At 39.9% G+C, this 231,117-nt stretch overlaps 6 protein-coding genes across 10 annotated transcripts; 3 read left to right on the forward strand and 3 right to left on the reverse strand.

The window, feature by feature from the left end:
- Window positions 1-30,845: 30,845 nt before the first annotated feature.
- GAK (cyclin G associated kinase) lies at window positions 30,846-116,615 on the reverse strand. 3 transcript variants are annotated; one of them, XM_081317529.1, is made up of 28 exons: window positions 116,344-116,615; window positions 95,595-95,656; window positions 92,354-92,413; window positions 91,413-91,527; window positions 89,797-89,939; window positions 88,739-88,864; window positions 86,418-86,507; window positions 84,420-84,555; window positions 83,807-83,919; window positions 82,801-82,912; window positions 81,135-81,258; window positions 68,228-68,277; window positions 67,967-68,115; window positions 64,918-65,040; window positions 63,574-63,707; window positions 61,760-61,954; window positions 60,196-60,313; window positions 59,378-59,457; window positions 57,586-57,779; window positions 57,241-57,396; window positions 54,485-54,964; window positions 52,206-52,370; window positions 43,319-43,441; window positions 41,372-41,491; window positions 37,584-37,820; window positions 33,676-33,824; window positions 32,734-32,910; window positions 30,846-31,545 (listed from the first exon to the last, which is right to left on the reverse strand). In XM_081317529.1, exons 1-28 carry the CDS (start codon window positions 116,483-116,485, stop codon window positions 31,444-31,446), a joined length of 3,975 nt encoding a protein of 1,324 aa, XP_081173655.1. In that variant the 5' UTR covers window positions 116,486-116,615; the 3' UTR covers window positions 30,846-31,443. The 3 variants fall into 3 exon arrangements, with proteins under 3 accessions (XP_081173655.1, XP_081173657.1, XP_081173656.1); XM_081317531.1 differs by lacking the exon at window positions 52,206-52,370; XM_081317530.1 differs by lacking the exon at window positions 43,319-43,441.
- Window positions 116,616-118,134: 1,519 nt separating this feature from the next.
- TMEM175 (transmembrane protein 175) lies at window positions 118,135-150,086 on the forward strand. Of its 3 annotated transcripts, none has more exons than XM_081318767.1 (10): window positions 118,135-118,219; window positions 135,419-135,457; window positions 137,465-137,562; window positions 139,162-139,213; window positions 140,271-140,306; window positions 142,009-142,092; window positions 143,322-143,486; window positions 144,541-144,619; window positions 146,008-146,137; window positions 146,809-150,086. In XM_081318767.1, the coding sequence occupies exons 3-10, from the start codon at window positions 137,519-137,521 to the stop codon at window positions 147,473-147,475; spliced, it is 1,257 nt and encodes a 418-aa protein (XP_081174893.1). In that variant the 5' UTR covers window positions 118,135-118,219; window positions 135,419-135,457; window positions 137,465-137,518; the 3' UTR covers window positions 147,476-150,086. The 3 variants fall into 3 exon arrangements, with proteins under 3 accessions (XP_081174893.1, XP_081174891.1, XP_081174892.1); XM_081318765.1 differs by lacking the exon at window positions 118,135-118,219 and adding an exon at window positions 132,339-132,568; XM_081318766.1 differs by lacking the exon at window positions 118,135-118,219 and adding an exon at window positions 134,382-134,416.
- A 2,718-nt stretch (window positions 150,087-152,804) lies between these two features.
- On the reverse strand, window positions 152,805-160,458 carry MYL5 (myosin light chain 5). The gene is made up of 7 exons (XM_081318768.1): window positions 160,309-160,458; window positions 159,874-159,981; window positions 157,262-157,337; window positions 156,650-156,754; window positions 155,742-155,820; window positions 154,492-154,540; window positions 152,805-152,966 (listed from the first exon to the last, which is right to left on the reverse strand). The coding sequence occupies exons 1-7, from the start codon at window positions 160,309-160,311 to the stop codon at window positions 152,868-152,870; spliced, it is 519 nt and encodes a 172-aa protein (XP_081174894.1). The 5' UTR covers window positions 160,312-160,458; the 3' UTR covers window positions 152,805-152,867.
- A 2,370-nt stretch (window positions 160,459-162,828) lies between these two features.
- ATP5ME (ATP synthase membrane subunit e) lies at window positions 162,829-167,499 on the forward strand (the record flags this gene model as incomplete). Its single annotated transcript, XM_081318907.1, has 4 exons — window positions 162,829-163,251; window positions 165,381-165,435; window positions 166,188-166,286; window positions 167,468-167,499. The coding sequence occupies exons 1-4, from the start codon at window positions 163,216-163,218 to the stop codon at window positions 167,497-167,499; spliced, it is 222 nt and encodes a 73-aa protein (XP_081175033.1). The 5' UTR covers window positions 162,829-163,215.
- A 3,283-nt stretch (window positions 167,500-170,782) lies between these two features.
- On the reverse strand, window positions 170,783-207,321 carry PDE6B (phosphodiesterase 6B; the record flags this gene model as incomplete). The annotated part of the gene is made up of 22 exons (XM_081318908.1): window positions 170,783-170,787; window positions 171,184-171,337; window positions 173,753-173,836; window positions 177,276-177,350; window positions 177,933-177,996; window positions 179,585-179,692; window positions 181,113-181,213; window positions 182,682-182,769; window positions 184,802-184,911; window positions 185,801-185,908; window positions 188,429-188,575; window positions 190,201-190,266; window positions 190,948-191,091; window positions 191,967-192,116; window positions 194,266-194,313; window positions 194,626-194,692; window positions 196,048-196,112; window positions 196,194-196,268; window positions 197,462-197,602; window positions 201,375-201,464; window positions 201,580-201,732; window positions 206,854-207,321. 22 exons carry the CDS (start codon window positions 207,319-207,321, stop codon window positions 170,783-170,785), a joined length of 2,511 nt encoding a protein of 836 aa, XP_081175034.1.
- Window positions 207,322-221,090: 13,769 nt separating this feature from the next.
- LOC308661832 (purpurin-like) lies at window positions 221,091-229,039 on the forward strand (the record flags this gene model as incomplete). Its single annotated transcript, XM_081317036.1, has 5 exons — window positions 221,091-221,210; window positions 223,401-223,537; window positions 225,614-225,726; window positions 227,878-228,090; window positions 228,922-229,039. The coding sequence occupies 5 exons, from the start codon at window positions 221,091-221,093 to the stop codon at window positions 228,930-228,932; spliced, it is 594 nt and encodes a 197-aa protein (XP_081173162.1). The 3' UTR covers window positions 228,933-229,039.
- Window positions 229,040-231,117: the final 2,078 nt, after the last annotated feature.

Consider the following 231,117-nt stretch of genomic DNA (forward strand, 5'->3'; position numbering starts at 1 on the left):
CATTGAATAACATAAATAGATAGCATGAATGGGGAAACAGTATGGAAATCTATCAGTTTCCATAAAAGTAGCACTTAATACATTTTGTCGTGTGGTGCTAACGAGGATAGTGCAAATATATCATAACTAGTTATCACGTATTGTAGCACCCTGGAGTTCCACAGGCTATAGGGATGTGCCAAATTGCCATGACCATTGAGAAGGAAATCCAGGAAAGATCCTTAGGGAACACACAGTCACGTCCAACAGTTGACTAAAGATGAAGACAAGGCAAAAAACATCAATCAAAGAAGATTTGAAAAATGTGGAAAAAAGTACCACACATATGCCTATTTGCAAATTCTCAGTCCTGATGTATTCTGCTTCAGGGGACTGTGGTTAAGAAAAACAAGATATTTAATGAACAATGAAATAATCACAGACATTACAACTTATGAACCCCACATTAACCTTTGTTAATCAGTGCAATTATAAATAAATGGAAAACATTTCACATATAACAAGAATTTGACTGAAAAGACTCTCAAAGAATGAAAGCCCATACCAAGTTAATTGAAACATCTATAAATAGAGCCCATTAACTCAATAAATGCAATTAAACACAGTTTGCATAATTAACAAAAAAAATTAAAAAGATGCATCCTGCATTCAACCTCCTATCACTTCTGATTACAGATGGTATGCAAGGACATAATTATGTGCCAAAAGAGAAAAAGCATATTACCAAGATAAACCACTAATACATATTTTGTTTAAAAAATTACATATTGTTACCACACAAAGAACAGTCAGAGCATATGGCTACATTCAAATTGTTAGCTATAGTAAAAAAAAAAAGGAAACCCCACAAACATATCCCCCCAAAATCAATTATATGTGGAGGAGGAAAACTGCAGGTGCAGAATACTTTAAACTCTCAACAACTGTGTGAGTGAAAAGGCATTTAAGCCTTAAGTGCTATACTTAATGGTATATGTACTTGAAAATTCAACCATCAGATTCAAAATACCAAATATAAACATTATGTCTAAAACTCAAACACATCCTAATCACAAAAACATGGAATAAAGTAATTGGAGTGATGCAGTAAAGTGAGGGACTTCACTAAGACCTTTGCAGGCCATTTATTTTAATCTTATTATCCCATCTAGCCTCTATTTAAAGAAGAATCTTATCCTTTTAAGCTGGGATGTATCCTTATAAGCTGCCAATGAAGGTTCAAAAATAGTCAGCTATAACCATTTAAGGGGCTTCTGCCTTCACAGGCATTCATTCCTAACTATCAATGGGACAAACTTGTGAAATATGTATGTCATGACACTGCAATGCAAATTCTGTCTTTTCTACTTCCGTAAAATCACTTGCTCCCTCCTCCAAAAGAAGGACTGGGGGGAGGGCATGACAGAATAGCAGTGTTCCAATATTTGAGGGGCTGCCATATTTTAACTTTTAATTTTCCCTGTAAACCGCCCTGAGTCCTACGGGAATAGGGCGGTATATAAATTTAAATATAAAATATAAATAAAATAAAATAAAGAAGGGGGGGGTGTCAACCTATTTTCCAAAGCACCAGAAGGCAAGAAAAGATGCAATGGATGGAAACTAACATAGGAGAGGAACAACCTAACTTTCCTAACAGTGAGAACAATTAACCAGTGGAACGACTTGCCTTCAGAAGTTGTAGGTGCTCCATCACTGGAGGCTTTTAAGAAGAGAATGGACAGCCATTGGTCTGAAATGGTATAGGGCACAGGTCGGCAACCCACGGCTCTGGAGCCGCATGTGGCTCTTTCAGCCTTCTCCTGCAGCTCCCAGTTTGCAGAGAGAGAGACAGAGAGAGGCACTTGCACTTTCCTTCTCTCTCTCTCTCTCCCTCTCTCTCTCTCTCTCTCTCTCTCTCTCTCTCTCTCTCTCTCTGTGTGTGTGTAAAACTCACACTGTTCTCCGAGAAGCTGACAAGCTTATTGGGCGGGGCTCCTGCCTTTGCTGGGTCTCCACAGGAAGCAGGAAGCAGCTGAAAGCAGGGCAGGAGAGCCAGCCCAATAAGAATGTGTGTCAGCTTGTCCGAGAACATGAAGCCAGCCAGCTTGCCAGGTGAGCAGAAGATTGGAGGGAGGGAGGGAGGACTAATGCATAGCAGCCTCTATTTCTTGGGAAACAGGTCCAAGTGGCTCTTTGAGTGTTAAAGGTATCCTGCTTGAGCAAAGAATTAGACTAGAAGATCTCCAGGGTCCCTTTCAATTCTCTTATTTTGTCCTGTTATTTCTTACATCTAATATTCCACAAACATTTGCCAAATCTTTTAAATTTTCCAGTGGCATATAGAAAATGATACAGATGCTTACAGGAAGTCCTTGGTCAATGACCACTCATTCAGCTATTGTTGTAAGTTGTGATGGTAGTGAATGAGTCGTGCTCTCAACTGGTCTTCAAAGTTGCATTCGAACACAATTTAGACACTTAGCAACGGTTCACACTTAATGACAGTTGCGGTGTCACATGACCACCATTAGTGACCTTCCCTGGTGGCTTCCCACAAGCGGAGTCAATGGGGAAGCCAGCAAGTAAGGTGGCAAGTCTTTTCCACTCCTCCCATTACAGAGTATGAGCACATGCCCAGTCACAGCACACACACCCTCCTACTCACAATCCATAGCACAGCCTGTCTAGCCATATTTCCACTACACCATAGCACCCACCCACTTCCCTTCTACACTCCATAGCACTCATCTACCTGCCAGCATGCCTGCAAACTGCCTTAGGAAAGCTTGTCATCACTGTGACATGCAACTTCCTGTTGGCTTCCCTGTTGACTTTGCTTGTTGTAAGCCGACTGGAAGCTGCAAGTTGTGGTCATTAGTCCTTATTTAACAATAGCATCAGGGACTGATGGGATGGCCATCACTCATCCATGTGATCATGTGACATCACACTTTATGGCCACATTGTTTAGTGACAGAAATTCCAGTTTCAATTAAGTGAGAACTTCCCTATAGTGATATAGATCAGTGATTGGTAAAACTTTTTGAGACCACAAATCTGTGGTATCTACGACAATTTGTGGCAACCAACTCACCATGGCCAACTCATCATGGTCAACTCATCACGGCCAATCCACCATGGCCAACTCGCCACAGCCAATTCACCATGGCCAACTTGCCATGGCACAACTTGCCATGGCCAGCTGGCTATGGGACAAGTCCCTATGGGACAATTCCACAATTCAATTTAATTATTTAAGATAAATAAAAAATATTTTAATTTTTATTATTATTTCATTTCGTCCCTCCTTTGGTATCCTTTCTTTAATGATTCTATTCCAATATTTGGGTGCTATCTAACAAAATGGAATTCAATGGTGAAAAAAGTAAGGTTCTACATTTAGGCAGGAAAAATCAAATGCACAGGTTTAGTATAGGGGGTACCTTGCTCAACAATAGTAACTGCGAGAGGGATCTCAGAGTCCTAGTGGACAATCACTTCAATATGAGCCAGCAGTGTGCTGCAGCTGCCAAAAAAGCCAACACAGTGCTAGGCTGCATTAACAGAGGGATAGAATCAACATCATGTGAAGCATTAATACCACTTTACAATGCCTTGGTAAGGCTACACCTGGAATACTGCATCCAGTTTTGGTCACCACGATGTAAAAAAGATGTTGAGACTCTAGAAAAGGTACAGAGAAGAGCAACAAAGATGATTGGGGGACTGGAGGCTAAAACATATAGGGAACGGTTGCTGGAATTGGGTATGTGTAGTTTAATGAAGAGAAGGGTGAGGGGTGACATGATAGCAGTGTTCCAATATCTCAGGGGCTGCCACAAAGAAGAGGGAGTCAAGCTATTCTCCAAAGCACCTGAAAGCAGGACAAGAAGCAACAGATGGAAACTAGTCAAGGAGAGAAGCAACCTAGAACTAAGGAGAAACTTCCTGACAGTCAGAACAATTAACCAGTGGAACAACCTGCCTCCAGAAGCTGTGAATGCTCCAACACTTGAAGTTTTAAAGAAGAGATTGGACAGCCATTTGCCTGAAATGGTATAGGGTTTCCTACCTGAGCAAGGGGTTGGACTAGATGACCTCCAAGGTCCCTTCCAAATTATTATTATTATTATTATTATTATTATTATTATTATTATTATTATTATTATTATTATTTTGATATTAGTGTAACTCTTGCCCTGCAGCGAGTTGTCCTGTGACAATTTGGCTGTGTTGAGTTGTCCCATAGCAAACTGGCCACAACAAATTGGCTGCAGCGAGTTGGCCATGATGAGTTGGCCACAGTGAGTTGGCTGTGGCAAGTTGTCCCATTCCGGAATCTGTGAGTTAAACCCCTGATCAAGAGACAAAACACTAATGATAGAAAAATGGTGTTAAAATGTAAAGTAAACTGTTTGTTGCAAATGCGTAATTAATATTTCTCATGTACAAAAAATAAAAATTGAATGTCATAATTATTTGGAAATGTATGTTTTAACCAGTGCTTTTTTTGTAAAAGAAAAAGGTGCCGGAACTCACACATGTCATACAACTTGCCTTGCCTACCCTACAAGGTTCCATCCAAAAAAGATGCCGGAACGCCATTCTGAGTGTTCTATGACAAAAAAAGCCCTGGTTTTAACCAAACCAATTCAAACTTTGGACATTTTTCTTGTTGTTATACACAACTATCTGAAATGCTGTTTTCTTCTCGTGAAGTTTTGCACATTTTCTTTTGAAACACCCAGGATTTTTATTTTTCAGGTTGGGAGGTTTGGTTTCCAGATACCTTAATAATTTTGCAGAACTCATATTGTTATCCATCGCTCACATTCAGCACAGAGTGCGTTTTATTTGTTTTTGCTACCAGTCCATGTAAAACCAAAGTTGATGAAGTTCTGATCATACAGTTTTCCCATTTCTTACTTCTGCTTCAGCTTCATTACTGCCATTAGAAGCAGTAGCAAGACAACTGGAATTTGTTTTGAATTTTTCTGCCTTCCCTCCTTTTTCCCCCATAACATCCACAATTGTATCCAGTTGATAACTGATTATCCATAGGTAAAGGTAAAGGTTCCCCCGCACATGCGTGCTAGTCGTTTCCAACTCTAGGGGCCGGTGCTCATCTCCGTTTCAAAGCCGAAGAGCCAGCGCTTGTCCGAGGACGTCTCCGTGGTCATGTGGCCGGCATGACTAGACACCAAAGGTGCACGGAACGCTGTTACCTTCCCACCGTAGTGGTCCCTATTTTTCTACTTGCATTTTGACGTGCTTTCGAACTGCTAGGTTGGCAGAAGCAGGGACGAGTAACAGGCGCTCACTCTGTTACGCGGCACTCGGGATTCGACCCGCCAAACTGCCGACCTTCTGATCGACAAGCTCAGCGTCCTAAAAATATTAGGCCTAATCAAAAACCATATGCATGGTTGAATGAGGAGGGGGAATTGAAGTCTAGAAATGAATTAGATTCACAAGGTATAAAATTGGATTGGTGGGCCTACTTACAGATCCAATCAAGATTTGGGAAAGATAAAAAAGAATGGGGGATAAATACTCAAGAAACGGCCTTGGATAAAATATTATTGGGCCCAGATAATAAACAGATAAAGAAACTATACAATCTGCTCCTGGGATACAAGCTGTTCGAAGAACAAGTGAAGGACCCTATGTTGACTTGGGCTAAAAATGTGGGACATGGCATTGATTTGGATATATGGCAAACGCTTTGGGACAGAAATAAAAGAATAACACTGGCTTCATCTTACAAAGAAAACCTATTTAAAATGTTCTATCGATGGCATCTTCCTCCAGCACGTTTAGCTAAGATGTACAAGACAGTATCTCCCAAATGTTGGAAGTGCTCGGAAGAACTAGGTACATACTTTCATACGTGGTGGTCCTGTAGCAAATCACAAAGATTTTGGAAAATGATTTGGACATGGCTGAAAGAAATATTACGACAAGAAATTGAGTTTAGTCCAGAATTTTTCCTATTGGGCATAGCAAAAGAGAAATACCCTAAAGACGAATTGTATTTGATGATTCACATTATTACAGCAGCAAGAATGTCATTTGCTCAAAATTGGAAAAGGAATGAAACCCCAGTAGAAAATGAGGTAATTAGGAAAATTTGGGAATGTGCAGAAATGGATAAATTAACTCTGGAATTTAAAAATAAAGATCAATCTGATTACTACAGAATTTGGAACAAATTTTATCTTTGGCGGGAACAAAAGGAAGGTCTCTATTAGGTCTTACAGATTGGTTCACTGTTCTAAGTATCGTACTATATTTAACTGATTTGTATCTTAAGTGTATTTAAGTGTATTTTAGGTGTATATATATATATATATATATATATATATATATATATATATATATGAATATTGTAGACAAGAAGGTTTGTCAGTCTGTCTGTACCGTGTTCAATGTTTTTAAATAATAAATTTAATTTTAAAAAAACCATATGCATGTGCAGAGGGTTATATACATAGAGTTTATTTATTTGTGTCAGAAGCATCACAATTAAAATAAGGCATACTATAGACAACATACAATTTAAAATATAAAATACAAGATTATAATATGTACAATACTTCGAGCGAGTATGGATGTATGGATTTTTTAAAATGTTGAATGCCCCTCTGAAGAAATACCTTTCATGTACAGGAAGTCCTCAACTTACAACCACAATTGAGCCCAAAATTTATGTGGTTAGGTGAGACATTTGTTAAGCGGGTTTTGCCCCATTTTGCGACCTGTCTTGGCACAGTTGTTAAGTGAATCTCTGCAGCTGTTAAGTTAGTGACCCAGTTGTTAAGTGAATCTGGCTTCCCCTTTGACTTTGCTCATCAGAAGGCCACAAAAGGGGATCACATGACCTTGGGACACAGCAACGGTCATAAGTATGAACCACCTGCCAAGCATCTGAATTTGGATCACGTGATCACGGGGATGCTGCAAAGGTCGTAACTGAAAGCGGTCATAAGTCACATTTTTCAGTGCTGTTATAACTGAACAGTCACTAAATGAACTGTGGTAAGTCAAAGGCTATCTGTATATGATGAAGGAAAAACAACGCTGAGGCAGGAGAAGATGGTGGAATGTGTCTGAGGGATTTCTCCCCTCTCATCTCTCCCCTCCTCCAGGTAAATCCCTTGTGGAACCATTTCAAGACCTCAAACACAATGTAGAGCAGGGATTTTCAACCTTTTCACCCATTGTACCACTTTTAGGGTATGGCAACATCTGAGTAGCATCAGTCGTTTAGCAAGGTGTCAAAAACTTGATGACCAAAAAAAAAAGGAAAAAAGTGATGAAGTACAGGTAGTCCTCGATTTACAACAGTTCGCTTAGTAACTGTTCGAAGTTACAATGGCACCGAAAAAAGTGCCCCCCAAGCCACAGCCGAGTGCTGCCCAGCAGCACTCTTCCTCCTGTCCGAGATTTTCATTGTTGTGAGCATTTCTGTTGAGGATTGGCAGCAGGGGTGGGGTGGGGTGGGGTTGGGGTGTTTGGTTTTTATTTCCCCCCATCTGCTGGGTGGTTGCATGACCCTGGGACACTGTGACCGTCATAAATCTGAATCAGTTGCCAAGCATCTGAATGTAAATCACAAGAGCCTGGAGATGCTGCAACATTCCAGCTGATCGGTGCTTCTTCTGGGCTCAGAAGCGCCACGATCAGCGCCGAGCTCCAGCTGGAGCCTGGCCCTGATCCTAGTGCTTCCACTGAGCCCTGACAGCCCCAAAGAAGCGCTGATCAGCTGGAAAGCGGCACTGATCCTGGTGCTTTCGCTGAGCTCTGTCAGCCCTGTCAGCCCTGCAGCTCCAGCCATCTCTCGCTCAGGCTTGTGCAGTGCTGCCACGGGTTCAGCTCATTCCCCTCCCCCACTACTACTTTTCTAGGATGGTCGCGTAACACCTGCCAGGTGCCAATGTACCACAGGTGGTACCCGTACCACTGGTTGAAAAGCCCTGATGTAGAAGATCAGAGATGGAAAAGAGGATCTATCAACTGATCTACAGGTAGACAACTGCTTTGAGTTTCAAAGAGTAAAGACAATAAACCTTTTGTTTGCAAGGAACATGACCTTGAAGAACCTTCATCCAAATACAGAAACGATGTGTTCCACAAGAACAGAAGGTTTTTTTACAAGCCAATGTGAGAAATACTCTTAGTGCAGCTGAAAGCCATCATCGATTTGAATGAGGCACCAAGGTATATTCTGAATCAAATCCCAATATTTGAAAATAACTTTAATGAACCTAGTAGTTCTGTGATGACATGGTCAACTGAATATTACTTTATGATGTATCTCTGTACTTTATTAACTTCTTTAATACTATTTCCCACTGCCGATTACCAGTTTTAGCTCTCAACAGTCGAGGGATATCTTCTGCATATTAAGTCCCTCAAAAGGTCAGGAAAAGATTTGACTACACTTTTACAATAGTGGTTAATCCATTGGCTCCATCAAAGGAATTTGAGGACTGCTGACACCTTGGGACATCATGTTGCTCAAAGTACCCTGTATTGTTTGGAAGCTTAACTTAATTTAGAGAAGTGTTTGATTATCTGGGCCTGTTTGAAATAAACCTTCTCCCCCACTCTTTGCCTTCCACTCTGTATCCATGCTGAATTATCAGAGCGTTCTCTCCTAAAATAAGCACTTTCCCAAGCCTTGTGCCGGCTTAATATGAAACAGAAGAAACTTACAGATCAACTAAAAAAACATCATCAAAAAAATAACAAGTGGGTTGTGAGATAAACTTATCATTCAGATAACATTTTGAGGCTTGTCAAGTGTGTGTGTGTAGTGATTTTGGGGCTAGCAAGAGCCAAAGATGTCAGAACACTCTGCCAGGCAATATTTCATATCAAGGATGCTGTCACTGACTATTCTCATATCCAAGCTGTTTGTGACACACCTGGAACACTCCGTGAGCAGATAATAACTTTATTTCTGGCACCGAGATGCAGCAATTACTTGCAAGCACAATTTCTCCTGGGGGCATCGACTGGGAGCACAGAAAACAATAATGCCAGCAAGGTTTTTTGTAAATGAAATTTGGAGTCGTTGCAACTTCAGCGCTTGTTGATAATCAGCAAAATTACTGTTCAAAGCCTGCCTCCCCACATTGCACTAAAGCCACTTTCTCATGAATAGCCTTAAACTGGCTGTGTTTGCATACTGTCCTAAGATTATAAACCCTGATCTACAGATCACAATAGCTGGATTCACACAATATAGTAAGACAAAACCCAAGCAAATTATATTGTGGTTTACATCGATGAAGCCAGCTGATGGTTAACCCAACCAAGCCATATGCTAATTTATGTATTATATCACTGTTTCATATCTCTTTCTCACACACGCACAAACACACTCACATGCACACACCACAAAACCTGTTATAAGGGAAATAAAAATTCACAGATGGCTGCAAAATAAATGTTGACATTATGTTAAGGTTACATTACTATTGTTATTACTGTTGCGACTGCGTTTATTATGGTTCAGGTAGATCAAAATGGTCAGCAAAGGGCACTGTAGTCATAACTTTTTCTGCCTTGAAGAGTATCCAGAAATTTCAACTGGTGTGAATGCAGCAGCATGAGCAGGTATGTGTGTCTCTGACAGAATATAAGTTACACCACTGCTGCATGAGCTACATTGATTACCAGTTTGTTTCTGGCTCCAGTTCAAGATGGGAAAGATTATTATTACTTTTGACTTGCTATGTAAGGAGAGGAAAACACATCAGATGTTTTTGGTATATTTTTCAACATTCAACCAAGGTGGACTTTTTATGTTTAATGTCAGGATACATTCATCTTTTTTTTGTACACATAGTTCTTTATTTTTATTTTTAGTGTCTGGTGATTGCTAGTTTGTCGCTTCTATATTTTAACCTTGGGGGGGGGGGGAAATTTGTAAAAGAAAAAAAAAGATGTTGGTGTTGACCCTGAAGGCCTCATATGGCATGGGATTAGGTTATTTGAAGGACTACCTGTCCTTGATTTCATCTGCCTGTCCCACGTGATCTAACAGAAAGGGTGTTATATCTTCAGTTCTTTTAGGCATTAAGCGAGACAGTGTTAAAACAGCAAACAAGTTTATTAACTCAGAACAGAAGCAGCCCTAATGGCTGCTGCACAGCTATTTATACTGTTAGCCTCTAGGCAGCAACCAATAGGTTTTAAGTAACAGTTTCCCACCCCAAGCCTAATTATCAGCTTGGAGACAGCCAGTCTGGCTTTCAGTAACAGAAACCAATACAGCAATCTAGGTGAGACATTAAGCAAGTGATTAAAACAGTTATGCCAATACATTATAATGGGCATATTATGGGGTTCCGTTATCTAAGAAGCTGCATTTGGTGGGCATTCAGCAGCAGGCCTTTTTCTGCTATGGGGGCCATGCTGTGGAATCTCCTCCCCTCAAGGTGATGATGGCCTCATCATTTCCAAGCTTTCAAAAGTCCCTCAAGACCTGGTTATACCAGCAGGCCTGGGGATCCTAGGGAATGGGTGAACTAATGAGATGGTTCCATTACTATTAATATTGCTTTGTCTATCATTCTTGTTTTAGCTGTTTTTATATTTTCTTAATGTTTTTAATATTTATCAATGATAATGGCTTTAATTTTGCTGTTCCGCCAGCCAGAATTGCCTTGCCTACTTGTGAATCAGTTGCTACATAAATTAGATAGATAGATAGATAGATAGATAGATAGATAGATAGATAGATAGATAGATAGATAGATAGATAGATAAAAAAATTTCAGGGCTTTTTCAAAAAAAGACATCATTATCATCTGTGTTGTGCCTTTTGTTAAAAAATCTGATTAATGAAGTCAAATCTATTTCATTCAATGATAACCCTAATTACAGTATTGATAACATAGGAATGAGGCTTAGGTCATTCAAGGCACAGTCACATTTCAAATTTATATCCAACTGTTATGTCCTAGGAATTGTAACTTGGGAAATGTATTCTTCAAATTATCATGATCCATTACAGGAACTTCAGTTCCCAGGAAAACATAGAGTATGGGTTTGTTTATCTGTGGTGCAAAAGTACATACTATACATTATTTTGAGTTTCATAATTTCAGATTTCTAGATTCTGAATTGAACGTGTAATAATTTCAGTTCTAGGACAAAGGCATAAATCTGTAAATCCCCAACTGTCTCAGTGAAAGATGTTTCATTTTTCCAACACATCCTAAGATCCATATCATTTTGTCATTTCCATTTCATTGCTATTGAAACTGTGGACACATTTGGAATGATTGCTTTGCGAACAATTTGACAGCAGATTTCAGGATAATCAGAACAAGCTCTCCCTGATCACTCCCACCCTGCCCCAGTTTTAGTCTACAGATGGCAATGCAGTTTTGCTGCAATTATCAATTTCTGAAAGAATGGAAGACCTTTGAATAATGGAAGCTTCACACACTCTCCCATGGGCTGTCCTTGTGATTGACAAGTTTCTCAGAAATATTATTCTCTGCAGCTCAAAGTAGAAGCTGTTTATAGAAAGGGCAAGGCAGTTGAGCTAATGGAAGAATGGGACTAAAATGCTTGGTTTTGATATTGAAATCCTCCCTCCCTCCCTCCTTCCCTCCTTTTCCTGTGTTAGTGGAGAAATTAAGGCACATTTTGACTGGAGGAAAAGTTAAGGATGAAGGCAGCCATGACAACAACAACGTTGTACAATGGGCATCATGCAAAGATGCCCATTCTACTTTTCAGTTTTATAAGAGACATTCCTCTAGCATGCTGGCTGGGAAATTCTGGGAGCTGAAGTCCACACGTTAAAGTTGCCAAGTTTGAAAAATACTGGTTTATAGTATGCATCACCTTGGTCTCATTGATATTTATAGCTATTTATTTCTCAAGGTACAATCTGTTCTCCTTTGCAGTCCACATGTATATGTTAGCATGGAACTGGGCACAGTAGGGTAACAGAATTCTGGGAGTTGACATCCACAAGTCATAAAAGGGCCAAGTTTGCAGACCTGTGCTGTAGGATAATAGAATTCTTGAGTTTGCATATCACAGCTAAGCCCTAAAAAGGCTTGTTTGGTTTGTGTGTAGCATAGTATGTAAACCAACTCTGGTTAAGTTTGTAGAAAAATAATATTAAGCAAGCTGAACTTCATGTTATGTGCAAACTAGGCCATTGCACTGAAGTGGTAGCATGACCTTCCAGAGTTGAATTCTTTTGCAGTGATGTATGACAGAAAACCTTTATGGCTAAGAATCACCTGCTCTTTGACTATCTGAAGACTTTGGTGCCCTTCAAAATTCCCAGAAATAACATTTGCACTGAAATTAAAAACAATTGCCTTTCTCCTCTGTTTGCTAGACCTATTCACATTATCCTTGATATCAAGAGGATTAGTTTCCAAGGCATGGCTAATTGTGTTTACCCAGGGTTTCTAATGAGTTTTAGATCAGTTCAGACATCAAATGCAAAGGAAGGGATTGGACACCCAAGTCAACTGTTAACCCTTTTACGGTATTCCTCAATATCTCCCATACCCACAACCAAATACACTACTTAACCTGGTTTACTGGTTTTTATGTGACAGTTGTGTTTTCAGTTAATATGGTCTCTTGACTAATCAGTAAAAATTTACATCTGCAACCTCAGTCAAATACCATCAGTTTTGGGTAAATGACAGCAGCAATTTTTTTTCTTTCAGAACAAATAAGAACAGCACCACTCTAGTTTGAATCTAGCATATTTTATCATCAAATTCACCATTTCACTGATTGCTTACTATCTCCCAGATCTATTAGTCTAAAGCAGGGCTTTTCAACCAGTGGTATGGGTACCACCTGTGGTACATTGGCACCTGGCAGGTGGTACGCGAACATCCTAGAAAAGTGGTAGTGGGCGAGGGGAATGAGCTGAACCGGTGGCAGCACCGTACAAGCCTGAGCGAGAGATGGCTGGAGCTGCAGGGCTGTCAGGGCTCAGTGGAAGCACCAGGATCAGCGCCAGGCTCCAGCTGGAGCTCAGCGCTGATCCTGGCGCTTCTGCTGAGCCCAGAAGAAGCGCCGATCAGCTGGAATGTTGCAGTATCTCCAGGGTCTTGTGATTTACATTCACATGCTTGGCAACTGATTCATATTTATGAAGGTCACAGTGTCCCAGGGTCATGTGAAGTGACCAAAACCTGCTGCAACCACCCAGCAGAGGGGGGGAAAATAAAAACCAAACACCCCCCACCCTACCCCCGCTGCCAATCCTCAAGAGAAATGCTCACAACAATGAAAACCTCAGACAGGAGGAAGAGCGCTGCCGAGCGGGCAGGCAGGTGTCTTGCTTGGCTGTGGCTTGGGAGGCACTTTTTTCAGTGCCATTGTAACTTCGAACAGTCACTAAGCAAACTGTTGTAAGTCGAGGACTACCTGTACTTCATCACTTCCTCCCCCCCTTTTTTTTTGGTCATCAAGTTTTTGACACCTTGCTAGGCAACTGGTGATACTCAGATGTTGCCATATCCTAAAAGTGGTACAATGGGTGAAAAGTTTGAAAAGCCCTGGTCTAAAGTGGGCTTATAATATAATATAATTTCCTAGCCAAAAAATAAAAACACCTAAGAGAGTAGAAATTTGTGAGTTATAGATGGCTTCCCTTTCTTATCAAAATGCCCCCCTTTTTAAAAAGGAAACTAGTTCTCGATAAAGTGTTCGTGTAATGTTCAGGTTACATATAATGTAATCCTATGCAGATTTACTCACAGCAGTCACACTTTCCAATACAAGGAGACACACCCCACATGAATATGCATAACTCTAAAAATTTTATTTTTATTTTATTTTTTATTTTATTTTAATTCCATTTATATCCCGCCCTTCTCCGAAGACTCAGGGCGGCTTACAAGCTTAGCAGTAGCCTTCATTCTATGTATATGCCTGCTTGTTAGGGCTTTCACACACCCCCAAGCGGCATTATTACAAAGTCAGCTTAATTGCCCCCAACAATCTGGGTCCTCATTTTACCTACCTCGGAAGGATGGAAGTCTGAGTCAACCTTGAGCCTGGTGGGACTCGAACCTGCACTAATTGCAGGCAGCTAGTGTTACTTAAGGAGGCATTAGCCCACTGCTCCACCAAGGCTCTGTCCTGCAGCCAGAAGCACCACCCAGCTGGTTTTTGTGATCTTAGAATGAATGGTAGTCAGACAGTGTTGTGTTTGGAATGTAGGTTACCAAATCGTGGGGGTGGAGACTAGACTGGGAAGCTAAGAAGATAATCCCAAAAGATGGCAATGGCAAGCCACTTCCCCACTGCTGTCAAAAAAACAACAACAAGCATGTCCCCCACAAAGCCCCTGCAATGAGATTTATTTTTAAGTAAGGTGAATAGATAGCAGATGCAGTTTAATTATAATGGGAGGCACACTGAGGTTAAAAAAAATCCACATATATTCTGATCAGGTTTGAGCTCTTGGTGATTGAGCAGGAAAAAAAATAGTTCTGGGGTTAATACTGGGTAATGTCAGCTTTGTTATGTAAATGCAAATTTTGTATTAATTATGGAAGAGGTCAAAAATAAACTGAACAGAATGGTCTCCAACAAATGGATGGGACAGCTATAACTTGAATACTGTGTGCAGTTCTAGTTGTGCCTTCTGCAGGAAGGATAATTAAAGTAATTAGGGACAGGAGCAAACTGAACAGACAAAAACAGACAATGCATAGTTAAACTGTGGGATTGGAAGATGTAGGACAGCTGCTGATTTGGACAGCTTGAAATGGACTTGGGACAAATTCATGGCAGACAAAGCTACTAATGGCTACAAGTCATGGTAACTACAGTATTCCATACCTCAGATCAGAAGTATCCTTTCTCTTAACAGTCATAATAGGACTGTACACAGCCTTCTCCTGAGTCAATCAAGCCATCATTATTTTCTCTTTTTATAATTTGAAGATTTCTGCTGGGGTAATATTTTTATCGTATTACAGTAAATGCTTTATTGGTGTTATATATTTTTTATTGAAAAGTTTTACAGTACATTTTAACTTTAACAATCCCCCCCTCCCCCCACCCCTACCTAACCCTCCCTATCCCTCCCACCAATTCCCCCCTCCCCCCCCGACTTCCCAGAGCTAATTACAGGGTATAAGAACAAAGAACAATCATAAGCATCCATATGCTAACAACAATAAACTATTAATTCTATCACCCTCTAGCTCACATAAAATAATTACAAGCAATATTAATATTACGTATAAAAAGAAAAGAAAACAGAAAAGGAAAGGAAAGGAAACTTACTCAAATGCTAAATGAAATTTCTTAGTCCCATATTTGTTCTGAATATAATCAATCCACTTTTTCCACTCCATAATATAACGTTCTTGCGAATGATCTTTCAGGTAAGCCGAAATCTTTGCCATTTCCGCCAGGTCAGAAACTTTTAGAGTCCATTCTTCTATAGTCGGCAGTTCCTCCTTTTTCCAACATTGACCTATTAAAATTCTTGCTGCTGTGATTAAGTTCAGCATCAACTTAACGTCCACCACAGTAGCTTCTGTAATTATGCCCAACAAAAACAGTTGCGGACAAAACTTTATCCTTTGCTCTGCATATTCCACCAAATTTTTATCCAAAAAGCCTTAACCTTTTTGCAGGTCCACCATATATGAAAATACGTTGCGTCTTCGCCTCCACACCTCCAACATTTAGGCTGATAATTCGGATACATACTTGCAAGCTTTTTAGGGTCTAGATGCCATCTATAAAACATTTTATAAAAGTTCTCTCTTAGGTTTTGGGCTTGCGTGAATTTTACGTTCCTCACCCAGATCTTTTCCCACGTGTCCATTGTAATAACGTCTTGAATATTCTGAGCCCATTTTATCATACAGTCTTTAACAAGTTCTGTTTCTGAATCAATTTCTATCAATGCAAGATATATCCGTTTAATATGTGCTGGACCCTGGTTTCTAATTTGCTTTATCAAATTTTCATCAGTCATTGCAAAACCAATTTTCTGATCTTCTTTCCACCTGGCCCGTAACTGAGTATATTGAAACCAAGTTTGAACGATCTTCTCATCTCGCAAGAGATTGTACGGCTTCAAACACCAGACATTTCTTTCCAAACTTAAAATCTCCTTATACGTAGTCACATCATGTTTGAAGCCAACATTTATGTTTTCTATTGCGTGTTTTGGGATTGCCCACAACGGCATCTTGTAATCTAGCTTATGTCTATACTTCTTCCAAACTCTCAACAATGCCTGTCTTAAAATATGCACTTTAAACACATTATCTACCTTCTTATCATACAACAAATATGCATGCCAGCCAAATAACAAGTCATGGCCCTCAAGATTTAATAATCTCTCTTGTGTCAAATTAATCCAATCACTTATTCCTGATAACGCAGTAGCTTCGTAATATAATTTAAGATTAGGCATTTTGAGACCACCTCTTTCACGAGTATCCTGCATAATCTTAAGTTTAACTCGTGGCCTTTTCCCTGCCCAGACGAATTTATTGATACCCCGTTGCCATTCTTCCAAATTAGAATCTTTTTTAAGGACTGGTATCATTTGAAATAAAAATAAAAATTTAGGCAGGACGTTCATTTTCACTGCTGCAATTCTTCCCAACAAAGACAATTGCAATTTTTCCCAGCTCTCCAATTCTTTTTGAATTTTCCCCATAACTTTTCATAGTTATTTTTATATAACTTTGTATTAGAGGGTGACAAATACACCCCCAAATATTTGACCCTTTTAACAATCTCAAATCCAGTTAGTCCTTCTAAAAGGGCCTTTTGCGATGCTGTCATATTTTTGGCCAAAATTTTGGTTTTTTGTGCATTAACCTTAAATCCAGAAACCTTCCCATATTGCATTATTATCTCCATCAGGTCCACAACAGAGTTTTCTGGCTGAGTCACCGTAACAACCAGATCATCTGCAAACGCCCTCAGTCTATAATCCTGATCTCTAATTTGAATACCCTTAATTTTTTCCGAAATCCGTATTTTTATCAATAATATCTCCAATGTTAAAACAAATAGTAAAGGTGATAACGGACACCCTTGTCTTGTGCCCTTTTCAATATTACATACTTCAGTCAAACTATTGTTAACTATTATTCGGGCAGTTTGTTTTTGATATAATGCCCTAATTGGTTGCAGAAATTTATCCCCAACATTCATTTTATCTAAAACTTTCATCAAAAATTGCCAATTCAATTGATCAAAAGCTTTTTCAGCATCTAGAAAAATTAGCGCCGCAGGGATCTGGTTGTTCCTTTCCAAAAACTCCACCACATCAACTATATGCCTCACATTATTTTTCATTTGTCTACCACTAATAAACCCAGTTTGATCCCCATGAATCACCTGTTGCAGAACCCTCATCAGTCTATTAGCTAACACCTTAGCAAATATCTTGTAGTCTGTATTTAAAAGTGATATCGGTCTATAGTTTTTTACTTGAGTAGCATCTTGATCTTCCTTCGAAATCAAAGAAATAAAAGCAGTTCTCCAAGACGGAGGCACCTTTCCCCCTCTCTGAATTGTCTGAAACAATTCCTTTAACGGCTTTATCAGCTCCAATTGTAGATTTTTGTAATAAGCCGCAGTCAGACCATCCGTACCTGGCGCTTTATCCACCTTCAGTTCCTTAATTGCTATAAGAATTTCTTCTTCTGTTATCAATTGATTAATCTCCTCCTTTTGTTCTTGCGTAAGAACCGGGATGCTAGCATTCTTCAAATATACATCAATGTCTATTTCATTAATCTTCTCCTTAGCATATAGTTTAGAATAAAAATCCACAAAGGCTTCCTTAATAAGATCCTCTTGAAACACAACCTTTCCCTTATATTCAATTTTATCTATATTAGAAGCCCTTTGCTTTTTCCTTAACCTATAGGCTAGCCATCTGCCTGGCTTATTAGCATTGCAAAAAGTATTATGCCTAGCAAACCGTAAATTAGTTGCCACTTGGTCAGCCATCAACTTATCAAATTGTCCTCTTAATAGGTTAATGACCTCCTTAATCTTCCCATCCAATGGGTTCAAAATTAGGGCCTTTTCTTTTTCCCTAATTTCATTCTCCAGTTCTTTCCTTCTGACTTCCAAAGTACGTCTGTATTTATTGTTCATATATATCAACACCCCTCTCATGTAGGCCTTGCTAGCATCCCATACCATGTCCATAGAGGTATCCTTATTCATATTAATTTCAAAGAAATCCTTCATCTGCTGTTTACATTCTTCCACATTTCTCTGATTTCTAAACAAGTTCTCATTTACGCGCCAAGAGCGCCTATCCCTATTGTCCTTGTTGATCTCTAACCAAACTGGACTATGGTCAGAAATAGTTCTTGCACAGATCTTTACCTTCTTAATCCTAGAAAAAAAGTCATTGGTCAATAAAATAAAGTCAATCCTAGAAAAAGATTGATGTCTATCAGAAAAAAAAGTATAATCCTTTTCATGTAGATGTGTATCGCGCCAAATGTCTCGCAATTCCAAATCATCCTTCATTTCAAAAAAAGATTTAGGCAATCTAGCATGACTCGGGACACGCTTAAAAAAACCAGCTTTGTCCATCTGTACGTCTAGGACACCATTCCAATCTCCCATAAAAATAAAAGATTTATAATCCAATTGGGTAACCTTTGTGTGTAGTAAGTTAAAAAAGTCAGCTTGTTGTTGATTAGGAGCATACAATCCAACTAAAAGCGTTTTTTTACCTTCTAGCAGCAAATCTATCATAACATATCTTCCTTGCTTATCTACTTCAATTAATTCCGCTGTTAGAGTACTTTTAACGTAGACCACCACTCCATTTTTCTTGTTCATCGCAGAAGCAACAAATTGCGTACCCAACCTTGAGTTCGATAAGTACTTTTGGTCCATAACCCTAATATGCGTTTCTTGCAAACAAATAACATCAGTCTTAAATTGTTTTAAATATTGAAAAACTTTCTTTCTCTTCTGTGGTGAATTTAATCCATTAACATTCCAAGTTAGAAATTTAGTCGCCATTCTTGGCGTCCCGAAGCTTTTGGAGCACGTCTGCAATGACCCCTGTAACTTCTTTGGGCCACGCCCCTCCCACAGCTTCACTGTAAGTACGCTTTGGAGGTTCCATAACTTTCTGCTGGTCTTGCTCTTGCTCTTGTCTCGCTCGTCTTAAAGCGGCACGCGTCATCCTCTGCTCTCCAGCAGCAGCCGATGAAATTGTAACTTGATCCCCTCCAGCACCATTCTCCTCTGTCTGTCTACCTTCAGCATCTTGAGGCTTTCCCTCGCCATATCCCTTTGCAGCTTCCAGAAGTGATAGGGGGGTTGCTTTTAACACATTGCTGTAAAAATCACGTGCCTGAGTCACAGTAACCAGATGATGTCTTTTACCTTCGTGCATCACCACCATTCCAACTGGAATCTCCCATCTAAACTTAATATCACATTTCTTAAGTTCCTGTGCAAGGAATGCAAAATCTTTCCTTCTCCTTAAAATCTTTGGAGGAATCTCTTTTAAAACCAGGACTTCTTGCTCAGCAACCACAAATTTAGTATCGTAAGCAGCTTGAATAACTTCATCTCTAATTGCTCTCTTTGTAAAGTAGACCACCACATCTCTAGGTAGCTTCCTCTGTCTTGCAATCCATGAATTTATGTGAAAGATTTTATCCATACTTCCCTCAATTTCAGATGCTGGCTGGCCCAATACCGCTTCCAAAGCTTCAGAGATCAGCTGCTTTAAATCTTCTTTAGGATTCTCTTTTAAGCCCCTGATTCTAATAGCATACTGCATCTGATGGTACTGAACAAGGCTCAATTCTCCGTCCATTTTGTCCCTTATATTTTCATTCTCTAATACCTTTACTTCTAATATAGAGTTCTTTTGACTAAGATCCTCCACTTTTTCATCCAAACGTTGCACACATTCAGCCACACTTTCAATTGTAGACAAAATGTCTACCCTCATTGCACTAAACTTCTCTTCCATCTTCTCCTCCAATTTCTCCAATTTCTCCTCCAGCTTTTCCTCCAGCTTTTCCATCTTTTCATCCATCATATCTGACATTAATTGCGAATGCTTTTCAAAGGCATCTTGTAAATCCTTAAGCGTCAATGCCGGAGGAGGTGCAGGAGGAAGCAAAGCTTGCAACGAAGTCTGTTGCACCGGGGAAGCCCCCGCACTCCGAAGAGCTTTGGAAGTTTTAGCCGCCATCTTTTCCCACTTTCACTTGTTGCCCACTTTCACTTTAAAGCTATAAAATCCATTGAGCTAGAGAGTAAAGATAAAAGTCCACTTCACCTTGACCTCCTGTACTGCTCTGCCTGCACCTTGATACTCAAGAGTCTTTCCTTCTGGCAGGGGTGGTTGCTAACGCCTGGCTCTGCTCCAAAAATCACGGAGCAGAGACGCTGCGCAGCTCGGAGCTAACCCAGGCTTCGGGGGGGCTCGATCCTTCAGCCGCCCAAACTTTCAGCTCAGGCGGCCCCGGAGAGCTCAACCCCTACCTGGGGCCTCACCCCCTCCTCTTCTCCCGAGGAGGGGGCTTCAGATCCACCTAAACAGCTGATCGGCGCTGTTTTCGATGGAATAAACACAGCTGCGAAGCGGACAGCCCGGAGACGGCTGTCTTCGGCGTTGCGTCGCCACCGGAAGTCTATTGGTGTTATATTTTATATAAGCTGCTGTGTGTCTCTGTATAACAACATCTGGCAATAAACAACACGCAAGATGTGATGACAAGATTTACTTCTTCAAAATCTCTGGAAAGACAGGAGTTGCTATTTCTGTTTTCATCTTGATGGGTTACAATTTGACCTTAAATTTCACAATCTGTTGATTCACAAAATCTGTTCAGTGTTCTTTTGCTAGTAAGATTTTTCTGGATATAAGATTATTTGCTTGAACATTGGCTTTTTATGCAGTTATCCTGGAGTTGCTTTGTCTGAGCATTTTGTTCACCTCCTATCAGTAGTTTTCCGCTGTTTTATTTGTGAATGTTATGGAGTGATTTTTGAAAGTGTGGCTGAGTATTTTAAGGATGGAACCGTAGTTTTTCCACCCCCCTGTATGTCTCCCAATTTCCACTGTTTAGGGAAACCTGCATGAAATAGTTTGCTATCTATCATGTGGTGATATCATTCCATCAACCTAAAGGTTCGGCAGCCCACCTAATTGTCAGACTGTAATAGATTCAGAAATAGTCTCCTTTGGATTAGAAAAGAACAAACAGAAAGCATATGGGTTCAAAAGCTATCCTTGGCAGAAGCTGCCAACATTGCCTAGCAGGATTTTTCAACATTTCACTTTGGTTTCTGAACTTGACATGGCAAGGCCAAGGACTGAACACTGACTGAATGTTGACTGGTCTACATGTAGGCTATCACTGGGCTTTTTCTTTATTCTTAGTGCTGGAGCAGAAGTCAGAGCTATTAAAGTATATCTTGCTTAAGAATACTTTGTTGAGAAAATCACAATTAACTGGGTTCACCATCACAGTAAACACATGTGCACGTACATTATGAATTGACACAGAATGTTAGCACCCGTGGCTAAATAAGATTCCAGCTGTCTACTTTTCCTGGATCTGCCTGTCCTATGCTTACCAAGATGAGCAAGCTCTGATTTTTGAGACAGAAGAATAAGATGTGCTACCAGAGGGAGGAAAGCTACAAACAAAGGATGCTGGTCCATTTGAATAATACTATGGGGAGAAGATAGCTAGTTCTGATATAATAGTTAAGGATTCAAGTTCCAGATAATTATGGATCCCATTGTGGATTTCGTCTCAGTCATTATCTCTCGGCCCATCCTATTTCATTTTGGTCATGAGCACAGCATTAGGTTAAAATGGGGCTGGATTCCTAGCATACATTTAGATCAAACCAAGCTAACCATGTTATGGCTTAGCCTGAGCAGTGTGGAAACCCAGACATTAAATCCTTAATTTGTCATAGATGACTGAAGATGCTTGGCAACATATTAATTCTTGGTGTCTTAAGTTGCTAGTTTAGAGACAGAGAACAGGAACTTGCTTAAGTTAAAGCCTAGCCATTAAGAAGTTGGAAAAAAGCACTAATTCCGGTGACAGAATAAAACTGTTGTCCATTGCCATATTATTTCAGAATCTGCATCTCCAGATCAACAGGTTGGGAATTGCTGGGATAAAGCCACCTCCAACAATAAAACAAAGAGAATCTGAACTTACAGGAAACAGAGTTTGTTTCTTAATTCTGGTTCATAAATCTGCCCACTCTTATTTTTATGCTTTTCTAGGCAGTACCAAGGTCAGTTTTGAAATGGAGGAACCACTGCCTCCCTTCTCTCCATCCATTAAAAAAATAGCAGTAAAAAGATAGACAGATGGAACCTGCAGCCAGAGATGAGCAACCTGAGGTCAAATAACCTATTAGCTGCTGCCAGAAAAGATGCCAACATCACTTAGTGTTACAGAAATTCATAGTGAAATTGACAGGATCCAACTAATGGGCATTAACATGAGAGATTAGAAATGAGTATTGGAAGCCTGGCTAAGGCACCATGAAATGACAGGAAAAGGAAGGCAGGCAGAATGCAATGACTGGTTTTGAATGAAATTAGTTGAATCCAAGTGAGGTTTACAGCAAAACGTTGCAGATGGAAGGCATCCAGTTCAGGCCTCCTCGTTTCAATTTCATTCTCCTCTTCCACTGATCTTCTTGATGTTATCAACATTTTGTGACCTTTAAGCTATTCTTAACCTTCAGTATTTAAGTGCTCTCTCTCCTACCCCGTTTCCCTTTTTTATTGCTTGTATACTTTAGGATTCAGCAAAATCTGCAAAAGTTCTTTTTCTGTAAATGTTTACCATCATCATATCTGGACACTTTCCAAGAATGAATTACATTTGATTTTGCCTTGACATGTATCAGGCCAAACTTTCCTGGTTGATGTAGAATATGATGTTGCATTTATAAGAATATATAACAGATACCAATAAATGAGAATATTTCTAGCTCAGGGTTGAAATAAGGAGTCCTTGGTGCTCTCTGAGCTTGTTTTGTTGCAGACATTTCAGTTCTCAGCTGCAGAGGCCTTTCCTGATGGCCCCTGATGGTGAAATGGAGGCCGGGGCAATGTGTGCAAGTAGCGGCGAGTGGCCGCAGAAGTGGACTGTTGGTGCCACCGCCGCAAGGTATGACCATGGAAAAGACACCTCCCAAAAAAGGACCTGGTACCTGTTTTGGAGGCAAAAATAAAAATAAGACCAGGTCTTATTTTCAGGGAAACATAGTACTTTGGGTAACGAAACATCTGCAGAAAATAACTAAGCCCAGAGAGCACCAAGGACCCCACATAGCAAATAGAAATAGGAAAGCAACTACAATACACTTTCCAATTTCAAATTCCTGAGGTTGTTTGGGAATCTTATGTGTTCATCTGTTGGAAACAAAAGGGAGTAACTAGGCTTATGAAACCATATTTCCAGTGGAAAAAAAGGTAAGAATTGGGGGTGGCGGGAATGAGAAAAAAAGGAGATATTAAGAGAACAAGAGTTACTGAAGTCCTTTTAAGAGCTGCCGAGCTGCAGTTCCCAGCATCTTTCACCATATGGGCATCTCAAAATCCTGATCCTTCTGTATGTCACCAGATACAAAAGGAGGCTTCAATTCCAGGACCCCTCCCTCCATCTTGCAAATTTTGACACTGCTGCCTTCCCATCAGCTTGCCGTGATTATCTGGAATTATAACCTTCTAGATGTTGGTTGAGTTCCCTGTTCCCTACTCTCTGGAGTAGCAAAATAAACCCTTGAGGTATAGAATTGTCTTTTTACAATTTCAGTTTGATTAACTCCTGACATTGTCTTCGCCTTTGTCTGTAAGTGAGGTGCCATCAGTGCCACCACTGAATACCTTTCGTCCACTTACGAGTTAAGAAAAAGACCTGGGTCAGTCTTCTAGGCCAGTATTTCTCAACTTTGGCAAGACATACTAGCTGGGGAATTCTGGGAGTCAAAGTCCACACAAAGTTGCCAATGTTAAAAAACATTGGTCTACGTAGTTTGTCCTGTTGAAAAGGAGGACATTATAATCTGTTTCTCTCAAGCTTTTGGCGAACTTTTAGGAGGAAAGACTGGAGGATGAACAATCTGAATGGTCACCATTAGGATTTGTTTATTCTTTCTTTACAATTCATAGCTGAAGGTGTGCACCAACTTAACTGAAGCTTTGTGTTTTGATTAGTCTGGGACTACAAGTAATTTTAAAAGAATGAGATGCTGTAGATAGATTTCCCTTCTAGTAATCTAAAATGGACACTTTCACTATATGTTGTGGTAAACTGTTTCAAAAATATACTGTACATCGCAGTATGTAGGCATGCTGACTGAGTAATTCTGGGAGTTGAATTCCACAAAAGGGCCAAGTTTGAAGAGCCCTGATGTAGATGCTTTGATCTTAGAATTTATCACTATATCCACCTTCTTTAGAAGATCTCCAATATTTATATTAGAAAGCAACAGGAAGAACATCTCCTTACTGAGAGTTGAACTTTGCTTATGTTTAGCATGTATTCCCTTCCTTGCCTTTTCTAAATTCTAAAGGGACGCGGTGGCTCAGTGGGTTAGGACACTGAGCTCGTCAATCAGATGATCGGCAGTTTGGCGGGTCGAATCCCGAGTGCCGCATAACAGGGTGAGCACCTGTTACTCGTCCCAGCTTCTGCCAACCTAGCAGTTCAAAAGCACGTAAAAATGCAAGTAGAAAAATAGGGACCACTATGGTGGGAAGGTAACAGAGCTCTGTGCACCTTTGGCATCTAGTCATGCTGGCCACATGACCACAGAGACGTCCTCGGACAAGTGCTGGCTCTTCGGCTTTGAAACAGAGATGTGCACCAGCCCCAAGAGTTGGATACGACTATCACGCATGTGCGGGGGAACCTTTACCTTTACCTTTAGCATGTATTCCCTTCCTTGCCTTTGCTAAATTCTGAAACTACAAACCTTGCCCAGGTCTTGAGGTAGGAGTGGGTCCAGAGGCAGTCGCTCTTCATTGAGAAACAGGTGTGAAATAATCAAAACCAGGTAGGCACATGTATGAGCTGGAAGGGTGTGCACAACGTTTCCAGTTCAAAATGGGATGGCCTGACCATTCTGGAAAGGCTCCAAGCTTGCAATGTTCTATTCTGAGCTCAAATAGGAATTCTAAACTTCGGCAAGGCAGATTTTGAGCTCAGAATACTTTCAGACTGATCAGAACAGAAGAAGATGGGAACAGCTGTTTTTAACTCAACATGTTTATCATGCCAGTAATGAACAAGGGTTTTGATTTTTCCGATGCAAGATTACAGTGTGATTTTATTAAAGGGCAGCACCTGGGGTCCTCCTACTATAGAAAGAACCAACCCTGTGAGAATGTGACTGGACTACAAGAAGAAAAGAGCCACCTACTCTTTATAACTATGAAAACGAAAAGCTGTATTTGATTTTTTTTTAAAAAAAGTGACTGAAACATGGCCATTTCAAAGCAAAAGACTTTGATTCAGTACATTATGAGCAAAACAGTCACACTGATTATCCACAATTGTTTTACAAGGTATGACCTTAAAACAATGCTCGATTTATGTACGTACACATTTATACATTTTTTTCATTAGAACTATTACCAAAAGTACTTGGACCACAGTGAAAATAAACCAACAAAAATCTCTATTCCCCCCCCTCCACCTCTTTATCCAAACTGTTAACGCCATCCAAACCCCCCATGCACACGAACAGCAAAACAGACAATTTAAAACACAAAAATGTGGTTTTTTTAAAAAAAAATCATGGAATGAGCAGGATCTTCATTCACTGTTCTTCAGTTCCATAATATACAGTACATTCACCAAGAGAGTAGGAAAAAAAAAGTAATGTCCACAACACGTGTAAGTTCTCTTTTTTAAAATTTAAAAAATAATGGAAATGCATCCTTCATAAAAAAACAGTTCCATCAATAATTTTAACACTTTATTCTGAGGTTTCAGGTGCAAAAGCCATCCAAGGTTCACAAGAAGATGCAGAAACCAGACTTTCCCTTGCTCCCCAAGTGAGGCTGCCGGACCTAATTTTTATTGCTCTAGGCTTGATTCCTCCTCCCCCCCCCGCCCTCTTTAGCCCGCTTTTTAAAAATCTCATTGCTCAAACCTTTTCAGTTACCTTTTTGGGTTATGCTCAAATCTGGACTGGAGGATTAAATTCTAGAGCAATGCTTCTCAATCTTGGTGACTTTAAGATGGGCGGACTTCAGCTCCCAGAATTCCCCACTCAACTATCCTAAAGTCGCCAAGGTTGTAAAACTCTACTCTAGAGGAAATATTTGCAATTTGTATTATAGGGGAGGAAAAAAGAGGAAAATGTTATTTTGATTGCTAATTGAGCAACATATTTATCATAGTTGTACCTAAAATATAATTGGCTAAAGGAGAATGCAATAAACCACTGATTGAGGGCGTGAAAAAAGAATCAAGCACCACTGATTTAGGGATTCATATTTTCACAGGGTATTCCTAGCAATGCTTCCATGGTTACGTGAGACCACAAAAGCATCTCTATGCCATAAAAAGAAAATACTATTATTGTGTGAGAAAGCAACATTCCCCTGCCCCCCCCCACCCCAGAGGAAGACTTCTGTAGAATTGCTGCAATAAATCTGTCAAATAATGTGCTGTGTACTGGTGCCTTTCACAACAGTGAAATGTCTTCTTAAAAAAAATAGGGGGAAAAAGTAAAGAATGGAATTTCTAAAGCGGTTAGCAGAACCAGCCAACCAGTATTATTTTTCTGAACACTTAAAATCCTCTTTGGGGGATAGCATGGTTTCGATTGATTTCAATGGAGGCTAGAGGGTAGAAAAAAACAACCCAACAAAGACAGGCCTACGGACTTATCCATTAACTTGAATGAAAAGAGCAGCTTTGACATTCCAACCGGAACCCTTCGGCCAAAATGCTAAAATTCCAACTGAGTGAGACCTCGGCATGTTCACAGCCGACAATCCGCTAAACCTCCTCTCAAACTGGAACAGTTCCCCCTGCTACGGCGTAATAATATCAGATACAAACCCGTGAAAGGTGTACCATGGCTCAGTGGAAGAGCACATGCGTACTCTGTAAAAAGTCCCAGCTACGGGTCTCACAATCCCCATGGAACAGTTGAGGACGAACTGAAATCCTACGAAATTGATTTTTGAGCAAAAAGATATTACGTATGAACAGCTTCCTATGTTTCTAAGCTCAGTCTCCCGTTAAGCAGGGATCGTGCAAGTCATGGGAAATCAGACAAGACTGAAAAGTCCCCAAACTGCTGCCACTGAGAGTAGGCAACAGGTGAAATGGGCTACCAAAATTGAGTTGGTGTAAGCTAGATTTCTTACGTTGCCCTTAAAATACCCACAGCATGTATATATCCCGTATAAATCAGAGGAGGCAACCGTAGTATAGTAGCTGCATTTAAGATTGCATCAAAGAAACAAAATTGGTTTTAGAGAGCAAGCAATAATCCGGGGGGGAAAAAATCTTACAACTCACCTAAAATTTATATCTGTACCAGCTCCAAAGATGATGCTGATTATCCAGTTCCCAAAGCTAGAGCATTGATCAAGGAGCTGGCACAGATGTACTTTCATCCCTCTTACAGTATAATAGATTTACCGGTGTATGTATGTATGTATGTGTGTGTGTGTGTGTGTGTGTGTGTGTGTGTGTGTATGCATACACACACACACACACACACACACACACACATGTAGTGGTGAAACGTTACCCCTGGTTACCAGACTATTAGATGAGTGCAGGTTGAAATTGCTTGGAGTATATATTTTTTTTTAAAAATCACCAGGCTTTTGTTTCCAGGCACCTACTGTTTTAATACAATATTATAATTCACCAGAGAGGGAAAAGATAATCAAAGAAAGCCCCACTACCATCCAAATTAAAGCTGGCTTACACTTACATCTATGCAAGGTTTCTATCTCAACTATTAACTCAGATACCTTTCTTGAAATGTAGACTACAAATTATTCTAGGCAAAGCCATGGCTTTTTTCCCCTCTTACGTTTTATGGTAAAGTACCACCCATATTGACAGACCTAGAGCAAATGGTTATTTCAAATATCTAGAATGTGGTCTCTCTCTGAAGATCACAGCAGCCTAATTTCCATTTAAAGGACTAATTTGCAAGGCGACTTAGAGCAGTAAGTTATGTGATCTGTACTCTCTTCATACAGCTTGAATACTTGCCCTCTAGAAAGATATGCAGTAGAACCTGTCTATAGGCAAACCACTTTACCACTTTGTGGTCAGAAGGAGAGGTCACCCAAAATGGTCCTGGAAGAGTCGTGAAAGCTAAAGTTTTAGCTGGAGTGGATTATGCTGAGAAGTTTGCAGTTCTCACTCTTAATGGCACATCTTAAACATATCGGACGTTCCACTGAATGGGTCACACCTAAGCTCAACGTGGCTTAGAGCTAAGTGTCACTCAATAGCTTTTTTTTAAATTTTAGTTAGTTACTCCTGACTGAGTTTCAGAGGGGGAGAAAGAAAGTAGAATGTCCTTCCATTCTTTCCAGTACAGTCCTGAAACCTTAAATTGGGTCCCTTCCCTGAATACAATACCTACATCCATATAGATTTCCCTCCTATATCACTGGTATCTGTCCATTAAAAGAATTCCCAGGAGGATATGGTTTTACTATATTTTATGGTAGGGGATGACCTGGGCATAGATGTGTATTTTAACTGGCAAGCCATTCACACACAGATAAAAACTAAAGTTTCTTCCAACAAGGGAGGGCAAAACAGCAGCAAAACATCCCACATAGGTTTCTTATGAAAGGCTTCAAAAGGGATGGAAAACCCTTTGAATCTAGTGCAAAACTCTGTGGTTATGACTAAGTATCCAATGAGGTTTGACCAAAAAAATCCTGGATACTACGAGTACATTAGCCAGTAGATTAATTTGCAGTGCTGACTGTATAAAATGTGTCACCAGTGTACAGCAGAGTTCACAGGGCTTCAGATCCTTTTTCTAGATTGATTCTAGTAGAGATCCAGACTAGCAATTAAGGGGCGGGCAGGTGTTCTCGACTCCCAGTAGACCCGTCTTTGTGTTTTAGGAATGGCCAAGACTGTACACAATTAACAGCATGAGAGATTCCAAGAATAAGAGACAGCTTGTTCTCTATAATCTAGCAATTACTTAGAGGAATTGCATTACCTCCTTTCAACCATTTTTCTCCCAAGAAATCAAGGTGGGGTTTTTGGAACACCAAACCAGGATAACTGTAACGTTGATCTGTTAATACACCAATTTCTCTCAAATTGGAATATTCTCAGTAAAGCAGTGAAATAACTATTTGGAGAGGGAAAAAAACCTTAACTATCTGCCTTTCTTTAAAAATAGCTGCACCAAGTGTTTCCTGTTATTAAAGATTAAGTTGCAAGCAGGTCTATTTTAGAGACCTAAAAGAATTTACAAGAGGGCTTTGTTTTACTCTAATTCTGCACTTTATCTTAGTTTTTATGGATTTACAGAAACTTCCCAATGGGTTGGATGCTCTAAATATTGCTAAACTACAACTTTCACCAGCCTTAGCTAACATAGCCAATGGGGCAAGATGTTTCAAAACTATAATACAACCACACAAAAAGAGCCATATTTCCGCTGCCCCTGCCTTATACATTAGGGTCTTCAGCTTAATATGATCATGTCTAAAAGCCCACTTTAGCAAGCCAACTGCATTTTCTTCAGGGGGAAAAAGGGTTTCAAGTAGTTGTGAGAATTTCAAAACTTTTCCACACTTTCTTGCTTTGACTTTGTACATCTTTCTCAGGTTGACACCAACATGGAGGTTTAGTTTTGTTTTTTTAAATAGGGCCTTTCATCTACACACTTCTGCCCTTCTTTTCCCCCCAAATACGAGTTGGTTCTCTAAGGCTGGGAAAAAGACGTAGCACTTTAAATTAAATTTGTTCAGGAGTTGCTCACAAATAAAGCAGCCCTTCAGTTGATTATGCCAAGCTTCAGCTCAGCGGTCACCCAACCACACAAAACAAACCATAATACCATAAAACAGTGAATAAATCTGAATGGCAAACTAGATTCTCTATTGGGAGCTACTAATGCTGCTCGGAGACCAAATCTTGATTGAGCATGCTGCTAATCTGATACAACATCGAACTATATTACACTATTCAGTCAAGTTATGCCCCAAAGTGATTTTTTCCCTCCAGTTTTAGAACTAAGTGTTCTAAAGGGCACGTCAAATAGAGGGGTTGTCTCTAAAATAATATCTATCTATCCATCCATCCATCCATCTAATTATACATATTAATAGTCTTGAAGATCATACATATCCATATGTGCAAACCTCCAGACTCTGCAAACTTTAGAAATAATGAACAAAAGTCAGCAATGGCTAGCCAAAGTATGCATCCTCCTTCAAAATGGCCATTAAAGATGCAACATTTATGCAATTTAATCAAATGCAAACCAAAACTGTAACCGACTGAACTTCTGCTTCCATCTGTGCATGTGTCAACCTGCCGGCAAGTTGCGTGTCGATCGTCCAGTGCAAGCAAGAGGGAGAACTCACACGCACTCTTTCTGGTTGAACACCTTATCCTAAACTGTCTTGCCTCCAAGAATATTATAACAAATAAGGCAAGCGCACACAGGCCTTGAGCTCTGCTTCTTTTGTTTAGTTTACAAGTTTGTTTGTTTTTTAAAGGAAGTAGTACAAACCCAAGATTTACCCAAGCCAACTTCTTTCTTCAATTGGAAGTGTTTTGGCTAAGCAATTGTTGATGCAGTGTAAGGAACACAGGTGTTGTCAGAAAACTATTTTAATTATTTACAGAATGATCATTGGAAGGATTACATAAAATACAGAAGAAAAATGTACACCTCTAACCGAGAAAAAATGATGTTGAGTGATCTCACAGACTATAGGGTAACAAAAGCACTTAAATAAGGCAAAAAGGGGACAAAGGGGGGGGGAAGATATCACAAAGACTACATGGGAAATAAAACAAAAATGCAAATTGAGGTTTTGTGTTTTTCAAATGGAAAATTAAAAAAAAAAGATTCAAAACAGATGACGTTCCCACTAGCAAAATTTTGCTCACGCCAGCAGCCATTATTAGAATTACTGGTGCATTCAACCTTCTCTAACATAGCCTGAAACTTGCCACTTCCACAACACAAACTTCTCAGCACTGATGGGAATGCCATCTTTGCGAAGTTTCACATTTTATCGCCTACAATACACACTGTGTTGCTGCGTGTACAGTTTAAAATTGTGCAAGACCAGGGAAAGTTGTTTTGCCCCCACTCCTCCAACTTAGGAGGTTGCATGCAGCTCTCGAGATTCAGTTTTGCTGCCAGTGCATTTTTGAAATCAACTCCCTTGCAAGAGGGAGTTTCTTAAAAAAGGGATTTTGAGCCTTGGTTTTCAAATTCTGACCACGCATCGTTCAGCTCCATGAAGATCATTTTGGCATAGTGCTCATAAGGTTGCCCCGTAGCCTGTAAACACACAAACAAACAAAACACTGAATCGCAATGCAACTGTCCAACTGTAAAAGGTTAACTTGCATCACAAGCAATAATTAGCTTTACTTCTGGAGTTAAGAAGAAACCCATGGGAATATTACTATCTGAACACTGCTCCTATATTCACAATTCTTTTTATTTTATTTTTTCAAAAAGGATGAGTGCACTGAATGAGCTCTGAACTGGGTTTTTTCTCAGTGGGACATCATCACCCAATTGCCCACGAGAGAAGAACAAGAATGGTTTTGAGCTCAGATATCAATATGGAACCACATGCCACTTAGCACAACTACTGTACCTGAATGAATTCCCCTTTCTGTTCCAGAAACAGTCAACATGTATACCTTGACTTACAACCCTTTGAAGTTCTGACAGACCCTCACCCAAATTACTTATGATCCAGTTCTGATGTTCTGACAGCTGCCTTGTCCCTCCCTCCCCCCATTATGTGACTGCATTTTGGGCACTTGGCAACTAGCTTACCCAGTGGTGGGACTCAGATACGTGAACAACCGGTTTCCTGTGTGGATGCCGCTTCCGGGAAGTCCGTTCTAGGCCTGGGCAACAAAAAATTAGCTACCGGTTCTGCCTAACTGGTGCGAACCGGCTGAATCCCACCACTGAGCTCACCTATATGGCGTTTTTGCCAAAAAAAAAACCACCAACCCCATCATTCACATCTGGTTGGGAAACTTGGAATGGGCAGGTTCCATTAAGGTTAAGTCAAGGGCTACCTATAGTCAAGAAACTTTGCTCCCTGAAGCAATCACCACAAGACAGGTGACAGCAACTTGCCTACCTTTGTGCACAATTCCATAAACTAGGAAGATCTGATGAAGCACCTTCCATGATCCACTACGATTTTTGTTTCTTGGGGGAAGCAAAGTATGCTTGTTTTTAAATACTTGTACGCCCAAAGCAATGACAGTTATAGCAGCAGAGAGCAGCATGCAGTGTAACTTTTGACAACAGCAGTTGGGGGGCAGCGGGGGGGGGGGGAGGGAGGGGGAGGGTTAATCATAATTCAAAAACAAGTCATTAGCATCTTTTTTTTTTAAAATGGCCGTTAAACAACCGGTTGCAAGTTAAGGTCTACCTGTAATTAGCAATCGTGTGAACGACGTTACACTATCCGCGTGTGAGTATTTGCCAGACACTCACCTTATCTGGATGAACGACAAGCGCTGCTTTTCTATAGTACTTTTTCACCTGGTCGGGGGTAACCAGGTCTGCCATCCCAACTGGCTTCCACTTGGTTTCACCTTCCCAAAGCACAGTGTGAAGAGTAGATAGTAAAGCTCTTATATTCCTCTCTTTTCCATCAACCCACTCTAGAAGCTGGCAAAGGAAAGGGGAAGGAGGGAAATTCACCTAAGCCAAATGCTGCACGTTTAATGGACCTAATTTTCCTTGTATTGTCACACATAGCAATACTGATTACCTAACGGCATCATATGCAATGATTTAATACTCTCTTTCTAATAGCCACCGACCTACTTTACTGTTGATGAGTTCACAACTGCTTCCGCTTAGCTATTATAGCACCGGGCTAATCTCCGCTTAACCTCACCACTTTTTAATATACAGAAGCTTTTACACATCTGTGTTTCCTGTCGATGCACCTATTGGCTGAACCCCACCTGTGCCAATCCTAGACCTGTTACATCCCCCAGTCCAGGGGTAGGCAACCTTGGCTCTTTTATGACTCGTGGACTTCAACTCCCAGAATTCCTGAGCCAGCCATGCTGAGGGAAAAGGGAGAGGTTTCCAAGCTGAGCCATGCTGGCTCAGGAATTCTGGGAGTTGAAGTCCACGAGTCATAAAAGACCAGTCCCTTTTCTCACAATGGATATTGCTTACACTGATAGAGGTGCTTTTCAGGATCTTTCCTGGCTCTGCTATTTGACTTCCCTTTAAGGAAGATGCTAAAGGCAGAATCTGAGATCTTTTTCTTATGCCCACTAAGACATCCACCCTCCTTCCTATTGCACTTTATTCCTCCTATGTTGCAAATTCTTCTGCACGTTTTACAGTTCATTTCCTGGCTGAAAACACAGCAAGAATCTGAAGCAAAGGGAAATGTTCTGCATAAATGCTACAAACCTTTAATTTTAGAGGATCCATATCTTTAGAGAGTTCTTGCTTTCTCATTTCAGCAATTGTTCTGGGTCCCTTTTTGTCGGACTTTGCTGAAAAGCCTTGATTTGACAAAAGGTCTTCAAAATCATTTTCTGAAACTTTGGGTTTGTGTCCTGGCAAAGAAGAAAAAAGAAGCTAGGCATTTTCCTGTTAACAGAAAATTTACACAGAAATGACAGATTTGTTATTCGTTACTCATGTTGGTCATTACTAAGCCATTATCAGTTTTAGGAAACTGTTATATCTCCTTGCTTTTTTTTTCAACAGGGCTTATTCCTGAATTAGTGTGCTCCCTTGATGCAGACTAAAGGAAAACCAGTGACTTACTAGACTGCTGTCTTCCTTATAAGGCCACTAGCCGCCCTGAGTCTTCGGAGAAGGGCGGGATATAAATGGAATTAAAATAAAAAATAAAAAAAAATGTTACAAGTCAATACAATCAGTTACTTAATTTGTTACTTACATGTTTCCACTTAAGAATCTGAGCATAGCCCAGAAATTAATGGTGAGATCTGAGAAAATCTTGGTTCAAGGATTTCATCATAGCTGCACGCTGATTAGATAGCATCAGCTAAGTAAACATTCCTACAGTGAAGGAAAAAAGTATTTGATCCCTTGCCGATTTTGTACGTTTGCCCACTGACAAAGAAATGATCAGCCTATAATTTTAATGGTAGCTTTATTTTAACAGTGAGAGACAGAATAACAACCAAAGAATCAAAAAAAAACCCCGCATTTCAAAAAAATTATAAATTGATTTGCATTTTAATGAGTGAACAAAGTATTTGATCCCCTATCAGTCAGCCAGGTTTCTGTCTTTTATACTGGTAATGAGCTGAGATTAGGAACAGTCTCTTAAAGGGAGTGCTCCTAATCTGAGCCTGTTACCTGTATAAAAGATACCTGTCCACAGAAGCAATCAATCAACCAGATTCCAAACTCTCCACCACGGCCGAGACCAAAGAGCCCTCCAAGGATGTCAGGGACAAGATTGTAGACCTACACAAGGCTGGAATGGGCTACAGGATTATCACCAAGCAGCTTGGTGAGAAGGTGACAACAGTTGGTGCGATTATTCGCAAATGGAAGAAAGACAAAATAACTGTCAATCTCCCTGGTTCTGAGGCTCCATGCAAGAGCTCACCTTGTGGAGTTGCAATGATCATGAGAACAGAACTACCAGGGAGGATCTTGTCAATGATCTCAAGGCAGCTGGGACCATAGTCACCAAGAAAACAATTGGTAACACACTGCGCTGTGAAGGACTGAAACCCTGCAGCGCCTGCAAGGTCCCCTTGCTCAAGAAAGCACATGTACAGGCCCATCTGAAGTTTGCCAATGAACCTCTGAATGATTCAGAGGAGAACTGGGTGAAAGTGTTGTGGTCAGATGAGACCAACATTGAGTCTTTGGCATCAACTCAACTCACCATGTTTGCAGGAGGAGGAATGCTGCCTATGACCCCATGAATACCATCCCCACCATCAAACATGGAGGTGGAAACATTATGCTTTGGGGGTGTTTTTCTGTTAAGGGGACAGGATGATTTCACTGCATCAAAGGGATGATGGACTGTCAAACCTTGGGGGAGAGCCTCCTTCTCTCAGCCAGGGCACTGAAAATGGGTCGTGGGTGAGTATTCCAGCATGGCAATGACCCAAAACACACGGCCAAAGCAACAAAGGAGTGGCTCAAAAAGAAGCACATTAAGGTCCTGGAGTGGCCTAGCCAGTCTCCAGACCTTAATCCCATGGAAAATCTGTGGAGGGAGCTGAAGGTTCGAGCTGCCAAACATCAGCCTTGAAACCTTAATGACTTGGAGAGGATCTGCAAAGAGGAGTAGGACAAAATCCCTCCTGAGATATGTGCAAACCTGGTAGCCAACTACAGGAAACATCTGACCTCTGTGATTGCCCACAAGGGTTTTGCCATCAAGTACTAAGTCATGTTTTGCGAAGGGGTTAAATACTTATTTCACTCATTAAAATGCAAATCAATGTATAACTTTTTTGAAATGTGTTTTTCTGATGTTTTTGTTGTTATTCTGTCTCTCACTGTTAAAATAAACCTACCATTAAAATTATAGGCTGATCATTTCTTTGTTCAGTGGGCAAATGTACAAAATCAGCAGGGGATCAAATACTTTTCCCCCTCACTATAGTCATTTACTTCTCTGTCTACACCTCTAACACTGGCAGTATAATGGATCTATATTGGTGCAATTAGTACCAGCATTCAACCCTTTACCATGTTCAGAGAATGACTCGGTGACCTTGGCTCAACCATTATGGAAGATGTGCTCTGAAGCTGAGAGCCCAGCCCTCTGTTTAAGCAGGAGTAGACAACCTGTAGTACTCCAGGTATTGTTGGATTTCAACTGTCAGCAGCCCTCATCAATGGTGAGCAAGGGTGAAGGATGATGGAAAAGTTCCCAGCCAAAGAAAAGAGTTTCATTCTACTGGCCAGAAAGTACTCTATAACATCCACCCTCCTCGCGTTACCTCTACCCAGGATAATGGAGGTGCAAGGTATCCCTTATAGATTCTTTAAATGAAAAAAAAAAGTTTTGTAGGCAATCCTCTGAGTTACGTCCAACCCATCAGCTCCCTGGAAAAGCTTAAGAGCCCCTCCAATTGGTTAAATACAAGCATTTTTAATGGAAAGAAAAAAGAAGCAATGCTCATCAATTTAGATATAGACTCCTTCAACTGTGAAAGCTGGAGAGCTTCATCAATCAGGGCTGAGAAAACTTGACTGTGCTAGAATTGCCTTCCTGGGCCTAGACCAGGGGCTGGCAACCTCGGCTCTTTTATGACTCATGGACTTCAACTCCCAGAATTCCTGAGTCAGCATAGCTGACGCAGGAATTCTGGGAGTTGAAGTCCATGAGTCATAAAAGAGCCAAGGTTGCCTACCCCTAGCCTAGACATAACTCCCAGCCCACTTTGTAGAGTCAGTGAGATTATTTCATTAGATTTAAATTTCAAATCCAAAGCAACTTAGAGCAGCTCACCACAACATAATACAAACACAAAATATAACGTAACAATATCAGCAAGTATATAGACAACTCATTACACCCACAGAGGGTGGAAGGGAGAGAGAGAGGCATATTAAAAAAAAATCTAACATGCAGATCACATTCAGCCATATAGTGGGGGCTGCCCTCTCTGATGTAATTTTTTTTTTAAAAGAGAGGAAATGAATAGAGGAATTTGGAAGTGGGTACACTCTATTTCAAGGGATACTTCATTTTGACTATGGGAATGACCTAAAAAAACCTCGGAATCAGGAATTTAACTGTGCTGTCTCTTCGACATTCAAAAAACCCTGACTACATTCAAATAGACAAAATGTGTATTTTGGATATTAGATTTTGTTATGAATTGAGACAAGGGAAATCTTGGTTACCTAAAGCCTGAAAATTATAAATATCAAAGGTTAAATTGGAATTTTGATGAGAAACTAAAAATTGGGCAAAAATTAATAACAGGATATGGATTGTTTATGAAGACTGAATGTAATTAAGATACATATACGCTAAAAACATTGATAAAAGTAAGAACGATGTTTTTACTGAGTCGATATAATAAAAACTGTGCTAGCTTGAATACGAGACAGTAAATGTTAAGGGAAAAAGAGGAGAAATATTTGTAACCTGAGATTTGTACTAAAGATTTTGTTATCGAACTATTAACCCAGTCATCATGTTGCTTTTTAAATACTTAAATGTAAAATTGGAAAATTAATAAAATCTTATATATATAAAAAGAAAAACCTGTCCCTTTAAAGTTAATGTGGATTGGCTGCCAGTTGAAATGTGCACGATAAAAGGTCATAGCCCAGTGTGTGTCTGATTGCCATGTACTTACCAAAGCCAGGAGTTCGGATTCCTCTCTCCTCCCGTCCTCCGATTACACTAAAATTCATAGTGTAGTTGGGTTTGGGTTGTGCCCCCAACTTGGCTTGTTCCGGAGGTTTGGGCTGGGGTGAAGGTTGCCATGAAGTGCTGCTGGCTTGTGGCTTGCTTGTTTGCCACTGAGCCCCCGCTGATTTTTGAGTTGACTTGGAAGCAAAGCTGCCAGCTGAGAATCCTCCACTAGGTGTTCCTAGATAAGAAGCAATTGGACGTTTTAATAATCTAAATTATGTCCAAGTCAGAAGGGAAAGTTTTCCAAGGGCTCCTCTATTGCAACTTTAGTAGGAAGGGTGACCTTAAATATAATTCAAAAGCAGCACCCTGAGCCAAAACCATTAGGACAAAGGATGGCAGGATCTTTCAATAGTCCAAGCTGCAAAATCAGTGACTGCCAAGTCCTGATATGCTATGTAGTCCTCGACTTACAGCCGCAACTGAGCCCAAATTTCCTGTTGCTAAGTGAGACAGCTGTTTTGGCCCATTTTATGATCTTTCTTGTCACAGTTGTTAAGTGAGTCGCCGCAACTGTTAAAGTTAGTAACACGGCTGTTAAAGTGAATCTGGCTTCCCCACTGAGACTGCTTGTCGGAAGGTTGCCAAAGGGGAGGATCACGTGATCTTGAAACCCTCGCAACCGTCATAAATATGAACTAGCTGCTGAGTGTCCAAATTTTGATCATGTGACTAGGGCAGAGGTCCCCAACCTTTTGGGCACCGGAGACCGGTTCCACGGAGAGAGGTTTTTCCGTGGACTGGAAGGGGTGTGGTTTTGTGTGCTGCCTGCATCCCACGGATGGGGCTTTGCTTGTTTGTGTGGACCGGTTGCTGGCATGCTGCGGCTCGGTATCAGTCCACGGAAAGGGGGTCGGGGACCCCTGAACTAGGGGGATTCTGTAATATGAAAAACAGTTACAAATTTTTTCAGTGCTGCTGTAACTTCGAAGAGTCATTAAATGAATGGTGGTAAGGACCACCTGGGGTCTAAGCTAGCTTTGAGAGAGACAACATAAAGGCCTGCAGTAACTCTTAGTGCTGGTCTTTAAACCTAAGTTAAATGGTGGAAAGCATATAAACCTTCTTTCTGTGAGAGTGAAGGGAAGGTACTAGTAACCAAGGCTGTTGAAATAACCTCCATATTTCAAGAAGAGGGCTAAACAAGAGGGCCAGATGCTTGAGCAGCTCAAACTGGGAGAAGCCACTGACGTCACAACCTGTTAGTGTAAGTAACCTCCAACACCACCAGCAACCCCAAGAAGAAACTGAACAAAAATCATGGCACACTCCAAAATGCACGGCCACATTTGAGAAGATGCGAGTCGCCTGAATACAACAGAACAACGGAAGGGTATTCATTTTTCAGAATAAAGGATGACTTGTCACTGGCAACAGATATTTGTAAGCAAGGGTTGCACATGGACATATTTAAATACTTAGCACATTTAGAGGTAGGGCTAGCCAAATTGGGTATTCTTTCAATGTTTTGGACTACAGCTTCATCCAACGCATGGCCAATGGCAAGGGAATGTGAGAGTTGCTGTTCAAAACACCTGGAAAAGGCCAGTCTCCTACCCTGATGGAATACTAATCCTCATACTAGTATTACATTATTACTTTTTTTTCAGAAAGGAAAAATGCACAAAGAGAACAACAGCCTAATAACAAAACCATCAGGAGTCCTATGCTGAGTTGGCAGTAAACAAATGTAATAACTAGTGAGTAAGTGAAGATTAAATTAAATGGTGCAAAAAAAAGCTTCCTGGGCAAGAATTGTTCATCTAGTAATCCAGCCCCGATTCTTCTGACTGTCAGAATTAATTGGAGAGGCAACTTTTTTTTGTATCTCCTGGACGGGTTCCAAATCCTTCTCGAAATATGAAAAAAGGAGGATGGAAAAGAGAAAGGGAACCTCCACCGGGAAGTAATTCCAACCTGCAGATTATTACCCACAGGCCATGTATTTATTTATTTATTTATTTATTTATTTATTTATTTATTTATTTATTTATTTATTTATTTATTTATTTATTTATTTATTTATTTATTTATTTATTTATTTATTTATTTAATTTCTATACCGCCCTTCTCCCGAAGGACTCAGGGCGGTGTACAGGGCAGTAAAAGCTTTACATACAAAAGTTAAAATGAAATTAAATTAATTAAGCCCTAACAATAAATAATTAAAAATATCCCAAACCCTTAAACCAGGCCGGCCTGTTCAAATAAATAGATTTTCAGATCCCGGCGGAAAGAGCGAAGGTCGGGAGCCATCCAGAGGTCAACCGGCAATTGATTCCAAAGGGCTGGCGCGCCCACAGAGAACGCCCTCCCCCTGGGGGCCGCAAGCCGACACTCTCTGGCCGACGGCACCCTGAGGAGGCCCTCTCTGTGGGAGCGCACAGGACGAAGGGAAGTTGACACCGGCAGCAGGTGCTCCCGTAAGTAGTCCGGACCCATGCCATTTAGGGCTTTATAGGTAATCACCAGCACCTTGAATCTCACCCGGAGGGCAACTGGAAGCCAATGCAGCTCGCGGAGAAGAGGTGTTACATGGGAGTACCGGGAGACCCCCATCACAACTCGCGCGGCCGCATTCTGCACCAGCTGAAGCCTCCGAGTGGTCCTCAAGGGCAGCCCCATGTACAGAGCATTGCAGTAGTCTATACGAGAGGTCACGAGTGCATGAGTGACTGTACGCAAGGCATTCCGGTCCAGATAGGGTCGCAACTGGCGCACCAGGTGAACCTGGGCAAAAGCCCCCCTGGTCACAACTCCTACATGGTCTTCCAAACTGAGCTGCAAATCCAGGAGGACACCCAAGTTGTGAGCCCTATCTATGTGTAGGTAGTCCTCAGCTTACAACAGTTCATCTAGTGACCGTTCAAAGCTACAGCAGCACTGAAAAAAGTGGACTTATGACTGTTTTTCACACTCTGAAACATTGCAGCATCCCCATGGTCACACAATCAGAATTCGGACACTCGGCAACTGACTCATGTTTATGGCGGTTGCAGTGTCCCAGGGTCATGTGATCAACCTTTGTGACCTTCTGACAAGCAAAGTCAATGAGGAAATCAGGTTTACTTAACAACCGCGTTACTAACTTAACAACTGCAGTGATTCACTTAACAACTGTGGCAAGAAAGGCCATAAAATGGGGCAAAACTCACTTAACAAATGTCTTGCTTAGCAATATAAATTTTGGGCTCAGCCGTGGTAGTAAGTTGAGGACGACCTGTCCACAGTTGATTTTGTTGCTCTTTTAGAGACTCCCGAAGTAAGTCAGCCTGGGCAGTTTCACGGAGGACTCCAGACGGCTTTCATCCAAGTACTTTTCAAATACTCTGTTGACAGGTGAACAGAGTTGGCACAATGAGAGGTCAGGCCGCTCTCTTTTCTAACTCAATTTCAGTCTGTCCCACCCAATTTCGGTCTGTCAGATTGACCCTCTCCATACATTTTGCACAAATTCCAATTCGAAAGGTGGACTAGACTCAAGTCTCCAATTTTTGAAATTAAAGGGCAAGGTAGGCCTCAAAGGAGCAGAAAAGGATCAAAAACAACAGCACTGCATTATTTCACAGAGCCTGGGAAAACTCCTCTGGAAGAGAACGGGAGCGAAGGCTACAAACAGTAGCAGCAGGAGACTGAACTCCCTGTAAGTCAAATGGAAAACTACCCTTAAAATAAAAAATGAGTGATGAGTAATGGCTACGGCTTTTCCTTAGTTATACCGACACTTACCTGGAAGCCCACTTCTCAAGTCTGCAAGGTCAGCAAAAGGGTCAGAATTCTGTGCTTTTGCTTTATTGGAGGAATGACTCAAAGAGCCACTTGCTGGCCCTCCTGTTGTGAAAGTTGGGCCTGCATAGTAGTAAATACAAATACTCGGTATTATTATTTTTTTTAACAGCAACTATTCATTTTGGGGCCTGCTTGATATCTTTTCCAGCCGCAGCCAGCATTCACTGGCTTTTCCACAGTCCCCCAGTCTGCAAGTATGTTTGGATTGTTGCCATATTGTAATCTGTGTTAATATGCAGTTATCAGATTGAATATATTAGTGGATGCTTAGTATACAACTACACGTGCAGAGAGAGAAGAAGGGGAGGGGAGGAAGAGAGAGAGAGAGAGAGGGAGGGAGGGAGGGAGGGAGGGAGGGAGGGAGGGAGAGACTGACTTGTGCTATGATTTTGTGGAAAAGGTACAAAGTGGCAAGTAAAAGAGATGAAGTATGTGAGACCCACCCAAAGCAAGCCACAAAACCAAAAGAATCTGTCTAGTAGTAGATGGTAGCGTGTCCAAAAGCATCAGAACAAAGGTTTTTATAAAGACAGAACAAGATGATCAAAACAAGGTGCTGTTTTCCCAACAACAGATAGCTTCCATGTGTAAATATATGAGAAAAGTATTGTACTGGTATTGGCCAAATTTTGTTGCAAATTAGGTTAAGTGTACGGAAACTGCTGTCCTTCAAGCAATCACTTGGCTGTGTTGTGCCATCTTCATCCTTATGAAACTTCAACATAATCTCAGTTACCAGCTGAAACTGGTATACAGGGATGCGTGTATGTATGTGTGAGTGATTGAAGCTTTTAGTTCAGAAAGTTAATGTGCAATTTATTTCTGTGTGTCCCAATTCTTTGGATAACTAAGAACAACAAGACCAGAATTGTTATTAGGACTCCTTTTTGTGAAAAGACAATCCCCCCCCAAACCCCACGTAGAATACAGAAGCAGAAACACTCTTTAATATTATAGGATCCACCAATCCATGATTGCTGTGGAAGCCGTTTGGGTAGCAGATTAAGTGATATAATTGGCAAAAATCAACCACGTTTTAAATAACGCAGGAGAAGGGAAAACACGAATCAGAGAAAAGCATCTCAGTTCAGAAAGAACCTTGCTCATGCAACTTTGAGTGACATTGAACAAATCCGATTGGCGCGTTGGATTAATTTACTTCCTTACATCCAGGGATTAACCGAGATGCTTTACAAGGGTGATTGCTCAGTTTATTCTTTGGGATTGCAGGTAGGGAAGCTGTATAAACCAATGTCTTTTATTGACTGTGCATGATACTCTACTCTTTGATTCATTTCATTCTAATTTCCTTTAATGACCCAAAATAAGATGTCATGCTTCATCTCTGATTTCCCTGCCTGCTGTTGTTTTATCCTGAAATTGCAGCAGCAGTTAAAAAAAAACAGCCCTCCATCATTTTCTATTAAGACCACAATGAGGAAAAAAGTGCCAGAAAACAAATTTGGCAGGACATAAAGATATCGACTAAGGTAGCCAACTGACCTGGCCTGCTTATGCCTGAAAATTTTCCACATCCCCATATAATAAAGTTTCATTTTCAGTTCTATAACACATACAATTCTAGGTGAAGGCTGTTGCCAATTCTCCTTTATTACGCAACCACCATTTAGGTCTGAACATATTCTAAAAATTGCCGCAAAATGGAAGGGCAGCAATTGCTAATGTTAAAGCTTGCTGTCCCTTGCTATTGCTTTTCAAAAACAAAATCCCAACCTGGCCATACCGCCAAGGGTTTCTCGCAGGTATAGTTTAAAGACACTGCATTATAAAGCTGTCAGGTCTCTCCGGCGCTATCTCCTGGTCCGACTAGTTTTGCCGGCTTGCTTTTTGGTGGCTAAAAATACAAGCGACGGCCTCATACCATACCTTCCAAAGTTGACTTCTTAGGTGGTGTTGGGACAGTGATGTCAGTCCAAGAATCCCAACCCCCTAAAAGGTCTGGCTGGCTTGCTGAGGAAGTAATTTTAGGTGGCTCTGGGGCCAGGTTGCCTAGAAGGACACAAATCAAAATCCACACATCAGAGTAAAAGCATGCAATATATATATACAGTATATATTGCATAAACGTAACATCCTGCAAATGAAAATACAGTTAGGACACTGGATTTTTCTCCTTTAGATTTGAACCCAACTGGCCCAGTTGCTCTCCATCTATTTGTACGGGTGCTGAAAAAGAAAAAAAAGAAGAAAAAAAAACCCTAACATTTTCATTGCCTGAAAGGGTTAAACTGCCATCTATGGTGAACAGGAATAGGTAACTTTTCCAATGGTATCTGATCCCTGTTCAAGACACGCACAGAGGAAAGGATTAGCTGGGATCCTCCAAAGCCCACGCAACAAAACATCATCTCTGAATAAGGACATGAAGCACTGATTTCCCCCATCCCAAAGCACAGACGTTTATCTCCTTGCCTCCAAAGTTCACAAACCAGGTTAAATCAAATGGCTGTATTGGTATTAATTGCTATATTAAACAGGATAGTGAATTATGAACGAACAAGCATGAACAGGAGAGGGATAGGGGAAAAACCCCCCCAAAAGGGGGGGAGGTGTGGCATGTGTCTTCCTACAGTGCTTATAAACATCCAGGAGAAATATGGCAAGGTGCCACTGAATTATATTATCCCTCAACTAATCTAGCAGGATTCTTGTTATTAAAACAGTAACCCTGAAAATAAGAAAGCCGTGCCTCTCACTAGCATTCCAGTGCAACGTTTCTCCAACTCAGCAACTTTAGGAAAGGCAGATTTCAATTCCCATTATTCCCCAGAATTCCAGGAGTTGAAGTCCAGGCATCTTAAAGCCACTGAGATTGAGAAACACCGTTCCGGCAGAAGATTGTGCTTTAGAAACTGTACTGTAGATACGGGAATTGTCAAGCAGTTACACACTGATTGCGGTATTCCTTTATATGTTCATCTATGCTTGGCTTTAAAAAAAATAATAAATCCCTGTTTGTGTTGGATTTTGTCAAAACACTAATTAGCCATGCCAATGACTATTCAAAAGCTTTGCTGTTTATTATTTCCCAGAAAGGTTCACTGCATTGTAAAATAGATAAATAAAAAACGCAGTTAGGTGTTCAAGGGATTTAGGCAATTACTCACCAAAATCAGGATATTTACTGTATGTTAAAACAAACCATAGTATCACTTTAGCAGTTATGCTAATAAATGTTACAATGCTATTCAACTGTGCTATTTTGATACAAGAATATTAAATTAGAAGTAGACAATCTGGTGCAATACACGTACTCTTTAATCATCCAGCTCATGGTGAGATTAGTCCAAAATAGCTAGCTTGCCTGCCTCTGTATTAAATCATGGTCTTTTAGAATGCAGACCTAAATATACCCATCAAATAGGGTATGGGTATATTTAGGCCTACATTCTAAAAGACCATGCTTGTCTCATACAAGTTTTCTGAATGTCAAAGAATTTTTTTTGTTTATTTCTGAATAGGTATTAAAATAGCAATGCTCCTTGATGTCACCAGTTTAAACTTCTATCTGAATATTTGAAACCTTAGAATATCTTATCAAATTATTTTGATAAGGAGCTTAAGCATTCCTAATTAAGAAAGTAAAGCTTTGTTAAGGCCTTAACAGAGCCTTATCATCACTATGAACACCGCCCCTAGCCCAACCTTATCCTGTGTGGCACACCACATATACACCATCCCCAAATAGGTTTAGCTACAATTTCCAGAAGTCCTGCATATCTGGAATATGTATGCCAAGATGGGGAAAGTTTCAACAAGAAGTAGACATTGTCATAGTGTTCCCATATCACACTCAATGCTAGGTTTGTTCAACTTAGGTTCTTTGCCATAATTATGGCTGGGAACAAGAGTTCTCAGTCCTTCATTCGAGGAACTGGGAGAGAAGGAGGCAGAGAGAATCAAATGGTGTCCAATGCAATTGGAGCCACAATGGCTGGGTCTTACAAGGGCAGTACTTAACAGTCAAACCAAGAGCACAAAAACGTATTTCATGGGGAAAGGCGGATACTTCATATGATCAGACATTGCATGGCTTTCACCCCATTGTGTTTTTGTAAAATAAAATAAAATAAAATAAAATTGGAAAACTGCAGGGTTTCAGACTTGATTCCCCAAAAGTTGCTTTGAAACAAGCTGAGGAGAACCAGCACTTGTCTGCCACAAAATAGCTGTATTTTTCCCCCCCTGGAATTAAATCACCTTTTAGAAAGTGAATCTGAAGTGCTCCACAGTTGTAAAGTTTACAGTGCAATCTCAGTATAATCGATTTGTCAATTGAAGCATCCTACACAGAATCCACATGTCTAATACATAAAAACTCCTGCCCACGGTAACGGTTAAAATTCATAACTCAAATATTTTATAAAGCACTTGTAAAAGATATAAAGTGGTTGGTGTAGTAGTTAAGGCACCAGGCTAGAAATGGTGTGGCCATGAGTTCTAGTCCTGCCTTAGACTCAAAGTCAGCTGGATGACCTTGGGCCAGTCACTCTCTCACACCCCTAGGAAGGAGGTAAGAAAATTTCAGGAATTTGTCCAGGGAGTGGCCAGGGGTTAAAAACTAACTCAAGGACGGATTCTATAAAAAACCACATTATGTCTCCATTAGCCTCAATTGTCAAATGTCTAGTTGCTACTGTACAAACAGATGTCTTCTCAACTCAGAAGATCCTTTACTTCTGTAACTAAAAATGACAGACAAGATTTCCTCAAAATAAGATACAGGTTTGGCATGACATCAGATTTAAGCTCACTTCAGATCCGTGTTTAACATCTCTTAATTAGCCAGAAAAGTCATCGGAATCCAATTGCAGAGCTAGCTGTCTGCTTGCATTTATCCCTGTCAGCTGCTGACTCTTAGGTCCCTTCTACAGATCACAGGGCCTCTCCTTTTAGAAGTTTCACTATCAAGGTCTTTGCTAAAACTTTTTCCAGTGAAACAGGCAGCTTCACAAATGTCTTGCTTTGAAAATATAACTTCTACCATTTCAACGCAGACTGAATCAAACGAAGCAAAAAGATGCGGCCAATTTCTCCGTCGAAGAGAACAACAGAGTTGAGAACGAAAAGAGGCTTCATCAGTCAGTGACAGAAGCAACAGCTTTGCACCCAAGTTCAATGTACACAATTGCCTGATTTAAGGATCATAGATTCTGTTTGACATTGGGAAGTCTTCCAACTTAAAACAAATGTATAAATATATACGGTATACTCTTTTTAAAGTGAATACTGGGAATATAATGCAGGTCAAATAAATGAATTTGTAAAATTAAAGCTAGAGGCATCTTATAGGGCAGTGGTGGCAAACCTATGGCACGAGGGCCAGAGGCGGCACTCGGAGCACTCTCTGTGGGCACGCATGCCGTCACCCCAGCCCCACCTCCCCCCGCAGCCCCGCCGAGGAGAGTCACCCCCGCACGGAGTGCAGCCCGCACGGAGCAGTGCAGCCAAGCGCATGGCAGCTAGGCAGCAGCTGATGCTACTGAGCGCAGGTGGAGGGCGTGGCCACCATGGCACTGCAGGGCCGCCTGGGTGATCTACGGCGGGCCGTGGATGGCCCTGAGGGCAGGTGGAGTGAGGGCAGAGCAGAGCGGTGGCGGGAAGGTGGAGTGGGGGGTGGTTTTTGGGCACTTGGTCTCTAAAAGGTTCGCCATCACTGTTATAGGGGATACTTTGCTCTCATTGCTATAATGTAAGTTTGAATATAAATTCATTCTTGTTCTCAGTTGCATCAACTTTTGGTTTTATACCACCTTCATTCTTAGCAATTTTTCAATTAAGCAATTGCTTAATTTCTCTCATTTCCTCAGTAAACCAGGAAGCCACATGGGGCTGGCAGCTATGAAGGAGTCTTAACAGTAGCAATCTCAGTAACCATAAGGCACTATGACAACTGTAAGGCTGAGGACTCATAGTAAGGTACTACTTTCAGTGCTGTCATAACTTGGAATGATCATTAAACTTATGGTTGTAAGTCGAGGACTACCTACAGATCTGAATGTGGTTATTAATTGCACACTTTGAATCACATACTCCTTAGGAATAGCGGAACATTTGTAGGAAATGCTATTGTTGCTTCTGGCCTCCTCCCCATCCACCCACAAAAAGCCTTACCTGATGTCTACCCCATCAAATACACAAAGAAAGAATGTACATTATCTTTTATATTTGGCTTCTTTTCTTTTAAATGATTTTCTAGCATTTCTAGCATCCATTCCAGTGGATATATTGGACTAAAAAAACCCTTTATTTCTTATCAGCATGAATAACAGCTATAGTGTCACAAAGTTATGCACAATAAAAGAACTATAATTGAAGTATAAGAGGTTTCTTTTGCGACTGTTCCACTGGTAAACAGGTAAGCCCTTCCTGGCAAAAAAAACACACTAGGTCTTATTTTGAATTTTCCAGTTCTACAATACCCGCATTCTATTCAGGTCAATTAGGCTAATTAAGTCAAGGTCTTTGCATGTTCCACTTTTCTCATTTTAACACTGAAACGTTTAGTACTGACTTTTAATAGTACTGATTTGCATTTTAAAAAAATGCAAATGGATTTTTGGTTGGGCTGGATTAGTGTTTTCAATTTACCTTCCAAAGTTAGCATAAACCAGATCTACTGCCATTCTCATTCTTCATATCCAGAAGGCCTCAGTTTACTCTGAGTATGAAACAGTGATTTATTTATTTATTTATTTATTTATTTATTTATTTATTTATTTATTTATGGGGGGGGGAGAAATTGTTACTTGTTCTGGATCAGTGTTTCTCAATTTTTTCTTCACCACACACACCCTTTAAATATCTTTTCTGGTCAAGGACCATGGCCAGGGACCCCAAGACTTAATTCTTCAAGCCTCAGTAGATCTCCTGTGACAACATTGTGTTCCCCTAGGGGTTTGCGGACCACAAGTTGAGAACCACTGCTCTGGATATTAAATGGTTATCAGAGCCAAAGTCAGACAAAGGATAAATAATCTTCATAAGTAGGTGCATTACATATATGATAGACCAGCATTCCCAATATTTCCAGCCAGGTTGGCTGGCAATTTTAAAAGTTTAGTTCAAGAAATCTAAGTTATGAAAGCTTATGTCAACCTAGGGACAGCTTCAAAAGATAAGAAAACATTCCTTAATCCATTCCATGAAAAAGACAACTGTATTGAAGATTATTTTTATTTCCTTATATGCTTCTGTCCAAGGTTATTATGAAAGTTATTTCACCAGTAAAATGAAATATTTTGTAACATTCTTTTATACGTACTCTCAGGATTGTATAAGACCCTCGGTTACAGATTAACAGGCAAAATCTTTGCTGTATAACTCTGTTCTTGTATTGTATTCCCATTTGCCATTTTTTGCAGGTGGAAAATCCCCGTTCATCAACTTATGCAGGTATGTATGTAATACCCATTTAAATTTAATGGACATTTGACTTTATTGTTCTTTCTTTTTTTTCCCTCTTGGCTATTACACTGAAGATTTGCTGTAAATAACCAGGAAGCAGGCGCCTGCTATTTTAACAGAAATGGAGATTATTTCTTTTTTTATAAATAAATAAATAAATAAAAAATCATGTGCATGTAGATTGGAAAACTGGAAAAAAACCGAGAGCTACAAAAGTTGAAATTATTATATTGGTTACACAATAATTCACTGAGGTCAAAAAGCCATTGTCCAACCTGGTCTTATAGCAAGCCTACTAAATCCCTCTAACAGATGACACAATCATTTTGGAAAAGCTCTCTGCGTCTTTATCCAAAGCAGGGAGCAGATGTGCTGTTAAGCTGGCAAGAGAGATCTTTTCCAGACTCTACAAAGTGTTATTTATAGATTTAATCAGGAGAAGAGTCTGAATAACAACTGCATGTGGTGCCACCTCGGTTCAGACTTAATACAAAAAGGGCATTAAGACTTCCTGCGTTTGCGTTTCTTCTTCAGTCTATTCAGACATCCATCCATTCAAGGAGAGCTACTCCTATGTACAGTTATAGACACTGAATGTTTTTAAACACAAGACACTTTTACGTACACAAGAGTGTTGTGAACTAGCCAAGAAAAAGGAAAAGATCTTTCTATGAGCCTGCTCAATGCTTGATGCAAATGAGCAATAACTACAAAGATGGTTCACTGCTTACGAGCGCACGTTCTTTTCTCAATTATATTTTAGAATGAAAAAGGACCATAAACTTTTTCAGAAAAATAAATGTGCTGGAAAGTTGAACTACATTAAGATCAGAGTTTATTGTGTTGTTGCCAACATGGAAATAAAGGATATAGAATCATAGCCAACATAGATGTCTACACCTACTTCTCTAGCACTTTCTTTACAAATAAATGAAGAAGGTAACTCTCTAGATACTTAACACTGAGAATAAATTTATATTGTAATACAGTGAGCTGTTTGTTATTCATTTAGTCTGTCTCCTTTTCAGACTCCAGAGAATTTGAACTCAAATGAGCTACTGAGTTTAATTAATACTTTGTATCCCTGGTTCGCATAGGTTAGATATCCAACCTAGCAGAAATAAACTGTACTCATATTATTTTTCTGTATGCTGCCTCTTACATCCTTAAAACGGTTTTAACCCAAGCCTAAGTAACAGTAATATAATGTGGTTGCACACTATTTTAGGCTGTATTAATGTACGTTTTTGAAAAATGGAAGAATTCCATACTGGTCAGATATCATCTCAATCTATGCACCGTATTTTTGAAAAGTTTGAAACCAATTCAAATGAAGTAAAGAAGGGCAATGGGAATGATAAGAGGACCAGAAATTAGATCTGACAAGGAAGGATTGAGAGAAGTGGTAATATAATAAGAAGTGCCTTGGTGGAGCAGTGGGCTGCCTTGGTGGAGCAGTGGGCTAATGCCTCCTTAAGTAACACCAGCTGCCTGCAATTAGTGCAGGTTCGCATCCCACCAGGCTCAAGGTTGACTCAGCCTTCCATCCTTCCGAGGTAGGTAAAATGAGGACCCAGATTGTTGGGGGCAATTAAGCTGACTTTGTAATAATGCCGCTTGGGGGGGGGGGCGAAAGCCCTAATAAGCAGGCATATACAGAGAATGAAGGCTACTGCTAAGCTTGTAAGCCGCCCTGAGTCTTCGGAGAAGGGCGGGATATAAATGGGGAAAAAAATATAAAGTCTTGAAAAGAGAACTCAGAAAGCAATGATCCAAGATTCATCAAATACCTTATGAGATTATCATGCAGAAGGTAACCAAGGCAAGACATTATACCAGCATGGAATAATGTCCTATTGTGCAGAACATGGAATAATTACTGTAAATTAAAGGACAGTGTAGTAAGAAATGGAATCCGTTACCTAAGGAAGTAGTGTGGTCTTCTCCACTTAACATATGTAAACAATGTACAGACATACTGAATAGACGTGATGGTTTAATTTAGTTTCGTGCACTGAATAAGGGAGTTGGATCAATGCCCTAAAACGTCTCTTCTAACTCAGTGATTCTATGATTAAAATTTTAGTTGGCTGGGGGTAGATGGAAGAGCACCAAGATTTTCAGAAGCACAAAATACAGGAAGTAAACACCATAGGGTGGGGTGGGGGAAACACGCCCACTATCCATAGAATTCTAACTAGCAATTGAAAAGGCAGAGAAAACCAAAAAAAATAATAATAAGGACAATGAAATACAGTTATCATCCTGGTAGAGATCAGGATTCCAGCTCAGGAGCCCTCAACACCACACTCCACAATTCATTATTACAGAATTCACCACCATATTCTTAAATGTCTAATATGGCACATTTAAATTAGAGAAAGTTACGGGAGACTTTGATCACTCTTCAGAATATCATATAAGCAAATTGGTTTAGCTCCAGAGCGTGCATCAGCTTTAAGCAGTAACGGTACAAGAAGCTGATTGCTAAAAGCAATAGGCTGGAAAAGATATAAGCTACTAAAAACAACTAGCATGCATGTGCGGGGGAACCTTTACCTTTACCTTTATAGTGTTCAAAACAAGCCTGCTCCATCTTATTGGCTACAGAGAAGTTTCATAGCTAACTACCAATCAGAAACCCCTTAAGGATGACTGATGAGGCAAAGGCCTTCAGAAATGGGCTTATAAAAAACTTTATAGGATGTCTTTAGTTCTTCCACAGTTTCACTCTTAAGCAAAAGTCGACCCCCTGTGATTCCTGAAGCACTTACCAGCCCACCCGCCCCCACTTTTTTCCCCCACGGGTTGTGGAAAGGTTACCCAGTCCTGTCTTTAAGACAAAACGACAGTATTTCTAAGTTACACAAAACAGAACATTGAGAACCATGAAAGCTGCTACTTAAAAGATGGCACCAACTTTATATTACACCTGACCAGTCATGTGACAGAGAGGATATATAGCAAAAAAAAAAAAGAAGATTTTTGCCTTCCGACAGCTGACTGGACAACAGATCAAAGCCTTGAGAGCATTTTTTTTTATATTTTAAAATTTTACACTGTGGGATGATTTTCCCAATGTAGCGGCCTTTGCATCCCAAAAGAATCTGAGGATAAAAGAAGACGTCAGTTTGCAAAACATTCCCCGGATTAGATTGGGAGTCACAAGTTTATATCGACAACAGACAGCTTGTTCCACTGTGGTGCCATCAAAACGCTTGTTTGACACTAATCCAACTGAACTAATATGAGCATCAGGTTTCACTGAACAGGCCACGTGATTTGGGGGGAGAAAGGGAAGGAAAGAGAGAAGGAAGGTAGGAGACCAGGTCATACATCCACTTACCCAAATTAAGGAAGTCTGTGCTAGAGGAAGGAGGTGGTGCACTGTGTGTGGAAGGAAACATAGCAGGTACAGTTGGTGCATTTGAACTAAGAAAGTCACCAAAGAGATCAGGACCGGTAAGAGTTGGACTGTCTGCACTGACTGTGAATGGGTCAAACTGGTCAGCTAAAGATAAAACAAAACACAACATTGCTGGTGTTACTTGAGATGCTTCCAGGAACAAGGCAAACAAAAAGTAAGGTTCTGCTCTGGCAAATATAGCAAGCCTGAGGAAGTGCCAACACAAGGCATATTAAGGATAAATTCTTTCTAGAAGTTAAGACTGAGCTTTACGCAACCTTTGACTACTAGGGCTTAATTATACAATGAAAGGATTTCTAATCATCAGAAAGAGCAGTGGTCTTCTTGTAATAGTTCCTTAATCTGTATCCGTTCCGCCTCTTAAGTCTCTTGACTCTCGAAAAAAAGAAACAGCTGCAACCTCTGAAGCACACAAAAAGCCAGCTAAGTTTTATACTAAAAGAAAGCCCGCCTGGCACACTGAAATTAGCACAAAACTCATCAGCGGAAGGAAACCTAACGGGGCTTCCTTTACAAAAAAAATAAACCCCAGTGGCCTAGTGACCCGAACGGAAGTAGAAAAGTCATACTGTACCAGTCAGAAGGGAAGGCATTATTGATTTTTTTTTCAAAAGAAGCTACAAAAGGGGAGGGGAAAAAAGAAAAACAAACGGAAGAGGAGCTTCCAGCCTGAAGGTATTTCACTGCCTAGTGTCAAGCAAAAACTGAGTGCAGCGGCTCAGGAACCGTATTTATATCCAGCAGGGAACGCCACACTGTGGCCAGCAGGAAATCTGGCAGATGCGCCACCTTGCCAACTTCAAAGGTTTGAAGAGTCAAAGCTCCGAGAAACTAAGAGAGGGTGATGTTTGTTGGGAACGCAAAACAGCAAAGCTGCTCATTTTGGCAACCCGCTCCACTCACCACTCCTCATTTCAAGCAAAACTAACCTGCTCGTCTCTGATCATTTTCATCCCCCATCGGCAGCCAAATATAGCAATAAACAGGGCATTTTCCATCAACACAGCTTGCATACAATCTTGTCCCAAACTATGCCAGCACAGCTGCCCTCATCTGCCCTTCATGGAGCCTTGGTGGAGCAGTGGGCTAATGCCTCCTTAAGTAACACCAGCTGCCTGCAATTATTGCAGGTTCGAGTCCCACCAGGCTCAAGGTTGACTCAGCCTTCCATCCTTCCGAGGTAGGTAAAATGAGGACCCAGATTGTTGGGGGCAATAAGCTGATTTTGTAATAATGCCGCTTGGGGGGGGGGGCTGAAAGCCCTAATAAGCAGGCATATACATAGAATGAAGGCTACTGCTAAGCACCTTGATTTGTGCTTAGATTGTAAGCCGCCCTGAGTCTTCGGAGAAGGGCGGGATATAAATGGGATTTTTTAAAAAAAATCTGATGTTAAGATCTATTACAAGGAATAGCACGGTCTGCTTTGTCGAGGGCAAACTTTGGTTTATAACAGACTGAGAGGACAGGATCTCAACAGGTAAAAACCATGCTACAAGGCAGTTGGCAACCAAAGACTACCAGCAACGGCCACCGTTTGACAGTACCCAAGAATAACGCTAGAACTGATTCCATTATTCTTGGATGATATTAAATTGTAAGTACACACCTCTTAAAATTTAGCTGTTACGCCAAACTGAAACCATTCTCGCTTTCCTGCCTTTTTATCTTTAAGGTAACAAGATGTACTACCAACAGTAGGAACAATGGACAGATTAAACAAAGGATCGCTGTATTAATGATCGGTGCAATTTTTGTCATTTCTCTCCTCCTCCATACGCCTCCTAACGTACTTATAGAGGATTTGTTGTGCTGTAAACACAAAGGCTAGAACTGTACCGTTAAAAAAAAAATCAAGTTCAAAAAGCTGAGATTTTCAAGATCAAGCACCTATTGAAACATTTCGTTTTGTACTGTAGAGCAGATTTTTCTTTTTTTTTAAAAAAACCTGTGGAGAGACTAATGGGGGGGAAAAAACAAACAAACAAACCTCTTCACAAGGTATTGAGGGTGAAACTCTCTACAAAGGGACAAAGGCACAGCAGAAAAGGCGGGGCTTGTCAGGTGACATTTAGAAGCCCCGCCCTCTCCATCACAGATCTGACACAAACCGCCAAAAGAAACAAAAAGGCCGTCTACCTTACTTAGCTCGCTCCGCAGGCCAGAGGGGTAGTGAAAAGGAAGCAGGAAGTACCTACCTGTGGAAGAAGTGGGGATTGTGGTTGAGGAGCTGTTGCCCGGGGCATTTGCTGAGGCCTGGGGTTGGCCACCCAAAAAAAAGTCTGCTCCTCCACCCAGGAGGTCTGCAGTTGAATCTTCTGAAATTTCTGGAGTGCTACTAACAAAGAGTCCGTTCAGCAAGTCTGCGTTGCTGGAAGAACTCTTCATCTCTGTCGGAGGCTGGAGCAGTTCGGGAGCAGCCTCCGAATCAAGCCCAAGCAAGTCAATGCTACGTTCTTCAAGAGTCTCTTCCGCCTGAGCAGCTGGTATATCGAAGCCAGCTTCAAAAAAAGGCTTGCCATGTTTCTGTTCCAGGAGGTGCATCTCCCTATCCTCTCCATCATTGGGGAATGCGGAGAATTCCTCGTCGGAAGGTTCATTCTCCTTCTTTTCCTCAACGCACCCAAGACTCTCTTGAGAAAAGGGACCTTCCGGAGCCGTTTCAGATTGTTTTCCTTCTGTTTATTTAAAAAAAAGAAGAAGAAGTTTATTGTATTCGTATGCCTTTCTCGGAGGAATTCAAAGCAAAGCATATGGGATTCTCTTCTCTTATCAACACAACAATTCATCCAAAGGCACCTGCTGAACTCAAATGGCTGACTTCAGAAGAATATAACTTTGCACGTCAACAACCGCTTTTCCCACGGGGAACCGTGGTAAAGCTCCAAGCAGCAGTCCTCAAATTGCCATGGCTGCCACGTCTTAGCACAACCTTCAGAAACGTGGATTCCAACTCCTAGAAGAGTATGGTGGCTTGCGTGGTTAGGACGCCGGGTTGAAGGTTAGGGAGCCCGCGTTCAAGACCCAAGTGATGCCGTGCAGTTGGGTGAGCTCCCGTCCTTTGCTCCAGCTCCTGCCAAGGACAGGAATGGAACCCCCAACTGGGCGTCCCCCGGGCAACAGTGATGTCACTGGCTAATCCTTTCAACCCAGAAGCCCCTCGGTGCTTCTGACACGAGTGCAAACTCCTAAAATCTCCTAGTTAGTGTGATTACTGCCAAGAATTCTGGGGAATTACAGTCCCACATGTTGAGACTGCCCAACTTGAGGAAGAGTGTCTTAGTGCAGGGTTTTTCAACCAGTGGTACGGATACCACCTGTGATACCTTGGCACCTGGCAGGTGGTAGGCGACCATCCTAGAAAGTGGTAGTGGGGGAGGGGAATGAGCTAAACCGGTGGCAGCACCACACAAGCCTGAGCGAGAGACGGCTGGAGCTGCAGGGCCGTCAGGGCTAAGTGGAAGCGCGAGGATCAGCGCCAGGCTCCAGCTGGAGTCGGCGCTGATCCTGGCGCTTCTGCTGAGCCCAGAAGAAGCGCCGATCAGCTGGAATGTTGCAGCCTCTCCAGGGTCTTGTGATTTACATTCAGATGCTTGGCAACTGATTCATATTTATGATGGTCACAGTGTCCCAGGGTCATGTGAAGTGACCAAAACCTGCTGCAACCACCCAGCAGACAGGGGTAATAAAAACCAAACACCCACCCCACCCCACCCCCGCTGCCAATCCTCAACAGAAATGCTCACAACAATGAAAACCTCGGACAGGAGGAAGAGCGCCTCTGGGCGGGCAGGCAGGTGTCTTGCTCAGCTGTGGCTTGGGGGGGCACTTTTTTCAGTGCCATTGTAACTTTGAACAGTCACCAAGCAAACTGTTGTAAGTCGAGAATTACCTGTACTTCATCACTTTCCCCCCCCCCTTTTGTTTTTTGGTCATCAGGTTTTTGACACCTTGCTAGGCGACTGATGGTACTCAGATGTTGCCATATCCTAAAAGTGGTACAATGGGTGAAAAGGTTGAAAAGCCCTGTCTTAGTGCAATTGACATCAACTCCAGAGACCTCTTTTGCCTCTACAAAGGGTAGAGAAGGATATGGTCAGACATAACGAAATGGCCAGCAGCGGAAGTCTCTCCTTCTTGAAAAAGAAACTGAAGTGAGGAGTTTGACCAAGGAGATTGTTGAGAGAAAACTCTTCAGAAAATCATATCCATCATGATCAAGAGCAGGGGTGTCAAACTCAATTTCATTGAGGGCCGCATCAGCATTGCGGTTGCCCTCAGGGGGCCGGGTGGGTGTGGCCAGGGTGGGCGTGGCCTACTGGGTGGGCGTGGCTAGAGTGCATATGGCCTACTGGGTGGGCGTGGCCAGCTCTACATCGTTCGCATCAAGGGTGCCTATGGGGGCCTGGGCAGGAGTGGGACAGATCTGAGGGTCTCTGGCAGAAGGAGGGTCTTTGGGCCAGGGCCAAGGCAGTGGGGGCTCTTCCCTCACTGTTTCCAGGATGGTTTCGCGGGCCACATGAAACCACTTCGCGGGCCGGATCCGGCCCCCGGGCCTTGTGTTTGACATGTCTGATCAAGAGGAATCAAGGAAGCAAGCTGTTTGCTTTCTCTATGCAACCATAAACGGATGAAGCAAAGCAGGTGTGGTTTAAAACAAAAGGCACACTAGAAAGCAGAGCTCTTCCATTAGCTATCTTTAAAGACCAGTTTGGGGGTTTTATGATGACTTGGTTAGATTTAAGAATAAGGACTTTTCTCTCTCTCTCCTTCCTGCTCCCCCCACTTTCCTGCCTGTCATGGAATTTAGATTATAAGACTATGGGGAAGGATGAGATCAATCATCCATAATCTGCTCTGAGAACTTTGAGGCTAAGAGAAGGATAAAAAGAGAGTTTAGAAAAACGAAGAGAGTCAACACAGCTTTTGCTGGTAACAGATCCTTTCCCTTTACCTTGCCAGTCTAGCGTATGAAAGAAATTTGCCTCGGCACAGCTGCTTTCTGGAGAGTCTGGCTCGACAGGTGGGCCTTCAGAAGAGGCTTCTGAGGTTGATGCTTCTGCTTCGTACTGGGCAGTTGATCCCGGCTGCCTAGGCAGTTCAGGCTTACCTATCAGATGAAAAATAAAAATAAATGTCAAACCCACAAAATACAAAAACATCCTATTTAAGAGATAGGCTCTTTTGTTACTGGCTTCCTCTTTCGTGCTTAAAAGGTGGCAGGGGTGGTGGGTGGGAATGAAAAAGCTACTCAAGTAGAGAGTGAAAAGGAAGATTATGGAGAATTTCTTTTGCTTACCAAATTTCGATAAAATCTCTTGCTGTTCTTCGCGGCTGGAAAAAAGGATCTTGGGATTTAGACCTTTAATGTTCAAGTTATCCCAAGGAACTCGTTCCATGATGGGCTTATTTCGTGGCTCGACTTCTACTTCTAGATTCACTTGAAACAAGTCAGGATACTTCTCCTGAATATCGCAGGCATCCAGATCATACCTGTATGCAATATTACATTAGTCAGAAGCACTTCTTTTTACAAGGAAATTGCAGAGGGAAACCTCTTGGAGCAAAATTATAGAGCCCTTAAACAAACTTCATTTGCTTCAATGAGGCTTGCAAAAGCAGCCCACCCATAAATTGAGACCTTAACTGTTTTATTCCTCTATAAAAATCAATCACGACGAAATATAGGACACAGAACCTGGCTTCCATAAAATAATAGACCATTTCCCCAACCGTCCCTTAAATGTGGAAGAAAAATCAGATCTTAGAACAAGAGTTGCTAAAAGAGCCTTGGTGGAGCAGTGGGCTAATGCCTCCTTAAGTAACACCAGCTGCCTGCAATTAGTGCAGGTTCGCATCCCACCAGGCTCAAGGTTGACTCAGCCTTCCATCCTTCCGAGGTAGGTAAAATGAGGACCCAGATTGTTGGGGGCAATTAAGCTGACTTTGTAATAATGCCGCTTGGGGGTGTGTGTGAAAGCCCTAATAAGCAGGCATATACATAGAATGAAAGCTACTGCTAAGCTTGTAAGCCGCCCTGAGTCTTCGGAGAAGGGCGGGATATAAATGGAATTAAAATAAAATAAAAAATAAAAAAAATCAGCACTTGACCAAGAGCAAAATTGGGGTGATCAGGCTCAATGATATTGAAACCACATTGGAAACAAGGAGAAGTACTATGAATTAGAGAAAAGAGTGGCAAATTAGCTCTCAGGATTATTTACTTCCATCCTTAACTCTCCCTGTTATGCATATGAATTTCTCTTATCCAGCTCTGCTTCTGTTTGGCTCATATATCTGGCCAAACCTAGAACAACTCAAATTTTGCTTCGAGCTCAGCATTTGGTGTCCATTTTATTTTCACTTTGAAATGATCAGAAGCCACACTGCCTGCCACAGTCAGAAACGTGGAGAATCCACGTATGAAGGCATTTAGAAAAGAGGCTCTTTTGTGAACTGCAACCATCTCCTACTCCTTGATCTCTCAACTCTGCCTCATGCTACATCAGCATTCATGCAAGAGTCCAAGATATGGGTGAAGAAGAAAAGCCTGGTGCTCCCCCAGTATTTAGGTCACTTAAGTAGCAATTATGTTGTCCACCAGGTTGAAAAAAAGCCTGAAGAACTGTATTGGAGGAGGCTATATATGGGAAGAAGGGACGCGGTGGCTCAGTGGGTTAGAACGCTGAGCTTGTCGATCAGATAGTCGGCAGTTTGGCGGGTCGAATCCCAAGTGCCGCGTAGCAGAGTGAGCGCCTGTTACTCGTCCCAGTTTCTGCCAACCTAGCAGTTCAAAAGCACGTAAAAATGCAAGTAGAAAAATAGGGACCACTACGGTGGGAAGGTAACAGCATTCCGTGCGCCTTTGGCGTCTAGTCATGCCGGCCACATGACCACGGAGACGTCCTCGGACACGCGCTGGCTCTTCGGCTTTGAAACGGAGATGAGCACTGGCCCCTAGAGTCGGAATCGACTAGCACGCATGTGTGGGGGAACCTTTACCTTTTTTATATATGGGGGGGAAAAACAAATACAAAAGCAAGTACAAGAAATGTTGTGAAGTATTTCCTATAGAGGCGTGATCAACTTACTTTGCAAATTTCACAGTAGTCGCATTGCGAGGTACAAATCCTGTATGAAACTGGATCTGGAACATCTTCATTGATGCCATCTTGAAAAGGAACCAAAAAAAGAGAAAGGAATAAGACGTGCCAGTGAAGCTACATTACCCAGAAGACACAAATCCTCGTCTCGCTACCTTCAGTGTTTCATTACATATATTTTCTGACTGCCATTCTTGTGTTACCATAAAAGGCCTTTGGCTCTGAAACAGTTTATCTTGCACCCAAAGATTTCCTGTGGTCAATAAATTTATTCCTAGCATTTGAAGCCAAGCCTCTTTTTTTCTAGGCTCAGGGCAGCGGGAATCAAAGTCAGCCAACTATCTTGGCCAACAAAGAAGCTGAATTAGTAACTAAATCTTGTCGTGAATAAATCTCAAGCATTTCAACCACTATAGATTCAGAATAATCTGTATTTTATGCAACAATCTGCAGAAACTTCGTATTTATGTATCTCTTGAAATGTTTAATTTTTTTTTTTTAAAAAATGCTGGCCCTCAAAGATTAAAACCACAGCACTTTAACTCTAAAATTTCCCTTTCACTTTTGACATTTTTTTCTGCAGCAGCTGTTGTTGGTTAACGTAATGTCCGATAATGCTTTTATTTCTACTTATACAACTTGTTTCTTAAAAATCAGTTCAGCTCAAGAAAGTAGCGAAGTGAAAAATGAAGAAATGGTTTTCGATTTATAGAATATTAAATATTACCAAGTGGTAAGAAAAAAGGTCTACCCAATGGCATTTTCATAACTTATATGACCACAGGAGTCCCCATCTTGATTGTTACCTTGGCTTGGAGTCTGCCACCTAAAGTGGACCTGGCGTGATAGATCACAATGAGGACATCTCCCTGGACGGTGATGTCTAATGGGATGACCGCTTTCCCATCTTCCATTTTGAAATCCCTAAGGAGGATAAGCATAGACGAGATTTTAAGCTCTGAAGGCAGTTGTAATTCATTCTACCAGTTTATTAGTTCATTGCCTCCCTTTTTAAAGTACCGATGGCGATATTCCAACACATCTGCTCTCCTACACCTGGACTCATGGGCAATCATGCACGCCATACAAAAGTCAAATACTCCCTAATCTGATTTTGACTTCTACAGGTGTACCAAGTCAAAATTCATTTGCTTTAATTTATTAAAAGATATGGTCACAAACTAAAAACGATCTGAACTATGTGTATGTGTGTGCCTTCAAGTCACACACTATCCAGATTAGTTCCTGCAGTTTTCTTGGCAAGGTTTTTTTTGGGAAGTGGTTTGCCATTGCTTTCTTCCTAAGGTTAAGAAAGGGGAACTAGCTGACTTCATTCCTTAAGGTGGGATTAAAACTCATGGTTTCCTGGTTTCTAGCCTGGTATTTTAACCGTTTTCACAAAACTGGCTCTCTAAAAATGTTTAAGGATTGCTCATACAGTTATAGTATTATAAGCTAAGATTAGTAGAAGCAAATCCATCTTTGTCTACCTACTTTTATGACAAAGCTAAGACTTTTGGGATGGTCCTGCATGTCTTGAAAATGTAAACAAGGATGAAGATTAGCCATACCCAAAATTTTATTTTGGTGTGGGTCATTAAATAACAGGCTTTTCTCTCTCTCAACCCAAAATCGGATCATGACCTGATTTGGGAACTCCCAAATTACGTAGCCAATTGTTTCTATGATAGTTTGGCTAAGTACCTTACGAACTGATCAACAAACCACAAAAACACAAACATTCCTTGCACAAGCATATTTCAGGGGGACCGCTGTTCTAAAATTATATATTAATATTTGCAGCAGATATTCACAACTTCCTGTTTCTTACTGACACTGGACTCCAGCTGTAAAAATGCCAATATTAAATGGGGGGGGGTGGTTGTTACAGTTCTACTCCCATCGACTCTCAGCTTTCCTGACAACTGGATGATGGGAATGGTAGACTATTATATCTGAACTCCAAAGAGAACAAAATTCAGGCAAATCTGCCTTTATTTTAAGGGAACATCCAGTCACACATAAAGCTTGAAAGACTGACACCCCTCCCGCCTGGCTCTTTTTCATCTGATGTCCAGCTTAGGCTCCAGGCTAAAGCAGGGGAAAACAGTGAACAAAGCCAGTCCATCAGCCTTGATAAAATTTCAACTTCTCTTTTTCTTTCTACACTTAAGAATTCTGCCTTTCTGCACAATAATCAAATAAAGCATCTAATAAAATAACCACTGCATGAATTAGTACCTGCATCTGATAGTTCATTGCCAGCCACAAAGATGTAGTTAGATACGAAGGCACCAATGGATGTCCTTCCCACCCTACACCACATCATCGCAAGAGACAAAATGGTGGCTGTCGGAAAATCCCACTTACTTCATTTTATCATATTCTTCTGAGGTAGTGGTTATTCTTTCATCTCCAACATAAACTTCACAGAAAGGCCTGCAGCCGTTACGCTGCTTGCTGAAGAGAGGAACTGGAGTCATGATGATTGACTTTATGAGGATTGGCTTGCTGTGAGGAATAATGGGCTCATCTGCCATCATGTCACACATGTATTCAATATACCTGGGAGCACGTAAGAACATGGTCAACATATACAGTCAAACAAGGCTGCATGAGCCAAGTCAATGCAATACAGTTTCAAACATACATATCAGAATAGTCAATCTCATCAATAAGTGTGCAACGGCATGTATTGTTTCTCCTACTATTATGCTGTACATAGTTAAACAGTATTGTAACACAGAGGTACTCTGAGAAGAATAAAGCCATCTTCTTTCAGTTCGTATAACCCCATAACTGGGAGACATGCTTGCTATAAACCCGTGTTTCTCAACCTTGGTAGCTTGAAGATGTGTAGACGATGTGTAGACTTCAACTCCCAGAATTCTCCAGCCAACATGGAGACGTCTTCAAGTTGCCAAGTTGAGAAACACTGCTATAGACCAATGGCTGAACCACAAGAGTGTTTTGCATGTTTAATTTAAGCGAGCATCATTAAACTCATACTAAGAAACAAATGACTTCACAAAAAAAGATATTTTTTTTATTAATGTTTCATTTGTTAGATCATACTTACTTCCTATGCCCTAAAGAGAGGTCTAAATATGCAGCTGAGCAATGTTTGAGGAGCAAATGGTTGTAATAAGGCTTATGGGGTTGTCATAATCTCTGCAGTTTTATTATTATATTCCCTCTTTTTGTACTCCTATCTCTACGTTCGAATTTTTTATCAATGAAAAATGTATCAGAAGCCTCAAAAATAAATTAATTTGAAATCTAAATACATTTAAAAATCATGACCTTTAAAAAGGCATGAACTTTATCAGCAAAGTAAGGCAGCATCTGAATGATAGATGAGAAAAAGGAGCTCTCAATAGCTGAAAAGAGGAAATCAGTGCTATCTTGTAGAATGAACAGATTCACACAATATGCTATGCCTACTGTGGTTGAGCTTAGCATGCTACATGAGCCCAGACTAAAGTCAAATTGTGGTTAAGGAAAGATGTCTAAATTGCAGGCTGCCATAACCAATTTATCAGGAATTAAATTTCCTTAAACATTGTTTTGTTGGTTGGATCAATCTGGGATTAACAGTTAGCTGTCAGTTAAGCCATTAGTCCTCCAGGACATGAGGTAAAAAGAGTGGTACAGCTGAGTCATTCCCATAATAACATTTTCACTGCTCCTGCTATGTTACTAGGCCTCGTGGCACACAGACACTATGTTTAAAACCCAAATGAGTTAGGGGATGTTAGCTTTCTTCCAGTCTGCATGTAACAGCCTTGACTTTATTGTGGCCATATTTTTATTTTTTTCCCCAATCAAAACAAACAAAATGTCAGAAAATGATGGGCGATGAAAAGATTGGTGGGATATTAAATTAAAAAGAAGGGGGGAATGAAAAACTCCAGTCAGGTCTGGCACCTATGCTGGATTTGCAGGAATGCTTTAATTGGAAAGTGACCTAAGCATTGTTTGATATTAATGCCAATACTACAATTATAAAAACATCTCACTGTGGACTGTACGAAAAGGATAGGACCCTGAGGAACCAAATGCCTTTGTAAGAAGACACACTTCACTGATCTGCTTACACCTCCTTACTACTCTGCAAATTTTGAAGAAAAAAAAAGAGTACGATTTGTCTTTAAGGAAACAGGTTGATTCTGCAAACAACGTACCTCTTATGCGATGGCCAAATGCCGGGAGGACAACGTTTCATGCTAAACATATAAACAGCAGCTTCAGCCGTGGTGAAGAGGCGACAGAAACATAGGAAAGAACAGACAACGACTGCCGATGCTGCTCTTCCGTCCTATGAAAAAACACAGCCCCATCAAAGAGGGGAATTACTGAAAATCAAGCAAAATGTGCATCAACTATTGGCAAGAAAATCTCCTCTCTTTTCTGTGAATTGCTCACCTATTTATATCCCACTTCTCTTCCCCGCCCACCCCGTCAAACTGTGGCTGAATTGCACCTATTACTGATCATTGACTGCAACAAAAGATTTGACTTGATTTAATATAGCTGAGGAAAAGCCTCCTCGTCTGTAGATTGAGAAAATACAGTCTGCAGTCTCAAGGTTACTTTCCAAACCCAATATTCAAGCTAGGGTTGCCTTACCGAATTGCATTTATATATGAAAATCCAAATTAGACATAAGATTTAATACTATGGGGGAAGAACTTCCCCTCCGGAATGTATAGTCCTATAAATAGATGATTCCAAACCATTCAGACTCCTATTATAAAGGAGGTTCCTCAATCTGCTAATCATTTTGTTTGCCTACTTCTGCTCATGTGTCTGCCATGTGGTAATCATGATTTCAAAATTCCTCTGCTAAGAAATCAGTTTTGCAGTTTGGCAAGAATGATCCAGAGGCTGGAGAAAAAGAATTGTCATACCAGGATACCACATAGCGGATACTTTTGACTTCAGAACAATTCATTCATTCATTCATTCATTCATTCATTCATTCATTCATTCATTCACTCACTCACTCACTCACTTACTTATTTATAAACTTTATTGGCTGCCCATCTTACCTAAGTGTAATTCTGGGCAGCTTACAGACATTAAAAATACATCTACATCAAAATCAGCCTTGCCTGGTAAAGCTACACCCTCTTTATCCCCACCAGTGCCTGAACTCCAGCAACCAAAAAATAATAATAATCATCCTTCCCCTTATTTTAAATCTTTAGCATTGAATTAAAATCTTAGATTTATGTCACGGTGTATAGATCTTCCCAATATATATTAGTTTATGGTTTTATGATACTCTGCCCCCAAGCTATTCACGGTGAATTTTAAATGACTACAGATAGTCCTCAATGTATGACCATAATTGAGCCTAACATTTTTGTTGTCAAATAAGACATTTATTTAGTGAATTTTAAAGTTCTTAAGTGAATCACTGCAGCTGTTAAGTTAACGACACAGCTGTTAAGTGAATCTGGCTTCCCCATTTGACTTTGCTTGTCAGAAGGTGACAAAAGGAGATCACGTGATCCCTTACTTACAAGGCAATGCACAATGCAAACATTCTTTGGATCTTGCTTCAGCCACGAATGCATGTTCTTACAGATGCTATAAAGGTTTTGAAGGCTTGGTGTACGCCTTGCCGGCCAACCACATTCAGATACCTGTTAAGGGAACACTTTGATTTATTAAATCTAATATACTGCCAACTATTATCACAATTTTTTTTAAAAAAATGCCAAGTCTTCAATTTAACCGATCCCACAGATGCGATCAAGCCCTTTCTTTTCCTGGAAACAACGGTGCTAAACTGGTGCAACGGCTACCTGTTTTTCCCGTAACAAATTGCACATTGTGTCCATTTTAAATCTGAAATGTCCTTTGATCTTTTTGGAACTCTCTGAATGAAAGGTTTAAAGGGGGGGGGGAAAGAAGAAGGGCGATATTGCAAGGATATTACTTGTGTCTACAAAAGCATAGAGGGAAAGTCATTCCAGGTTCTTTAGGACATAGTTTTAAAAGACAGTAAGTTAGCTTTATCTAATTCTCCTAAAACTTATTATCTTTTTTTAATAATAATAATAATAAGTTGGAAGGGACCTTGGAGGTCATCTAGTCCAACCCCCTGCTCAGGCGGAAACCCTATACCATTTCAGACAAATGGTTCTCCAGTCTCTTCTTAAAAACTTCCAGTGTTGGAGCATTCACCACTTCTGGAGGCAGGTTGTTCCACTGGTTAGTTGTTCTAACTGTCAGGAAGTTTCTCCTTAGTTCTAGGTTGCTTCTCTCCTTGACTAGTTTCCATCCGTTGCTTCTTGTCCTGCTTTCAGGTGCTTTGGAGAATAGCTTGGCTCCCTCTTCTTTGTGGTAGCCCCTGAGATATTGGAACACTGCTATCATGTCACCCCTCACCCTTCTCTTCGTTAAACTACAGATACCCAATTCCAGCAACCGTTCCCTATATGTTTTAGCCTCCAGTCCCCCAATCATCTTTGTTGCTCTTCTCTGTACCCTTTCTAGAGTCTCAACATCTTTTTTACATCGTGGTGACCAAAACTGGATGCAGTATTCCAGGTGTGGCCTTACCAAGGCATTGTAAAGTGGTATTAGTACTTCACTTGATCTTGATTCTATCCCTCTGTTAATGCAGCCTAGCACTGTGTTGGCTTTTTTGGCAGCTGCAGCACACTGCTGGCTCATACTGAAGTGATTGTCTACAAGGACTCCGAGATCCCTCTCACAGTTACTACTATTGAGCAAGGTACCACCTATACTATACCTGTGCATTTGATTTTTCCTGCCTAAATGTAGAACCTTACTTTTTTCACCATTGAATTTCATTTTGTTAGATAGCGCCCAGTGTTCGAGTCTGTCCAGATCCTCCTGTATTTTAAGCCTATCTTCTGGAGTATTGGCTATTCCTGCCAGCTTGGTGTCGTCTGCAAATTTGATGAGTTCCCCATCTATCCCCTCATCCAAATCGTTAATGAAGATATTGAAGAGCACTGGGCCCAGAACAGAGCCCTGGGGCACCCCACTACACACTTCCTTCCATGTAGATGCAGTTCCATTGAGGACCACACACTGAGTATGGCCTATCAGCCAGCTACAAATCCATCTGGTGGTGATGCTATCTAACCCACATTTTTCTATCTTATCAAGTAGTAGGTTGTGATCTACTTTATCAAATGCCTTACTGAAGTTAATATAATTAACTTGCCATACTAACATTGGCTTTTTTGAAATCTCCTTTAGATTAATTGATTTGTTGACAGTGCTGCTCCTATTTTCAAACATTCTGAAACTTCACCGGTCTTTTGTGGTAATAAGGCAGAAGCAGCACTACTGCAGGCAGAATACAAGGTTGCCCAGTCCATTACAGGGCTGGTAGCCAATTGAAATTTGTAAACAGGATATGATTGGCAACAGTCTTCCTCTTATGGATTCCTGGAATATGATGGTTTGGGTTGTGTAAAATCATATCTGAAACGTTTACTTCCAGAAAAACCTCCAGAAGTCAGATCAGCCTAGTCTGGAGGAGGAACAGACTGTCTTGAGTGTTCTTTGGAAGGTTTTGTCTCTGAAAGGGAATATTTGGCATATCCCTAATTCAGAGAGTGCTTCCTGGGAACCTCGAAAAACCCTACAAGCACATCGCATTTTCTAGCAGCAAGTTTCAATGTTATAAGAGCTTATCCAATAATGGGGGCAACTCACAGCTTATGTGTGATTCCTCCTCTCCACCCCAAGGCTTTGAGGCAGCCCACAGAGCTTCGTTTGTCACTAAACTTTACCAGCATAGAATGGCACTGAAATAGCTTGGAAGCGATGGCCGTTCAGAATTAAGATGCATATATAAAATGATATGCACTTGGAACTTATGCGTAAGTTAAACAAAACCAAATCCATTAATATTTGGAAACAGATTTGCTAATGTTTTTGAATGGTCTTTCTCTTAATTTCAAATTATTAAAACTGGCAGAATACAAACACACACAAATTCTTTCAACAGGCTGTTTCTTTCTTAAGAATTGCTACTAGCAGAGGCAAAGGTATATGCGAGAGTATGTGTTATTTTGTCTGTAAATAATTTCATATCCTGTTCAATAGATCTTCTGGATACATCTAGCAGGAACTACCACATCTACTCTCCTTCTTGTCTATTTATATATTTAGTTTATGAAATATTCCTTTCTTCTTTTGATTCCTCCTCCTTCCATTTTACTGGCAATCTCTTCTTCTCTTTGAAGAAGATTGAATGAAGCCTTCAGGCTAAAAAAAAAAGAGTTTGAGCTTTGATGATGGTCGGAGGTCTGCTTGAAAATTTTTCTTTCAAACTATAGACCAGGGGTGTCGAACTGCCAGCCCGCAGGCCAGATGCGTCATGCCAAAACCGCGCCCACCCTATTGCCAGAAGTGGAAAAAAATTCACCATACGTTGCGACACGTCAGGTGACGTTGCGAGTTCGACACCCCTGCTATAGACGCAGTCTTACTATTTTCATACCAAGATAAGGAAGATGTACCATGAGATGGGCAATACTGCCACGTACCAAACATAATGGAGGAAAGTAATACTACTTTACACACCCTATTGTGAAATCTGGAGGGCCGATATGATCTTGGAGACAGATTGTAGACAGCATAGCGTCCAGGATGTTTTGAGTCCAAGAAAAGCCGCACGTCTTCGATATTATTTTTTATAGCAGACTCAACACCTTCTGCCGGAAATGACATCACTAGAGAACGAAGGGAAAAAGTTAAAAAAAAAAACCAGTCAGGGCTGAACTCAATATATTTAATCTGCTGTTAAAGAAAACCACGTTTAATAAAAAATAATAATAATCATACCAGCAATTCTGGATGTAATGTAGGATATATCCAAATCTCCTTTTGCATAACTGAAATATATATTAAAAAGAACTCGAGTTAAAAGTTAGAATGTTCATCAAACAAGACCCACCACCTGTTCTCTCTATCCCCAAGAGATGGTCAAAAATGTGATTCTCCAAGATCTGAACTATGGGAGATAGACTACAAAATCTAGAATAACACTGGTTAATACATTTTTGAGAAAAAAAACAATTACCTCAAAACTGAAGGATTCTGATCATTGCCTTAGAATCTAAGGCTTAGATAATAGGCTTTATCAAATTAACTTTTTTCAAGCAGGGTGCGGGGAAAATATTCTTTGGGAGAAATCTGCATCTGTCCAGCTAATGGTAACTACAAGTATATCTGTATTCCTACAGCATGCCCAGTGGTGAGGTATGCTGGGAATAATAGTTTGGCAAATATCCTGAGGGTTGCAGGTTTCCTCTTCCTAGATTGTATCAATGCTCTGCGAAATTAATAGGCTCCTTTGCTATTACATCAACTGCAAAAAGTCCTTCAAGATACAACAGGTACAGAGGTGGCAATCCTCCACTCTCTTTTGTACTCTACACAAATGACACTAAATGGCTACAGAGGGAAGGAGGAGGAACAGGAGGCAGAAGTAGAATAGTACGGTAGTTCTCAATTTACAACCTTTCACTTAGTGACTGTTTGAAGTTACAATGGCACTGAACAAAGTGATTTATGACTGTTTTTCACACTTATGACCACTGCAGTATCCCAATAGCCGTGTGATCAAAATTCGGGCGCTTGGCAACTGGCACATATTAAGATGGCTGCAGCATCGCAGGGGTCATGTGATCCCCTTTTGCAACCTTCTGACAAGCAAAGTTAATGGGGAAGCCAGAATCACTTAACCGTGTTACTAACTTGGCTGCAGTGATTCACTTAACAACTGTGGCAATAAAGGTCATAAAATGGGTTAAAACTCACCTAACTGTCTCGCTTAGCAATGGAAATTTTGGGGTCAATTGTGGTCATAAGTTGAGAACTACCTGTAGTGAACGTATTAGGCCATACAATACAGAGATTAGCATTAATGAAAGTGGTCTACAAAATAACGATCAATTATGCAGTGTGACATAATGGTGAATCAATCTCAAGCAGTGAACTGGACGATAACTAATATTATGCAGGAAAAAGGTTAATTTAAGTCGGCACAGATTTTTTTTTTAAGATGGCATTTTTAGAGTTGAAAAACAGATTCAGTAAGCTAGAGAAGTTAAAGAAAACACCCACATCCACACACAAAAGTGACAAATCCTTTAACCAGCTATTTGAGGTCTACCTTCCACATTTATGCTCAGGATTTCCCTCTTCCTTTAATCAACTATTAACTATTATTCCTTAATCAACTATCAACTGAGACTTGATCTCCCTTGCCAATTTGCTTCACAGCAAAGCTATGAATTGAGCAAAATTCTTCCTGAACGATGGCCTGGACTACATAGGTGAAGGAGAGAGGGAATGTCTGGAAATTATGGGCACTGCAAATGAAACTATTCGGAAGGAGCCGGTAGGCTGGCCTAGGCCTACAGCATCTTAATTAGCACATTTTGAGATGTTAATAATCTCAATAACTGACCAATTTTGGGAGGCCGCCTAACAAACCACATTTGTCCAAGTCAGTGGATTCTTAGTTTGGTCTAAGTAGAACTATGTGCAAAATTGGGCAAGAAACCAGCAAGCCCTTGGGGTGTCAATTGCCCTTCTCTATCCTACGTAACAAAGATATGGTTAACTTAAATGGGAGTTTTGATATTTATACAGTAGCTTAAATTTTTCATGGGGCCTGGATACCAGAGCCAGAGTTTTATGTAGGGAGCCATTTTTATCCATTCTTTAGTGTTTGCAACAACTTTTTTTTTCCATTTTGTGGAGATCTGAACATGTAACAATCCCTACGGAGATCATTATATAGTGTGTGCATATTTCAATTCAGTTGCTGCAATACGCTTACTGGAATTATTCCTTTCAGAAAATGGTTTTAGTTTGAATAGGTTAATTCAATTTATTATTTATTATTTATTTATTAATTTAATTTCTATACCGTCCTTCTTTCGAAGGACTCAGGGCGGTGTACAGGGCAATAAAAATACAATATACAAAAGTTAAAAATAAGATTAAATAGAACTAGCCCATTACAATAAATAATTAAAAATTATTAAAAATTATTACAAATTAAAATACCCCAAACCCATTAGACCAGGCCGGCTTGTTCAAATAGGTAAGTTTTCAGATCACGGCGGAAAGAGCGAAGGTCAGGAGCCATCCGGAGCTCAACCGGCAAGCGGTTCCACAGGTCTGGCGCGCCCACAGAGAATGCTCTCCCCCTGGGGGCCGCCAGCCGACACTCTGACCGACGGCACCCTGAGGAGGCCCTCTGTGTGGGAGCGCACAGGACGATTTAACATGGTTCACAGAGGTTATTTTATCTGGCTACACACACCCCTAAAAATACAGCCCCATTCTTTCTCAAGTCCTAAAAATAACACAGAAATCAAGGATTTCAGTGACAATACTTCACAGTAATCTGCTTCCTACTATGTGTGTACCTACTGGAGGAGCAAAAAACAGCCAGGAATACTAGATATAGCAATTTAGTGGGCTAATGAAAAAAAACAAAAAACTCTAAAGTTGTACATGTACCAAGAATATGATACTAAATATAAATGTAACTGAGAACGTAATGACAATGTGTTAATTCCTAAGGTTATAGGTCTACATACATGCATGTGTTAAAGCAATGAGCAGAGATCACAAGGCACAGGTAAAACCTGAGAGTTCAGAAAAAAGTTTGGAGTTTCATAATGACTGTAGCATGCACACACAGTACAAATACTAACGTAGTGAAGAAATATTTACCTTGGGCTGCTAAGGAACATGAGTATGGAATGATGAAAAGCAATGGGGAAAAATGGGTAAGGAAAGAAGCATCACACACAAAATCCAAAAGTAAAACAAAACAAAACAGAAGTCACCCAAAAAGCCAAAGTAAAGATACGGGGGGGGGGGGGGGGGGAATGGAACTTTCCAAATCAAATTCTGCTTTTGTTTTTCCTTGCCCCAAATGCTTTAGCCCACATTAAACTGGATGGATACCATTATGAATAACAAGAACCATCAATGTGGGTGAGAGCCAATACTGACAACTCTTCCCAAACTTAGTTGACTATTTTCACAAATATTGCTTATTTATTTATTTATTTATTTATTTATTTTATATACCGCCCTTCTCCCGAAGGACTCGGGGCGGTGTACAGAGCAAGGTAAGTATACAGTAAAGCAATAGTAAAACAAGTGAAACCTCAAAATCTATCAGGCCAGGTCGGCTTGCTGGAATAGGTAGGTTTTTAAGTCCCGCCGGAAGGTGCGAAGGTCGGGGGCCATCCGGATTTCGGCTGGCAAGCAGTTCCAAAGGGTTGGCGCACCCACCGAGAATGCTCTCCCCCTGGGGGCTTATGCCAGACGGATGCACTTGTGTTTCCGTGATATATTCCAAGAGATACAGTAATTTTTCATTTCTTTCTACCAATTAAAATGTTGCTTATTTCCAGCTAAGAATGCTTGGGTCAAATTATAAATGTTCACCAGATACAAAAAAATCTACTCCGATCCAATAATTTATGTTATCTCTCATTATATACCACAGCCTTCTTTGGCCTGAAGTTTTCAAGTTAGGTTAAGAGTACTACTTATGGATTTTCCAGCCAGCAAATGTTCCAAAACATCTGATCATTACCTAAGAAATCAAATTATTTTCAGTGAAGCCCATTTAGGGGTTCAAAATATAAGTTAATATATAATACGCAAGTGGACAAACTTTGCTATATTATATAATAGAACAGTCATTAAGAAAGAACAGAACACTAATCCTGCTGGATATATAGAGATAATATGTGACTCTATAGATCTTGAATAAATATAAAAGATGCCCTATAAAAGTGGAAATAACATCACTGTGTTAGGATACCCATGCACATGTATTCTCACGGGAGCAATAAAGAAACTAATGATCACTTTGTCCACTTTAGTAAAATCCTTGATTGTGTTTCCTAGTTGTTGTTTTTTTGTAAGAATTAATTTCACTATATTGGAGTGAAATTAGGTTGTCAATATTGAAGGATCAATCGCTTTTGAGTTCTTGCCCCATCAAATCTTATCCTGTGGCTCAAACCATGAAGCACCAACTAAAATACACTACTGCAGACATGTCAAACACAAGGCCCGGGGGCCAGATCCAGCCCGCGAAGTGGTTTCATGTGGCCCGCGAAGCCATCCTGGAAACAGTGAGGGAACGGCCCCCACTACCTTGGCCCTGGCCCAGAGACCCTCCTTCTGCCAGAGACCCTCAGATCTGTCCCACTCCTGCCCAGGCCCCCATAGGCACCCTTGATGCGAACGATGTAGAGCTGGCCATGCCCACCCAGTAGGCCATATGCACTCTAGCCACGCCCACCCAGTAGGCCATGCCCACCCTGGCCACACCCACCCGGCCCCCTGAGGGCAACCGCAATGCTGATGCGGCCCTCAGTGAAATTGAGTTTGACACCCCTGCACTACTGGTAGTAAATGTAAGATTTTTTTCCCCCCTAAAGTGGGAGGTCAAATGTTTTTCCCACTGTCGCTACCCAAATGCCAAATAATATAAAAGCTCAGAAACCCTGAGACATCAACCCATGAAATATGACAAGGCATCTCCTGAGGTCCTTCACCTTGCCCAGGAAAGACCCCGCTTGAAAGAAACGATTCCAGGCCATCCCAATGAGAATTCCCTCTGACAGTATATAGCTGCTAGCATTCAAGGACTGAGTGACTAGCAAAAAAGGTAAACCTAAACCTAAGTGAGCTATTTGACACTGAACCATTGTCTTGGTTCCAGGCCAGCAACAGAATGACATCATGGAACAGTATGTGGGTTAAATGATATATGATTGGTTGGCCTAATCTGATGTCATAATCCCTCCAGAATACTAGACCTGAAACCCACCCCCCCCCCTATAAATCAGTTGCACTTGCTGTTAGCTAAATACTTAACAGTCTCATAAACTTTTCATCCAATTAGGCTGCTGAACAGCAGAGAAAGAAGTATGTTCTTTTTCCGGTCTAACTGGTTATTTCTTCCTTGCATAAAATGCATGAAGACTTTGAATTATGTGAAAACTGTTCTATGGATTAACACCGAGATGGAGGACTCTGCCTCTTTTTCCCACTGATCTGTTCAATAGAGTAGTTATCCTTCAGAAGGTACCAGTCACATACCGGACTACCTAAGATTAAAAAAAAAAGTCCATATAGCTCTCTGATCCTATGATGAGTAGTTACTTTAACCTTCGGGATACCCAAATAAGTTATTTTCTTTCATTCCAAGTTTGCAGTACACTGAAGATAAAAAACCATATGAAGATCGATGAAACCGACATACTGTTATAGATTTCTTTGCCGCTACCCAAAGAACAGAAGTTCCCATCCTTTTAAGCAGATCATTAAATTGTCATCAAAGCCTCCTTCAGAGCCTATATAAACAAACCTTTTCCTCTTGAGCAATGAAGTAACAACCATCGTTCTCTGCCCCTCAAATGTGCAAAGAGGAATCGATTCATGCTGAAGTCGCACCAGGCAACAATATTTCGGCACACAGAATGCAGCATAGTACAAGGGTATTTGTGAACCAATAACAACAGCAGCAGCAACAACACTGAATACTACAGAAAAGATGGCACTCAAGATTTGTTATTAGAATATCATCTTCCCTCACTGACTTATCTGCAGGGGCATCAATGATCTCGAGATGACGGAAACTTTGGTCTAATACCTGACTCCCAATGTGACAGTGTGTCATCTACTGTATTTTTTTATTTTTATTTTTTATTTTAATTCCATTTATATCCCGCCCTTCTCCGAAGACTCAGGGCGGCTTACAAGCTTAGCAGTAGCCTTCATTCTATGTAGATGCCTGCTTATTAGGGCTTTCACACACCCCACCAAGCGGCATTATTACAAAGTCAGCTTAATTGCCCCCAACAATCTGGGTCCTCATTTTACCTACCTCGGAAGGATGGAAGGCTGAGTCAACCTTGAGCCTGGTGGGATGCGAACCTGCACTAATTGCAGGCAGCTGGTGTTACTTAAGGAGGCATTAGCCCACTGCTCCACCAAGGCTCTGTGAATAGCTTGTCCAGCATTTTGTCCAGTTCTTTGCCCTATCTGTTTTTTAAAAAAAAATATTCTTGCAGTTTAGGGAAAAAAAACAAATGGGAAAATAGCATGTAGCAAAGCCAATCACTATAAACATAACTTACAGTTCCTTTGATCAAATTTAGAAAATAAAATAGCGAGTAATTGCAATCCCGGGATTTGTTTTATGTTCTGTCATACATCGGGTCTGGATGGGGAGGAACAGACTTCAACTCAACCCCGACAAGACCGAGTGGCTTTGCATACCTTCATCCCGGGTCTATTCGGATATTCCATCTCTTTCTATGGGGGGTGAATTATTACCCCCCGTAGATAGGGCTCGCAACTTGGGAGTCCTCCTAGATTCACGGCTCACCTTGGAAGATCACATGGTGGCTGTGACTAGGGGGGCTTTCGCCCAGGTTCGCCTGGTGCGCCAGTTGCGGCCCTATCTAAGCCGGGATGATTTATGCACGGTCACTCACGCGCTCGTGACCTCTCGTCTAGACTACTGCAACGCTCTCTACATGGGGCTTCCCTTGAGGACCACCCGGAGGCTCCAACTGGTACAGAATGCAGCCGCGAGAGTTGTGTTGGGAGTCTCCCGATACTCCCATGTCACACCTCTGCTCCGTGAGCTGCATTGGTTACCAGTTGTCTTCCGGGTGAGATTCAAGGTGCTAGTAATGGTGTTTAAAGCCCTACATGGCAGGGGTCCGGAGTACCTTAGGGAACACCTGCTGCCGGCGTCTACTTCCCTCCGCCCTGTGCGTTCCCACAGAGAGGGCCTCCTCAGGGTGCCACCGGTCAGAGAATGTCGACTGGTGGCCCCCAGGGGGAGATCCTTCTCTGTGGGCGCCCCGGAGCTATGGAACCAGTTACCGGTTGAGCTCCGGACGGCGCCCGATCTTCGCTCCTTTCGCCGCGATCTGAAAACATACTTGTTCGAGCAAGCCGGCCTGGCCTGAGGGGGGATTGGTGGGGTTTTTACTATTTTTTATTGGGGTTTTTAGTATGTATTAACTGTATTTTTTAATTGGGCATGTATTTAATTACCTTTTATCTTTTGTAAATTTCTGTGTTTTATTCTTGCCCTGTACACCGCCCTGAGTCCTTCGGGAGAAGGGCGGTATAGAAATATTAATAATAATAATAATAATAATAATAATAATAATAATAATAATAATAATAATAATAATAATAATAATAATAATAATAATAATAATAATAATAATAATAAGGGTTTCTGTGATCGGCCAGATTTAGCATGACAACCATTACAGGTGTTCAAATTCTCAAATGTGCCCAAATCACCTGCCCCACCCCATGAAAATCCTGGTGTAGAGCAGATGCAAAACTATGTAAAAAATAATAATAATAATCCTCTGCTTTAGGAGAAAATAGACTAATACGACCACAGATTCAATTAATTCCATTTCACTCATACACCAGATATTATATTCAAAAATTACTGCAATAAAACAAAAGCAAAAAAACAAACAGGGCTTCTCATGTTAGTAAGGCAACTTAATCCTGCAGGCCTTAAAAAAAATGCAAATCCATCTCATTACTCCTCATCCCATCTTGGCATTTTTTGAAAACAAACATCACATGGGTCACTCTGAACTCTCTGTTCCCATGCCCACGCTTCTTCTCAGACAATAACTGAAAGAAAAAAATGAAATGATCCACACAACCTCAAATGATTTAGAAACTATGAGTTGCTAAGGCGACACAGAACAGAGCAAGCCTTGAATGGTTACTACTGTCTTATCTAACATGTGAGCTAGATCCCAAACTAGATTAGAGGCGAAGCATAGCTTCAGTGAACAAATAAATGAGTGTTTGGGACCATTAATGATGTTATTTTGAGCCTTACAGCATGATTCTAGAGCTTTAGTGGCTGGGAAATGATTCTAACTGAAAAGCCAGCTAGCTTGACAGCCCTGTTTTTAGCAATTCTCAGCTATGATTCCTCATATTCCTGCCACCTTGAACACACCATTGGTGATGTAATTTGCAATGCAACATCCATAAGGGAATAATTTGACTGGATTCTAGTTGTTTTTCATATGTAAATTAGGTGTGCTAGTTTAAAGTCTAAGCATTAAGGATAATTCCAAAATGACAGTATAACATGCAATAAAAACAACTGAAACACTAAAAATCATTTTTAAAAAGCATTCCACTATAGTTGGAAATCCCCTTCATAGATTACTGCCTTGTCGTGGCGAAGGGGCTTGCGTAATTCAATGAAGCTATGAGCTATGCCGTGCAGGGCCACCCAAGACGGAAAGGTCATAGCAGAGAGTTCTGACAAAACGTGATCCACTGGAGAAGGAAATGGCAACCCACTCCAGTATCTTTGCCATGAAAACTCTATGGACAGTACCAAAAGGCAAAACGATATGACGCTGGAAGATGAGCCCCTCAGGTCGGAAGGCGTCCAATATGCTACTGGGGAAGAGCAGAGGGCTAGTACTAGTAGCGCCAGAAAGAATGAAGCGACTGGGCCAAAGCCGAAAGGACGCTGAGCTGTGGATGTGTCTGGTGGTGAAAGGAAAGTCCGATGCTGTAAACATTTTTTCTCCATAGGAACCTGGAATGTAAGATCCATGAATCAAGGCAAGCTGGACGTGGTCAAACAAGAGATGACAAGACTGAACATCGACATCTTAGGTATCAGCGAACTAAAATGGACAGGAATGGCTGAATTTAATTCAGATGACCATCATGTATACTACTGCCGGCAAGAATCCCTCAGAAGAAATGGAGTAGCCTTCATAGTCAATAAAAGAATAGGAAAAGCAATACTGGGATACAATCCTCAAAATGACAGAATGATTTCAGTTTGAATCCAAGGCAAACCATTCAATATCACAGTAGTCCAAGTCTATGCCCCAACCACCAGTGCTGAAGAGGATGAAATTGACCGGTTCTATGAAGCCCTACAGCACTTTATAGAACTAACACCAAAAAATGATGTTCTTATCATCATGGGGGATTGGAATGCTAAAGTAGGAAGCCAAAAGATAACCGGAATAACAGGCAAGTTTGGCCTTGGAGTGCAAAATGAAGCAGGGCACAGGCTGATAGAATTCTGTCAAGAGAATACAATGGTCATAGCAAACACTCTTTTCCAACAACCCAAGAGACGGCTCTACACATGGACATCACCAGACGGTCAACACAGAAATCAGATTGACTATATGCTCTGCAGCCAAAGATGGAGAAGCTCTATACAGTCAGTAAAAACAAGACCAGGAGCTGACTGTGGCTCAGACCATGAGCTTCTCCTTGCAAAGTTTAGGCTTAAACTGAAGAAAGTAGGGAAAAGCACTAGGCCACTCAGGTATGAATTAAATCATATCCCTGTTGAATATACAGTAGAGGTGACAAATAGATTTAAGGAATTAGATCTGATAGACAGAGTGCCTGAAGAACTATGGACAGAGGTTCGCAACATTGTACAACAGGTAGCAACCAAAACCATCCCAAAGAAAAAGAAATGCAAGAAAGCAAAATGGCTGTCTGAGGAAGCTTTGCAAATAGCTGAGGAAAGGAGGGAAGCGAAAGGCAAGGGAGAAAAAGAAAGATACACCCAATTGAATGCAGAATTCCAAAGAATAGCTAGAAGAGATAAGAATGCCTTCTTAAATGAACAATGCAAAGAAATAGAAGAAAACAATAGAATAGGGAGGACCAGAGATCTTTTCAAGAAAATTGGAGAGATGAACATTTCATGCAAAAATGGGCATGATAAAGGACCAAAATGGCAGAGACCTAACAGAGGCAGAAGAGATTAAGAAGAGGTGGCAAAATTACACAGAAGAACTATACAAGAATGAGCTTAACGTCCCTGATAATCACAATGAGGTGGTCACTGACCTCGAGACAGACATCCTAGAATGTGAAGAGAAGTGAGCCTTAGAAAATCTGAGCAACAACAAAGCTAGTGGCGGTTACAGAATTCCAGCTGAGCTATTCAAAATCTTAAAAGACGATGCAGTAAAAGTGCTACACTCAATTTGCCAGCAAATCTGGAAAACTCAACAGTGGCCACAGGATTGGAAAAGATCAGTTTACATTCCAATTCCAAAGAAAGGCAGTGCCAAAGAATGTTCAAACTATTGCACCATTGCACTCATTTCTCATGCTAGTAAAGTCATGCTTAAAATCCTACAAGCTAGACTTCAGCAGTATGTGGCTCGAGAACTACCAGAAGTACAGGCAGGATTGCAAAGAGGCAGAGGAACTAGAGATCAAATTGCCAACATACGCTGGATCATGGAGAAAGCTAGGGAGTTCCAGAAAAACATCTACTTCTGCTTCATTGACTATACTAAAGCCTTTGATTGTGTGGATCATAACAAACTGTGGCAAGTTCTTAAAGAGATGGGCGTACCAGACCATCTTATCTGTCTCTTGAGAAACCTATATGTGGGCCAAGAAGCAACAGCGAGAACTGGACACGGATTATGAAATTTAGGGACAGTAACCTGACCATGGTAAGTACTTTGGAAAATCTTTCTTTTTTTAAAAATTAGAGATTATGACTTCATTTTTTATAAGGTTGACTCAGCCTTCCGTCCTTTCGAGGTAGGTAAAATGAGGACCCAGATTGTTGGGGGCAATTAAGCTGACTTTGTAATAATGCCGCTTGGGGGTGTGGTGTGTGAAAGCCCTAATAAGCAGGCATATACATAGAATGAAGGCTACTGCTAAGCTTGTAAGCCGCCCTGAGTCTTCGGAGAAGGGCGGGATATAAATGGAATTAAAATAAATAAATAAAAAAATTTTGTTGCCAAAATATTGGCATTTTTAACAAATCTTTTCCTCAATTTAAAACAGGGGTGTCAAACTGCCGGCCCAGAGGCTGGACGCGTCACAAAGAAACTGCGCCCACCCCATTTCCGGCAATATGGAAAAAGTTCCGATATGTGACGTCATGTAACGTCACAAGTTTGACATGTCTGATCTAAAACTTATCAATTTTGGGGGACTGGATTTAGGCTTATTTTCTGGTGTTTTTTTTTAAAAAAAAACTGTTCAAAGGAAATGCCACACTTGAAATATTCACAATGGCAATTCTGCTTCAAGATCTAACATTCCTGGGTTTTCCTAGCAATAATTTAAAGTTACCACTTTCTTTCAGTAGCCTACTGCCGAACTAGTGGCAGAACAGTACAGAAATGATACAGCGGCTGATAGGTACAGTGGCTACCTGTCCTTTATTATAAAGGGTAGGCCTCCATTTCAGAAAGTTGCCCTTAAGTTTTATTTATTTATTTTCTTGCTTTTGCTCTGGAAATTTTCTATGTAAAGCGAAGTTACAAACATAAACTTTTTTTTTTAATCCTTACAACCTTTTTTTTCAGATTTGTCTCTTTTTCTGGCTTGTCCTTCACTTAAGCCAGTTTGGTCTAGTGCAGGGATCCCCAACCCCCAGGGCGTGGACCAGTACCGGGCCACGGCATGCCAGCAACCGGTCCGCATAAACAAGCAAAGCCTTATCCGTTGGATGCAGGCAGCACACAAAACCACGCACCCTCCGGTCCGTGGAAAAACCTCTCTCCATGGAACCAGTCCCTGGTACCCACATGGCTGGGGACCTCTTCACTAGTGGTTAAGGCACAAGACTAGAAAGCAGGGGACCACAAGTTCAAATCTTGTCTTAACCATGAAAGCCAGCTGGGTGACCCTGGGCCGGTTGCTCTCTCTCAACCCAACCCACCTCACAGGGTTGCTGTTGTGGAGAAAATAAGAAAAGGAAGGTAAGTTGAATATGTTCACTGCCTAAATTAATGTAAAAAATAATACGGGAGAAATATAAATAAATATTTTTAAAAAATAATAATCAAAACCATGGTCACTGTATTTATGGGCAAACCATATATATATATATATACACACACACACACACACACACACACACACACACACACACACACACAGGATGTCCAAAAAGTCAGGCCCCATAGACCAATTACAATATATTTTATTAATTAATTCTTTTTCAGAGAAAATGTTACTGTACTTGGGAATGCTCAAAGATCATCTGTCAAATGAGTAAACAGTGCTAAAAAGCAAATTTGCAAACAATTTGAATACTGAATGTAATTTATACAATAAATTATCTCTAGGACTTGAGTTTGGTGGCATACTGTACTTTAAAATGTACTGTCTTGGTATTGGACCACAAATAAATAAAAGTAAACAAAATTAATTTGCATAAGAGACTTGACTCTTAGAACTTTATTATATTATTATTTTTTCTTTAGTGAATAAAGGTCATTCTGGCTGTATGATTTCTCAGAATTGGAATTCCATTTTTCCCCCAATATCAATATTTCTGATACTTAAATCTGAACAATTCTATTCTCACAATCAGGCATGCTTATAAGTACTTTTCATTCATTTGACAGATGATCTTTGAACATTCCTAAGTACAGTAACATTTTCTCTGAAAAAGAATTAATTAATAAAATACATTGTATTATATCTCTGTTCAGATGAGAGATTCGTCATTTGATCCTAGTCTTCCTGTCCACAAGATTGTAAATGGGTTGTAACTTGTAAAGTAAAAATTCCAAAAGCAAAATAATGGTAGCACATAAAATGCCCTTTGCACTGAGAACTGTAATACAGCGAATGGAAATATCAATACAGCCACATTTCTACTTACTTGGCTACAGACTGAATAACTTTTGAAGATGTATCCTTGATATTCGTGAAAAATCTTTCGGTCCCACCTCGAAGGATATCAAAGAACCCACTAGAAGACTGGTCACATTCTGCCACTATCAGCCCTAGAAGCCAAAAATACAGTATTATAACCTAAAGCAGGCAATCACCATTATTCTTTCCTCTAAACAGACTTACATTTGCATTAGAAATTGCATTAAATTGTATTTCCATTTAAAAACAAATTCAGCAGGGCACTTTAGCTACTGTCTTTATTTATGTTATTACCCCAGTCTGTGTCTTTTAATTAAGGCAATATTTTTCTACACAAAGAAGAACAGCCAAGTACAGTAATTCAATAAAAAAGCTGTGAATGGTCCTTCTTCTAAGACAGTCCCCGCATTCTGAAGCAAACAGAGTCATGCAAACCTATTAGCTGCAATAAATAGATTCCAGTGACAATACTGGTGCTCTATTTAGCTAATCTGTGTATCAGTCACCTGATCCAATGAAGTGACTATAAGTCACAAATTCACACATACATTTCTTGGTCTCTAAGGTGCCCTGTTGTTTATGTATGCATAGCATCTCTTCCATGCAAAGAGTGTAAAGACATAGAAGAATAAACTCTTAATCAACGGTAACACTATGTAAAAGGTGGTCAGATATTACTAGTATAATTAATATATTCCTAATTATAATTATATTGTAATTATTCTGAAGGCCCATTAGGGCAGGAGGCCCCAATCCCGGGTCGCAGACAGGCACTGGTCCACGGCGCACCAGAAACCGGACTCTGAAAATGTGTGAAGCCCCACGTGTACATGTGCGGGATGCAGGCGGTGCACAAAACCACGTGCCCTCCGGTCTGTGGAAAAACCTCTCTCTACAGAACTGGTCCCTGGCGCCCAAAAGGTTGGGGGCGGCTGCATTAGGGCACAAATACATAGAAAGTAGTCTCAAGTTCCTATATTTTGCTTACAAGTCAGGAAACATACAATTCAGGGCTTTTCTTTCCTTTTTAATACAGTTTGTGTTCTAGGAATCAACGTTTCTCAAATTCATACTGTCAACAAATATTCAAAAACTTACATATGATTTTTACTACTTCTTCAGAGAAGGATGAAGGAATCAGACTGAATTTTCTACATCAGACAGAATCACTCCCCCCCCATCCCCGTTACTCCAACAGTCCAAGCTACTGTGGTTTGCTATGATTCCATGATTTACTCCAAACCTGGAAGTTTGTTATATTTATATCTTACTTTCCTTCAGAAACTCAAGGTGGGAACCATAATGTTTCCCCTTCCTTTTTTTTTCTTGGGAGGAGTTTGGGGTGTGAGAGTGTAGCCGGCCCAAAGAATAAATTATGAAATGGGTCTCCTAATCTAACAACTCAACTGTAAATATGATGTTATCAATATGAGAAGGTAAGGAAATCATGAGTCTGTTCAAAGCTTGATTACTATTATTTCTTACCAAGGACTTCTGAATTTGGGGAAACTTTTTAAAGTCTAAACCTAAAAGTTTAGTAGCAATGCTAAAATAAATAAGAATCGAGACTGTCAAATACTGTAAGAAAGGCTACATAAGAAAGATGCCAGAAATGTTAAAAGAAACAGTAAGAATTGGACAGTACATGAAGAAAATTCCATTAAGCATCATACCCGCATTATATATATTGTTAAGCTGACCAGCAGGTTTTGAGTTCTGTGGCACCAATGCTGAAGATGTCTTAGGCTGAGCATAATTCCCGTAGCCCCCATTTTGTTCAAGAAGCTGGAAAAAAAGCATCACAGCAGGAGTGAACATAAATAAAACTCCCACTCCTCCCCACCCACAGCCAATCTGTACTAAAAAGGTAATATTGAGTCACTTTAAATATGTTTTGTTGATTGTAAAAATAGAATACAAGGATGACTGCAAATTTTGATTTTAATATAAAGCTCTAAATAAAGCATTCAAGAGGCAATAATCTAACTAATATGAAAAAAAACACTAAGCCAAATTATTAAAAATGGAGAACTGGCGTATATAGTCTGCTCTATATTTCACCATCGATTTTCTTTTCTCCTTCGCCTTTGAAATTTTAGCCTGGAGGAGCAGAAAGAGAACAGAATGAAAGGATAATTTGGGGAGGAATTATGCAGTTCCCCTTCCCAAAAGCCAATCATAGTATTTCTCTTTTCTTCAGTTGCCCAAAGCCCTCTAAAATGACATCGTCGATACTCAACATTTTGCAATCCTCCCAATAATGCCAAAAGCTGGCTACTGTTTCTGTCCCATCCAAGGACAATGTCATGCTATTTCCTTGCCCCTTTTACTGCAGAGGATAGGTTTAAAAAAAAAAGAGGGTGGTGTTGGTGGCGGTGCTGCTGCTGCCCAGTTTAAAAACATGGCTGTTGCCGCCACCATAGACTTTTACAAAACCTAAACATCCTTAAGTTAAATTCCTGATTACTTCGAGACACGCATGACATTTTCCTGGCAGAAATAAAAGAGTGGTTTGATAATGCTTTCTTCCTAACCTCATCTACATTTCTGGGGTCCCTGGGATTCTACCATCTGACTGTTAACCAAGCCCAAATCTACCCCGCGTTTTTTAGTTCAGTATGGATAGGCTACGTCTTGCCACATAGCTGAGAACTGGTTTCACCAAACCGGATCTATTACCTCTGTGATAGGGGACTTTGGATTCACATTTCTAGCAGCCGCAATCTCCTGCAGCTGATTGACAAGCTCAGTAATGGACAGCCTCTCTTCTGGATTCACCCTCAAAGCAGAACCTAAAAAACAATGCAAGGAAAAGATCAGCGCATATTAAAAAGTTTGCCAACAGGAGTTGTGAGCCTCGCTACGATGCAACTCTGAAATGCCAGCAGTAGGAAGTAGCTAAAATGAAGCCACACATTTAAATTATACTAAAAAATAAATAAATAAAAAGACAATCTTTTTGCGTGTACCAGTGTTCTTCCTGAATTAAAAGTCAGCCAGCAATTCCTAGTCTATCCTCTTCAAATGGGTTGCACTTGTAATGGCTCCCATTACTGCTCTCTAGCATGGACACTGAGAAGCAGAAATGATGAACAAATGTGCGTCCAACACTTTCTCAAGTAGCAGGTTGAAACAGCGGGTGTAGAGAGGCTTTTCACATGGACTTGTAGGTATAGAAACCTAATGCATTTGTGAGTTTAGAAGGAAACCATAAAATTCTCTACAAAATCATCAGCTCCCCTGCTTTTTGTGCCGCCTCTCCAGGTGTTTGGTGTCATTGTCTGAAACTTACGTATAAGATCGTGAAACACAGTATATTTTGTGTCGCTCTGTGGGATGGAGTATTTTCCATTGACTATTCGAAGCTTCGCTCCATCTTCAAAAGGGTGTTGCCTAAAGCACAACAAGTAGAGGATGCAACCCAAGGCCTGCATGGAAATAACAAAAGATTTGCGAAAAGAAAATGAACAAGACTAAATCATTCAAGGCCTAGCCTAGGGGTCTTCAAACTTGGCCCTTTTATGACTTGTGGACTTCAACTCCCAGAATTCCTCAGCCAGGCATGCCTGGCTGAGGAATTCTGGGAGTTGAAGTCCACAAGTCATAAAAGGGCCAGATTTGAAGACACCTGGCTTAGCCAAATCAGTTGTAACAATGACTAACCTTCCTTTTAAGTTGTTATTGTTTCAGATTTTGAGCTGATCTGACAAGACAATTCAGCATCTGATAAGAGAGTTAAATGCTTCATCGACAAGAATGATTATCCAACAGGTGCCTAAAAATAGGATACTGCTTTCTAAAAAGTTGCTATGTTTTGGAGTCTTTTGAAAGACTTAAGTCAATTAATGGGACAGTTGTGTTTTACAGGCAATTGTTAAAGCCTAAGGAGGAAATGGACTATCAAAGAAGCCAAAGTATAGAAGGGCCCTTCTTTTTATCCTCCGCTTCTTGTGTTTTCAGACACCTTTTTTCGTGGCCTCAGATCATCAAAAAGAAGCTACTGTGGTAGCTGTGAGAGGAACTTTACAATGTGAGGTAGTCCTTTTGTGTATAGTTATGTGATATGGTTGAAAAAGGTTTCGCTTGTAGAATCTTTTCATGGAATACATAATATTCTCTTCTATCAGAATGTTTTCAGCTGAAAAAATCTTGTCACCCTTAGATTCACCTTTGCATTTTCCTTTTCTTCATAATTTCACATTGGTGCTTCCTAAGGAGCTTTTAATTAAACATCTTACTTGGAGCATATAAGAGACATACTTGAAACTGAAATATACTTGAAATATACTGAATTATCCAGTTTAATGAAAAGAAGGACCAGGGTTGACAGGATAGCAGTGTTCCAATATCTCAGGGGCTGCCACAAAGAAGAGGGAGTCAAGCTATTCCCCAAAGCACCTGAAAGCAGGACAAGAAGCAACGGATGGAAACTAGTCAAGGAGAGAAGCAACCTAGAACTAAGGAGAAACTTCCTGACAGTTAGAACAATTAACCAGTGGAACAACCTGCCTCCAGAAGCTGTGAATGCTCCAACACTGGAAGTGTTTAAGAAGAGACCGGACAACCTTTTGTCTGAAATGGTATAGGGTGTCCTGCCTGAGCAGGAAGAAAGACCTCCGAGGTTTCTTCCAACTCTGTTATTCTGAAAGAGAGCCCCTGGGACTGATCCCACAATGAACTACATGGGGTTTCATTGATCGTTTTAATAATAACAAATCAGTTCTGGAAAAATTAGAAAGCAGAAGCAAACACAAGTTGGCATGGCCCACTCTACTGAGTTAGAACTGTGGGGGCTTCCTTCCAGTTGCCTTTAAAAGCAACGCTTTTTCCTTCTCTCCCCTTCTCTCTTTTTCCATTTGTGTCATATCATTTAGAGCTTAAGCTCCAGGTAGAAAATGTCCCATTTCTGATCTGCGCAAAACCTTAGGAAAGGTTAAGCAGCTTCATTGAGGATGAGCACTAAGACCACAGAATAAGTCTTGTAGGAACAGAATTGAGAGGTCTGCTTGGAATATTGCTATCTCTAAGGGTATTTTACTGCTTCCTTATTTCCCTGAGGTTTTACCCAAGTTACTTTCATCACAGGCGCTTTTTTTTTTGAGATGCCAATTTTAGATTTTGCAGCTCTTTATTTCAGTTTTAACATCTGCACTGAATGGTGTCAATACATTGTAACAGATTAGTATTAGCTACCTGGTGGACTCTATCAGAGAATGGAAGAAGGAGACTTTCTCTAAATAAATGAGAAAGCCTAATCGATAGGGACAATATGCAGAAAGAAAATCCATACCCATATATCTTGCTTTTCATCAATTGGAAAGTTTGAATACAAATCTATAATTTCAGGAGTTCTATACATTGGCGTCGTGTTCCTTGTGACCTGTACACACAAAATAAGAGATTTAGAGTTAATCCACAAATATATTTTTTTACATCAAAGTCACTTATTTAGTTGAACTTTGGTCTTAGGCTGTTTTACATTCAGTCTTTTCATAAGTTATCCTAGCTTTTACAGCAAGCAGATCCATGTGCAAGACCAAAGAATTTACTTGCATAACAATAATGAAATTCTTTAGTTAGTTACACTCAATTATTTTATTTATTTGTCTAATTTATCTAGCCACCCGTCTCACAAAACAAGCAACTTTCCTGTAGTCTTTGGAGAAAAGTTATTTAGCCAGCAGTAGTCAAGTCTTTTGAGAAAGAGCTATAATTCTGTGATATACTCTGGACAAAAAAGATCACAATTAAACTAGAGGTACACCTTGGTGCTCTTGATCTTTCCAACTAAGTTAAATTTGTTTAGCTTTTGTCCTGACCCAGGGCAAACCTTTTTAGCCACACAGTCTTCAGCTGAAAAAGGATTATGTAACTCTCCCTATAGACAAGAGAGAGCTACTACATCAAAGTGGCTATGTGATTCTTCACAAACTGCTCAGCTAAAGGATTAAAGAAGAGATGATGGGTTTTGCAGGGCAACAAAACTCCCACATACGCTTCTTATATGTTTGAGCAGTTTTTTATAAGTATGCGGGATACATAAGGAAAAAGAGATTCAGTCCTATCCAAAACTCTTTGATTTTCCCCTCTGCATCTCCTGTTCCTAACCTCAATTTCCTGTTCCTTTTCTACCAGTCTTTGCCAAAAAAACAGACAAACTCTTTGAAAAGCTGTTCTCAAAAGCAGAACTGTACAAGAGAGGACAACAGATGCAGCTTGGCTGGGAATACATTTAGAAAACCCAGCATGGGAGTTTTGGCACAGAGTGTATTCAAATAGAATATATCCATCTTTTTTTTGCTAGGCAAGCATTAATGAAACAAAAAAGCACAGTATTTAATAGCATGGTCAGAGAGTAGAAATTCAAATAATGCAATACTCAGTAGCAACTGAAGCCAAGCCACCTAAGTGCTGGAAACTCTTTGAAAAGGCCAATGAATATAACCAGCAAAGATAAGATTCTTATATAAATGATACGCAACTAACTTTTTTAAACTAAGAATTATTTTTTAATATAATAATGTTTTCAAATGTGGAGCGCGATGGCTCAGGGGTTGATGACGTTGAGCCCGGGTTCAAGACCCGAACGCCATGCAAGGGGTGAGCGCCCACTTCGTTTGAAAGCACGCAAATGCGAATAGATAAATAAGTAGCCCTTCGGTGGGAAGGTAACAGCGTTCTATGTGCTTCAGCATATAGTCATGTTCGCCACATGACTACGGAAATGTCTTCAGACAACACTGTCTCCCTTGGCTAAGAAATGGAGATGAGCACTGGACATGACTAGATGTTGCTGTTGTTAGTTGCGAAGTCGTGTCGGACCCATCGCGACCCCATGGACAATGTTCCTCCAGGCCTTCCTGTCCTCTACCATCTTCTGGAGTCCATTTAAGCTCACGCCTACTGCTTCAGTGCTTCATTCTCTGTCCCCTTCTTCTCTTGCCCTCAATCTTTCCCAGCATTAGGCTCTTCTCCAGTAAGTCCTTCCTTCTCATTAGGTGGCCAAAGCATTTGAGTTTCAGCTTCAGGATGTGGCCTTCTAAAGAGCAGTCAGGATTGATCTCCTCTAGGACTGACCGGTTTGATCGCCTTGCAGTTCAAGGGACTCGCAGGAGTCTTCTCCAGCACCACAGTTCAAAGGTCTCAATTCTTTGGCGCTCAGCCTTTCTTATGGTCCAACTTTCACAGCCACACATTGCAACTGGGAAAACCATGGCCTTGACTATACGCACTTTTGTTGGCAGGGTGATGTCTCTGCTTTTTAGTGTGCTGTCTAGATTTGCCATGGCTTTCCTCCCGAGGAGCAAGTGTCTTTTAATTTCTTGACTACAGTCCCCATCTGCGGTGATCTTGGAGCCCAGGAAAATAAAATCTGCCACTACCTCCATTTCTTCCCCTCTATTTGCCAGGAATTGAGAGGGCCAGATGCCATGATCTTGGTTTTCTTAATGTTGAGTTTCAAGCCAACTTTTGCCCTCTCCTTCTTCACCCGCATCAAGAGGCTCTTTAGTTCCTCTATGATTAGATAGGGGAAATTTTTATCTTTACCTTTAATGTTTTCAAAAAAGAACACAACATGCTGAAAATAAACTATAGTGCTGTGTGTCTTACCTCATCTTCAACAGTTGCCCGTCTTTGTGCAGACCAGCTATAGTCAGGATAATGTGTCACTACTGTTGCACTACCAAAATCACACAATTTAATTGTTCCTTGATTACTTATCAGCATATTTTCAATCTGCAGAGAGAAGTTATACATATTTACATTAAAAAGGCCTCGACTTATGCATATCTGTGTTCACATCACCAAGGGTCACATCATCAAGATTATCGAAGCTCTCATTAAACTAAACATTTTTCTAAGGTTCAATAGCTTGCTTTCAAATTCAAATATTCTACCTTAAGTTCGTGTTTGAGCAGAAACACCGCGCTCCAAGGAACATTTGGGAAGTTACTGAGAACAAGATAATTATAAATGCTTTAGCAATGAGATTCAAGACCTGACACCTTTTCAGCCACATGTATATGCTCTTCATCCTCCATGCAACATAAAGAACAGCATAATTCTATGATTCTCTTCAATGTTCATGTCAATTTAATAACATAATCACTAAACAATTCCATTATGTTTTAACCTGACAACCCAACCTAGAGTTTTTACTCTTCTGTACAGGTAGTCTTTGACATAAGTTTATTTAGTGACTGTTCAATTTTACAATGGCACTAAAAAAAGTGACTTATGACCATTTCTCACCGTTACGACCTTTGCAGCATTCCCAAGGTCATGTGATCGAAATTCAGGTGCTTGGCAACTCGCTCATACTTATCACCGCTGCTGTGTCCCAAGGTCATGAGATCATCTTTTGCACCCTTCTGACAAGCAAAGTCAATGGGGAAGCCAGATTCACTTAACAATCGGGTTATTAATTTACCAACTGCAGTGATTCACTTAACAACTGTGGCAAGAAAGGTCGTAAAATAGAGCAAAACTCACTTAACAAATATCTCACTTAAAACAGAAACTTTGGGGTCAATTGTGATCATAAGTCAAGGACTAAGGACTACCTGTACAACACTTTTCTCACTACTACAGGCAAATTCAAGCTCATCCTGACTGACGGTATCCTTGCTTCAATCTCATAAGGAGTAAAGAAAACATGGCTTCCTTACCTTTAAATCTCTATGAATAATAGGAGGCTTCTGCTTGTGCATATGTTGCACAGCACGGCAAGTCTGATAAAATATCTTCAAAACTGTATCACACGAGAGGGGGCCTTTAGATTCCACTTTCTTTAAAAATTCCACCAGCTGCCCTATGAACATAAAATCCATGAATCACACACATTATGGAAGAGGTACCAGGGATGCTAATTTTGATGACAGCCAACAAAAGCCCATAAATACCCCCTGATCCCTATAATTTCTTGGTATATGCCAGGGGTAGGCAACCTTGGCTCTTTTATGACTCGTGGACTTCAACTCCCAGAATTCCTGAGCCGGCATGGCTCAGCATGGAAACCTCTCCCTTTCCCCTCAGCATGGCTGGCTCAGGAATTCTGGGAGTTGAAGTCCACGAGTCATAAAAGAGCCAAGGTTGCCTACCCCTGGTATATGCTAACATAAGAGTTGAAGCTCAGGTGTTTTGGCTCATTCTGCGATGGTGTGATGAGCACAGCGCTGATGCCAAGCAAACACATTGTATGCTGCTGCACACATCGTGAGAAAGGGAGGAGAAAAATGTGAGTAACACTACAGCTGTACTCTGAGATTTTGCTGGAGAGACAAGGCTCCCGTAATGTATCCTCAGCTACATGCTTCTTTTCTTCGGTACACTCTATCATCATTTTGTACAATATTAGACTGCAAAGAAGTACTGAAGTAGACTCCAATTATTACTCAGCCTTTGGAAAGGTTTGGTGCTGTGAGGCTTGGTTAGTAGTGAAGGTGCCGGCCTAGTATCTAGGAGACTCTGAGTTCTAGTCTTACTTTAGCATGAAAGCTTGGTGGATGACTTTGGGCCAGTCACTCTCTCTGTCTTAGCCCTACTTATCTCACAGGATTGTTGTGGGGGAAAATAAGAGGAAGGAGTATTAGGCATGTTTGCCCCCTTGATTTACTTATAAAGGAATAAAAGCAGGATAAAATCTAATAAAGGGGAAACAGGGAAGACCAAATACTGAACACTTTTTGGTTAAGTACCTATTCTGCTTTTGGCTAGAAAAACGGCAGGTTTTGAAATGCAGAACATTTCTAAAAGTTTTCCTTTTTTTATTTGTACCCAGAACTTAAAAAAAAAAGCTATTTTAATTATGCATGTCTGGCACTCGTATAAAGGGGGAGGAGGAGGAGGAGGAGGAGGAGGAGGAGGAGGAGGAGGAGGAGGAGGAGGAGATAAACTTATTCTTCGATCTTATCGCACCAAATAATTAGTCAGAAAATTTTAATCTGCAATGAAAACATTAACTGAGAGTCCTAAAGTGGGAAAGAGTCACTTAGTCATTCCTCTGCTACACTTAAAATAATGTTTTCCTCCATTCTGTTTTTAAAATATTGCTTGAAACAGAAAAGTCAGAAATGAAAACGGAGGAGTTAAGTTTCAAATTTCGGCTAATGAAGACTATACGTTTTGCTCAAAGTGCAGAGCAGCCCTGCAACCCTTTCCTGATACTAAATGTTTTTTTGTTCTAAGAAACGTCGCCCGAATCTTTTCTCAGCGGAGCCAGTCAGGCTGAGTCAGTGAATTAGGCTGTCAAGCCAAGGTGATTCCGCAAAAATTGCAACTTTACCTTTACAAAGTTCCGTAAGCAGAAGAAATTCTCCTTGCCCAGTATCCGATTCTTCTTTTCCAATGGAGGCAGCAGAACAGAACTGGACGACGTTTGGATGTCCAGATAGCTTTTTCTGAATAACGTGTCTCTGTTAAAGTTTCAAAGTTTCTTCTTTATTTGGAAAACCTCTTTGCAGTCATGCAACAGAACTACAGTTTGCTCAGTTGGATTAGAATTCCAATTCTGAACGAGAGACCGTGGACAAAAACAGGTTCTGACATCCAGCCCAGGATGTTGAAAACTCAACGAATTCCGCATTCCGCCACAATTGGCAAAGTTTGGCAATTGGGCTTGTTGCCTGCCCTGCTCTCAAGCATGGCTTATATTGAGCTTATCCAGTTAACATTAGGATCAACTTTTAATGGTCAGCTGAACACAACCACGTTCTATGTATAATTTAAAGCAGGAGAGAAAAGGACAAAGGAAAGCATTTCTGATGTAACAATATTATTAAGACCCTGGATTAATATGGCAAAAGAAAGCCAAAGTGTTTCAAACCAGGATAATTGACACAAATTAGGAGGCACGTAGAGCTAATATGCTCTCTGAAGCAACTACAGCTTCAAACAAATTTGCTCTTTCATATATTTAATCAAAAAATATCCCATTTAGACCGTCTGATCTCTCCTTCTTGCTATGCATGCCTCCTCTGCTTCTCCTTTCACATCAACAGCAAAACAATCTGGAACACAACAATTAATTGATATTTAAGCCACAGGTAAAGTCAGGTTTCAAATGCTGAGCTGTTTGGAAGATGTTCAGATAGTTTCTGGTTTAAATATAAAATGAAAGTTTTGCTCTGATGAAGGAGCAAAGAAACCTCTTTTGTATCCTTACTTATTGAACCAGGATTTGATAGTCCAAGCATAATATGATTTCACCTGTCTCTAAAAGGATACCATGAAGCAGACTTCTTGAATGATAGCTTTGTTCTTTTCCTCTTCATTGGACAATAATCTCTGCCAGGAAAAATAAAGAGATCACAAAAAATAATATTTTGATTTCTTTCTTTCTTTTTTTGTATGTTTGTTTTGTTTCCAAACAATAGTAATTATACCCTTCTCTCTCTTGTAATTATATAAAAAAACAAGTTATCAGGTCACACAAATGTTGTAGGCAAATCAAGGACCAATTCCAAAGGTCACCTGTCCAATAAGACACACAACCTTCCTGCAGAGGCTAGTTTGAGACATTCTGGAGGCAAGTGCCATTCGCACGGTCTCTCAGGAGGGCATGATTTTCCAAATCATGTGGATTGGAAAACTGTACATTTCTGAGAGATGACATGAAAGCCATTTCCGGAATGGCACAAGGCAGCCTACGTAAAAGAATCCGTGTCACATCAGCCGGGTGCTCTTTCAGAAACGTGATCTTCGGAAATCGCCTTTCGAAAAGAAAATCAACCAATGTGCCTTATGGCCTTCTCATAGAGCCTCATGCCATCCCGGAAGCAGGTGGCCCAAGGATTGCTGCAGCACTCGCTTCCAGAGTGGCTCAAGGTGGCTTCTGTATAAGGAGGCCACATGGTGCATTGGCTGATTCTCTTTAAAGTAGAATCTTCAGAAGAGGTAAATGGAGCAAGGTGTGATGGAGCAGAGGAGGAGAATTAAGGATGTGGTACCCAGCAGAGCAAGAAGCAGGCCCAAGGCCTTTGGGTACCCGGCTAGGTGGGAAGTAGGTCCAAAGCACCCAGCAAGGTGGGATGGGGAGGAAATATAGGCAGGTAGGGGCAGTTGCAGCTGGTCATGAGGGCAGGTGGATTACAAAGCACTTGAATTGTGATCACATGGTCACAGGGGTGCTGCAGCAGCTGTAAGTTCGAATACAAGTCATAAGTCCATTGTTCAGCACCATGGTAATTTTGAATGATCCCTGAACAATTGGTCATAAATCAAAGACTAACTGTAATCATATACAGCTAACGGTCATCTCTCTGTGTGTTTGTGTCTGTGTGTACATATGTACACTCATATATTGAGTACTTTAAAACATTTCATTCATAAACTTTAAACAGGGTATGTTACTTTAAGCTAGGAATCCAGGCTCGTCACAATACGATTGAGCTGCTTTTTGCTATGTAGAATGTATTCATTCCTGTTTTCTCCTGCTCAAACCAATAATTGAGAACTTAGTTCTGCTTAGCATTCTTTCTTTCCTCTCCTACTCAAACCAGAGTTTAGTTTGACATTTGGTTCCAAAATTAGAACAGAAGAATGGAATATTTATTGTTTCAATTCTTACAATAGCACCTCGGACCCTACGCTGTCATATTATCAAATATCATTTACGCTGTTCACTGTTCATCAAGGTCAGTAGTCTGCAAATTATAAAACCGTTATTTTAACAACAGTTATAAATAAATTTGGGTTCTTCTAAATCAAAAGGCAATGCCATCAGGGCTCACTTAGATGATTTTTATTCTTATTTGCAAAATCATGCTGTATTAAATGGAAAACCACAATGATTTTGTGTAAAATTGGCATCTGAGAGAAAAATATCCCACAGGCATGGAAAGAAGGAAGTGCTTTTATTTATTCAGCAATCATCTGCATTTTTTAAAGTTACGGAGAAAGTATTTGCTTGAACTACTAGTGAGTTAATGAGTAAGGCTGGAGAAAGATCTAGAAGTCTGGGAATTAATAACTAAATCTTTTTCATTTCCTCTTGTCTTTAGAATTAGTCTGTCAAGACTATTATGCGGTACTTGTATCATCCTCAACACTTTATGTGTCTAAAACTCTTTTAGGACACATATTACAAAAAAAAAGAAGGAAGAGCTAGATAACCAAGCATAAGAGCAGATATATGTTAATTGGTCAATGGATGGGTTCATTTCTTCCTTAGGATTAATGTTCCAATGAAAAATGGAAGTGCAACTTTTCTGGACTTTATGCAGCATTGTAAAAATTCCCCCACAATAACACTGATTTTCTTATCACTGTAAGTGTGGTACTTTAAGCAAAGCTTGATAATATGGACATGGAAATTAACAATGGCCATTGCTCAGTGTATAATTTTATATGATCCAGAGTACTGAAGTGGTAAAAGTACTGGATGAAGAGAGGTAGACCCAATCTCTCCCAGCCCTAATTACTTTCCAGTTTGCTACAGAAATGAATTGACAGCCATTCTCACTGTATGCCATCTCAGATGGGCAATAATGACAACAATAAGTATTTCCCTTGAAATGCTATGGATCATTCTTGCTCTCCTGATCACTTTACGGGGATTGCTTTCACTTCAGATAGGTAATTGGAGACATTCCAGGAAAAGTGAACATCAAGAATAGGAGAGGTAAAGATAAAGTTAAAGGTAAAGGTTCCCCCGCACATGCGTGCTAGTCGTTTCCTACTCTAGGGGCCGGTGCTCATCTCCGTTTCAAAGCCGAAGAGCCAGCGCTTGTCCGAGGACGTCTCCATGGTCATGTGGCTGGCACTAGACGCCAAAGGCGCACGGAACGCTGTTACCTTCCCACCGTAGTGGTCCCTATTTTTCTACTTGCATTTTTATGTGCTTTCGAACTGCTAGGTTGGCAGAAGCTGGGACGAGTAACAGGCGCTCACTCTGTTACGTGGCACTCGGGATTCGACCTGCCAAACTGCCGACCATCTGATCGACAAGCTCAGCGTCCTAACCCACTGAGCCACCGCGTTCCTTTTAATAGGAGAGGAGGAATCCTCAAATATTTCCAAACATATATATGGAAGCTTTTTACGCAGAGATGGTTTTGCCAGATAGTCTTAGTAAATTGGGGGCCAGATGATTATTAGCTAAATATTATGTGAATAGTCTCCTCCAACCTATACATCCCTCCCGATATGTTAAGTCACATACTTGTTGGAATTCCAGACGTTATACTTCCAAAGCCTATGAAAGGCATCAGATTGGGGGAGATAGCTGCACAGTAATACTAATTGAAAGCAACTCTGCTAAAATTATAGTCAAAGAAATTATCAAGTACACAGTCTTAGAATTTGGAAGCAAAGCCACAAATTTTATGTTTACTAATAAGTAGTCAACTCTGGAACTGATTTGTTCTTAACTGCTGTACAGTACTTACTATTCACAGTGTCACCATCAATGAAGTCAAGAATAGAAAAATAACCGAAGATTAAAATCCCCCAAAATAAGGATAAATACCTTCAAAGCATAATCCTTCCCACTTCCAAGATCTTGAGCTTCATAAACAAAAGCAAAGCCACCTAAAAAGAAAACGAGATGATTAAAAACTGTCAGGCCCAAGCCCCAGAGATGACACAGTGAGATCCACTCAAATCCAGATCCACTGGCTGAGGAATTCTGGGAGTTGAAGTCCACAAGTCATAAAAGGTCCAGGTTTGAAGACCCCTGATCTAAGCTAATACAGAAGTTATAGTCTAAGGCAGACATGTCAAACACAAGGCCCGGGGGCCAGATCCGGCCCGCGAAGTGGTTTCATGTGGCCCGCGAAGCCATCCTGGAAACAGTGAGGGAACGGCCCCCACTGCCTTGGTCCTGGCCCAGAGACCCTCCTTCTGCCAGAGACCCTCAGATCTGTCCCACTCCTGCCCAGGCCCCCATAGGCACCCTTGATGCGAACGATGTAGAGCTGGCCATGCCCACCCAGTAGGCCATACGCACTCTAGCCACACCCACCCAGTAGGCCACACCCATCCTGGCCATACCCACCTGGCCCCCTGAGGGCAACCGCAATGCTGATGCGGCCCTCAATGAAATTGAGTTTGACACCCCTGGTCTAAGGTGTGACTACTTTGAAACTGTTCTTCCCCTGCACCATCCAGTTCAGGACTGTGCAGTCTCGTCTTGAACCTTCTCGGGAATAGTCTGCTTCTCCCCTGGAAAACTGCAGGGCAGTGACATTACCCCCAACTTCTCCTTTAACTGCATACTTCATCACACAAACCTTAGACATTAGCTAACAAAGAATACCAAAGCTGAAGCAATACAGGAATAGAGAATTCTTTATCTACAAAAGTGCACTACCTGTGTTTCTAAGATTGCTTCAGTGCCATTAAATAAGAATTTTAGATTATACTTTTATCTCTACAAGTGAGATTATTTTGGATAAGAAAAAAAGGTTTATATAGTCCTTTACAACAGGGGAACCTGGAGCTCTACGAGGCTCTGAAGGTCTTGGCTATGATTCCCAAGAGCACAAAATACCTATATAATTAATTCTTACCCAGATCGTTTTGGGGGGCAAAGCCCCCAGCAAGGCAATCATAGATCTAAACATGGCCTTTGGGCTTTCCAAACTCCTCTACAGCCTGTGCTCAGTTGAGAGAGAAGACTGGAGGAGCTTCCAAATTACTTTGGATAAGACAACAGCCAAACCAGCTTGGCAGATCACTTATGAAAAAGGTGAAACATATTCCCTGATACATGGAAACAAATTAAGTATAGCGTCACTGGGGAAAGGTACCCATTCTTCTGTAAATAATAACCAAGCAGAATCATATTATGCACCATAGCTTAAAATCTTTTTTTTTTAAGGTACAGGTACAGCAAACCAGCCTCTCTCTGTGGCCCTTTGAGTTTCCCAGAATGAGAGGAGCAACTTTATTGAAGGGTTTATTATTTCATGGACTGATGAGATTTATATACTGCCAGCATGGCTGTAGTGGTTGAGGGAATGGACTAGGACAGGGGTAGGCAACCACGGCTCTTTTATGACTCATGGACTTCAACTCCCAGAATTCCTGAGTCAGCTATGCTGACTCAGGAATTCTGGGAGTTGAAGTCCATGAGTCATAAAAGAGCAGAGGTTGCCTACCCCTAGACTAGGAATAGGGACAGCCAGGTTCAAATCCATTGTCAGCGAATGAAACTTATTTGGGTGACTCAGGGCAATCATTCTTGCTCACCTTATATGCTTCCTAGGATGATTGTGGTGGGGAAAAAACATGAGGAAGAAGCCCTGTATATGTCAATTAAGATAGTGAATGAAAGGGAGAGTATAAATTTAACAAGTAAATGCTACCATAATCACCAAGGACTTCCAGCAGTCAACGTAATAAAACAAAAAATACTGTACAACAGAGGTCCCCAACCCACTTCCATGGACCGGCACCGGACCACGGCATGCCAGAAACCAGGCCACGCAAACAAGTGAAGCTCCATGTGGGGGATGCAAGCAGCATGAGAAACCATGTCCCTTCTGGTCTGTGGAAAAGTCCCTGGTGCCCAAAAGATTGGGGGCCACTGCTGTACAACACACAAGAATGACCCAACCTGTAAAACACGTACGAAATAACCACCGACAAAACAATCCAACATGTAAATCCAAACATTCTCCAATGTTCTCCAGAAAAGGGTGAAGAGGCCAACTGAAGGTTTTAAGCAACTTACATTCACCACATGATTGCTGACCGCATGCTTGCATGCTGTGGGCATGCAATCCACAACATGCTGTGCAAACTTAGGGCAGTCCTTACGCTGAAAGTCTTTTCAACCTCGTTTTGAAATATGAATGACTAACCAGTTTGTTTTCTAGCACCAACAGCTAGTGTTTGAGGTCCTCTTAGAAGTTCAAGACGACTAAGCCTGGCTCTCCTAATCCTATTCAATGACCCACTACTAGCCATTCTCTGAATGTTGAGAGCATATGCACCATTGTGTGTATAGAATGGCATGCTACATTCACAATAAGGGCTCCATGCAGTAGGAACGTTATTATCTGCCTCAGGTCAAGTGTGTTGCTTGCTACTGATTTGGCAAAACAACCAGCTCTCAACTTTACACTGAGAGTCTGCAATTCCTTAAAAGAGACACCACAGGCATAACCAGCAGAGGCTGTGATTTGAGAAACCTATATACCGTATGTTCATGAACAAAGTTGACAAGACCTGCAGGGCCGTTTGTTATTACAGGCGTATACTTTGTGCGCTCAAAAACAATTCAGGTTGTTTAATGGTTGGATGAGAAATAAATTGCTCTCTGTAAAAGATTGTATCTTGTTTAATAGGAAACCCTACGGCATTGAGTCATAGGCATGAGCAGTTCCTTTGCAAGCTGCATGCTAGTCCTCATTACACTGTGCTTCATCTGGAAAACAGCTGCCTTGCTCCTCTACTTTCCATGTATGCATTGCCTATTGCATAAATTAAAACAAATTAAATTTTTCACTGATTCTATGCTTTTCAGCTGCCTGTATGTAGTTTTTAGATAGTGCAGTAGGTTCTAAGGTAGAGCTTAAAGAAGCTTACTCAAGGCTGGAAAACTAGAAATTGGAAACACCCCATATTTGGGGAAGGGGACAGGTGGCAAGTTAGGGCAGCCCAGCTGAAATCAACTTACCTACTTTTTTCTCTTTTCTCTGTCAAAGATTTTTTTAACCTGCATTAACATACTATTTTCCTGCATTTATGCCTTGCATTATTTATTCATTGCTTAATGTTGTGTTATCCAATGATTTGGGCGTAAACATCTTCAAGTAAAGCAAAGAGCAAAAGGCAGTAGCACGAATGCATATGTCAGATAGGTGTGTGTGTGTGAGAGAGAGATTTATATTTCATATTTCTAAACTGCCCATCTCCCTCAAAGAGGGGCCCTTTGACAGGCTTGTATTTTTAACGTTTTTCTATGTTGAAATGCTCTCCCAGCTATTAGGAGGTCATGTATGGAACAAGCTTTTGCTTCCATTCTATGTATTGGTCTTCTTCCTAATATGAAAGATTTGTAAGAGAGAATTCACAGTAACACAATAAAAAATGATCCACTTATGACCTCACTTTGAAGCTGCATATGCAGCCATGTTTCTATGGCCCAAGTAGCAATTCACAAATGATAACTAAAAGGGCAAGAACAGGCAGCCAACTGAAAGATTTAATATGGATAACAGGACCTGACATGAAGTAAAATAAGACAGGATTTGAGGTACAGTTGTGTGCCTCTGAAGAACATGTAATTGCCAAAAAGCTAAAATTAAAAAGCTTCAGTGAAATTTGAAATGGGAAGAACAAGTTAAGAACATACGATAAAGTGGACTTGAAATGTTGGTTATAATATATCGATGGATCAGTGGGACAATGTACGGTTAAAAGGGCTGAAATTTACATTGTGTTACAATCTAAAAGGGACTGTTTATAAAAATCTTTGGCAGTGACACCAGAGAAATCACCTAGAACAGCGGTGGTGAACCTGTGGCACGGGTGCCAGAGGCGGCACTCAGAGCCCTCTCTGTGGGCACCCGTGTCATGCCCCAGAGGTGGCAACTGTCCCTCTTCAACCAGCCGCCTGCTAACTTGCCGAGGTCCCACGTGGCTCAATGCATCCCGGCACGGCTGGTTTCCCTCCCCCCCATCCCGTCCCTCCTGGCCTCGCTCCCAGGCACGACCCATTGCATCGCCTCCTCAGCTGTTGGTCGACCATCCATCTCGGAGGTGGCTTCTTTGAACTGCTGGCGACAGGCTGCAGAGCCCCAGAGTGTGCCTGTCGAGGGGCCAGCAGGCTGTGGCTACTGACGGACACCGTTGACCCCCATGCGCTCGGTGGCCTCTGTGTGCGGGGACCGATGGTGTCAGGCAGCAGCTGCCCCAAACTTGCCTTGCTCCATGGCAATGGCACCCCCACCCTACCTCGCCTCACCCCACAGGATGAGTCTCCTGCCTACTGCCCCACCTGCCAGAGACCTCCTGGAGCTCCCCCAACCCTGCCCACCCCCCACAGGTGTCCCTCCCCACGAGCAACATTGAGGTGACCACACCCACCTTGGCCACACCCACCTAATCTTCCATGACCACCACAGCCACACCCACCCAGTGGGCCACGCCCACCTGGCACCCAGCGATAAATACGTGGGTTTTGGGTTGCAGTTTGGGCACTCGGTCTCTGAAAGGTTCGCCACCACTGACCTAGAATATATAAAAGCATTTCAAGTGTATGTTGGCAATGTAAGCAACATGGAGGGAGACTTTATCATGCTTGGCGGCCATGTAAAACAGCTAAATAATTTTCTATCACATCGCACTGCACTCATGTCAGAAGCATCGAGGTGCTTCAGGACTGAAAGGATTAGCTGGTGACAGCACTGTTGCTCAGGGGAATGCTCAACTGGGGGCTCTTTTCACGTCCCCGGGAGGAGCTAAAGCAGGGGTAGGCAACCTTGGCTCTTTTATGACTCGTGGACTTCAACTCCCAGAATTCCTGAGCCAGCTGGCTCAGGAATTCTGGGAGCTGAAGTCCACGAGTCATAAAAGAGACAAGGTTGCCTACCTCTGAGCTAGAGCAAAGGACGGGAGCTCCCCTCGCCCCACGGTAGCACTTGGGTCTTGTCAACTCGGCATCCTAACCAAGTGAGCCACCCTGCTCCCTGATAATTTTGGATTAAAATACATACTTTAATACAAAGGATTTTAAAGATCATTATTCAACTGAAGCCATAACTTTTATTTTTAGGAATAATAGATAAATAGTAAAAAGCCATGGAAGGTTACTTCAATATATGATTACTACGGTCGGATTACTACATACAAAGAGATGGAAAGATATGACACTACCCACTATGAAGGAACAAAGTTGACAGATTTTGCTGAAATGGATACACTGGCATCTTTGATTAGAGAAAAGATTATCTAAATTTAAAGGTGACTGGAAAGCTCTTGTGGACTTTTTGTATAATAAAAGGAAAAAAAAGTGAACTTATAATTTATGGCTCTGATTAGATTATAGAAAGAATAACTTTACAGAGATAGGTTAAAATATATTTGTACTTATAACTGCTATGAAGAACGTTGGAAGCCATTTCTTTAGATCAGGGGTGTCAAACTCAATTTCACTGAGGGCCGCATCAGCATTGCGGTTGCCCTCAGGGGGCCGGGTGGGTATGGCCAGGGTGGGCGTGGCCTACTGGGTAGGCGTGGCTAGAGTGTGTATGGCCTACTGGGTGGGCGTGGCCAGCTCTACATCGTTCGCATCAAGGGTGCCTATGGGGGCCTGGGCAGGAGTGGGACAGATCTGAGGGTCTCTGGCAGGAGGAGGGTCTCTGGGCCAGGGCCAAGGCAGTGGGGGCCGTTCCCTCACTGTTTCCAGGATGGCTTCGCGGGCCGCATGAAACCACTTCGCGGGCCGCATCCGGCCCCCGGGCCTTGTGTTTGACATGTCTGCTTTAGATCTTTTTTCTTCCTTTTCTGGTTTTTTTCCCAACTTTTTTTATGCACTATCTGCTTTTTCTTTGATATCTTTTTCATTTTTCTGCCTTACTTCATATTAGTTTGTATTAGTTTTCGTGTTGTTCAAAACTTTCAATAAAGATCATACTAAAAACGGAACAGGCCAAACCATCTGCTTGCAAGTTCACGGATCAACTGTTCCGCCTTTCCTAAAGAGAATTCATATATTCAAGACAACGCCTGAATTTATCCTACTACGCCTTCCTTCAAAGACCTCTGCTTGCTAAAGCAAGCAGCCAATTCAGCTTGCCATCTTTTTTTTAATAGCACAGAAAATCCTGAATGCAAGCAACAGAACAAATAATCCTAGAGAAACACAGCCTTACCCACTATCCTTGCATTCGTCATATTAGATGTAGATTAGATCATATTCTATACATATTTCTGGGTACTGTGGTATATAGTAACTGAAGAACTTAACGAGAGTAGGGCATTTGCTTTTAGCAGTATTCTCCAGGCCAGTTAAAATTCAGACAATTCAAACGTTAGCTATAACATTATTTCTGAGGGAATAATACCCTTAAGCAAGCCACCCGCAATGCGTATTTGTTCTGCATCTGAGAAATTACCATATTCTTTCAAACTATGACATCAAACACATTCATTCTGAGAGTGAGTATGTTAATACAGAGAATGCGATACCACAAAACTGTGAATGCTACTTGCCATTAAAAGGGAGCATTAACTATATGAAGGTGCACTTCCCATTTTTACAAGTTTGTGCCTAGTGATACAGAAACTTATTTGGTACAGTATTCAAAACACATCCCATATCCCACAAAAGCTTTAAGATTTCAACCAGCCTATTCAATAGCCCTTAATAAGCTTCATAACTGATTCTCATGTTTAAAACTAAATTGTAACTTGATAATTAACATGCATTGTAAAAAAACACTCTTAAAAATATATCCTTCATTATCTGGAAAATATAGACTTCATTATCTGCCATGATAAGTACTGTAGAAGTAAAAAAAAACTGGTAAATGACAAGAGTCCTCAACTTACAACAGTTCGTTTAGTGAAGTGACTTATGGCCATTTGTCACCCTTTACAACCGTTACAGCATCCCCAGGGTCACATGATCAAAATTCAGACGCTTGGCAACTGATTCATATTTATGACGGTTGCAGTCTCCCTGAGTCATGTGATCGATCACCTTTCGCAACCTTCTGACAAGCAAAGCCGATGAGGAAGCCGGATTCACCGGGCCACTAACTTAACTGCAGTGATTCACTTAACAAAATGTGGCAAGAAATGGAGCAAATTCACTTAACAAATGTCTCACTTAGCAACAGAAATTCTGGGCCCCGTTGTGGTTTAAAGCCGAGGGCTACTTGTGGTTTATAAGCTCCTCAGAAATATTATCCTGCATTGTGATTCTCTTGCTTAGGGAACAATGCGTTTTTTAAGCACAGTATGCACATTGTCACACTGATTTGCAGCAGAAGAACTTTGAACTGTCTAGTGTTCATATAATTGACTGTAGTGGTTTTCTGTATTGCAGTAAATATGTGGTTCATTTTACCTAAAACTTTACAGACACACAAGGAATTATATAATAAACAACAATCCATAAAATGTATATGATATTCCAAGTAGCCTGCCACAAATTTTAGGACTCACAATACAGAGACGTTTAGCGTCATTAAATAGGTATCAGCCCTGAACTTCTCTGAAATTGTGATCGGGTCATACATGCATACTCCAAACTTACCATAACAAACGTTACACTTCTAGGATTACCAAAGGCCTCATTTGTTTCATCCATCAGGTGAGAATGGGATGGAGAAAAAGAATGCAGTTTCCAATAAAATTTATACCGGCATCTAAAATTTTAGATGCTGTTCCTAAACTAACTTAGAGACTCTGGGAAAAGAAATTCTAAGGGATATCGCAGGAATCAAAAATGCTTCTTCATGGTAAGTTTCTGCATGCAGGGAACAAAATCAATGCAAAAAATCAGCAGAATCGTATCTCTGCTATGGAAGGCAGTAGGATCTATGGAATAAGCAAATTAAAATTGAAGAATTCCTATCCTCTGCCGAGGATTGATATGTATCTCTTTCAGGACTTTTTTTTTCTAAAGCAGATCAAATCCAAATCACAAAACAATAAAAGGTATAACCCTCCCACTTCCCATTACAGTCTGATTCACCTCTTTTCTCAACCCTTTCTTCCGATCAAGTGATTTGTATTTTTCTATGCAGCCTTTCCTAGTTTAGTGCCACTCAAATGTGCCAGACTGTAAAAGCATGGCCAATGATAGCTTGCTGCTGATAAAGTCTACTGTAGTTTAATATAACTGTAGGAAAGCTACTTTAAGATACTGTGAGCAGGTAATATATGCCATTTAGTAACTAAATGAAGTCTTATTTTGCAGCAAAAACCTGCCCCACTTTACATCGGGGAGGACTGTGTAGAGAGAGTTTCCTCCTTTAAATTTCTGGGAGTCTACCTCTGTGAAGATCTGACCTGGAAAGTTAACACAACCCAGGTGGCTAGAAAGGCCCAACAGAGGCTTCACTTTCTTAGGGTCTTGCGGAAGAACAGGGTAGAACAAAAGCTAATGACCCTCTTTTACTGGTCTACTATAGAGAGCGTCCTCTCGTATGGTATTGTGGTTTGGTATGCTGGTCTGACAGCCGCGGACAGGAAAGTATTACAGAGGGTAGTGAGCACAGCACAAGACATTGTGGGCTATTCCCTGATACCACTGGATGACATCGCCAGGGCTCGTTGCCTTGGAAGAGTGAGGAAGATTCTCAGGGATGACTCACACCCTGGACGGTATCTCTTTACTCTCCTACCATCCGGTAGGAGATATAGGAATATAGCCAGCCGTACCAACAGGCTGAAAAATAGCTTTTATCCGTGGGCTGTTAGGCTTTTAAATGGGACATAATCTTATGCAGAATTGACTTGGGAGGCCGGTGTGTGGTGTAGTTGGTTCACATAGTGTGGTGGGATGGAGGGTTTGTTGTCACTGTGTGTTGGGGGGAGAGAGCACGGGGGGAGGCTCAGCTAATCTCAATGTACACATGTTTTACTTTGACAATAAAGGTTGTTTATTATTATTATTATTTATTATTATTATTATTATTATTATTATTATTATTATTATTATTATTATTATTATTTACAAGTGAATTACTTCTAGGAACACTGCATTATTCTTCATAATTAAAAGGCACTTCAAATGTCAATATTTTGTAGTAGGCTAAGAAGCAGTAGGCGTGAGCTCAAATGGACTCCAGAAGATGGTACAGGAAGGCCTGGAGGAACGTTGTCCATAGGGTCGCGATGGGTCGGACACAACTTCGCAGCTAACAACAACAACAACAACAAGCTTAACCTACAGAACACGGAGATACTTGGAACTTTAAAGTAAGGCAGCTAAAATAACATTTCTTATTTATGCTCAGATTCTTTATCTAACAGAACAAAGCAAATTCCAAGACGCAGGTATATTTCTGCTATTTCAAGGTAATACTTTTCAAAAGTCAGGTCTCTGGGAAGCCATGATAAGGGCAAATGCACAGGAAGATTGCTTGGGACTACCGCAGTGAGACAGAATGGCAGCTTACGTATTGCAAGAACGCTTAGAAAGAATAATAATGGTGTGTTCAAAAATATAAAACGTATCATTAAGGCAGAAAAGACACAGAATATAGATCACGCCAGCTCTACAGGCTCATGCAGTGTTCTTTGATTGTAATTCCTTTCTCCAATGATTGCACACCTCCCATGCACTGGAATTTGGGTTAATCAATTTAATACAACATGATGTTTGGCAGCAGCAAATACTGTTTTACAAACAGCATTGTTAATATAGGAAACTCACTGCATAAGATGATGACAGCCACTGCATCATGTAGCACTGACCACGGTGATCATACTCAAGGATTCACCTAGAATCAGATGGTGATTACAGGTAGTCCTCAATTTATGACCACAATTGAGCCAAGTATCTATGTTACTAAGTGAAAACTTTGTTAAGTGTTTTGCCCCATTTTACGACAGTTGTTAAATTAGTAACACGGTTGTTAAATGAACCTGGCTTCCCCATTGACTTTGCTTGTGAAAAAGTTGCAAAAGATGATCACATGACCCCGGGACACTGCAACCGTCATAAATATGAGTCAGTTGCCAAGCGTCTGAATTTTGATCAGGTGACCATGGGAATGCTGCAACGGTCATTAAGTGTGAAAAAAGGTCATAAGTCACTTTTTTTCCAGTGCCGTTGTAAGTTTGAACAGTCACTAAATGAACTGTTGTAAGTCGAGGTCTACCTGTATTCAATTGGCGTTGTCTAATGTCTGAGGAGTGAACAGAATACCCAACAAAGGGCGACTAAGGCTAGGAAGGCATCAGCTTATGGCTGGTGGAGGTGATTAAATAAGTTGGTGAATGCGCACCATTAGGGAGATGGATGAGCTGGCCGGAGTAGCCATTGATCAAATGGTTGCTTCACTGAAAGCTGGCATTACTGGGCTGAGGGGGAATAAGGTTGCTCCTTGGCAAGTTGGCTAGAAGGAACCTTAAGGAGAGCTTGGAATTCCATGGAGGAGGAGGAGGAGGAGGAGGAGGAGGAGGAGGAGGAGGAGGAGGAGGAAAGCGAGATGAAAACAACTGAGACTTTGACCTGATTGTTAACAGAGAGCCGCAACCAGTAAAATGGTGCCGGTGCCAAATGCCTCCATTTTACAGTTTGAACCCCAGACTGCGGTACTCTTAGCTACAGGTTGGCTACTGGTGAATACCAAACCACTAAGCAATAAGACCGTATTATTTTCATGACCTCATTGGGAACGAACGAGTGAACCTTGCATGCATGAATGATTGACAGAACTAGTTGAGCAGGAGTGAGGTGTTGCTCTGTCCAATTTGGCTTTCAGCTGCTGTGACTTCAAAGGTGGAGGTGGGGCATAACGGCCCTGATGGGCTTTGACTATAACCCTGGGCTGTGTTCCCAAGATGACCTGGTTGGGAATGTCAGTGTTTGAAGAAGACTGTGCTGGTGTATCACCCATCCTGCCATCTAACAGTAGCCCTTCCCGAATTCCTAGACTTTGTCACAGGCATAGTGGTAAATGTTCTCTGGGAGAAGGCTACTGGGGAGCTTCAATTCTGAGGAAGTGAAGTGAAAATTGGGAAGGCTCAGGAATTCACAGCATCCATGGGCCTGCCCTGTGCAGCTAACAAATCCACACTATTCTTTATTATGGTTAGCTCACCGTCATGCAAATGACTGGCACCTGTGATCTCTACAAAAGGGAGGAAGGGGAGGGGGCTCAGCAGACTAGTTGTCTCAGCCACCTTGTGGATCTGACTGTTTTCCAAAGTTCTAGGGATTTTCCAGTTATATTGCAAGAGTTCAACCATGCATCTCAGAGACCTCTGGAATTCACGAACAGCATTGAACGTAAATTCTTTGGAGTTGTCTCTCCTTGGTTGTTGATCCCAGAAGATGAAGCGATGCCTATAGCACCAAATAGAGGAGAAGACAATAAGTTTCCCTAAACAGAAGCATGAACTCATCTTCAGGCCAATACTACGGCAACAAGAATAGTAAAGTCCATGTATTTGTTTGCGCTTACTACCTTGGTAGAATATTATAAAGAAGTAAAGTGAAACACGTAGAAAAAATGAGATACACAAAAATTATCACCATAGAAAATACAAGATATACAAAAATTATCACCATAGAAAATACGAGATATACAAAAATTATCACCATGTCAGTTAATACTGTTGGGTAACCTTTACCATGAATTATGGCCTTACAACGTCTTCCCAGTCCTTTAGTTCTGCAGCTGTTATAATGTGAAACCAAGATTGAATGATTGCTTCTATTAACTTGGTTTTATTGCTGAGTCGCTTCTGACTAACAAGTTTCTTTAGTCAGCTTCATAGATTTTCAATTGGGTTAAGGTCTGGGCTATTCCCAGGCCATTCCAGCAGTGATATATGATTATCCTGAAACCACTTTTTGCACATAGCAGCAACATGACATGGAGCTGAATCCTGTTGAAATATAAATGCTTCATTGTCTTGGAAAAGATCATGTGTGGAAGGCTTCAGTTTGGGCTCAAGTATTTCATTAATGTATTTTTGGCCATTTATATTCCCATTAATCACACAAATTCTGCTCACACCTTTTGACGTAATACAACCCCAGATCATAACACTGCCTGGGCATTTCACCGTACATGTAATGCAATCAGGATGCAAATCTTCTCCGATTCTTCTCCTTACTGTTTTATGCCATCACTACCAAACAGGGAGATCTTGGTCTCATCACTCCAAGTAACACCATCCCATTGTTCCTCTGTCCAGGTAATATGGGTTTTAGCCCAGTTTAGTCTTTTCAACCTTTGTTTGAGAGATAAAAGTGGCAGCCAGCAGCCAGCGCCAAACAATCCTTGCACTCAACTTCACATTGCATTGCGCCATTTCATCTTGTATACACCCAGATGATTTTCTTCTGTTACGTAGGCACAGTCTCTTAATTCTTCTATCATCACTTGCTGTTGTGCACCTTTTCCTGCCTTTACCAGTGTGGTTTTGTGGTGACTGAATCTTCTTATAGCTCTTCAGAAACTTAGAAATGCCACCTTTGGTTAAGTTTCCACCAATTTTTCTTCTAATTTCTTTATAACTGTAGCCTTGTTCACTTAATAATACTATTTTATATCACTTTCTGGGTGACCAGTCAACTCCTTGCAACATTACTTTAATTTTATTACGTTTTACAACTCACTAAATGAAAAAACACAAGAAAACCCAACCAACTTGATATAGCGATCACATAACATACTGACAAATTTCCGCTTCTCAGCTTCAATACATGACATCAATAACTGAATCCTACTGTGATCTGATTGGCTCATTGCCAAAACAAGATGACACCTGATTGGCTCTCTAAACACTTATTGGCTACAATCAGATGAAGGAAAGCTACCTGATTTCAACCTAAGCAAGTTGTGCTTCCTTTTTCTGGTTATTTGGCCATAACTTTTCATAGAATACAGATAATTGAACAAACTTTGTTGCATTACATTCTTGGTTAAATTATCTTTCCATTGATATATACTTTTATGGTACTACTCCAAAAAAGGTGGTGTTATTAGCCATCAAACCTCAAATGTACACTATTCCCAAAAGGTTTCCACAATTTTGGCCACTACTGTACAAGTTGTTGTTATATGTGGATTTGGAATACGGTACATGTCTTCAGACAACCCAGGCTCCCTTGGCCAAGAAACGGAGATGAGCACTGTATCCCAGGCTCAGACACGGACACAACTGACATGGAAACATTGATGTTTACCTTTTTACAATTATATGCATACGATATTCCATGTATGTTCTATCCCAGAGTAGGCTAGAGGTGCACAGAAGTTCCTTGCCTAGCGATTGAAGAATGGAAGACGCTGGATGACATAAACAAGCTAAAACTGAACCCCAGCAAGAGAAAGATTCCATTTGTTTGGAAACCATTTAGCACCAGGGGTCTTCCAACTTGGCCCTTTTATGACTTGTGGACTTCAACCAGCTGGCTGAGGAATTCTGGGAGTTGAAGTCCACAAGTCTTAAAGTTGCCAAGTTTGAAGACCCCTGATTTAGCACAACGTCTTCCCCTCTGTTGGTTCAAAAGGACAATATGCTAGCTTAAAAGTAAAAAAAAATGTTGGGGGGGGGGAGTTGAAAATATCCAGTTGCATTTGGGCTATTCTTTCTAGATAGAAGGTGGCTACAGTATATTACAGACTTCAATCACATTTAGGCAGAATCTGAAGGTTTTTCCAACTCTTTTGAAGAAACAGGAATTTATACCCTAGAGATATGTACCTCTCATAAAGTCGTGAATTCTTTAAGAGACCAGCCAGTTATCTGACAACGTACATGTCTGAACTTATTGACAGCAACCCAGAATTTCTGCTTACAGCCAGATTCCAAATGCCAGACTCAGTTATAGAAGACACTTATTTATTTATTTATTATTGGGACTTATATGCCGCCCTATCTCCCGAAGGACTCAGGGCGGCTAACAACAATAACATACAATAAATACAGAAGTTAAGATAAAATTAAAATTAAAGGCCTCTGTACAATAAATTAAAATTAAAATTAAAATAAATTAAAAATTAGGGTTAAAAAATTAAAAACATAATTAAAATCCCTGTCAGTCCAGGTCAGCCAGGTGGAAAAGGAGTGTTTTGAGGCCGCGGCGAAAGGACTGGAGATCCGGGGCCATCCGGAGCTCAAGTGGGAGTTGGTTCCACAGGGCTGGCGCTCCCACAGAGAAGGCCCTCCCCCTGGGGGTCGCTAGCCGACATTGTCTAGCCGACGGCACCCTGAGGAGGCCCTCTCTGTGTGAGCGCACTGGGCGATGGGAATTCATTCCCGGCAGCAGACGGTCCTGCAAGTATCCCGGGCCTAAGCCATGTAGGGCTTTAAAGGTAAGTACCAGCACCTTAAATCTCACCCGGAGGGCAACTGGTAACCAATGCAGCTCACGCAGGAGGGGTGTAATATGGGAGTATCGGGTTGCTCCCATCACTACCCGTGCAGCCGCACTCTGCACCAGCTGAAGCCTCCGGGTGGTCTTTAAGGGCAGCCCCATGTAGAGAGCATTGCAGTAATCTATATGGGAGGTAACGCGTGCATGAGCGACTGTACGTAGGGCGTCTCGGTCCAGAAAGGGGCGCAACTGGCGTACCAGGCGAATCTGGGCAAATGCCCCCCTAGCCACGACTCCAATATGATATGTAAACATGACTTCCATGTTTACATGCGGTGCTATTATTTTTTTCTGTCCGTCCACTGTAATTCTTGAAGCACTGCAAGTCATCACCATAAAACTGAAATACCCTATCATTAAGGCATTAATTGGTGCTCCTGACACATCTTAATAATCAGTGTTACATCCTCTGCATGCTGAGCCTCTGTACATTAGCATAGAAATCGTCCTTAAAATCTTAAGATATATTATTTTTTAAAAACTCTATCAGCCAATTTAATACCTCTCTCTCTTAAAATTGTGAAAGTTTTAAGGTTTCCTGGGATAAACACACCACCCCCATCCCTCGCAATTTACCACTTTGGAAGAACTTTATAAATCGTAAGGGTAGCATTTCTATCTATCTATCTTAATTCATATTAGTGTCTCAATTATTGTTTTCCCAATGAATTACGGTTTCTTTATAAATAATTTTCAGAAAAGTAGTATGTCAAAGCATATAATTATGCCTACTACAGATGTAATGCAAACCATAATATTTCTCTATCATTCGTATAAGTTCTATATCTATTAGCCTTAATAGAGGTTATGGTTATCCATTACTTGCAAGGATTAGGGTTAAAGGCTGATTTGCAAACCATATCTACAGCTAATTTTTTGTCATAACCCAAGGGAAATCCCAAATTGTGACAATTTGCTGGAAAGAAAATGCACAAACCCCATAGCAGCTATTAATAAAAGTGTAAGAGGTAGTGTATCTGCATTCATTGAATTCATAACACAGTTAACAAGCCATAACTATGATTAACAAAATGTAACATATGATTTCACACAACATGCTGAGCTAAAACAAACTCATTATAGTTTTACGATAGATTGGTTCATATTACACAGTGCTACAAGAAGTAATTCATTTAGGTTTGGCTTAGTCTTTCTTGACTTTTTGACGGGTTTTTTATTATATTTTGTCCCTCAAATTTCCAAGTCAAGCAAAACCGAATGGTCACGAGCATCCTAAAGCTGTAGGAGAAAAAAAATGATACACTTCTGGTATACCTCCATGTATTTTAAAAATGTGTAAAATTAAATGTACAGTCCTCTAAAGTATAATCCAATTCATAATACTAACACTCAAATTGAGGAGTAAATTTTTCATACGTTACAGAAGTCGAAGGCAGCATTCTTTTAAAAATTAAAACATTTTTGTATAATCTGTGGCTTGTTTCTGTACACACAAAAAAGCATTTTTCAAGTGGATTGATGATACCATTAGAGCAACAGTGTCTAAAACAAGACTATAGGAGGTTACATTGTTCCACCACACCTAATTTTTATTTACTGTCTTCAAAATTTGTCATTAACATTTACATTTAATTTTTACACATAACTCACTACTACTCAATCAATCCACATGTTGAAATATAACCAGATAAATGAATATTACAGTGCCATACAGTAGCACCTGTAGGAACAATATTTGCCTTATGTTCATTCATACATCATGTTAATGTGGTTTAATTTTGTTTTAGTATGTTGTGCCTCCATATGCATTGCGGTTTGTAAATAATGGCAAAGGTTTAGTGTACACCCCAGCCAACTATTTTTTTTATTCATTAAACATTAAACTTGTTGGAAGACCTGAAATACAGGATTAGGAACAGATCATCACGGAGAAAATCTGTCTCGGTGGTTGCCAAGAATTGGCATCAACTTGACAGCATATAATCAATCCATCAATCAATCAATTGTAAAACATGATTAAACATTACTATTCAATACAGTATGTACTATTCAATATGAAGCTTCAAATAAGAAGCTTCCTTATTGTTTTAAATCCATCAGAGGAGGATTAATCTTTCCCCTATCCTGGAATACTGGAAGCAGGAAATTCCTACATAGGACTTCTGAGGAAGCAATGGTGACTGAAGATGGCTCTGCTGAGAACAGAGCTTATCACTGTGACAGGACAAGGAGCTGGCAAACAGATCAGCTCCTTGGAATTCCTCCCCGGATAAAGGAGAGGATCTGGGAGTGTCCACATGCACTCCGTACAGTGGGTCCTCACAAGGAGACTAAAAGACAGCAGTCTCTGGTGAGTTTTAGAGCTCTGCAAGCTGAGGAAAAGCCATTTTTGCTCGAGCCACAGTTTGGTATCTTCAAAACTACACTGGGTTTGCGTACGTGTTTTTTTTTTCTTAATCGCTTCTCGAAATTGCTTGACAGCTTTTTGGATAGTAAGAATTGTCAAAAAGTCAAAGTTTCATTACACCAGGTGAACGAATCTTTAAACAAAATAATTTTTATACAAGTTGAAGGATTTTTTTAAAAAAATATTATTATAGAGTAAAAAAGCAAAAGGGTGATTAGAACACTGATTGGGAAATGTTACAAAGAGGTGGGATGGTTTTGAAATTACATTTTGAAATAAATTACAAAACAAACTTCCTTGTGTGTTGTTTGAAATTTAATTTAAAAATATGTGAGCATTTAGAAATTAAGTATAAGAAATATTCCCATGGGAAAACATTCTGGATTAGAGAAAAGCATAGGACTAGAGAAGGAACCAAAAAGAATGAAAAATTATAATTAAAAGAGAAGAGAACCACTAGTATAGAAGGGAGAAAAATATTTAAATTTGGGAAACATTTAAGGATATTTGGGAGCAATGCAATCAGAGATTACTTTTAAGATTGCATGCCACTATAAAATGGGTTTAAAAGATTTGATAGAAGAGGATAAATGAATGGTGGATGTGGATTTAAAAATGACAAGCTATAAGAATATGGAAAAAGATGTTACACTGGATATACAAATGAAACCAGTTGATATCTTCATAACTAAAATGGACACACAAACGGTAAAACACAAGAATGATTTGGACAGTATTCAGCTAGTTATATATTTATCTTTTTTCTTCCTTTTTATTTTTTCCCTCTGCACTTTTTTTTCCTTTTATTTTAGTTTGTAGGAAACTATTTTATTTTTTCCTTAATTTTTTATATCTGTAAAATTCAGTAACAATTATCATTTTCAAAAACAAAACTCCTACATGGGAGAGCATTTAAACAGTAAATTAGTATCCTGATGAAAACAGACCACTCTACCAAATAACAGTGTACTCTACCAATAAAGAAAATAAATCAAAGGAGCTTTTGTATTAAGGCATAAAGATCTAAGCCCATTAATGCAAACTTCTTTGTACTGCTTTCAGAATTACACAAATATATGCAGCCAGTTCTGCTATATTTTTCATGGCTAAAATTCATTTCATTTTGAAATATATAACATTCAAGATATGAACATGTCCTAGCTGAGATCACATATTATACTTATATGTGGTTTACTTAACAGTAGTTGAATTCAGATAAATATCTGAAACAAACCCATAAACCATGTTTCACAAATCACAGTAACTTGGTACATACAATATGCTAAGCAAAAACCAATGAATCACCTTATGGGTTAGTTGATGCGGGACAAAGCACAATTGAACAAAGCTATCGACCAACATATTTCAGATAAAACCTAGATGGGTGTGCATTTCAGCTCTAAGACCTGGATTCTGAAACAATATGATCGTTTGCTGTCTTATTTACTGCCTGGAATAGGCAAATCATGCGGGTCCAATAGCATCCCTGTTTCGTAAGACTCACCTCTCCAGTGACTATGCATTTTCTAATGCCCTACAAATGTATACAATGGCAATTAAAAATAAAAATATTTTAGTTTTAAAAGCATGGTGGTTGAAAAAAATAGTAATTCTGAGGAAAAGAATGCTTGAAAGCTGAAGACCTCACCAAAATAAATACTCAGTGTAAAAACAGAATATTGACACCATTCAACTTTATTCTCTTTCACTTTAGCCCTGGGCAGGGACCGTATCTTTTATCAACAGAGGATTTTCAAAGTCTATCTTTATTAATTAAGCCCTGCAGCACAGCATATTTCATAAATATTGTCCGTATCTTCAAATAATTTATGGATGCATATCCCACACACACTACCTTAAAATGTTCAGTGAGACTTGCTCAGTAGGTTGCATAACTGGAGTGAAACAACATATCCATTGAGGGATGGAAGGAAGAAATCAGAACTGGACATATGAGTCACCAAGGCACCTTCCCTTTCAATATATTTAATAGTTAACTTCACCAAACTCCATTAACTTTCTGCTTAAGGATTTTGGCCACATGAAACAATATACTTTCACAGAAAAAGCTTCACAAATCTAGTAAATCTATCCTCAAATGAACAGTAACACTAATAGCACAGGTTAAGCCTTTGAATCTTATCCTGTAGAGTAGACCAAAGAATATTTTAGCCTTTGATGGCAGCTTTTGAATAGTAGACAGTTAACAGCATAAAGAATCATGAGTGTCACTTTCCCCAAAAGACAGGGGAGGGAGGAGAAGGGGAAAAAACTATATATATACACACACATATACATACATGCATATACATACACATATACATACATACATACATATATATACATACATACATATATATATATATATATACACAGCCACACACACACACATATATATATATATATATATACACACATACACACACACACAAAATATTCAGCAAAAAGCAGTATTTCTTGAAACCAAATATTACATTTGTAAGATGTACAACATACAGACCAGCTAGACAGAGATAAAGATAGAGGTTAAAGTGGAAGAATTAAAACTGTTACAAAATCTCTACTAAGTAGATTCATAATTATTCCCAACAAATCTAGAAACAACAGCGCAATACTCTGTGGTAACATGAATTCAACGATGGACAAAATACAAGTACAAATGTTACATTCGCCCCTATCACAGTTTGGGAAAATACATAGCTGATCATTTGTCAGTATTACTCATGTAACACATGTATATATGTTTAGAAACCACAACATGTTACACAATATCATGCCCAGTTCACCAGTAATATATGTTTGAGATGATTCTGAATGTTAGTCCTCTGGAAACAAATATCTTGTTAAATAGCCATACAGATGTAAATATATATGTAAACTCTTGCATGCCAAAACTTCTAGCATCTTGTAAATGCTCCATCTGCTATGACCCCCACTTCTGGGTTGATTCTTCTTTATTATACTTATTTCATGGGGAGAAATGAGGAAATCTCTTTTCAGAAACATTACTGTAAATATGTCCAGGCAGCACTGTGAGACATAGCAACATTTCTGTTTGTTAAATTTTAGACCTTGAACTGATCTTAAAAGGATCAAATGCATAAAAATCAAATGCATAAAACTGACAACTCTTCAGATAGCTATGGAAAGCAATAACATCTTCCCAACAATGGAATGTGAAAAATCCTAAATGAAAAAAAAGGTCACTCATATCTGCCAAACCACAATACCTTAACACCAAATCAGTATCAGATAAAGACTATTTGTTATTTTATTTATTCCTGCTCCTTCCCTTTAACCACAGCTTAAGGAAAATTTAACACACTGGTATGTGTCTCTGCCAGGAAGACTCCCTCCCTCCCATAAATGTCACACTTGTCACACAAGGCTGCTGCTGGTCTTGCTACACCCTTAAAGACCGTTCTTCCGTCTTCCTTTTCTTCCCAAGGTCTCTTGACAAATTTTAAGACCTTCCCCAATCGAGGTCTTTTTTCTTTTCCATTTCTATACCATGCCATAGGGATTTATTTGGTATGAAAAGTGAATCATAATAAAGTAATAAAAATGGAAAGTGGGGTAAAAATAATACTGATTTTTTTCTTATATTGGCTGATTAGCATCCTGGCTCATCGGGATGCCTTATGGTATGTTTCCTGGCACTGAAATGGAAAAGGCAGAAGGCGGAAAAAGGCAAGGGAAAAAAAAAAGATTGGAGAGGGAAGGAGGAAGAAGGTGAGAGCCGCCTGACCACCGGTTCACGACGTTCCCACGATCCGGGGACTCGAAGCGCTTCCCAGCCCTCCTACGCCCCACTCCTGCCCCACACACCTTCGGCGATGACCTTCTTGATCCGCAGCTTCATCTCGCCCATCTCCACCACCTGCCCCACGAAATCGTTTTGGTCTCGGCTGGCGGCCCCTAAGGAGCCGGGCCCGGCCAAGAACTCCAGCGCCGACTGCAAGAGCGACATGGCGGCTCCGCCGGGACTGGGAGGTCGAGCGCCGGCCGGGGGTGGGAGAGCGCCGGCCGAGCCCGGCCGGTTCCGCCTGCCGCCGCCAATTATACCCCTAACTCAGCCGCTCTGCTCGCCCGCTCCTCCAGCCCGCACCGAAACCACTTCCGCCAACGTTGTTCGTCAGAGCAGGAAGCCGGGGCCCCGCCCACTTTCTCGTGTCGCTCCGCCTCCTCCCGCCGGGCCTTCGCAAAGAGGTAGGTGGAGAGGGAAATGGCTGTTCGGGCGGCACGTCCGGTGCCTTCTCGAAAGTTGCCCCGGAGCCCGCTTGGCTTTCAGTCGAAGGGCAACGTCTGTCAAAGCAAAAACGGCCAGTGTTTGACAACGTCGTTCTTGGACTTTGGCCCTTCCGACAGTCAAGATTTTAAAGGGAGCAGCACACGTCCCGCTGCTCTTTGCTCTTTAGCACGGGCATTGCATTTGGACTCGGAAGCAAGAAATCGATTTTACTTTATATCTGCGTATACTATGCATATAGATAGATAGATAGATAGATAGATAGATAGATAGATAGATAGATAGATAGATAGATAGATAGATAGATAGATAGATAGATAGATAGATTCTAAAAGATATATTGTATTATATCTCCGCTCACCTTTTAATTTGAGAAAGCTTAATAGTGGGCCCTAGTCCAGTATAGCTCAGTATAGCATTGTCTTGTGTCTATGCCACTCTTTGGCAGGACTGTAGGGCCATAATACCGATTTACCCTTGACATATATACACACACACACACATATACATACACACATATATATATATACACATATATATATATATATGCACATATATACACACACACACACACACACATATATATATATGTGTGTCAAATGCTTGTTAACTATTTAGATTACCTTGCTAGGCCCCAAACATGGGACAAATCTTTATTTCCTGTTTCAGCCTATCTTGAAGGCCATCGAACAGGCAGTAGTCACACCGGTGACAGCTCATATATTTGTGTAAATTGCTAATTAATTTATTAATTCTTTGTTAGCAATTTACATATATATATATATATATATATATATATATATATACACACATATATATACACATATACATATACACACACATATATATACATATATACACATACATACACATATATATACATATACACATACATATTTACTTTTTTTCCTTTTCATGATAATTTAATTAAAAATAAAAAACAACACTTGATCTTTATATTCTAGGTGGGGGGGGGGGGGGCGTTAAAAAAAGACCACGAAGTGAAAAGCGTTCTGTCTTTGCTCTCATAAAGTACAGGAAGATAATATAATTGTCAAAGTAGGAAAAAGTTTCGGGATTTTCAGTTGTCTTCTCTAGGAAACGATTCCTTTCATAAAAATCGTTTAAAAGCCCCCTAGCGAAACCACGGAGCACGAAAGATGCCTCCTATCGGGCCACGCCCACTAAGGGCTCTGACCCGCCCTGCTCAATATTCTAACCCACGCCTTCCTCCTCCTCCTCCCCCGCCCCGCTCTCTTTCCGGTGTGCTGGGCCAGTTCTTATCTCTCCTGCCTGCTGGTCAGAATGTTCACCGCGCCCGAGTCTGCTTCGGCGAAGTTGCTTAGACGCTTGTGACGTCATCACGAGGACTTTCGGCACGCGGAGAACTCTTGCAATTCCTGCCTCGCGGCCTGGTTTCTTCGAAAGGACGGAGGCTCAGGCGCGACGTACATTGTACATAGGACGCACAGTACTTAAGCCAGAAAGAACTCGAAGTTTTCGTCTGTTTTCCTTTTGCTGCCTGTTAACTTGAGTTCGCCCAACACGCTAGACTAAAATAAAGTTTGGCTAGGACAGGGGTAGGCAACCTCGGCTCTTTTAGGACTCATGGACTTCAACTCCCAGAATTCCTGAGTCAGCATAGCTGACTCAGGAATTCTGGGAGTTGAAGTCCATGAGTCCTAAAAGAGCCGAGGTTGCCTACCCCTGGGCTAGGAGGTGGTTTTACTTTTAGTACAGGATGAAGATTGAAAGCTTCCCGGTGGCAGGCACTAGTAATGACATTTAAGTGCAAAACGGGCAGATTATACTCGGGCTATTAAATTCAGGGAGGAGTGTAGATTGTCAGCTGGAAATTAGGTAAGGCTTGGCTGGTGCAGCAGCTCTGTTTTGTGCAATCCCAGTTGAAGGTCCTTAGGTGAATCCCACACAGTTGCAAGTCTCGGGATCATGAGATCACCCGTTTGTGACCTGCTTCCCTACTGAGTTTGCTTGTTGAAAGCCAGCGGAGAAGGTTGGAAACAACAGTCACCAACAGTCACGTTGAGAACAGGATATGGCAACACCTGAATTGCAAGATCTTTGCTAAAGGTCCAAATTATGATCATGTGATCACTAGTGTTATGTACTGGGCTCTTGTGTTACACTAACTGTCTCCTGTCCTGCAATTGGCTAGCCCCAGGCGGCAATGGTTGGTTCAAACCTATTGGCTGCTGCCTAGGGGCTAGACTATATATTGCGGCTGGTTGCAGCCCTTGCTTCAGTACAGTTCCAGCAAGAAATAAAAGTATGAGTTATCCTGTACTCAGCCTCGCGTCATCATTCCTGCACCCAAGAACCCACTATTTAACAACCAGGATGCTGTGACAGATGCAAATTACAAGGACCCATTGTAAAATCCCCCTTTTTCAGCGCCATCATAACTTTAAACTGTTGTTGAACCAATAGATCTTAAGTGGCCATAACGCAAGCCAAAGGCAATCTGCTTTAAGCAATTCTTTAGGATGCCTTGCTATGCTGGTCTTAAGGAAGCTAATTGATCAGCTGACATTTCCCATGCTCCCACGTCTCTCACCTTTTCCAAATCTGGCTCAATATATGCAGGACCAAGGAAGATTGGAATCAATGTGAACAAAGTAGAGGAAGGATTTCCTCCTCTACAACGTCACTGTGCCCCACATTCAATAGAATGGTAAAATGAGAGGGAAATCCAGTTTAGTGTAGTGGTTAAGGCACCAGACTAGAAATCAGGAGACTGTGAGTTCTAGCCCCACCTTAGGCATGAAGCCAATACAGGTAAGCCCTCAATTTACAATCACCACTGAGGCCAAAATCTCTGTTGCTAAGCAAGAGAGTTGTGAATTTTGCCCCATTTTACAAGCTTCCATGCCACAGTTGTTAAGTGAATCTGCTTTCCCCATTGACTTTGCCTGTCAGAAAGTCACAAAAGATGATCACGTGACGATGGCACTCTGCAACCGTCATAAATACAAGCACGTTGCCAAGCGTCTGAATTTAGATCACGTGACCACGGAGAGGCTGCAATGATTGTAAGCATGAAAAATGGTCATAATTCACTTTTCCCGGTGTTGTTATAACTTTGAACAGTCACTAAATGAACTGTTGTAAGTTGAGGACTATCTGTATATATATGTTGTGATTCCGTGCCAGCCTGTGATTCCGTTAATTGAGTCTGGGGAATCAGAGGAGGAGGAGGAGGAGGGGCCTGGAGAGCCATCAGTGTTGGAGGGAGGCTCTGATGAGCTGCAGGACTTACAAACTAATGAAGAGGTTGGTCCTTCCACTCGTGCTCAAGCTGAGAGCCAGCTGAGCTTGGACTTGGAGGAAGCACAGCTGGAAGACCTCAGAGATGCTCATAAATGCTGACAGGTCACACGAGTAGGACAGAGGAAGGCAATGGGGTGAATCCAGGGGAGAAGGAGAAAGCAGTGAGAAGCCACACCTTAGGGGCTGCTTAACAAAAAGGGAATGTGTGGGCAGGGCTGGTTGCTGCAGACAACTGTTTGCAAAGAACTTCAGTGTCAAGAGATCATGGTCTGTTTGTTTTGCCTGTGAGTTATTTCCTGTTTGACTCATGCTGTTTTGCTTTTGGACAAGGTCTCCATTGGAAAAGTGTTCTGTTGCTTTTGTTTTGGGGGACAATTATCAGGTCTGTAACTCAAAAAGGGTTTATTTTTCAAGCCTACTGTTAAAAGAGGGGTTGTCTTTGTAAAGTAACAAGGATGTACGTAGGGTGGGACAGAACAATATATTGGTTCCTTCTAGTCAATGTTGATTCCCGACTTCCTCCTAGACTAGATCCTGCAGTTTACCTGGAAGGATTTTGGAAGTGGTTTAGTTCTGGCCTGCTTCCTAGTCATCCAGTTGGCTTCATGTCTAAGATGTAACATACATATATACATACATACATACATACATACACATACATATCTATATCTATGGAGCACTGCAGCAGGAACAGCTTCACTATGCAGCTGCTCTAATTTTGCATTTCTATATTCAGATCCTAGAAGTAACATGATTATAACAATAATGCACCTTTCTCAAGTATGGTATAAAACCAAAAGTGGAATAATTACAAATCAGTCCATCAAATTGCCTTTGAATTTGATAGCATCTCAGTAACAAATATTAACACTAAAACCAACACAACAAGGATGTATTTAAAACAACCCTAACCACTTAAGCGTAAGCCAGCAGTGTGCTGCAGTTGCCAAAAAAGCTAATACAGTCCTAGGTTGCATCAAGGTCACAGAAAGTAATAGTAACTGGCTTTATACTGCACAAGTAAGACCACACTTGGAATTCTGCATCTACCGGTAGTTCTGGTCACAGTACAAAAAAGATTGTAAAGCTCTAGAAAGAGTGCAGAGAAGAGCAACAAAGATGATAAGGGGTCTGGTGGCTAAATCATATGATGAATGGTTGTAGGAACTGGGTATGTCTAGTCTAGTGGAGAGAAGAACTAGGGGTGTCATAATAGCAGTCTTCCAATATTTGAGGGGCTGTCACAGAGAAGAAGGGATCAACCTATTCTCCAGAGCACCTGAGAGCAGACCAAGAAGTAATGGATGGGAGATTTTTAAAAGTGACCCAACTAGAACTAAGAAATTTCTGATAGTGAGAATGATTAACCAGTGGAGTGACATGCCTCCAGAAGTTGTGGATGCTACATCACTGACATTTTCAAGAAGAAATTGGATAATCATTTGTCCAGAATGGTATAAGGTCTCCTGCTTCAGCATGAGGTTGGACTAGAAGATCTGCAAGACCACTTCAAATTCTGTTATTTTATAATTCTAAGAAATTCATATTGCAAGCTGCCCAGGATGATGACATAGTAATAAAGGTATCAAGTTGACAACATCAGTTTTAGTAGATGGGTTAATTTAGAAAGTCTTCTAACATTATAAAGTCATGCCTTTGAACTGTTAGAATTACAGTGGAATCCTATATAGGTTTGCATACATATAAACCCCACTGAATTCAATGCAGCTTAGTCTCAAATTCGTTAGTGCAGTTTTAATATCATGTTATGTGCTTTGGAAAATGAACGCTCTTTAATGGCCTCCAGACCATCGTCATACCAAATCAAACCTTAAATTATCCCCTAGACTTCGGCTTCTATATCATCTCCTCGCTCTCAGAGGAGACAGCCTGCTTGATTTTATGCCACTGCTGCTTCAAGGTTACAAACACAGTGCAAGTCTTGTAATTTAATCCAGTGAAGTTAGTAGTAAATTACAGTCCTAGGCAACTCACTGTATAGTCGATGTGGGTACAAAGCGTGCTGTTTATCCACCGACATTCTTGGAAATAGTATCCGGCATATACAGTACCTGTCACCTTAGAAAAATGACACAGAAAATTTAGTGTCATGGGGAATGCTCAGTTAATATATTAACAGAAAAAGTTAAAATTGTTAAACAGGTTCTGAACAGTATCATTTTATGCTGTGACTAAAATATTCACTTATCTCCCATAAGGTGTGTCCTATATAAAGGAAACTAGAGGAGGGTATAATCCAGTCTCTTCAGCAGTTTTATATTCTGAAAGTAGTATTGTGCGGGGAAACTACCCATAATGGTTCAGTCCAATAAAAAAAAATGGTGTGATTTGCAGCTTGGTAGCCAATGCCTCCATTTCTTCTGAGATCATGGTAGTGTAGAAATGGAGTAGCCTTCATAGTCAATAAAAAAATAGGAAAAGCAATACTGGGATACAATCCTCAAAATGACAGAATGATCTCAGTTCGAATCCAAGGCAAACCATTCAATATCACAGTAGTCCAAGTCTATGCCCCAACCACCGGTGCTGAAGAGGATGAAATTGACCGGTTCTATGAAGCCCTACAGCACCTTATAGAACTAACACCCAAAAATGATGTCCTTATCATCATGGGGGATTGGAATGCTAAAGTAGGAAGCCAAAAGATAACCGGAATAACAGGCAAGTTTGGCCTTGGAGTACAAAATGAAGCAGGGCACAGGCTGATAGAATTTTGTCAAGAGAATACAATGGTCATAGCAAACACTCTTTTCCAACAACCCAAGAGACGGCTTTACACATGGACATCACCAGACGGTCAACACAGAAATCAGATTGACTATCTGCTCTGCAGCCAAAGATGGAGAAGCTCTATACAGTCAGTAAAAACAAGACCAGGAGCTGACTGTGGCTCAGACCATGAGCTTCTTGTTGCAAAGTTTAGGCTTAAATTAAAGAAAGTAGGGAAAAGCGCTAGGCCAGTCAGGTATGAATTAAATCATATCCCTGTTGAATATACAGTAGAGGTGACAAATAGATTTAAGGAATTAGATCTGATAGACAGAGTGCCTGAAGAACTATGGACAGAGGTTCGCAACATTGTACAACAGGTAGCAACCAAAACCATCTCAAAGAAAAAGAAATGCAAGAAAGCAAAATGGCTGTCTGAGGAAGCTTTGCAAATAGCTGAGGAAAGGAGGGAAGCGAAAGGCAAGGGAGAAAAAGAAAGATACGCCCAATTGAATGCAGAATTCCAGAGAATAGCTAGAAGAGATAAGAATGCCTTCTTAAATGAACAGTGCAAAGAAATAGAAGAAAACAATAGAATAGGGAGGACCAGAGATCTTTTCAAGAAAATTGGAGAAATGAAGGGAACGTTCAATGCAAAAATGGGCATGATAAAGGACCAAAATGGCAGAGACCTAACAGAGGCAGAAGAGATTAAGAAGAGGTGGCAAAATTACACAGAAGAACTATACAAGAATGAGCTTATCGTCCCTGATAATCACAATGAGGTGGTCACTGACCTCGAGCCAGACATCCTAGAATGTGAAGTGAAGTGGGCCTTAGAAAAGCTGAGCAACAACAAAGCTAGTGGAGGTGACAGTATTCCAGCTGAGCTATTCAAATTCTTAAAAGACGATGCAGTAAAAGTGCTACACTCAATTTGCCAGCAAATTTGGAAAACTCAACAGTGGCCACAGGATTGGAAAAGATCAGTTTACATTCCAATTCCAAAGAAAGGCAGTGCCAAAGAATGTTCAAACTATCGCACCATTGCACTCATTTCTCATGCTAGTAAAGTTATGCTTAAAATTCTACAAGCTAGACTCCAGCAGTATGTGGATCGAGAACTACCAGAAGTACAGGCAGGATTTCGAAGAGGCAGAGGAACTAGAGATCAAATTGCTAACATACGCTGGATCATGGAGAAAGCTAGAGAGTTCCAGAAAAACATCTACTTCTGCTTCATTGACTATGCTAAAGCCTTTGATTGTGTGGATCATAACAAACTCTGGCAAGTCCTTAAAGAGATGGGCATACCAGACCATCTTATTTGTCTCTTGAGAAATCTATATGCGGGCCAAGAAGCAACAGTGAGAACTGGACACGGAACCACTGATTGGTTCAAAATTGAGAAAGGAGTCCGGCAAGGCTGTATACTGTCGCCTTGCCTATTTAACTTATATGCAGAGCACATCATGAGAAAGGCAGGGCTAGATGAATCAAAAGTTGGAATTAAGATTGCCGGAAGAAACATCAACAACCTAAGATATGCAGATGATACCACTCTAATGGCAGAAAGTGAAGAAGAACTAAAGAGCCTCTTGTTGCAGGTGAAGAAGGAGAGTACAAAAGTTGGGTTGAAACTTAACATTAAGAAAACCAAGATCATGGCATCCGGCCCTCTCAATTCCTGGCAAATAGATGGGGAAGAAATGGAGGTAGTGACAGATTTTATTTTCCTGGGCTCCAAGATCACTGCAGATGGGGACTGTAGCCAAGAAATTAAAAGACGCTTGCTCCTCGGGAGGAAAGCCATGGCAAATCTAGACAGCACACTAAAAAGCAGAGACATCACCCTGTCAACAAAAGTGCGTATAGTCAAGGCTATGGTCTTCCCAGTTGCAATGTATGGCAGTGAAAGCTGGACCATAAGAAAGGCTGAGCGCCAAAGAATTGAAGCCTTTGAACTATGGTGCTGGAGAAGACTCCTGCGAGTTCCTTGGACTGCAAGGCGATCAAACCGGTCAGTCCTAGAGGAGATCAACCCTGACTGCTCTTTAGAAGGCCAGATCCTGAAGCTAAAACTCAAATACTTTGGCCACCTAATGAGAAGGAAGGACTCACTGGAGAAGAGCCTAATGCTGGGAAAGATTGAGGGCAAGAGAAGAAGGGGACGACAGAGAATGAGGTGGCTGGATGGAGTTATTGAAGCAGTAGGCGTGAGCTTAGATGGACTCCAGAAGATGGTAGAGGACAGGAAGGCCTGGAGGAACATTGTCCATAGGGTCGCGATGGGTCGGACACGACTTCGCAACTAACAACAACAACAAGCCAATGCCTGTGTTTTGTTTAACCATTTAACTATATAATGTCAGGTACAAGAAATCAGAAGAAATTTCTTCAAAAGCACTGCACGTTTATTTCATGTTTATTTCATGTTACTTATACACATGAATCTGATTTACTAACTGTCGAAGCAAACTGAAGCCAGATAAGAATCAACAGACTTCAAGAGGTAAAACTACCTTGTTTTAATCTGTGTTCACTGTTTTATTATATATATTGTATAAATATAAATTATATAAATATAAGTTAAAATAAATTATAGTTATATAATTTTTGATACACTGCTTCAGGTTTTTTCCCTACTATCACAAAATAATTTTAATAAAACAAATCAACAAATTAGCCTGATAGACACAACATTCTACACCAAAATGTAGAAAATTTGGCTTAGTGTATTATATAAACACTTTGATTAGGTTTACAGGACAAGCTGAAGGTTAATTGAACCACAGTTTATTTAGTTAACTCAGTTTTCTCAGCTGATATGATATACTGAATTGTAAATTTATAGACTGAATTTATCTAACAAACTAGGGCAGATTATGTTTGGCTAGTTACGGTAATTTGTGATTCAGTGTTTTGCACCAAGTAGCTGTTTGTTTGCCCTTGACTATACTTTTTCCTAACTCACAAAATGCTTGTCATATCCTCCAGATAAATTGCATCATCATACTGATAACTTGATGTGCTTCAAGCATCACTTAAAGTGATTTTGGAGGCTGGAAGAAAAAGAATTAATAGAATTCTGACACACTTCACTCTTTCACTTTTTTATTTGGATAGTATCAGTCAGAGCTATAAAATGAACCAGGAATTCCAAGTCAGTCAATGTGCACTTTAGTTAGCCAGTGTAACTTAACTACATTGGAATACATCAGACATTGCAATCTCTTGATGAGACACAAGGAAAAGGAAAAGAAAAAAAATGGGATAGAGGGATATGTAAACTAGTTTTTCACAAATAGACTTTCAGATACTGTACATTAATTTCTCAGGTGACATGGTTTGGGGCTCTCATTCTGTTTCCTGTTTGACTGAGAGAAAATCTTATTTATTACATTAATATCCACCTTTCAGAGTAGAGCTCAAGACAGTGTTTGTAGGCCTACTTTTCCCCAAACGATAATGTTGTGAGGTAAGATTTTAAGATTTTTCCTAGGACAATGTCTGACCATACTCCTGTTTGGTTGGAGTTCTTTGCTGAAGATGCTAGTAGAAGATCCTGGAGGCTGAATGAGAATTTATTTACAAATGACTTGTTCTTGCAGAAATGTAGAGAACATATGAAAGAATTTTTTGTTACAAATATGCATAAAGGTACCTCGATGGAAATGGTTTGGGATGCTAGTAAAGCCTATATGAGAGGGGTTTTGATTTATATGAATAATGCTTATAGGCGTAAGCAAATGCAAAAACGTTTAGATATTGAGGAAGAGATTAAAACTAAGGAGAAAAAGTTTATTTTGAATCCATTGGATAATAATTTAAGGATCTCAATACATTTATTGAAAGAACAATTTAATATGCTACTGGCTGATCAAGTAGCAACTAATTTGCGCTATGCCAAACACAATACTTTTTGTAACGCTAATAAGCCTGGTAGATGGTTGGCTTATCAATTAAGGAAAAAACAGAAATCACGTACCATAGATAAAATAGAATATAAAGGAAAAGAAGTCTACCAACAAAATTTGATTAAGAGGAGTTTTTTAGATTTTTACTCAAAATTATATTCTAAAGAAAATATAAAAGCTTTAGATATAGACAAGTATTTACAGGGAGCTCATTTTCCAAGACTTTCAAAAGAACAACAACTTGAGATGAATTGCCCAATTACATCAGAAGAAATTTCTTTAGCTATTAAACAGTTGAAATTGGGCAAGGCTCCGGGAACAGATGGATTAACAGCAATTTACTATAAAAAGTTGTTGCCTGAAATGATTGAACCCTTAAAGATTTTGTTTAATGAAATTCAGACTGGAGGTGTAGTTCCTCCATCATGGAGGACAGCTTTTGTATCGTTGATTCCAAAGGAGGATCAAGACCTTACTCAACCTAAAAATTATAGACCTATATCGCTTTTAAATACAGATTACAAGATTTTTGCTAAAGTATTGGCTAATAGATTAATGCAAGTTTTGAAACAAATGATTCATAGTGATCAATCGGGATTTATATCTGGGAGGTATATGAAATATAACGTAAGACAAATTGTAAACTTGCTTGAATACTTGGATAAGAACAACCAAGTCTCCGCAGCATTGATATTTTTGGATGCAGAGAAAGCCTTTGACCAATTGAATTGGCAATTTTTATTGAGAGTTGTTGAGGAGATGAATTTTGGAGAAGGTTTTCTACATGCTATTAAAGTTATATATCAACAACAAACTGCACAAATTATAGTTAATGGGGGATTAACAGAGACTTTTAAAATTGAAAAAGGTACAAGACAGGGATGCCCCCTATCACCATTATTGTTTGTTTTAACATTAGAGATTTTATTAATTAAAATTCAAGAGTCCTCTATGATAAAGGGAATTAAAATAAAACAGAATGATTATAGATTAAGAGCTTTTGCTGATGACTTGGTTGTGACAGTATCCCAACCGTTACAGTCGGTTATAGATTTGATGGAAATTATAACTCAGTATGGTAAGGTTTCTGGGTTCAAGGTGAATAGTAATAAGACTAAGATATTATCTAAGAACTTATCTATGAGTGAAAGGGATATGTTATCTAAATTAACAGGTTTTGAAATAGTGAAAAAGGTTAAATATTTAGGAGTATATATTGCAGCCTCAAATGTAAAATTGTATAAGAATAATTATGAAACACTATGGTTGAAGGTACAAAGGGACTTAAATAATTGGAAAAAATTACAATTATCATTACTGGGAAGAATTGCAGTTGTTAAAATGAATGTTCTACCAAAGTTTCTCTTTTTGTTTCAAATGATACCTATATTGAAAAAGGATGCCAACCTTGATCAATGGCAGAAGGGTATTAATAAATTTATTTGGGCGGGGGAAAAACCAAGAGTTAAATTTAAGATTTTACAAGATGCCAGGGAAAGAGGGGGACTCAAGGCGCCGAATTTGAAATTGTATTATGATGCGGTTGCCTTGACGTGGGTTAGTAATTGGCTTAATTTAACTAATAAGAGAATACTTCATCTTGAGGGATGGGATTTGGTATATGGATGGCATGCATATTTGCTTTACGATAAGAAGGTGGACAGGGCTTTTAAATCCCATATTCTTAGAAGTGCTTTATTGCGTGTCTGGAAAAAGTATTATTATAAGTTAAATTATAAAATACCGATTTGGGGAATTCCTGGACACGCGATAGAGGGCGTATCTATGGGAGTGAGTATGGATATGGTTTCTTATAAGGAACTACTTAGATTGCAAGGGAATGATTGGCAACTTAAATCATTAGAGGAGTTAAGACAAGAAAACATAAGTTACTCTTGGTTTCAATATACCCAATTGAAAGCTAGGTGGAAGTCAGATCAAAAGGTTGGCATCACAATTACAGATCAAAATTTAGTAAAACAAATTAGAGATTTAAATTGTGCACATATAAAGAGGATATATAATGCTTTAATTGAATTGGATTCGGAAACGGAACTGGTTAAAGACTGTATGATAAAGTGGGCACAAAATATTCAGGAACCAATTTCGTTGGACACCTGGGAGATAATTTGGGTCAGAAAATGTTTTATAGATGGCATCTGGATCCCAAGAAGTTGTCCAACATGTATCCTAATTTACAGTCTAAATGTTGGAGATGTGGTAGTTTAGAAGCTACCTATTTTCACATGTGGTGGACTTGTAGAAATATAAAAGCTTTTTGGATCAAAATTTGGTGGAACATTCAAAAGATTTTTAAGAGAAAGATAAAGTTTTCTCCGCAATTGTTTTTATTGGGTATTGTTGTAGATTGTGATGTTAAAGAAACTAATTTGATGTTGAATATGATAACAGCAGCACGGTTACTGGTGGGACAATATTGGAAGAAGGATAGTTTGCCTACTATAGAAGAATGGGTGTTTAAAGTTTCGAATCTTGCAGAAATGTCTAAGATTTCTGCTTATTTGAAAGATCATTCACAGGAAAGATATATTTCAGTTTGGAGGAGATGGATAAATTATATTCAGAACAAATATGGGACTAAAAAGTTCCATTTAGCTTATGAGTAGATTTTAGTGGGATATTGTTATTGGTACTTTGTTTGTAGTTATGTTAAAGGGGAGTTAAAGCACATTATGAATTTGGTTAATTGTATATTATGCATAATTTTTATTTAGAATATGATTATTGTAACTATAATCCTGTATTTAGCTCTGGGAAGTGGGGGGGGGAAGTGGGCGGGTTTGGGGTGGGGGGGATTTGGGGATATATTGTAAAATGTTGTTTTTGTAAAACTCTTTAATAAAAAAAATTAATTTCTCAGGTGACATGGTTTGGGGCTCTCATTCTGTTTCCTGTTTGACTGAGAGAAAATCTTATTTATTACATTAATATCCACCTTTCAGAGTAGAGCTCAAGACAGTGTTTGTAGGCCTACTTTTCCCCAAACGATAATGTTGTGAGGTAGATAGAGGTGAAAGAGAATGGCCAGCTAAACATTACCAGTGAGTTTCTATTCCGGAGTGTCCCTAGTGTCTGCTGAAGACTAGCCACCTGATTAAATATAATTGTTTCCACATATGTATTACGTATTTAAAATATTTATTTATTAAATAAAATAAATATATATTTAACAGATGCAACCTACTTTGCCTCTGCATAAAATTGACCTTCCCACATTGCTGACCCTTACCCCGCCTTTTTTGTGAATCCCTGTCAAGTTGATTCCTGATTGGTTTATGCCATAAACCAATAAGATGTGTCCTGATTGGTTTATGCCATAAACCAATAAGATGTGGCATAAGATGTGTCCTCTTTGGTCTTCTCATCTGACTTCACCCTCATCTCCCTTCAACATACCTGCAGCCAATGGGAAATGCTCTACCAATCAGACAAAGACAGTGGATAGGCTGGGTCTGACATCACCCAAAATGGCTAGGTGCAAGAATCCAGTTTAGTTTCTCTGCATTGCTTTGTCTGGCCCTACTGACACATTTTTTAAAATTTATTGTTTGTTTATCTTGATGTAAGCCGCTCAGAGTGGCCCGAACTATGAGATGGTCAGCAAATAAATTGGATAGATGGAAAGAGAGAGAGAGAGAAAAGAAAAAGAGAAAGAGAGAGAGAGAGAGAGAGAGAGAGAGAGAGAGAGAGAGAGAGAAAAGCTGCTCATCTCCTAAGTGATTTTGAGGGGCTCACAATAATCGCCCATATTCTGTTTGGACAAGATAAAAATAATGTGAAAAGATGAAACTTGGATGGCTTACAAACTAATAAGGCAAGAAATATTATAATATCGGAAAAAGAAGAATAGCAGCCCAAAACAAACACCCAATCGGGAGGAATAGCCAGTTTTTCCAGGTTCATATAGAGGTAATTTGAATATATATAGTCCATGGGACCTGAAGATCTTATCTCTGCTCTTAAAGGATGAGTAGAACTCATGGGAGGCAAGCAGTCCCTCAGATAACTAGAACCTATGGCTTATGGGACTTTATATCTACCACTTGGATTTGCACCTCAAATCCTATTAGTAGCAGTGCTGGGATTCAGCCAGTTTGCACCACTTCGGCAGAACTGGTAGCTAATTTTCTGTTGCCCAGGCCCAGAATGGACTTCTGCAAGCGGCATCCACACAGAGAACCGGTTGTTCACATATTTGAATCCCACCACTGATTAGTAGCCAGCACAGTTCATGGAGTAGAGATGTTACCTGGGTTGTAATGAGAACTGCTCATAGCTAAATTCTGAACTGTTCAGTTTTCTCTGATCGCATCACTAAGAATGCAACTTAGCAATGGCATCATGCATTATGAATGCAGTAGCTTTCTCTTGGAATATGGGATGGATCCATTCAAACTGTTTATATACCCATCCACCCACCCCCAGATAAATGGCTGGAAGGATATGATGGCCTCAGAGTGACAGTTTCAATGCTAAACAGCAAGGCTATTTTATTTCATTTTGTTTTTTCATTAATATATTTTATTTTCATGTTAATATTGCTGTTACTTCTTTTCATCTTTCCACACTCAGCTGTTTAGAGAGGCCATGTGAATGGGAAAAGACCTGGCTGCACATAAGTCTCCTTCCAGTCAGGGTCAACTCTTGATGAGAATACAGATACGTCCATGTTGTCTTCTTGGCAGCAATAAGAAAATGCTGTCTGGTTGTCTTTATTTCTGGGATATTTTGCTAATTTCCCAGCCTCTCCCGTAGGTGCCGAACATTTTTGGAGATCTCCCATCCACCCTGGGCCAGTCTTCATCAGCTTCTCTGGTCAGCCAAGGTTGCCAGAGTGAAGGACTGGAATTGCATTTGCAGAAGGAGATGAAAGAGGAAGGGGAAGAAAAGGAAAGAAAGAGGAGGGGAGAAGAGAGAAAGAGAAGATGAGGATGAGGATAGAGAGGGAAGAAGAAGAAGAAGAAGAAGAAGAAGAAGAAGAAGAAGAAGAAGAAGAAGAAGAAGAAGAAGAAGAAGAAGAAGAAGAAGAAGAAGAAGAAGAAGAAGAAGAAGACCAACAACAACAACAACAACAGGAGATTGTTTATGGAGATTCTCAGCCATCCAGGACAGAAGGTGCTTTTCAAAAGACAACTGGACTTTCTTGGTTTTTTTCCTTGACGTTTCGCTTCTCATTCAAGAAGCTGAACTTGAAGAAGCTTCTTGGGTGAGAAACGAAACGTTTTCAAGGGGGAAAAAACAACAACCCCAAGAAGTTGTCTTTTGAAAAAAAGATTTGTGACAAGGGTCACCAAATGGTCACAAATCCTTGCCAATGTTTTAGGGGCTGGGTGGGCTCGTTTTAATTTCACCGTTGAAAATATTTTTGAGTTTGTTGTTGCTGTTGTTGGGTTGTGAGCCGCCCAAAGGTTTGGTTTCAGATTTTTTTTTTAAATGAAATAACTACAATCCGCGAGCAGGAAGAAACAATCGCCGAAAGAGGGAGCCGCTCGTCCAAGAAAGCAAAGACCCACGAGCAAAAATTTAATCCCGCGATTTCTCTTTCCCTGCTTCTCGATGTGCAAGGCCGGCAGCGCCTCCCCGCGCAAAAGCCCAGGCGGAGCGGTTGGAGGGCGGGCGCCTTGCAGACGAGAAAGCGGAAGCGGCGGCGCCGGTGGCTGCCGGCTCGGTTTCTGCCCGTCCTCCGAAAATCAGGAGGACGATGGCTGAAGCGGGCGGACGTGCCCCGCTCGCCCCGACGCCGCTTCGCCACGACCGGCCCCTGGGCGAGCTGGGCGGCGGCACCCAAGCCTCGCAGCGGCTCTTGGCGTACAGCGACGCGCTCTTCTCCATTATCGCCACCGTCATGGTAAGCGTGGAGGAGGCCGCTGCGCACCGGCGAGGCTTTTAAGCCCTCTCGCATTGGGAAAAGGAGCCCTGCGTCCCGGCAGGCAGGAGTTCAACGGGCGTGTAACTCGATCCAGGCAGGACGGCGTGCCGAAAGAGCTGGGTTGATGTGGCTGAGGCGGCTTCTCCCTTTCCCTCCCTCCCTCCCTCCCTGTGCGTTGCAAGCGACTTCGGTTGAATCCCTCAGTCGTGCGAATGCAAAAGAAAATAACATCTATTCTGGCGGCTGCCCTGTCTTATAAGCAGGGCTTTTTTTTCCCTTAGGTCATTAGACCTAAATGAATCCACACGGGGGAACCATGAAAATGACTGGAGTGGGGTTAAAACACGCCACTGCCTTCGTTTCCCATAGGACAGGGGTCTTCAAACTTGGCCCTTTTATGACATGTGGACTTCAACTCCCAGAATTCCTCAGCCAGCATGCCTGGCTGAGGAATTCTGGGAGTTGAAGTCCACATGTCATAAAAGGGCCAAGTTTGAAGACCCCTGCCATAGGAGGTCCTATGTGTGTAAAGGAACTTTCGGTACCAGTACTGGCTCTACCCCAGGAAAATACATACCTTGAGTTTGGTTGAGCTTTTTTGGATGGAACCTTGTAGGGTACGCAGGGCGGGGTTGTATGACATGTGTGAGTTCCGGCACCTTTTTCTTTTACAAAAAAAGCACTGCTTATAAGTAATGTAAAATAAGGTGGAAGATACGGCTGATAAAGATCCTAGGAGGTGGTAGGTAGGTGCGTGGGTAGGAGGGAAGGGAGGTATCAACTTTTGCTGCGGTGCACCCACTGCAAAATATTAACTTTTCTCCTGCAGTGCATCAAGCGGTGGTTAGCTTCTGTCGATCATAAAAGAAATCGCTTTGTCTGTTTCTCTCCTCCGTTTCTTCAGGAAGCACAGTGTGATGAAGTGCTTACAAATAGTTCATTTAGTGACTGTTCGAAGTTACAACAGCTCTGAAAAAAAAGTGATACGACCGTTTTTCACCCTTATGACCACTGCTATGTCCCCACAGTTCCATGATTTAAGTTCAGACACTTGGCAACTGGTTCATATTAAAAGATGGCTGTGGAGTCCCCTGGGGTCATGTGATTGCTTTTTGCGACCTTTTGACAAGCAAAGTCAATGGGGAAGCCAGATTCGCTTAATGTCTGCGTTGTACTAACTTAACAACTGCAGTGATTCACTTAATAAACCTGGCAAGTAAAGTTGTAAAATCGGGGCAAAACTCACTAAACAAATTTCTCACTTAGCAACGTAAGCTTTGGGCTCAATTATTGTCATAAGTCGAGCACTATCTATATACTACGCAAAAATCTTCCTCTTTACCCTCATTGTAACTGTGTGAGACTTTTGCTGAGACAGAGCTGGTAACCGACCTGAGATTATACAGCTTTCTCACTCACAGTAGATATTTAAACAATGCTATCTTCAATTCTGTCCCAGACTGTCGCACATTGACCCTGCTCTTAGTGATGTTATGTTCTGGCTTTTGTTTTCAATTTTCATTTACAAAGATGAGAACTCTGTCTGTTGCTCAGAGGGAGAGGCTTGTAAATAAATCATCATGCCCAACTTAGGTTTTGAGAACCCATACTGTATGTGAATCCAAGCACTTGGGTTAGATCACCAAGCCATATTTCACTTAACAAAGATCCCACATGTTGCATGGTGAAGTCCACTAGAGCAGGACTTTTCAACCTTTTCACCCATTGTACCACTTTTAGGACATGGCAACATGCGAGTACCACCACTCGGCTAGCAAGATGTCGAAAACTTGATGACCAAAAAAAAAGGAATAAAGTGAAGTACAGGTAGTCCTCGACTTACAACAGTTCGCTTAGTGACTGTTCGAAGTTATGATGGCACTGAAAAAACTACCCCCCAAGCCACAGCCGAGCAAGACACCTGCCTGCCCGCCCGGTGACGCTCTTCCTCCTGTCCGAGGTTTTCATTGTGAGCATTTCTGTTGAGGATTGGCAGCGGGGGTGGGGTGGGGTGGTATTTGGTTTTTATTCCCCCCCCCCCCCGTCTGCTGGGTGGTTGCAGCAGGTTTTGGTCACTTCATATGACCCTGGGACACTGTGACTGTCATAAATATGAATCAGTTGCCAAGTACGTGAATGTAAATCACAAGGCCCTGGAGATGCTGTAACATTCCAGCTGAACTGCTCTTCTTTTGGGCTCAGCAGAAGCGCCAGGATTAGCGCCGAGCTCTAACTGGAGCCTGGTGCTGATCCTGCCACTTCCACTCAGCCCTGACAGCCCTGCAGCTCCAGCCATCTCTCGCTCAGGCTTGTGCAGTGCCACCGGTTCAGCTCATTCCCCTCCCCCACTACTTTTCTAGGATGGTCACATACCACCTGTTAGGTGCTCAATGGGAATATTGTTGGCTTTAATTTAGGCTGATATTTGGACTGCATGGTCAAAACACATTTTTAAAAGTCTGTTTTCTATTTCTTTTGCTTCTTTTCTGCTTTTTTATTAGTTTGTGTTAATTTTGTTCTTTTAAAAAACTTTTAATGCACATTTCAAAAATGGGTTCATATTATTTTGTAATTCAGCTATTGAGATTTGTCAGTTTAGAAAATAATTACTGTTAAGTATCTTCAGCAATTCCAATGAAGTCCAACATCCTTGCCAAACAATATTATATTCCATATTTTTTTTCCATTGGAAAGGTATGGAAGTAACTCAGCACAAGGATTTCTGCTTTTGATTTCTTTTCAGAAGCACAGATGTTTTCTGCACATATATTTCATGTTTGCATATTAAAATTTGTACGCTACTTTAGCTATATGATTTTTCTGTTTCAGATTTTACCTGTGGCACATACAAAGATACATCCAGACCAGGTACTAATACTGCTTATTTCATATTTCTACATAGAGGTCAGTTTTGATTCTGTTTAATAACTAAAGTTGCAGTTTGAATTTCCAGTAAGGTTGTTATAACAGTGGATGATGTTATTGATCACTGAAATTCAGCCTCATTTGATTTGCGAAGCCTCTAGTGCAGGGGTGTCAAACTCAATTTCACTGAGGGCCACATCAGCATAGCGGTTACCCTTAAGGGGCTGGGTGGGTGTGGCCAGTGTGGGTGTGGCCTACTTTGTTGGGCGTGGCTGGAGTGTGTGTGACCTACTGGGTGAGCATGGCCAGCTCTACATTCTTCGCGTCAAGGGTGCCTATGGGGGCCTGGGCAGGAGTGGGACAAATCTGAGGGTCTCTGGCAGAAGGAGATGGGACTGGGGCAAGTGCCAAGGCATGGTCCACTGGAGGAGCCTCACTGTTCCTCTCAGGCCATGCGGTGGGGGAGGCTGGACGGTGATGCGGAGGTCAAATGCCCAGCCTAGCCCTCAAGCACCCACAGCGGGGCGGATGCGGCAGGGGCCGGTTCCTCACTGTTTCCAGATGGCCTTGTGGAGCTAAGACTGAATGTATTTCAGCAAAGATGACCACCACAAAATTGTACATTGGCTCCTGGCCGGCCTGGGCGGGAGCCAAGGCAGTGGGGGCCGTTCCCTCACTGTTTCCAGGATGGCTTCGCGGGCCACATGAAACCACTTCGCGGGCCAGATCTGTCCCCCGGGGCTTGTGTTTGACATGTCTGCTCTAGTGGGTGCAGTACAAAATGCCATAATTTGTCAGCCCAAAGGGAGATCTGTAAGTATTGTTATCATCAGCCTGGAAACCAACTTTGTTTATTGTCTCATTGATATATGCTGTTCTGATTCTCCCCCCCCCCAGAAAAAAGGGGGGGATGAAATCTATTATGAATAATAGGAAAGAACAATAGATTACAACATATTTTTCTTCCCCCTAATTCTTGACCACTTTTGTAAATTCCCGAGAGAAATTTGAGTAATCTTAGGAAGGGGACTGAGAATTTGGATGTCAAGGAGTTCATGGCTGAGCATGTCAGGAATTGAATATATAATGAAGAATTGTTTCAGGAGATTGGGCATTTTGTGATATAGATTTCAAAGTACTGTACAGAAAAGGTAGCAGATGCTGAAAGACAAGAGTGTGGTATTTTAAGCAGAGAATTTAAATAATATTGTTTACTTATTTAACTTTATTACAGTCTTTTAGCAGCCCAAGAAAATTGGTATTCAAATATTCAAAATGTTCAAAACAAAATTGACAATGCCAGGATAGTTAAGAAAAATACATACAGACCAAACAAATGGCAAAAAGATAATATTATATGAAATATGCTAAAAAGCCTGTTCAACTACGCATACATGACAAGAAGAAATTATAATTAGCAATCAAGAATATAAATGTAGAATAACAGTATAAAATACATAAACATATGTGTGTATATACACAAGGTATAAATAAAATAATTTGGAAATTGCCCTGAATATTTGAGTCTGCTTTCCAAAGCATAGGGATAACACAGGATTGAACAAATGAGAAGGTGTATCATTAACAATAAGCTTTATTTGCAGTTCCTGAAAATGAAAACACAGTTTATAAGCCAGTTTGTGATTCCTAAAATATTATCCAGTAATTACAGGCAGGATGAGTTCTTATTCATTGATTTTTGTATTTTGTGAGCTAGGTTACAGTAGCTTTATGTCCTTGGAACAATTGAGGAGAGACATTCACTGCTTTAAAAAGTATAGGATAGAATTAGAATTAGAATTAGAATTAGAATAGAATAGAATAGAATAGAATAGAATAGAATAGAATAGAATAGAATAGAATAGAATAGAATAGAATAGAATAGAATAGAATAGAAGACCTGGAAGGGACCTTTTCATGCATTTGTTTATTTGAAAAGGAATTATGTAGTGTCATATGGAAGAAGAACAATTTGTCAGCTTTTTGATGAAGGTTGTGCCTTTTTTCCAGAAACTTGGAGAGAATGTCCAGCAGCTGCTAGCCACCAAAATTGCTGTTTATCTGATGACCTTTTTGATAGTAACAGTTGCCTGGGCAGCTCATGTCAGGTATGCAGTTTGGAGTGTTTTAGATACTGTACATCTGTGAAGCCCTTAACCTAACGGAAGTTATTAGAAATGGAACAACAGGATACCAATAACTAGTCTGTGTGGCCAAAGAAAGTAGATGTGATGATGGGCATCTCACTTGACCTAATTCTCATTTATTCTTCTTTCATTATGATCCACTTTGTTCTTTCTACACAATTCTGCTCCATGCTGAAATTACTGCCAAGCGAATTTTACAGTCTGGTTTGCAAAATTTGCTACACTCAGCCTTATGAGTGAGATTACTTGCCTCTCCCAACCAGTTAGACTTGTCTTCAAAATAATGCAATTTAAGAACCCAGACAAATTCCATCAGGATACCAGTTCTCAAGGAAGCAATCATGAAGTACTTCTCCAAATCTTTCATTAGGATATAAGAGTTATCACCCTTCAAGTTGTCACAGCTTGCATTAAACTTTGGTTTGTTGATCCTGCTCTATTGGCCCTTTTGACATGTAATAATAAATCATTAACCATGATTTTCAGACCATAACAAGTGAATTTGTGGATCATGTGTAGCCAGAAGCAGAGATATGATGATGTACCTTAATATGCAGATGCAGTCATTCATATTCTTTTGGGCAGATGGCATTGTTGATTGAACCAGTTCATACATGAAAACCAATCAAGATCAGCTAGACACAAGATTAAAAAAAATCAAGGAAGAATAATAATTTCTCAGATGGTAGCAATGACAGTTGCTCTAGTATCTGCTTGATTTACTGCCAACATCTGTACTTGATTCCTTTTCCTTCTTCAGAAGAGACAGAATTCTCTAATTTATGTTATTGTATTAATTAAGTGAAGAAACCAGTTTGATGTAGTGGTTATACCGTAGCACCAGGTTTATGATCAGGAGTCATGCCTTGGGCTCAAAACCAGCTCTCTCTCTCAGCCATAGGAAGGAGGCAGTAGCAAACCACTTCCAAAAATGTTGGTAAGAAAAGATCTTTTCCAGGCAGCCTCCAGCACTGACTAGAAGGCTTTATCTACTCAGAGTAGGTCAATAAATAAATGACAAATAGAGAAAGAATTCTGCTATCTCATCTGAAACTCATTATAGGTGAAATATGATAAACTTAAGTAAGATAATAAGTCCTTTGCACGTGCCAAAGGGGGAGAGAGAGAGAGCAAAATTCCAGAGAATTACCCTTGTGTTTTGCAGCAAACTCACATAGGAAGGAGATACTAATTCCTTTAAGGTAAGACATACCAGGAAAAAAAATGCAGTGTGTTTTCCTTTCTTGAAATAACAGAACAAGCAAGAATAGTAGCAATGCATTGGATGACTTCACCAGAAAGTCTTGATGTTCCTGATGATTGGAATTGAGGATGTCTAATTTGCTGACTTTAAAGGCATTTTAGGAATTTTTAAAATTCCTGAATTTTCACTGGCCGTTTCCTTTGCATCTTCTTTTTGTTTCCATTTTTGCCACACAGTGGAATATTTGATAACTATCACCAAGTTTAAGACTTGTCAGTTTGAATGAGTTTAGTTATGAATCAAAACTTTGTGGGTCTGTTTTATAAGACAATAGTTTTGTTTTGTTTTTCCTCCAGACTTTTTCAGGTGGTTGAACTCATTGATGATGTACTTGCCCTTGCAAATTTGGTGAGTGATTTTTTTTAAAAAAAAATCCTACATCTATTTTTTTAAATGATAGATATTCCCAGCTCTTAATAAGGGATGAAATGCAGCTTGATATTTTTAAATCATTGTACTGATACAGTGTTGGTATTTGGGGCTTTGAGTTTTCAATTTTTTTTTAAATGAAATGTGCTGATGTACGTGGAGAGGTTTAAAATTCAAGTCATATCATTTCAAAATGGCCATTTGGGTATGAAGGGAATAAGATTTGGAAAGCAGAATATACTGATTTGTGATTAATAGTATACATAATACATACATAAAAACGGCATTTATAGGATTTTATAATAATTTAAAAAAAAACACCATGGAAGCCAAGTCTCAGAATTCTGTGTGGAAAATGACTTGCTCCTCCACCCCATTCCTTCCCTTAGTATAGAAATCAAAAGTGAGGTAGTTTCAGAATGAGGATTTTTCAGCAGATCAACGGTCTAGTGTAGGATGCTAAGCCATAACAGTAAGATTATTCATATCTGGAATACTGCATCCAGTTTTGGTCACCACATTGCAAAAAAAGATATTGAGACTTTGAAAAAAATTGCAGAGCAGAGCAACTAAGATGGAGTATGGCTAGTCTAGAGAAAAGAAGGACTAGGGGTGATGTGATCGCTGTATTCCAGTATTTGAGGGGCTGCCACAAAGACAAGGAGTCAACTTATTTTCCAAAGCACCAGAAGGAAAGACAGGTGACAATGGATGGAAATTAATCAAGGAGAGAAGCTCAAATTAAGGAGAAACTTTCTAAAAGTGAGAACAATTAACCAGTGGAACAGCTTGCCTTCAGAAGCTGTGGGTGCTTCATCACTGGAGGTTTTTAGAAGAGACTGGACAGCCACTTGTCTAAAATGGTGTAGGGTCTCCTGCTTGAACAGGGGGTTGGACTAGAAGACCTCCAAGGTCCATTCCAGCTCTATTCTGATTGATTGATTGATTGACTCCACAGAATGATAATTGAATTACTGTATATGTGAACAGGAGACGGTTTCTTTTCATCTGCTAAATCACTTTTCCCTTTTCCTAGGCATGCATGATGAGCATTACTTTTTTGCCATATACAGTAAGTAAACACTCTATGTCACATCTTTAGACTGCTGCCTGGATTGGTTACCAAATTTCCAGATTTGTACATTGCATTGAACCACAAACTGACCACGCAAGCTGTGTTTTTCACCTGTGCAGGTGCTGATTTGTAGTTCAGTACATTGTGCAAACGTGATCTATTTAATAGAGTTTAGGAGCATGCTGGCATCTTGAGCCAATATTTGATACATCTGAGATCAACTGAGTAGATGTAAAACGTTAAACCTGCTGATCCAACACAGGATGCATTTTGAAGATGAAGGAGCCACAATGGGTAAGAGTATGCATGAATTAACTATAGATGTTACCTTATCTGATCTAGTAGGATCAGACTTTGGAGGTATCAAACATCAGACAAAAAGAAAACATAGAAGCAGAGTAATAAATAACTAAACCCAAAACAGAAAATAACCACAAAAAACAAGGATAACACCCAAATAAAATCGAAAGAGGCGCCCGCAGTCAATCATCTGGGATCAAACACAAATTGCAGCAGAAGACCTTTGAACTGTTTCCAGAATTGCAACAAGGTGGAGGCTTCACATATTTCTTGCTGGTGAATATTCCATAAGGTAGAAGCTAGTGAAGAATAAGTAAAATGGGTGGATCTGAAGCATGGATATTGTTATAATGTATATAATATATATAATGTACAGTTATAATTTATATATATATATGTACTGCCTATGTTTGGAATGGAATTTGGATATTTTTTTCTTTGATGTTTAAAAACTATAGAGCTCACACTACAATTTGTATATATTTTATTTCTCAAAATGATCATATGAGACTAGGCTGAAGCTACCATACCTATAGATGGAGTAAGCACCTAAAACAGACAGGAATCTTGTCTAAAAGATCGCTTAGGGGAGGTAATTAAGAAGGAACTAAATTGTTAAGGAAAACAAAGAAAAAAAACCTGCATCTGAACCAGACAAAGGAAGTTGGGTCTGAGCAGATAGAAAATCTAAGCCCCATCAACAGCTAACTGACTTGAAAATCAACAAGGCAAGAATACCTGACAGTATTGTGAATCAAGAAAGCAAGGACTTTGGGGGGGCGGAATAAAAGAGATCCCGAAGCCTGCTCTTTGAGTCATCCTTGGATCCAGAATTGGCAGTTTCCATCCCTCTGGCTGGTGCCTAACAGCCTATTACTTTAGTTATAAGACCCATGGTGGCGCAGTGGTTAGAATGCAGTATTGCAGGCTAATTCTGCTCACTGCCAAGAGTTGGATCCTGACTGGCTCAAGGTTGACCCAGTCTCCCTTCCTTCCAGGGTCGGTAAAATGAGGACCCAGATTGTTGGGGGGCAATATGCTGACCCTATAATCCACTTAGAGAGGACTGTAAAATACTATGAAGTGGCTAGTTGTGATGGACCTGGGTAAGTGTGGGTGTGAGAAAGAGCAAATATACATTGCTACTAGTAAGTTTTGTTGTTTCTTGAAATTGACCAGGGCTCAACTGGTTGTGTGAGTGACCATAAGCCAAACATGGAATGTATGTAACAACAGCAACTCCTGCCACCAATTTTCTGCAGATTGATTTGAAGCAGGCAAGGCATGGAGAGTCACCAAAGGGATTTGGGGAGATAGATTTGGTCCTAGGATCTCAGATTAACCACTTGCTTTAATATGTTCTGAAATACAGAAAGAATCTAATTTTTTTATTTTGCAGTTCTCCTTAATGGCGTCTTTTCCTGAGGAACCATTTGGCCTTTTTATCTTTAGTAGCTGTGCTGTTGTAATTGGTGTTATCCAGGTATAGTTGTTTTATATTTCAGTACAGGTAGTCCTCAATTTGCAGCAGTTCGTTTAGTGATCGTTCAAAGTTACAACGGCATTGAAAAAGTGACTTATGACCATTTTCCACACTTATGACCATTGCAGCATTCCCATGGTCACGTGATTTACATTTGGATGCTTGACAACTGACACATTTATGACGGTTGCAGTGTCCCGGAGTCACATCATCAACTTTTGTGACCTTTTGACAAGCAAAGTCCATGGAGAAACCAGATTCACTTAACAACCGTGTTACTAATTTAAGAACTGCTTAACAAATTCACTTAACAAACGTGGTGAGAAAAGTCATAAGATGGGGCAAAACTCACTTAAGAAATTTCTCACTTAGCAACATAAATTTTGGGCTCAGTTGTGGTCGTAAGTTGAGGACTACCTGTACTGCATAGTTTAGTAAACCATAGTTAAAATGAGATGGGTAGTAATTACAAGATTAACACTATTTTCCTTTGTGAGAGAACGTTCAGGTAGTCTAATTTCCAGTGCTAAGCTAGGCAGTTGTTAAGTGAGTCCCACCCAGTTTTACAACTTCTTTGCCATGGTTGTTAAGCAAATCACCACAGTCATTAAACTTATTCAGAATCCAGCTTTACCCCGCTGACTTTGCTTGTCAGAAGCTGGGAGGTTGCAAATGGTGATCACATGATCCTGGGACATAACAACCATTGTAACTGTGTTCTGGTTTTATGACTGTATTCCGAGGAGCACAGAATGCTGTTACTTTCCCACTGAAGTGGTACCTATTTATCTACCCCCATTTGCATGCTTTTGAACTGCTAGGTGGCCAGGAGCTGGGGCAACTAACAGGAGTTCAACCTGTTGTGCAGCGCTTGGGTCTCAAACCCAGGCTGTCAGTTTGTCAGCTGACAACCTCAACATCTTTAATCTCTGAGCCATCATTCTCCCAGTTTAAGTTAAGGATGCTACAATAAGGTGCTTTGACATGGGTGGGCATACAGTTGCTCTGTAAGCCCAGAAAAGTAATATTGCTTTCTTTAAGAAGGCCTCAAAAATTATGGTATGTGTATTTGCATCTGCTCCAAAATACCTATTCAGCTTTGGATCCAAAGTGCAGCATATCCCTATTGGAGCTCAAGGGAAATCTTCCAAGCACCCATACTGTGATTTGAATTTACAGCCAAAAAATTCTTTGCTTTCTAACAATTCTCTGCTTTTCTTGTTTTTCAGGTGATGATTGTATTATATGGCTTCAGACATTCGTATCTATTGAATCATCAGATACAGGAATCTGAAAATAAGGCATTTTATAAATACCATATCTTAAAGATCATCCTGAGAGGACCAACGCTGAGCTTTTTGGCTGCCATTTTTTCATTTTTCTTCTTTCCATTGGTAGGTTCATTGAACTGGAACAGTGTTTCCCAAATGTTGTGGTGGGCCTTAAATTTAGTGATTATATAAGATGCGCTGAGGGTCTTTCCAAGAGGTAGGGAATCATGGCTGGCTCAGGAACTCTGGGAGTTGAAGTCCATAAGTCATGAAAGGGCCATGATTCCCCACCCCTGATCTATACATTACAGTTTTTCTACTGTTTCAGACTTGGGAGTTATTCCAGCCTTTTGATGCTTTCCTTCATGTGAGAGTAATTCTCTTCTGGCTCTATAAAGCATTTGAAGATCATCCTTGCTATTAGGATTCTTTATGAATTGCAAGAAAAAGTTGCCTTATTATTATAATGGAAAGAATTGTTGCTTTATACAGACTACATAAAAGAAGCAGCTGTCTTTCTCAGGGACATGTATGCTTAAGAGGTCCATAAGCACTGAAATTTATTTTATTTATTTATTTATTTATTTATTTATTTATTATTGGGACTTATATGCCGCCCTATCTCCCGAAGGACTCAGGGCAGCTAACAACAGTAACATATAATAAATACAGAAGTTAAGATAAAAAATTAAAATTAAAGGCCTCTGTACAATAAATTAAAATTAAAATAAATTAAAAGTTAGAGTTAAAAATTAAAAACATAATTAAAATCCCTGTCAGTCCAGGTCAGCCAGGTGAGAAAAGGAGTGTTTTGAGGCCGCGGCGAAAGGACCGGAGATCTTGGGCCATCCGAAGCTCAGGGGGGAGCTGGTTCCACAGGGCTGGCGCTCCCACAGAGAAGGCCCTCCCCCTGGGGGTCGCCAGCCGACATTGTTTAGCCGATGAGTCCTGTGTAAGGAATTGTAAAGTACATGACTCTGAATTGCCAGTATTATTTCATTGTGATGACGTGTTCCTCTAAAACCCATTTTTGCTAAATGGAACACACAATATGGAACACACAATAATTATGGAACACCCAATACGTGACAAGTAGGACAAATGGAAATGTATCCTTTTCTACATTGTAGTAATGCAAAAATATTCAGTAAACTTGTATCTCTTTATTTCCTTGCAGTCATACATGTTTCTTGGGCTCATTATTTTTTTCCCACTTCTCAGCCATCTAACCAAATGGTTTAGAAGCAGAATTCTTGGTGAGTGTTGTTTATAAAGTTTTTTTTAAGTTCCCCAGGGAAATTTAAGAACTAGATGATGTATACCAACGATGTTTATCATCATTTAAGCATTCATCTTTTGGTTCAGTCGCTTCGCCGGATAATTTCCTGCTTCCTCTCAGTACAATCCTTTTCACAAGCTCCTCAACTTTCTAGTGAAATGTTTGTGGAGTCCTTGATGTTCTCTGAGCTTGGCTGTTTGCTTGCAGACATTTCATTACCCAACTAGGTAACATCATCAGTGCTACTGAGATTTATCTACAGTAACTTGCCCTGCCTGCTCCTTGATAGTTCCTTGATTAGGATATTGCTTTCTGCTTGATTGTTCGTCTGATGTTACTTCCTGCTTATGTGGGTGTTGGCTGTTGGAAAGAATGTATCCTGGTCTTTTTGTTTCCTCCTCACCTTTTTGTTGTCTCTCTTGAATGATGTGTATTTCTGTATATCTCCTGATGGCTGATTTTCTTCCCACTACTAAATAAATAAAATAAAATAAATAAACCTTTATTGTCAAAGTACAACATGTGTACATTGAGATTAACTGAGCCTCCCCCCCCCCGTGCTCTCTCCCCCCAACACACAGTGACAACAAACCCTCCATCCTACCACACCATGTGAAATATTCTGATGAAATATACACAGCTGAGGCAGCTATTGCCTTTTTTTTTTTGCTTAACCCATCTTTATTATTTTTATAGTAAATACCTCAAGGTGGCAAACATATCAATACTCTTTCCGCTTCCTATTTTTTCCACAACAACAACAACCCTGTGAGGTGGGCTGGGCTGAGAGAGAGAGTGATTGTCCCAAAGTCAGCCAGCTGACTTTCATGGCTAAGGTGGGACTATAACTCACAAACTCCCGCCTTCTAGCCTGGTGCCTTAACTGCTGGACCAAACTGGCTCTTTGCAAGGCTCTTGTGTGTCTTCCCTGGAGCCTCAGCACTGGGAGGAAGACAGTGGCGAAGGTAAGCTGGGGGCAGGAGGACTAGGTGGCAGCAGAAGAGTGCAGGCAGCTGAGAGAGCAAAGATGGCGGGAGACAGGCAGTCAGGAGGAGTTGAAGCACACACTATGATGGTTAAATGCAGGTGGACTGCCAAGTGCCCAAATTTTGATCACATGACCAAAGAGGGCCCACAACAGCCATAACTTCAAACCATCGCTGAATGGTCATTAAACGAAGATTACCTATATAAAAACATTGCAGATATGATACTTCCCAACAACCTCGGGTAAACAAAGCACTTATAGTATAAGAATGATGATAATCCAAATTGATAGTGCTTTTGGAGGAAGGGGTTGTGGGCTTTACAAAGAACCTTAACATGGAAACCAATTTTATGAAGCGTGGTCATTTTTGTTGGCAGGTCAAGAGGAGGAACTCCCTGTAGAGTATTTTACTTCTTACCTTAAGGAACCCTTGAGTAAGGAACGAGTGGAAAGTTTCAGTGATGGAGTTTATGCAATTGTTGCAACTCTGTTAATTCTGGACATATGGTAAGTCTTCGGCAATAGAGTAAAATTGCACCCAGTATTTTCACATGTCATGCACTGCTAAGAGGAAAAAAAATAGTATCTGTAATTGAGGATATTTATTATCATGGTTGGCATGATGATCCTGATCATCATGGTCAACATGATCCTGCCCACCTAGCAGTTTGAAAGCATGCAAATGCAAGTAGATAAATAGGTACCACTTATTTAGGAATGTAACAGCATGCCATGTATCCTGGTCTATAGTTTGCTCTGGAGCTTCCTCACTTAAATATTATCTTCAAAATTTATTGCTGTAAATACTTTGCTAGAAATGCAACAGAATGTAGATTATATATACTTTAATAAAGGAATGGGTGAGTTTGTATAGGTCTGTATTGCATACCCACATTGGCAGATGGTTTCCAGGGTAATCAGACGTGACTATTCCTGAAGCAGAGCTCTATTACAGTCACAACAAAAGTAGTCTGATGCCTTTATATTTTCTTCTTGGCTAGGCATGGAATGAAATGTATTCAAGGCATTATTGAGGTTATAAACAAACTCAGTCAACCGAAGTTGAAGTATCACTTTAAAACAGATTATTTGTTGTGAGGGTATTCTAAATATATTCTAAATATTCTAAATATACACACATATATATATATATATATATTGTTTACTTTACTCAACAGTGAAGATAATGTTCCTGACAATAACATAGTTAATGAGAAATATAATGGTCATCTTGCTGAAGCACTGAGAGAATTTGGTCCAAGTTTCCTTGCCTACTTCGGATCGTTTGTAACTATTGGTCTTCTCTGGTTTGTCCATCATTCACTCTTCCTCCATGTGACAAAAGCCACCCGACTGATGACCCTCCTTAACACCCTCTCTTTGGCTTTTATTGGTGGACTTCCTCTTGCTTATCAGCTGACAAGCGAGTTTGCCGAGAAGTCTTACAACGAAATAGAAGCCATTCAGATCAGCTGCGTTACCATTTTTTTTGCCAGCATCTTCCAGTTCAGCATATGGATTGCTGCGCTATTCCACGAAGTTGAGACATTGCATCCTTTTGCTAGGTACGGTGGCAAAGAACATGCCTTCATGTTTGCCAAGCTTTCTCTCTACCCCTGCGTGAGCTTTGCAGTCTTCTGCCTGACGTGTGTTGTGAGCGAGCTGAGTACGTCTATTTTTCATCTCACACAAATAATCGTCCCATTTGCTTTTCTTGTATTGCGCATCTTTGTCAGAATCGGCTTGATGATACTAAACTATATAATGTCGATGGCCAGGCCAAAGAACAATGTTTTAGAAGAAGAAGAAGAAGCCTGTTTAACCCCAGCCGATACGCTGTCATAGTTTCCCCTGCACTTTACATGGAAAATAAAGATACTCCTGTGACTTGGAGATTTCTGGATTCATCTAAAACTGAATTGTTCCTTTCTTTAGGGATACTCAGCTTTCCCTTTTACTCGTGGACTGGCATCTGGAGAGTGAGTTTGGCTAGAATACGTATCACCTCAATAGCCTCATTGATCATAGACGATTAGTGAGGAATCATAAGGTGCTTGGGAGAAAATAATGGCATTACCAGTTTCTTGGGAAGTGCCATTTGTCATAGCCAGGAAAGGTGATTATAATATGAATGTCCTTATCCATTCCATGGCCATTAAGTGACCTGGAGGATGTATTAAACTGCTAAATAATTCAATGTGTGTCTGGAGTTGCAACCCTAACAGCTGCTGTCTAATCTATGTAATCTAGCAAATCAGTGTAAAGTAACCTGATTAACTGAACAAACAATTGTGAGTCAACAAATTACTATCAACAATTATACAAGAAGTAGTTCATTCAGCACTGGCCACTTCTTAAAGAAACCTGTATGTTTTCAGCATGCTAAATGTTCAGAGAATATTTAGAAAGAGTTGGCTGTCAGTATAACCAAAGCTATAACTTGATGAGGGGATACTTTCATTTGTTTTACTATTGTTTTACTGTATACTTACCTTGCTCTGTACACCGCCCCGAGTCCTTCGGGAGAAGGGCGGTATATAAAAACAAACAAACAAATAAATAAATAAATAAATACTTACGATATAGGTTTGTCCCATTATTGCCCCAATAATGTGACAAGCCTACTTCGTAAGTATCCTTTAGAATCCAGTGTTAATAGCCATAGCTTTAATAATGTAATTTTCAGAAAATAAATTAATATTATTGTGATACTGTATTATATCCCAGTCATTTAGAATTTATCAGTAGATGAAGAACGATTAGTGAAACAAGGAAGATCATTCTGTTATGATGGAAAGGTAGAACTTAAAATACCGTAGTCCTTGGATTATCATGACAATTGGGACCGGGAACTCTTTTACTAAGCAACAGGGTTGTAAAGTGTGACATCATGTGACTATGTCACTTAGCAATGGCAATTCTGGCAGGCCCCGGTACTGTTGTTAAGTGAGGACCGTGTGGGTCACTAAATGAGGACTTTGCGTGACTCTGACTTCCAACTTCCTGCCGGCTTCCTTAGCTGATCAAGGGTCAAAACAAATCTGCTGCCAGCAGATCTAGCAGCACAGAATCAACAAATGGAAACTTACCCAAGTAAAACATTTATTTGTGGGAAGCTGGTATGGAATGTCAGAAATTGTAAAAATGCCACGCGACCACAGAGATGTTGCAGTGTTTGGAACTCCAGGGAACTGCCGTAAGTTCCTCTTGTTTAGTTTCATCATAACTGAATGGTTGCTGAAGGGTGAATGGTAGTGACCTGCGAATTTGTACAATGCATGGTGATGTGTGTTTGTCCTCTGCTTATGAACTGATTCCCTGTGGATATAATGAAAAGACTATCGTTACTCCACATCCTCAAGGTGAAATGATGTGTTTAAAATCTGACCTCTTTTCTATTCACGCAATAATGTTTCTTGTCCTTATGCTTTTTGGGTTGATGTTCATTTCCATTTATTCTTTCCCTAGTTCTGTATCATATTATGATACTTCCATTGTTTATTTTTATTGTTTTATTCCTTTGCTCTTGTTATGGTTACATTTTTTATCATTTTTTTTTCTGTTTTATTGTTGTAAGCCACCCAGATTAACCTCACAGGGAGATAAATTTAACAAATTAAACAAACGAACAAATAAATAAGGTGTTTTTTTTTAAAAAAGATTCTATTTGATGCTAGAGCCTTGAAACAGATAATCCTTTGGAAGCCTTATGTTGCCTTTTGAGGGTAGTTGGCTCATATCATAAATGTGAAATATTTTCCTAGCTCTTTGTGCTTTTTTTCTTCAATATTATTCTCCTCCGCGCCTTAACAAGGTTGCTTTCAGTATCAAGCTATTGATATGTCTACAAGTTTCCTGATAAATTCTTTTTGTCATTTGATGTGAGAATTTTTGCACATAATATTTGGTGTAGTTTTTCAACAGAAACTCATCATTACTGCTCTCAAAAAATAAAATAAATGAATAGTAGAACTTCTTTAAAAGCATTACACAGGCAAGCTGTGAAATAACTTGTTTTCTTTCTCCAGTGCACTATATTATATAAATGTAAAATGAATTTATGGTATTTCATTAATATGTGTTTGCAAGATATGGTATATTTGAGATTTGAGATAGATTGAATTGCAACACAGCTGCAGTGCTCTGATCCTTTATTAGATGACTTATGCGTTAAATGGAATCTTTTATTTTTTTTATTAAAGATGTTACTTTTATCAAGAGTTGATATATCATTTCAATGTTTCTTCTCAAAAATGTCTTTGTCACTATTTCAAGTAAAACCTATTCCCCATAGCATAGAGAAAAAGAATGTGACTATTAAATGCTAATATTAAATGTTAAATTTAAATATTAATGGGAAACTAAAAAATGGGAAAAACTAATTAGGACATTGATAGCCTATAAAGATTGAATGTTAAAATAACCAGGATATGTATAACTGAAAATTATTGATAAATGTAAGAAAGTTTTTTTTATTTGATTGATATAATAAGAATTGTATTAGTCTCATTATGAGACAGTAAATATTAAGGGGAAAAGAGGAAATAGTTAATGTAGTAGTTTGAGACTTGTACTAAAGATATTTGTATGTTACTGAATTATTGATTAATTCAGCTGCCACGTTGCTTTTTGAATATTTAGGTGTAAAACTAGAAAACCAATAAAACTTATTTTAAAAAGAGAGAGAGAGAAAAGTGACTCAGACATTTTCCTTCACCATTTAGAGTAGCTTGAAAAGTATTTTAGGAACTTCTGGATGGCCTTGAAATCCAACACTTAACATGGCTGGTGAAAGTTTCCAGGTATCTTTTCTCTTAATTCAGTGGAGGAAGAAACCATCTGTAGTTTTCTAAACTAGGAAAGACCCAGTTAAGATATTTGTCAACATTTGACTTAGCTCAATGACCAAATTGACTTGTTTGGTCAGAAAAAAGATATGTTTATTGCCGAATGGAAAACCATAGTGGACTTTGATGTAAAACAAAAAAAATATGAACCTATGATTTGTAGTTTTAATAATTACCTAGGACAGATTATAGAAGTAAGAGTCACAACATAACTTTAGACAAAGTAAATTTATAATTGTGTCTAAAACTGCTATAAAGAAGTTCAGAAACTACTTCGTATCTTTTTTCTTTTTAACCTTTACTTTTTTCTTGAGTAATTAGCTGTCTTTTTGATCTTTTTCCTTAGATTGTGTATAGGTAGTACACCGGGTTTAGAAAATATTGAATCTGTTTGGTTGCATACTATATTCTGCAGAAATGGATATTTACTTAGTCCCTTACTTAAAAAGTTAAGAAATATTGGGACGCCCAGGCTAAACTGTCTTCTTGCATAGAAAAAAATCAGCATAATGCTAGGGAGACTACAATTTTAATATCAAAGACCATTTTGAAGAGAATGGATTACCTATTAGGGTTGATTGCAGGGATGACAGTTTACTATGAACATATCTATTCTTTGATATAGTCAGACAGTTAAATCAGTAAAATTTCCTTGTATCTTGACCAAAAAGTGCAGTCATGAAAATATTGTGAGTGTAGTTTCCTTTCCATGGATGGAGGTGCAGAGTTAATTGAAGACCTAAATCTATGATACAAAATTCTTACTTTACATGGCTTTGGAACTTAGAATATATCCTCTTTTGCTATTTCCCTTTCTAAATCAGCTATTCCCCATCTACTATGAGTTCTGTAAAAACATGAGTAGTTTTTTTTTGTTCCCTTCATGAAAATCATACATACATACACATACACATACTTTTCAAGCTACTCTAAATGGTGAAGGAAAATGTCTAAGTCACTTCTCTTTCTCTCTCTCTCTTTTTAAAATAAATTTTATTGGTTTTCTAACTTTACACCTAAATATTCAAAAAGCAACGTGGCAGCTGAATTAATCGATAATTCAGTAACATACAAATATCTTTAGTACAAGTCTCAAACTACTACATTAACTATTTCCTCTTTTCCCCTTAATATTTACTGTCTCATAATGAAACTAATACAATTCTTATTATATCAATCAAATAAAAAAAACTTTCTTACATTTATCAATAATTTTCAGTTATACATATCCTGGTTATTTTAACATTCCCTTCCAACTTCTTCTTCTTCTTCTTCTTCTTCTTCTTCTTCTTCTTCTTCTTCTTCTTCTTCTTCTTCTTCTTATTATTATTATTATTATTATTATTATTATTATTATTATTATTATTATTATTATTATTATTAAGTCACAAAATGAATTTTATTGAGGAACAGATGACCACTGAAAGAAAAGCTCATCATAGTATCTTTTTTTTCATATTTGCTTGTAGGTGGGTTTTTTTTTAAATGAACCCTAACCCTAATCTAAGGGACGCGGTGGTTCAGTGGGTTAGGACGCTGAGCTTGTCGATCAGAAGATTGGCAGTTTGGCGGGTCAAATCCCGAGTGCCGCATAACAGAGTGAGCGCCTGTTACTCATCCCAGCTTCTGCCAACCTAGCAGTTCGAAAGCACGTAAAAATGCAAGTAGAAAAATAGGGACCACTACGGTGGGAAGGTAACAGCATTCCGTGCGCCTTTGGCGTCTAGTCATGCCGGCCACATGACCACAGAGACGTCCTCGGACAAACGCTGGCTCTACGGCTTTGAAACGGAGATGAACACCGGCCCCTAGAGTCGGAAACGACTAGCACGCATGTGCGGGGGAACCTTTACCTTTAACCCTAATTATTTCCAGGAGGATTTTAAATCTCAATTACATTAACGGTCAGATACTCAAGTGATGCAGATGGGGCATTTCCAGGTGGCTGCTATCTCAAATGATGTGTTTAAAACTAGAACAAGGAGTAGTCTACTACAACAGTTTATGCAACTGCTACCATTCCACTGTTTCAAATATTCACCATGAAGGGAGAGTCAATAACCATCTGGAATATACAAAGATGCGCCAACTGAATATTTCATCTGCATAAAAGTATCCCTACAATAAAGGCTAAATTCAGAAGTATATTTAAAATGCAATGTGAAGGTACACACTACAACTCTTCTTTTTTAACTGTTCGGTGGCACAAACACACAACTGAAATAATTGATTTGTGTGTTTCAGGTGACCTTGGTAATAACAGCCATTCAATATCTGGAAAAGTGGCTGTTTAAATAAGTGTTTCCAATCATAGAGAAAGTAAGAAATGTTTGCCATTTTGTTTAATTAATCTGACAGATGTTAACACAACTTCCTAAAGCTTGTGATTTTCATTCTTTTTCATCTCCGTGTGTGATGGTATAGCAGAGAGCTTTGTAATCCAGATTTCCTGCCGGGTCAATAGGGGAGCATTGAAACATCTGATCCATCTGTACAACAATAGAAAAAGGAAGAGTTTAATCAAGGAATTGGAGCAGGACAAGCCCAAGGACCACTGCGAAGTGATTCTTCAGTCTTTAAAGTTGGAAACTGTAGACGCATGTCTACTAAAAATTCCTGCTAGGCTCAAAAAAGCATACATTTCATTTACAGAAGTACCGTATTTTCCGGCGTATAAGACGACCCCCGACATTTGAGAAGATTTTCAAGATTTTTCGTCTTATACACCGGAAAATACTTACATGCCAGTTGCCAAGTGTCCGACACAAGCCCCATTCAGACCCGTCTGATGCAGATGGTGCAAAGCCCTGCCGGTTCCCACCCAATGCCGGACGGCTCCGCCGGTGCCGCCTCGAGAGGGAAGGGCGTGAGGCACCTGCCACGGCTCCCCAAGGACTCCTTAGCAGCCGGGGAGCGCGCGTATGCGCAGGACTGCCCTGCTGGCTCCCGCCCGACGCCAGCCTGCCCTGCTTCCTCCACAGTGAGAGGGGAGGGCATGCCTTCCTGGGCTTGTTGACTTGCAGCCACGCCGGAGCCAAAAGGGGCTTTTCCTTCTACCCACCCTTTGGAATAAACGCAAGAGCTCCCGGGGTCTGACGTTTGCAAGGGGGAGGGGAAGGGGCTTAGAAGCTCTTGGGGGTGGGAAGGGAGAGTCACGTTGGAGGGGGGACTGGACTAAGGAGGCTTGAAGTTGCTTTGCAAGAAGGGGGCGCTCGATTGACTTATGTACTATTTTCCGGCGTATAAGACGACTGGGCGTATAAGACGACCCCCCAACTTTTGAGAAGATTTTCATGGGTTAAAAAGTTGTCTTATACACCGGAAAATACGGTAACAAAACTGGAAGCTGCTACCTCAGGGTTCTCCATGAAAGCTTTCACACAACTGAATTGCCATTCATCAGGACAAAAAGTAACTTCAACAAAGGAAACGTACTAGCTACTTTCTGCCTGAAGATAACAGTAATGATTAACTAATTTTTCTAAAAAGCAATAATTTAGTGTGGCCACTAAGTGCATATTACATTAGCTACTGATTATAAGCATAAAAGAGCTTAGAAGTCATCTCCACTTTCTTTAGATTAAACTTGGAAATCTTTTTGTTTTCAATGAGAACCAGCCCTTTATCAAAGAATTCATAATTCCGTGACCACGTGTTCATATTGCAGACAGGAGCAAATGCACATAATCTCTGGCATCAAGAGTTTAGCACCCTGCAGTTGAACAGTTGTTGCCATTTGATTTCAGCCAGGTGACAGATGCTTCAGTGATCTGGATTATATAAAGCAGCTTCATGGATCCTTCTGTCACCTTCAATGTTTTATTTATTCAAATATGTTATAATTTTGCAGTACAGGTTTAAATGGGTTTGGAAGAAATTTGTTTTGAATTTGTTGGAATAAGAGTAATTAACCCGGTAATTACAAATATTCCACCATACCAGCTACAGAATTTGGTTTTTAATTGGAATGCTCCTAGCTGCATTCTAAAAAGTTCCTCTCTTAAAAATACAGACCTCTTCTGCTGAAAACTTATCGCCTTGTGACATCATTAAGCGTTTCATACTGTTGAAGAAGCAAAGAAAAGATTTGTTTTAAAATTTTATAAAGGGTGGCATGTAAAAAAAAATTACATATTTGTCCATTCCTATATGGGAGAATGTGTGTTGTACCTTTCAATGAGATAAGTGCCACTGAAGTCTTGCACATTACTTACAACATACATTTTATACGTCTGTGTAGATAACTCAATTTGCTTGATTATTTAACAGCACCATGGAAGAAGATACAATCTTTCTAGATTAGAGATCTAGAAATATTACATGCTGGTTTTTACTTTCTATCTGAATGTGTATTCAGGTTTGTCATGTTTTTGCCTCAGTTGAACATGGTTATAAAGAGGAACTCTAGGTTGACTCTCATCCCTTTCCTCATTCTGAAGATATTTCCAGGCACAAAGTACAATTGTTACTTCTTTTATCTGATAAGAACAACAACAACAACAAAATCTATCTTACGTCTTCTGAGGTACAAATATATGGACCATAAAAAAGACTTCCAAGTTGGCAGCTTATGGCCATTCAACTTACAACCTATCTAGATGAGATTGGGGCCAACTGCCAATCATCTTACCTGATTATTTCATTCAATATTTTATATCTCAATATACTCTATTACCTTGTTTTATTTGTCATGGCCTTTAAACTCAATAATCAACTACACTACTTACATGTATTATGTTATTCTTAGTCCATTATTATACTTTTATTGCTGTACTTTTACATCCTTTAATTTATATATATATATATGTCAATTTTTATATTCACTTCCTTTTTAGGTTTTCTGTTGTTGTTTTCTGGCCTTATGGCTATAATGAAGTGGTTTGATTTGATATTCTCATTTAGCTCCTTTCTGGAAGGGGAACCTTTGCAGAAGTAACAATCTGAGAAGACAATTTATGCTTGTTCAGGTCATCTGCCTTCTGGCTGTTTAGGACTTATAAAAATTTATACCAAGGCTTTGAACTGAGAAAGAAGCTGAGAGCAATTTTCATCACTTTGGCATAACTTTTTACATTTTAAATGATACTAGATTCTAGCCTAGAATGCATTCAGGCAGAAACATGTTGAAATATCATCCCTGTTATGTTCAATACAAACTGACAGTATGAATTGCTTCACAATAAAAAGGCTCTGATTATTTTTTAAAATTTATTTTAATTTATGCCATCTGATTCCCAACAACCTTTTTGCTATCTAATACTTACTAATCCTTGTTAACATTGCCTTTCGCTTCTGGATCAAACATTTTAAATGCATTCAGTATAGTCTCTTCAGTATCTGTGCCTGCAGAAAATAATGAGGTACAGTTGAATTTGTTGGAAATCTTGTTCCTTCTGAGTCTTAAAATGTTGAACTAGAGCAGGGATAGGCAACCTTGGCTCTTTTATGACTCGTGGACTTCAACTCCCAGAATTCCTGAGCCAGCCATGCTGAGGGGAAAGGGAGAGTTTCCAAGCTGAGCCATGCTGGCTCAGGAATTCTGGGAGTTGAAGTCCACGAGTCATAAAAGAGCCAAGGTTGCTTACTCCTGGACTAGAGGATATAGCATCATTTTCAATTGTTTCCAATAATTTATTGCAGTTTTGAGGTCAAGCTGCCTCACAGGACTAGGTGAAAAGCGCTCAGCATTGTCTAGGGTCCCTTGATGGGTTGACAAGTCATTAATCTATAAAAAAGGGATTGTTTAAAGGAAAAACAATTGCTTTGGTTTGGAAAACTAAAATTAGGACAACAGGAATTAGGAGTTTCAAGTGAAGTCCGTTTCCAAATAAATCAATTCATGCCTTGCTCAGAATTTGGTTCTAAACGTAATTTTGAACACATTTTGAGCAAAAATGCCACTACAAAATTCAAAAGTATATGAATCTATGTGGATCAGCTCACATCAAAAGTGGTGAAGACTGAATTTGGCAACCCCCAAAATTTTCAACATTTTCTATTTGTTTTTATTTTTATTTTATAGCCATTTTTATTATTGGACAACCTCGCCAAATAAGGAGATTTGTAAGATCACAATTAAGCTCATTGTCCTAATTCAGGACAAACAGGAAAAACTCAGGCTAGGCTTTTGAAAAAAAAATGGCTTCATAAGATAAGATAGTGCTAAACTTACCACTTAACTTTTCCCCAAATAGATTCAAAAACATGGTGAAATTAATAGGTCCTGTAGCTTCTTTAAGCATAGATTCTAATTCTTCATCTTTGACATTTGTTTTACCTAAAATCAAACAAAGAAATTAATTGCATCTGTCTTTAGCTATATCTGATTTACATGGATCTTGTTGACAGTAAACTCTATAACTATTATAAATGCCAGCAAAAAGTAATTTTACCCGTTTCAAAAAAAATCCAATTTCTAATTACACAATTCCCCTTCAATTTATAATCATTTTAAAAGAGCATAAAGAGCTCAAGCAATTAATAACAAAAGTAGATTTTAAACTGAACTTATCTGCAATCTCCTTGAATCAATGGGGTAATATACTTGGAAATAGATTGAGAAATTATTTTAATTTACATTTAAATTATATTAATATCCTATAAATATATTTGCCATCTGTTGCTCTACAGAGAAGACTCTGATTTTAAAGCTACAGTACTCTAATTTATTGCAATTTATCTGTTTCTTGTATTCTACTTAAGTGTAATTATTACTGTATCATATTACAAAAGAAAGGAAAACAATTGATTTTAAATTGAGATTCAATAATTTCATAACACTTGCCCAATGATGCATAGGTATCTTTTAGGTCTTCTTTATCTATGAATCCATCTCTGTTCTGGTCAATTAGGGTAAAAGCCTATTTAAAAAAAGGTATTTTATATTATTTATCTATTAGTTACTAATGCCATTTCAATCCTAATCATACTTACTTTGGTCTAAGTCCAATGTATTTCAATTGGATAGGAAATTGGCATGAGAGCTTTTTCTATATTCCAACATTTAGAAAAGCAAAAATGTGATGGTTAAGCTTACGTTTAGAGCTGTAGACTTCAAATTTTTTTCTTATCAAATACATTCAAACATAAACCAGGATTTAACCATGTCTTTTGAATAAATGCGGTGGCTCAGTGGGTTAGGACGCTGAGCTTGTCGATCAGATGGTCGGCAGTTTGGTGGGTCGAATCCCGAGTGCCGCATAACAGAGTGAGCGCCTGTTACTCGTCCCAGCTTCTGCCAACCTAGCAGTTCGAAAGCACGTAAAAATGCAAGTAGAAAAATAGGGACCACTACGGTGGGAAGGTAACAGTGTTCCGTGCGCCTTTGGCGTCTAGTCATGCCGGCCACATGACCATGGAGACGTCCTCGGACAAGTGCTGGCTCTTCGGCTTTGAAACAGAGATGAGCACCGGCCCCTAGAGTCGGAAATGACTAGCACACATGTGCGGGGGAACATTTACCTTTGAATAAACCTAATTGTCTGTATTCACCTGTAGTACTAAGCCATAGCAAAAAAAAAAAACCACCTCAGGATACTTTACCACAAAATAGGAACATAGCCAATAATCTTATGGTTATATACAAATGCTGACTCCTCTCCCACCAACCAATCCTGAGAATTATGTTTTGGTGTGGAATACCGATAGTTCCATTAGGTTCATTATTTTAGTTCCATTAGGTCAATCATTCCTCTTTCAGAATTAGAGTTAACAAAATATTCTATGGGAAGATGGAATCATTATTGAATAGGCTCCTCTATTTGTTAGCAATGCTCTTAAATTTAGCTATTTGGACAAGCAGAAATGGAACATATGGATTTCTAAATAATCAGCTTAAACTGGGTTAACAGTAATTCCCTTTTCCAAGAACCACAAATACTGTAATTATATGACATATTGTACAGTAGTTATGGGGAAAAACATTGAACATTGCAATAAATAGCCATTTGCAGGACAAATTTGGGGGAGACTTAACGACTGCTTCAGTAATATAGAGTAAGGTTTCTCAAGCTTAGCAACTTTAAAATGTGTGGATTTCAACTCCCAGTATTCCCCAGTCAGCAAGCTGGGAATTGAAGCTCACGTATCTTAAAGCTGCCAAGATTGAGAAAACCTGAGCTTAGAAGAATTGGCTTTCATGGGTTTTGAGGGCCACATTGGGCTTGACTTGGCAGGTTGAGGGCTTCATTTCCAATGTAGGAAGGTCTGCAAGGTGCAAAGTAAAGGTTTCCTCATCCAGTAGTGTCAGACTCTAGAGCAGGCATGTCAAACTCGTGACGTCATGTGACATATTGTGACTTTTTCCCCATTGCTGGCAATGGGGTGACCGTGGTTTCGGCGTGATGCATCAGGCCCGCAGGCCAGCAGTTTGACATGCCTGCTCTAGAGGATGATGTTCATCTGCATTTCCTAGCCAAAGGAGCCAGCATTGTCCGAAGATGCTTCTTCCGTGGTCATGTGGCCAGCATGACTATATAGTATATACTGAGGCAGATGGAACATTGTTACTTTCCCACCAAACTGGTACCTATTTATCTACTTATATTTGCATGCTTTTGAATTGCTAGACTGACAGAGCTAGGGTAAGAAGGTATAGATTAGAATTAAGTGGGGGGAAATAGATGCCCTTTAAAAATGGGGGGTATTTTATCCCCCAATGAGGCTATGTTTTGCAACCTTGCCCACAAAAGAAATGTCATTGGGCCTTGCTTTACCCATCTGCCACACTTTTTGCATTCCTGTAATAGCAAAATATTTTCTCAAATCTTAAACAATTTCATCCAACTTTGTGAGTCAAGCAGCAAAATGTTTATACCTTTGTTCTTTTCAAACATGAAAAAATACATCTATTTTTACTTCAGTTTTTCAACTGTAGACAAAGGAAAATTTTCTTTTCTTCCCATGAAGAATGACAATTTGAAATGATATTTCAAACTGTGTAGGTAGACTTCCACTTCTGTCAGAAATTCTTTTGTCTATGTTTCTCTCATCTCCCAACTACTCTGAGCAGATCTGTAGGCTTGGGAAGAGAGAAAAAAATCCCAATAGCAGAAGATTCATTCCATTATGGGATAAATTCCTTCACACCAGCCATTGTGAATGGCATGAATGTATTTATCAAAATCGAATCTGTAGACATCTTCCCAGGTAGATTATTTGTATATTATTTATTTTGCTCTACATTTTCTGTGGTCAAAGTAAAAGAGAGAGAGAGAGAAAGACTCTGATTTAAAGGAAACTATGCAGATAAATATTCACAGTAAAGATCTCCTGTTTTTAAAGCACGGTAACAAGCCTTTTTTGTTGGATGACAGTGGGTTAAGCTTGTCCAGTTTTTATAATGGAAGTACCCCTTATGCTCAGCTTAAAACATCCTAAAGGGAAAAATGTTCTTACTTCCTTAAATTCTTGGATCTGGGTCTGTTCAAAGTTGGAGAAAACATTAGAGGAAGCCCTCTGAGCACGCTTGGCACCGCCTTCCTTCTTTTTCGTTTTTCGGCTGGCCTGAAATGAAGAGAATTATTAATTCAGTTAGATAGTACCTTGTTCTGATTACACAGTTAGAAGTAAATAGGGCAGCTGATAATAATTCTCAGGTTATTTTCCTAAATAACAAAATGCAGCCTTGATGCTGTAATGTTTATACATACCGTCTTGTACAAACGCAGCAGGATATACAGATTGTAGTTTGGAGTTGTACATGAAAAAGGCAGTTTATTTTTTTAAAAAAACATTTATCCTGTAAATATTTACCCTCTAAGAGGTTACTCAATCAAGTTTGTGTTATGAAAACCATACAGACATCATTTTTTATATAGGTTAAAAACTCACCATCTTTCCTGGAGAGATTCTCTGTTTCTCTGGGAAGCTGTCTGTATCAAACACTTCTTATATGTAGAGGAGGCTCTTGTCTTTACAGATGGCATTCCCAAAGAAGATCTCAAATGCTGGAAGAAACCCCCCCCCAGCTCACAAGATGACTCCATACTTGGTCAGAACTGCAAGATACCTTCTACTCCCTGGTGAATAAACAACAGTTACTTGAAGTTGTCTAGTAAGACATTCCTTCAATTGCTATGAGCTGCCATATCTATGGTGGTGAATTCAACTGTCACTCAAGCTATTTTTGTGTACCTTTGGAACTCATATATTATAACAGAGTGAGAACTGGACAGCAGTTAAACAAGCATTAACTTTTTAAGGAAGACTCATAAATTCTACCCCTGTATATTCTGAGAAATACATCTGGAAGATGCTACATTGGGAAGGAGCAATTTCTTGATATAATTCATCATGATTTCTTAGAACTAAACAAAATTTGATTTTGTAGTTTCCTCCATACCTCAATAACAACAACAACAGCAATAGTTATTGTTATTAACTGGAAATACAAAAAATCCTGGAGAATTCATCATGAACTTGAATGGGGTAGAGTTGACCTTGATAGTTTTGACTTAGTTAAACAGGTTAACATATTCACTCCCAGCCATACCTATTTATTTATTTATTTATTTTATTTATTTATTTTTGGGACTTATATGCCGCCCTATCTCCCAAAGGACTCAGGGCGGCTTACAACAATAAAAAACAACAGTACAAAAATTAAAAACGAATTAAATAACAGCCCCAAAATAAATTAACTACAGTTAAAAATTAAAACATGTTTAAAAACCCATCATCAATCCAGGTCAGCCTAATGGAAGAGAAAAGTTTTGAGGTCGCGGCGAAAGGACCGGAGGTCCGGGGCCATCCGAAGCTCAAGGGGAAGCTGGTTCCAAGGGGCTGGTGCTCCCACAGAGAAGGCCCTCCCCCTGGGGGTCGCCAGCCGACATTGTCTGGCCGACGGCACCCTGAGGAGGCCCTCTCTGTGTTAGCGCACTGGGCGATGGGAAGTTGTCCCCGGTAGCAGACGGTCCTGCAAGTATCCCGGGCCTAAGCCATGTAGGGCTTTAAAGGTAAGTACCAGCACCTTAAATCTCGCCCGGAAGACAACTGGTAGCCAATGCAGCTCACGCAGGAGGGGTGTAATATGGGAGTATCGGGATGCTCCCATCACTACCCGCGCGGCTGCATTCTGCACCAGCTGAAGCCTCCGGGTGGTCTTCAAGGGCAGCCCCATGTAGAGAGCATTGCAGTAATCTATCTGAGAGGTAACGAGTGCATGAGTGACCGTACGTAGGGCATCTCGGTCCAGATAGGGGCGCAACTGGCGCACCAGGCGAACCTGGGCAAATGCCCCCCTGGGGCATTTATCATTTATAGAAAGCTATACATCCCTTTGAGTATCTGGATTCACACAACACGGTAAATCATAAATCATAATTATCAGTGCTTTTTTTGTAAAAAAAAAAAAGTGCCAGAACTCACACACGTCATTCAACCCACCTTGCCTACCCTACAAGGTTCCATCCAAAAAAGGTGCCAGAACTCCATTCTGGGTGTTCTATGACAAAAAAATCCTTGATAATTATAGAATCATAGTTGCCATCGTACATACCGTAAGCAAAACTGTATTGGGGTATAATATGCTTTGGGTACCAAATTTTAAATTTAAACAATTCCTTTAATTTATTTAAATGATTTATGCAATTAATGAATCACTTTATGATTTATTGCAAAATGAAATATTATCAAACAAACATTTAAAATGACGGGCCTTGTTACAAATATTTATGGTCTCCAAATATTCTTGTGGAATGGTTTCTTGCAGTTCAGATAATTTGCCCACAGCTGCTCATGCTATTAATATTCACTGATTATATTGTATTGTGATATTCTCCCTGGGACTTTGGCAGGGTGTGTGAGTATCTTTACTCTCTGCTGTTGCTCTCTTCTTTCAGATCCAATTTAAGGAAGTTTTAAAGATGCTGCGTCTTAGAGTAGTTGAAAACATTTTCAACTTGTATCTTTCAAAACATATATTGTTCTTTTTAAGTAAATCAATAACAACAAGCTTTTCCAACTATTTGATGACTTAATCATGGTATACAATTTCTATTTCATCAAACAATATACAATGTAAAACCCCTTTTATTTGGATATAAAAATGATTAAATTCATAAATACTGTAGAATTCCTGAGCCAGTAAAAATTATGCTTATTGGCTTACACTACTAGACTGCTGTGTGGTTGGTCTACAGCAGGGGTCTGCAACCTAGACAACTTGCTATGCTGGCTGAGGAATTCTGGGAGCTGAAGTCCTCAAGTCTTAGTTGTCAAGGTTGCAGGCCCCTGGTCTACAGTACACAAACATAGGGATAGACCTGGGGTAGGCAACCTCGGCTCTTTTATGACTCATGGACTTCAACTCCCAGAATTCCTCAGTCAACATAGCTGACTCGGGTATTCTGGGAGTTGAAGTCCATGAGTCATAAAAGAGCCGAGGTTGCCTACCCCTGGGATAAGACATTGTTAGAATAATTCTTTTACAAAATATCACCATATAAACATGTTGATGTTATTTATAAAGGTAAAGGCTTCTTCTTATTTGATTTTAAATGTAGTTAAAAATGCAATGTTAAAAAGAATGTTAGTCGCAGACTTTCCGTGGGATTCCTCAGAGGCACATTCTGAATGTAGCTCTATAAAAAAAAATTTCATTCAAGCGTGATCTTCCATTTTCTATCTCTAACGTTTCTCTCCGGTTTTGCATCGTCGACGCTGCTACGTCAAGAACGCGCCTGCGTTCTAAACGGCTTGGTGCGTCACATCCGTTTTTCCTTCGGCCGGGAGGAGAAAATGATTGCCCCGGTGGAGGTTTCTCCCCTGATCAAGGTGAGCTGAGACGCCGCGCGTGCCACTTGGGGCTTCCGTGTGAGTGGTTGTGCGGAGGGAGGGAGGGAGGGGGGGCAGTTTGCACGCGCTCCGTCTCGTGATGGGCGAGACCTTGCAAAACGGGGGAAGCCTTACCGGCGTCCCCTTTTAGTCGGAAGGTGGCGGTGGAGGTCACGGGGAATGGGGACCGGTGGTGGGCTCGTCTCCTGCCCTTTCGATCTGCCTGCAGATCCGGAGTCTCCCACGTAGACTCGTCTTTCCTGAGTTTTCGAGTGAATTTCCCTTCCCTCCGTCTCTTGCTCAAGTGGCGTCTTGTTCAATAAATTTCTCGGGGTTTTTTGCAAAACGCGATAAAGATATCCTTTCTTGTAGCTTTTTTCTGTGAACACACCGGCACACATTTCAAAATGAAATTCTGATGCTCGCTGTCGTGTGTGTGTGTGTGTGTGTGTGTGTGTGTATACATACACACACACACATCCATATATATGCAGTATATATACAAACCTATACACACATTTATTAATCACAGACCATTTACAATACATAAAAAAGCATTTATAAGTGGTGTCTCATTCAGACTCTTCTGAGCACTTAACAAAAAATTCTTAACAAGAACTAGAGATGCCCAAAGACTTTTTATCTACAAGCTAGCTGTATCAGAAAAGTTCTTGTGAAATATGTATACACACACACATCCATATATATGCAGTATATATACAAACGTATATGCACATTTATTAATCACAGACCATTTACAATACATAAAAAAGCATTTATAAGTGGTGTCTCATTCAGACTCTTCTGAGCACTTAACAAAAAATTCTTAACAAGAACTAGAGATGCCCAAAGACTTTTTATCTACAAGCTAGCTGTATCAGAAAAGTTCTTGTGAAATATAATAATGATAGCTAAATACACCCATCATGGAGAGTCTGTTTTGAATGCGGTTTAAAAGCCATTTTGGCTTTGCCAAAGGATATATGTGTTAGTCCTGTCAGGTAGTCCAGACAAGAAAAGCTATGAGTACTAACTCTATCTTTGTTGTGATATTACATTAAAAGCAGTAATCGTTACATTAACGGCATTTTATAAGTCTGAAAGTATTTCTCCCCTGCTTTATTTTTTACTTTCTGGAATGCTTTCCTGGTCTTTTCTGCTTTTGTGGGCTGAGATATTGTTTACATGATGGTTTTATAATCTGCACTCCCTTTTGTCTCGCAAGGCCCTTCCAACATACCATTACAATATAAAAATATCTGGGAAACCTTTGGAAAACATGGTCAAAGTGTTCAAACAAGTATAATTATTGCTATTTTTGTATACTGTGTTTTGTATTCTGGTTACTGCTTTTATGCTGCTAAAAGCAAGTATAATATATAAAATTGTATAGGTAGTCCTTGTCTTAAGACCAAAGTTGGGATCAGACTATCCATTGATAAGCAAGGTGTTGTTAAGTGAGTCATAAGTCAGACCTGGGCATTTTACAGCCCTCAGGCCACATCCAGCTTTTGGGTTGTCCCTGTCCAACCCACATGACGTCAATCAGAAATTAGAAATAAAATGTAAATAAGTGCACACTATGCATTCAATACAACTGTATTACTTTTATTTTGAAGGTGACTTTCCCCCCCCCCTATTTACATATGGCTTGTGTGCATGCCTACACACTTTCACAGCCTATTGGTTCGGCCTTCCATAACAGTCCCCTTCCTTGGGTAGCTATGTGGGGAAATTAATTGTCCACCCCTGATTTAAGTGAATCACTGCCATTGTTAGACAAATCTGGCTTCCCCATTGACTTTGCTTGTTGGAACCAGCTGTGATCCATCCAGCAAATGGTGACCATGTAACCGACTCCAGGACACTGCAGCCATGATAAATACATGCTGGTTGCAAAGCATCTGAATTTTGATCACATGACCATGGGGAAGCTATGATGATTCGAAAGACATTTTTTCTCAGTGCTGTTGTAATATTGAATGGTTGCTAAACCATTTTATAACACTAGTGGGTATATAGAATGGTATAATTGTGTGTTTGTGTGTGTATGTTGGAATATCTCAATTCAGTCTTTTCGTGAATTAAGTATAATCTTTATGGTTTACATTTCTGTAATTTATTTAAAGTTGTGCAGATACTCCTTTCTGCTATTGGGAATCATTTATGGAGCAAGAAGATATGGTAAGTGGTTAACAAAATAACCTTTTTTGTTATGTTTGCATTGTGAATAGCTGATGTTTGGTTTTGAAAAATACATCAGTAATGCAATTAAACAGTACTGTAATATTTTTGCAATAGATGCATTTACATCCAGGTGTTTCATCTGGCTTCTTAACAGTTATTCACAAGCATCTTCTGAGAAGTCTTGGATCACTTCATGTGAAAAAAATAAGTGCACAAGATTGCTTGTTGTATATTGATATGATATCAACTAATTTTTTATTGCTCCTGATTGGAGTCGGCATTTATATTTCCAAAATTACAATTTGATGCATATTGGTGTGTGAACATTATGAGCGTATTCAGTTTTATAAAGCATTTTTTAAAAAATCAGTATCAGTAAAATGGACAGCTTATAAATTCAATAAACCAATTAAGAACATTAAAAAACTTGTTAAAGAGCCATTCTGAATGTAGAAATTCAGGGCTTATTAATAAGTAAAATATATAAAGTATGAAATAGTATACTGTCTATACTTACCTTTTTTCTATATTTTGTGAAATTGCATCTTAATAATTTAGTTAAATATTAGCAATGCTAAAAGTGGAGAACAAGTCTGATCCACTGTGAAGCTAAAATTATTCCAGAGACCTATGTTAAATATTTCGTATTGTGAAACTCCACATGCTTTTAATGAATTGAAAGTGAAACATAAATCATAATCAATGCATTTATCTTTCCTCTGAATACATATTGTTTTACTTTACAATAGCTTATTTAAAGCCTATTGCTGCAGAGGATAGGAGAATAGAAGCCGAGGAAAGAGCAAAACAGGAAGAATTGAAAAGAATTGCAAAAGCATTGGAAGACGGTATTTTCTGTATATTTGTTTGATTTTGACAGCAGTCACTAAATGGTTGTAAGTGGATTACCTTTCAATAGAAAGTTGATGTTTTGGATTTCAGTGAATCCCAACACCACACACACACACACACACACACACACACACACACTCGAAGTGTGTCATTGCTTTTCCAGGTTTGTGCATACAATACTCCTGCTGCACAGGAAAACAGTACTTCAGGCATATGCTCCCGGGGGACTGCGGGAAATGATGAAACATACCTCATGATGCAAACATCATGGATTACATGGTTGAATCAAATGTTTCCATGTATGCCAATTTTCTTTTATTGTGGTTGGCTGTGGAGGCCTATCGTCTCAGGCATCAGTGGAAAGAACGAGTCCTATATCATCAGAAGTTTCTCCAGGACAGTTGTTGATTTCCATGAATGTGCTTCAAGAGTGGCTACATTTGATTGTACATGATTCTAAATATTTCTTTTAATTTGGAAAAAAAATATAGTATAAAACTTATATGTCATAATTCTTCTATATTTGGAAGAGAATATTGTGTTTTTGATCATCTGGCAGCTAAAGCTATCATCAGTTAAGGAGAAATATATTTCATATAGCTTCCTTCAAAACTCTGTTTAAAACCTGTGTGCATTTAGGATGAATCTTGGTGCTGGTTTTGCTTAATTGCCTCTTTTTCTTTTTCAGCTCAAGAATCAATACTGAAATAAACCTCCTTGGTCCTCATCTTTATCTCCAGTGCTTGAAATGTTGAGGCAGATAATTCTGAATGGCTGAAATACATTTATTTACATCAGTAAATAGACATTCACGACAATGTTGATTTCCTTAATGTGCATAGTGCTAATTAAAAAAGAAATGACAAAATGAAATACAATGTGCTGGTCTGATTTTATTCTCGAAGCCCTTGTGTTGTTGCTGGGATCTAGCACTTCTAATATAATAAAGCATTAAGTGTCCAGCCACTATGCTAGAGAAAGTCCATTTGTATTCTGTCTGGAACGAGTATATATACTCTAGTGCTAGTGATGTTAGCACTAGCTTGGGTAATGAAACATCTGCAAGAAAACAACCAAGCTTGGAGAGCACAAGTTGATGTGGCAGGTTATGTCACTGGCTGCCTGGATATATATAGAGAGCTTCTCTTGATTTTCTTTACTTTTTACTTTTTATCAGGTATGGATTGTAAAGACATTATGTCAGAATAATGTTATTCACACTTGCATACTTAAGGTTTGGAAAAAAAATCAAATGAAACCTACTGAAATCGATGTTGTATTCTATTAGAAATATTTGAAGTGCAGCAGCTCAGATCTTAGGTGGGAAGAGGTTTAGAAAGGGGTAATTCAGTTCCACTGATAACATTTTTTCTGAAGGTACATACGTTAGGTTATTTATAATATGTGCTCCCAAGAATTATAAATTAATATTCATTAATGATTAATAATTGAAAGAAAGCAGTTATTGAGCATATAACTGAAAATGTAGCTTTTTCCAAATGCCCTGGCTATGTTTTTTTTATTGAAACTACAATGCTAGTTATAATAATGAATGAAAGGTGGATGCACTGTGATTATTAAAGAAATATCCTGACCCCCATAAACACAGGTTAAATCTCTTGTCATCGAGATATCACAACAGGTTGGCTGGAAAGGGAATATTCAAATAAGTAATAGTGACACAATCAGAAGGCATATTTGCTAATAAACAGGCATTTGAAAGATGCTTGGGTAAGTCGTAGTCTTCTGTTAGGTAGATGCTCCACAGTGTTTGGAGACACCTGGCTATTATATATGATGAAAGCTATATATTAAGTGGTGAAAGGACAAATGTTTTTGTTGTGACTAATATAAACTATCCTTAGGTTCATTGGGAAGCAGGCTGATGTGATTAATAGACACATTGGTCTGATCCAAAGAATATTCCACTTTCTGCTTTTTATAGCATTCCATTGTATGAAAATAACAAGCTTTTGCTGACCAATGTGCATTCTACCAATTGGAAAGCGCAGACCACCAATTAATTCTCAGTACGGGATGTAGATTTTCTTAACTTTGAACTACTACTATGTAGTTTTTGATTTCCTCAGAAAACTACCTGCCGGTAACACCTTGCGCACTAAGTCAGTAATCCATTTTCATTCTTCCTGATGCCCTTATGCCAAACCTCATCCATATACCTCATGCTATTTGGCTGTTGCCTTTTCTCTATTCTCTGTTCCTAGAAGTTGGTACTGTATCCATCTGTATGTTTTATTTTCGTGTGGGAGGGAGCTTAGACACAGCATATGCTGAGAAAAAACAGAACTGTATTTATATTGAAAGATTTAAGGCAGGTAGATGAATAAGTGGGAGGTTTTAAAATATTTTATTTTAAAAAATAACTTTGTTCAAATTAAATTTGTACACAGACCTGTGAGGTTTAACTACAATTATACAGTCAGTTACCAGAAACTAGACTCTAGCCTTGCTATCATATTTGTGATATGTTATCCATTCAGTCATGTCTGATTCATTGTGATTCTATGGACCAGCTCTCTACACATTTTTTTAAATCTTTTATGCCTTTTTTTCATTTATTTTTATGCTTTGGCTGGCGGTAGCTTGGATAGTATCTACTTATCCTGTTTTTTGGCAGCCTCATTGCCTCTTACCGCTGACCATTCCAAGGATAACGTGCTTTTCCAGTGAGTTTGATCGGATGACATGACTGAAGTACTGTAAGAGAGAATTTTGTGATTTTGCACAGCAGTGATATGTCTGGTGCCGTATGCTCCAGTATTTGTTTGCCACCTTTGCTGACCGAGGAATTTTCAGGAGCCTTCTCCAAGACCACAGCTTGAGCAAGTCAATTTTCTTCCTGTCTAGTTTTTTCATGGTCCAGCCATAGGTAGCTTTGGAAACATGATAGCGCAGAATAATCTGCATTTAGTTGCCAGGCTGATGTCCTTGCTTTTCCATATTCATTTCCATACTCATTTGTGATGTAAAAGCAATTTGCTTATATATACAGTTTAAGTTCTATTTCATTCAATAGTACTAAAGTATAATCCTGGATGCTCAGTCCCCAATTCCTCCCATGTTTTTACAGAATTTTATTTTATTTTATTTTACTGGAGTTGGGCAGCCAATAAATATAAATAATAATAATAAAAATTTCAAACCATGAATGGTTATATGCTCTGCTTTCCCATTATATCCCTGACATTTTATTTCATGAAAATAAACTGCATTTGCCAATAATTACCAGCTCTTCTGGATGTTTTAGTGTTTGTTTGGTCTATAAGCAGAAACTGCTCATAACAAATTATTGCTTTGGATCTGACAGGAAGCCTCAGATTTGTGTGTGTGTGTCTTTAAGCTGGGATTTGCTGCTTTCAATACAAGAAGGGACTGTTCTATTCAAACAGGTAAAGGCTAATGTCCAATGCCAGATTTGAGGCTTTAGATCCTCTACTGTACATATGAAAGAAGGATTGTAACTTAATGTCTTGCAGATGCAGGATTTGTGGTCCTAGTGGGTCACTTCCCCAGTGATTTGCGTGGAGATAGACTTCATTTTTCCCCTTTGGTGGCTGATGGTATCCTATCTATAGATTAGCCTCTCCTTTGTATATACTGCTGTGGAATAATTCATTGTAGCGACCTATTGAGAGCACCTTAGGTTTTCCAAAGCTTTGTTGTGAGCCTGCTTACTTTCAAACTACTTCAGCCATGATGGGCCTTGTGATTTTATAAACCAGTCTTGAGAAGCAGTTTATTCTAGATTTCTAATAATATAGCCACAAAATACCATAGGTGGCAGTGATACAGAATGTTCATATAGCTCACACACGTATCTGCATGTCATGTCCCAGGACAACTTTCGAACATATAATGGCATCTTCAGCTATTTAGCTATATATCTTGAAGTTTTTCAAGGGGACAGATAAATGCAGAGTTTGCATTTGAAAATACACATTTGATTCTCTAGATCCATGTTGCTATGACTCTTGCTCATCTGTACATGTGGCAAATCTAGTTCTGATGTTGTATACTGTATATGTCAAACAGACCTTAAGTAATCTTGACTTATTGTAATCTTGCACTGTTAAGTGTTGACCTAAATAATACAACAAGTTGAAGATGTGGTAACAGGTCCTCCATTGGCCATTGGTGCTGCAAAAGAAAAGAACAGTGATTAGCTGAGGATTTCAATGGCTGTCAATTTAAAAAAATGACTATGAAGAACCATCTGCTTAATGTTTGCATGCCAGGCACTGTTTTAATTTTAGGACATGAAAAAGAAGCTAACTGAACTGAGGGGAAAGTCAAAATCGATTGGATTTTGGAATTGCTAGAAAGGAAGAATTCTGTTGACAGAAAGGAGGTAAGTTTATAAAATTAATATAGATGAGGGTGGATGAAAGGGCATGACTAAACTTGTACTTCTAGAGAAATTCCTAGCTGTGCTCTAAACCTAATTCCTGCTATTGATTTTGTTCTTATTGCTTTATTCTTTAAACAAAGAACAAAGAAAAAGTTAAAAAAAGGAAATGCCATAAGTAATACACAGTTAAGTTTTACATGACAATTTCAATAGAGGATGACCATATTTCACTGAAATTTATTCATACTCAATCTGTATATAAGCAATTTGTTTATAAATCATAAGTCATATCATGTCTTCATTGAGCAATTGGGGTCATAAATTAGTCTCCAATTTTGAAGGAACCTCTCCTGTTAACCATAGCAAAATAAATTAACCCCCCTCCTGTACATAGGATGTTTTGATATTTTAATATGTTTTATCAGAATCAGCTCGCTCTCACACTATTCAGGTCAGATTATTTAAAGCCAGTGGCTGGAAGGAGAAAGAATATTAGAGATCCTAGGTTCCATTCCTTTTCTAACCTTTAGGAGCATCTGTATTTTGGTCCTTCTTCTGTTCTTCCTGCAAGGCTGCCATCTTTGCTTCATACACGTCTGCCAGAGCTTTCCACTCTTTGCGATTGTTGAGTAGTCTTTCATACATCGGCAGAATTTCAGGGTGGAACTGTGAAAATTCCTACATGAGCAAACGAAAGGATGATGGATCCCAAATTTATGATCTCCAAGTCCTTTGGCAAACCTGAGCCTCCTGCAGTCTTTGTAGCCTTTACCAGCCATTGTAATATCCCCTTGTTACAGATAGTCTTCAATTTATGGCCACAAGTGAGCTCAAAATTTCTGTTGCTAAGCAAGACAGTTGTTGAGTGAGTTTTGATCCATTTTACAGCCTTTTCTTGCCAAAGTTGCTAAGTGAAACACTGCGATTATTAAGTTAGTAACACAGTCGTTAAGTAAATCTGGTTTCTACATTGTGTTTGCTTGCCAGAAGGTCACAAAAAGTGATCACTTGACCCCGTGATACTGCAACCATCATAAACACATGCCAGTTGACAAGTGTCCAAATTTTGATCACGTGACTGTGGGGATGCTGCAACAATTTTAAGTGTGAATGACAGTTATAAGTCTCTTTTTCCCGTGCTGTTTAAACTCAGAACAGTCACTAAATAAATGTCTTTAAGTTGAAGATACCTGTACAGCTCTTTTGAACTCAATTGCTGCAGCCATTCTCTTCCTATAAAGTCTGAAGGAGGTCATCTACTCCAACCCCCTGCTCAGGCAGGAAACCCTATATCATTTCAGACAAATGGTTGTCCAATCTCTTTTTAAAAACTACCAGTGTTGGAGCATTCACAACTTCTGGAGGCAGGTGGTTCCACTGATTAATTGTTCTAACTGTCAGGAAATTTCTCCTTAGTTCTAGGTTGTTTGTCTCCTTGATTAGTTTCTACCCATTGCTTCTTGTCCTGCCCTCAGGAGCTTTGGACAATAGCTTGGCTCCCTCTTCTCCTGAGATATTGGAACACTACTATCATGTCACCCCTCACCCTTCTCTTCATTAAACTAGAGATACCCAATTCCAGCAACACTTCTTCATATCTTTTAGCCTCCAGTCCCCTGATCATCTTTGTTACTCTTCTCTGCGCTCTTTCTAGAGTCTCAACATCTTTTTTACATTTTGATTTGGAAAGCTAGTTCCATTTCCTGGTCATTTCAACTACCCCTTTTTTATTAACTGCATTAAGCATTAGTTACACAGCAAAGATGTTACCTAAGGTTAAAAGCATAATTTGCTTCAAGAAAAGAGAAGGGTATCTTTAAGAAGTAAAACCTTTAATTGGAAATAAATCTGACATCTTTCTGTTTTGCTTGATGATTTGCTTATTTATTGTAGTCACTGGAAATTCTAACCTAACTCTACTATCTATTCATTCACAATACTTTCAACCAAGAATAACATCGGAACGTCTTTGGAAGACGAGATATATTAGGAAGGAAGGAGTGAATGCTGTCTTGCCCCACATAGAGCATAGATAGACATTTTCAAGATTGCAAAAGCATTTTTCTCAAGCGTCTCAAAACAACAGCTAGGTCGGTTGCCTTCCTCACCTAATAATACAAATCATTTGCAAGTTCAATTATGCAATATCAAACAATATAAAATAAAGATATATACGTAAGGTAGAATTCTTGGTGTTCTCTGAAATTCTCTGCTTGACTGAAGACAGTTCATCACCCATCTAGGTATGAGAGAGTGTGGGTTTGTTTCCTGTTTGTATATAACAGCTTCCACTTTTTATGGGAGTATAGTTTTTTGGGGAGATATTTTTGTCCCATAGCTGTTATATACAAACAGGAAACAAAACCACACGCTCTCATACCTAGATCATCGATTCTGTTTGGTTTTGGAGAGCTGTCTTGTTGACTGAGAAAGTTCAACCAATTTATATATATATATATTTCCAATATCCCACTGGAGAGAACAGAAAACTCAGAAAATCCTGGGGTGCAACTCTAGATTCTCGGTTTAAAAATAGTGAACAACAACAAAAGAAAGCTAGCTCCTGAACAAAAAAACAGAAAAGGAAGTGGAAATCTGGCTTCTTAACTCCCAAACGATTTGTACTAAGGTGCTATAAGGAGAGATGTTGTTGGTGATAAAAAAATATCTGCCTCAACCGGGTATACACCATGCCATCCAGATGGTTTGGATTACAATTTTTATAATAGCACTAGCACTTAGACTTATATGCTGCTTCACAATGCTTTATAGCCCTCTCCAAGCGTTTTACAGAGTCAGCGTATTGCCTGCCAACAATCTGGGTCCTCATTTTATGGACCTCGGAAGGATGGAAGGCTGGGTCAACCTTGAGCCGGTCAGGATCAAACCGCCAAACTACTGGCAGCCAACAGTCAACCGAAGCAGCCAGCAGTATTGCATTCTAACCACTGCTAATCCCTTGCTATTGCTTATATTTCCTGAAAGTGAGGGGAGATGAAATCCAGATCACCTAGAGGGCAAGAGGTTTCGTACAGTGACTTGGACTTAATAAAGGTTCCCGGACCTTCTAGATCATATCATTAATCTGCTTACCTTGTATACAAATGTGCACACAAAGTCAATGAAACCAACTTGAAGTTTGGGGAGCTCAGCAGCTTTTCTTCTGTCCATCATAGGCTAGGAAATAATAGCAATGGTTGTAGGCACGCTCATTAAATCCTCTTAAGAAACAGATTTTTTAAGTCTGAATTATAATGTTGCCAAGAAACCTTGGGGTTTAAAGCACGCTATTCGTACAGGTAGCCCTTGACAACAACCACAACTGAGGCCAAAACTTCTGTGGGTAAGTGAGACATTTGTTAAGTGAGTTTTACCTCATTTTATGACCTCTCTTACCACAGCTGTTAAGTGAATCATTGCAGTTGTTAAATTAGTAACACGGTTCTTAAGTGATTCTGTCTGTCAGAATCCATTTATATCATATTCATAAATGGAATGTTTCAAACATTATTCCATGGATTCTGCCATCTCCCGAAGAGAAGAGAATAGATGTGTATTGAACCGGTATTAGGCATTTCAAAGGAAAGGAGAAGCCTTTTGAACTGGGGAAACAAAAGGGGGGGGGCTAGCATCTGGCTTTTGTCACGGAAGAGAGCAATAAACATGAAGGGTCCTAAATTCCTTTTTCCCACGAGATGGATGATACGAGAGAAAGGATGGGGGACTGACCAAATGGGGCTAAGGGGAGTTAAACCGGGAACTCTTTATAAGGGTTTACTTCGTGGGATAATATTAAGTCCTGTCTCATTTCCTACAACCAAGCATGTCATAGTAAAGATTCTTTTTGGAATAGATTTGACTCCAAGAATTTTGTCTTCCTAAGACGTGGTTTGGGGTGGGTCCTGACATTAGACATCAGCAAACACCACATTAAAGCACCAAAGCTGCTTAAGAGATTTCATACAGAATATCCGAACATACCGAGTTAACATTTACATATGTTTTTCTTTCTTCTCTTTTCTTTTCTTCCCCTACAGATGGACACATCTTTTTTCTAAGGAGAGCGGACTGTCAGAATCCATTTATATCATATTCATAAATGGAATGTTTCAAACATTATTCTGACACTGTCTTCCCCATTGACTTTGCTTGTCAGAAGATTACAAAAGCTGTTCACGTGACCCTGGGATGCTGCAACCGTCATAAATATGAATCAGTTGCCAAGCATCTGAATTTTGATCATATGACCACGGGGATGATGCCATGGTTGTAAGTGTGAAAAATGATCATGTCACTTTTTTCAGTGCTGTTGTAACTTCAAACAGCCACTAAACGAACTGTTGTAAATCAACAACTACCTGTATGAGCCTCATAAGTTTAGTGCAGGGGTCTTCAAACTTGGCCCTTTTATGACTTGTGGACTTCAACTGGCTGAGGAATTCTGGGATTGAAGTCCAGAAGTCATAAAAGGGCCACGTTTGAAGACCCCTACAAAGACAATGGGACAAAGACAATGATTCTGAATCAGCAAAATAGAGGAAGAAAATAATCAGTCTTGGGGGGGAAAACGAGCTCATCATGGTCAAGTTTATTCTCACATGAATGGGTATTATTTACTCCCATGGAAAAGGAGGAAAAACATTTCTCTCTCTCTCTCTCTCTCTCTCTCTCTCTCTCTCTCTCTCTCTCTCTCTCTCTCTCTCTCTCTCTCTTTTTTTTTTTCTCTTGTTTTACAGAAACAAGATTTTACAATATATCCCCAAATCCCCCCCAACCCAAACCACCCCACTTCCCCCCCCACTTCCCAGAGCTAAATACAGGATTACAGTTATAATAATCATATTCTAAATAAGAATTATCCATAATATACAATTAACCAAATTCATAATGTGCTTTAACTCCCCTTTAACATAGATACATACAAAGTACTAACACTAAGATAGCAATATCCCTCTAAAATCTACTCATAAGCTAAATGGAACTTTTTAGTCCCATATTTATTCTGAATATAATCTATCCATCTCCTCCAAACTGAAATATATCTTTCCTGTGAATGATCTTTCAAATAAGGAGAAATCTTACACATTTCTGCAAGATTCGAAACTTTAAACACCCATTCTTCTATAGTAGGCAAGCTATCCTTCCAATATTGTCCCACCAGTAACCGTGCTGCTGTTATCATATTCAACATCAAATTAGTTTCTTTAACATCACAATCTACAACAATACCCAATAAAAACAATTGTGGAGAAAACTTTATCTTCCTCTTAAAAATCTTTTGAATGTTCCACCAAATTTTAATCCAAAAAGCTTTTATATTTCTACAAGTCCACCACATATGAAAATAGGTGGCTTCTAAACTACCACATCTCCAACATTTAGACTGCAAATTAGGATACATATTAGACAACTTCTTGGGATCCAAATGCCATCTATAAAACATTTTATAAAAATTTTCTCTTAAGTTTTGAGCCTGAGTAAATTTAACATTTCTGACCCAAATTATCTCCCAAGTATCCAGTGAAATTGGTTCCTGAATATTTTGTGCCCACTTTATCATACAATCTTTAACTAATTCCATTTCCGAGTCCAATTCAATTAAAACATTATATATCCTCTTTATATGTGCACAATTTAAGTCTCTAATTTGTTTTACTAAATTTTGATCTGTAATTGTGATGCCAACCTTTTGATCTAACTTCCACCTAGCTTTCAATTGGGTATATTGAAACCAAGAGTAACTTATTTTTTTTTTGGTCTTAACTTCTCTAATGATTTAAGTTGCCAATCATTCCCTTCCAATCTAAGTAATTCCTTATAGGAAACCATACCCAAACTCACTCCCATAGATCCCAAAGACAAGCCCTTTTTTCATCTTTATCTCTCTTTGACCTCGAAATGGGGTGAAACTACTGTTTCACCTGGAAAGGTTCCAAACTAGCTTCTACTATATAACTGAATAACAGAGTTGACCTTGGAGGTCTTCTAATCCAATCCCCTGCTTAAGCCTATACCATTTCAGACAAATTGTTGTCCAATCACTTCTTAAAAACCTTCAGTGTTGGAGCACCCACAACTTCTGGAGGCAAGTTGTTCTAATTGTCAGGAAATCTCTCCCTAGTTCTAGGTTGCTTGTCTCCTTGATTAATTTCCATCCATTGCATTGCTAAATGTCTATGGAGATTCTCAGTCATCCGGGTCATAGTTGTTCCAAAGATGCTTTTTTATGAGGCAACTGGACTTCCTTGTTTTTCTTTGAAGACATTTTACTTCTCATCCAAGAAGCTTCTTTAGCTTCTTGGATGAGAAGTGAAACATCTTCAAAGAAAAACAAGAAAGTCCAGTTGACTCATGAAAAAGCATTTTGGGTTTCCATCCATTGCTTCTTGTCCTGCCTATGTTCTAAGCAAGGCTGTTATTTTGCAAGTCTTGCAGTGCTGATGCCCAATAGATCAGAACTGGGCTAACTGGCTTTTTCCTCCTGCTGGAAGGACATTGGAAAGGAGGGCTGCCGAAAGTACAGGCTTTCACTTTCTAAGAGTAGAAAAGTTACTAGAGGGAAAAAAACAGAAGAAGGGAGAAAGCAACTCACTGATTATTTTTTTAATGAACTTACAATCGGCTGTTGTTGAAGTACCGAAATTTCCAGATCTCCCTGTTCCCAGAATTCAGCTGCTACAAGTAATGCCACCTGTACATGGAAACAAACTTTTATGATGTTGGCATTCACATTTCACAACTCTTGTTATTTTGTCATTGTAGCAGCTATAAAATCATCTTATCATTATCAGTTCCCACACTTGGAAGCATTCTATGTGTTTGAGTGCTCCTCTGCCACCTTGTTGTTTCCAAGGTATAAACTCACAAAGTCATTGAGGTCAATGAGGTTTTAAAACTCTAAAATGTGTAGAGCATCACTTAATAGCCTTCTTAAACACAACCTGTCGCTATTACCTGTAAAAAAAACACCCAAATCTCTGGAAGACAATACTTTTTCATATCTGACTTGTTAAATAGAGATATTAGACTGGTTGTAAATTGTGTCGATGGAATTTCTCCATTATATGAAAAACTACAAGTGAAAGTTGGGAAAACCAAACTGATAAAGAAAAAAACAATCACAATGTAAAGTTGATATTGTCTTATTGGGGCAGGATCCAGCCTTTTCTTTATACTGTAAGATCAACGCTCCACCCCTATGGTAGGGAAAATGCACAATCCACAAATTGCTCTTAACCTTTGAAGAAAGGGTACTGAGTGAAAGGCACCTGACCTTACTCTGGACTTCCCAGGGTTTTGCTATAGCAGATAAATCACAGGCGGTCATCATCATAGCCCTGTAAAGAAGAAGAAGCCAGAAGGAAAAACAGAATGAAGGAATGTGTGCTTCTCTGTCCATTCACGTTCTCTCAAGTAGCAAAACTATTGCACCAAAGCATTTCCAAGTGGCCCTCCAAGGCAGATACATGCAAATCCTTACAAGGATACCAGGAAGACCTGATTCAAAAGGAACCCATTGTTGTGATTCAGGGTCAGCCTGTGGGTTCGGCAGTTGGGTCGGACGATTCAGAGGAGGAGGAGGAGGAGGAGGAGGGGTTTGGAGAGCCTGCAGAGGACAGCCCTGAGGCTTTGCAGAGCCCTCAGCCAGGCCCCTCTCATCTGGTCACTACGCAGACCCAGCTGTGTGAGCCTGACAGCGTGGATGAAGATGACCCACAGCTGGCCCTGTTCAAGGACGCCCGACACAGGAGGCAGTCAATCAGGAGTAAACAGAGGAAGGCAATGGGGCACCTCGGAAGGAGGCAGAGAGAAGCCACGCCTTGAACTGTTTAAAAGGGGAATGTGTGGGAGGGCTGGTTTGCTGAAGGCAACCGTTTGAATAGCTCCTGTTTCATGGTTCGTGTTTTGGTTTTGCTCTGTTTGCTCTGTTTTGTGTCAATAAATTTGGCAGGCTTAGTTCCAGCCTCTTGCCTTTTTGTAAAGGGGTTGTCCCTGCCTTTTCTGCAGGGCCGGTAGTAGGCTGGTACAGAACACCCATTGAGAAATAGAGAAATGTGCCTTGGGAGAAAGCTATCTAGTAGAGAAGAAAAAGAAACAGCTCTAGAAGGCTTAGCTATTTCCATCAGGGTTCAGCATCAAAGTGCCCACATTGTTTTACTTTGAATTATGTTTTCTTAAATTAGTTGGAATCAAAAGTAACATCTTGATATGTCAATATATTTTCTTCCCATGACCCAGTGTTCAAATCATAGTCCTACATGTATAAGTCTTAGAAAGGATTGGGCAAAATTGTGTCTTCCCATTTATTGCTGATGATAAGTATGCATGCATTTGTGTCTAACCTCCAAGTAGCTTTGGGCCAAATTGTCCACATTCTTTAAGGCTTTATGTCTATTATATTTTAATTTACAGCAATACTGAGAGGGTTAGTTCCAAAAGGCAGCTGTTAGAATATTCTCATCCAATCCAAGTGGCTTAAATGACTATAGTTTATGTCTGCACTGAGAGTAATCCCTCCTAGAGAGAACACTGAAAACTTAACATCAATAATTCCATATCTTAAGTCCCAACAAGTCTCTCAAATAATCTATGTTCTAACCAAGACATGTCAAACTCGCAGCATCACGTGACATTGGCAATGGGGTGGGCACGGCTTCCATGTAACATGCCTGGCTCGTGGGCCGGCCGTTTGACACCCCTGTTCTAACCTGATAGCCATTTTTTACAAAAAAGATCTAACGTGCATACACATATACATGCATACATGCCTATGTAAATATACTGCATATAGATAGTCCTCAGGTTATGACAGCAATTTACACCTGGTTTAGTTCTAATATTTAACCTGAGATGATATACGGTACCATTTTGTGTTTTTAATTGTTGACATTTATATATTTAGCTTTTTAAAAAGAGATCACTTACATAATAATCTCTTTCTTTGTGGTTTCCAGAGACAAATATTCAACCCACTTTTTCTGATCTTGGTAGGTCTTTGACTCTTCAACAATTTTCTGAAACATTGTTCTCTTTCTTTAAAAAAAACAGATTGCAGGCAGCAAACAAAGAAGAAAAATCAATCCTTTTTTGTAGCTTGAGTATCATCAAAATTCAGGGTAATTTCTTAGTAACCCAACAGTATAAGCACAAGTCCTAGATAATCCAGGAAGAGACCATCCTCTTGGACCCACTTCATTTTAATATAGATTCAACAACAACACCCGCTGCATTACCTATTATAAATCAAACAAAAAACTCCCTTGTATATATAGATGGTCCATTGGATTAGCCTTCATATTGAAAGTGTAAATCAGAATTTGCTGAAATATAAGCAACTTCCTGTTCCTTAATGCTTAAGCTGCATAAATGTCTGAATACACCCTTGAACGTTTTATAGACCCAAAGACAACAAAATATTGCCTTTGTGTCAAGAAATCAGGGTCTTTATTAATATATACAAGCTAATGCTATTCTGGGAGAATAAACCAAATCCAACCATAGCTTGACTTTCCCCAACACAATGAAGCTATAGTCCAGGGGTGTCAAATTCAATTTCATTGAGGGCCACATCAGCATTGAGGTTGCCCTTAGGGGGCCGAGTGGGTATGGCCTGGGTGGGCGTGGCCTACTGGGTGGGCGTGGCTAGAGTGCATATGGCCTACTGGGTGGGCATGGCCAGCTCTACATCGTTCACATCAAGGGTGCCTATGGGGGCCTGGGCAGGAGTGGGACAGATCTGAGGGTCTCTGGCAGAAGGAGGGTCTCTGGGCCAGGGCCTAGGCAGTGGGGGCCGTTCCCTCACTGTTTCCAGGATGGCTTCATGGGCCACATGAAACCACTTCGCGGGCCGGATCTGGCCCCCGGGCCTTGTGTTTGACGTCTGCTATAGTCTGTACTGTATGTAGAAAACACCACAGTGTGATGTAGTGATTAAGGTGTTGGATTAAGATCAGAGAAGTATCCTTGGCCATGAAAGCTAACTGGGTGACTTTTAGCCAGTCACTTTCTCAGCCTTACCCAAAGCACAGGACACTGGGGGGATAAACGAAAAGACAATCGACATGAAATCTGCCATTTGAGTGCCTAGCCCAGGGATAGGCAACCTTGGCTCTTTTATGACTCGTGGACTTCAACTCCCAGAATTCCTAAGCCCTGGCTTGCCTACCCCTGGCCTAGCCCTTGTGGAAAGGAAGGTAACAATGGGTAAATTCAACAGCAATCTAACACTGTGGGGCTTATTTTCGTCTCCAAATTATACTCCAGATCCTCTCACTCCTGCCCGTGTTTTATTGAGCAGAACCTAACTATCACAGATCAAAAAAATTTTAAATGACTGAAACCACTTTACTTCCCCCCCCCCTATTTGTATTGTTTTATTCAAAATGTAGCGATATTCTGAAGAACTGTGTCAACATTTGGGTTCTCTGTAGCAATTGATAAATGATTAACTTACTTGAAATACAGTGCTAAATCAGTGGCTATAATGGCAATATCCATTAAGTGATTTACATGTTCATACTGCCTCCTGTTGAGATTCTGGTAAATGTTCAGGGACTAAAGGGGAGAAAAACATAAATCAGATTGGAAGATTGATCCTGCCAGGCATCATATTGGGTCCCTCTAACTTTTCCTAATGGTATCTTTCTTCAACATCTAGTTATCGGGCACAAAAGACAAAGGCTCCATGTTAAGTTCCGATTGAAATGACTTATTGCTTATTCCTATGCAACAGGAATCTAATCAACTAATAGCACTCTTTTGGCACTAGATAAGGGTTAACAGAATCCAAGAAGGGTTGGACTTAGATCATTTGTGGGTACTAATGACTCTAGACTGATTCCTCTTTTGACTCCATCTCCTGGCTCAGTATACATTTTCCTGTCTGAGCAGGTGATTGGATTAGTTTAGAAGACCTCCAAGGTCCCTTCCAACTCTGTTATTCTATTCTGTTCTGTTCTGTTCTGTTCTGTTCTGTTCTGTTTCTGTTTCTGGTTCTGGTTCTATTCTGTTCTGTTCCTGGTTTTGGTTCTGGTTCTGGTTCTATTCTATTCTATTCTGTTATATCTCACACCCCATAATGGGTTTCTGCTGATGGTTTTCCAGAAGCCAATGAAAAATTTTCCAGAAGCCAGTGGGAAGTGATCAGATTAGTGCTGAACTGATTTTACCAGGCTTGTGTTCAATGACCTCTGTTCTGCTGTCTGCTAAGATATATTAAAAAATGCAACTAAACATCTTCATCATTTGGAAAGAACATAAAGAAGAACAAGGTGGATCATATTCTGATACTCAACTTTCCCTACCCAATCTCCCCAATTTCTGTTTTTCCACCAATTGATCTTAACTCTGTAACTATTGAGCAGGAGGTTTTTACTGGTGTTTTATTCAGATAAATTATTTCTTAAATGGGTAGGTATGTTTCTGGTTATTCTCCAAATGTTTTGCAGACTTCATTTTGAAGCTGGCTGATGCCTTTTGTTCCTCAGGACACTTCCACCAGTTTGCCATCAGTTTCACTCTCATCTCCTATCTCAAGGTAATTTTCTTCACTTTTATCAGCTTGAAATGCTGCTTTCAAAGTGGTCCTTGCATAGAAAGGCCCTCATTTTTAATTTCAATACCGACAATCTAAATTTTGAAATACTGTAGAGTGCTCTAGCGTAAATTCCCAATTAACTGGCTTAAATGATCAATTAATGTTAAGAGTGTGTGTATGCCTTGAACCATCTGATAAATGATTAACTGAACCTAAGTAGTTGTTGAACTGTTAATGCGTCAATTTTATTTTCTACTGACTGTATATTAACATGGAAGTTAAATGCAATCCCAAGGCAGGCTGTGCAATTTGAGAACAAATCTGAGAAGGAAAAAGGGTTAATAGATGCATTGCGATCTCTAGTTTTAAGACAATTATTAATCCCAATCAAAATTTGAGTTGTGTCTATTACCAACCACAGTTTCAAAAAAAACCAAATATGGATCCACCAAATTACTTCTGCAGTTTAAAATATTGGTCACCCACCTCTTCTGAGAGCAGAAATTTGCCAAATTCCAAATGGTGTCTCTCTAGAATGGATGAGCCATGAAGTTTTGCTAAGGGATTTTGAGATCTGTTAGCAAACACGAGGGAAGATTAAAGAATGGAATAATTATGAGAATGCCAAATACTTCTTTATTTCTATCCTCAAGCTTGTAAATAATTGCTTTGGAACTGGAAGTGCCAAGAACAGCAACCAGACATTGCTGTAATCTTTGATGATGAAAGCTCTTACTAAAAAGTTGATTTTCTTGACTTGTGATATATCACTATAACTATTTTATAATACATTTTGTTATGCTTCATTGATTCCAAGGCAGTTTACAAGGCAGTTTAAAATTAAAAAAAAACATGCAAACGACACAAAATTGACACGATAAGAATATCATATGTAAAATTCTAAGCAACAAAACCAACAGGCAGATATTTAAATGTCAGGTGGCTCAGTGGGTTAGGATGCTGAGCTTGTCGATCAGAAGGTCGGCAGTTTGGCGGGTCGAATCCCGAGTGCCCCATAACAGATTGAGCGCCTGTTACTTGTCCCAGCTTCTGCCAACCTAGCAGTTCGAAAGCACATAAAAATGCAAGTAGAAAAATAGGGACCACTCCGGTGGGAAGGTAACAGCGTTCCGTGCGCCTTTGGCGTCCGGTCATGCCAGCCACATGACCACGGAGACGTCCTCGGACAAGGCTGGCTCTTCGGCTTTGAAACGGAGATGAGCACCGGCCGCTAGAGTTGGAAACGACTAGCACACATGTGTGGGGGAACCTTTATACTTTAGAAGTATATACTTCACCACTGCATAACTAATCATCTACTGCATCATTTCTTTTTCTGTATAATTCCTTAGTCAAGGAATGATAAATTAATATGAGGGTGGCTTCCATCTTTAAAAATGGCAGTTTTTGAAGTTTTATTTATGGAGGTTATAAGCCATCAGAAATTAGAGCAATGCAGATTTGCAAAATCTGAAGACCTCAAAAAGATTTAGGAAACCCTTTGATGCCATCCACGTATCCTTTGGATTATTGCATCCCACATCTGGTAGCTCAGGGGTCTTCAAACCTGGCCCTTTTATGACTTGTGGACTTCAACTCCCATAATTCCTCAGCCAGCATGCCTGGCTGAGGAATTCTGGGAGTTGAAGTCCACAAGTCATAAAAGAGCCAAGTTTGAAGAGCCCTGTGGTAGCTGTTGGCAACATGTGCCCAGAGGGTTTAAGGCATGGGTCTTCAAACTTGGCTGGCTGAGGAATTCTGGGAGTTGAGGTCCACAAGTCTTAAAGTTGCCAAGTTTGAAGACCCCTGGTTTAAGGTATCTGAAACACCTGCATCAGAAGATTTCTGCCTCTTCTTTTAAGTTGAAAGCCAGAAGGCTGCCAAGCAAAACATTGTTCACCCCATCCTCCTTCAGCACCATCTCTGTTTCCCAGAATGCCTTTCAGAAAATAAAAATATTCACTGAATGAGACCCTGTATTGTATGCTGCCTAGTGATCTCAAGGAAAAGTAAAGTGAGAATGATTTCATATACTCCTTTGCTACAAAGGTAAGTCCACCATGAAAAAGACTAGACCTTGGCTTTATCATTGTGCATACTTTTACTGGTATTGGGGGGCGGGGGCGGGGCGGGATTGTTAATGAATGGATAGCTCTGTCATCACCACTAGGAGTTTTGCTTTTTGAGAATTTATAATGGTTGGAGTTGCCTTTGGGGAAGGTGAAGAGCTAAAATATTTCCTGAAGAGCTGGGTGCTATTTCTGCACACTTGAAAACCTTGTGGATACGCAAGAGGGAAACCAAACGTTTCTGAAATGGTTAACTAGTTTGGAGGAAAGAAAGTAGGAATTTATTGTTTGCAATTTCTTAAGTTCTGTCTGTTTGGGATCATTAAAACCAACTGGTAGAAATCCCTTGAACTGTCACTGAGAAGAAGCACAAGAGTCTCTATCAATGTTTAAGGGGACACAGGTGGTTTTTCTTATGTGCACAAAGAATCATTCCACTTTTTTGGGGGGGGCAGCCTGTAGAATTTAATATGAAATCTATTCTGAATCAACAGATCCCAATATAAATTGCATTGATAATACAACAAGAGGACCTACTTCATCTGATAAAGATTGTTGGTTCCTCGGTGATCAATATCATGACACAAGGCTGCAGTGACCATGGCAAAGGCTTCAAGATCGGTGTAGTACTGCTTCAATTTACCTGTCTGTACAAAGAAAGTTTTTAAAAAAACTCAGTTTTTTAAAAAAATCATCAGATTTAGCTTTAATTTTGTTAGAGATTTTTTAAAAACACCATACAGGCTGAATTTCCATTGCTACTCATATCACAAGCTATCTTAGTTTTTGCATCAAAATTAAATGAAATGAAATTTTCATTCAAAAATTTTAAAAGAACTGCGTATTCGTGGCCATCATTTGTAACCCACAAAGCCCTTTCCAGAATCAGTGGAACTCAAAATGTTGGCTTTTCTTTTTCTTTTTTCTTTTTTTTTGTAATTGAGCAGGTTTTTAGAATCAGAAGCCTTGAGGATGCTAAAGTAACTCATCTCAACATTCCTAAATCTGCCTCCAAATAAAGATAATTTCTCCCTAAGTGCTTTAAATGTTATGGACTGCGATTTTTGTATAAAGTACTTTATCTCCTAATTTCTTGGTAAATGATGGAATATGTGAATCTGGGCTCATAAACAAGAATGAAGTTGGAAAAAATCTCAGCTAAAAATTGCTGCAGGTACTTAAACTAAGAATTCTGAGGTGGGTGAGAGTTATGAATGTCATTGTTTTAAGAGCAAAGGCAATTATATGCTAGCAAATGGTAGAAGTGAGAGTTATAGCAGGGAATGACAGTTGTTCTAAACTGGAACCGTTTCTGTGTAGAGCAGAATTCCCCAAGCTCTGAGGCACCAGGGACCGGTTCCGTGGAGAGAGGTTTTTCCGTGGACTGGAGGGGGTGTGGTTTTGTGTGCTGCCTGCATCCCACGGATGGGGCTTTGCTTGTTTGTGCGGACCGGTTGCTGGCATGCTGCAGCCCAGTATTGGTCCATGGACCGGGGGTTGGGGACCCCTGATATAGAGCGCTCAGTAAAGACGTACCATAAGAAGGGTGAACATAGTCTGTGCCACATTGAAGCCATGACGCCAGTTGTGGTAGGTAATCCTTCGATAACCTTTACTGACTGAAAAAACAAACCTCACCAGGACCTGTGAAAATAAAAACAGCGCAAAACTGCACAGTTTTGTGTGCAACAAGTTTTTCAAAAGGAGGTAAGAAACCACCCCCACCCCCAAAAAAAGTTTCTTATCCAATTTTCGGTATTCAGATGTTCAGGGGGAAAATAGTACAGGGAGTACAGGGAGTCCTCGATTTACAACAGTTCATTTAGTGACTGTTCAAAGTTATAAAGGCACTGAAAAAAGTGACTTATGACTATTTTTCACACTGATGACCATTTCAGCATCCCCAGGGTCACTTGATTTACATTCGGGCGCTTGGCAACTGGCTCATATTTATGACAGTTGCAGCGTCCTGGTGTCACGTCTTCATCTTTTGCAAGCTTCTAGCAAGCAAAGTCAATGGGGGAAGCCAAATTCACTTAACAACCGTGTTACTAATTTAACAACTGCAGTGATTCTCTTAACAAATGCGGCAAGAAAAGTCGTAAAATGGGGCAAAACTCGCTTAATAAAATTTGGGCCTCAGTTGTAAGTTGAAGACTATGTCTTTTTCTCTTAGTGACCCCTTAGTTTATTTTATTCATTAATTTGGATCAGTGATACCTGAAGTGTTAACTTAAAAAATTGAAGCAGTTTATAATCTAAATAAAATGCATTAGGGCAGGGGTCTGCAACCTTGACAACTTTAAGACTTGTGGACTTCAGCTCCCAGAGGTTGTCAAGGTTGCAGACCCTTGCATTAGGGTATACAAGTTACTAAGGAAGGCTAAAAGCATACACATGTTTTCTCCTGACCTAGGCCTTCACCTTCAATGGCCAGTTGGTTTCTGAATCTTGGGAAACCAGTAAGTTTCAAAACTCTAGAGGTTTTAGAAGATGTTAGCCTGGCCTCTGGAAATGGCTCTCTGGGGAGTCCCAACTTAGATTTAGTAGTTATTTCTGCTACTAACTAATTTCCAGACTGATGAAGATCCAAAAAATGATTGTGATGATCCTCCTGCAGATTAGATGATGCCATGGATGGAGGCTTACAAAAACAAGTATGCAGTTGTTTAGTGGCTAACATCCAAGTATTGATTGATTGGCAGTTCCCTGTCCTCCACTGTTGCTCAAAAAGTGCTAGCCAACACTGATTGGCTGACAGATTCTTTGCATGTAAACATGCTGTGTTCTCATGGCATCTGCTAAGCTTGTAAGCCGCCCTGAGTCTTCGGAGAAGGGCGGGATATAAATGGAATTAAAATAAATAAATAAATAAAAAATCTTGGCTTTCAAAAATGGAAGGAGGAGAACAACTGTGTTCTGTACCAGCCTGCTACCGGCCTTGCAGAAAAGGCAACCCCTTTACAGACGGCAAGAGGCTGGAATATGTCTGCCAAATTTATTACAAAAACAAACAAGACACGAACCAAGATACCGGAGCTTTGAAACACTATCTGAGCGGTTGCTTTCAGCAAACCAGCCCTCCCCACACAAGTCCTTTATAAAGAGTTCAGGGCGTGGCTTCTCTCTCCCTCCTTCCGAGAAGCCCCATTGCCTTCCTCTGTTTACTCCTACTTGACTGCCTCCTGCGTCGGGCGTCCTTGAACAGGGCCAGCTGTGGGTCATCTTCATCCACACTGTCAGGCTCACACAGCTGGGTCTCCATGGTGACCAAGTGGGAGGGGCCTGCCTGAGGGCTATCATCAGCAAGGTCTTCAACACCCCCCTCCTCCTCTGAGTCGTCCGACCCAACTGCCGAACCCACAGGCTGACCCTGAATCACAACAAACTGAAGCATTACTGAAGAACCTATAAATTGCAATTAGAGATTTTGTGTACAAAAAGTCTGGCCAGCTGGAATCTCCCATGGGTTTTGATTCTACTGAGAAATACAATAATCACCCAAGGAGCAGGATATTTCCAATCTACGTGCAATTCTACGATGTTCCTACTATCCCTCAGATAATCTACATTCAATATGTATATCCAGTGGTGGGATTCAGCCGGTTCGCACCACTTTGGCAGAACCGGTAGCTAATTTTTTGTTGCCCAGACCCAGAATGGACTTCCAGAAGTGGCATCCACACAGAGAACCGGTTGTTCACATATTTGAATCCCACCATTGTGTTTATCTGATTTCCTGTTTCCTTTCTATACAGTTTTATGGCTTTTGCTTTATTTTGTATCGCCTTGATGGAATGGCAAAGGTATTGGCTTATGACTTGGGAGACCCAGGTTTAATTCTACTCTTAGATAGGGGAGCTCACAAGATGACATTGGGATAAGTAACCCCCTCTCAGCCCAATCTATTTCCTAGAGTTGTCGGAAAATTTGGAGGAGAAAAGCTATTAATTCTGCTTTGAACTACTGAAGGAAATGTGGGATATAATGCAAGCAGACAAATCGTTTTTAATCGTTTTTAAAAAGACAACCCATTTGTAGAAAGTTCAAAATGCCACTGTCCACTTAACAGTGGATGGGTGCAAAGCCAGAGTGTGCTCATTACTAATTTTTAAAAATGTATTTATATTTGAGGAGGGGCCTGCAAAAAAAGTTGCCATTTACCTCCTGTGGAATTTGGAATTTTTTCACCACTCCAAGCTCATAATACATTTGAATGCCACATTTTACAAGATCAAGTTCAGTCCATTCGAAATCAGAAAAGTGAAAGGCATAGATTTCACATTCTTCAGGATTTGGAAGTATTTCTTTCTAGGGGGGAAGGAAAAAAAGAATAACACTTCTAGTTTAGATTCCAGAGTGGAAGCAGAAAGCTTTGCTCTCTGAACTCCCATAAAAATAGTGACTATGCTTGCATCTAATGCTACTTCATGAATTAGCAAACAGTGCATAAGTTGAATACACAAAACCAAACTTTGTTCAATTCCTGTCCTTCAGAATAGCTTTGTCAGCATTTAGTTTTATTTATTTATTTAATTAGATTTCTATACCGCCCTATTCCCGAAGGACTCGTCCACGCCGCGCTTCCTGCATCAAGGCCGACGCTGGTGCCGGCAGGAGAACACAGCGTCGGCAGGCCTGCTGAGGGGCAGCTGCTGGCTCCCATCCTCTGGAGCGCGTGGCGAGGGACTGGACCCACTGAACCCGCCAGCGTGGGTTACTTTCCCAAGATATTGATTTGGTAAGAGTCTTCGGAGAAGGGCGGGATATAAATGGAATTAAAATAAATAAATAAAAATAATGTTTGGGAAAATGGAACTGTAGTTTCTGTAAGCTCTGGTTAATTAAGCAAACCATTTACAGATCCATTCCTTGTAGTTATCTTTTTTGCAATTGATCAGAGCTTGTGAACATCTACAATCTCACAGTGATATGGGCAGATAGGACGACTCCTCACAGCCAGTTTTTTGCTCTGGGTTCTTGGTGGCATTTGTGTTGCGTTTAAATAACTGTCTTGCCTGTTTCTGGGTCCCTGGTTTCCTGCCATGCTACCTTTAGTGCATACATGTGTTTGCATATAAATGTCAATTCCTGCAATGAGCCATGGCCAATATTTGTAATCCATGACTATTACAAGCAAATGAGGTCAGTGTTTTCCTCAGTAAATTGCTTCTATAAAAATGTGGAATAATTTTTTTTCCTGTCAGGCATTACATCATATTAAAGCTAAATCTACATTGCCAACCTTATTTCCCACCTTAAGTTTGTGAACTGAGGTTCTGGATTCATGCTAAACATGTCAGTAGGTTTAGCACGGAAAATTCTAGGGAACTAGCACAGAAGAAACACTTTGCTGAAATTAATAATTTTTGCAAAAAAACCCACATTTAATTCTTTTCAATAAAATGCATGGGTGAAATCGAGGACTGGGTTTTCATTAAAGTCTAGAAAAACTGCTGTGATGAAGATGGCCAATCAATTTTTTTTGGGGGGGGGCTTGTATGGTGTTTGCTTAATAAACTTTGAATCAAATAATGTTGGTTGATATTGTACTTCACTAAAACACACTTTATATGTATCAAAGGAGTCATATCAGGAAAGTCATAGAATCAAAGGCAGGAGTCATTAACTCCTCATGGACAAATGATTGTTCAATGTTTTCTTGAAAACTTCTAGTGATGGAGCATCCATAACTCCAGGAGACAAGCTGTTCCACTGATTAAGGAAATTCTTCCTTAGTTCCAAGTTGGATATCCCCTTGACTAACTTTCACTCATTTCTTCTTCTCCTGCCCTCTGGACTATGACCTCATGACATCCTTATCTGCTCATGTAATATTTTCCTATGTAATGTGCAACAGAATAAAAGGTGTCCCAGTTTAGATCTGTAATCTTTAAAAGAAGGGCAGGATGCCACTCACAACAATTGACACTCACTAGAAGTTTCATCAGTTCATCCTCTTGACATTCGTTCACTTCTTTGCCAAGCCTCTCTCTTGTTGGCTGTGGAAAAACAAAGGTATGTTGAAGTTATGAGCATACAGGAAGTATATTTTGGAATCTAAGTCAGCAGATGGATAAAACCTGCAACCTTCCAGTACCATCAACATATTTTTCTGACAATTTAACATTTTCCTAAAAAAAACCCAACCCTAACCAACCTTGTTCAATGCTTGTTATCTAATCATGCTTAATGACAGGGCTTAGCTTGTAGCAGACCTTGTAGCACTCAAGATCTAAATAGTTCTCAATCTCTTAAAGGTAAAGGTAAAGGTAAAGGTGTGTGCTAGTCGTTTCCAACTCTAGGGGCCGGTGCTCATCTCCGTTTCAAAGCCGAAGAGCCAGTGCTTGTCCGAGGACGTCTCCGTGGTCATGTGGCCGGCATGACTAGACGCCAAAGGCGCACGGAACGCTGTTACCTTCCCACCGGTGGTCCCTATTTTTCTACTTGCATTTTTACGTGCTTTCGAACTGCTAGGTTGGCAGAAGCTGGGACGAGTAACAGGCGCTCACTCTGTTACGCGGCACTCGGGATTCGACCCGCCAAACTGCCGACCATCTGATTGACAAGCTCAGCGTCCTAACCCACTGAGCCACCACGTCCCTAATCTCTTAACAGTTGCCTTAATCAAGAAATAAGGACTAGAGACAATTAGAAAAGAACCAAATCTTTAAAAGTCATACCAAGAGCTCTTGAAGTTCATCCTGGTCACATTGTACATGGTAAAGCACCATATCCCGTGCAATGTCCTTTCTATTCTCCAGTTTATTCATCTTATCATAAGTATCAGTATTGAGCACAGACCAGCCCAGAAACTGTGTTAAGGACTTGAAAAACAAAACAAAAATATTTTATTACTAAACAGGAGCTGATCTTCTTTTTGCCCTGACCATTTCTTTTTATCTGAGCTTTCAATTCTTAATACTCTCGGTTATTATTACTATTATTATTGGATATGTATATCACCACCATCCTTTTCAGGTGCAACTGAAGTGCTCAAAATGGCTATCTTCATAGATTGAGGCCAGAGAATAGCAAATTAAAAAAAAAACTGGCAGTGATATCAAAAAGGTTTTTGGAGAGTGGAATTGATGGCACTGTTATATTCAATCATAATCTGTTGATAATGTTGACTGTGTAAACCCAACAACTCATCCAGGAAATATGGGACTGTTTCTTTGATAAGGAGTCCCAAATAGAATTTGAGTTCAAAATCAAAACAAATTACATATGAGGCAAAGAAAGTGAAAGATAAGAGGAAACAGGAACAATGGGAGTTTAGATAAGTGAAAGATATCAGGATAATAGAAAAGAAAAGCTTTTCCCAAACTGGTATCCTGTAAATGTCCTTGAGGACATCTAGACTCTAGAGGACTATAACTTCCAGAATACGGCCAATGGCCAGTTCAAGATTAATATAAAGAAAGATGTGAGATATCAGCTTGCACCTAAAAGGAACTACAAAGGAGAGGTATATTAGGAATAATATCAAACCACCATTTATAATATGAATCTTAATCTTATTCACTGGATGTTCTCAGTCAAAGATCAAGGCAACAACAGAAATGGAACTGTGCTGAATGGGTTGGTTTATTCTGTTTGTCACACTAGAAGTTAAATTAGCCCCTGCAGAATTGTATATGTAATCAACTATTTTATGGGAAACACACATTATATTTTCATGTCCATTAATTATGCCTACCTCCATTAGTGTTTCATCCTGTTCATCAAAGGGCTTCCCATCTTTTCTATTGTAAAATGTAGCAACACCTACAATTTCTTCTTTTTTGTTGACGATTGGCATTGAAAGAACATTTTTGATGATCCATCCTGAGTCATCAACAGGACCTTTCTTAAAACACCAGCTTGTCAGTACAAAACATATCTAGTGCTAACCTGCAGATCTAGCCACAATAAAGCTGTTTATATGATGCAAATCTGTTACTAAAACAAATCTGTGCAGCATTTTTTATTTAATATGATTTTCATAGAAATAGACAAATTGATGTGCTCTAGATCAGGGGTGTCAAACTCAATTTCATTGAGGGCCACATCAGCATTGTGGTTGCCCTCGGGGGGCCAGGTGGGTGTGGCCAGGGTGGGTGTGGCCTATTGGGTGGGCGTGGCTGGAGTGCGTATGGCCTACTGGGTGGGCATGGCCAGCTCTACATCATTTGTGTCAAGGGGGCCTATGGGGGCCTGGGCAGGAGTGGGACAGATCTGAGGGTCTCTGGTAGAAGGAGATGGGACCAGGGAAGTGCCAAGGCATGGTCCACCGGAGGAGCCTCACTGTTCCTCTCAGACCATTGGGGGGGCTGGACAGTGGCGTGGAGGTCAAATGCCTAGCCCAGCCCTCAAGCACCCATGGCATAAGCCCAGCCCCACTTCCCCAAGGGGGTGCCCACCTGCATTTACCTCCTCCTCAAGGCTGCTGCTGCTGTGCTTGCTCTCCTTAGCCAGGTTGCTCATGATGGGTACGAGGGCAAAATCAAGAGGGAGGCCCACTCCCTCTCCATGTGAGGAGACCTGGTGTTGGGAGACCCCCCAGGATAGGCCAGGAGGAGGGGGCAAGGGGATGGTGAAGGGCAGCTGGGCAGGACTAAGGTAGGACTTCCCTCAGACCTTCCCTCTCCTTCCTTCCTTCCAAAGAACAGAGTGGTGGGAAAATATCTGAGATGAGGGAGGGAGAAAAACAGGCAAGAAACACAGCTGGGGAAGTGTCATCCTTCATGAGGAATGAAGAAATGCACCATTGCCTGGAAATGGCCAGCACATGGCCCTCGCCTACTTCCTATGACCGGCTTGGTGGGCTCTATGGAAGGGGAGGCCATGAGCAGCGTGAGAGTCGATGTTACCTGCGCAATGCTGCCCAGCCCCTAGCCTGCCCGTTTTTGGCAGGTAGCGGGGTGCTCTATTCACAGTGCTGAGAGGCTGAGCCGGGTGGCATGAATCTGAAGAGAAGCACAATGCTGCCCAACCCCTAGCCTGCCCGAAGTAGGCAGGGCCATGTGCTGGCCACTTCCAGGCAATGGTGCATTTCTTCATTCCTCACAAAGGGTGGTACCTCCCCAGCATGCACCGAGGGGGCAGTGCCGACATGGCTCAGGCCGGTCCCTCGCTGTTTCCAGATGGCCTTGTGGAGCTAAGACTGAATGTATTTCAGCATAGATGACCACCATGAAATTGTACATTGGCTCCTGGCCAGCCTGGGCCGGGGCCAAGACAGCGGGGGCCGTTCCCTTACTGTTTCCAGGATGGCTTCGCAGGCCACATGAAACCACTTCGCAGGCCGCATCCGGCCCCCGGGCCTTATGTTTGACATGTCTGCTCTAGATGCTTTGCTCTTTAATCTGAGGACTTTGACTATGTTAGTAAAGAGTGCGGTGGCTCACATGTTTAGGACGCTAGGTTGGAGTTTAGCAAGCCTGTGTTTGTGACCTGAGTGCTGTTGCGTGGTGAGGTGAACTCCCATCATTTGCTCCAGCTCCTTGACAGGGACTTGAAAGAAATCCCATGAGTGTCCCCCATACAACGTTGATGTCACTGGTTAACCCTTTCAACTTGGAAATTTCTTAAATGGTGCCTCTGACATGAACTGGGGGGAAGACCATGTTAGTTGGCCAAAATATGTAAAAATTTAGCCTGTAGTTCAAAAGATCTCAAGAACATTTGATTATCTATTCATTTGATTATCTATTCATTATCTATTCATATAGACAGTCCCTTTGCCAGATGTTGGGAAGCACCCAGCCTGGCAGGGAGGAGGGATCAAGCACAAAGCTAGCCTTGAGTCACTGCACACTTTCAAAGGGGCTAGGACTGACCCTCCCTAAGTTCCTTTGGAACTTTATCTAATTGTTCCCAGGAGTAGGTTGTCAGACTGGGAGGATTCCTGTATTATAGGCAGAACATAATAAAATAGTTAGCTTGAACTCTGTTGGTTATTCACACCTGGCGCCAGGAGAGCAAACATAAAACTCTTATGAACAGGCTTACAATACCTGAAATGTAAACATTTCATCCGCTGCTACGTTCATAATATTGCAAATCTGAAAAATTGTAGAGAGAAAAAATATGTGTCAATATACATTTTGCTATTTTTAAAATTAAATAAAAACTGAAAATGCATATGGTGGACATATTATGACTTTGATCCAAGAATTTATACATATTTCGTTGTTTAAAAAAAATTCAGGCCATCTTCATACAATGAGTGGCTACTGAAACTTCTCTTTGATTCCAAGATAGTTCCTATTTGGGAAAATAAGCCCAGATTATCCATGAAGAATTTATCAGGTAGATCTTTAGTTCTTGGCCAAAGTACTCTTGAATTATGCAACAATGTCATCATAAATACTTACAAAGCCAGTTTCTGCTACATAGGTAGGGAGGCCACTACTCAGTGCCCAGTGATCTTCCTTGGGATTTCTAAAAGGGGGGAAAAAAACTATGAAAAATTTGGCTTGGATAGGAAAGGAATGCAGCTAAGTCTATCCACTTTCCTGTTCTTTCTTTACATGCTTTTTAAAGTAGTCTCTGCAAAAACTATTATTTTGAACAATTAACTGAGGGAAGGAAGAACAATGAATGACTTCCTAATGAATTATAGATATGGCTGCATTTTCACCATTTTTAGCAACAAACCAATTTGTTTTACAGGTATCAACTGAAAACATGAAAACATCATGGAAAAATTGTAGCACGGAAGTTGATCATTCAGAGTTTTAAATATGTGAAATATGTTAAAATGTTCCTTTTAACTCCCCAGAACCATAGAACCATAGAAAGAAAACCTGGGAAGGGACTACATAGGTTTGTATGAGACAGTGAATTACTTCCTATTGAAACCATGATAGAGTATATTCTTTGGATATTTCTCTGATATTATATCACAGAACACATGGCACAGTCTAATCCATTTACATATCTTTAATGTCACTGACACATTTACTTATCCAGATAACTTCCAGTTGATCGAATTATATAAGGCATAATGCTTGAGATACTTTATGCTTTATGACTATGCAAAGATGCTATACTGTATATTACTTCTTCCCTTCCCTTTAGTCTACAATTACAGTGTCCCAGCAGATAGATACATTTTTAGCTTAATTTTCTTCACTGATACTTTTAGAATGTGTGTGTGTATGTGTACACACACAATTAACTTACATGGTGGATGTTATTATCTACAGATTCATTGTAGGACCTGTGCTTTAATTCATACATTTATATTTTTAAAAGAAGAACTTCATCTCCCACCAAAATTAGAGGGGGTGTATTACTTATTCCCCTAAAAAGGTGTAAAATATGTTAGGCTGAGTGTTAATTATTTTTATAAGTGAATGAACATCTCAGCTCAGTCACAGCATTCCAGCTTTTTCTTCTCAGCTTGATGCTCTCCAGATGGTAAAGACTATAGCTCTAGAAATTCCCAAATAATTCTCAATTAATTATGACGGTTGAAAATACAATTTCAACACATCTGAAGGGCACCAAGGAGATGGTGCTACTCACAACAATGTACTGATTTTTAAAAAAAAAATGTATTAAAAATGATCTTGTATTCTGTAGAATGAGGGTTAGATAATATCATTGGTGCAATGAACATAAATTTGGGTAAACTCCAAGAGACAGTGGAGGACAGTAGACCTGGCGTGCTATAGTCCATGGAGTTGCGAAGAATCGGACTGAACAACAGCGTTCTGTAGAGTAGATTAGAGGAAATAACTGCATACAACTTTGTATCAATGCCGCCACTGCAATTATTTTACTTTACTTACGGGATAACTTTAATCTCTTCCTTTCCATGTAAAATATAATCAATGACCTTATAAAAGGTAATTTCCTACAAAACACAGAAACCAGAGTTGAGATTCATAACAAGAGAGCAAACACAGAAAGATTTCTTATCTGGTTAGTAACTTACTCTGCCGTCTGGCGTTCGAGGTCCTGAATAAGGTGGAACTTCACCCATTAGTACTGGCCACAAGTCAAAGAATTCCTAGGAAGTGAAAGAAAAGTTATAAGAGAAATAGATTTTTTTAAAAATAATTTTATTAAGATGTAAAGTAAAATACAAAGCAAATAGTAGGACACAGTGGGGAGGAAAAAAGGGAGAAGAAAGGGAGGTAAAGGGAAGAAAAAGAGAAGAAAAAGAGATTGACTTCCGACTTCCCCTGTTACAGTAGAATAAAGCATTAACGCTGAGCCTCGACTTTTTACTTTTTCACAATAGTAAAAACTGGCCAATCTAATTGGTGAAACCCAAAATCAAAGTTTCATTCTTGGCCACCTCGAGCACAAAGTCTGAAAGCGGTCTCCACGTAGGAACGAAGGTACTTGTATTCTTTTTCTTTAATCAAAACAGTCAATTTTGCCATAAGAGAAAAACATTTTAAAATGTAGAACTATTCCTAATATACCTTTTTTTTTAGTTTGGAGAAATATCTTTTCCAAACAGATGTTCTTTTGACATTATTTTTAGCACTGTATGGTAGATTCTGGAGGATTAGGTTTGCAATTTTTCATCTGTGTTATAATGGAGTCTTTGAATATTTGCATCATTTTTTCCTTTCCTGAAATCCAAGTAACTCAAGCAAATTCTGAAATTTAAGTACATGAACTTTGCATATGAAAAATCCCAATTCCCCCCCCCCCATCATCTCTCATGAAAAAAAATGAGCTGTTGCCACTGGCATGGAAATAATAAATGAATTTAACCAATAAACTGATACAAAATTGGGAAAATGTTCCAAAAAGTTTGTTTGACTTGCACCATTCTGTGGGAAACTGTGGCAGGCAAATGCTGTATTTCAATGACTGAGCACATAATTTGTATGCAGAAAGGCCAACTTGTAAAACTGAATATGGGGTCCTTGGTACTCTCTGAGCTTGGCTGCTCCAGGACTGATGATGTTATCTAGTTTGGTAATGAGACATGCGCAAGAAAACCACCAAGCTAAGTTAGTACCAAGCACCCCACGGTTCAACCCGGAGCTACAAATATTCTCTTCTATCAAAACTAAATATGTTAGAGAACTATTTCAAAGAATAGCAGATAATACCCCTGTAAATGTTGCAGTATTTTGTTTCATTCTGATTTTGCTGCACAAAGAGTTTGACATAAGAGGACATGAAAACTTGTGGAACTGAAATAGACAAGTTTATATTGAGCCACACTTAGGAACAATTTACCTTTTGCTTAGTCATATCCAGAAGACCTACTGAATACCTGTCACAGTTCAAATAAGCTCTCACTGTGTAGAAAGATTTGTGGAATTGTCTTTCGATGTCAGTTAGTTCCTCAAATACTTTGTTCGCTGACCACAGTAAAACCTGCAGAGAAGCAAAGCTGGTAAGATAAATTGCCTAGATAGTCTACTGAATTCAAAAGCACCATTTCTGATTTCTCTCTCTTTCTGTCTTAATACAAATTAGGACTACATGAGACAAGGTTAAGCCAGGCTTCATACATAATTTATTATATAAATTACATCAAATGTTAAAATTCATGATCGTTTTCTTTTAAACACTTCCTCACTCATTTGGTATGTGATATTTGAATCTTCCTAAGGACAATAATATTTTTTACACACCCACCCACATACAAACACACATGTGTGTGTGTGTGTGTTTGTGTGGAAGAGAAAGGGAATGATGATGATGATTGTATATAAATACATGTGTTGTATGTGTGTGATGATGATTGCATACTATGGATACTCAACTATACGCATATGGATATGCAATCATATGGATGCAGGGGGATGTACGAATATGATTTTTGTATGCCACCAATCAGATTGGAAGACTCCAATGGGCACACAACAGGATGATAGTAGAGAAAACAGCAGTACAGTGGTACCTTGGCACTCAACGGTTTTGAAACCCATCAAATTTGGTACTCAATGCATTTTAACATGAAAATGTTGTCCCAGTACTCATCATTTGTTTAGTACTGGATGCACAAGCTAGAACTTGTCGGTGTCGACTGCCTTGTGACTTATTACATTTTACCTTATGGGAAAAATCTGTATGGGACTCATCGTGCTTCCCGGAACCAATTATTGATGAGAACCAAGGTACCACTGTATATAGATGAAAATAGAAAAGTGGGTGGTAACCAGCGAAATCTGAGAGTTTATGAGTGGAACTGAGAAATACCTAGGATACTTATAGAAAATCATTTTAAGTTTTTGAATCATGACCAAGTATTTAAGATGCTGAGTGGTCAGGCACTAATATGAAGCCATATTCTCAGCATGCACCATGTAATGCATAGAAAAAAACACGAACAACTTAAGATCTGTTTATCCCTCTTGCTGGAATTTCCTGAACTTGATTAGGCAAACAGTATGAACAATATCCTTCATGCTGCAAGATTGTTTCAGCCGCTTCAGTATTTATATTTTCTATTCAGCATCTGTCTAAAATGGTAAATACTTCGAATAGATACTGAATAGTGTAGATATTTTAAAAATGTTCCAAAGCTCACTTTTTTAAAAAACAAACACAAACCCATCAAAAATGGTCCAGCAGAGTAAACATCATTCAAATATGTGTCTTTGGAATTCTGATCATGGACTGAAATAAATTATGACTGATACTTGTTTTCTATTATGTGAAAGGATATGGGCCTGGTCTTAGGAAGGAACAAAGAATAATCAACTTGTTAAGGGAGTGTCAGAAATGTTTACTCAGTCCAGAGAAAACAGAAGGCATGAGAAAAAGATCAACAGAAACCAGCCTTGATTTTGAGTGGTCTAAGACATAGTAGAGAAGATTCTTTTATTCAGTAAAGGAATATTGCAGCAATAAAGGAATCCCTGCAGTGTTTCTTTCTTTTGCCTAGCTTAAATAACTGATATATTATAACCGCACCTGGAAGAAGATGGTGAATGGTGTCGAAATTATAAAGAAACCTTTTAGTAAAAAGCTGAAGGCGTATGTTAGATCTACTTTCCTGCTCTCAGAGAAATTCAAGATTATCTCCAGGTACTCAGCAAAGGTCATTGGTCAGTTAAATGCCTTTCCCCTCCTAGCTGCATTGGCTTCCAGTTGTCTTCCGGGTGAGGTTCAAGGTGTTAGTAATGACCTACAAAGCCCTACATGGCATGGGTCCGGAATACCTTGGGGAGCACCTGCGGCCGGCGTCAACTTCCCTCCGCCCAGTACGCTCCCACAGAGAGGGCCTCCTCAGGGTGCCACCGGTCAAAGAATGCCGACTGGTGGCCCCCAGGGGGAGGGCGTTCTCTGTGGGTGCACCGGATTTATGGAACCATCTTCCAGTCGAGCTCCGGATGGCGCCCGATCTCCGCTCCTTCCGGCGCGATCTTAAAACCCATCTCTTTGAACAAGCTGGCCTGGCCTGATGGGATGGGGTTGGATTTTATAAATGGATTTTAATTTTTAATCTGTATTAATTTATTACGGGCACTGTTCAATTACCTTTTAATAATTTTTAATTTTTGTATCTTGTTTTTATGTATTGCCCTGTTCACCGCCCTGAGTCCTTCGGGAGAAGGGCGGTATACAAATTAAATTAATAAATAAATAATAAATAATTTGAAATGACTTTTATAGCAGCATTTTGGTATAAAGTCTTTTGCAGAGTTGACTATTACAGCAAAATCCTACAAAAGCTCAGCCTTGATTGCACATTAAAGAATTGCTTGCTCCCTCCCTCCCTCCCTCCCTCCCTCCCTCAAATTATGAAAATAAATTATGAAAAAGCAAAAGGAAAAGTTCTCCCTTACACCACCAAGAAACCATAAATTCTCAACAGCATGGAGACATATATAAGTTTTTCTTAACAGAAAATCTAATTGCAGGCTAATAGGAATGGACAAGTTTAAGTTGGAAATCTCTCTCCATCCATCCATCCAGACATTGTGAAATTATTTGGTTTCTTGATAAGTCAAGATTCTTTTAAAAAATGACCGTCTTTTGTGAGAGCTTAAAATTTCTCCTTCCTCAGAACTAGCACTTTCTTCTTAAATAATCCAAATGCATTGGATGGTTTTACAAACACGTCTACTATTATGAAGCCAGTTTACCATTTTAAAAGCTTAAAAGTTTTTTCTAACTGAGGCTATAGCTTTGTGCTTTCATCTAACCCTTCTCATTTCAATTTGTGAAAAATACTGTTTATGGGCAAAGCAGAAACAACTTTAACTTCTGTACCTGTAGAATATAATAGCCTTTTAAATTCTTTGGTTTTTAATATTCCTACAAATGCTGAGGATACAAAAATGGCACATTGCCTCTTGGTGGCTCATTTTCCAGTGAGTTTCTGAAAATACTCAGATCCCACATTGATGCATTTTTTTAATGCAATTTGACCTTTGATCAGTCTACTGTTATAATTCATTCTAATATGTGAGGGGCTCCTACAAAGACGAGGAGGGGTCAAACTATTTTCCCAAGCACCAGAAGGCAAGATGAGAAACAATGAATGGAAACTAATCAAGGAGAGAAGCAACCTGGAACTAAGGAGAAATTTCCGCACGGTGAGAGCAATCAACCAATGGAATAGATTTCCTTCAGAAGAAATGGGTGCTCCATCACTGGAGGCTTTGAAAAAGAAACTAAGCTACCATTTGTCTGAAATGGTATAGGGTCTCCTGCTCAAACAGGAGGGTTGGTCTAGGAAACCTCTGTCCTTCAAACTCTATTTTTCTATGTTCTATGTTCATTCCTTGATTCTGGCCACATGTTAAGCGACACCTGTGCAGAAAACTGAGCCATTTCAGATTCTGGAACTAAGAAGAGAGAGAAGGCCAAGAGCCAAGAAATATAAGAAGACAGAAAAGGTTCACCTTATTTTGATTTTAATAAGGTTTTTTGAGGTCCTGTTCTGGTTTTGTCAACTTTAAGAGACCGGGTCCGTAATTTCTGAAAGCCATTTAACAGAAGATGTTCATGTCAAATTTTTTTAAAATTTAGTGCCTTCTTCTACACACACACACACAAAGAGAGAGAGAGAGAGAGAGAGAGAGAGAGAGAGAGAGAGAGAGAGAGAGAGAGAGAGAGAGAGAGAGAGAAAGAGAGAGAGAGAGGGAGATCTAGTAAAGAGTTTGAGGTGAAAACTGGAGAGAAGTTTCCTCACCTGACCTCTTCGTGTTTCACAATTGTGAAGGTAGCTCAGATGATAAATTTTCAGGTTCAAGGAGGCAAAATTGAGATACTTCAGGAACAGCTGAGACATAAAAAATTTTTTTGTTCAGTTACACAATATATGGCAATGAGGTTACATTTAAATGTAGATATTGGGGACTAGAGAATGTCTCAGAAGACACTTTACTAGTACTTACATTTTGATCTGCAGTGGTGAAAAAAGGACCTCCAATCTTATTCACGGCCATGATCACAGCAACCACATCTTTGCCATTCATTATTGGTGTTGCAAGAATGTTCTTCGTAGTAGACTTAGTGAGTTCATCAACAAATGTACTAAACTGTTGACACTGTGTGTTTTTTTAAAAAAAAAAAGAAATTAGAAAACGTAGCATCTAACTTAACAGCCTAGCCTTTTTTTCACTCTTCTTAATATAGCATATACAATTATATAGAAATTGTGTTTGATTATTTTTTTTGTTCCAAAAACATCTTTGCATGACTTCTAAAATACCATTAAAACAGTGTTGCCATGTTAGGTAGATTGTCCTCCAAAGGTGCTTTGACAGGGAGACACCAATATGCAGATCACACTGAATGAGAGGAGTTTTAATACAAATTTGGAACTGATCTGCAGCAAAGCTACAACCATCCTGGGGAAAAACCATGTTTGAGATTTTTTACAATGATTCTTAAGTATCTGGGCTTAGCATTGCCTGTCCATGGACTCACAATTGGTCTCCTTTCATTTGCAAATTATATGTTTGCCAGTAAGGTTCTACATCCTTCAAAGTAAAAATCTACCACTTTACTCAACTGGATGCCATAGAGATCTGTTGGAAATTAACTATGATAAATACTCCAGGGGAAATTTGGAAGCTGCTGTCTTCTTAACACATCTAGAGGGCATTCTACTGGGGAAGGGCAAATTACACAATAAAGGCTGTTTAAAATGTCATGTCTCAGGGAAAGGGGAATCAAGCTGGTTTTAATTCCATGTGGGATGCACTATTTGTTTACCTTACCAACTGTATCCATGAGCAAATGACCTGGTTATGAAAGCATACTTAACAATGAGGTAATCCCAGCAGAAACCATTCATGGACTGCAGGGATTTGAAATTAGTAAGACTGATTTGTGTATGCATGCAGATATGAAAGGACACAATCTGAATTTTAAGACTGGAAAGAAGTTTTATATTTGTGTCATGTAACAAAACAAACATTTGTCATTCTGGGAGGAAACACAAGTAGTCCTCGAATGATGGCCAAATTGAGCCCAAAATTTCAGTTGTTAAGTGAGAGAGTTTTTAAGTGAAGTTTGCTCCATTTTACAACCTTTCTTGTCATGATTGTTAAGTGAATCACTGCAGTTGTTAAGTTACTAATACAGTTGTTAAGTTAATCTGGTTTCCCCCATTGACTTTGCTTGTCAGAAGATCGCCAAAGGGGATCACATGACCCTGGGACATTGCTGCTGTCATAAATACGAGTCAGTTGCCAAGTGTCTGAATTTTGGTCATGTGACCATGAAGATGCTGAAATGGTCATAGTTGTGAAAAACAGTCATAATTCACTTTTTTCAGTGCCATTGTAACTTCAAACGGTCATTAAATAAACTGTTATAAGTTGAGGACTGCCGGTACTTTTGTTTTTGTCAGGCTGTAACATTCAGGCCCACATGTGTAGGATTCAAATAAGCTACTTTATTGTTGTATGTCCATTCTACAGGAATTTCCCCAGACTAGTAGTTTTCACCTGGGAAAGACTAAATAAGGCTCAGTGGCATTCAGGGTGGAATGAGGGGATCGGACCTTGCCTCTCGGGTTTACCTAAGGATTCCACACTAATTTCTCCCCTTTGGTCTGCTCCCGACTGGGATGGTTGTTCTCCAACAGTTTTCCACTCAGGTACTTCCCCGAAGGCACTATTCCTGCCACAGTTTTGTTGGTTCCACTCTGTTGTCCTTGATTAACCAAGTTAATTTACTTCCAGATAAACTGCAACACAGCACATGGAATTGATCTAGTTTCTAACTTGGGAGGCTGATATTCTGAGGAGCTTAATGCAGGTGAGTCATTTTCCATTTCTCATCTCCTAGGCTCTCCCCCTCCCACCCTCATTTAGGACTATCTATTTCTTTTTTTAGCAGGGAGATGGGTCCTGACAGCTTCCTCCTCTTAGCAACAGTAATGTTTACCCAATGAAGGGCAACAGTAGGGACACTGTTCTCCAGATGATCAGCTAGAAGAACCATTGATTGGTTCTCAAGATTTCAAGGTCAACTGTAGCGTGAAAAATCCTGGTTAGCTTCAGCCTGTTTCTGTGGGTTTGGAGAGGGAAGCCAGTATCAGTGTGGAAGTGCTTTTGAAATGAAAATGATGGCTAACTTGTGATGTAGTCACACCCTTCTCACTTGAAAAACTTTCCTCAAGCAAATTGTTGTCAGCAAATTATATTTGAAAATCCTTTGAATATTACTGTTCAATGGTGACTAAAATTTGCATTGAAAACTCTTTGAAGAACTTAGAAACCGCCTTGTATTATTGGACTAAAAACCCCATCTACTTCAATGTCTGACCACTAATAGGAGAAGAGCAATTCCTTGCCCATGCTTCCAAATAAGAGGCGTCTAGAGGCATGTTCCTTCTTATGCATCAATCATATTTTACTGATTCAGATCCTCTTCAGGATCCCTTCCAATTTCTGCAATTCTTCAAAATCACTTGATCATACAACCTTCAGGTTGCTTGAAACAAGATTATCCCAAAGATGCTTTTTTCACGAAGCAACTGGACTTCCTTGCTTTTCTTTGAAGACGTTTTGCTTCTCATCCAAGAAGCTTCTTAAACTCTGAGAAGTTCTTGGATGAGAAGCGAAACGTCTTCAAAGAAAAACTTTAAAAAGTCCAGTTGCCTCGTGAAAAAGCACCTTTGGGACAACCATGATTTGGATGACTGAGAATCTCCATAGACATTTGAAACAAGATGGTTCTGATAAAATGTTTCAATGACCAAGGAAAGGAGATGTTCACCCTTAGGAGCTCAGTTAGATAATGATGAGCTGGTTTCACTCAACCTACTTCCACTTATAGATGAGGGATGGGAATAAGATAGAAAGTTTCTATATGCACTTGCAGCAAAAAGTCACTTTGGACTGGAATTGAAAAGATAGATATAGAACTGATACCGTGCAAGAAACCCTAAACTGCTATGGGCCCTCCTGAAGATGTCACATGGCATGAAAATTCGTAGTTCAACGCCAGTGCTGTGAACCACTCTTCCTAGGTTCAACCTAAGAGTCATTGTGTGAGAACGGGCAGCTATATAAATGTTTTAAATAGATTTTTAAAGGAATTTTATGTGGAAATGTCATCATGCTCCAAGAAAAGTCATCTGTCTTGCAAGAGAAACTCAGAAGATGCTAAACCTCCCATCGGTGGAGTAGTTGGATATAACAGTGCAGAGTCAGAGCTGATAGCCTTATGCTCCATATCATCCCTATAGTAACATCCATATTTTCTCTAGTTTGTCCCATACAAGCCCTGTCACTCCCAGCCAGCATGGCAGAAATAATCAGCTGCATAGCCCTGGCATTGGAAAGGAAGGTATGGAGGGAGAAAGAGAGAGTGAGAAAAGATCTGTAATGGGTCATAGGGCAATCAAGAAGACTCCATGAAGAAAATACAGGAGGAAAAATGGAAAGTGGTAGACGGAAAGAGCAAACAACTGGTTTGGAAGCACATTCCACAGGTACAGAACAACAAAATGCTAATAAGACTCTAGGCAGAAACATAGAGACTGAAGAATGTAATTTAAAACAAATGAAAGGAAAACAAAAAAACAACAAAAATAACATTACAAAGAGAATAAGTAAGAGAACCTAACCTTTAGAGAAGAGAGAGCCAACAAAGAGACCTTTGCTGTGCTAGACCACAACAAGGGGATGGAAAAATAGATGAATAGAAGAGGAATGTAGACACAATTATTCTGTTTTTCTTGTTGTTTTTAGATTCGTAAAAGGCTTCCTACACTACAACTCGTGATGTGCAACAGACTTTTGATTTAAAGAGCTGCTGCTCTTGTGCAATCTAGGCACATCAAGTAGAGAAATAGGCACACAGCCACACACACACAGACACACACACATACACTGTAATAAATAAGCCTGTACAGTGGTACCTCGGTGCTCATAATTAATAGGTACTGAGAGGCGCGATGAATGCCAAAAATGATGAGTACCAAAGAAATTTTTCCCACAAGGAATAATGTAGTGAGTCACAAGGCAGCCGACACTGACAAGCTCTAGCTTTTGTGTTGAGTACCAACCCAACAAGCAATGAGTATTGGGACAAAATTTTCATGTTAAAATGCATTAAGTAGCAAATTTGATGAGTTTCAAAGCAGTTAAGTTTACTGTTTTCTTCTATTAAGAACATGAGCACACTGTGTTGGATCAGACCAAAGGTCTATCCAGCATTTTGAGTTGGGCAGGCAGATGAATCCAGGAAACCAAGGTCATGACATAAGGACAATTATCCTCTCTGCTGTTGTTTATAACCAATGGAAGTTAGGCTATGTTGTCTTCAATTCTGGGGATGACAGTACAGTCAGCAAGAGTTTTGTCCCTTGAAAGTCCAATCCCATGTGGTTATCTACTCTTCCTTTGAAAGTTACATTTATAGCTACCAGGACATTTCTGCAGGAGCAGATTCCTTAGTTTAACAAGCAACTACCTAATGTCCTTAATTACTCTTACGAAACTATTATGAGAGTGGGAGACAATTTTTTAACTCATTGTGAATTATATTATATATCTCCAAACATATATTTTCTTAGCCAAAGATAGGCAACCTGATGATCTCCAGAATAATTACCACAATCCTTTGCTTACGGCATGCCAGTCGGCAAGGTTGGTATTAGATTGTCTACTTTGATACGAATGAATGAATAGACTTTTTATTATCAAAGTACAACATGTGTACAGTGAGATTGGCTGAGCCTCCCTTCGTGCCCCCCCACAACTCACAGTTACAACATACCCACCATATAAACATAGCCATATAAAAGGCTATGTTCTTTCTTCAAGGGGAGACGTATCTCCAGGGGCTTCCTGAAAGCCCACAAGGAACTGCTAGATAAAAGTAAAACTTCCTACTAATCAGCCTCATCTCCCTGTAACTTAATGGACACCTCCATGCAGTGCAATATGGAAGCAATTTGCCACTGCCTTTTCCTGGGGTTTCTGCAGCTTTTCAATCCAGCTGACATCCTTGGTCTCCCAAACAGATGCTGTCCAGGACTGATCCTGTTTACCTGTTTGAGATCAGCCAAGGGTGGCCAGGTGCTGCTGCTGGTCCCTAAATCATAGTGAAAGAATCCTTGTCTTCTTAAAATCCTTCTGAAATATGAGTATTGCTTAATTTTTATTCTTTTGGCATTTATTAGTAATAGAATAAACCTCAAGCCTTACCTCAAGAGCATTCTTGATGTTGATGGTCTTCTTGGTCTGAGCAACGTGCCCCAATACACCTACGTCCAGTGGGAAAACAATTTCACAGTCAGAGGTCACCAAACATTCTTCCAGGGTACTGTTTTTATGAATGTTGAACAGCCGGCTAGCCAGCTCTGGGGTGCCGTTTCGCTGCCTATACATAAACAGACTGCACCACTCAGCATTGATGAGTGCGCTGATTCTTTTTAGGGTCTTGAAGACCACTTTCTCCATATTGATGCTGTCCTGCATGTCTTGTATCAGCTCAAAGAGAGTTTCTGTTTCTACTGCATCTATCCCCTCAAAACCTATGCTGTCTTCTGAGGACAGTTCCCCGTTCATCTTGGCACCGAAGAATCTGCCCTCCAGTTTCTTCTCAAAATACTGCTTGGCAAAATCTGGATTGCTATCCAAGAAAGTTTCAACTTCCTCTTTCTTGATGCTCATGATGGGGAAATTCTGATTCTGGAGCTTTCAGGCAACGGCTGTGCAAAGTAACGTGGTGCCACAAATATGGTGTCCGTGTGTAGAGTGTGGAGGCTATAATCGGCAAGGCAATTATCCATCAACAAGCTATTGTTTTGGCCGGGGTGTGGGAGAGCAGATCTTCTTACCCAAGCAGCTTAAACGACTGGTTTCAAAGCTGTTTCAAATAAGGGCATATGAATATGTGCTTATGATTCTCTCCCCCTCCTAATGGTGATAATAGAAGTGAAATAAGCTTCTTGGAGTCTAATTAAATACACACAGCTCAACTGTAATCCTTAGCCAGTCATATTCCTATTGAATTACACCTGTACGCAGCAGGAGTGTATTCAATAAGGAAAAAAATGGTATAAACGGACAGACATAGAAATGGCCAAAAGAAGCAATTATTGTTTCATATATTTTCTCTATTATTTTTATTTTATTTTATGGAAGAGCTGTCTCATTTTAGGCTGGCCTATTTATCAGTGGATTTGGGGCACATGGGTTGGATTTCTGCTTAAGGCATTCAAATACTTTGTGTTGTCTCCTGCTTGGATAATCAGCAAAGAGAGAAGCACACACGGATATCAGTTAGGTTACCTGAAATTAAATTATCTTGAGTCGGGTGCAAAAGAAGTCCTCCTTCCTCTCAATTCTGCATTAGCTAGAGCTCTCCTCAAAATATTAGCTTTAGTTCCGGACATTGCTGTCCTGGAAAAACAATGGAAAAAATGTGGATTTCTCCAGAGGAAAGCATACAAAGATCTGAAAGGAAACTCTCACATATAATAGAAGATTTGGATATATCTAGCTTGGAGAAACAAAGGCTCAATCAACAGCAATGAGGAACACAGGGGACTGCAAGGTGTGGTCCAAAAAGTCTAGAATTGTGGCTGTGGCTATGTGTACATGTCCCTTGCCTGCTTTCCATATGGGACCAAAACATTTTCTTGTTTTAGAGTATTTCATTTCTTCATCAGTCCTTTAGATGGCACTACAGCCCAACAACTGCAATTTCAAAGGCTATTTTACTCAAGAGAAATTTCTCCTTCCAGCATATGTTGAAGATCCTGAATTAAATTAGGAGGTACAAATCACGAAAGACCAAGGCATCTTCATCCTCAGCTTTGCACAAGTTTATTAAGTTGGAACATGCACATGATATTCAGAAAACTGAATCCCAAGAAACAGCAGAGATTCCATTTGGGCCAGATCTGCAGTAGCAACAGCCATAGGACTTAGACTTATAGACTGCCCCATAGTGCTTTACAGCACTCTCTGGGGCATGTCAACTGTCCAGTTGGCGGATCCAGAAAAAGAAAGACCTCCTGGGACATTATTTTACCAAGAGTATAAACTTTACTGAATAAACCATATTGGCACAGACGAAGCAAAACCAGCTCTGGGTTTCCCGCACAAAAACTAGCATAGTTAATCTCCCCCTTTGCTTACACAGGGGGCCACCCATAGTCCATTACATCCACCAATCGCTTCTGTTCATTTTGCTATGGGAACCAGTGAGACACATTAGTCCACCTGCTCGATGAGCTTTGGGTTGGAGCCAGTGGTGGGATTCAAATAATTTAACAATCGGTTCTCTGCCCTAATGACTGTTTCAAGGAAAAACGGAAGCAGGAAAAAGTTCCAGAGCCACAACCCCAGCTAATACTTGGTGGCCTCTCCCCATTTCCCGTGTGCACCAATCGGGAAACTAGAGAGATAAAGCGTCCATTCCTGAAATTACCTCTGAGAAGCAACACCTAGCTTTTGCTTGAATGGCGTGATTGAAGGCGCCACATCTCCATTTGGTTTTCGTCGCTCCTCTCTTGGACTTTTGGGGAGGGTTTCTCCCCCTCCCTCGCCGCCACCTGGAAGGAAGTTGAACGAAAAACCAGAAGTGTTCTGGAAAACACAGATTTATTATAACCGGTTCGCCGAACTCAACAAAAAATTAGGGATCGGTTCTGCTGAACCGGTGAAAACCGGCTGAATCCCACCACAGGTTGGAGCACTCTTTCATGGGAACTGACGATGATCAGAGGCAATTGCCTTCACCCTCCTCCATTTTCTTTGTCAAGCTGCGATCGAAGTGGAATATAGGTGAAAGTGCAAATCAACGTCAGCATATTGCCCCCAACAATTTGGGTCCTCATTTTACTGACCTCAGAAGGATGGAAGGCTGAATGAACCTCAGTAGTTTGAAGCAAACTGGGGCCAAACAGAAGTAGCTTGATTTGAATCTGGATTTCAAGAAGCTCCAATCCAATTCATAAAGCTAACGATGCTAAACAGGGCCATTGCTTCTGTTAAAAAAAATATTTTAACTTCTTTTGCAAATGCCAAATAATGGAGACAAATGATAGAGAAAATTGAATTTGGTATTTTTTTGACAAGGCTTACTTCATGTCAAAGGGATCATATTAATAATTAGACCACTGCGGTCCACCTAGTCATAATGGAATTATAATTGTCTATTATGATTTGTTTCATGTGTATCTTTATAATTTCTCAGTAGTGCACACACCATGAATACTGTTGGTTGTCAGATGATCCTACAATTACTCACTGGTATTTAGATAAAGCTCACTAGCCCTTAAATGACTCTTTTTTTTTCTTACTTTATTCTTTGATGGCATGAATATCAGATCTTGTTAATCAAGTTACTTGTGGAAACTTACACTTACAAATAATTAAGTAAAAGACTTTATACATTGCCCCCTTTCCGGGCCTTACCAAAGAATATTATTATCTGGAATGTTACTTCCTTCAGCACATTTTGACCAAAACTCCTGTTCTTCTTTCTGAAAATTTAAATGGCTGTTTCACAGAGAATGAATATTGATGGTAAATGTCATTAAATCTATCCCCAATGTATAGGTGGTCCTCGACTTACAGCCATTCATTTAGTGACCATTCAAAGTTACAATGGCCCTGAAAAAAGTGACTGATGACCATTTTTCATACTTATGACCATTGCAGCATCCCCACAGTCATGTGGTCAAAATTCGGATGATTAGCAACTGGTTCATATTTATGACGGTTGCACTGTCCTGGGTCATGTGATCACCTTTTGCAACCTTCTGACAAACAAAGTCAATGGGGAAGCCAGATTCCCTTAACCACTATGCTATGAATTTAACAACTGCAGTGATTCACTTAACAACTGTGGCAAGAAAAGTCATAAATGGGGCAAAACTCACTTAACAACTGTCTCATTTAACAACAGAAATTTTGGGCTCAAATGTGGTCATAACTCAAGGACTATCTATGCTTTTTTCTTTTCCTTTTACAAGAAAATAGAATTGGGTTCTTCCTGTACTAGATAATGGGAAGCATGAAGCTTTAAACTGATTTTAAGTCTAGAAGATTGAGGACTAAGTCCAAATTGAGATGGGACAAGTGTTGGGATTCAGTAGAACCGGTAGCCAATTTTTTTGTTGACTTTGGCAAGCCGGCTGATGCTCTAATCTAGCCCTTTTTTGCAAGGCCCAGACTGGCCCACTGGTGTCCACACACTTCTGGAAGCCTGTTCTGAGCCGGGGAGGCCTCCCAGAACAGCCCACCAGAAGTGTGTGGACGCCACTTGCAGTGGGCCATTCTGGGCCTGGGAGGTGTCCCCCAGGCCTCCATGGATCAGAATGGACTTCTGCAAATGGTGTCCAGGCACTTCCGGTAGGCTGTTCTGGGCTTGGGAGGCCTCCCTGGACTTCCGGAAGTGGTGTACACACAGGTATTTGAATTCCACCACTGGATGGGACAATTCCCAAATTCTGAAGCTGGTTTCCCAATTATTTCCAAGACATTCCTTGGTCTTCAATGAAAAATTTAAGAGTAGGCAACTCATAGCAATGGAATAGAATAGAATAGAATAGAATAGAATAGAATAGAATAGAATAGAATAGAATAGAATAGAATAGAATAGAATAGAATAGAATAGAATAGAATAGAATAGAATAGAATAGAATAGAATAGAGTAGAATAGAAATTTTATTGTCAGTTTAAATGTATATTAATCAGCATACATTAAGATGAAATTTCGTTGCATTCAGCTCTCAGAAAAAATATGTATATACCTACACACATACACATATATAACACAGAGAAACATCACAGACTAGTTCGAGTATATACATATACATGGAAAAAAAAGAATCCAGCGAATTTACAAGACAGATGTAATAAGGAACAAAGCTCTTACAGAATCTAGTAGTTCTGCTATAAATACTTTAAAACCTCCTCCCAGAGGGAAGCAACAGAAACAGACCATGAAGTGGGTGTGTGGGGTCTCTAATAATGCTTTGAGCTCTAAGCATGCAGCACTTGTAAGCAGTGTCCTGAACAACAGGAAGCAAGCTTCCTATAATCTTCATCAAGATCCAATGCAGTCCGTGGTATTGACTGATCAAATAACAATATTAACACTTACCTTGGTAGTCCATTCAACCAACATGGCCAATAAATTATTTTAAGTTCCCATTTGATAAATTGGTGGGTTTTGACAAATGGATTGAGAAAATTGTTGTAGTCCTGCAATTATGTCCAGTCATATCCACAGACCTCTATTTGTCCAGGCAGATGATCTGAGTATTTTCTTTCTTCCTGATTTATACTAAATAGTTTACATTTGTGGTTGAAGATCATTCTCTACTACCGTATGTTTTCAATCATTTTCCAATCCACTATTTATCTTAATGTCAAATGTTTGATTTTTGTCTTTCTATAAAAATATTAATTTCCAATGTCTTATACTCTATATGCTCATAGTTGTAAAAAAGTCAGTTTTGCTATGATGCCTTGGTTAAAGATTCCTGATGGCGCAGTGGTTAGAATGCTGTACTGCGGGCTAACTCTGCCCACAGTATGGAGTTTAATCCTGATGGGTCTCAAGGTTGACTCAGGTTTCCATCCTTCTGAGATTGGTAAAATGAGAAGCCAGAGGTTTTTTTGTTTTGTTTTGTTTTGTTTTGGGGGGAGGCAACAGGTCGACATTATAAACTGCCCAGAGAGTGCTGTAAAGAAGACTTTGGAGCAGTATATAAGTCTATACATTAAGTCCAAGTGCTACTGCTATTCAAGTGCCCATTTAAGTATCCAGTCCACATGCTATCTTCTCTCATGATAAACCTTCTTGGGCCTAAGGGACAGCAGTAAGCTAAGAAAGCCAAAGTCTAGTTGCCACACTCCCCATCCATCTCTGGACCTTCATATCTCCTCCATTCTGTCTCACTGATCCCATCCATCATTCATAGATACCAGTTCATGCTTTATTTGCTAAGAAAAGCAGAAAAGCAGGTTTCCTTTTGCCAGTGGTCAAGAGGCAGCCATATTCTGGTATCCTTCCCATGGTTACAATGGTTTAATACTACCCTGTACTTTGAACATTAATATTTATTTCTTTGGATTATTTTAATGATGATGATGATGCTCATTGTCTTTTGAGTACTTATGCCTACTCTCTTTCCTATTCTTTCCCCAGCCTTTCTTGCCCTTCCCCTGTAGATACAACTGAGTTGGCAATAAATAAAACCAATAACTAAGAAATAACATTCAGAGAGGAATTGGAAACAAGAAAGATTTCAGTGGTTGTGGCTAGCAGCCCAGATTATCTCAATATAGCAAGCCATTATTCTGCATTTATTTATTAAATTTCTAATCTGTGGTTCTGTCTCTATGTCATTTAGGGCAGCTTACAACATTACAAATGAAAATGATAAAACATAGCCATTAAAAAGATGGAATGAAAACCAAGACCAAGTTAAAATGAATCTTAGGAAAGGAATACATTAATTCAATGAACCAGTAAAAATTGGAGAAAATAGATGGATATTGCCATTTTGCTACTGACTGGTGATGTAGGATCCAAACACCCCCTCCTGGGGGAGAACATGCTGGCTGGGGAATTCTGGGAGTTGAAGTCCACAAGTCTTAAAGTTGTCAAGGTGGGACATTCTTGCTGTGGAGAGACTTATAACCTGACTATAATTTATAACGAAATGGCGCTATCATGTGTCTCCCGAGATAACATATCATTCTATTAAAACAGAAAAAGCAGTTTTGACAATGTCCCTCTCCACTTTTAGACCATGGGAATTTAGCAAATTCCATGTTTTCTCACTTCAAAAACCAGCCTCCACTAGCCTCCTTAAAACGTTTTGTTGACATGTGTCTTTTTTCCACAGTTGAAGCAGTATCTGATCCTGACTGAAGGACTGGCTGCCTAGGATACGAACTTCTTTGGCCTTGGACTCCTTAGCTATTTAAATCCAGCTTCAAGAGAGTTATCATATTAAGCTTAGCTTATCCATAAGTGAGTAGGCTGGCATTTCATTGCCCTCTGGAGAGCTGTGGGGACATGGCCTGGAAGCAGGTGTAAGGCACCCAACTGACTGATTAGATGCAGAACACACAATGACTGCAAATGAATTGGATCAATTTTATGCATTTGGCAATGCTCCCGTGTTTTCTTTTTCCCTTGCAGATTCTTTTTAGAACATCCAACTGCATTAAGCAAAGGCCACCAGTTAGATTAGGTGCTCTTGGGCAAAATGGCCTCAAGAGGTGTATTTTTCCTCTCTGCTATCACTCCTTTTTAAAATTCTCTTCTCTCTCCCACTGAATCCAATCCATATAGCTCTCTACAGGACAGATTCCTCTCTTCAACCTTGCTTCCTTGGAGATGGGCGGTGAAGAGGAAGGGGCAGCAAGAAAAAGCAATCCCTGGGGCATTTTGGAAGTCTTATGATGTGAGCCTGTGTTTAGAGCAGTTGAGGAAGGCTAGGATCAAATAAGATACCGCAAGGGATGACTGTCTGCTATCAACCTTTTGCAGACAGCAAGCAGTGAAAACAGAAGTACCTAGGAGGCTGTGTATAGATTAATCCACTATCTGTCAAGTGCAGAAAATCTGAAGTCAAGACAGTTCAAATGAGTACAGGCTAACACTCTCTACAACAGGGGTGTCAAAGTGCTGGCCCACGGGGCAGTTGCATCATACCGAGACTGTGCCCACCCCAGCTCCGGCAATGCAAAAAATGACACGATACATCACAACACTTCACATGACATGGCGAGTTTGACACCTATGCTCTACAAGAATCTGAACAACTAACAATCAAATCAAATATGTGGTAGATAAGAATTCAAGGTGGGCTGGACTTAGATCTCTTGTGGGCACAAAGGAACTCGAGACTGATGATACTCTTGACCCTTCCCTTGGGTTCAGTCTGGTCATCTCCTATACTATTGTTTCTGATTGAAAAGTTGTATCAGAATTTGAAGACCCACAACACCCCAGAAAAACAGGGCGATATCCTATGCACAAGGACAACTTTCAAGGCATCCTTTGCTATTCTTTTAATACTTCTCACTATATTAAATCTCCAACAGGTTAATATAGCAAGCCAAATTTCAGTTTGATCATAGCCACTTTGTGAAAAAAAATGCAGAGGAATGGAAGTGAGATTCCCTTGACTCCTTTTTTCACACCTTCCCACTTTAAGAACATACATACAAAATACCAGAGCTAAGCAACATCCTGACAAATAAACATTAATTTTATATGAATATTGCAATCTGTAGGCAAATTTTGATAGAGTTAATCAATATTCTACTGTCATCGCAGTGCCATCTCTATCACCCTCATCCTCAGATCATGTTTGAAGCCATTCCATGCTCTTAAAAGTGAATGCATACCTACTGTATGCCTATAATCTTGATTACAAGAAAATCTTCATATCCTCATTATTTTGTTTCTCAACTGTTGAATGACTAGAATGTCCCTCAGATTTATGGCCTACTATTGCCTGGATCTGGTTGTCTGTTGTGAGCTGATCCCATGTGAAAGGAACATAATCAGTGAATAACCTAGTCCTATGTAGCCCATTTTTATGTTCTAGGTATGGCACAGAAGATGAAAGAGGAAAAATTATGTTACTAGGATATTTTTAAAAAGTAGCATGTGCGAATCTACTTTCTCTAACAGCTTTGGTCAGGGGTCTTCAAACTTGGCCCTTTTATGACTTGTGGACTTCAACTCCCAGAATTCCTCATCCAGCATGCCTGGCTAAGAAATTCTGGGATTTGAAGTCCACAAGTCATAAAAGGGCCAGATTTGAAGACCCCTGGCTTTGGTGAATAGGATTATATTACATTCCTCCAATTAGCTAAAGATGATTAGTTATAAAGAGGTATCATAGAAGTGAATGTTCATTGATAAAGCTGCTTTTCTATGTGTTTATGTTTCCTGTTGAGATTTGGTAACAATAAATCTCAGCAATAGCTATAAACAGTGCTTTTTTTGTAAAAAAAAAAAAAGGTGCCAGAACTTACACATGTCATACAACCTGCCTTGCCTACCCTACAAGGTTCCATCCAAAAAATGTGCCAGAACTCCACTGTGGGTGTTCTATGACAAAAAAAGCCCTGGCTATAAATATAGGATAATCTATTCTCGGAGATAAATGGATTCTAATTCTAATGAATTTCTTATATTCATTTTAATAAAAAATATAACGTTTATTCAGGATTTTAATTAGAGTAATAAAATCTAATAAAATTAAAAGAAAGAAGAATAGAAAGAAAGGCAAAGGTGCAAGAGAGAAGAGAAATGGAGAAAATAGAAAATAGAAACTATAATGAAGAGAAAGACAACAAGCCTCTTGGTTTGTTAGTCCTCGACTAGTAAGATATGTGTGAGCAAAGAGCTTTTGTATTGCTTTTGGCAAGAAAGAAGTAAAATGGTATAAAGGTCTCACTGGTCTTAAATATTTTGCAAAAGCTAACTAGACATGGGCTTAGCTAGAAAAAGTACGGTATGTTTAACCTAACACAGATCTTGTGGTGCAGTTTTAACTGCCTCTGTTTCACAAGGCTGAAATGACGATGATGTTTTGGTTCTAGAGGTTTTGGGGTTGGGATGGTTTCTTCTGTTATGTAAAAGATGTATGGATTGAAAATTGAAGATGGACAGCCTAGTACAAAGATTACAGGTGATGTTTTTTACATAATGGATAATCCACAGCTAAGCATCTTATTCAGATTCAACAGATAAATAGCCAATCAGGGTCTTTTCAAGCTTCCTTATTTAAAGGCAAGAACAAGGGGAGTCACCTATAGCCCAACAACAACAAGAATTATTCGCAATGAATTCCAGAAGCTCCAACAAGGTATCAAGGTAGGTTTTTCAGCGAGTTTGTTTAGAAAGTCTGTTTTCTTTCTCTTATTCGCTTATTTAAAAGAAAGGCCATGTTCCTTGCTGGCAGATATTAAGATACAATGCTATCTTAAAGCGTTATCTGTTTATTGTCTTCATGAGAGAGAACAGATAGCTGGATTCTATGGATAAATGCCTAAAAGACATTTCATCGGTAGCCCATGAATGTTCTTAGCTATTCTTCAGATAACAGAGATGCCAGACCTTGTTAGGAAAGATCTTGCTGGCTTAAATCAGTTCATTCTAAGCCGATAAACATTGCAGACAAAGTCTGGACTTCTCTGCGCAGCAGGAAGAACTCTGGTTTTGGGATAGGTGTGTGTGTGTTTGAATCTTCCGCCATTTGGAGAGTAGATTTAAGAACATTGTCTCAGCAAAACATTAAAGGAGCTGAAAAATTATGCAAAGGAAAAAAAAAGTTTCCTCTGAGATGAGCTCAACTTATGATGATTATACGAACACATCCATGTGATATATATGTATATGTATATGTATATGTATATGTATATGTATATGTATATGTATATGTATATGTATATGTATATGTATATGTATATGTATATGTATATGTATATGTATATATGTGTGTGTGTGTATATATATGTATATATATATGTATATATATATGTATGTATGTATATGTATGCATATGTATATATATGTATATGTGTGTATACACACACACATACACACACATATTCATTTATTCATCTTCTTAGCTAATAGGCCTCAAATTTCCTATTAGTCTCACATCCATGTATTAATTAGCTCTTAGCCTGCTTAGCTTTTTCAAGATTAGTTAAGGTCAAGTAGGAGTTATTCGCTGTTAATAAATTGTTAGGCAAGAAGCTGCCATCTGTGATTATCATCAGCTTGACTATCACTGAATGGACTTTCTAGACCAGTGTTACTCAACCCTGGCAACTTTAAATTGTATGGGCTTAAACTCCCAGAATTCTCCAGCCAGTATGCTGGTTACAGAATGCTGGGAGTTGAAGTCCAGACCTCTTAAAGTTGAGAAATATTGATCTGGACTGTTAAAGGGACTTCACACCATTTTGCAGTTTTAGATATTTCCAACATTGGAGAGATAGAAATTCTGCTGGGAGTTATAGCTGTAATATCTGAAGAATGAGGATTACGTGTTATTGTTTAGGCAACAACTCAAGAGAGACTTTACGTTTTGCTTTTTTGTAAAGTTTCAGTCATCGAAGAACTAAAACCTGGAAAAAAAATCTTTATCATTTGAATCTCCAGACAGTGTGAACTAGTAGGGCAGGCTGTTCGAATTGTTAAAGGACAGCATCACATTTAGTCTTTGGAACCAGGGAAACCAGAAACTAGACTTTGCTCAGAGATCAAGGCCAAGCAAGGTGTAAACTTACCTGCGACATTGCTCTTCTTATTTTCCGTAAAACATTGAAAAAGGGCCACAGGCAAGTTACAGGGTGCCTTATCTAGCTTAAGGGAGTCCTGTGAGAATCACTTAGGAGAGAGCAACCCAAATGTTGATTGCAGTATAATATAGTTCCTGATATAGATTCAGAAGTATGCAAACTCCAGGTAGTGGTTTGGGAAGAGCAATGCTGATAGTTTTGCAAGATGACACATTTGATCGGGTGATCTCCCTCCATTGGTATGAAGTGGTGTGGCCACAGGTTCAACAGGTCTTTTGAGAAACAGGCCATTCCTCACTTTTTTGTTTTAACTCTTGAGAGAATGAATATGGATTAAGGGTGAGTTTTAAAATCTTGGAGTTGTCTTTTGAATAAATAGTCTTAGAATAAGACTGCAAAGGTATCAGAAACAACCATCTTGAGAAAAGGAACATGGAAGCATGTGTAAATTAATCAGATCACGAGAGGACTAGAGCCATTTGCATTAGAAAGCCCAAGAGATAAATGACATCTGTGATCATAAGCAGATATTAAGCGGGGAGATAATAACCTGCTGTCTTTTGCATTCAAACAATTCTCTCTGCTGGTGTTTCAGCAACCATCGATCTCAACAACTGCAATTCTGGGATGGTAGGCGGTAGCAGGCCTCTTTAGGAAAGAGCCACTTTAGAAAAAGCCTTAATGGATACAGAAGAAAGAACAAGATTTGAATAAAATTATTCAAAGGAGGAGCTGTAGGACTTGTCTATGAGAGAGGAGGGACAATGGCAAAAGGATTTACTGTACCAGTGCACATTTAATGCATGCATGGAAAGTTTGGGGGGGTAAATGGTCCAGGTGAAGTGTTTCCACCACAAGGGGAAATAATGAATGTCAGAGGGCTGTTTAAGACAACCTATGATCTACACAGAGTCTCACATTTCTTTGTTCTCTCATTATAGCCCCAAAAGGAGCCCTCAATCATTTTCATCGTAGTTCTTACAATCTAGCTGAGCTAAATAACCAGAAGAACATACCGTATAACCCCTGAAAGTTGCTGCCAAGTTAGAATGCTAAATGTGGCCCAAGGGGGACATTATTACATAGATGGAAAATTATTGATAATTAATCATATTAATTGAGCTAATACGGTTTTGATTTAATTACACTCTAATTTCTCTTTAGATTATATTAAATGAAATCTAGCATTTGTCCTTCTCACAGCCAGAAGTTGGTGATGACTTGGCCTTTTTTTTGGCGGGGGTGGGGGTGGGGGTGGATTGTGGTTTATTATCATCATGCACCTTTAAAAGTCAAGGGCAACCTTCCCAAAAAGGTTTTGAAAATTTGAGCTAGAGAGATTGGAGGAAGGGACAGCAACAGGCACGATGTAAAAAAGCAGAGCCTGGGATGGAGTCAAGAGAGGAATCAGCCTGAGTCCTTACCATTCCCACAAGCGGTCTAAGTTGAACTCCTCTTGCATTCCACTAATTCTTATCTAGTGCTAATTAAGTGCTGACTATTAGTTGACTCCATTCTTGTGTATACAATAGACCTGAGCAATAAATCAGCTTAACTGAAACTCAACATGTGCTCATGATTCTTTGTGCCTGACTCAGGCCCAGCTTCCTGTGGCCGACATGAATATGCAGAGATCTCTAGGGCAGCTGCTGCTTTCCACAGCATTTTTTTCTTCCTATTGTTTTTAAAAATTATATTGTTCAGAGGGAGTCACCTAGACATATATACTATTATGTATGCTTTCCCCACCTTTGTTATCCTTTATTACAAGCTTAAAAAAGAAGCCTAGCATCTAACTGCAAAATGTAAGGTCTAAAATTATGTAATTGTATCACAGTCAGAAACTGATGTAGCACATTTCCACAATTTGATTTAAGGACAAAAGAGCACTGCTCCATTTTTCTCCATGAGAAAAATGTTTCCTTACCTTCCTCAGCTGTAGCTCACTGATACAGTTTAAGAGGGGCAGGATCTGCCACCCATAATCATCTACTACCTTGGAGATATTCCATAATAGATATAAACAAGTCAGAGTTTGGTTCAGTAAAATCTAGGACAATTCTGCACATTGCTGTGGCTCCAGCCCCATGCTTTTTTGAGTCCATGGTGATGTTGCTGTTATGGTGCATATTAAGATGCTGAGGGCCTGGTTTTCCAGTGCAAATGCTGGAATTCTGCAAAGTTTGGGAGCAATCTATTCCCACTGGCAGTGATTTCAACTTCTTAGCTCTCTGTGAAGGAAGACTTTGACCCCAAACGGGTAATTATGAACCCTTTCTAATATCAAGAGTAAAGAACATGTGGTTTGAATTAAACTCAATAGTTTCTCAATCTCACAACTTTAAGATGTGTGGGCGTCAACTCTCAGACTTCCCTAGCTTGCGTGGCTGGCTGAGGAATTCTGGGTTTTGAAGTCCACATATCTAAATGTTGCTGAGGTTGATAAACACTACCAAAGAGATTTAGCTGCAGTAGTAACATACCTTCTTGTTCTCATCCGAACATTTGTCACTTTTTAAAAATTGTGAACAGAGAGATAGTCCTTTGACAACTCTCCTGAGTTTTATCAACTGAGATATTATTATTTTTTTACAAAATACCAAAGAAGACAACAAAAGTGTGGTGTGGTGGCATACAGGGTGCTTTTTTAATGTTCTCCCGTTGGTCAGCTGGAAGATTCATTAACTGGATCATATGGGGAATTGCAGCATTTGAGGTCTGAGGTATGGACAATTGTGGTTCAGGATGGAACTATTGCTAAGGAACTATGGCATTTATCAGAAGAGTGTTATGGAAGCTATTTCACCTCTTTTTCTAAAAAAACCTTCGAAAATGTATGATGCTATGTGAAGTTAGGAACTAGTCACCTAATTATTTGGCCTTTGAGTGGGCTGCTAAGTGCTCACCTTGTTCTGTATCTTGATGTCAGATTCATCTCCAGTTTATCCTCTTGTGACAGTATCTTGCAGAAGTTACCTGTAGGAATGTATACCCTGACTTTGAACTCAAAGCAAGGGAAGAATCTTTGTAGTTAAGTACTAGTAGATGAATGCAGGTAACCAAGTCAATAAAAACAAGACATTACAGTGGATATAGCTGGTTTTTTTTTTAATCTCGGCTGAATTGTGTTGCTTTACAGAATGAAATACAATCACTACACCATCCTGATGACCCTGATCTTCATGATTAATGATTGCATGGGGCAGACTTCATGTGTGGTAGACTCATTCTCTGTGAAGGAAGACTTTGACCCCAAACGGGTAATTATGAACCCTTTCTAATATCAAGAGTAAAGAACATGTGGTTTGAATTAAACTTATTGGTTGAAGTCCACATATCTGTGCACATGAACCAGAGAGTGATCACCAAGGCAGGTAAAACAGCCTAAAATCTCCTTCAAATCCAACTCTACTCTTGCTGATTTCATAGCAGTCAGGTCCATATTGGTTTTTATGACAATAATATTTATTTATTTAGTTTTATATACCGCCCTATTCCCGAAGGACTCAGGGCAGTTTACAGGACAAAGTTTAAAAAACAATATAAAGGTTAAAATAGGAATTGAATTAAAATAAATTAAATTAATTACTAGCCCAACAAATTAAAACCCCTCAGTCCAGGCCGGATAGATCAAAGAGCCAAGTTTTCAGGTCCCGACGAAACGAACGAATATGAGAGCAGTATCACATTACTTTCTCTTGATTGGTTGTGTTGTTTCTTGAAAACTTTTAGTTCATCCATTCCATTCTGTTCCGTTCCATTCCATTTTGTTCTGTTCCATTCCATTCCACTCTGCTCCATTCCATTCCTTCATGATTTTTTGCTGCCTGGAGGCAACGCTGGGTGGCTTACAAACATTAAAAGTCAGTAAAACATTACACAATAAGTAACTATAATAATTTACAATTGAATGTTGGGGAGGAAGGGGGCGTGAGACACCTGGGGAGAGATGGGATCTTCTCTTAATCCATCAACCACCTCCAGTGTAATGTACCCCTGTTGGGCCCCCAGGCCATCTGGCAGAGCCCGGTCTTCAGGCCCTTACAGAAGGGTGAATAGGGATCTCACTTGTGTGTGTGTGTGTGTGTGGGAGTACAATGTTCCAAAGGGCAGGAGCCGTGGCCAAGAAGGCTCTTCTCCTGGATCCCATCAGTCAAAATTCCTTGCCTGATAAGGTCCACAGCATACACTTTCTGCAGGCCAGTCCTATTGGGGTGAGAGGGTTCCTTGGTTAGCTGGACCTAGATGAACTTCCCAGTCTATTCCACACTCTTTATATTTCTTGGTGGCTCCTATTTAAGTTCTAAGAATGCCTGACTCAATTTAGTCTCCTAGCCCCAAGAAGTGGCTTCCAACTCTGAGGCTCTTCCAGGCAGAAGCAAAGAGGTGGGGGGGGGGGGGGTTGGGGCATCTCAATCCAAAATACTGGAACAGAGTGTCTCATGTAGATAAATGGCAGATTAGTTAACCTGTATCTGTCCACTTCTTGCTGAATTATACTCTCAGCAATAAAAGGTAAAGGTAAAGGTTCCCCCGCACACGCATGCTAGTTGTTTCCGACTCTAGGGGCCGGTGCTCATCTCCGTTTCAAAGCCGAAGAGCCAGCGCTTGTCTGAGGACGTCTCCGTGGTCATGTGGCCGGCATGACTAGACGCCAAAGGCGCACGGAACGCTGTTACCTTCCCACCGGAGTGGTCCCTATTTTTCTACTTGCATTTTTACGTGCTTTCGAACTGCTAGGTTGGCAGAAGCTGGGACGCGTAACAGGCGCTCACTCTGTTACGTGGCACTCGGGATTCGACCTGCCAAACTGCCGACCTTCTGATCGACAAGCTCAGCGTCCTAACCCACTGAGCCACCGCGTCCCTACTCTCAGCAATAGCTACCTAATATTGCCCTCACAAACAACAGTGAAAATTACCACTTTTTTACTGCAAGAAATAGATTATTACTCGATTCTTCTGTTTGACTGGCTTTCAGCTTTCATTAATTTACTCATATCCTGCCTTTTTATAAGTAACTCAAGGCGGTGAACGAACCTAATATCCTTTCTCCTCCTATTGTCTCCACAACAACAATTTTGGGAGGTAAGTTTGGCTGAGAGAGAATGACTGGCTCAGTCACCCAACTGGTTTGTATGCTGAGGTGGGAGTGGAATTCACTCTCCTAGTCTCTAGCCTGACACCTTAACCACTAGACCAAACTTCCAACTATTTAGACAGATTCAGGAGATGGTATTACCAGTAGGTTTCACTGTATCCAAATTAGACAATTGTTTAAGATCTGTGTTTAAATTAAGGACGTACAGGCAATCAGTTTGCGAGAGTATCTCCATCTCTCCATCAGATCCAATTAATACTTTAGCTTGTAATCATGTCTTGTGTAGTGTTCATCATGAAGATGCATTCACTGTCCTTGTAACCTTACATATATATTTTTTTGTATTTTAGTATGCAGGTAAATGGTACGCACTGGCCAAGAAAGACCCCGAAGGGTTGTTTCTACAGGATAATATCTCAGCTGAATACACTATTGAGGAGGATGGGACTATGACTGCATCTTCCAAAGGCAGAATGAAGCTTTTTGGGTAACTAGTGTTTCTGTGTATCATTGGGCACTTGTTCATTTTATACAGAATTACGTTTTTGCGATCAAGATGCCCAGCGACTGTGATGTGGAAGTCACGAACTGGAAGCCCTGACCCATATAGCCATGGTTCATTGAATGAAACAGAATTTGCTGAGTTTGCACAAATGTAGCCCACGACTCACAAATCACAATGACTGGTTTTGCCCGGCATGATAGGCCCAAGCCAAACAACCTATGTCATTATTTATTTATTTATTTATTTATTTATTTATTTATTTATTTAATTTATTGGAGTCTTATCCTGCATTTATTATTTTTATAAATAACTCAAGGTGACAAATATGCCTGGTAATCCTTCCATTCTCTATGTTTCCCACAATAACCTGTGAGGTGAGTTGGATGGAGAAAGAGTGACTGGCCCAAAGTCACCCAGCAGGCTTTCACGCCTCAGGGGGTGGGGAAAAATAGGTCTCCTGTTTTCCTCCTAGTGCCTTAACCACATGATATGTGAATTGAGGCATTGTGAAGATTTCAAATAAGTAAAATGAGGGTTTTCAAGATGATTGGGTTAGCGAAGTCCTCAAACTGCAGAGTTAACCATCAACAATGTTGGGAATTGTAATCCAAGTTATAGAGGGCACCAAGTTGCCTTTGCTGAATATTACACTGTAAGTTTAGATCGTCTAGCATTGATACAGGGGTCTTCAAAGTTGGCCCTTTTGTGACTTGTGAACTTCAACTCCCAGAATTCCTCAGCCAGCGTGCCTGGCTGAGGAATTCTGGTAGTTGAAGTCCACAAGTCATAAAAGGGCCGAGTTTGAAGACCCCTGGATTAGTATGTGTCATTTCAGTTCATTTAGTGATCATTCAATTTTAAAACGGCACTGAAAAAAGTGACTTACGAACCATTTTTCACACTTATGACCATTGCGGCATCCCTATGGTTCTGTGATCAAAATCAAGACGCCTGGCATATTTATGACAGTTCCAGTGTCCTGGGGTCATGTGATCATCTTTTGCAACCTTCTGGCAAGCAAAGACAATAGGGAAGACAGATTCATCGAACATCCGTGTTACTAATTTAACAAGTGCAGTGATTCATTTCAGTGCTTCCTGAATGTACACAATATAACAAACCAGAACATCACAGAATGACCTAGGTTTGTGCATCATACCAAGTCACAAAAATGCCAACCAAGTTTAAAAGATACAACATGTAGCATTTTTGTGCAAATGCAGACCCAAGGTTTGTTTTACATTTTGCATGAACAAAAAGGAGGAACTAATGCAGAGCAGATGCGAGACAAGCAGATTGCACTTGGCATAACATGGCATGGCTTTGAGCTAGCATCTTAATAAACCAATGTTTCTCAACTGTCCCAAGGCAGTTTTTTCAATACCTTTGTAACTTTGAATGGTTATTAAACAAATGATTGTAAGTCAAGGAATACTTGTATTCCTTTTTGCCTTGATATCCGTATAGTCTCAGCAACTAATAGGGTATATATTGTAATTTTATTGAAATGAACTTTTCATAAAACAGAACAAACTTTTTTTTATTTCTGAGCAAAATTATTTAATGTCCTTTAATATTTAATATTTAATTATTTAATGTCCTTTAAGAGCCTTGGTGGAGCAGTGGGCTAATGCCTCCTTAAGTAACACCAGCTGCCTGCAATTAGTGCAGGTTCGCATCCCACCAGGCTCAAGGTTGACTCAGCCTTCCATCCTTCTGAGGTAGGTAAAATGAGGACCCAGATTGTTGGGGGCAATAAGCTGACTTTGTAATAATGCCGCTTGGGGGGAGCCGAAAGCCCCAATAAGCAGGCATATACATAGAATGAAGGCTATTGCTAAGCACATTGGTTTGTGCTTAAAATTGTAAGCCGCCCTGAGTCTTCGGAGAAGGGCGGGATATAAATGGGATTAAAATAAAAATAAAAAATAAATTCCCAGAATTTGCCAGTCTATATGGATTTATTGTTATAAACAGGATGCGAGCACAATATATTCCAGAGCAAAAGAACAAAATGTTAGTTACATATAAAAATTTTAAAATTCATTTCTGTTCCAGATTCTGGATGGTCTGTGCTGATATGGCTGCTCAATATTCGGTGCCTGATCCTACCACACCAGCCAAGATGTACATGAATTACCAAGGACTGGCAAGCTATTTGTCAAGTGGAGGTCAGTTTTTCCCCCACTTTTTAAACTTTTAAAAATGAAGTTCAAAATGAATACAAACTGATATAAAGTAAGAAAAAGGAGAAATCAAAGAGAAAGCTAACAGTGAAAGAAAGAAAGTGAAAGAAAAACAAAACAAAACAAAAAGGTATCACGGGGCTGTTTCCAATTTTCTTTGCAGTAGTTGTTAGTACAATTACAAATTTACTTCTTTTTCTGAAATTAGTTCATACCCTCTTCTTTCTACAATCTATCCTGCCTAATCATCAAGTCATTTATATTATTTCTCAGCTAGAAAGAGACATTATCATCTCTGATAGTGGAGTAAATATGCGGTACATTGATTGCGTTGTATGCCATTGATATCTCTTTAAAGGCTATTATTGCATCTTCTGGTAGAGAATTCCATAGTTCAATTAGGTGTTGCACAGAAGAAAATGGGAAGTTCTGAATCTCTCACTGGTTTCATTTGCATGACTCCAGAATGAAAGAGGAAGAAACACTTCTATTTACTTTCACCATATTGTGCATAATTTTAGGCTCCTCTACTCTATTGTTTCCAGCCATTTTTTTTGGGTGCTTTTCCTGTAAGTTTATAGCCAAGAGTGTAGAGGAAAAATTATGTGTCGTACGTCCAATTAATCCTAGATATATCAGAATGTTCTGAAATGGTGCTTAAAATCCAAAATTATATCCCTTTGAGATTCAAAAGTGCTTCTTCAAAAGGCAACTGAACTGTTTTTTCCTTGAGGAAGAACTTTTTTCCCCCCTTGAGGTTCTTCTTCCTCAAGGAACAAAACAGTCCAGCTGCCTTTTGAAGAAGCACTTTTGAGGCAACTATGAACTGGATGACTGAGAATCTCCACAGACATATACATCCATTCGAGTATTTGCAGCCTTTCTGGCATTATCTTAGTCCTTTGTATGCGTACCCCTCTTTTTATTGTTGATTGTATGACTCACTGTTTTATTAAAAAAATATTCAGGATGGCTTCAGTAAGAATGAAAATTATGTCCTAATTCTAAAAAAAACCCTCCGATTGCTTCTTGTAATGCCAGCAGAACATTCTAAAATAAATTCAGCTTAAATTCTAAGCAAAGTCACACAATCCACTAAGAATGGAACTTGGTGCTGAAGCAGATGGGGAATTCTGGAAGTTGAAATCCACACATTTTAAAGTTGCCAAGTTTGGGAAACCCTGCTTTAGAGTATTTTGCAAATGGTGGGCATCGTGACTTGAAAAACGTCTTAGTAATGGTGGGAAAACCTACACTGTTATATTTTCTGGAAAGAAAAGCTATGTCATCCTGCTTCTTTATCCTCTCCTTTCTGCTGCTTTCTATCTTTGTTAAGAAAGATGAGCAACAACTTGAAGACATTAAGATATTAATCCCTCAAATGACAAATCTGGATATTCAGCTGTTATCTTTGTCTTTTCAATGTATATGCCCTACACCAGCAGCCTCCAACCTTTTGGGCACCAGGGACCGGTTCCGTGGAGAGTTTTTTTTCCACGGACCGGAGGGGGCGTGGTTTCCTGTGCTGCCTGCATCCCATGGAAGGGGCTTTGCTTATTTTCACAGCCCAGTTGCTGGCATGTTGCGGCCAAGTGTTTGTCCATGGCCCGGAGGTTGGGGACCCATGCCCTACACACTCTCAGGAAGTACTGTATTATTTTGTGTGTGTGAACAAAAAAGAAGCAGGAAGGACTGTTAGTGAATTCTCAACATCAGCATGTTTATTAGGAACCCTAGGCTTGCCATGAGCAACCTGTGTCTTATTTGTTCTCCTGTTAGCTTTAGGAGCCTGTGGAGTAGCAACAGGATCTCTCTCTGGGACATCTCTCACTGGGCCTGTGCTCTCCCTTTTTGGAGCTTGTATACTTGCCTGCTCTTGCGGCTTAGACTTTGGACAGTGGAGCAGCATTACATGTTACCTACAGAAAAGAGCTGTACACAGAGATGCACGAGCCTGAACCCGAATTTCGTGAACTTTACTCTTTTTCAAATCATCCTGTTCAGGTCATGGGAAAAGGAACTGTTTATATTGAAGAGCTTGGTGCATGGGGTCCATGAATTAATATTGATCCTCTTATTTCTGATACTATCAATAGTTATCAGAACTCCTTATCTACACTGGATTTTGTATTCCAGGTGATAATTACTGGGTGATTGATACAGATTATGATAACTATGCCTTCACCTATGCCTGCCGCACTCTGAAGGAGGATGGGTCCTGCGATGATGGCTACGCCATCATTTTCTCCCGCAACCCTCGGGGTCTTCACCCTGCCATTCAGAAAATTGTGCAGCAGAAGCAGGAGGAAATCTGCATGACTGGCCTGTTCCAGCCTGTGCTACAGTCAGGTATGTGGAAAGACCCTATTGCTCCATTTGACTTCGGTGGGGCAACATGAGGCATTGGCCTATCGGAAGATAGAATTTGGTATTGTCCATGGAAAGGAAGAATGTGGAAAAGCTGTTTCAACCTAGGCAGTGCTAGCCTTAGCCTCAGATTCTAAGATCATGAGAATTCCCAGTGCATGATCAATGCCATTCAGGATAGTGACCTGGTTCATAGATTGCACCAAACCATAATGTTAGCGCTGATAATGTTACCTAGTTGGGTAATAAAACGTCTAAAAGACAACAGCCAAGCTCAGAGAGCACCAAAGACCCTTCATAATATTGTTTAATTGGTTTGGCTTAGCATGTTGTGTGAACCTAGCTGAAACATTTAATAAACTATAATAGGATCTAAGAAATGGTGGTTTAATAAATTATGGTTCAATAAACCACACCATAGCATGATGATTCAGCCAAAGTCCCCAACAGCAGATGACAAAAATACTTCTGCGAAGACCACCTATAGAAAGCCTTTCACATTTAGTTCAACCACAGTTGAGAATCTTTAAAAAGTTTTTAAAAGCTGTCTCGGGCTAGAAATTGCAATCATTTTTTTGTAGCAATGAATCCCTTAAATAAAACTGAATCTGCCTTAAAATTCAAATTGTACTATTGCCAGTTAATTTGATGGCCTGACCCCAGCTGCAGTATTTATTGATTCTCCTCTACATAGAAGTAAGAAATGTAAAAAATGCCTTGTGGAATTGCCAGGTATAAACTAAATAAATGTTCTGAGCAACTTTTTGTTACATTACAGGCACTAAAGGATGTTTATTTTGTTTGTCTCCACAGGGGCTTGTTAAACCAAAACTGCACCAGTCCACAGATGGAGTTAAGGCCTAATGTTGACATCTCAAACATTCTTTCAATCACAAATTCTTTGAAACATTTTTTTCCCCAAAGCACATTTAAGTGCTGGCTTCTGGTATTTAGATTTTTAAAAGAAAACTGACCCAGAGATACAGCACATTACTTCTTGTATGAACTCTTTAAGAACCAAAGTGATGCATCAGTTTAAAAACTAGAGGTTTTTTCCCCCAATTATCTTTTAATTTTAATTTACCCTTTCTTGGAATATATTCATCTCTGTTATGGCGCTGAATTCTTCAGCAAAAGATACAGGCCTTATGAATGTAATTTTCCTACTGCAAACTTCATCAAAATTCTATGCCAAGTTTTCCCTGTCCTGCATTAATTTCAACTCTTATTAATTTAAATACAGAAGCATCAGTTATACGCAAGATGTCAGTGGAGATTCTTAATCATCGAAATCATGGTTGTCCCAAAGGTGCTTTCTTCCAAAAGGCAACTGGACTTTTTTTGAGCAAAACAAGAAAGTCCAGTTGCCTTTTGAAAGAAAGCACCTTTGGGTTTTTCGCAAGAGTTATGTATGGAAGGACAAACTATTTGAAAACTGTAGTTCACAGCATACATTGACCTCGATCAGGAGTCTTCAAACTTGGCCCTTTTATGACTTGTGGACTTCAACTCCCAGAATTCTTCAGCCAGGCACGCTGGCTGAAGAATTCTGGGAGATGAAGTCCACAAGTCATAAAAGGGCAAAGTTTGAAGACCCCTGACCTAGATATTGCAAAGGTAGACTTTCTATGGGGCCTCCACTGTTCTTTGTGTATTTCCATCCAAGATAGACAATCTCCAATAACCTGTTGCCAGAATCTTCTAGATCCATGTGTGATTGTCCCATGTGGAGAATTATACAATTGAGGAAGCTTCTCCATAAAGATCCTGCAGGCCATTTTTCCTGCTTACTAAGGAAAGAGAACAACATGGCTTTCTCATTTGAGTGTTTTATTCAACAGATGAAGTTTTCCTGAGCTCTTGATGGTTCCTTAATCCTGGCTTCAGCTTTACTACTTAATGCGCTTGTCTAATCACTTAGCAAATTATCTGGCATCCTGGCTCATCCCAGACTTCTCAGTAGGATTCAGTGCTGGCAATTATATATTAAACTATCAGAAAATTTGCTTGCATTACAGACATTTATTTTATAAGTTTGAACTATGGAGGTTGTTTTTGGATGTTGGTCAAAAGGGCCATTGCATCCATTAACTAGCCCATGCTTAAATATCCTTAGAAGTCTATCTTCCCTATGATCATTTCCAAATTCCTCAGTTATTCAAAGATTAACCATTTCAGCTCCTACACATGCAGGACATAGTTTATGGATGATGTCAAAGTGCGTCTCATTTAGCTTAGGCAGTCTCTCCTTCTCTTTATTCCTTGGAACATTTTCTTCAATTCCTATTGGTATAGTGTCTTGGAAGTAAGGATAAAATGGTCCTAGTGATTGTCTTTATAGTACTGCAATGTAATTTATAACTATGTAAGAATGAGCATTGGTGTGAATAAGGATAAGAATCCATTTGAATGAATAAACCTCATTGTGAACCTTTCTTGTCAATTTTGTATCATTGCTCAGTTGCTAAGTCATATCCAGGTCTTCACGCCTCCATGGACCATAGCATGCAATGGAGGCCCCCCGTCCTCCATTGACTCCCCAAGTCCGCCTAAACACATGCCCATTGCATCAATGACATTAGCTAACCATTCTTGTCAACAGAAATGCCTTTTTTTCTCCTTCTGACTAAATTTGCAACTGTAGCTTTAGGAGAGATCATTAAATAATTTTAATAGTCATAACAGTTACAAGTTTTCCTATGGATAGCTTGCATAGCAACGGTAGGCAAGATGAGAAACACACCAAATCAGCCATCTCAGAGAAGGGGAAGACATAGATATTCAATTCATTGGGGTACGTTTTCATAATATCCAGCCTGTTGCACACTTATGGAATTGTTAATTACTTAATGTAAAAAAAGGTAAAGGAAAAGGTGTGTGCTAGTCATTTCCAACTCTAGGGGCCGGTGCTCATCTCCGTTTCAAAGCCGAAGAGCCAGCGCTTGTCCGAGGACGTCTCTGTGGTCATGTGGCCAGCATGACTAGACGCCAAAGGCGCACGGAACGCTG

This window comes from Vipera berus (genome assembly GCF_964194415.1).
Source record: "Vipera berus genome assembly, chromosome: 2".
NCBI lineage: Eukaryota > Metazoa > Chordata > Lepidosauria > Squamata > Viperidae > Vipera > Vipera berus.

What these genes read in the sequence shown, in the direction of transcription:
- GAK (XM_081317529.1), bottom strand. Translation starts at nt 116,485, where the DNA reads ATGTCGCTCTTGCAGTCGGCGCTGGAGTTCTTGGCCGGGCCCGGCTCC. An exon ending in CAAGAAGGTCATCGCCGAAG is followed by an intron (nt 95,657 to 116,343) that starts GTGTGTGGGGCA and finishes TTTTCTTTTTAG; the next exon opens with GTGGCTTTGCTTTTGTTTAT. An exon ending in AATCCGAACTCCTGGCTTTG is followed by an intron (nt 33,825 to 37,583) that starts GTAAGTACATGG and finishes CTTCTTTGCCAG; the next exon opens with GACACAAACCCAAAGTTTCA.
- MYL5 (XM_081318768.1), bottom strand. An exon ending in ATTTGGGGAAAAGTTAAGTG is followed by an intron (nt 155,821 to 156,649) that starts GTAAGTTTAGCA and finishes TATTTTCTGCAG; the next exon opens with GCACAGATACTGAAGAGACT. An exon ending in ATAAGTTTTCAGCAGAAGAG is followed by an intron (nt 152,967 to 154,491) that starts GTCTGTATTTTT and finishes ATTGTTGTACAG; the next exon opens with ATGGATCAGATGTTTCAATG.
- TMEM175 (XM_081318765.1), top strand. Translation starts at nt 132,422, where the DNA reads ATGGCTGAAGCGGGCGGACGTGCCCCGCTCGCCCCGACGCCGCTTCGC. An exon ending in TTACTTTTTTGCCATATACA is followed by an intron (nt 140,307 to 142,008) that starts GTAAGTAAACAC and finishes TTTATTTTGCAG; the next exon opens with TTCTCCTTAATGGCGTCTTT. An exon ending in TTGTAATTGGTGTTATCCAG is followed by an intron (nt 142,093 to 143,321) that starts GTATAGTTGTTT and finishes CTTGTTTTTCAG; the next exon opens with GTGATGATTGTATTATATGG.